Below are 206,455 nucleotides of genomic sequence, written 5' to 3'. Positions count from 1 at the left end.
AAAGATAGGAGTAACCCGGTAAGCCATATGCCAAGGGCTGTGAAGCTACCCCACCCCTATGCCCCATTCCATTTCCCCCAGACCATTCCCCAGTGGACTGTAGTGTTTGTTTGGTATAGCAGCGTGGGCTGTTCTTTAATAAAAATGTTAAAAATGAGCACCCTTATGACAGAATACGCTAAGTTTCCATGAAAGCTCTCTATGTGAAGGTAGAAATTATAGTGACAAGTGATTGTAACTTGTCCCTTGCCTTCATTCTCTCCTTTTACCAATCCATTCTGCAAAAGGCTGTCAACAAAAGGCCACTCTGCTGTTTAAAATCTTAAAATCCTCTGCCGGCTCCCAGATACCTAAAATCCCAAACCCTTAGCATAGGGTAGAAGCTATATCAGTATTTGTTTGGCTGAAAATAGAATTCCTGACTAAAAATAATTTAAAAGAATTTTTAAAAATAAAAAATAAATGGGGCTTTGGTCTTCTCTCATAACAGGAAATCTGGAGGAAGGTGTTTCTGGGTTAGTTTAGCAGTTCAGTGATGGCTGTAATGAGAGAGTCTTCATATCCTCTCACCTATCCAAATGTAAGAAGGGAAAGGGTTTTGTGTTTTTTTTTTTTAAAAAAAACCAAGAAGGAAAATCTTTCCTAGAACCCCCTGGCAGATTTTCCTCAGGTCTCTTTGGCCAGACTAAATTACATGCCTATACCTTAGCTGAAAGTTTCCTGGGAACATGAGACTCTGTTGTGGAAGAGAAACTCTATTTATGATACATAAGGGGGAACAGGCATGACTGGAGGGCAGGCGGTTGAATGTTTGCTCCAAGAGCCTCATGTACTCTCCTGAAGCAAAAATATGACTGTAAGTTGAAATATAAAAAATTTATTTCCTGTGGCATAAGGCTGGTTACAAACATTTCTTCTGAATTGTTAAGATTTACTGGCCAGAACACAACTCACCAAAACAACATATAGTACAAATTTTGATAAATAATGTGATAAAACAAATAGATTTGATTTTATTGGCAATGTATTTCTTAATGCTATTAAAACACACACACAGCAGAAGAGTATCCTTTATTTCTGGAATGGGCTAGAGTTTAGATTCAACTGCATTCTAATTTTCGTGTTTGTGGATTTAGGTGTTGAGTAACCTTGCTGATTAAATAAGTTGATGGAAATGGAAAGCATTTTATAACTGCAAGTTCAAGTGGTTCTTTGGACCCTTCTGAGTTCTGTGCTAAAATCCACCTGGTGATCTATAATAAAACTTAAATACAAGGTTCCAGATGGGTGCGAGCCTTGCAGGAGAAAGACAGGGGGAAAGGGGACCCTCCTAACACCTCCACCAAAGGGAGATCAGTTATCAGCAGATCAGTTATTGGAAGAGGGCAGAGAAAGTTGAGAGCTAAAAATTGATTCTCTTAAAACCATCTGTGCTCAGTGTTCCTCTTGGAAAGTCTTTGGAGACCCCCCAGTGATACATGTACTCTGGTTTAAAGACCACTGATTGTGAAGATCAAGTGAGATAATGCACATGGAAGCCTTTTGTGTGCTATAAAGAGTGTTACAAGTGACATTAATAATAATATATTCCCTGTTGCATGCTTTGTTATTCCAAAATTGTGGCTACAGCCCACAAAGGGAAAAAAGCTCTAAGTACTTCATGTTCTAAGTATTGAAAGCCGCCCACCATCAGGCAAGCCAGCTTCCCCACTGGGATTGCTAAGAACCACCCCCAACAACCCCCAGGATAGAAGAAGGTTGGAAGAAGAGAGTGAGAGATCACCTTTTCTGGGGGTGCTGAGTGTGGTTGGAGCAGGTGGGGGAGGGTGGGGAAGGTGCATGGGAGGAAGGTGTCCCTTTGTTCTCTGGCTGGATATCTCCTCTTCCATGCTGTCTGCTGACTAGGTCTGGTCTACGTGACAGAGGGAGGAGGCTTGGAGGGAGCCACTGGTACCCTCTTGATGTCCCCATTCTAGGGCATATGGAAGATAGAACCTGCCCAGGTGCTCTGACCCAGGAAGCCAGACAAAATTGGGATCTGTAGGTTTGCCAAGCTGCAGAGTGGGATAAAGGGGCTCACCTGATCATGTGAAGTCACAAACTAGGAGCAACCAGGCCACTGGGTCCCGTCACCACTGGGAATAGTTGTGGGGAGCTGCCTGGGGATATGTCCTCTGCCTCTAAGACTTGGAGACCACAAATTAGATGGGTGATGATGACCAATAAAAAGTGGAGAGTGACCTCAGTCCTACCACCAGCAATTGCTAAGGTTAGAAATGTCCTTTGGCCCTCTTACCCTCCTTCCTACTCCAACACCAAGAAAGCAGGCCCAGCAAAGGGGATGGGAATGCAGGCCACACAAATCCCTCTGTTAAGTCCACTCAGGGCTGCTCAGCTTGTAATGACTCCATGTTCAGTGACCTCACCTTGGTAGCCTCAAATCTACCTGGTGGGACTATTTATGCCACCAGAACAGCCAAAGCTGTAAGTCACTACTTCTCCCCTTTCTTCCAAGTTGAGATGGGTGTTAGGGTGTCAAACATCTAGCAGCACATCACAGACTCCAAGTCTCTGGGACCAGGAACCTTGCATGGGGTGGCAGGGAAGAATGTAAGTCAAAAATGAAGTTCTGATTTAAAAATGGACAAGGCTAAGGCTGACTGACCCAAATGACACTATGTTAATAATAGAAAGTGATTGAGAAGCTGTGAATGGGACTAAAAGGTCCCCAGAGAGACTACTACCCAGCAGAAGAGTAGATTTTGGCAAAGAATAATGGTATATTAGAAAAATAATCTGTCATGTCTATATTTCATAAATTGAAGCACCACAATCAAGTTGTAGATCTCAACACAATGATAGGTACTAAAAAGGACCCATTTAAATCAAGAGCTGCTGAACATGTTAAAGTGTTAAGGTCTTAAAGAATTGCTCTCCAACATAATCTAGTTGGCCTCAAGTCTTTTTCTCCCCTTAGATTTAGCTGCTGTGGCCTCTTGACCATGAAGCAGCCCTAATGGGGCTAGAGCCTTGGCTGGACCCTGGCCCGAGGCCGACTCCTGCTTGGCTAAGCTGGTTCTGGCTCCCGAAGCAGATTCTACAGCAGTGTCGGGATCTCCCTCCCTCCAGTACTTAGGCTAGGCCATTTCTAAGGATGAGCAGCTGTGCAGAGAATTAGTTCTTTTGCAGAACAGAATCCTTTAACGAGACTAATTGTTTTTATAATAGGACTTTCACAGGAGAAGAAGAAACCTCTCTCATAAAAGCAAATGGATTCTCTGCTCAGAATGCACATCTCCTGCCCAGCGGGGACTGAATTGCAGATGGTGTTTTTACATTCCCAACTGGGTATTTAATGAAGAAGGAGAAGGGTCTAGTTTTCTGCCCCTCTCCCTGCCACCAACACGGGCAATGCACTTCCTCCGTTCTTGGAGATTCACTGAAAGGAGAAAAATCTATTTTAAACAAAGGTAAAAGATTCAAGAGTTAGATAGAATTTAAATCAAGGAGGGGTGGGGGGAAGGAAACTGCATAGTTGTTCCCAGGCTGACAATATTTTAAGAATCAAGCCTGTTGTCCATAAGCTGCCAGTTCCAGGTGATTTCAGGAACATTGGGAAGACTTCTGTACTAGTTAGGACTGAGCTTGGCTGACACAGTAGCATAACCAAATGGGATCTATTTTTCTCATGTAGCGAAACCGTATGGTATAGACATTCCAGGGCTGATGTAGCTACTCAACAAAGCTACTGTGGACCCAGGTCCTGTCTAGCTTCCTGCTCCTTCTTTAGCATGGACTGCCTCTACTTGGAGTGTGTGTAGTAAATGATTGCCCTTCCTCTGGTCGTTGCCCTCGAGTTGCAGACAGGAAGAAGGGCAACAGGCAAAGTCCAAAAGTGATGGGTCATGATCCAGGTTTTCTGTTTCTTGCTATTTGCTCAAATTAGTTAAAAATTTATATTCACCCAGATTTTTATGGCAGCTTTATTCATAGTTGCTATTGGAAGCAACCAAGATTCCCTTCAGCAGGTGAATGGGTAAACAGACTAGTACATCCAGATGATATGATGGAATATTAGTCAGTGCTAAAAAGAAATGAGCTATCAAGCCAGGAGAAGACATGGAGGAATTTTAAATGCATATTGTCAAGTGAAAGATGCCAATCTGAGAAGGCTACACATACTGTATGATTCCACTATATGATATTTTGGAAGAAACAAAACTATGGAGAGAGTAAAAAGGTCAGTGGTTGCCAGGGGATAAAGGGCGAGAAGGATGAATAGGCAGAGTATAGGATTTTTAGGGCAGTGAAACTATGCTGTGTGATACGGTAACGGTGAATACATGTCATTATACATTTGCCAAAATCCATAGGGTATACATCACTAAGAATGAACCCTAACGTAAACTGTAGACTTCAGATGATAACAACATATCCATGTACCTTCGTCAGTTGTAACAAATGTACCACTCTGGAGCATGTGTTCACGAGTGAGGGCAGGGGGTATATGGCAACTCTGTACTTTCTGCTCAATTTGCTGTGAACCTAAAATTGCTCCCTCTAAAAATAAAATCTACTTAAGGGGCGCCTGGGTGGCTCAGATGGTTAAGCGTCTGCCTTCGGCTCGGGTCATGATCCTGGGGTCCTGGGATCAAGCCCCCACATCAGGCTCCTGGGTCGGTGGGGAGCCTGCTTCTCCCTCTCCCCTGCCCCTCCCCCTTCTTGTGTGCACGCACTCTCTCTCTCTCTCTCTCTGTATCTCTGTGTCTCAAATGAATAAATAAAATCTTAAAAAAAAAAAATAATGGGCCAGTTGAGTCTGTCCCTTTTCATCAACAAAGTAATAACTTCTCTAGTAAACCCCACCTAGTAGACTTCTGTTTGTATCTCATTGGCCCAAATTGGGTGACATGACTATCCCAGGTTGAAAGGGAGTGACTATTTTAGAATTAATTAATTGATTAATGTACCTTTTTTCCCCTTCCAGTTTTATTGAGATACAATTGACATACAATTCTGTGTAAGTTTAAGGTGTACTGCATAATGACAATATAAATATGTTATAAATGATTACCACATTATGTTCAGTTAATACCCATCTCCTCATGTGGTTACAAAATTTTTTTTTTCCTAGTGATGAGAACCTTTGATATTTACACTCTTAGCAACTTTCACATATGCCATACAGCAGTGTTAATTATAGTCATCATGTTGTATATTATATTCCCAGCATGTATTTACTGGGAGTTTGTACCTTTGGACGACCTTCATCCAACTCCCCCACCCCTCACCCTCCTGCCTCTGGTAACCACAAATCTGACCTCTTTTTCTGAGTTTATTTTGTTTTAGTTTTTAAGATTTCACTTAATCTCAGGAAACAAACTGAGGGTTGCTGGAAGAGAGGGGGGTGGGGGGATGGGAAGACGGGGGGATGGATATTGGGGAGGGTATGTGTTGTGGTGAGCACTGTGTTATGTAAGACTGATGAATCACAGACCTGTATCCCTGAAGCAAATAATACATTATATGTTAATAATAAAATAAAAAAATTAAAGAATTTAAAAATTAAATATTTCAAAAATAAAAATTAAAAAAAGATTTCACATATAAGTGAGATCCTATAGTATTTCTCTCTCACTTATTTCACTTAGCATAATACCCTTGAGGTCCATCAATGTTGTGGTTGATGGCAGAATTTCCTTCCTTTTTTATGGCTGACTAGTATTCCGTGTGTGTGTGTGTGTGTGTGTGTGTGTGTGTGTGTGTGTGTAATTTTATCCATTCATCAGTTGATGGACACTTTGGTTGTTTCCATCTCTTGGCTATATAAACCTGGGGATTCAGATATCTCTTTGGCATAGTGATTTTATTTCCTTTGAATATATGCCCAGAAGTGGAATTGCTAGATCTTTTGGTAGTTTCATTTTTAATTTCTGAGGAACCTCCATACTGTTTTCCATAGTGGTTGGACTGATTTACATTCCCATCAATAGGGTACAAGAGTTCCTTTTCTCTACATCCTTATGAGTATTTGTTATTTCTTATCATTTTGATAATAGTCACTCTAACAGGTATGAGGTGATCTCACTGTGATTGTTGATTTGCATTTCCATGATTAGCAATGTTGAGCACTTTTTCATGTACCTGTTGGACATTTGAATGTCTTCTTTGGAAAAACGTCTTTTCAGATCTTTTGCCCATTTTTTTTTTTTTTTTTTTTAAAGATTTTATTTATTTGAGAGCGAGAAGGAGAGAGAGAGAGCATGAGACGGGGGAAGGCAGAGGGAGAAGCAGGCTCCCCACTGAACAAGGAGCCCGATGCGGGACTCGATCCCGGGACTCCAGGATCATGACCTGAGCCGAAGGCAGTCGCTTAACCAACTGAGCCACCCAGGCGCCCCGATCTTTTGCCCATTTTTAAATTGAGTTATTTCATTTTTTATTTGTTAAGTTGTAGAGGTTCTTTATTTTATTTTTTTATTTATTTATTTTTAAAGATTTTATTTATTTATTTAATTGACAGAGACAGCGAGAGAGGGAACACAGGCAGGGGGAATGGGAGAGGGAGAAGCAGGCTTCCCGCCCAGCAGGGAGCCCGATGCGGGGCTCGATCCCAGGACCCCGGGATCATGACCTGAGCCGAAGGCAGTCGCTTAACCAACTGAGCCACCCAGGCGCCCCTATGTATTTTAGATATTAACCTCTTACCGGATATATGATTTGCAAATATTTTCTTTCATTCAAGATTGTCTTTTCATTTTGTTGTTTCTTTTGCTGTGCAGAAGCTTTTTAGTTTAATGTGGTCCCGCTTGCTTATTTTTGATTTTGTTGCTCATGATTTAGGTGTCATAGCCAAAAAGATCATTGCCAAAATTCATGTCAAGAAGCTTTTCCCTATGTTTTCTTCTAGGAGTTTTATGGTTTCAGGTCTTATATTTGTCTTTAATCCATTTCAAGTTAATTTTTGTGAGTGGTTTAAAATAGGGGTATGGGTCTAGCTTTATTCTTTTACATTTGCATAACCAATTTTTCCCAGCACCATTTATTGAAGAGACCATCTTTTCTCCGTTGTGTATGCATGACTCCCTTGTCAAATATTAGTTGACCATATATGCATGGATTTATTTCTAAGCTCTGGAGTCTGTTCAATTGGTATGTTTATTTTTATGCCTTTAACATACTGTTTTGATTACTATGGATTTATCATTTGAAATCAGATGTGTGATGCCTCCACTTCTTTTTCAGGATTTCTTTGGCTATTCAAGGTCTTTTGTGGTTCCTTTTTTTTTTGGATTGTTTATTCTACTTCTGTAAAAATGCTATTGGAATCTTGCTAGGGATTGCACTGAATCTATAGATGGCTTTGGGAAATATGGACATTTTAACAATATTCTTTCTTTCAATTCATGAACATGGGATATCTTTCCATTTATTTGTGTCTTCAATTTTTTTTCATCAATATCTAATAGTTTTCAGTATAGAAATCTTTTAACTCCTTGGTCAAATTTGTCCATAAGTATTTTATTATTTTTGATCCTATTGTAAATGGGATTGTTTTATTGATTTCCTTTTTAGATAATTTGTTGTTGGTGGTGACTAGTTTTAAAGAACACCTTCTCCCACCAAAACTGCAATACTGTTCATAAGAAAAAATGAGAGAGAGGCATTGGATTGCCTATCCAATATCCAATCGTGTAGTGCAAGTGTTTGCCACAGCTTCCCCTCTTGCCAACTAGAAAACATTTGCACCACTGGCTGCCTGCTACCAAAAATTGGCCAATTAGTATATTGTCCTTTTTAACTTAAAGTATTATTTTTCTATTATAAAAGCAGAATCCTTGGGAAGGTAGCATATAAGCATTCTTGGACGTTTATATTTCAGGGTGAGTAAATGTATTACAGATTTTTAGTTTTCCTCAAGGTCTGGTTGTCCAGAAGTACCCCATTTGGGGCCCAAGACCCTTGAACTCTCTCTGTGGCTGTAGGACATACTGCCTCCTGGTCAGGAGATGGCAAAGCCAAGTCCAGTGTTGCTGTGCCCTCAGTTGACACAAGGCCAACTCACACTGTGCCTTTTTCATGGACATTTGTTATGAATGTGGCCTCCCATATCCTTGAAGAATATTCTTTCCCAAGGGAGAAGGCTGAACTCATTTCCCCAGCCTGGAAATGAGGACATAGGCATGTGAAAAAGGCACCAACAGAGAGATGTTCCTATATCAGAGTACGTGAGGAAGATGGCACTTGTGGGATCCATTTCCTGGAAAGAAAAGTGGTCTGGCCGTGGAGGCAGCACTATAAACGTTGAGGGGGCTGTGAGGTTGTCTCTCAGCAACAGCAACAGAGGGTCTTTGCTGAAATTGTCTCAGGTTGGAGTCTGGGCTTGGCTCCTGGCTGCATAACCCAAACCTGACCCTTTCATGCTCCCAAAGATTTGGTGAGCAAATTAATTTCTTTCACAGATCCTGGCTATTTAAACAAGCCAGAGTGGGCACTATTGTTTGTCATTCATAACGCTGCCTGGTGCAATCTTACAACCTGCCATCCTTAAGCGACTGTCCAAGATGCAGGACCCTTTGGACCTCTGTCCTCTTCCATGTTTGCGTGATCACAGTGTCCTGTGTTTTCTGTCCCCGTTGGTGGCCTCCTTCTCCCCTCACTACCCTGCTCAGTGATCCCTAAAGAAACACTACTCCATGATAAATAAGTTCCTGCACTCTTGGATCCACCACTGTCTAAACTGAAGTGAGATCTTAGATCCCCTGCCCTTACAGGGGGTGTGGTTATTCTTCCCTGCCCCACGCACGCTGAGGCTAGCGTAGAGAAGGAGCCAATGTCTTTACCTATTCCTCCTCTTTGTGGATGACTTCTGTGCCTTTCAAATTAAAATCCTCTGGAGCTATCTTTTCATCCATTACATCTTGATGCCCCAGCTTGCAGAAATTGCACACAACTCTCTGCCCATTTGGCTTTTCCATGGGTGGCTGCCTTGGGTGGTCGGCCATTCATGTTAACCTATCAGATTCCATTCCTCCAAAGACCAGATTTTGGACCATATTTCTTCATCCTTGAAAGCCTTGAGTCTAGTGTCCTATTCTGCACATAGTAGGCCCTCAGTAACTGCTTATTTAATGCTATATTTAGTGGGCCTAAATCTTTTTTTTTTTTACCCTCTCCTTATTTTCATAGTTTCCACATTGTGAGTCTCACCTTCCCAAGAAAAACACCCCCAGACTACATCTCCCAAACTCCCTTTTCCCACCTAGGTGTGGCCATGTGATTCAAAATCCCCTTGTTAGAAGCGCTCACAGAAGACCCGAATGGAAAGTGAGTAATGGCAGGCAATACAGGGAGACTGATCTCCTGGCAAGCTTGGCGGCAGAGGCCTCTGGCTTTTCTGGGGCAGTTTTAGCTGAGAATCTGATGTCCAGTCCCAGGCATGATCTGTGCCAGTCATGGGTCAGAACAGCAGTGGCATTTCTGCTGGAAGAATTCCACAGAGCAGTGTGGCATCATTCCTGGCTGCATTATTCCTGGCTGTGTGGCAGTCAAGCCTGGGGCTCTGCCCCTTCCAAAAACTCTCAGATCTGCTGGCATCTTTTAAGAAATTTCTTTCCAGATTCAACTAGGAGACTGGATTCTGTTGTTTACAGCTAAGAATTACTTCTAACCAAGTGGTGGGGAGGCAGTCCAGTGTAGTGATGAAGAGCCTGGTCTTTGGGATCAGACAGACCTGGGTCTGAAATTTGACCCAGCTGTTAACTAGCTGTATGCCATTGGACAGCTTACTAAATCCCACTGAATCTCTGTCCTCTCACAGATAAAATAAAACTACCACACTGGGTTGTTCTGAGGATTAAAAACAGAATGCTTATAAAGCTTTTAGCCCAGTGCCTGGCATGTAGTTGATGCTCAGTGAATGAAAGGGTAGCTCTTTCAGTGAGCTATGCATATATTTTCTCTTTTAGCCTATTAGATTATTTTAGAATTTTTTTCAGTCATAACAATGAAAAGCAAAAGGTTGGAAATGGCTGTAAGTAAAAGCTCCTCCTTTTGTCCCTTGTGGAGGCAATTTCCCTACCTGTTGTGTTCCATGGGACATTTGGAGCCTCTGGAGGCCAGCAATGGGATCAGGCATTATCTCTGTAGAATGTGGTCTGGTCTTTCTACACTAGACATCGGTTTTGTCACTGGCTCTAATTAGGCTAATGCTACAGTGACCTTGAGGATAGTAATTTGGATGAGTCAGAGGGGGGAGAACAAACAAATTAGTATCAGTCATGACTTCATCAAGCTTTTTGCAAACATCATTTTATTCATGTACTATAAAAGCAGCTTCTGCTTAATTCCTATCTCTTTGTTCCTTCATCATGCATTTTTCCTTAGTGTTTAAATCTTTCATCCTGGCCTCCCTCTCCATTTGGTCCAAACATCCTCTTCGGTTATTTCTGGTTCAGCTGTTTAGAACATGCTGATTTATGGTGCCTTGCTAAAGATATGTGGTAGGGGAGGAAGCTGCCAAATGCAATGGAAGACATTTGCAATTCAGCAGAATGGTCTTAACTACGGTGCCATCTTTCTGCTGCAGGAATTTTAGACAGTGTAATTAAATGAACAGACAAAAATCCAGACAGGCAGGATGGTTGCTTTGAAGACCCTATATTTGTTATATGAAAATCAAATACATTCCTGAATTGATTGTACTTAGCTGGGGAAAAGCTGGATGAACTTTGATGATTTGAGGGAACTCTGTGACAGGCTTTGATGGCACAAATGGCCCTCATTCAAGTATGAAATCTGTGTGTGGGACCATGGGACTTGTTTGCCTGTATGTTCCAGACGCCTCATCCTTGTTGCTTCATTTGTTCTGATGACCTCTGGGCTCAACTACATCCTCTCAGCCCTCTCTAATTCCACTCCTAATTCCAGAGGTAACATTACAACTTCCCAAATAGAGCAAATTAATATGAATTTTGTTTTGAAAATTTTGTGACCTCTATTGACCTAATTGAAAATGTCACAGATTTGACTTTTATGTGATCTTGCATACATTATTGTGCTTTTCTGTGCCCGATTGTCCTTATTTGTGATGAGTTTTAAAACACCTGTTCTCCATGGCCACCGCAGGTGCTGTAGAGATGCACATTCTCCCTCCTCCCCTTTGAAGGGAAGAGGGTGCAGAGTGCTTTAATGATGCTGATGTACAGGGTGGAGTCAGGGCCTCCTAGGAACACCCAGGTACCCTGTAAGGCCTCCCCACCTCCCTTGACCCTCAAGACCACAGCAGTGAGGAGCTCTGTGGGAGCTTTCATTTCTTCCATCCTTCTTGCTCTTCTTACCCTCTAGTTACTTCCCTTTCTTCTCTTCTACTCCAAGCATCAAAGTGGTGGGAAGAATTGGGCTTTGCTTGCGGGGAGGTGGAGGGAAGGCAGAGACTCATCCCCCTTCCCAGGCACCCCTGGTTACAGAGGAAAAAGCTGGTCTTCCTGTCAAATCACAAATGTGGCAGACAGCTCAAAAGTGACTATGTGGTCCTCAGTGCACTGACTGACTAGGGATGGGCCTGAAATTTTGTATATTTGACTTTCATTGAACCAGATCTTTCATGTATTCTACCTGGATATTCCTGAGGACCTTCCAAAGGCAGGGTCAGACTCTAAACCAGGCACACTCTACTTCTACCCGATACAAGCAGGGCCTTCCCATTTAAAAGGAGATGGTTTTCTCTATAGTTAGTCTGTTAATGACCATAATTAAGTCCTAGGGATAGAATTTTAATAGAATCTGCTTAGAACTTTTGAGACCTGAATTTAGCCTCGGACAACCACGTGCTACTCCTACCAGGTTTTCACCATCAGGTGTCATGTCTGAGAAGAACCATACTGTGAATTCTGCTTACAATTAAATACGCGAATAAGCAAATGAAGTGCATGGATATTTTGTTAACAAAATAATGATAACATATGCTATACTGGATATTGCTGGTTTAATTATTCCTGTTTTGGGGAATCTCCACTTAAATGTTGCTGCTTCAAAGGACTTTCTCACATTTTATTCTTAAAATTTTACCCTTCTTCAAAACCCAGCAGAGTTGTTACTTGCTTTCACAGGAGGGATTCGTCACTTCTTTACGAGAACAGAACGCTCCTGTCTCTTGCCAGGCACCTCACTCTTCCTTCTAGGCTGTCTGCGTTGTCTTCCTTCACCTGCTATATGGTAAACTTCCCAGGGGAGAGATCATGTTACAGACAGCTTTACATGTGCTGATGCAACTTAACAACACTCAGAATATCTATTTAACCAAATGAATGAATGAGGGAATGATGAAAATGTATTATTTGCTAGTTGTGTGATCAAGGGCAATTTCCCGTCATCTCTGCGCTTGTTTCCTCATGAGTAAAATGGTGAAAACTGCAACCTCATCCATCTCAGAGTAAATGAGATCATGCGTATAAAGTCCTTAGCACAAGGCATGGCACACTGAATTCTCAATATATGCCAGCTGCTTGTTTTATCATTAACAAGGAATGTATTTTTCAGTGGGTACCTTGAGATGAGGTGGTTTCTTTGCTGACCAAGGGCATAGTGGTAAATGAAGGATAGATATGATCAACAGTATCTCATAAAAGCAAAGTAACAGTAATAAAGCTATAGTAATTTCATCCGGTAAGATGATGCTCTAAGTTCTCTATACAATAATGGGCAGGTTTCCAGAAGGGCCCAATGTACTCTCAAGCATACATTCAGCACATAAAAATACAACTCACACTCAACATAAATTTGATCTACAGCCAAGATAGTCATGTCCATGATCAGGTGAGCGCAGATTATGCTGGTCTCCCTGTAATACAGTGTGCCTTTGGTGGTATTTTGAGTAGTCTGCTCTTTTAACAGGACTCTCCAAGGAAGGTTAAATTAACGCCTTATTTCTCTCTGCATTCATTTTCCCAGAGCAAGCAGAGACCTTTGCAGTCTGTGACCATCAGATCAACAGCCAAGGTAGGTTTGGCCAGTATCCCTGGACAATGAGGTTGAGGCAGTTCCTTTCACAAGGTTCTTTTTTTCAAGGAGCTAGATCCAGCATTTCTTCCCTTCATGTTCTCCAACTTCCCCAATTACACCAAAGCTACTCTGCACCCCTATTCTCTGGCAACATGGGCTTTCACTCATCTTCCCAGACCAAACACAAACACCTGTTCCAGGAAGCTTTCCTTGTTCCCCAGGAAGGGTTATCTGTCCTCCCTCTGGGAAACACAATGGTTCTTACTTGTGTCATTGCCATTATCTTATGGTAGGGCAAGTGTATGCTTAAAGGTTTGTTTCTACTGGTAGACTATGAACCCCTAAAAAGTACGGATTTGTTTCTGTCTCTACATTGTAACAGGAGGATTTAGGGACAGTGAGATGGACAGTTATGAGGTCTTCTTTGAGCCTGCCTGGGGCAAAGTGCCTGTCATACTTGGGATCGGAGTGCTACTCCAGTGGTCATGATGGCCACTGCCATGGACCAGCCCCAGCCCCTCTCCTGATTTCCCAGCACCAGATAAGCCCATACTATTATGTCTTTCCTGGACAGGGGTGGGAGCCCCAGTGAAGGCAAGGATCAAATTTCCTATGGTGACGTGGGGACAGCAGGTCAGTGCTTCAGGAGATAACATTTGATCTATAGAAAGAGAGGGATCTGATAGATCATGTACTCTAGGCTTGTGGACTAAAATCATGCAAATACCTGGCAAGTGCTCATCATTCATGCAGGCATTCATTCATTTATCCTTTCAACAACATTTATTGAGCACCTGCCAAATGTCAGTCCTCAAAGAATATTGGTATGTAAGTTGAGGTGGCCTTTGCCATCACAGGGAGTATTCTGGTCAGGGTACCAAATGAAAAATAATGCAGTATATAGAAAAAGACACTTAAACACCATGATCCCTATCAGAAAAAAAGGCCAGAGGCTGATTGGAGAATAAAAGGAATGGAGGGAAGGGAATGCATGTCTGTGTAGATAATGAGGTGACAGGTAGACAGAGACAATGGTCAAGGAAGGCCTTTTAGAAGAGATGGCATTTAAACTGAGGTCAAAAGAATAAGGCAATCTAGGAGCAACGTGGAGGGAGAGGAGCATCCTGGGCAGAGGAGACTGCACGTGCAGATTGTTTGGAGTGCTGGGTGAACCACAAGAAGTGTGTCGGGTCGGCAGAGAGTAAGCCAGGCAGGGAGGGGAATGGGAGGGAAGATTGAGAGAGATGAGGGGCCAGATCATGCAGGCCTTTGTGGCCCCGGGGACAGACACGTGGATTTTTAGTCCAAAGGCAATGAGAAGCCACTGAAGGGCTTGAAATAGGACAGTGATGTGGTCCAACACACAGATTCCATCACTTTCTCCTCTCTGTTCTCCGGGGCTGCGATTATACCACCAGCTCCTGCCGTGTCTTTTGCAGGGAGGTTCTTGACTGCAGGCTCGCAGGCAGCCTTTTGCCTCTTCTCCCAGGATCGACTGGGACATGCCGGCCCTTCTGAGGTCTGACCAATCTCTAAGGAAGGTGGCCTCAAAGCTGCTTGCGCACTCCGTGGAAGACCAGAATTCTGAGCAACACCCCTTGAAAGAGATTGGTGGCTCCCTTCTTCATGATCATTGTTTGTCTCCCCCTGCTGGGTTATTGCACCACATTTCCCAGTAACCTCATGTTGAAGAGTCTGCTAGTTGTCCGTTGGAGTTTAGAAATAAGTGAATAATTGCACGGTAAGTATATGGCATGGTGACAATGCGGAGCAAATGGGACCCGCACCTCCAGGGAGTGCGGTGGCTCTGAATGAGATTCTCGATGCACAGCTCCATCCAACGGCACCCCATGGGCTCTTTTATGTTATACATGTGGCTTTGAAGGTACAAAGCCTCCAAGGGCCCGGTCTACCCTGAGGGAAATCTTGGAAGGTGACAATGGAAATGATCTTTAGTCTGAGGCAAAGAAACAGGTCAAATACCTAAACCCCCGGCCTTCCCCTGAAAGGCTCTAATTCTAACCTGACAAACATTAAAGAGAGCAAGTAAGTGCGTTCATGCCATTTCAGTGTTCTTCTTCAAACATGTGGGCTTAAGCCAGTTGGGTTTGAAATCCATTCAGTTCGTGTTTTTGCCAACAGTTTTGTGGGTGTAAAGTTTAAAAATAACTATGTACACATAGGATGTCTGTAGGGAAATGTGGGTAAATTCTAGGTTGGAAAAAGGTTCTCTGAGCAAGTGCCCTCAGTGTTTAGCCCTCAATGTTTGTAAAGACAAGAAACATTTTAGAGGTCAGACTAACAGCTCTTACTCTTGGTCCAAACCGGGGTGTGTCTGGATCCGAATGTGGGTGTGGATAGAGTGACTCAGAAATACGTAATGGGGAGAACAAAGGGCCCAGAAAAAAAATAATTAAAATTGAAAAAGAGGTGAGGGGGGGAAACAGAGAATTCCATAAAACAGATAGAAAAGTCAGGAGTTTTTAGTCTGGAGGCATAAAGGCAGATGGGATTGAAAACAAAAACCAAAGTAAATGGCTGAGGTTCGGGTAGATCTGGCTTTGTTCAGCGTGGCCTCCTGAGTTTTCCTCGCTGCAGACAATTTCTCCTTCTCGACCCTCCAGGACATTAGGGTTGAATAGTCATGATCAGGGTCAGGAGCCTTGACTTGGGAATGCGAGCATGGGGATTTATCATGAAAGGAGCACCTGCTGGGCCCGCTGCAGAGCTGTGCCAAACGTGAATACGTCACTCATGTGCTCACTGATTTGAACCTTATTTACTGAGGTACTGCTTTGAACCAAAGACTAGTATATAATTTGCCTGGGTAATCAGCTTTGTGCCTAAACAACTGCAAGACTGAGTACCCTGTGATTTGTCCGGAGTTAGGGACAACTGAGTACTTGTACAACATGGCACCAGGCAGTGTGTTCTGACAGTGAGATCCAGACAGGCTTCCTGAAGGAGGCGCCGTTTGCACTGGGCTTTGGTGGATGGTAGCATTTGGATGGATGGAGTTGGAGGAATAACCTATTTTGGCATGTGGGTAGGAAAGCACAGGATATATTTAGTGGAGAGTTAAGAGCCTGTTTGGTTGGAGCATAGAATAGTAAGCACTAGTATGGAAAAGGTGATGGGAGCTGAGTGGTGAAAGTTTGAGGGTGTATCTGGGGAGTGGGTACTTTTGCTTGGTTGGCAAGAAGGTGCCATGGCAGGGTTTTGAGCAGGAGAATGTGCAAAGCACTTAAAAAAAAAAAATTGGCAAGAGTGGGCAGATGTTGGAACCACAGAAACCAGTTGGGAGGCTATGGCCATAGCCTAGGATGGTGATAACACAGTTTATAAAGACACTGGATAGTGGGCATGGCTCTCAGGCAACAAAATCGGGGATGCAGAAATATTACTTCTTTTTCTTTAAATCAAACTAATTTGGACTTAAAGCCATCATCCTGTATGTGCTAGGGAAATTCCATTATAGTTATAATTGAGGGCTGCCCTCCCCCAAATGGGGACCTATCAGAGTCCAGGAGGATTATATGGTAGGTGAAATGGGGAAGGGCCTCTAGTCTCTTGTGGTCCTCATGCCAACATTGCCATTGTTGCTGACCCCCCGGGTGGAGAGGGGTCCATGAAGCTGATTTCTGTATCATACAAATTTCCTGAGAGGTGAAGTATTTGAATGCCCTCACTTTACAGATGAGGCAGCGGAGTCACAGAAGATCATAGAACTTGTCCAAGGTTTCACAGCTAGTAAGGAAGGAGCCAGGATTGGAAGACCCTTGCTCTAATCATGAGTCTACCACCACCTGTGTAGCTGGGGCTGGAGGGAAAGGAACAGAAGTCCATCAAACCTGGAGAGGATGAAGAAGCAGGAATGGGGACAGATTTGATGTGAACATTGAGAACATTCAAAGGTGGCTGGGTTCTTCTGGTTTTATTACCCTTATTTTAAAATTATATAATTAATAAATGCTTATTATAGAAAATATATCAAGTGCAAAAAGGAAAATGAAACAGAAAAAAATACCACCCGTGATTATACTACCTGGAAGCAAAAGCTGTTATATTTTGACCTACTCCCTCATAGTCTGTTTTTCTCTGCACTGTTTTATGTGGTCAAGGGCAATATATACATGTATTCAGGTTGTTTCCTAGTGGTTTACTATTCTAAATTGTACTGCGACAAACAGACACATGAGGCTTTACCTCTGTTTCGGATAATTTTCTCATCTATCCAGGGATGGAGTCCTGGAAGTTGAATTACGAGGTGTAAGTATTTGATCTATCGCCACACTTCTCTCTAAAAAGTGGTGCCAGTGACTGCTGAGAGGCATGTGGGACTTACACGGAGTGTTATCTTAAGGACCTTTGCTAACTTGAAAGGTGGAAATGACCTCTCGCTGTGCCAGACTTTGCCACGTGATGCCATTTGTTCCTTAGAATGGCCCTAGGAAGAAGGCCTCCTTTCTTAAAATATTATTAACCTTGCTGCCTATTTCGGTATCCTCTTCACTTTTGCCCCTGAGGCCACCGCCCTGCACCCAGCTCTGATTTACTCCACTTTGCCAATGAAGAAACCAAGGGTGGGAAATGAGGTATTTTGATGAGGGTCACACAGCCAGGAAGTCTCAGGGATGACATTCAGATCTGGGTTTTTGAGTGTGAGTGATGAGGAGAGAGAAGCAGCCATTAACAGCACTGAGGAACCCCAGGGCGGAAGGAGCTGCCCTTGCCCGGTGTGTCAGAGTGGTGCTCCTTTGGTGTGGGTCACACTGATTTGGGAACCGGCCGCATGCATGTGGGGTATGCAGCAGGCAGCCGAAGGTTCAGGAAAGCGGGTGATGGAATGAGTGAGAGAGCAAGTTTTGGCAGAGCAGGACTGTGGCCGGGCAGGGATCCTGGCGCTGATCACATGTGGTTGGGTCACACTGCCAGGTGCCCCGGGTGCCCGCCTCCGTAGCCGCGGCTGGTTCGCTGCATCCAGCAAAGGCACAAACGCACAGCTGGACAGGGAATCCCTCCTGGGCCGTCCGGGGCAGGGCTGTGCGCTCGGACACTGACCAGAGGAGCACAGGGGTCCCTGCACAGCCAGCTCAGGTGATAACACTAGGGCCCAGACTGCCGCTGAGCTTTATGGCCAAGGAGAATTCCAGAGCCGCCGGTGTGGGGTGATTTACTTGTATTGGGCACAGGAGGCTCATTTTGCAGGAAGTGGAACATAACTCTTGCAGTGGAAATAGGATGAGGACTCTCCCTGCTGTACAGATCACCTTCCTCTGTCGAGCCGGGTTGCGTTTCCAGTCCGCAGACAACGTCCAAGGGCAGAGGACCTGGCAGTCGATCCATTCTACCTGTTAGTGTCGTCTTGTGTCTTCCCTCCTTGGAGTCGGACACATCTTATGTGATAGGGAGGGAGGCTGAGGGGGTGGCGGGCAGTTCTGGTCCTGGCTGGAGGGCGGGGGGCAGACCCAGGCAGGGGAGGGGCATTTGGGCAGTCAGAGCAGGTGTGGACTGTTGGGGCCTGTAAGTTGCATGGAGGTTGGCCAAGCAGTGAGGAAGGTGGAGTGGACGGGGTGAGCCACCACAGAGTGGTCCGGCAGCAAGGGGCTGGGAGGCAGCAACTGCGGGGTGGCTAGGACTGCGGTGAGGGGCGGGGAGTGTGTAGACGCTACACAGTGGTCTGCTGTGGGCCAGCCAGTCTGGAACCCCAAAGAGAGAGGAGGCGGGAAGGCAGAACAGGTTTCACAGGCTTGAGGGGTGGGGTGCGTGTTAGGGAAGGGAGTGGTAAGGGCACAAGGTCTGGCTTTGTGGCAGTGGCTTGAAATGGAGGAAAGAGAAGAGCTAGGAGGCTGAGCATGGGATGATGGAAAGACGCCTTCCTGTTGGGTGGAATTCTGTCCAGAGAGACGGTGTCCAGAGACACAAGTAGAACCTGTGTTGTAAGAAGCATTTGGAAGCCAGCCCTTGTCTGTGCTCCCTGCACCAAGGAGCGTGGGGAGCCTGGAACCTGGCAGGCAGAGCAGGTGCCACTCTGCAGCCCGAGGGAAGGAAGAGAACCTCAGCCTTCGTTCCATACTAGCTGTGTTGTAGGCAGCACAGGGGCTTTCGTGCAAAGGATGCAATTTATGTCTCCTCATTATTCTCCAAGGTAGGTATTCTTGTCCATCTCTTATAGATGGTCAAATGGGGGCTCAGGAAAGTGAAAACAACTTGCCGTCAGCTCACATAGCGAGTGAACCCGTTCAGTCCTAGGTCCCCAGCACGAGCCTGACACACAGTGGGACTCAGGAAATGCTTGCTGAATGATAAGCAAATCCACGCAGAGCAATGAAGAAGGAGGTGCGGGGAACCTGAATCCCTATGGATTCTCAGGAAGCTCAGGGAGGGGTGCTAAGGGGATTTATAACTTAGCTGGAAGGGCTTCTCAGTGTCAGAAGCCTCTTTCAACAGGGAGAGGTTAGAGAATGGAGATGACTTTGGAACCACAGGGCGAGGGTGAGGTTGCAGAGAGGGGGCTCAGTAGATGGGGAGACTCTCTGCATGCAGGCTGAAACTGTGGGTAGGAGCCTCTGGTTTCTCAGGAGGATGTCGGCCTCACCCCCTGCCCTCCACTTGCCAAACGACAGATTGGGTCTCAAGAGCCTGGAGGAAGCCAGCCTTTAGACTTTCTGCTGAGGGCCAAGTTTCCCTCTCCCCACAGTGTGGCCGGAGAGGTCTAGGGAGGCTCAGCTAAAGCCTGTGGCCATGTCTGCCCCTCTAGGTCTTGTAAATTCCATCCCTCAATCAAGAAAGCTACCAACTTGGACCAAACCTAGTAACTTTTGAGACAAAATCCCTCACGGAAATCCCCTTCAGAGAAAGTGATTTTAGAAATCTGTGCGAAGAAAAACTTGTTTTTTGTTGAGGAATAACCTTGAGACAACGTAAGTTACAATGAGGTTAAGACAATGTCACTAGATTTTCAAATTCCACATGAGAACTAAGCTATTCATGTTTCCCTTTTTGCTTTGGCTCCTGGGAAATTCATCCACAGCAGTTATGTTTTTCTTTATGGTTGGCACATTTATGGCCTCTTTTACCTTAGCCCTGATTTTCTACTTCTGCCTGCACTGTCTTAAGTCTTGGTGATTTCAGTTGTCCCAATACCTCGTAGAAATAAAATAATGAAATGCAGAGTAATAAATGGAAGAGAAATGCTTCCTTCTTGTTCATCTGGGTGGAGCAAAGGGTGGCTGCTTGACCCTCCTGGGTACGGCGGCCACCAGGTGGCACCAAAGCTTTCCCACAGCCAGCTAGCGAGGTGACTTGGCCTGAAAGTATTGCTGTTCATTAGGCCCTTTTTTGGACTGTGCCACAAACATGTGAAGTTGCTCCTGTCCAAAAGGCTCTGGGTTTTGTTCTAGAGATTGGGCAGGGCTGACCTAAGGGAGCCTGGCTGGCTTCTTTCAGATGTGCAACTTACAAGACAAATGTGTCACATGGGGTGGTTGCAAATTCTCAACCGGACCAGGCCGGTGGGGGACTGTGCCCCATTGGTGGAAACACTTTTTCTATACCATCGTAGGCAACTGGAGGTGGGACCCTCATGACAAATAGAGAGTTTAGGGAACATGTCATAGGGGCACAGAGAAGGAGCCTTTTCAGCTTCACCAAATACTCTGGTGACTTTTGTCTTAAATAGATTCATTGATCCTAATTTTGGGCACATAATTGGATAATAGTTATCACATCTCTAAAATAGAAGTTGTTAAAAAGACCCAAGTGTGCCGACATTACCATTAATGTTTGCTTCCGTTATTCAAATTTTGTGTTTAGACTTCTGTTCCCAAAGATTAGAGAAAAGCCTTCAGGAAAAGTTGGAAGAGTGTGATTTTATAAAAAACTTTAAATTCAGGTTCTTTACCCCTCATGAATCCATTTTTATAATGTAAATTTCTCATGTTATTTTCTCAAACCTCTGCTGTATCTGATCAATTTTATTTCCAGAGAATTAAAGAGCAACAGATTCCTATAAATCCTAAGAGACATTTATTTCAGACCAGGAACATGAAGCAATGTGGTGGTGGGGAAGAGGACTATTCGGCTCTTCCCACTGTTCTCCTGAAATGCAGACATGAGATCATTGACCATAACTGCTCATTGATACCATTCTGAGGGTTTGGGAGGGAGAAGCTCTCCAGTTTTATCTGCCCTTAAAAATCTCTTCCAGGAATTTTGAGTCTACTTAGGTGTTTCTTACCTGATGAATAGGAGAATTCATTCATCTACAGAAAGCCCAGGAGGAGGATAGATTTCTCCTGATTTACACGGGGCTGAAGAGATCAGCTATGGATTCAAAGATCTTCCCAGTGAAAGTAGACATTTGGTCTCACCTGGAACAATGAGACCGTGCAGTCCAACGGACTTCCATGTGCTTATTCCCCTGTCCTCGGGTCACACGGCTCAAGGAACACCCAGTACTATAACCCATTTTGTACAACTACATGTCAGCTCTCCCATCACAAAAGTATCTTTGGTAGCTCACCACTCCAGCCCCGCGGGTGACCCAAGATGATTTCTGCAGGGCTTGGCAGTTCAGTTAGGAACTAAGAAACATTTGGTCTTAATAGTGGATCCTAGGTGGTGTTTAGGTGCCATGGTGGGACTGTGAGCAGTAATTTGGGGAGTCTTTTTAGAAAAGGGACAAGCGAGGGATGGGTTGGTGAAATAGACTAGGACACTTAGTAGCACCCCCACCCCCATCCTGGGCAATGCTGGGGGGAGGTCTAAGGTCAAGAAAACAAGAGACTGGGTTCCATTAAATGACAAAAAAAAAAAAAAAAAAGGGCCAAAATCTAGATTTCCTATACCTCAGAACCTAATCCAGGAGAGAAATAATTTGAGATAGCCTCATGTTTTTTTAATTGAACAAATTTATTGAGCATTTACAGTATGCCAGCCTCTATTTTAACAGCAGTAATCCAAGAGTCAGGATCCCCCAGGGGGTGTCAGGAGCCTTCCTGGATGAGGAAAATGCTAGTGCGTGGCTGGAGGCGGGAGCTAGGCTTTTGTCAGTATGTGTCTGTGGCATTCTTCTGCGCAGACGGTACGGCCACTGCCGACCACAGCCTGGGAGGGAAGTGGGGTGGGGGGAAATGCCTGAATGTGGTCTGTGGTGAGCTTCTCTCCATTCTCCCCTCGTGTTATGGGGGCATCTTGCATTTCCTGCTTTTGAATGGTGTCGCTGACATCCTTTGGGGTCCCTCAGTTTGGTAGACTGGACTGTGCTGGGGGGGGGTTATTAAGAAAGGGTGGGACCGGAGAACATCAGCGTTGGGCTCCAAAGCAATCCTAGGGGTACATGCAAGTATATTAAACTAAACTAAGGGCATGGATGGGGTGAAGCCAGGAGGAGCCATCACCTGACAGATGGTCCACTTGTTTATGCCTCACTGACCTTTGCTACTCATGAGCTTGCGTCAACACCTCTGAGTTATTTTACTCCTTCCTAACATTAACCTGTTGTTGTTCATCCTCCGCGGCCATGAGTCATATTTCTGGATAGGAGGTGGACGGCTAGTGGCTTTCTAGGAACCATCTCTGCAGAAAGAGGTCCCTCAGGGCTCAGAGGGCTGCAGACTTTGATTCTTTATTGCTGACTGTGCCCGAGGTCTTAAATCAACCTCCATTTAGCACAAGGGTTAGGCCTGTTCTTGTAAATAAAGTTTTATTGGAACTTGGCCTCTCCCGTTCACGTACACATCTTCCCTGGTTGTTTCCACGCTCTGATGAGAGTGGAGTAGTCCCAACAGAAACCAGATGGCTGGCAAAACCTACCGTATTTATTATCTAGCGTTTTCTAGAAAACGTTTTCTCCCTCCTGGCCTAGAACTGTAAGAGACCATGTCTTTATCAACATGGAGAATATTATCATTTGGATGTTTGGGACAGGATCTAAGGTTCTCATTACAGGGACGGCAAACGCTCCACGGCTGCTTGGGAAAGGACCCTGAGGCTGTGTCCAGACCGGTGTGGGCGCTTTCAGAGACGGGAAAGCTGGGCCAGGAGTCCTGGAGGCAAGGAGCACCAGACTAGGAAATGAGCAAGGCCAGTAAGTCCATGCTCCTCTTTCCCAAAGGTAGGTGGGTAGCCAGGCACGGCTCGGCATCGCCCCCCACGCCGGCACTTGGCACTGCTGAGGTTGGAATTGTAAACATACCCTCACTGAGTGGGAGAGAGGTGCTATTTAAATCTCATTCATGCTTCCAAAGAAGCAGACACCGGGCAGAAAAGGTTAAGGTTGGGCTAGAGCTCCAGCTTTAATTAAGGCTTCTAGGCACTCGTGGAAGCCTGGCGATGAAACAGTGTTTGTCCAGGACAGCGTTTCATATAAAGCTTCCCATTTGGAGAAGATAGGGGCATTTATTACTCTGTGCCATCGAAGTGCCACTTACAAAGCTTACAAATTATTTAAAAATGGGAACATCAGGGTGTGTGACAATGCATGTTTACTGGAGAAAGTAGTATAAAGTGTGGCTCCTGTCATTTATATAGATACATATATACATAGCCCTTAGACGGTGGTTTTTATAAAATGGAAGAATCTTAAGACTAGCTACCTCTATGACCAATATCCTATTATTCTGTAACTCCAATGAGCGGTTCTTCAGTGATCCAAATAAATCCCGGGAGTGGAGTGGTCTTCTGTAGACTCCACTTGTTACAGTGAGGTGTTGTTGAAAAGTGGATGCAAATCTGGTTTTTGGAACTCAAATCATATTTTGATTCCACCAAGAGTCTGTTATTCAGGATAAGTCCTTATAAAGTATATTAGCTACCTTTGCATAAATCCAGATTTTCAGATGTGCACGGCATCACAGCGAGGCATTACTGTAGTCTGATATATGTTTACTGTTTTATCAAGTGGACTTTTTTCACTCTAAGCACTACCTGGAAATTCTTAGGGCCGCTGTTGCCTGGTAATGCAAATATGTATGCAGAATCCAGTAAGCCATGTACATTACATTATTGTGCACTAATCTCTCATACAGGTCACTTAGTATCTTTCCCACATTCAACATTTTGGCTTTAATTGTTTTTCCTTCACAGCATGAAAAATTGCCAAATCAGCTCCAGCTGACTAGGTTGTCTTTTCATTTCAAATAATTATATGAGGCATTTAAATCGTATTAAGTGCACTAAACCATATCTCAAAAGGAATTGGGTATTCAAAAAAAATTTTACAACTTAAGCTCGAGAATTTATTTGCATAAAAATGCAAGTATTTTTCCAGCAAGTCTCTAAAATATGCCACCTCTCAGGTAAGAACGGGTGGTGTGGCAAATGTGCTAACAAACCCATGAGACAGACAGATTCTCGACAGACCTGGGGGAGCGGGCTGAGAGCACGCACGGGTGGTGTTCAGACCCCAGAGGGGCAGTAGGACCTGAGCCTGTGTGTCTGGAATGCCAGAGTAGAGGGTATTCAGATGTAGAATTCCTCCATGTCATTGTCCACAGGTCCGGCCAGCACTGGGGGTGGCGGGGCGTCTCTGCCCGCGGTCTGCTCAGTGCTGGGAGCATCCCAGGGAGGCTCTGGGGAGGACCCTGTGAGTGAGGAGGTGCCAGGAGCGGGGGGAGCAGCAGCAGCTGTGGCTGAGGAGCTGGAAGGCCCTTTGGTGAAGAAAGGGAGGGAAGCCCAGGCGGTCTCTGTGGTCACCCCACTCCCAGTGGGCAGCAGTCCTTCTCTGAAACCCTTGGGCTTTGACCAGTGGCTGCTGCATCTTTCAGGGGGGAGGGTTGTCTCCACGGTGCTGCAGAACCTACTGGGCGCCGAATAGGCAGAGACCACAGAGAGGTCCGAGGAGGACAGCCGGAGGCCCGTGTCCACGTCGGTCTCCTGGGCCCCCTCCAAGTCATCGATGGAGAGGAGGTGGCTGTGCCTCCCCTCTGACCCCCTGTGCCTTGGGGCATCTGTGCTTGAAAACCACTGTGGTAGAGCTGAGGATCCCGGGGAGGGGTCTCCCGTGGGCAAACAAAACAAGGACTTGCTTCTCTGGAAGGACCAGGGGAGGCTGGGAGGGCTGCTGGCTCGTCTGGCAGATTCCTGCTGGTGCCCAGTCGGCTGGCCTGTCTGGCCGGGCCCCGGATGTGCGCTGTCCAGTAGGGGCTGCTGGCTGCCGCCAAGCATCCAGCTTGGTGCGGTGGTGCTCGGGGAAGGCATGGAAGGAGGTTTGTGCTCTGACGAGTGGTGGCTTCTGCCGGCCTTCGGGAACCTCTTGTGCACTCTTTGCGCCTGTAGGGAGGAGGGCACATCACGTTAGTGTAGGGCTGGGGTCATCTGGGGAGGAGGATGTTAAGTACATCCAGAAACACACTGACCAATAACTCGAAACTTCCAGCAGGGTTGTGGCCATAAAACATTACCAGACATCTCATTCTCCAAACTCAAAAGCAAAGACAGAGGTAGCAGAGCTTGGGGGAGTGTGGATCAGACTTCTCAGCCTGAGGAGACCTCTCTGAACCTAGAAGGAGATGCAGCCCCTGGTCGCCATAGAGACTACTACTATTTCTAGGACACAGGGAGGGGTGCTTGCTCCATGGATTCGCCACAAGAATGAGGGCCTGGCTGAGCATGACAAGGGAGATAAAGATTACCAGTAAACACAAAAAGAACACTTGAACAGTGTGTTTCTTTCCAACCAAAGCACCACTGTTTGAATGTAACTGATGGGAAGATGGTGGTGATCAGGGTGGGGTATCATAGTCTCAGATCAGATCAAAATGGGACTTGATTCCAGTATGTGTGTGATTGCCAGGATATATCCTAGGGGTGCGGTGGCCCATGGCTCAGGGCAGTAAATCTTTGATGAGTGAGGGGCTATCAGGAAATGAGCATTTACTTACTTGCTATCTGGAACCAGACTCCTCCATACATGCTGCCCTGCAGGGACTGGACAGGAAGGGGGGCTGCTGCCTACTGCCGGACCCCACGGATACCCCATAGGGCTCAGATAAGCAGTCTTTCCCTCTAACACCTCACCCTGTTCCGCTATTCCCCCCCCGCCCCTGTGGTGCATCAGGAACCTGCTTCTGTTATATGGAACTGGGGACCCCTATACGATGCACCGTCCCACCTGGGGCTGCTCTGAGTCTCCCTCTGGTCTAGCTCAGTGCCCAGGCCTTGAGGCCAACCTTACTATGCAAAGGTTCCATTAAATAATGGATTTGGGGACCGTGGATCTGGCTCTATTTAGTATAGGATCATCCAATTTATGAATCCTTGAAATAAGGGTTCTGAGTGTGGTTTACTATCAGGGATCTTTCCTGGCACCCAGCAGGCCCTTCCCTATACAACAGACACCCTTGCTTCCCTATTAAACGGGAACCCGGTTTTCCCACAGCCACTTGGGAGATCTAGATGAATGTAAGATACATTTATTGTGTATCTATTACAGGTGAAGGAGGGGAAACTACAATGAGACTCAGTCTTTGACCGCATGAAGCTTACATTTCATTGAAAGGATAGGGGATAGAAAGAAATTGCTCAGACAAGAGCCTGATGACAGGCACAGCAACAGGGCTGTGAAGGAGAGACCATGCATGCCTGCCCCGTGGGAGCAGAGGCGTCTCCAGTGGAGGTGGCCCTATAGGCGAGCCTTTGAGATGGGAAGCTGTCCTCCCGCTGGATGACATGGGTGGAGAGGAGGCTGTGCTGGAGAGAGGCCAACCCAAACAGAGGCTGACTGCTGGCAGGTAGGCAAAGAACATGCGGGAGGTGGGGGTGGGGGTAGTGAGCAGTTGGCTTGATTAGAGTCGAGGTGCGTGCATGAAGAAAAGCACTGATGAAGTTCCCATTGGGAATGGAGTCTAGTGCTGTTCTGGCCAAGGAGACCCTGACTAGGTAAGAAATCTACACACTCACCCTTATGTTGGAGTCTTAATTCTGTTTTTTATGTATGACCATTCCTTTCATTGATTTCTAAGGTTTTTGCCTAATTGCAGATCTCTCCTAATCTTATAAACAGTCTGACTGATTCATCCTTTCAACCAACACTAACTGAGGGTCTTTTTGGCAGAACTTCTCCATGGGTGTGTTTAAATTTTGAATGGGTTATTAAAGATAGTGATCTCTTTTACCAGCAGCCTCTTGCACCACAAAAATACTCTCTCATTTTCTAAGTGCTCTTTGATGTGAAAAAGGTCTGGAAGGCCAGGCACAGATAATTTTGAATAAGACATAATCTTAGCCCCTAACAATGAACAATACAGTGTTCAAGTGTAATAAAGTGAGCCGTGATGAGAAAGTGAGTGGCAATATATGGGCCATGTTAGGGCACAAAGGAGGGAGAGGTTGATTTTGCAGAGAGGTGAGGCAGCATGGGGAGAGGGTAGGGGAGAGCCTGCCTTGGGCAGTCATACTTGGACAAAATCTGGGAGGTGCAAGAGGTGTTTGCCAACTGGAGGGCAACAGATTGGCATGGCAGCACGCTTAAGCACAGAAGCAGCCTGATCAGAGGCTGGAGGCATGAACCAAAGCAGGAGGGGAGCCCTGAGAGGTGAGAGGAGTCTCGTCAGGGCAGGGCCCAAATGACGTGTCCATATAAGGGGACATCTTTGGAGCCTTATTCGAGGAGCATGCTCTTGGTGAGCATTTTTGCATTCTCAATCTGCCTGAAAAAGGAAGCCTCTGTGAGTATTGCTTCATGAGAAGCAAAAGGCCAAGGTTGCCATGAAAGAAATCGCTAGGGGTCATCTAAATCTTCCCACTCTCAGGGGCAGAGTGGTGTTAAATTTGACTTAAAACCAGGAACGACTGGCAGAGGATGAACACTTGGTGGTTTTACAGAGATTTTCATCACTGTGCTTGTTTAATGGAAACCTGTGCTCTCTTATTTTGACTCCATCATGAAGGCAGGAGTTCAGATAAACCCTAAATTATGCTGCTTTGAAGAGAGGGGGCACTCGGGGTTGGTCACCAGAGGAGGGCCAGGTGCACCATGGAAGTGCCAGGTGGGCAGGTGGGGATCCAGCTGGACCAGCGCTGGCTGGTGGTAATGGCAGGGTCTGGGGGCAGGGAGTTGCAGGAGGGTGGCCACGAGTCTCCACCGCCCCCCCCCCCCCCAGCTCCCACGTTGAGTGCATGGGGGATGTGTTTGCAGCAGATCTGGTAGTATTCTCCAGCTCTGCACAGAGAAGTCAGCTTCAAAAAGCAGGGTCTGGTCTGTCTTAAAGACAACTCGCATAGACAATGGATGGAGCTTCTTTCTGTACCCTTCTGCTGGTGGTGGCTCTGTTTCAGGCCTCTCTTGTCGGTTTGTCTAACTTGACCAGGAACATTGCAGGCTGAGAATGAATCATTGTAGATGTTTCAGGAAACTCTTACCCAGGTGACCTTTTACCAGAGTAAAACATCACCCTGTGGGCCCTCCTTCCATGGAAGCCTTTCTCCTTCTGTGACAGCAGGCCATGTACCTTGGGGTCACCTTCCTTTCTCTTTGGAGCAGTGCAGGCTTGCTGACTCACTGGAAGCCAGTGGTTCCCCCCCTTGCTATTTATGGAACAGAACAGCATTAGATAAATGAATCTGCTTAAGGCAACTAGCCAGGAAGATCTGGTTATGGCTCTGAAATCACCAAAACAGTGAAATGCGGTGATCATTCCCAGAAGCTTCTCCTGCAACTTTGAGCATAGGCAGTTTGCAGTTAGGGAAGTAAAGTCTGAGCTGGAGCATCTTGTTCAATGATCTTGGTGTCAGTAGGCTCATTTGCTGGCACATGGGTAGAATCCCCAGTGAAGGAGACTCTGCCCTGACCCAGTAACCCTGGGCAATGTCATACTGGAATTCTCTCTCATCCTCACAGCCCCCCTTTCTGAGAAGGGTCATTTCCTGTTGTGTCCTTGGCACAAACACCACCAGTGTGGCACTGTCTACTGCGTAAAGAGACAGCAATAGAACTTTTAATCCAGGGACTAATAAAAAAATTAGGGGCAACTCAAGGAAATTGGGCAATGGGCTCACATGAGAAATCAGATTTTTGTTCTAAAGAAAAACACATCTTGCTTCTCCTTTCACTGTCCTCTGGGAAGGTTTCATGTAGCCTATGTCGTCTTTGAAATTATTTTTAAAATTTAAAATTGTTTAAAAACTATTACTTTTTTAAATTTTATTTTATTATGTTAGTCACCATACATCATTAGTTTTTGATGTAGTGATCCACAATTCATTGTTTTCGTATAACATCCAGTGCTCCATGCAGAACGTGCCCTCCTTAATACCCATCACCAAGCTAACACATCCCCCCACCCCCTCCCCTCTAAAACCTTCACTTTGTTTCTCAGAGTCCATAGTCTCTCATGGTTCATCTCTCCCTCCGATTTCCCCCCCTTCATTTTTCCCTTCCTTCTCCTGATGTCCTCCATACTATTCCTTATGTTCCACAAATAAGTGAAACCATATGATAATTGACTTTCTCTGCTTGACTTATTTCACTTAGCATTATCTCCTCCAGTCCCATCCATGTTGATGTAAAAGTTGGGTATTCATCCTTTCTGATGGCTGAGTAATATTCCATTGTATATATGGACCACATCTTCTTTATCCATTCATCTGTTGAAGGGCATCTTGGCTCTTTCCACAGTGTGGCTATTGTGGACATTGCTGCTATGAACATTGGGGTGCATACGGCCCTTCTTTTCACTACATCTGTGTCTTTGGGGTAAATACCCAGGAGTGCAATTGCTGGGTCATAGGGTAGCTCTATTTTTAATTTTTTGAAGCATGCCCAGACTGTTTTCCAAAGTGGCTGTACCAACTTGCATTCCCACCAACAATGTAAGAGGGTTCCCCTTTCTCCACAACTCTCCAACGTTTGTTGTTTCTTGCCTTGTCAATTTTTGCCATTCTAACTGGTGTAAGGTGGTATCTCAGTGTGGTTTTGATTTGAATTTCCCTGATGGCTAATGATGATGAACATTCTTTCATGTGTCTGTTAGCCATTTGTATGTCTGCTTTGGAGAAGTGTCTGTTCATGTCTTCTGCCCATTTTTTGACTTGATTATTTGTTTTTTGGGTATTGAGTTTGAGAAGTTCTTTATAGATTTTGGATACCAGCCCTTTATCTGTAGTGTCATTTGCAAATATCTTCTCCCATGCTGTGGGTTACCTCTTTGTTTTGTTGACTGTTTACTTTGCTGTGCAGATTTTATCTTGATGAAGTCCCAAAAGTTCATTTTTGCTTTTGTTTCACTAGCCTTTGGAGATGTATCTTGAAAGAAGTTGCTGTGGCTGATGTCAAAGAGGTTACTGCCTATGTTCTCCTCTAGGATTTTGATGGATTCCTGTCTCACATTGAGGTCTCTCATCCATTTTGAGTTTATCTTTGTGTATGGTGTTAGAGAATGGTCAAGTTTCATTCTTCTGCATGTGGCTGTCCAATTTTCCCAGCACCATTTATTGAAGAGACTGTCTTTTTTCCATTGCATATTTTTTCCTGCTTGGTCGAAGATTATTTGACCATAGAGTTGAGGGTCCATATCTGGGCTCTCTATTCTGTTCCATTGGTCTATATGTCTGTTTTTGTGCCAGTACCATGCTGTCTTGGTGATCACAGCTTTGTAATACAGCTTGAAATTGGGCAACGTGATGCCCCCAGCTTTGTTTTTCTTTTTCAACATTTCCTTGGCGATTTGGGGTCTTTTCTGATTCCATACAAATTTTAGGATTGTTTGTTCCAGCACTTTGAAAAATGTCATTGGAATTTTGATCGGGATGGCATTGAAGGTATAAATTGCTCTGGGTAGCATAAACATTTTAACAATGTTTATTCTTCCGATCCGTGAGCATGGAATGTTTTTCCATCTTTTTGTGTCTTCTTCAATTTCTTTCATGAGTGTTCTGGAGTTCATAGAGTATAGATCCTTTACCTCTTTGGTTAGGTTTATTCCGAGGTATCTTAGATGGTTTTTGGTGCTATTGTAAATGGAATCGTTTCTCTAATTTCTCTTTCTACAGTTGCATTGTTAGTATATAAGAAAGCAACTGATTTCTGTGCATTGATTTTGTATCCTGCCACATTACTGAATTGCTGTATGAGTTCTAGTAATTTGGGGGTGGAGTCTTTTGGGTTTTCCACTTAAAGTATCATGTCCTCTGCAAAACGAGAGAGTTTGACTTCTTCTTTGCCAATTTGAATATGTTTTATTTCTTTTTGTTGTCTGATTGCTGTTGCTAGGACTTCTAGTACTACGTTGAACAATAGTGGCGAGAGTGGACATCCTTGACGTGTTCCTGATCTTAAGGGAAAGGCTCTCAGCTTTTCCCCATTGAGGATGATATTCACTGTGGGTTTTTCATAGATGGATTTTATGAACTTGAGGAATATTCCCTCTATCCCTATACTCTGAAGAGTTTTAATCAGGAAAGGATGCTGTATTTTGTCAAATGATTTTTCTGCATCAATTGAGAGGACCATACAGTTCTTCTCTCTCCTCTTATTAACGTGTTCTATCACAGTGATTGATTTGCGAATGTTGAACCTCCCTTGCAGCCCAGGGATAAATCCCACTTGGTCGTGGTGGATGATCCTTTTAATGTCTTGTTGGATCCTATTAGCTAGGATTTTGTTGAGGATTTTGGAAGCCATATTCATCAGGGATAGTGGTCTGAAATTCTCCTTTTTGATGGGGTCTTTGCCTGGTTTGGGGATTAAGGTAATGCTGGCCTCATAGAATGAGTCTGGAAGCTTTCCTTCTCTTTCTATTTTTTGAAACAGCTTCAGGAGAATAGGTATTATTTCTTCTTTGAATGTTTGGTAGAATTCCCCAGGGAATCCATCAGGTCCTGGACTCTTGTTTTTTGGGAGGTTTTTGATCACTGCTTCAATCTCGTTACTGGTTATTGGCCTGTTCAGGTTGTCAATTTCTTCCTGTTTCAGTCTTGGGAGTTTATAGGTTTCCAGGAAGGCATCCATTTCATCCAGGTTGCTCAGCTTATTGGTATATAGTTGTTGATAATAATTTCTAATAATTGTTTCTATTTCCTTGGTGTTAGTCGTGATCTCTCCCCTTTCATTCATAATTTTATTAATTTGGGTCCTTTCTCTTTTCTTTTGGATAAGTCTGGCCAGTGGTTTATCGATCTTATTAATTCTTTCAAAGAACCAGCTTCTAGTTTCATTGATCTGATCTACTGTGTTTCTGGTTTCTAATTCATTGATCTCTGCTCTAATCTTAATTATTTCTCTTCTAATGAGTGGCTTAGGCATCATTTGTTGCCTTTTCTCTAGTTCCTTAAGGTGTAGAGTTAGTTGGTGAATTCGGGATTTTTCTATTTTTTTTTTTTTTTTTTTGAGTGAGGCTTAGAGGGCTATGTATTTCCCCCTTAGGACCACCTTTGCAGTATCCCATAGGTTTTGGACTGATGTGTTTTTGTTCTCATTGGTTTCCATGAATTGTTTAAGTTCTTCTTTGATTTCCTGGTTGACCCAAACATTCTTGAGCAGAGTGGTCTTTAGCTTCCAAGTGTTTGAATTTCTGCCAAATTTTTTCTTGTGATTGAGTTCCAGTTTTAAAGCATTATGGTCTGAGAATATGCAGGGAACAATCTCAATCTTTTGGTATTGGTTGAGACCTGATTTGTGACCCAGTATGTGGTCTAGTCTGGAGAAAGTTCCATGTGCTCTTGAGAAGAATGAGTATTCTGTTGTTTTAGGGTAGAATGTTCTGTATATATCTATGAGGTCCATATGGTCCAGTGTGGCATTCAAAGCTCTTGTTTCTTTGTTGATTTTCTACTTAGATGATCTGTCCATTGCTGAGAGTGGAGTATTGAGGTCTCCTACAATTAACGTATTGTTATCAATATGACTATATTTTGGTTAACAGTTGGCTTATGTAGATGGCTGCTCCCATGTTGGGGGCATAGATATTTACAGTTGTTAGATCTTCTTGTTGGATAGACCCTTTAAGAATGATAAAATGTCCTTCTGTGTCTCTAACTACAGTCTTTAGTTTAAAATCTAATTTGTCTGATATTAGAATTGCTACCCCAGCTTTCTTTTGATGTCCGTTGGCATGGAATATGGATCTCCATCCCTTCATTTTCAGTCTGGATGTGTCTTTAGGTTCAAAATGAGTCTCTTGTTGATGGCATATGGATGGGTTCTGTCTTTTTTATCCAATCTGCAACCCTGTGCCATTTTATGGGAGCATTTAGGCCGTTCACGTTGAGAGTGATTATTGAAAGGTATGAATGAATTGTCATCATGTTGCCTGTGAAGATGTTGTTTTTATAGGTTGTCCCTGTAAATTTCTTTTCTATATCACTCTTGGGATCTTTCTCCTTTTATAGAACCCCCTCCCCCCCTTAATATTTCTTGCAGGGCCGGCTTAGTGGTCACATATTCTTTCAGTTTCTGCCTGTCTTGGAAGCTCTGCATCTCTCCAGCCATTCTAAATGACAGCCTTGCTGGATAAAGTATTCTTGGCTGCATGTTCCTCTCATTTAGTACCCTGAATATGTCTTGCCAGGCCTTTCTGGCTTGCCAGGTCTCTGTGGATAGGTCTGACGTTATTCTGATGTTCCTCCCTCTGTACGTAAGGAATCTCTTCCCCGCTAACTGCCCTTAAGATGGTTTCCTTGGTTCTAAGATTTGCGAGTTTTACTATTACATGCCGGGGTGTTGGCCTGTTTTCCTTGATCTTGGGAGGGGTCCTCTCTGCCTCCAGGACACGAAAGTTTGTTTCATTCCCCAGATTAGGGAAGTTCTCAGCTACGATTTGCTCAAATACATTTTCTAGTCCTCCCTCTCTCTCCATCCCCTTAGGGATTCCAATAATTCTGACATTGGAATGTTCCATGGTGTCACTTATTTCTCTGATTCTATTTTCATGGCTTCTGAGTTGTTTTTCTCTGGCCTCCTCTTTTCCCTTTTTATCTATTAACTGGTTTTGTAGGGTCACTAATTCGTTCTTCTTCCTCGCTTACCCTAGCTGTTAGATTATCTAGATTAGATTGGATTTCATTGATAGCATTTTTAAGGTCTGCCAATTCAGCTTTCGTTTCTGCCCTTAGAGACTCTATGTTGCCATTAATCGATTTCTCCATTCTAGCTATTGTCTTCACAATTGCTAGCCTGAATTCCATCTCTGACATCTTGGTTATATCTGAATCCATTTGTAAATCTGTGGCATAAGTCATAGTCTCTGAGTCCTTCCTATTTTGGGGGTTCCTCCTCCTAGTCATTCTGTTGAGGGGTGGTTGAGGGAATGTATAGAGTCCAAATTATTGGCCACAACGCAAGCAAGATGCACCTGTTTTCCAGGGACCTTAGTGTTGCTGGCCTCTTGTTTTCCCAGCCTGTCTTCTGGGGGAGGGGCCTGCCACGCTGTTACTCAGGCAACCCTGTTTGGGCGGAGTTGCCCTGCGCCCCTGTGGCGGGGGATGGGCTCAGTGAAAACTGGTTTTTGGAGGCTTTTGTTCTCTGGCGGCTTTCTGCGTCTCTTCCGAGAGTCAGAGCAGAAGAGACAATTTCCAACCCTCTGTCTCAGAGCAGAGAGATTGAAGTCTGTTCTCCAGTGAGCTCTCCAGACCACACATCTCTGTTTCTGTCTGTGCTGCTATAAACTGCAGCATCCTGGGTTGTTCGCCCCTCCTCAGCACTCCCAGTCCTTGCCTCCAGGTTGGGGCACGTCTCTGGCCTTTGTGCTTCTAAAACCACCAGCCCCTCCAGTTCGCAGGCATGGCCCCACTGCCCCGGTTTCCATCTGGGGGGCTCCCCTAAAGCCCTTTGCCCGTCGCTACCAGTCTTCCGAGTCTGTGTCCTGTCCCCAGTGCGGGAGGCTATTGCTCACCGGTGGTGTAAGATCCCTACAGCCAGGCTCCCTCCCACTTCCATTTATCCTCAGATATCTGCCCACAGAATCACGGCTCCCTGCTTCATACCTCGAAACCAACCGCCTGTAATAGTCTGTTTGTAGAGATCCAGATCTATCTTCTTACATCTCAGGCTGATTTCGTGGGTGTTCAGAGTAGTCTGGTAGATATCCAGCTCAATTCTGGGGACCGGTTGGAATAGGTCCCCTACTCCTCCACCATCTTTTCCCCCCAGGAGACCAAAAATTATTTTTAAAGATTTTATTAGCATGGCGGGGGGGGGTGGGGCAGGAAAAGGGAGAAGCAGGCTCCCTGCTGAGCAGGGAGCCCAACTCAGGGCTCAATCCCAGGATGCTGAGATCATGACCTGAGCCAAAGGCAGACAGTTAACTGACTGAGCTACCCAGGCACCCCTAAAAATTATTTTAAATAAAAATGTTAAAATAATTCTTATTGAAATATAGTTGATATATAAAAAAATAGAATAATTATGTTGTACTAATATTATATATTGTGAAATGATCACCATAATAAACCTAGTTAATCACCACACATCCCCCATGTGCTCAATGTGGAAGCTGGGGGGTGGAGGCTCGTGGCCACCCTCCTGCAACCCCCTGCCCCCAGACCCTGTCATTACCATCAGCCAGTGCTGGTCCAGCTGGAACCCCACCTGCCCACCTGGCACTTCCACGGTGCACCTGGCTCCACCTCTGGTGACCAACCCCAGGTGCCCCCTCTCTTCAAAGCAGCATAATTTAGGGTTTATCTGAACTCCTGCCTTCATCATGGAGTCAAAATAAGAGAGCACAGGTAGGTTTCCATTAAACAAGCACAGTGATGAAAATCTCTGTAAAACCACCAAGTGTTCATCCTCTGCCAGTCATTCCTGGTTTTAAGCTAAAATTTTTTTTTTCTTGTAATGCGAACTCTTAATCTGCTCTCTTAGCAGCTTTCAATATACAACCTGGTATTGCTAATCAGTCATTAAGCTGTGTCAGAGCCCCAGGGCTTATTTATTTTATAATTGAAAGTACACCTTTTGAACAGCTTCACTCCCTATCCCTCAATTCTGGCAACCACCAATCTGTTCTCTGTATCTGTGAGTTTGTTTTAATTCCACATCTAAGTAAGATCATATGGTACCTTTCTCTGACTTGTTTTCTTAGCATACTGCCTTTGAAGTCTATCTATGTTGTTGCAAATGGTGGGATTTCCTTTTTTATGGCTGAAAAAAAAATTTTTCTTTATACATTCATCCACTGATGGGCACACAGGTGGCTTCCATATCTTGGCTATTGTAAATAATGCTGCAATATACATGGGTGGTGCACATATCTTTTTGGGTTAGTGTTTTCATTTTCTTTGGATGAATACTCAGAAGTGGACTTGCTGGATCGTATGGGAATTCTATTTTTAGTTTTTGAGGAACCTTCATAGTGTTTTCCACAGTGGCTACAGCAATTTCCATACCCACTACCAGCCTTTACTCCACATCCTTGACAACATGGTATTTCTTGTCTGTTTGATACTAGCTGCTCTGAAGGGTGTGAGGTGGTATAACATCTGTAGTTTAGACTTGCATTTCCCTGATGATTAGTGATGTTGGGCACCCTTTTATGTACCTGCTGGACATGTGAATGTCTTCTATAGAAAAATCTCTCCGGATTTTCTGCCCATTTTTTAATCACATTTTTTGTCTGTTATTGAGTTATGTGAATTCTTTATATATTTGGATATTAACCCCTTATCAGATAAATATTTGCAAATATTTTCTCCCACTCAGGTTGCCTTTTCATTTTGTTGATGGTTTCTTTTGCTGTGCAGAAGCCTTCTAGTTTGATGCAGACCCACTATTTATCTTTGCTTCTGTTGCTTTTCCTTTTGCTGTCAAATTGAAAAAAATCATCACCAAGGCCGATGTCATGCAGCTTACCTGTTTTCTTCTAGGGATTTCAACATTTCAGTTCTTATGTTCAAGTGTTTAATCCACTTTAAGTTCGTTTTTGTGTATGGTATAAAACAGTGGTCCAGTTTTATTCTTTTGTATGTGGCTATCCAGTTTTCCCAATACCATTTACTGAAGAAACTGTCCTTTCCACATTGTATATTCTTGGCTCCACTGTTGTAAATTAACCAACCATATATGTGTGAGTTTATTTATGGACTCTCTACTCTGTTCATGGGTCTATGTATCTGTTTTTATGCCAAAATCATTTTTATGGCTAGAGCTTAGTAATGTAGTTTGAAATCAAGAAGTGTGATGCCTCCAGCTTTGTTGTTCTTTCTTAATTAAGATTGCTTTGGCTATTCAGAATCTTTTGTGGTTGCATACCAATTTTAGGATTATTTGTTCTAGGTCTATAAAAAAAATACCATTGAGATGATAAGGATTCCATTGAATATGTAGATTGTTTTAGACTGTATGGACATTTTTATAGTATTGATCCTTCCAATCCATCAGCACGGAATACCTTTCCATTATTTGTATCTTCTTGAGTTTCCTTCATCAGTGTCTTACAGTTTTCAATGTACAGGCCTTTCACCTTGGTTAAATTCATTCTTAGGTATTTTATTCTTTTGAGAAAATTATAAATGGGATTGTTTTCTTAATTTCTCTTATGGTTATTAGTGTATAGAAATGCAACTAATTTTTATATATTGATATTACATCCTGCAACATTACTGAATTCATTTATTAGTTTTGACAGTTTTTTGTTTGTTTTAGTATAGGCTTAAGGGTTTTCTATATATAGTATCATGTCATCTGCCAATAGTGACAGTTTTACTTCTTCCTTTCCAATTTGGGTACCTTTTATTTCTCTTTCTCGTCTAATTGCTTTAAGACTTGCAATATTATGTTGAATAAAAGTGGTAAGGGTGGGAATCTTTGTCTTGTTTCTGGTCTTAGAGTAAAAGTTTTCTGCTTTTTCACAATTGGGTATGATGTTAGCTGTGGACCTGTTATATATGCTTTTATTATGTTGAGGTATGTTCCTTCTATACCCAAACTATCCAGAGTTTTAATTGTAAATGTTGAATTTTGTCAAATGATTTTTCTGCATCTATTTAGATGATCATACAATTTTTATCCTTCCTTTGATAATGTGTGTAACACTAATATATGGATGTTGAATCATCCTTGCATCCTGGAATAAATCCCACTTGATCATGGTATCATCCTTTTGAAATTCTCGGGACTTCTTGGATCTGCATGTCTGTTTCCTTCCCCAGGTTAGGAGTGTTTTCATCCATTATTTTGTCAAATAAGTTTTCTACTCCTTTCTCTCTTTCTCCTCCTGGGGACCCTTATAATGTGAATGTTAGTCTGCTTGGTGTTGTCCCATAGGTTCCTGAAGCTATATTCACTCTTGTTCTTTTTTCTTTTTGCTGGTCTAATTGGAGGAGTTCTGATGCCTTGTCTTGGAGTTTACTGATCCTTTCATCCAGTCTGTTGTTGAACCCCTCCAGTGCATTTTTTCAGCTCAATTACTGTTTCTTCAGCTCTATGACTTTTTATGTGGTACTTATATTTTTTTTTGTTGAAGTTCTCACTTTGTTCATCCATTTTCTCCTGAGTTTAGTGAGCATCTTTATCAGGCAAATCACTTACCTCTGTTTCATTAAGGTCTTTTTCCGAGATTTTATCTTGTTCTTTCATTTGGAACATGTTCCTTTGTTTCTGCATTTTCTTTCATTCTCTGTGTTGGTTGCTATGCACAAGAGAAAACAGCCACATCTCCCAGCCTGAAGGAGTGGGATCATGTGGGAGATGAAACTATTATTCAATCTTGCTCTAGCTCTTCATTGTATCTCAGAACTTTGTGTTTGTCCAAACAGTCTATTTTATTCCAAGTGGCTCCAGACCTGTGAGTGTCCCAAAGGGAGGATCTCAGTCAGCACCTAGATTCAGGCTGATTGAAAGCAAGAACCTCAGGCAGCAGAGTTTAAAATATGCAAATAGCCCTCTTTCAGGGGAAGACTGGGAGACAGGTGTTGTCTGCTCCCTCTGCACTGAGCCCTGGGATGATAGCCAATTAAAACCATTTCTTTGTTTGCTACCATCCCATTGAATTTGTGAACACAGGCCCTGCTGGACACCTGGGCCACACTATCAAGGAATGTTTTCTCCGGTGGCAGTCACAAAAGGTGGGACACCAAAAAAGCATATAAGCAGCTCCTTTCTTGCAATCTGGGGCTAGGAAAAGGAAAAGCGTGAAGATAGAGAGCATAAGGATGGTGCCCACCAGCCTTCCCAGTCTCTGGAGAGGATTATAGTCAGCCCCGACACAAGTGTTCAACTAAAAGCATGCCCCATAGGCCACAGCTATAAAGATACGTTAATAAGCGCTTTTATAGAGAGAGTGGGTATTTCAGTCTGCTGCCTCTTTGCTGGGCCCTGTGGTATAGCTGGTTAAAAATTCTTTTTCAATTTGTGATAGTCCTGTGGAGTCTGCAAAACTTAAGGCCTGCTGGCCACCAGAGCCAAACAGCCTCCCCTGGATGGCAGCTGCAAAAATAAGGCACAAGACAGATGCACAAACCTTTCTGGTAGATACTGGTGACCTGGAATGAGGCAGAGGGAAGAGCACAAAAATAGCACCCACCTGCATCTGTTCTGTAAAGTATTTCAGTAGGTCCCTGGATGTGTGTGAATTAGATGCCTGCCCCTCAGGTGAAGTTTTAAGATAGGCAAACAGCTCCCCCCCCCGCCCCGCCCCGAAAAACTTGGTGCTTTTTAGTTCGCTGTCTCTATGCTGGGCCCTGAGGGTGGGTAATTCTGGATAGCCCTTTAAGAACTATTTCTCAGGTCTTGATAGCCTTGTGGGGCTCTTGGACATGAGCCCCATGGGTTTTCAAAGCTAGATGTCTTGGGGACTTATCTGTCAGGTACAGGCCTTAAACAGTTGCAGTACTACAAGAGGAGTTCAAACCCTTTACTCCCCAGGGAGAGATCCAAGTTGTGAGATCCCTCTTGATGGTGGGTTACTTTGCCAGGGCTGAGATTCATTGTGAGAATGTGTGTCTGCCTCTCCTACCGATTTTTTTAATTAGAGTTGACACACAATGTTACATTAGTTACAGGTGTACAACATAGTGATTCAACAAGTCTAAATGTTATGCTATGCTCACCACAAATGGAGCTACCATCTGTCACCATACAACACTATCACAACCACACTGACTTTATTCCCTATGCTGTACCTTTCATACGCATGACTTATTCATTCCATAACAGGAAGCCTGTATCTCCCACTCCCTTTCCCTCTGGCAACCATCAATTTGTTCTATTAATGTGTCTGTTTCTGGTTTTTCTTCCTTTTATTTCACTTAGCGTAATACCCTCTAGATCTATCTATGTTGCAAATGAAAATATCCTTTCTTATGGCTAATATTCCATTGTGTGTTATGTATGTATGTATGTGTGTACACACACCTTTATCCATTCATCTCTCAATGGACACTTGGGTGGCTTCCATATCTTGGCTAATGCTACACTAAACATAGGGGTATTTTTGAATTTGTGTTTTTGTTTTCCTTGGCTAAATACCTAGTAGTGGAATTACTGGATCATATGGTATTTTTTTAAAATTTTGAGGCACTCCCATACTGTTTTCCACAGTGTCTGTACCAGTTTACATTCCCAACAACAGTACACAAGGGGTTCATTTCTCTCTGTATTCTTGCCAACACTTATTTATCTTTTTGATACTAGCCATTTTGATAGGTGTTAATAACTCCTTGTACTTTTGATTTACATTTTCCTGATGATGAGTGATGTTGAACATCTTTTCATGTGTCTATTGGCCATCTTTATGTTTTCTTTGGAGAAATGTCTATTCAGATCCTCTGCCCATTTTAAAATTACAGTATTTGTTTTTTCGGTGTTGTGTAAGTTCTTTATGTATTTTGGGTATTAATTCCTTATCAGATATATCGTTTGCAAATATCTTCTCTCCTTCAGTACGTTGCCTTTTCGTTTTGTTGATCGTTTCATTTGCTGTACAAAACTCTTTATTTTTTGGTGTAGTCCCAATAGTTTATTTTTGCTTTTGTTGCCCTTGCCTTAGGAGACATATCTAATGTTGCTAAGGCCCATGTTCAAGAGATTACTATGTTTTCTTCCAGAAGTTTTATGGTTTCAGGTCTCACACAGGCTCCTTTTTAAAAAAAATATTTTTTAGAGTTGGGAGGAGAGAGAGAACACGAATGAGCCAGGGGAGGGGCAGAGGGAGAGGGAGAGAATCTCAAGCAGACTCCCTGCTGAGCATGGAGCTCAATATGGGGCTAATCCCATTACCCTGAGATCATGACCTGAGCCAAAATCAAGAGTCAGATGCTCAACCAACTGAACCACCCAGATGCCTCCTTACATTTAGCGTCATAATCCATTTTATTTTTGTGTATGGTCTAAAAAAGTGGTCCGGTTTCATTCTTTTACATGTAGCTGTCCAGTCTCCCTAGCACCATTTGTTGAAGAGACTGTCTTTCCCCTGTTGTATATTCTTGCCTTTCTTGTTGAGATTAATTGACCATATATGCATTGGCTTATTTCTGGGCTCTCTATTCTGTTCCATTGATCTGTGTGTCTATTTTTTGTTGCCAGTACCATCCTGTTTTGATCACTATAGCTTTGTAGTATATCTTGAAATCAAGGATTGTGAAAGTTTCAGCTTTGTTCTTTATCAAGATTGCTTTGGCTATTGAGGGTCTTTTGTGATTGCATATAAATTTTAGGATCATTTCTTCTGGTTCTGTGAAAAATGCTATTGGTATTTGGGTAGGGATTGCACTGAATCTGTAGATATGTAGACATTTTAACAATATTGTTCCAATCCAGCAGCATGGAATGTCTTTCCATTTGTTCATGTCATCTTCAACTTCTTTCATCAATGTTTTATAGTTTTTAAAGTATAGGACTTTCACCTCCTTGGGTAAGTTTATTCCTAGGTATTTATTCTTTTTTTGGTGAAGTTATAAATAAAATTGTTTTTTTATTTTCAGTTAGCCACTGTATAGTACATCATTAGTTTTTGATGTAGTGTTCAAGGATTCATTAGTTATGTATAACACCCAGTGCTCATCACAACACGTGCCCTCCTCAATACCCATCACCCTGTTACCCCCTCCCCCCACCCCTTTTCTCTCTGAAACCCTGTTTTTTTTCCCGTGGTCCATAGTCTCTCATGGTTCATCTCCCTCTCTGATTTCTCCCCCTTCAGATTTCCCTCCCTTCCCCTATGGTTCTCTGTGCTATTGCCTATGTTCCACATAGGAGGGAAACCATATGATAATTGTCTTTCTCTGCTTGACTTACTTCACTTAGCATAATCCTCTCCAGTTCCATCCATGGCTATGCAAATAGTGGATATTCATCCTTTCTGATGGCTGAATAATATTCCCTTTATATATGTACCACATCTTCTTTATCCATTCATCTGTTAAAGGGCATCTCGGCTCCTTCCACAGTTTGGCTATTGTGGACATTGCTGCTATGAACATTGGGGTCCATGTGCCCCTTATTTTCACTACATCTGTATCTTTGGGGTAAATACCAAGTAGTGCAATTGCTGGGTCATAGGGTAGTTCTATTTTTAACATCTTGAGGAACCTCCATACTGTTTTCCAGAGTGGCTGTACCAGTCTGCATTCCCACCAACAGTGTAAGAGGGTTCCCCTTTCTCCACATCCTCGCCAACATCTGTTGTTTCCTGTTTTGTTAATTTTTGCCATTCTAACTGGTGTAAGGTGGTATCTCATTGTGGTTTTGATTTGTATTTCCCTGATGGCTAGTGATGTTGAACACTTTTTTCATGTGTCTGTTAGCCATTTGTATGTCTTCCTTGGAGAAGTGTCTGTTCATGTCTTCTGCCCATTTTTTGACTGGGTTATTTGGAGAACATAGGCAGTAACCTCTTTGACATCGGCCACAGTAACTTCTTTCAAGACATGTCTCCAGAGGCAAGTGAAACAAAAGCAAAGATGAACTTTTGGGACTTCATCAAGATAAAAAGCTTCTGCACAGCAAAGGAAACAGTCAACAAAACTAAGAGGCAGCCAACAGAATGGGAGAAGATATTTGCAAATGACATTACAGATAAAGGGCTGAAATCCAAGATATATAAAGAACTTCTCAAACTCAGCACTAAAATTGTTTTCCTAATTTCTCTTTCTGCTACTTTGTTATTAGTGTATAGAAACACAACCAGTTTCTGTGTATTTTATATTTCACAACTTCACTGAATTTATTACTTCTAATAGTTTTTTTGGTGGAGTCTTTAGGGTTTTCTATGTATAGTATCATGTCATCTGCAATAGTGACAGTTTAACTTACCAGTTTGGATGCCCTTTATTTCTTATTGCTGTGGCTAGCACTTCTAGTACTATGATGAGTAAGAGTGGCAAAAGTGGACATCCTTGTCTCCCCCACCACCAATCTCAGAGGAGAAGCTCTCAGGTTTTCACCATTGAGTATGATGTTAGCTGTGGGTTTGTCATATATGGCCAGTATTATACTGAGGTATGTTCACTCTAAACCCACTTTGTTGAGTTTTTATCATGAATGAATGTTGACTTTTGCCAAAGGCCTTTTCTGCATCTATTGAGATGATCATATGATTTTTATCCTTAGTTTTGTTAATGTGGTGTACCACGTTGTTTGATATGTGAATATCAAACCACCCATGCATCCTGGAATGAATCCTACTTGATTGAGGTGAATGATCCCTTTTAATGTACTACTGAATGCAGTGTGCTGGTATTTTGTTGAGGATTTTTACATCTGTGCTTATCAGAGATATTGGCCTGTAGTTTTTTGTTTTTGTTTTTGCAGTGTCTTTGTCTGGTTTTGGTACTGGCCTTGTAGAACCTATTTGGAAATTTTCTTTCCTCTTCAATTTTTTGGAATAGCTTGAGAATAGGTATTAATGCTTCTTTAAGTGTTTGGTAGATTCACCTGTGAATCCATTTGGTACTAGACTTTTTGTTTGTTGGGAGTTTTTTCATCAACAATTCAATTTTGTTACTATTAATTGGTTTATTCAGATTTTCTGATTTTCCTAATTCAGTTTTGGAAGATAGAATTTATCCATTTCTCCTGGGTTGTCCAATTTGTTGGCATATAATTTTTTTGTGGTAGCCTCGTAATAACCTTTTGTATTTCTGTGGTGTTGATTTTTACTTCTCTTTTGTTTCTGATTTTATTTGGGACCCCTCACTTTTTTTGAGTCAGGGTAAAGGCTTATCAATTTTATTCATATTTTATTTCTGCTCTGCTCTTTATTATTTCCTTCTTTCTACTAACCTTGGGGTTTGTTCTTTTTCTTGTTCCCTTAGTTGTAAGGTTAGATAGTTTGAGATTTTTATTTCTTTTTTTCTATTATGTTCAATTAGCCAACATATAGTACATCATTAGTTTTTGATGAGATTTTTCTTATTTCTTGAGGTAGGCCTGTATCACTATAAATTCCTCCCTTAGAAGTGCCATCACTGTGTCCCAAAGATTTTGTACTATTGTGTTTTCATTTATTTCTGTGTATTTTTTGACTTCCTCTTTGATTTCTTCATTGACCCATTCATTGGTTGTTTAGTAGCATGTTGTTTAGCTTCTGCACATTTGTGTTTTTTCCGGTTTTTTTTTTTTTTTTTTGAGATTTTATTTGAGAGAGAGATTGCCACGACTCGAGTGGTGGGGGGAGGCAGAGGGAGAGGGAGAAGCAGACTCCCTGCTGAGCAGGGAGCCTGATGTGGGGCTCAATCCCAGGACCTTGAGATCATGACCTGAACTGAAGGCAGACACTTTACCAACTGAGCCACCCCTGTGCCCCTCCAATTTTTTTTTCTTGTAATTGATTTCTACTTTCATACTATTATAGCTGAAAAAGATGCTGCATTGATTTATTGAAACTTGTTTTGTGGCTTATAATATCCTGGAGAATGTTCCATGTGCACTTGAAAAGAATGTTACTCTATTGTTTTTAGATGTAGTGTTTTGTATATATCTGTTAAATCCATTTGGTCTATTGTGTCATTCAAAGACACTCTTTCCCTATTTTCTGCCTGCATGATCAATCCATTGATGTATGTGGAGTGGTAAAGTCCCCTACTATTATTGTATTTCTGTCAGTTCTTCTCTTTATGTCTGTTAATAGATGCTTTATGTATTTAGGTGCTCCAGTGTTGGGTACATAGATATTTACAATTGTTATATCCTCTTGTTGGATTGGTCCCTTTATAATTATGTAATGTTCTTCATCTTTTGTTACAGTGTTTGTTTTAAAGTCTATTTTGTCTGATATAAGCATTACTACCCTGGTTTCTTTGCTGTTATCTGAATGGAGTATCTTTTGCCATCCTTTCACTTTTAGTCTTTAGGTGGCTGTAGATCTGAAGTGAGTCTCTTGTAGGTAGCATATAGACGGATCTTTTTTTTAATCTATTCTTTCACCCTATGTTTTTTGATTGGAGCATTTAGACTATTTACATTTAAAGTAATTATTGATATGTATGTTGTTAACATTTTGTTAATTGTTTTCCGGTTGTTTTTGTAGTCTTTCTCTGTTCCTTTCTTCTCTTGGTTTCTTTCCTTGTGATTGATGACTTTCTTCAGTGTTATGATTGGCTTTCTCTTTGTTGTTTTGTGTGTATTATAGGTTTTTTGTTTATGGTTACTGTGAGCTTCATATATATCATCCTCAGTATACAGGTCTATATCAAGTGGATGGTCCCTTAAGTTTGAACACATTTTAAAAGAACTTTTTTACTCCCCCCTCCACATTTTATACTTTGCTTCTAATTATGGCCTTTTCTTTTCCACTTAAAGAAGTCCCTTTAATGATTTAAAGCTCCTTTAGTGGTGATAAACTCCTTTAACTTTTGTTAAACTCATACTCTCCCCTTCAATTCGGAATGATAACTATGCCAGGTAGAATATTTTTGGTTGTAAGTTTTTTCCTTTCAGCACTTTGCAAGCCAGAAGGGAATAACATGATACATTCAGTTTCTGCTGAAAAATCAGCTAATGGCATCTCCCTTTTATGTAACTCTTTGCTTCTTTCTTGCTACTTTTAAAATTCTCTATCTTTAACCTTTGGCATTTTAATTATTGTGTGTCATGGTGTGGAACGCTTTGGGTTCATCTTGTTCATCTCTATTATTTCAATTTCTTCAGGTAAGTTTTCTACACCTTTCTCAATCTTCTGGGACCCCCTATAAATTGAATGTTTGTTTGCTTGATGTCCAAGAAATCCCTTAACCTATCTTCACTTTTAAAATTTTTTCTTTTTGCTGTTCAGCTTGGGTGCTTTCCATTACCCTTCCAGATCACTGATCCATTTCCATTCTTCTGCATCTGCTAATCTACTATTGATTCCCTCCAGTGTATTTTTCACTTCAGTTATTGTATTCTTCAACTCTGACTAGTTTTTTTAATATTTGCTATCTGTTTGCTGAAGTTCTCATTGAGAGAACTTTTCTCTCCAGTCCAGTGAGCATCTTCATGTAACACTACTTTAAACTCTTTATGAGGCATATTGCTTACCTCCATTTCATTTGGTTCTTTTTCTGAGATTGTCTTTTTTTTTTATTTGAAGCCTATTCTTCTATCTCCTCATATTGCTTGACTTCCTGCATTTGTTTCCATGAATTAGGTAGGACAGCTACTTCAAATGAAGGAATGGTCTTGTATACAATCCCCTGTGTAGACTGTGTGGGCCTGGTAACTTTTGCTGGCTGGAGGTGTGGCTGGTGTGGGCTGGGTTCCCAGGGTAGTCTGTGATGGTGCTGCCCTGGTGGAATGGTTGAAGGTGAAGTGGGTGCAAACCTGGGTGTCCTGAGGCTCTCCACATGGAGGGCACCTGCTCTGGATTTGAGGCATGGTACAGGCTGGGGGATCCTGGGGTGCTCTGGCAGTGTGGCTAGGACTGAGGCAATCATGAGATGTTCCAGAGCACTCTGTGCTGGGGGTACCTTAGCAAGCCATCTGAAGTGGTATGAGTCTCTGGGGGTATTCCAGGTTGCTTGTGTCACCTTCATGCAATGACTGGGGATGTAGTGAGGGCTGAACTGGGGTGTCCTGGTGTGAGCAGTCCTGTGATGACACCACCTTGGGACAGCTGGGTGCAGTGTGGGATAGGGGCCTGGAGGTCACTGAGGAGGTAGGCTGGCTAGGGCACCTGAACCCTGTTTCCATCCACATGGTCAAGCTTGGAGGTGGGGAACTGAAAACATGGTGCTTGCCTCTCCTTGGACCCAGGGAGAGTTCCAGCAGCTCCCCTGCCTTCTGGCTGGGTTCTAGGACTAGTCCCTTTATATTCTAGTTGCTCTGTTAATCTGTAGTATTTTTTCTTCCTGTGCCCTAGAACAGGAGAATCTGCTCATAACCTCTTTGTGAACTCAAGTAGGAGAGGTAGTACAGTGTCAAGGGTGGGGACTCCCTTCATGCCTCCATCTCTCTTGATGTTCTCTGTCTTTTGTACAGAAGCTGTTCATTCAGTCCTCAGTTGTTCAGAAGGAACTGCTCTATAAATAGGTGCAGATTTGGTGTGCCCATGGAGGATGGTGATTTCAGGGTCTTCCTACATTGCCATCTTGGATCAGACCCCCCTCTCCCACTTTGATGTGGATATTTTTCTCATTTGCCTGATTTGTGGGACTTGCTTAACTAGTTTTTGGGTTTCCTTCAGAAGAAATTGTTCTTTTGTATGTAGCTGTAGATTCAGTGTGTCCATGGAAGGAAGTGAATTTTAATCCTTCTATGTCACCATCTCAAACTGAAACTCTGTGGTATTTTCTTTTTTTTGAATGGTCATTAGAAATGAGGACAATTTAGAGGGAAAAAATGCAAGTTTTGTTGTAAAGGTAAATAAAACCTGTGTACATTTGGTGAAATCAAGGACATTTCTAGATAGGACATTTGAAAATTGTCAGAATGGTTTAAGCAAATCTTTGCTAGATGTGGTATGAACCTGGGGTATTCCAGGTTTGCAAAGATTTGCTTAACCATTCATTTGTTCATTTCTTACAGAATGACACACAGGATAATGCAGAATATAAGAAAAAAACTTATTCTCCAGAATTGGCAAAATGGCAGCAAAGTGATAACCATCCATCTGACCTCCTGCTAACAGTTACATAGCCTCCCTAACTTCACTCTAACACACTGATCTGAGTGATCTTGATAAGTACAAATCTGACCATGTCCCTGGGCAGAACAGACTCAGCAGCAAGCTCTACAACACTCTACTCATTCAGCCTTGTATCTTTCTGGAATTGTAATCTATGTGGTGCAGCTGTTTGGAACTAACATTGTTCCCCAACACAGCAGGTTGGCTTACATCTCCGTGACTTCATGTTCTTCTAAATGCTTGTCTGCCTGTCAAGGTGATGCTGTGAAGCCTCATCTGGCCACCTCCCCTCTTTTGTGAACAATGTGCACTCACTTCTCTTGGGCATATATCTAAGAGTGGAATTGCTGGGGCACAAGGTGAGTTGTTTTTTTTTTTTTTAAGCTTTAGAAGGTTCTGGAAGTCAAATGTCCAAATTGATTGTATCAATGTATAATTCTACCAGGAATTTGTGTTTTTGTTGCTTCACATCCTCACCACTTTAAAATTTTTGCGATTCTGGTGGGTAATGATAATTCATCCTGGTATGAATTGGCATTTCCCAGATGATATCGAGTATCTTCTTATATTTTTAATGGCCATTTGTGAAGTGCCTGTTCTTTATATATATATATACACACATATATATATATACATATATATATATATATTCTGGATTCAATTCTCTTCAGATGTATACATTAACGCTGGTACTTTGCTGTGTTTTAAGAAATTGTTGCTACCCATCTAGCAGCTATTCTAAATCACAGGGTGGGGGACCAAACAGAAAAAAAGCTTGGAACCCTGAGGGCTGTGGGCTGCCATATATAAGAGAGAGAACTAAGCATGTACCTAATAAAGCCACTATTTGTCTTTTCATGAACCTGACCTTACAGATCACCAAAACAGACATTTTGCAGAAATGTACATTAAATAGAGGAATTGGGTTAACTGTAAAATCCTTACTTGCTGCTGTAGGGCTTTTAGCACCCTGGTTGAATGATTCTAATACCTGCACAAATGTTCATATTGGCACATACAGGCACTCAATAAATTCCTACTGAATGAAGGTATACAAAAATACCTGTGAGGTAAAAATACATCTCTTCTAAAAGTGCTTATTATCAAGGGAATTTTAAGTAGAGCACAAATGGCTTTTATAGGAAAAAAATCACGAGGACACTGGTATTATGAGAAAGTGGCAGCAACATCTATGTTAAAAAGAAAATTTTCAAGTTAAGAAATGCCTTAGGGACCAACTTTGTTTAATATCATCAGTAGCAGCTCTTGGGAAAGTGACAAGTATCACAGAAGATGCTACATAGAAAGGGACTATGAACACCTGGAACTGTTAGTTCTGATTGATCTGGTGTATATTTAAGAAGCTATCCATTTGATGAACAACAATCAAGGTCATAGATCTGAGGATGGAGAGCTAAGGCTGATAACTTTAATGACAGAATCTGTAAATCTAAACAATTCATGAAAGGACCATATCATGCTCAAATGTAAATTTTTCTCTGATTATTTTTCAGTATGACTTATGTATTACTGTCCCCTTGGCTATAAAAGGGTAGACTGATTTTTGCATTATAAAAGGATTGTTACAACTTGATTAAGTATCTTCACAGAAATATTCTGTCATAGTTCAATGAACAGACCTTAGAAGTAGCTGGCTAAAATGATTAGTAACAACTTAAGCAAAAATCCCATTTTTGAAATTAGAATGAAAAAAAGTGAAGAAATCCTACTTGAACTATGGAGCATGATAAAAAATCTTTCTGGGACTTCCAAAATAAGGATAAGAGAGGGAACAGAAAACTTAACTCCATATGGTCATCCAGGCACAGGAAGCTCAAAGATCAGTCTTCACCAAGACACATTATAATCAACCTCTGAAAAATCAAAGACAAACTTGAAACCAGCAAGAGGAAAAAGAATCATTACATAGAAATCCCAATAAGGCTTTTAGCAGAAACCTTACAGGTGAGGAGAGAGGGGGGTGATATATACAAAGTGCTCAAAGGAAAAAAACTCATCAAAGAATACCCAGCAAAGCTGTCTATCACCCCCAGACCTGCCCTACAAGTAATGCTAAATGAGTCTTCAAACTGGAACAAAAGGATGCTAGTTAGTAACATGAAAATAAAGTACTGGTAAAGGTGAATATATATTAAAATTCAAAATACTCTAATACAATGGTGGTATGAAAATCCCTTTGAAATTTAGCATATAGGTTAGAGACAGAAGTGTTAAAAATAACCATAGCCACATTATTGTGTTAATGGACACAATATAAAAAGGTAAATTGGAACATCAACATAAATTGGGGGGGGGGCAAGTAAATGGGTAGAACTTTCTCATGCAATTGAAGTTATCAGCTTAAAATAGATGGTTATAACATATTATGAATGTTTATGGTAACTGTAGAGCAAAAGCCTATTAATAGATATAAAGATTAAAGCAAAGCACCACAAAAAAATGACAGCAAGAAAGGAACTAAAAGACACATCAATAATTAAGTGACACAGACTGGCTGAATGGGGAAGAAAAAGACCCATCTGTATGCTGTCAAGCAGTAAGGACACTCACAGGCTGAATGTAAAGGGATGGAAAAAGATATTTCAAGCAAATGGAAACCAAAAGAGAGCAGAAGCAGTTATATGAGATAAACATTAAGTCAAAAATTGTAACAAGACACAAAGAATGTCATTATATAATGATAAAGGGGTCAATTCATCAGGAAGATATAACAATTCTAAATGTACATGCACCCAATACAGGAGGACCTAAAAAAACAATGTTAACAGATCTGAAGGGAGAAATATACAGCAATGCAATAATAGTAGAGGACTTCATTATACCACTTTCAACAATGGACAGATCATCCAGACAAAAAATAAGGAAGTGGATTTGATAACACTTTAGACCAAACAGACATAATAGACATATACAGAACATTCCACCCAACAGCAGTGGAATACACATTCTTAAGGATAGGTCACAAAAAATGTCTTAAGAGTGAATGATACCAAGTATCTTTTCTGACCATAATGGTATAAAACTAGAAAACAGTAATAGGAGGGAAGATGGAAAATTCACAATTGTGGAGATTAACATACTCCTGAAAAACCAATTGTTTAAAGAAGACAACTGAAAACGGAACTACAACATATCAAAACTTAGAGGATGCAGCAAAAGCAATACTAAAAGTTCAGAGCAATAAATGCCTACATCAAGAAACAAAAAAAGATCTCAACCAATCTCCCTTTAACCTCAAGAACTGGAAAAACAAGGTAACAAAGTTAGCAGAAGGAAAGATCAATGAAACCAAGAGTAAAGATAAACAAAATTGACAAAACTTTGGCTAGACTCACCCCAGAAAGGACTCAGAAATGAAAGATGTTAAAATGGATACCGCAGAAATACAGAGTAACGTAAGGGACTACTATGAACAATTATATGCCAACAAACTTGGACAACCTAGAAAAAAATGGATACATTCCTAAAAATATCCAATCTACCAAGATTGAATCACAAAGAAATAAAAAAAAATCTGAAAAGACTGATTACTGGCAAGGAGATTGGAGATTTTTGATTACTGATTAAAGTCCAGGACCAGATGGCTTCACTAGTAAATTCTACAGAACATTTAAGGAAGATTTAATAACACTTTCAAACTCATTTTATGAGGCCAGCATTATCCTGATACCAAACCAGGTAAGGGCACTTGAAGAATCCCTAATGAACATGGATGGAATATTCCTCAAAACTGAATTCAGCAATACATTGAAAGATTCATACACCACGATCAAATGGGATTTATTACAGAATTGCAAGGATGGGTCAACATTCACCAGTCAATGACACACCACATTAACAAAATGAGAATAAAATTATATAATCATCTTATTAGGTCCAAAAAATTTAACAAAATACGACATCTATTTGTGATAATAACTCTCAGTAAGGGTGGGTATAGAGGGAACATACCTTGAAATAATAAAGGCCATATATAAAAAGACCACAGCTAACATTATACTCCATGGTTAAAAGCTGAATATATTTCCTCTAAGATGGGGGACAAGACAAAAATCTACTCTCCCCACTTCTGTTCAACATAGTATTGAAAGTCCTAGCCAGAGCAATTAGGCAAGAAAAAGAAATAAAGGGCATCCAAATCAGAAAAAAGAAGCCAAACTGTCACACTATGCAGATATAATGAAAACCCTAAAGATTCTACCAAAAAACTATTAAATTTAGTAAAGTTGCAAGATATAAAAATTGTTTCATTTGAATAACAATCTATTAGAAAAATTAAGGAAACAATCCCATTTGTAAGTGCATCAAAAAGATAAAATACCTACGAATAAATTCAGCCAAGGAGGTGAAAGATCTGTACAATGAAAACTATAAGACATTGATGAAAGGGATTGATAAAGACACACATAATAAAAAGATATTCTGTGCTCATGGATTGGAAGAATATTGTTCAAATGTTCATACTATGCAAAGCAATCTACAGATCCAATGCAATCCCCATCAAACCTCCAATGGCATTTTTCACCAAAATGAACTAATTCTAAAATTAGTATGGAATCATAGAAGACCCTGAATACTTGAGGAAGAACAAAGCTGGAAGGATATGCTTCCTGATTTCCAACTACATTACAAAGCTACAGTAACCACAACAGTATGAGATGGCATAAAGACATGCAGATCAATGGAAAGGAATAGTCCAGAAATAGACCCATGCATATAAGGTCAATTTATGACAAAGCAGCCAAGAATATACAATGGGGAAAGGACAGTCTCTTCAATAAATAGTGCTGGGAAACTGGATAGCCACATGCAAAGAATTAAACTGGACCACTATCTTACATCATCCATGCACAAAAATAAGCTCAAATGCGTTAAAGACTTGTAGAGAAAACACAGGAGGTAAGCTCCTTAATATCGGTCTTGGAGATAATCTTTTGAATTTGACATCAAAAAAACAAACAACACATCAAACCAAAAGGCTTCTACACAGCAAAATATATTTAAAAAAATAAAAGGTGACCTATGAAATGAGAGAAAATATTCATAAATATTTGTAAATCATATATCTGAGAAAGGGTGTTAGAAACCCGGTAGCCCATATTCCTGAAGCCAGGCAGGGAGAGTGCTGGGCTGGTGGTATTGGCTGTTAAGGATACAGAATTGCATTTCTTTTTTCTGGGTTTGGTGTAGCACTCCTACCCTCAACTATGTTTGGTATTCTCACATCGAGGTTTGCTGGTCCAACTTTCCAGAGAATAAACTTCAACATTCTGATGGAATGAGGAAGAGGCGGCTGATTTGGGGTTCAAATGCTGTATGTGTGTGTGTTGAAATAAAACTTTATTTACAAAGATAGGCAGCAGGCCAGATTTGGCCTATGGTGCTGCTTTGTTGAATCCTGTCAACAAAGCATTTCATACAAACTTTTAAACCAATTATCCAATTTTACGAGCCCTTCACCAAGGCCAGAAACACTGCATGCACTCTGGTTCATCTCCCTTGGTCATCATCCTGCCTCCTTCCTCAGGGTCCTGGCAACCCTGGGCCTGAAACATCAAGTCTTGGCCATTCAGTGGCTCAGAATGATAGACAGGAGACCATGAATAGTCCACTAGGCAGGTAGGGAGTATGGTTTGGGGACCTTTGATCTTGTAGGGAACAGAGGGGATGTGTTGTCCCCTATTGACCTGACATGCCCCCAGTGCTCCTATATGGCAATGGGGGTGGAAGGAATTCCAGTTCTGCTGAACTGGGCCACCCAGCATACCTTGAAGAGGGAAATGGCTGGTCTCACAGTTGGAGTTTCTCTGAACTTAAAGTGTGGGGTACTTACCACCTTCTTTGTTTTTGGCCTGGACTCCAATCACTAATTCATTGATAACTGTGTGCTCCTCACCACTTTCTAACAAATCGATAAGAATGAATTATCAAAACTCAAAGGCCGTGGTATTTCAAGTCTGAGTTAGCTGCCCATATCTGACAAGGAACCACACCTAAAATAAGGCAACATGGAGTCATGTCTACAAACCACCTTCAAAACCTTCCAGTGGATTTGGCCAATATACATTTTTGCCAGACTACTGCTGGTCATGATGGTCCCCTCCTGGCCATTCTCAACGTTGCACCTCCCCACCCCCAACCACCACCATCAGGATCACTGAATACATGCGTTTTCCAGTACAGATTTTTTTTTTTTTTTGAATACACTTATTTGCCAGAATAGTTAGCCAGAACAGAGTCCTCAAAACCCAGGCTGTCTTGAAATCATGCTGAGAGCAGCAGAAATGTATTACATAGGCCAGTTTATAATCCTGGCTGCACATAAGAATTACCTGGGAAGCTTTAAAAAAAAATTCCCACTCCAAGAGCAGCTGAAAGAATCTCTGGGGTGGGTATCAGTTGAAAAACTTCCTAGGTGATTTTGGTGTGAACTCAGAACAGGGAATACTGTTTTAGGCAAACTTCCAACTTTACTCTTGAGCCTAGTGTTATGTTTCTTATGCTTTGGACCCATACGTATTTTTATGGCTACTGAAAGTATATATTTTCAGGATTCTGTACTTTTCAAAACTTTAAAAACATTTTTTCTATTGCTGGACAGTTGGCAGAGTAGGAGGACCCTAAGCTCACCTTGTCCACGTACACAGTTAGATAACACATCAGTGTAAGTAATCCAGAAAATGACCTGAAGACTGGCAGAACAAACTCCACAACTAAATGTAGAGAAGAGGTCACATTGAAGAGGGTAGGAGACACACTGGGGAGCTAAATGAACTATACGGTCTATGAGAGGGAGGGACCCATGGCCTCAAACTGGAGAGAGAAACTGACTATCACACCAGTGAGCCTGTGCCGGGAGGATGAAGACCCATAACATTTGGCTTTGAAAACCAGAAAGGCTGAATTTCATGAGTTCTTACAATCAGCAAGACTTAAAAACTAGAATTTTCAAAATCCGCAGGCTTAGTTCTGGGAGAGCTGGTAAGGCAAGAGGAAACAGAGCACAAAAAATAGGCTGTGGAGATACGGCTTAGAAGCAGCAGTTTGAAAAACACCCGGGGCATACGAGAGGGAGAGTAGTTTACTAATTTCAGGCCCTGTCCTGGGGGGCCAGAGATCATTGGGAGACTCTCCCAGGAACAAAGGAGCTGGAAGGTGCCATTTTCCTCCTCAGCCCCCCAGCATAAACAAATGGCCACCTGCAGGAACCAACGTGACACTGACACTTGCTACCTAACTTGCTAATACCACACATCCTGCTTTACTCCCTTCACTTCAGCGGATCTGCCCTCTCTAGCCAGGCCTGCTTCAGTCCTAGTGCTTCAGGTTTCCCTCCCCCAGAAGACCAGTGTAAACCTTGCTAGCTCTGTGTATCCTGCCCTCATGCATGTTGAAGATCTGTCCTCTTCCATAGATTCCTGGTCGGAGCCCATCAAAAGCAATGCCACAAGCTTAGCAGTGTGCAAGCAGCCCCGATAGAGGCTAGCACCACTCCCAAGTGACTCCTACCCCAGGGAGAGGGAAAGATTATCACACACACCAGTCAGACTGTGGCCCCAGCAGTGAGTGGAGGGCAGACAGCTGGTCTGACTGTAGGCCCCACTCACCAACAAAAGCTTCTTAAGGGACAACACAAGGAAAGTGCCCTGCAGTTTTGTGCTACTGCATCTCTGGCAAATGCCTGGCCTGACTCAACTCAAGCCAAAGGTGGCCCCAGACTGGCCCACTAACAACACAGAGACCAAACCCTACCCCCAATAAGCAAAGAGCCATTACAGATGATTGGACACAAGGCTAAAGTGTCTCAGCCACAACAGCAGGGCACATGCAACACACAGAAGGGACACCCCTGAAGCACCAGGTTCAGGGGAACAGAGGACACTGCACCGCAGGGCACTGCAGGACCTCTTCTTCATAAGGCCACTACTTTCAAGAGTAGGAGATGTAGCTGACTTTACTAACACACAGAAACAGACACAGAGGGTTAGACAAAATGAGGAGACAGAGGATTGTCCCCCAAATGAAAGAATAGGACAAAACCACAGCAAGAGACCTAAATAAAATGAAGATAAGTAATATTCCTGACAGAGAATTTAAAGTAATGATCATAAAGATATTCACTGGACTTGAGAAAAGTGGAGATCAGTGAGACCCTTGACAAAGACATAAAAAACACACTAGATGGGATAAACAGATAAAAGGAAGCAGGAGAATGAATCAGTGACCTGGAGGACAGAGTATCTGAAAGTCACCAAGCTGAGCAGATGAGGAAAAAAAAAATTATGCAAAATGAGAATGGATTTTAGGAACTCAAACCATCAAGTGTAATAACATTCACATTATAGGGATTTCAGAAAGAGAAGAGAGAAAAGGGGGCAGAAAATTTACTTGAAGAAATCATAGCTGAACACTTCCTGAATCTGGGGAAGGAAAGAGAAATCCAGATCCAGGAGGCACAGAGCTCCTCCAACAAAATCAATCCATGGAGGTCTATGCCAAGACACAAACTAATTAAAATGGCAAAAATTTGTGATAAAGAAGGAATTTTTAAAGCAGCAAAAGAAGACAGTTACACACAAGGGAAACCCCATAAGGCTATCATTGGAGTTTTCAGCAGAAACTCTGCAGGCCAGAAGGGAGTGGCATGATATAATCAAAGTGCTAGAAGGAAAAAATCTGTAGCCAAGAATACTCCATTCAGCAAGGCTATAATTCAGAAGAGAAGGAGAAAGAGTTTCCCAAACAAAAGTTAAAGGAATTCATGACCACCAAACCAGTCCTACAAAAAATGTTAAAGGGGACTCTTTGAGTGGAAAGGAAAAACCATAAATAAGAGTAAGAAAAGTAGGAAGCACACAAGCAGTAAAAATAAGTATATCTGTAAAAATAAGTCAAGGGACTCACAAAATAAAAAGATGTAGTATGATACCATATACCTAAAAGGGGGGGTGGGGGAGAGAGATAAAGAATGGGTTGAAATTTAAATAACCATCAACTTCTGCTGTATGCAGATGTTATACACAAACCTAATGGTAACCACAAATCAAAAACCAGTAATAGATATGAAAAAAATAAAGAAAAAGGAATCCAAATATGTCACTAAAAAGCCAACTAATCAAGAGAGAGGAGAGAAAGGGAAGAAAGGAACAAAGAACTACAAAATCAACCATAAAACAAGTAACAAAATGGTAATAAATACATACCTATCAATAATTACTTTGAATGTAAATGGACTAAACACTCTAATCAAAAGACACAGAGTGACAAAATGGATTAAAAAAAACCAAGACTCATCTGTATGCTGCCTGCAAGAGACTCATTTCAGACCTAAGTACACCTGCAGGTTGAAAGGGAGGGGATGGAGAAGCATTTATCTTGCAAATGGATGTGAAAAGAAAGCCAGGGTATCAATACTTACATTGAACAAAATAGACTGCAAAACAAAGACTGTAACAAGAGGCAAAGAAGGATATTATATTATCATAAAGGGAACAATCCAACAAGAAGATATAACAATTGTAAAAATTTATGCACCAACATGAGAGCACCCAAAAACATAAAGCAGTTAATAACAAACATAAAGGAAGTAATCCATGGTAATACAATAATAGTAGTGGACTTTAACACCCCCCCCTTGCATCAATGGACAGATCATCCAAATAGAAAATCAACAAGGAAACAGGGGCACTGAATGACACGTTGGACCAAATGGATCTAAGAGATATACTCAGAACATTCCATCCTAAAACAGCAAAACACATTCTTTTCAAGTACATATGGAACATTCTCCAGAACAGATCACATATTAGGCCACAAAGCAAGTCTCAACAAATTAAAAAAGACTGAAGTCATACCATGTATCTTCTCTGACCACAATGCTATGAAACCAGAAATCAACCACAAGAAAAAATCTGGAAGGAGCACAAATACATGGAAGTTAAATAACATGCTGTTAAACAATGAATGGATCAACCAAGTACTCAAAGAAGAAATAAAAAAATACATGGAAACAAACGAAAATGAAGACACAGTGGTCCTAAATCTTTGGGATGCAGCAAAAGCTATTCTAAGAGGGAAGTTTATAGCAATACAGGCCTACTTCAAGAAGAAAAATCTCAAATAACCTAAACTTACACGTAAAGGAGCTAGAAAAAGAACAAATAAAACTGCAAACCAGTAGAAAGAAGGAAATAAAAATAATTAGATATTGGCTGAGACCTGATCTGTGACCCCGTGTGTGATCTATTTTGTAGAATATTCCATGTGCACTAGAGAAGAATGTGCATTCTGTTGCTTTAAAATGAAATGCTCTGAATATATCTGTGAAGTCCATCTGGTCCAGTGTGTCATTCAAAGCCCCTGTTTCCTTGTTGATCTTCTGCTTAGATGATCTATCCATTACTGTGAGTGGGGTGTTAAAATCCCCTACTATTATTATATTATTATCAGTGTGTTTCTTTAATTTTGTTATTAATTGGTTTATATAATTGGCTGCTCCCAAGTTAGGGGAATAAATACTTACAATTGTTGTTAGATCTTCTTGTTGGATACACCCTTTAATTATGATATAGTGTCCCTCTTCATCTCTTATTACAGGTCTTTGGTTTAAAATCTAATTTGTCTAATATAAGGATTGCTACCTCAGCTTTCTTTTGATGTCCATTAGCATGATAAATGGTTTTCGACACCCTCACTTTCAATCTGGAGGTGTCTTTGGGTCTAAAATGAGTCTCTTGTAGACAGCATATTGATGGGTCTTGTTTTATTATCCAATCTGATACCCTGTGTCTTTTGATTGGAGCATTTAGTCCATTTACATTCAGAGTAATTACTGAAATATATGAATTTAGGAACATGGCAGGGATGTCCACTCTCACCAGTATTGTTCAACAAAGTACTAGAAGTCCTAGCCTCAGCAATCTCAGCAACAAAAAGAAATGAAAGGCATCTGAATTGGCAAAAAAGAAGTCAAACTCTTACCTCTCACTCTTTGGAGATGACATGTTACTCTATGTGGAAAACCCCAAAAGATTCCACCCCAAAATTGCTAGAACTCATAATAGGATTTCAGCAAAGTGGCAGGATATAAAATCAATGCACAGAAATCAGTTGCATTTTTATACACTAACAATGAGACAGAAGAAAGAGAAATTAAGGAATTGATCCCATTTACAATTGCACCCAAAACCATAAGATACCTAGGAATAAACCTAACCAAAGAGATAAAGGATCGGTACTCTGAAAACTATAGAACACTCATGAAAGAAACTGAGGAAGACACAAGGAAAGGGAAAAACAGTCCATGCTCATGGATTGGAAGAACAAATATTGTTAAAATGTCTATGCTACCCAAAGCAATCTACACATTCAATGCAATCCCTATCAGAATACCATTGACATTTTTCACAGAGCTGGAACAAATAATCCTAAAATATGTATGAAACCAGAAAAGACCCCGAATAGCCAGAGGAATGTTGAAAAAGAAAACCAAAGCTGGTAGCATCACAATTGCGGATTCAAGCTCTATTACAAAGCTGTAATCATCAAGACAGTATGGTACTGGTGCAAAAACAGACACATAGATCAATGGAACAGAATAGAGAGCATAGAGAGCCCAGCAATGGACCCTCAACTCTATGGTCAACTAATCAGGACTAATCCTAACAAAGCAGGAAAGAATATCCAATGGAAAAAAGACAGTCTCTTCAACAAATGGTGTTGGGAAATTTGGACAGCATGTAGAAGAATGAAACTGGACCATTTTCTTACACCATACACACCAAAAAAACCCTCAAAATGGATGAAAGACCTAAATGTGAGACATAAATCCATCAAAATCCTAGAGGAGAACACAGGCAACAACCTCTTTGACCTTGGCCACAGCAACTTCTTGCTAGATACGTCTCCAAAGGCAAGGGAAACAAAAGCAAAAATGAACTATTGGGACTTCATCAAGATAAAAAGCTTTTGCACAGCAAAGGAAACAACTGACAAAACCAAAAGACTACCTATAGAATGGGGAAGATATTTGCAAATGACATTATCAGATAAAGGGCTAGTATCCAAGATCTATAAAGAACTTATCAAACTCAACACCCAAAAACCAAATAATCCAGTCAAGAAATGGGCAGAAGACATGAACAGACATTTCTCCAAAGACATAAAAATGGCTAACAGACACATGAAAAAATGCTCAACATCACTTGGCAAAACTGATGAATGAAGTCAGTAAGGTCACAGGATAAAAATCAATGTACAGAAATCTGTTGCATTTCTATACACTAATAATGAAGCAGCAGGAAGAGAAATCAAGAAAACAATCCTATTTACAATTGCACCAAACAAAACAAAACAAAAAAACCCTAGGAGTAAACTTAACCAAGGAGGCGAAACACCTGTACTCTGAAAACTATAAAATACCGATGAAAGAAATTGAAGATGACACAAATGGAAAGATATTCCATGCTCATGGATTAAAAGAATATTGTTAAAATGTCCATACTACCCAAATCAATCTACAGATTTAATGCAATCCCTATCAAAATACCAACAGCATTTTTCACAGAACTAGAATAAGCAATCCTAAAATTTGTATGTAACCACAAAAGATCCCGAAGAGCCAAAGCAGTCTTGAAAAAGAAAAACAAAGCTGGAGGTATCACAATTCTCAATTTTAAGATACTACAAAGCTGTAGTAATCAAAACAGTATGGTACTGGCACAAAAATAGATAGATAGATACTAGAACAGAATAGAAAGCCCAGAGCTAAACCCATGATTATATGGTCAATTAATCTTTGACAATGGAGGTAAGAATGTGCAATGGGAAAAAGTCTCTTCAACAAATGATGTTGGGAAAACTGGACAGCTACATGCAAAAGAATGAAACTGGACCACTTTCTTATACTATGCACAAAAAAGAAACTCAAAATGGACTTAGGACCTAAATGTGACACCTGAAACCATAAAAATCCTAGAAGAGAACACAGGCAGTAACTTCTTTGACATCAGCCGAAGCAACTACTTTCTAGATCTGTCTCCTAAGGCAAGAAAACAAAAACAAAAATAAACTATTGGGATTACATCAAATAAAAAGCTTCTGTACAGTGAAAGAAACTATCAACAAAACTAAAAGACAACCTGCTAAATGGGAGAAGATATCTGCAAATTACATATCTGATAAAGGGTTAGTATTCAAAATATATAAAGAACTTATACAACTCAACACCAAAAACCCAAATAATCCAATTTAAAAAGGAGCAGAAGAAATGAACAGACATTTCTCCAAAGAAGACATATAGATGGCCAACAGACACATGAAAAGATGCTCAACATCACTCATCATCAGGGAAATGCAAATCAGAATCACAATGAGATATCACCTTACACCTGTCAGAATGGCTAAAATCAACAACACAAGAAACAGCAAGTGTTGGGAGAATGTAGGGATAAAGGAACCCTCTTGCACTGTTGGTGGGAATGCAAACTGGTGCACCACTGTGGAAAATAATATGGAGTTTTCTCAAAAAGTTAAAAACAGTACAACTATATGATTCAGTAATCACACTTCTGGGTACTTACCTAAAGAATATGAAAACACTAATTCAAAAGGGTATATGTACCCTATGTTTATTACAGCATTATTTTCAATAGCCATATTATGGAAGCAGCCCAAATGTCCATCAGAAGATAAATGGACTAAGAGGTGGCATATACATACAATGGAAGATTATTCAGCCATAACAAAGAATGAAATCTTGCCATTTGTAACAACAGTGATGGATCTAGAGGTTATAATGCTAGGAGAAATAACTCAATCAGAGTAAACAAATACCATATGATTTCACTCACATGGGGAATTTAAGAAACATAGCAAAGGAAACAAACAAAGGAAAACAGACGATCCCCAAAACAGACTCTTAACTATAGAGAACAAACTGATGGTTACCAGAGGGGAGGTGCATAAAATAGGTGAAAGGGATTAAGGGTACACTCATTGTGATGAGCACTGAGGAATGTGTAGAACTGCTGAATCACTATATTGTAAACCTGAAACTAACATCACACTGAATGTTAACTATACTGGAATTTTAAAAAACCCCAAAACTCTCCTTTGTACTCTTACAAACTTCCAGCCCCCCAAATCTATGATTCTAAAAAACCATGGAAACCAAGACCCAGAAAATTGGGCCTCATAGAATTTGCACTGAGAAAGCTAGTGGGAGAGGCAGAGTTAGCAAAAAGGAATAGTCTTTTCTCTTTGTTTTATCCCCCCCATATTAATAATCAGAATAGCATTCACTTTTTCCTCATTTTATACAATTATTTTGGCTAAAGTATACTGAATGTGTCCTCTCAATTAACCTTTGTCTGGAAAATGATATGAATAATGGAAATCCTGAGGAATAACTTTCCACTGCCATGTTCCCCTCTCAATAATTTTTTACTTTGTTATCTTAAAATCTGTTTTAATAACAAAATGTGCTTTGAATCCTCATAAGTTCCAATCATTGCTGTGACTCACATAAGTTTCTTCTTTCAGTATTATCTGTTAACTCACTTAAAACAGAACTATTGAATGCATCTGTAATGCTTACGCCAGAAACACAAGGCTGCCTACATCAGAAGAGATCAACTAACTGCCTCACAGAACAAAGACTGAGGCTGAACAAAAGATCCATCAAGCTTCCCCAGAACACACAGACGTCATTGTCATTGTACATTCTAAAGCACAAAGATGGATCTAATCTTTTCCATAAATCTGCCTTACTGGGGACTGGGGAAAAATGTTGATTTTGAGTACTCTTGTAATTACAATGCTCCCACTTAGCAAACAGAATTTAGGACAGTACCTAAAAGTTTCGTGCATTAGTAATATGTCAAGAACTCACTATTATTTGAAAAGCAACAGTACTCATTATGTCCTTAGGTACTCTCCTGGCTAGAATGGTGTGTGGGCTTTCCTGGGCGATGAAAAGCAAGTAAAAATATTAACTTAAAAAAAAATCCTGTCTTTGAAGAGCTTACTATTCAAGACACAGACGCAGAAACAGAAGGACCTAAAGATGGAACAACTTGATAGATATGTAACAAATACATCAATTAAATAACCATTTTTACTGAAGATAAGATGGGATACAAGTATCTTTGTATGTTGTAAATGATGAGTCATTTCAGGCTTATTTTCAGATATGGCAACAACCTGACATGTATTCAGTTGGCTATTTGCCTGAAGAAGTACCAGCCATTTTAACCTGCTGAAATATCACGGCTAGAGGACAAATATGGGTCTGGGGTCATTGCTCCAGGTTGGGCCCACCCTGGAGCTGAAGAGGATCATCAAGGGCATGGGCCAGATCCCAATTTCCATGGGATCTTGGAGAACCCTAAGTAAACAGAACCTCTCCCAGAATGCCATGAGTGGGAGTGGGTCCCCAGAACTGTCTCATTGATCCTAAACTCACCCCGTTCAGTAGCTGGGTCCTTGGACCTTCTACAGTCTTGGGGACCAACCCCAGCTGTACATGGACTAGTTCTTGCTGGGATTAAACTAATTTTCCAGTAGTTATTCACTTAAAATTCTGAAATGTCAACAAAGGTTTTCTTATCTGCTTTTGTGTACCGAAAAATAACCAAAAACTACTTTTGAATAATATCCAATTAAAATTACTCATTTCAAGCCCATTTTTTTCTTAAACTTATTGAGTTCAACTCCCAATACATTATTCTAGTCTATCAAATGTTAACAATTAACACTTATTTTTAAAAGGGCTCTTGCAGCTTAATTTCCTTTAACATCTTAAACTGCATTTATACCTTTAACATAATGATTTTCTAAATAGTTCAGTGACTGCTGACTCGATTAACAAAACCTTTAAAATACTTTAAAAGTTCTTATAAATCTGATCAATTAAAAACATAGTGAATATTAAATTCTCTTAGGTTTCAATTTTACAGATTCACTAAAACTTCACCCAATATCCCTCAAAACTTAAAACTGCAAATATAAATCAGTTCTAAACTACATTTTATTTTATTTTTTAAAGATTGATTTATTTTAGAGAAAGTGTGCATGGGCGTGTGCACATGGTGGGGGAGTGGTAGAGGGGGAAGGCGAAAGAATCCCAAGCAGACTCCCCGCTGAGCATGGAGCCAGACTCTGGGCTTGATCTCAAGACCCTGAGATCATGACCTGAGCCGAAATCAAGACTCGGATGCTTAACCAAGTGAGCAACTCAGGCGCCCCTCTAAACTACATTTTAAATTGGAATCACAAAGTTGATCTACTCTAATAGACCAAATTCTCTAAAACACAATTAATTCTTAAAATGTCAAACATAAACAAATTATTTCTGAACCTAAAACAGAAATTTTAATATTATAGGTTTTATTATTTCTGTACATAAATCTAATTTTTTTCTGGGATTAAAACATAAGTATCCTCTAAAGGGATAACTATGTTATTCCAAATGATTTGGGGTAGCTTTTCTAGCTGACTGAGGTTACACATGGATAGCTACTTGGCCAGGAGGTGTCCCAACAAGAAGGGACAAGTAGGACCCTCTTTTATGGTTGCAATAACAGGGATTCCAGGACTTAAAGGGCCCATCTCCCAGGCTAAGTCAAATCATTATGTAAATCCTCTCCACTAACAGACTTCTGCAACCTTCTCTCAGATTGTGGCTAACTTCTATCACTACTTCATTAGGTCTGCATGTCTTTGTTTCTCTGAGGATATTTACATGTTATCCCATTGGAGTCTATATTTCTCAAGGCTTTGCTGCCTCTACAATCCTCTGATAACCAAATGTTCTTGGGTTCATGGAGTAGAAGAGCCAGTTGAGCCTGGAAGGCCCAGTTATTTGAAATGTCCCATGTGAATCTGGTATTAAAGGGATGACCCCAAAGCAGCTGGGAACTGAAGAGAGAGGTAGGATCAGAAAAGAAAGGTGCTAAGCTGCTCATAACTATCAACATCATAAAAACTTAAGGGGATCATGGAAAGCAATGTGACGCACTGGCTTCCAGGGCCCTAAAACATGGCATCCTCTTGCGGCCATTTGTGGGCCCATAGGCTTCTAGAGTCTGCCTCCTCCCGAGGTCCCACTAGGGCATGTTCGGACCACATGATCCTGCTCCCACTACCTTGGTGGCAGAGCCAAGAGTGAACACCTGACCTAAGGGAAAGGAAAACACTGGGCTGAGCAACTGGATTCACTCCTGAACAAAGACACACAGACTAGGATGGTCACATCAGTGGCATAGCAGGAGTCTGAAGGAGAAAAAGTATTAGTTTTGACCTCACCCCATTTATTCTGGTGAAAAGGAGATTAAAGACCTGCTTATTATAACACTGGAGAAGGTTATAAAATTGTTTCTTTACTTAACAATGACCAAGCTCTGAAAGCTTCCTCCACGATCCTGTTTACTATTTTTTTATAACAGTTTTCATTGATCCTTTCTACAGCCCTTTCAAAAGAGGGTCATCAAAATTGAATTTTGTCCTCTAAGACTGAATGTATTACTTTTTCAGTTGTCAAGGACAGAAACTCATCTCACAGTTTTTAATAAAGAAAAATTTAAGAATACTGGAGACGCTCCAAGCGCAGAAGTGCAGTGGGTCACAGGAATAAGTGGAGTCACACACAGTAAGGACCATTCTCTTCTCTTCTCTGGCCTTTTCCTGTAGGTCAGTACCATTCTTTTCTCTATGGCAGTGTGGCTTTCTCTTTGTGGTGGAAAACAGGCTGCTAACTGCTCCCAAGCTTTACATGTTAGAGCTTCAGACACCTGGAGGGAGACTAACTTTTCTTTCCCGACCAATACTAGTTCCCCGATGCCAAAATGAGATCAGTGCACAGATAGTCTAAATACACCGACTACAGCTGGGAGGCAGGATTTGGTTATCCTAACATGGTGCTTCGGATCTACCTGTGTGAAGGGGGGGGGAGGCTCTCAACAATGGAGTACTAGGAAGGGAATACCTTACTTGGCCACAATATGGAGATGACTACTGCCAAACACTACTAGAAGGACATCTTAATCCCTTATACTTCATATCATTATTTAGATGGTTCAACATTAGGCTTTCTCTGAAATAAATTACATTTCTCATTTACATTGTTTGAATTTCTTTTGAATCAGAAAGGGAGAACATTAAAAAAAATCTTATTTATATTAAACTTAGGTGACAAACTGCAAAACCTAATTTCCTGGAAATTTCTAGTGAGTGAACAGGTAGTCAATAACCTAATGATTTAGCTGCGATTTCCGCCTTGCAGTATTAGGTACTTTTTTTTACTTCTCTTTTTTAGGAAGATATCCTTCTCTTTTGAGGTCCAAGGGAGAAAAATCTATTTATAGTTTCTGACAACAAATATTATAGATAAGCAGTACATTGGGATCAGATTAAAATGATATATATTTTGGAATTTTCAAAGTTATATACATATATTGTCAAGTACACCGGGAAGATTCTACGGGATAGGTCATATGTTAAGCCACACGTCTTAATAAATTTAAAAAGTTTGAAATCAAACTTCTTACTCTCTCTTTTCACAGATGACATGATACTTTATATGGAAAACCCAAAAGACTCCACCCCCAAATTACTAGAACTCATACAGCAATTCAGTAATGTGGCAGGATACAAAATCAATGCACAGAAATCAGTTGCTTTCTTATACACTAACAATGCAACTGTAGAAAGAGAAATTAGAGAAATGATTCCATTTACAATAGCACCAAAAACCATCTAAGATACCTCGGAATAAACCTAACCAAAGAGGTAAAGGATCTATACTCTATGAACTCCAGAACACTCATGAAAGAAATTGAAGAAGACACAAAAAGATGGAAAAACATTCCATGCTCACGGATCAGAAGAATAAACATTGTTAAAATGTCTATGCTACCCAGAGCAATCTATACCTTCAATGCCATCCCGATCAAAATTCCAATGACATTTTTCAAAGTGCTGGAACAAACAATCCTAAAATTTGTATGGAATCAGAAAAGACCCTGAATCGCCAAGGAAATGTTAAAAAAGAAAAACAAAGCTGGGGGCATCACGTTGCCCGATTTCAAGCTATATTACAAAGCAGTGATCACCAAGACAGCATTGTACTGGCACAAAAACAGACATATAGACCAATGGAACAGAACAGAGAGCCCAGATATGGACCCTCAACTCTATGGTCAAATAATCTTCGACCAAGCAGGAAAAAATATGCAATGGAAAAAAGACAGTCTCTTCAATAAATGGTGCTGGGAAAATTGGACAGCCACATGCAGAAGAATGAAACTTGACCTTTCTCTAACACCATACACAAAGATAAACTCAAAATGGATGAGAGACCTCAATGTGAGACAGGAATCCATCAAAATCCTAGAGGAGAACATAGGCAGTAACCTCTTTGACATCGGCCACAGCAACTTCTTTCAAGATACATCTCCAAAGGCTAGTGAAACAAAAGCAAAAATGAACTTTTGGGACTTCATCAAGATAAAAAGCTTCTGCACAGCAAAGGAAACAGTCAACAAAACAAAGAGGCAACCCACAGCATGGGAGAAGATATTTGCAAATGACACTACAGATAAAGGGCTGGTATTCAAGATCCATAAAGAACTTCTCAAACTCAACACCCAAAAAACAAATAATCAAGTCAAAAAATGGGCAGAAGACATGAACAGACACTTCTCCAAAGCAGACATACAAATGGCTAACAGACACATGAAAGAATGTTCATCATCATTAGCCATCAGGGAAATTCAAATCAAAACCACACTGAGATACCACCTTACACCAGTTAGAATGGCAAAAATTGACAAGGCAAGAAACAACAGATGTTGGAGAGTTGTGGAGAAAGGGGAACCCTCTTACACTGTTGGTGGGAATGCAAGCTGGTACAGCCACTTCGGAAAACAGTGTGGAGGTTCCTCAAAAAATTAAAAATAGAGCTACCCTATGACCCAGCAATTGCACTCCTGGGTATTTACCCCAAAGACACAGATGTAGTGAAAAGAAGGGCCATATGCACCCCAATGTTCATAGCAGCAATGTCCGCAATAGCCAAACTGTGGAAGGAGCCGAGATGCCCTTCAACAGATGAATGGATAAAGAAGATGTGGTCCATATATACAATGGAATATTACTCAGCCATCAGAAAGGATGAATACCCAACTTTTACATCAACATGGATGGGACTGGAGGAGATTATGCTAAGTGAAATAAGTCAATCAGAGAAAGTCAATTATCATACGATTTCACTTATTTGTGGAACATAAGGAATAACCTGGAAGACATTAGGAGAAGGAAGGGAAAAATGAAGGGGGGGAAATCGGAGGGAGAGATGAACCATGAGAGACTATGGACTCTGAGAAACCAACAGGGTTTTAGAGGGGAGGGGGGAGGGGGGATTGGTTAGCCCGGTGATGGGTATTAAGGAGGGCATGTACTGCATGGAGCACTCACTGGGTGTTATATGAAAACAATGAATCGTGGATCACCACATCAAAAACTAATGATGTATTGTACGGTGACTAACATAACATAATAAAATAAAATTAAAAAGGAAAAAGAAGTTTGAAATCATATCAACCATCTTTCTGGCCACAATGATATGAAACTAAAAATCAATTACAAGAAAAAAATTGGCAAATTCACACATACGTGGAGATTAAACAACATGGTATTGAACAACCAAAGGGTCAAGTAAGAAATCAAAAGAGAATTGAAAAATTACCTTGAGAAAATTGAAAATGTAAATACAACATACCAAACTTATGGGATGTAGCAGAAGCCATTCGAAGAGAGAACTTTATAACAATAAATGCCTGTATCAAGAAACAAGAAAGATCTCAAATAAATAGCCTCACTTTACACCTCAATGAAGTAGGAAAACAACAAACAAAACCCAAAGTTAGCAGAGGAAGAAAATAACAAAGATCAGAGCAGAAATACATGAAATAGAGACTAAAAAGGTAATAAAGAAGATCTATGAAACTAAGATGTGTTATTTTTTTAAATTTTAATTCCGGTGTAGTTAATATACAATGTTATATTCATTTCAGGTGTACAATATAGCAATTTAACAATTAAGAGGTGGTTTTTTGAAAGAGAAACAAAATTGACAACCTTAGAGAGACCCACCAATAAAAAAAGAGAGGACTCAAAATCAGAAATGAAAGCAATGTTACAACTGATAGCACAGAAATACAAAGGATCATAGATACTAGGATGAAAAATGATATGGCAATAAATACAACAGCCTAGAAGAAATGGATAAATTCCTAGAAACATACAACCTACCAAGACTAAATCATGAGGAAACAGAAAATCTGAACAGATCAATGACTAGGAAGGAGATTGAATCAGTAATCAAAACCTCCCAATCAACAAAAAGTCCAGGACCAGATGGCTTCACTGGTGAAATCTACAAAACATTTAAAGAATTTATGCCAATTCCTTCTCACACTCTTCTAAAAAATAGAAGAGGAGGGAACACTTCCAAACATTTTATGAGTTCAGCATTGCCCTGATACCAGAACCAGACTAGGGTGCCACAAGAAAAAGAAATTACAGGCTAATATCCCTGGTGAACACAGATACAAAAATGCTCAACAATATATTAGCAAACTGAATTCACAAGATATTAAAAAGATCATACTTGGGCGCCTGGGTGGCTCAGTTGGTTAAGCGACTGCCTTCGGCTCAGGTCATGATCCTGGAGTCCCGGGATCGAGTCCCACATTGGGCTCCCTGCTCAGCAGGGAGTCTACTTCTCCCTCTGACCCTCCTCCCTCTAATGCTCTCTGTCTCTCATTCTCTCTCTCGCAAATAAATAAAATCTTTAAAAAATAAAAAATAAAAAAAATAAAAAATAAAAAGATCATATACCATGTTCAAGTGGGATTTATTCCAGGATTACAATGGTTAAACATTAATCAATGCAATATACCACGTCAACAAAATGAGGATAAAAACTCTCAACATACTAGGTATTGAGGGAATGTACCTCAATATAATAAAGGCCATATGTGACAAGCCAACAGCTAAATCTTACCCAATGGTGAAAAACTGAAAGCTTTTCCTCTAAGATCAGGAACAAGACAAGAATGGCCTCTCTCACTACTTTAATTCAACATCATATTGGAAGTCTTAGAGTCATTAGACAAGAAAAAGAGATAAAAAGCATCCAAATGAAAAGGAAGAAGTGAAACTGTGCCCTATTTGCAGATGACATATTATATATAAAAAAGCCTGAAGAGTTCACCAAAAAAAAATTAGAACTAATAACTAAGTTCAGTAAAGCTGCAAGATACAAAATCAATATATAAAAATCTGTTGCATTTATATACACAAATAGCTATCAGAGAAATTAAGAAAATCCCATTTACAATTGCATCAAAAAAACAGGATTAAATTTAAGCAAGGAGATGACAAACTTGTACACTGAAAATTATGAGACACTGATGAAAGAAATTGAAGATGACATAAATAAATGGAAAAATATTCCATGCTAATGGATTGGAAGAATTAATATTGTTAAAATGTCCATACTATCCAAGGCAATCTACAGATTCAATACACTCCCTATCAAAACTCCAAAGGTATTTTTCATAGAAATAGAACAAATGGTCCTAAAATTTGTATGGAATCACAAAAGACCCCAAATAGCTAAAGCAATCTGGAGAAAGAAGAATAAAGCTAGAGGCACCACACTTCCTGATTTCAAACTATATTTACAAAGCTACAGTAATCAAAACAGTGGTATTGGCATAAAAACAGACATATGGATCAACTGAAACAGAATAGAGGGCCCAGAAATAAAGACACACATACATGGTCAATTTATGACAAAGGAGCAAGAAAACCCCCAAAACAATGGGTGATAATCTCTTTAATAAATGATGTTGAAAAACAGGACAGCTACATGCAAAAGAATGAAACTGGACTGCTATCTTATACCACTCACAAAAATTAACATGAAACAGAGTAAAGATTTAAATGTAAGATTTGAAGCCATAAAACTCCCAGAAGAAAACATAGGGAGAAAGATCTTTGACATTGTCTTAGCGATAATTTCTTGGATAGTCACCAAAAAACTACAGGCAACAAAAGTTAAAATAAACAAATGGACATAAATAAGAATTAACTCAAAATGGATTAAAGACTTGAATGTAAGACCTGAAACTTAAAACTCCTAGAAGAAAACATGGGTGGTAAGCTCTTGACATCAGTCTTGGTGATGACTTTTTGGATTTGACACTAAATACAAAAGTGACAAAGGCAAAAATAAACAAGTAGGACTAAATCAAACAAAAAAGCTTCTGCACAGCAAAGGAAACCATCAACATAATAAAAAGGCAACCTACTGCATGGGAGAAAATATTTGTAAATCATTTATCTGATAAAATATCCAAAATATATAAAGAACTTTACAACTCAATAGCAAAAAAACCAACCTGATCTAAAAGTGAGCAGAGACCTAAATAGACATTTTTTCCAAAGACATATAGGTGTGCCAACAGACATAAGATGCTCAACATCACTCATTGTCAGGGAAAATGCAAATCAAAGCCACATGAAATATCACCTTATACCAGTCAGAATGGCTATTTTCAAAAAGACAAGAAATAACAAGTATTGGTGAGAAAGGACATGGAGAAGAGGAAACTCTTTTGCACTGTTGGTGGTAATGTAGACTGGTGCAGCCACTATGGAAAACAGTATAAAGGTTCCTCAAAAAGTTAAAAACAGAATTACCCTACCATCCAGAAATTCCTTCTGGGTATTTATCTGAAGGAAACAAAAATACTAACTCAAAAAAATACCTGCACTCCCATGTTCTTTGCAGCATTATTTATAATAGCCAAGAAATGCACACAACCTAAGTGCCCAGTGATGGATGAACGGATAAAGAAAAGTCACACATACACAGGAATATTACTCAGCCATAAAAAAGAAGAAAATAATTTGCAACAACATGGATGGGCCTTGAGGGCATTATGCTAAGTGAAATTAAGTCAGACAGGGAAAGACAAATGCTGTATGATCTCTCTTCTATGTGGAATCTAATAGATACAGAGATCACATTGGTAATTGCCAGTGGTGGGAAGCTGTATGTGTGGGGGTGAAATGGGTGAAACTGGTCAAAAGGTATAAACTTCCAGGCAGAAAATAAGTAAGTCATGGGGATATAATGTACAGCATGGTGACTACAGCTACATAAGCCTCTACTGCATATTTGGGGGGGCGCCTGGGTGGCTCAGTCAGTTAAGTGTCTAACTTTGGCTCAGGTCATGATCTTGGGGGTCCTGAGATCGAGCCCTGTGTTGGGCTCCCCATTCAGCAGGGAGTCTGCTTGTCCTTCTCTTTCTGCCCCTCCTCCCACTCATGCTCTCTCTCTCTCTCAAATAAATAAATGTTAAAAAAAAACTCTATTGCATATTTGAAAGTTTCTGAGAGTAGATCTTAAAAGTTCCGGTGATGGATGTTAAGTAGACATAATTGTGATCATTTTTCAATGTATCAAATCATTATGTTGTACATCTGAAACTAATATAATTTTGTTAATTATATCTCAATTAAAAAATACCAAGGAAACAAATCAACATCAAAGTTCCTGAAGTAGGGGCGCCTGGGTGGCTCAGTCAGTTAAGTGTCTGCCTTCAGCATAGGTCATGATCCCAGAGTCCTGGGATCGAGCCCGATGTCAGACTCTGCTCCGCTGGGAGTCTGCTTGTCCCTCTCCCTCTGCCCTGTTCATGCATTCTGTCCATCTCTCTCTCTCAAATAATAAATAAAAAATAAATAAAAAAATATGAATCAGTAGTCTGGGGGGATATGCATTTTTAATCAAACACTCTAGGTGACTTTGGTGCAGGTTGTTTAGAAAAATAACTTCTATATATATATATTATGCAAAAGCAGAAAAGGGCATTTGAAAGCTAATATGGTCATTTCTTCAAAGGAGGTTTATCTATGTGTTTCTAGAAGTTTTGGGTCTGTATTACAATGAAACGTAGCATGTGTGAGGACAAGTACTGCTTGACTAAAGTAATTAAAAATTCTTAGGCTTAGGTGTAATAAACAGTATTTTGATAAACAGAATCAGCCTTGTGTTACAGGTTTTACAAAGCATAAATCCATTTCTCCCCTCAAAGTACCTCCTAACATACTACATAACTTTTGTTACATTTATTTTTATTTTTTAAAGATTTATTTATTTGAGAGAGAGAGAAAGAGCACAAGCGGGGGGAAAGGGCAGAGGGAAAGGGACAAGCAGACTCCCTGTTCAGTGGGGAGTGAGATGCAGGGCTTGATCCCAGGGCCCCAAGATCACAACCTGAGCCAAAGTCATATGCTTAACCAACTGAGCCACCCAGATGCCCCTAATTTTTGTTACATTTATTATCTGTGTCTTCCTGCTAGTATATCAATTTCACAAGGGCAGGGATCTCTGCATTGTTTACTGCTGTATTCTGAGCTCACGGTGCCTGGCACAGAGTAGGTACTCTGTAAATTAAATACACTGAATGAGCAACTGGTTAAATTTAGGCATGATGTAAGTTCCCTGTGACCTCAAGATTACAGGTCTGTGTTGATGCCAAAGACTGCCATAAGGGTTAATTATGGTGGCAGATGCTGTTGCAGGACTGTTTCTTATTCCCAAGTGCCAGTATGAGAGCAGCAGGGCCCAGTAGAAGCCAGAGGGCCATGCGTGAGCAGAGATCAAGAACAGGGCCACACAGGCAGCAGGCCATACTCTTCCTAGGTAGGTGGCCTTGTCTCTTAGTGTGATGATGCTCAAGCTGCTGCCCTTGCTAGTTCCATTCCTTATGGACATTTTTACAACGGCTATAACTGTACAATTGTAAATCATTAATCTATGTCACCCGTAATAGGCTTCATCACCCTCTTTCTAGTTAAGTTGCCGGTTTCTGCCATAAGCAAACTGTAGGTGCTTACTAAGCGTTACTGAGCCCCACGAGCTCCACTGGCTTTGGGGTCAGACAAGAGGATGGTGCTAATGCACATTAAAATGCTGCTTTAGCTATCCAATTCAAGAGGAAAGAAGCACTGTATTTGTATTTTTTTTATTTTACCTAGTACATCATGGCTTTTATATATTCTAAATACAAATCTTACAATGTCTATGCAGTGGGCTCTAATGAAAGGCCCCCCCAAACTATCCCCTAAAAATGGCTGAAAATATGAGTATTTTTCTCCAATGTTTATTACTTTTCAAATATACAAAAAATGTTGAAGGAATAGTACAAGGGACACCCTACCTACAACAGTTATTTTGTCTTATTTTCTTTACCTACATGTGTACGGATATATTTTATACATCTATCTTTTATCCTTCAATTTGTCTATATGTATATACATATTTATGAGAATATGTAGATGTGGTAGAATCTATATATAGCTTTTTGCTGAGCCTCCTGAAAGCAATTTGTGGCTCTCACAACATTTTACTCCTACATATTTCAGCCTGCATCTCCTAAGAATAATTTAGGCATACCCCATTTACGTGGCTGAGATGAGCGCATGTTCATATGTATCAGTCAAGCATCGTGAATTCTTGTCTCAGGCGGAAGGGTGCTTTGTTATAGTCTGGAGAGAGGCCCCCGAAGTTGGGAGGTCCTGGCAGGCACCAATTCAGCTACTGGCAGAGCCCCCTCTGTGCATGTGAACCCTGAGTGAGTGAGCTGCTTGTTAGCTCTGTGGCCCGGGGCAAGTGGCTTACCAGCTCGGATGATGATAGCGCTGGTGGCGATAATGATAATAGTAGCCCAGCAAACACTTACTAGACCTTACCATGTGCCAGGACTTATTATTCTAGAGCTTCTTCCTAGGAGGGACGTCACCAAGACGGTGACACCGGTTGTTCCTGCCTTTGTTCCCCTTCGCAACAACAACTAACAGCTATTCTCGAACAAGACATTACTGAGAAAATACTAGACCTGGGGGGTAAGGCTGAAGCACCCTCTGGACCACAGAAACCAAGACAGATTCATTAGAAGGGTAAGAGAAGCAACTACACCTTCACCGCTTTGCCCCTCCCCCAGGAGAGCGTAGCGCCATACAGAGAGGTCTCCCCTGGGCCTCCAGTGGGAAAAGAGAGCCTCGGATGGACATCCAGCTCCCACAGCACTGTGGGTTGCTTGTTGGGAGCCCCCACTCCTGTCTCACCTCATGACGATCGTGAAGGACTCTGTAAAGCTTGACTGGAAATATGATTGTGATGGAGAAGTTGGGAGGGGCTTGCAACAACCAGCACATGGATCTTGGCACACTGAGTTTCTACTTGCAGCACCCAAGCAGTAGTCCCAACCAACTCTGCTTATCTGCAGAGCCAAAATGGTGGCACAGTCTGACCAGGGAACTAGAACACAGGTCTGCCTGCTTCAGGACTTCAAATGAAACAAGGCTTCACAGCTCTGGAGCCTGGTCTATCCCCTCACCCAGGCAGGGAGCTGAGTCATAGTCCTGCCCACTACCAAGTATAGCTCCTGGCCCTGCCTAACCAGGAAGCCAGGCTGGAACACCTGAAAGCTGCATAGCCCAGCAACCCTTAACTGGAGTTCAAAAGGCAGAACCAGGCCAGTGGCACCATTTAGCCAGGGTACTTGAGGTGTGGGTTGACTTGAGTCAAGACCACAAAGAGCCTTGCCAGGCTTGGAGCCAGTTCTCTGTTCCACCCAGGCAACGGAGTTAATTCATAGTTCCATCCACTGGTGAGTAGAGCTCCCAGCCCCACCCAGCCAGAGAGCCTTCCAGAACACCTGGGAAGTTAGATGAAGTTATCTCTCCTGCTCTGTCTGGAAGGGGAGCTAATTCATAGCTTCACTCACTGCTGAGGGTAGCTTTAGGCCCTGCCTGACAGGGAAGCCTGGCCTGAGCACCTGGGTAATAGTTTGGCCCAGTAGCACTAGAGCAGAAATCCCAGCCAGTAGCTCTGCCTATCTTCAGAGGCAAGCTGGTGACCCAGTCTAGAAAGAGGTGGGTGCACAAATCTGCCTGATTAGCTCTCCAAACAAGAGTCTTGTCAGCCTTGGAGTGTGCTCTGTGTGCAACCTACCCCCTTACCCCTCTGGGACAGGGAAGCTTACCTGCAGCCCTGCCCAGTGCTGAATACGGCCTCCAACCATGCTAACCAGGAAACCTAACCAGAGCTCCTGGGAATCTCAGCAGCTCACCCCACAGCCCTGATTACTGTGATATTTGAACAGAAAATCCAACTAGTGGCTTTGCACCCACAGAGTCAAGATGGTGACCCCATCTGTCCAGGGAGCTTAGCGTGTAGGTCTGTGTGATTTGATTCCCAAAGAGCCTTGCCAGACTTGGGGACTGTTCTCCAGCCCCAACCATGCAGGGAAGGTAATTTATTGCCACACCCAAAGCAGGAAAGAATCTCCAACCTCACCTGATCTGGAAACCTAACCAGAGCTCCCAGGAATCTGTATGGCCTATTTTGCAATTCCTATTATAGAAGTACTGAGTGGAGAACCCAGCCAGTAGCCCACCCATCTAAAGAGCTAGGATAGTGCTAGGGAACTTGTCAGGCCAGGGAACGTGGTGCAAGCTTATTCTAATTTGATCCCCAAACAATAGCCTTGCCAGCTTTGGGGTCTGTATGGGGCCATGCCTGGGTAGAGAAACTAATTTGTAGCCCCATCCACTGCTGAATACAGTTTTCAGCCCACCCGACTAGGGGACCTAATGGGAGCACATGAGAAGCTGTATAGTCCACCCTACAGCCCTGCTTACAGTGGCACATGAATGGAGAGCACAGCACAGGGCTTCCCCCATCTGCAGAGCAAAACTGGTAGCCCTCTCTGCCCAGGATATTCAGTGCAAAGTCTATCCTGATTCAGTCCTCAAATAATGAGCAGTGCAGGCCTTGAAGCCTATTCTGCTACCCACTAGGACAGGGAAGCTAATTAATAGCCCTGCCTATTGCAGAGTATAGTATCCAGTCGCAACTATCTGGGAAGCCTGACCAGAGAACTCAGGCATTCATGGAGCCCATCCTACAACCTTGCTTGAACAGGGAACCAAGAACAGTCCTATCCAGCATTATCAGCCAGTAGCAGCCCTCCCCAACCCCCATCATGACCTCAGAGCCTGGTCAGTGGCCTCATCCAAAAATGGACCCTGGTAGCAAGCTCCACCTGCTCAAGTATGTTATCAGCTGACATGTCCTGAACCCCAAGCTGAGCAGACTGGTGAAGGACTGCCTGCCAAAGTGAACCTACAAAGTCTGGAAAAGGAAATAGCTTACTCAAATGCACAGATACTGATATAAGGAACCAAGGATCATGAAAAATCTGGTAAACATGACAGCACCAAAGGAAATTAATAAAGCTCCAATAACTGACTTAAAGAAATGGAGATCTATGAAATCTATGAACCATCAGAAAAAGCATTAATATTCCTCTTAAAGATGCTTAATGAACTATAGTGCACAGACAACTAAATGAAATTAGGAAAACAATTCATGAACAAAATGAGTTCAATAAAGAAATGGAAGCCATAAAAAAAAAATCAACAAAATGAACAGAAATCCTAAAGCTAAAAAAAATACAATGAATGAAATAGAGAGCTTCAAAAGCAAACTCGACCATGCTGAAAAAAGAATCAATGACCTAGCAGATAGAACACTGGAAATTATCCAGTCAGAGGAGCAAAAAGAAAAAGGAATGAAAAATAGTGAAGAAAGCCTACAGGATGTAAGTGACACAATCAAAAGAAACAATATCCACATTATGGGAATTCCAGAAGATAAAGAGAAAAGGACAGAAAGTAGATTTAGAGCAATAATAGCTGAAAACTTCCCAAACCTGTGGAGAGAAACGGACATCCAGAAACATGAAGCCTAAAGGACCTCAGATAGGTTGAACCTAAATAGGACTCTACCACCATGCATTATAATTAAAATTTCAAAAGTTGAAGACAAAGAATTCTGAAAGCAGCAAGAGAGAAGAGACATGTTCTATGCAAAGTCACTCCCATCACACTATTGGCAGGTTTCTCAACAGAAACTTTTCAGCCAGGAGTGAATGGGACTATATATACAAAATATTAAGAGAAAAACTCTCAACCAAGAATTGTATACCCAGCAAAGTTGCCCTTCAGAAATGGAGAGACAGATTTTCAAAAACAAACAAAAGCTGAGGGAGTTCATCACCACTAGACCTGTTTTACAAGAAGCTAAAGGGAGTTATTTGAGTGGAGTTAAAGGACACAATTTAACATCATAAAAACATAAGATATATGAAATTCACTGATAATGGTAAATATATGGTCAAAGTTAGAGTCTGTAATATGTTCATGATGGTGTGTAATTCACTTACAACTTTAGTTTAAAAGTTAAAAAAACAAGCATAGTAAAAATAACCACAGATGCAATAATCTGTTATGGGATAAAAGTATAAAAATATATAAAGTGTAACATCAAAAATATAAATGTGAGTGGGAAGAGAAGTAAAAGTGTAAAGTTTAGGAATGCTATGGAAGTTGTTATCAGTTTAAAATAGGGCATTACAGGGGTGTCTGGCTGGCTCAGTTGGTGGAGCATGTAACCTTGATCTCAGGGTCATGGGCTTGAGCCCCTTCATGGGGGTAGAGATTACTTAAAAAAATAAATAAAATAGGGTGTTATAATTGTAAGATATTTTATGTATGCTTCATGGTTATTGTAAGGGAAAAACCTACAGTAATTAAACAAAAGAACATGATACAGAAGTCAAGGCATATTGATCCTGAAAGATATCAATATATTTAAATACATATGTACATATACATATAAAAATATATAAAATATGTACATAAAATATATATAAAATATATACATAAAATATACATAAAAGCATAAGAAGCAAGGAACAATAAGTCTACAAAACAGCCAGAAAACAATGAACAAAATGGAAATATTAAGTACATCAGTAATTATTGTAAATGTAAATGGATTAATTTCTCTAATCAAAAGATAGAGAATGGCTGAATGTATTAAGAAAAACACCAAACTCTAATGATATGTTGCCTACAAGAGACTGACTTTAGCCTTAAAGATACATGTAGACTGAGAGTAAAAGAATGGAAGAAGAGGGCGCCTGGGTGGCTCAGTTGGTTAAGCGACTGCCTTCGGCTCAGGTCATGATCCTGGAGTCCCTGGATCGAGTCCCGCATCGGGCTCCCTGCTCGGCAGGGAGTCTGCTTCTCCCTCTGACCCTCCCCCATCTCATGTGCTTGCTCTCTCTCATTCTCTCTCTCTCAAATAAATAAATAAAAAATCTTTAAAAAAAAAAAAAAAGAATGGAAGAAGATATTCAAGCACATGTTAATCAAAAAAAAAAAAAAAAAGCAAGGACACCTATATTTATATCAAACAAGACAGACTTTAAACAAATAATGGAAAGACGATACAAAAATGGCCATTATATAATGATAAAGGGGTCAATCTTTCAAGAAAATACAGCAATTTTGAATATTTATACCCCAACATTGGTCCACTTAAATATATAAAGCAAAACCTAACAGAAATAAACACCAATAAATAATAGTCGGGGTCTTTGTAAAACACTCTTAACAGTGGATTAGTCATCTACACAGAGAATCAATAAGGAAATGGCAGTTTTGAGCAATATTATAGACCAAATGAACCTAACAGACATGTACAGAACAACCTATCCAACAAAGCAGAATACATACTCTTCTCAAGCACACATGAAAAATTTTCTAGGATAGACCATAATCTAGGTCACTAAACAAGTGTTAGCAAATTCCAGAAGACTGAAATCCTACCAATATCTTCTCTGAACACAGTGGTATGAAACTAAAAAATCAATAATGAGGAAAACTATTAAACTCACTAATACATGGAAATCACACAATGCTCTCTTGAACAACCAATGGATCAAAGAATAAATTAAAGGAGAAATTTATAAGTATCTTTAGACAAATGAAAATGAAGACATACCAAAACTTATGGGATGAAAATGAAAAAGTACCAAAACTTATGGGATGCAACCAAAGCAGTTGTAAGAGTGAAGTTCATAGCAATAAATACCTACATAAGCAACAAGAAAGATATCAAGTAAACTTAACTTTGCCTCAAAGAAGAGCAAACTAAGCCCTTTAGCTGAAGGAAGGCAATATTAAAGACTAGAACAGAAATATATGAAATAGAAGGAAAGCAATAGGAAAGATTTTAAAAATTAGTGTTGGTTCTTTAAAAACACAAAACAGACAAAAATTTAGCTAGACACACCAAGAAAAAAAGAGCAAGGACCCAAATAAACAAAATTATAAATGAAAGAGGAGACATTACAACTGATATTATAGAAATTTAAAGATAAGAAGCTACTATGAACACTACAAACTGGACAATCTAGAATAAACAAAAAAAAAACTTAGAAACATCCAACCTACTGAATCATTAAGAAATAGAAAATCTAAAAAGACCAATTACTAGTAAGGATACCGAATCAGTAACCAAAAATCTCCCAACAAAGAAAACCCCAGGACCATATGGCTTCACAGGTGAATCTTACCAAATATTTACAGAAGAATTAACATGAATCCTTAATGCTTCCAAAACATCGAAGAGAAAGGAATACTCCCAAACTCATTTTACAAGGACAGTATTACCCAGATACAAAGCCAGAAAAGGACACTACAAGAAAACTACAGGCCCATCCGTGATAAATATAGATGCAAAAATTCTCAATAAAGTAGTAGCAAACCAAATTCAGTGGCACATTAAAAGGATCATTTGCCATGATCAAGTGAGATTTAGCCTTGGGATGCAAGATGTTTCAACATATGCAAATCAATAAATGTGATAATAGAATGAAAGAAAAATCATATGATCATCTCAATAGATGCAGAAGCATATGACAAAACTCAACGTCCTTTCATGATAAAAATTCTTAACAAATGAGGTACAGAGGGACCATATCTCAACATGATAAAGGCCTTCTATGACAAGCCCACAGTGAACATCACACTCAATGGTGAAAAATTGAAAGCTTTCCCTCTAAAATCAGGAACAAGACCATGGTGCCCACTCTCATTACTCCTATTCAACATTGTACTGGAAGTCTGAGCCAGAATAATCAGGCAAAAAATAAATAAATAAAATAAATAATTTTTAAAAAAATTTAAAAAAGATAGGGAGGAGCAAGATGGCGGAGGAGTAGGAGACCTAAATTTCGTCTGGTCCCAGGAATTCAGCTAGATAGGGATCAAACCACACTGAACACCTATGAACTCAACAAGAGATCGAAGAAAAGAATAGCAGCAACTCTCTGAACAGAAAAGCAACCACTTTCTGGAAGGTAGGATGTGCAGAGAAGTGAATCCGAGTTGATATTTGGGAGGATAGACGGCGGGGGAGGGGGCCTCCGTTGGCTGCTTCTGGCAAGTGATAGAGCAGCGGGGCACAAAATCAGAACTTTTAGAAGTCGGCTACGCCGAGGGACATCGCTCCAGTGGCTAAGCGGGGGGTGGAACCCTCATGGGAAAGTGTAGTCTCAGGACCGTCGGGGTCACAGAAAGACCAGGGGTGCCCGAGTGCAGCAGAGCTCCCAGGTGTCAGAGCGGGGAAGCCGGCTGCAGAGACGGAGCTGAGGAGTGGGCTCTCAGCTCGGGATTGCCATAAACCGTGATCTGCGGCACAGTCGGGCCACTGCTCTTCCAGCAGGGACCCAACAGGCGGTAGATCCAGGGAGACTCCACACAGGGTCGGGTGCCAGAGACAGAAACGCTCGGTCACAGGCCGGGTGAGCACGGAGTGTGGCCAGAGACCAGGGAGATGGGAGTGATTGACTGCTTTTCTCTGGGGGCTCACTGAGGAGTGGGGGCCCGAGCTCTCAGCTCCTCCAGGGCGGAGATTCGGAGGCCGCCATTTTCACTCTCGGCCTCCAAAGCTGTACGGAAAGTTTGCAGGGAACAAAAGCTCCTGAGAGCAAACCCAAGCAGATTACTTAGCCTGGACCAGGCAGGGGCAGGGCAATTCCTCCACCGGCAAAGACATTTGGGAACCACGGCAACAGGCCCCTCCCCCAGAAGATCAGCAAGAACAGCCAGCCAAGACCAAGTTTACCGATCAATGAGAATGGCAGAACTCCAGCACTAGGGGAATACAGCACATAGAATTCATGGCTTTTTCCCCATGATTCTTTAATCTTACAAAGTTAATTTTTTAACTTTTTTTTTGAATTTTTCTTTTTCCCTTTCTCAACCAACATCTTATCAATCCCTTTTTTAAAAATCGTTTTTACTTTTCATTTTGAGTCATATTCTATCCCTTCATAGTAGTTACCCTTATTTTTGGTATATATATATATATATATATATATATATATAAGTTGTTCTCTCTTTAAAATTTTGGGATACAGTTTCTTCTAACAGACCAAAATATACCCTAAATCTCTAGTGTATGGCTTTGTTCTAGTCTCCTGCCTGATCACATTCTCTCCCATTTTTTTTTAAATCCTTTCTTTTTTCAACCAAATTCTTATCTTATCAATTCCTTTTATAAAATCTTTTATAATTTTCATCTTTACAGTCATATTCCATCCCTTCATTGTATTTACCCTTATTTTTGTACATATATAAGTTTTTCTTTCTTTAAAATTTTGGGAAGCACTTTCTTCTAACAGACCAAAATATGCCCAAAATCTAGTGTGTGGCACTGATCTATGCACTAGCCTGATCATATTTGATCATATTCTGTTTTTTGTTTGTTTGTTTTATCTTTTTCTTTTTCTTTTTTCTTTCTTTCCCTTTCTTTTCCCCCGGTTTCAGGTCTCCTCTGATTTGTTTAGTGTATATTTTTCTGGGGTCGTTGTTACCCTGTTAGCATTTTGTTCTCTCATTCATCTATTCCCCTCTGGACAAAATGACAAGACGGAAAAAATCACCTCAAGAAAAAGCACAAGAGACAGTACCGACTGCCAGGGACCTAATCAATATGGACATTAGTAAGATGTCAGAACTAGAGTTCAGAATGACGATTTTAAAGAGAGTAGCTGGGCTTGAAAAATGCATGGAAGATATTAGAGAAACCCTCTCTGGAGAAATAAAAGAACTAAAATCTAACCAAGTCGAAATCAAAAAGGCTATTAATGAGGTGCAATCCAAAATGGAGGCTCTAACTGCTGGGATAAATGAGGCAGAAGAGAGAATCAGTGATATAGAAGGCCAAATGATGGAAAATAAAGAAGCTGAGAAAAAGAGAGATAAACAACTACTGGATCACAAGGGCAGAATTCGAGAGATAAGTGATACCATTAGATGAAACAACATTAGAATAATTGGGATCCCAGAAGAAGAAGAAAGAGAGAGAGGGCAGAAGGTATATTGGAGCAAATTATAGCAGAGAACTTCCCTAATTTGGGGAAGGAAACAGGCATCAAAATCCAGGAGGCACAGAGAACCCCCCCTCAAAATCAATAAAAATAGGTCAACACCCCGATGTCTAATAGTAAAACTTACGAGTCTCAGAGACAAAGAGAAAATCCTGAAAGCAGCTCAGGATAAGAGATCTTTAACCTACAATGGTAAACACATTAGACTGGCAACAGACCTAGACCTGGCAGGCCGGAAAGGACTGGCAATGATATATTCAGAGCACTAAATGAGAAAAATGTGCAGCCAAGAATACTATATCCAGCTAGGCTGTCATTGAAAATAGAAGGAGAGATAAAAAGCTTCCAGGACAAACAAAAACTAAAGGAATTTGCAAACACAAAACCAGCCCTACAAGAAATATTGAAAGGGGTCCTCTAAGCAAAGAGAGAGCCTAAAAGTAACATAGACCAGAAAGGAACACAGACAATATACAGTAACAGTCACCTTACAGGCAATACAATGGCACTAAATTCATGTCTTTCAATAGTTACCCTGAATGTAAATGAGCTAAATGCCCCAATCAAAAGGCACAGGCTATCAGATTGGATAAAAAAACAAGACCCATCGATATGCTGTCTGCAAGAGACTCATTTTAGATCCAAAGACACCCCCAGATTGAAAGTGAGGGGGTGGAAAACAATTTACCATGCTAATGGACACCAAAAGAAAGCTGGGGTGGCAATTCTTATATCAGACAAATTAGATTTTAAACCAAAGACTATAATAAGAGATGAGGAAGGACACTATATCCTACTTAAAGGGTCTATCCAACAAGAAGATCTAACAACTGTAAATATCTATGCCCCTAACATGGGAGCAGCCAATTATATAAGCCAAATAATAACAAAAGCAAAAAAACACATTGACAACAATACAATAATAGTGGGGGACTTTAACACCCCCCTTGCTGAAATGGACAGATCATCTAAGCAAAAGATCAACAAGGAAATAAAGACTTTAAATGACACACTGGACCAAATGGACTTCACAGATATATTCAGAACATTCCATCCCAAAGCAACAGAATACACATTCTTCTCTAGTGCCCATGGAACATTCTCCAGAATAGATCACATCCTAGGTCACAAATCAGGTCTCAACCGGTACCAAAAGATTGGGATCATTCCCTGCATATTTTCAGACCACAATGCTTTGAGACTAGAACTCAATCACAAGAGGAAGGTCGGAAAGAACTCAAATACATGGAGGCTAAAGAGCATCCTACTAAAGAATGAATGGGTCAACCCGGAAATTAAAGAAGAATTGAAAAAATTCATGGAAACAAATGAAAATGAAAACACAACTGTTCAAAATCTTTGGGATGCAGCAAAGGCAGATCTAAGAGGAAAGTATATAGCAATACAAACCTTTCTCAAGAAACAAGAAAGGTCTCAAATACACAACCTAATCCTACACCTAAAGGAGCTGGAGAAAGAACAGCAAATAAAGCCTAAACCCAGCAGGAGAAGAGAAATAATAAAGATCAGAGCAGAAATCAATGAAATAGAAACCAAAAGAACAGAACAGATAAACGAAACTAGGAGCTGGTTCTTTGAAAAATTAATAAGATTGATAAACCCCTGGCCAGACTTATCAAAAAGAAAAGAGAAAGGACCCAAATAAATGAAATCATGAATGAAAGAGGAGAGATCACAACCAACACCAAAGAAATAGGAACAATTCTAAGAACATATTATGAGCAACTATAAGCCAGCAAATTAGATAATCTGGAAGAAATGGATACATTCCTAGAGATGTATCAACCAGCAAAACTGAACCAGGAAGAAATAGAAAACCTGAACAGATCTATAACCACTAAGGACACTGAAGCAGTAATCAAAAATCTCCTAACAAAAGCCCAGGGCCAGATGGCTTCCCAGGGGAATTCTACCAAACATTTAAAGAAGAATTAATACCTATTCTTCTGAAACTGTTCCAAAAAATAGAAATGGAAGGAAAACTTCCAAACTTGTTTTATGAGGGCACCATTACGTTGATCCCCAAACCAGACAAAGACTCCATCAAAAAGGAGAATTACAGACCAATATCCTTGATGAAAATGGATGAAAAATTCTCACCAAAATACTAGCCAATAGGATCCAACAGTACATTAAAAGGATTATTCACCATGACCAAGTGGGATTTATCCCTGGGCTGCAAGGTTGGTTCAATATCTGCAAATCAATCAATGTGAAACAATACATTAATAAAAGAAAGAACAAGAACCATATGATCCTCTCAACAGATGCAGAAGAAGCATCTGACAAAGTACAGCATCCTTTCTTGATCAAAACTCTTCAGAGTATAGGGATAGAGGGTACATACCTCAATATCATAAAAGCCATCTATGAAAAACCCACAGCGAATATCATTCTCAATGGGGAAAAACTGAGAGCTTTCCCCCTAAGGTCAGGAACATGGCAGGGATGTCCACTATCACCACTGCTATTCAACATAGTACTAGAAGTCCTAGCCACAGCAATCAGACAACAAAAAGAAATCAAAGGCAACCAAATCAGCAAAGAAGAAATCAAACTCTCACTCTTTGCAGATGATATGATACTTTATGTGGAAAACTCAAAAGACTCCACCCCAAAACTCCTAGAACTCATAGAGGAATTCAGTAAAGTGGCAGGATATAAAATCAATGCACAGAAATCAGTGGCATTCCTATACACCAACAACAAGACAAAAGAAAGAGAAATTAAGGAGTTGATCCCATTTACAATTGCACCCAAAACCATAAGATGCCTAGGAATAAATCTAACCAAAGAGGCAAAGAATCTGTACTCAGAAAACTATAAAATACTCATGAGAGAAATTGAGGAAGACACGACACAAAGAAATGGAAAAACGTTCCATGCTCATGGATTGGAAGAACAAATATTGTGAAGATGTCAATACTACCTAGAGCAATCTACACATTCAATGCAATCCCTATCAAAATACCATCAACTTTTTTCAAAGCAATGGAACACACAATCCTAAAATTTGTATGGAATCAGAAAAGACCCCGAATAGCCAGAGGAATGTTGAAAAAGAAAACCAAAGCTGGTGGCATCACAATTCCAACTTAAAGCTCTATTACAAAGCTGTAATCATCAAGACAGTATGGTTCTGGCACAAAAACAGACACATAGATCAATGGAACAGAATAGAGAGCCCAGAAATGGACCCTCAACTCCATGGTCAACTAATCTTCGACAAAGCAGGAAAGTTTGTCCAATGGAAAACAGACAGTCTCTTCAACCAATGGTGCTGGGAAAATTGGACAGCCACATGCAGAAGAATGAAACTGGACCATTTCCTTACACCACACACAAAAATAGACTCAAAATGGTTGAGAGACCTAAATGTGAGATAGGAGTCCATCAAAATCCTAATGGAGAACACAGGGCAGCAACCTCTTCGACCTCAGCCACAGCAACTTCTTCCTAGAAACATCACCAAAGGCAAGGGAAGCAAGGGCAAAAATGAACTATTGGGACTTCATCAAGATAAAAAGCTTTTGCACAGCAAAAGAAATAGTCAACAAAACCAAAAGACAACCGACAGAATGGGAGAAGATATTTGCAAATGACATATCAGATAAAGGGCTAGTCTCCAAAATCTATTAAGAACTTCTTAAACTCAACATCCAAAGAACAAATGATCTAATCAAGAAATGGGCAGAAGACATGAACAGACGTTTTTCCAAAGAAGACATCCAAATGGCCACCAGACACACTAAAAAGTGGTCAACATCACTCGGCATCAGGGAAATCCAAATCAAAACCTCAATGAGATACCACCTCACACCAGTCAGAATGGCTAAAATTAACAAGTCAGGAAATGACAGATGTTGGCGGGGATGCCCAAAAAGGGCAACCCTCCTACACTGTTGGTGGGAATGCAAGCTGGTGCAGCCACTCTGGAAAACAGTATGGAGTTTCCTCAGAAAGTTGAAAATAGAGCTACTCTACAACCCAGCAATTGCACTACTGGGTATTTACCCCAAAGATACAAATGTAGGGATCCGAAGGGGTACGTGTGCCCCGATGTTTATAGCAGCAATGTCCACAATAGCAAAACTATGGAAAGATCCAAGATGTCCATCGACAGATGAATGGATAAAGAAGAGGTGGTATATATATACAATGGAATATTATGCAGCCATCAAAAGGAATGAAATCTTGCCATTTGCAACAACTTGGATGGGACTGGAGGGTATTATGCTGAGCGAAATAAGTCAATCAGAGAAAGACATGTATCATAAGATCTCACTGATACGAGGAATTCTTAATTTCAGGAAACAAACTGAGGGTTGCTGAAGTGGTGGGGGATGGGAGGGATGGGGTGGCTGGGTGATAGACATTGGGGAGGGTATGTGCTATGGTGAGCGCTGTGTATTGTGTAAGACTGTTGAATCACAGACCTGTACCTCTGAAACAAATAATACATTATATGTTAAAAAAAAAAAAAAAAGAAGATAGCAGGAAGGGAAAAATGAAGGGGGGAAATCAGAGGGGGAGACGAACCATGAGAGACTATGGACTCTGAGAAACAAACTGAGGGTTCTAGTGGGGAGGGGGGTGGGGGGATGGGTTAGTCTGGTGATGGGTATTAAGGAGGGCACATATTGAATGGAGCAATGGGTGTTATACGCACACAATGAATCATGGAACACTACATCAAAAACTAATGATGTCATGTATGGTGATCAAGATAACACAATAAAGAAATTTTTTTAAAGATTTTTTTTTTTTTAATTTATTTGAGACAGAGAGAATGAGAGAGAGCACATGAGAGGGGGGAGGGTCAGAGGGAGAAGCAGGCTCCCCGCCGAGCAGGGAGCCCGATGCGGGACTCGATCCAGGGACTCCAGGATCATGACCTGAGCCGAAGGCAGTTGCTTAACCAACTGAGCCACCCAGGCGCCCAATAAAGAAATTTTTTAAAGATAAAAAGCATCAGCACTGTAAAGGAAGAAGTAAAATGGCCTCTATTCTCAGATGACATGATTTTATATATAAAAATCCTCAAAACACCACCAAAAACTGTTAGATCTAATCAATGAATTCAGTAAAGTTGCAGGATACAAAATTAATACACCAAAATCAGTATCATTTCTGTAATAGCAAATTACCTGAAAAAGACATAAAGAAAACAATGCCATTTTACAATAGCATCAAAACCAGTGAAATAATTAGGAATTTAACCAAAGAAGTTAAAGTTCTCTACACTGAAAAGTATAAGACAATGATGAAAGAATCTGAAGACACAAATAGAGAGGAGTTCACTGTGCATGGATGACAAAAACTAATATTAAAATGTCCACACCACCCAAAGACTTGTGCAGATTTAATGCAATCCCTATGAAGATTCTGATGGCATTTATTACAGAAGTAGGAAAAACAATCCTAAAGTTTACATGGAACCACGAAAGACCCCAAATATCCAAAGCAATCTTGAAAAAGAGGAACAAAGTTACAGGCATCACACTTCTAGATATGAAGCTATTTTATAAAGCTGTGATAATCAAAACAGTATGATACTGGCATAAAAACAGACACATAGACCAAGAGAACACACTTGAGAGATCAGAAATAAACCCATACATGGTCAATTAGTAGTTTACAAGGGGGCCAAGAATACTCAATGGAGAAAAGACAGTTTCTTCAATTAATGCTGCTTGAGAAATTGGATATTCACATGTTAAAAGAAAGACATTAGACCCTTATCTTACCACTCACAAAAGTAACTCAAAATGGATCAAAGACTTAAATGTAAAATTAGAAACCACAAAACTCCTAGATGAAAACATAGGAAAAAAAACTCCTTGACATGGGTTTTGGCCCTGAACTTTTGGATATGATCCCTAAAGCCAAGCAACAAAATAAAAAATAAGCAAATGGGATATCAAACTAAAAAGCTTTGCAAAAAGAAAACCAACAAAATGAAAAGAACACCTATGGAGTGGAAAAAAAATTGAAAACCATGTATCTGACTACTTATATATTATGTATACTATGTTTATGTTTATTTTTATTTTTTTAAAATATTTTATTTATTTATTTGACAGAGAGACAGAGCACAAGCAAGGGGAGCGGCAGGCAGAGGGAGAGGGAGAGGGAGAAGCAGGCTCACCGCTGAGCAGGAAGCCTGATGTGGGGCTCGATCTCAGGAGCCTGGAATCACAAAGGCAGAAGCTTAACCGACTGAGCCCCCAGGCACCCCTATGTATACTGTTTTTATATAAAATATAAAATATTTATACATTATATAAAATATTACATAGATATATAAAGAACTCATTACTAAATAGCAAAAAAACAAATAATCCAATTTAAAAATGGGTAAAGGGGGCGCCTGGGTGGCTCAAACAGTTAAGCATCTGACTCTTGATTTCAGCTTAGCTCATGACCTCAGGGTTGTGCGATCGAGCCCCCTGTGGGGTTCTATGCTCAGTGAGGAGTCTGTTTGTCCTCCCTCTACTCCTCCTCCTGCTTATGCTCCCCCTCTCTCAAATAAATAAATAAAATCTTTAAAAAATCTTTTAAAAAATGCATAAAGGATCTGAATAGTAATTTTTCCAAGAAGGTATACAAATGGCTAATAGGTACATGAAAAGGTACTCAATATCACTAATCAATGGGGAAATGCAAATCAAAACCACAATGCGGTATTGTCTTATACCTGTGAGAATGCCCGTCATCAAAAAGACAAGAGATAACAAATGCTGGCAAGGATGTGGAGAAAAGGAAACCTTATGCACTGTTGGCAGGATTGTGAATTGGTGCAGCCACTATGGAAAATAGTCTGGCGGTTCCCCAAAAAATTAAGAATAGAATTACCATATGATCCAACAACTCCACTTCTGGATATATATCCAAAGGAAACAAAAAAATTTCTATGTCAAAGAGGTATGTGAACCCCCATGTTCATAGCTGTATTATTTACAACAGCTGAGACATGGAAACAACCTAAGTGTCCACCAGTGTTTGAGTAAAGAACCTGTGGTATACGTACACAGTGGAATATTACTGAGCCATTAACAAGAAGGAAATCCTGCCATTTGCAATGACATTGATTAATCTTGAGGGCACTATGCTATGTGAAGTGAATCAGACAGAGAAAGACAAATACCATGTGATCTCACCTATATGTGGAATCTATGAAAAAGCAAGCTCATAGAGAACAAGATCAGATTTGTGGTTAACAGAGGTTGGGTGGGAGGTGTGGGAATTCAATGAAACTGGTCAAAAAGTACTAACTTGCAGTTATAAGATAAATAAGTACTAAGGATATGACATACAACATGATGACTATAGTTAACATTGCTATATGGTATGTTTGAAAGTCGCTAAGTGTAAATCCAAAGAATTCTCATCATAAGGAAAAACCTTTTTTTAATTTTTGGTAACTACATGAAATGACTGGTGGTCACTAAACTTCCTGTGGCAATCATTTCACAATACATGTAGGTCGGATATTTATGCGACTATGCATACACCTTAACTTTAAGGTGTAATTAAAGTTATGCAGTGCTATCTGTCAATTATATCAATAAAACTAGAAAAAAAAATAAAAACAAATCCTTTCCCCATATTTTATTGACATCATCCCATAACCAACCATCAGGGCTTTGCATTGTGTCAACTTAGCTACACTGAAACTACGTTTCCCAGAATTCCCTTCTTGGTATGACTCTGTTTAAGGTTGGTCACAAGAGAAATGTGCTTGGGATGTGAAGTGGAAAGGAAGGAGCGGCCATTTCTCATGCTCTCCAGCTTGGAGCAGGGTGCCAGGTGCTGTGGCAGTGTGCACGTGCAGCGACCAGCTGCTGGCTCACCTGGTGGGCACGCTGCTGCCCCCAGGCCCGCAGCCTCCGGCTCCCACTGGTTCTCCATTTTCAGCTGCTGCTGGCCCTGGTCAGGTGCATCTTAGGTCCATCCTGTCACACTCTTGATCTCCTTGACTTCCCATCAGCTTCTCCTCCTAACTGCTGATCAGATCTGGGATCTCAGGTCCCACACCGGGGGCACAGCCTTCTCTGCCAGCTCCCATGATGATGTACAGTCCTTACTCTAGATCACGCATAAGCCCCCGTGAGCCCTGGCTGATACAGCAGTCCTATGAAGTACTTATTTTTATTACCCTCCTTTGACAGATAGAGAAACTGAGGCACAGAGAGGGGACATAACTTGCCCAGGGTCATAGAGCTAAGTATCTGGAAGAGCTGGAATACAAATGCAAACCCTGGCTCAGAGGCCAAACTTGTGATCATCATTTTTGTAATATGCAAAATGGTAAAAAATTATTCTCAGCTTTTGGGGATTAAAGGTGATATATATAAAATGTCTGGACCATGAGACACACAGATACATGCTTAAGAAGTGGAAGTGATCGATATGGAAGATGACATGGTATATGTAATTCTAAAGCTCTATTCAGTTGCAGTTGAGAGACATCTCAAAGCATGAGCCACCAAGCCCAGTGACACAGGGGTACTGATATACAGGAGCCGGGGGTGCTGGGTAGGAGTGAAGATTGAGTCTCTAAGGATGCAGCAGCAGGAGTTGGCTTGGCTCTTGAGGGACCCTATGAGAACAGGAGCAAGGCCAATTGGCAGGGAGAGAAGGTGCTTCATGGGTCCCCCAAGTGGTTGCTCCCCTCCTGCCACTATAAGGTTTTATTTGTGCCATTTCTAATTTATTTCCTCTTCCTAAGTCTTTGACAAATAACAATCACAAGCATTAGAATATTGTTCCAGAGCAAACAGGACAGCATCTCTCGCCTAAATACATTAGTGGTTATAGCTATTAAAGTCAACAGTCACCCATGACTTTATCCATGGCTGCACAAAAAACATTTCTGCATCTTCCAAAAGTCATAGTTGAAGGCCATCCACTGTTACCTGGAGTGATTCTTATAAAAGGAACCTACTGAGATTTAGCACCCAGAAACATTTGTGGTTTTGGATCTGGATTATTTTTTTAATATAACAATGAAAATTGTGTTTCTCTTCCTGCTTTGGCTTCAAGGAAGCTCAACACTCAACACTTAATTCCCAACTCCTTGTCGGTCCTTCTCTATCTCTATCTCTATCCTTTCTGTCTCTACTCAAGACAACTATTCTGCGATTTTATACACACACATATACATATACATACATTTACACATATAAAATATATATATATATACACACATACATATATTTTACTTAAACTATTTCTAGAAGGCAGTACATAATTTATAAATGCCAAATATGGACATTAAGCACTATTGAAGAAATAAAAAATAAAACTAAACAGCATTATACAACATTCTTAATAAGCAGAAGTGAAATGAGGGATACTGTTGACTTGCCTCCTTCCCAAAGAGGATTGGAGAGATTTGTGTGCCCTGGCTTTAACCAGGTTCCCCCCAACCTACAAGGACTTACAAGTCACTGAGCCTGAAGCCCATTTAGAAAAGGCTCACTTGGCTGAGCAAGAGCCTTACCATGAGACCCTGTGGAGATGTGGCTCTATCACTTGTTAGTCACAGTGATTCTGCAGCCAGGGGATGCGTGATGCTCTCATATTTGGCAGGGCAAGGGCTCGATGAAGAGGCCTCTTCAGGGATACACCGAGATCCAGAGGGCAGGGAGGTGGGCAAAGAGGCCGGGAAACATTCGGATCCCGTTTGGGCAGAGCAGGACTGTCCAACGCAGGCATTCCCTTCCTGCACTGCAGAGAAAGCACTCTACCCCATCTGGAGTCACATTCGGTCTCCTGGGAGCAGGGCTGGCATTGTGGCACACAGGCTAGAAGCTTTCAGCAGCAGATGGACAGAGAGCCTCGCAGCCAGGACTGGAGGTTGTCCAGGTTCTGGACCTCCCACTGCTGCTGCCCCTCCCCATGACCGAAACCCTCTGCTCCTTCCTGCCTCCCTTCACGGCCTACTGTTTACCCTGCCCCACCCCCCCTACCTTGGTCCACACAGTAGAGGTAGAGGTCACTCACTGGGAAAGGTGAGGGCTCCCGCCTGAGGGCCTACAGACTTTCAGGCTCCCACTGACAATAGCAGGGGCTCCGGTGGGTCTGGGAGCCCTCTCTACTTTCCCGTGGCCTGGGCGGGTGATTCTAGACTTCAGAGGCCAGCTGGTGCTGGTGATGTGGGACTATTTTTTAAAAGCAGGTGTTGACTGAGAGCCTGCTGTAAGTGGTGCTGTGACAGCTGAACTGGTCCCTCCCAGAATCCCCTTCCAGACCACCCCGGGAAGGAAGGGACGCCTCTGAGGTGACAAATAGCCACACTAGTGGAACCAAGACATCTTGGGTGGCAGAGCTGCATGTGAGTACAAAGACGGGGACAGAAATTCCCCATGCATAAAGCTTCAGAGGGCCCAGGGGTTCATTCTCTTGGCTGAGGCCAAGAATCAGGGAGAAAGTTCCTTAACGTAATGTTTGAAATTTCCATTTTGTTGGATAAAAGGTTGGAGGTGAGAAAGAGAAAACTAACCAAAAGGTCTGAAGCCTTTTAGCAAAAGGTTCCTTTCTGACATTTTTTGGGGGATAGGTGAGAAAGAAAAAGTAAACAGAACATGTTTTTAAAGAAAACTGACATATACCGCTTACATGACCAAAGAACAAAACAAAACAAAAACCAAAAACTGAAAGAAAATGTACTAAAATGCTCTGTTATGGTAGCATTAACAGGGTCGTTAAAAAAAATTCTCATTTCTGTATCCAAAATCTATAAAGAACTTATCAAACTCAACACCCAAAAAACCCCAAATAATCCAGTTAAGAAATGGGCAGAAGACATGAATAGACACTTTTCCAAAGACATCCAGATGGCTGACAGACACATGAAAAGATGCTCAACATCACCCATCCTCAGGGAAATGCAAATCAAAACCACAGTGAGATATCACCTCACACCTGTGAGAGTGGTTAACATTAACAGCAAAGAAATAACAGGTGTTGGTGAGGATGCAGAGAAAGGGGAACCCTCTTAGACTGCTGGTGGGAATGCAAGCTGGTGCAGCCACTCTGGAAAACAGTATGGAGATTCCTCAAAAAGTTAAAAATAGAACTACCCTATGGTCCAGCAACTGCGCTAGTAGGTATTTACCCAAAGAATACAAATGTATAGATTTGAAGGGGTACATGCACCCTGATGTTTATGGCAGCATTATCAACAATAGCCAAACTATGGAGAAGCCAAATGTTCATCAACAGATGAATGGATAAAGATGTGGTATATATACACAATGGATTATTACTCAGCCATCAAAAAGAATGAAATCTTGCCATTTGCAATGATGTGGATGGAACTAGAGTGTATTATGCTAAGTGAACTAAGTCAGTCAGAGAAAGACAAATACCATATGATCTCACTCATATGTGGAATTTAAGAAACAAAACAGATGAACATATGGGAAGGGGAAAAGAAAAAAAGAGAGGGATACAAGCCATAAGAGACTCTTAACAACAGAGAACAAACTGAGGGTTGATGGAGGGAGGTGGGTGGGGGAGGCGCTAGATGGGGGATGGACATTAAGGAGGGCATTTGTTGTGATGAGCACTGGGTGTTGTATGTAAGTGATGAATTACTGAATTGTACTCCAAAAACCAATATTGCACCGCATGTTCACTAACTAAAATTTAAATTAAAAATTCTAATTTCCAAAACAAAATTTGGGTAATTTGGTTTCATTGCTTTCCAATAAAAATTAGAAAATATGAAAACATCAAAGAATGGCTCATTGGAAGGTAACAAAAAGTATATTAACACAGGAGGAAAATTCAGTGGAGACTAAAGTAGGTGTTTTAAGGTTAGGCCAACCCAACAGAGCTGTCAGATCACCAGGCAAACAGGATTTGCTCTAGATCTGTGAGATCTACAGCTCAGACGCCTAGCTGCTGGCTCCCAGAAGGCATTGGCTAGGGTCCTGTTGTGCCTGGCCCCGGAGGGAGGTGCTGCTCTGGAGCACACCCACCACACCCCACTTGGCTGCACCATGCTTGCACACATCATACTCCATGGAATGGTCTGGACCAGCTGTGAACTTGGGGCACAGGGACTCTCCTGGTCATCTTGCCCATCTCCAGTACCGTATGTAGTTGAGAGGAACATTCAAAGCGTTTGCTAACTCAAACAGCTCCCGAGAGTGAGGGACTGTGCACTTCTCTTGCAGTTTACTTCCAGACACAATGTGGTTGACCTGCAGGGGACCAGCCCTGCCTACCGGGAGCTGTTTGTCACATGTGGAAACAGCAGCACTTTCTTGCAGATCTACCACCAAACCTGACTCCTTTGGTAGCAGAGCCCTGGGCAGACCGTTACATAAATTAAGTGAGACAGGGAGGCCAAGGCGAAAGCTGCTCTGAGATTAAGAGCAGAAAACATGCTTAAGATTCCTCATTTTCCTTCCTCTGCCTCCGAGATCTGATTCCAAGTCTTGCCAAGGCCTATAATCACAGTTTGCTTTTTTCTCCCCCCTAAAAAAAAAAAAAAAAAATTACTCTTCCTTCCAGGCCTGAAAGAGCTATGATGTCACTTACACATTCTGCAGGAATGCCAAACCCAGACGATGCTCTGGGAAAGGATTTTCTGGGGAGACTTTCAACCACTCTGGGTAGTCTGTACAGATAAGATAACCCAGTATAGGCACTGTGGTTGATGGAAAACAGCAATTTTCTTCAGAGCCTGGACTAGGAGCCACAAACCTTGCGAGTATAGCAAATTGGCATGCCCGATGGCCTCCTGTTTACATGGTGTCTTCCCACTTCCATGAGTGGATGCCTTGCCCCCTGGGTCACTGCTCCTCTACCCTGAAAATATTAGAGACCAAGGGGGAGGAGGGACAAACTAATGTCTACTGAGTAGCTGCTGTGCAATGGACATCAGGCTTAGCGCTCGGAACAGGATAAAAAGTTTTAGGTTTTGCACAGTGGAGGAAACCCATCCACAAAACGAAAAGGCAACCTACTAAATGGGAGATGATCTTTCAAATCATATGTCTGACAAAGGATTAATACCCCAAATATATAAATAACTCATACAACTCAGCATCAAAACAACAAACAATCCAATTTAAAAAATGGGCAAAGGACCCGAATAAACACTTCTCCAAAGGCGGCATCCAGATGGCCAAAAGACACATGAAAAGATGCTCGACATCACTCATCATCAGGGAAATGCAAATCAAAACCACAATTAGAGATCACCTCATACCTGTCAGAATGGCTATTTTCAAAAAGACAAGAAATAACAAGTGTTAATGAGGATGTGGAGAAAGGGAAACACTCGTGCACTCTTGGTGGGAATGCAAACTGGTGCAGCCACCGCAGAAAACAGGATGAAGATTCCTCAAATAATTAAAAATAGAACTACCCTATGATCTAGCAATTCCACTTCTGGGTGTTCATCTGAAGAAAGCAAAAACACTAATTCCAAAAGATATATTCACGCCTATATTTATAGCAACAGTTTTTACAGTAGCCAAGATATGGAAGCAGCCCACGTGTGCATCAATAGATGAATGGATATAGATGTGATGTGTACGTACACACACACACACACACATTGAAATATTACCCAGCCATAGATAAATAATGCAGTCTTGCCATTTGCAACAACACGGATGGACATAGAGGGTATTATGGTAAATAAATCAGACAAAGACAAGTACTGTATGATTTCACTTAGATGCGGAATCTAATAAACAAAACAAAACAGAAATGGACTCATAGATACAGAAAACAATCTGGTGGTTGCCAGAGGGAAGGGAAGTAGGGAATGGATGAAATCGCAGAAGAGGATTCAAAGGCACAAGCTTCCAATTATAAAATAAATAAAACATGGACATGCACAGGCAATATAGTTAATAATATTATAACAACTCTGTATGGTGATAGATTGTAGCTAGATATATCATGGGGATCACTTCATAATACATATAAATGTTGAATCATTATGTTGTACACCTGAAACTAATATGTCAACTGTATTTCAATAAAATAAAATAAAAAAGGAAATACCTTCAACAAACAAATGGACTCCAGTGGGTTTCTGGTCACTGGTGGGGAGTAAAAACATCACTTTTCTTTAAAGAGGCAAAAAGTGAGGGGGAGGAGCAAGATGGTGGAGGAGCAGGAGACCTAAATTTCGTCTGGTCCCAGGAATTCAGCTGGATAGGGATCAAACCATTCTGAACACCTACGCACTCAACAGGAAATCGAAGAAAAGAATAGCAGCAACTCTCTGAACAGAAAAGTGACCACTTTCTGGAAGGTAGGACATGCGGAGAAGGGAATCTGAGGCAATATTCGGGAAGATAGACGGCGGGGAGGGGGCCTCCGTCGGCTGCTACTGGCAAGTGATAGAGCTGCGGAGCACAAAATCGGAACTTTTAGAAGTCGGCTCCGCCAAGGGACGTCGCTCCAGTGGCTAAGCTGGGGGGTGGAACCCTTGCTGGGACAGTGTGGTCTCAGGACCCTCGGGGTCACAGAAAGACCGGGGGTGCCTGAGTGCGGCAGAGCTCCCAGGTATCGGAGTGGGGAAGCCGGCTGCAGAGACGGAGCCGAGGAGCGGGCTCTCAGCTCGGGGTTGCCATGAACTGTGATCCAGGATCCAGGATCCTCCAGCAGGGACCCAACAAGCAGCAGATCCGGGGAGACTCCCCTTCCTCCCCCCGGGGGGAGCGGCGCGGGAGTGCACCGCTGGGATCTGTTGGGTTTGGAGATTCCACACAGGGTCGGGTACCAGAGATAGAAATGCTCGGTCACAGGCCGGGTGAGCACGGAGTGCGGCCGGAGACCAGGGAGACGGGAGTGATTGACTGCTTTTCTCTGGGGGCGCACTGAGGAGTGGGGCCCTGCGTTCTCCACTTCTCCGGGATGGAGATAGGGAGGCCGCCATTTTCACTCTCGGCCTCCAAAGCTGTAGGGAAAGCTTGCAGGGAACAAAAGCTCCCGAGAGCAAACCCGAGCAGATTACTTAGCCCGGAGGGCAAGGGCGGGGCAATTCCGCCTCCGGCAAAGACATTTGGGGGCGCCTGGGTGGCTCAGTTGGTTAAGCGACTGCCTTCGGCTCAGGTCATGATCCTGGAGTCCCAGGATCGAGTCCCAAATCAGGCTCCCTGCTCGACGGGGAGTCTGCTTCTCCCTCTGACCCTCCCCCTCTCGCACTCTCTCATTCTCTCTCTTTTCTTTTTTTTTTTTTTTTAAAGATTTTATTTATTTATTTGAGAGAGAGAGAATGAGAGAGAGCACATGAGAGGGGGGAGGGTCAGAGGGAGAAGCAGACTCCCTGCCGAGCAGGGAGCCCGATGCGGGACTCGATCCAGGGACTCCAGGATCATGACCTGAGCCGAAGGCAGTCGCTTAACCAACTGAGCCACCCAGGCGCCCCTCATTCTCTCTCTTAAATAAATAAAATCTTTAAAAAAAAAAAAAGACATTTGGGAACCACGGCAACAGGCCCCTCCCCCAGAAGATCAGCAAGAACAGCCAGCCAAGACCAAGTTTCCCGATCAGTGAGAACGGCAGAACTCCAGCACTAGGGGAATACTGCACATAGAATCCATGGCTTTTTTACCATGATTCTTTAGTCTTTCAAAGTTAATTTTTTTAATTTTCCTTTTTTTGAATTTTTCTTTTTCCCTTTTTCAACCATCTTATCAATCCCCTTTTTAAAAAATCTTTTTTATTTTTCATTTTTATTTTTTTTTTTTTAAAGATTTTTTATTTATTTATTTATTTGAGACAGAGAGAGAGAGAGAAACAGCATGACAGGGGAGAGGGTCAGAGGGAGAAGCAGGCTCCCCGCTGAGCCGGGAGCCCGATGTGGGACTCGATCCCAGGACTCCGGGACCATGACCTGAGCTGAAGGCAGTCGCTTAACCAACTGAGCCACCCAGGCGCCCTTATTTTTCATTTTTAGAATCATATTCTATCCTTTCATAGTAGTTAACCTCATTTATGGTATATACATATAAGTTGTTCTCTCTAAAATTTTGGTTTACATTTTCTTCTAATAGACCAAAATATACCCTAAATCTCTAGTGTATGGCTTTGTTCTAGTCTCCTGCCTGATCACATTCTCTCTCTTTTTTTTAAAATCCTCTTCTTTCTTTTTTCAACCAACTTATCAATTCCTTTTATAAAATCTTTTATAATTTTCATCTTTACAGTCATATTCCATCCCTTCATCATATTTACCCTTATTTTTGTACATATATAAGTTTTTCTTTCTTTAAAATTTTGGGAAGCACTTTCTTCTAACAGACCAAAATATGCCCAAACCTAGTGTGTGGCACTGATCTATGCACCAGCCTGATCATATTTGATCATATTCTGTTTTTTGTTTGTTTTGGGGTTTTTTTATCTTTTTTTTTTTTATCTTTTTTCTTTCTTTCCCTTTCTTTTCCCCCGGTTTCAGGTCTCCTCTGATTTGTTTAGTGTATATTTTTCTGGGGTCGTTGTTACCCTGTTAGCATTTTGTTCTCTCATTCATCTATTCCCCTCTGGACAAAATGACAAGACGGAAAAAATCACCTCAAAAAAAAAGCACAAGAGACAGTACCGACTGCCAGGGACCTAGTCAATATGGACATTAGTAAGATGTCAGAACTAGAGTTCAGAATGACGATTTTAAAGAGAGTAGCTGGGCTTGAAAAATGCATGGAAGATATTAGAGAAACCCTCTCTGGAGAAATAAAAGAACTAAAATCTAACCAAGTCGAAATCAAAAAGGCTATTAATAAGGTGCAATCAAAAACGGAGGCTCTAACTGCTAGGATAAATGAGGCAGAAGAGAGAATCAGTGATATAGAAGACCAAATGATGGAAAATAAAGAAGCTGAGAAAAAGAGAGATAAACAACTACTGGATCACGAGGGCAGAATTCGAGAGATAAGTGATACCATTAGATGAAACAGCATTAGAATAATTGGGATCCCAGAAGAAGAAGAAGAAAGAGAGAGAGGGGCAGAAGGTATATTGGAGCAAATTATAGCAGAGAACTTCCCTAATTTGGGGAAGGAAACAGGCATCAAAATCCAGGAGGCACAGAGAACCCCCCCCCCAGAAAATCAATAAAAATAGATCAACACCCCAACATCTAATAGTAAAACTTATGAGTCTCAGAGACAAAGAGAAAATCCTGAAAGCAGCTCAGAAGAGATCTGTAACCTACAATGGTAGAAACATTAGATTGGCAACAGACCTATCCACAGAGACCTGGCAGGCCGGAAAGGACTGGCATGATATATTCAGAGCACTAAGTGAGAAAAATATGCAGCCAAGAATACTATATCCAGCTAGGCTGTCATTGAAAATAGAAGGAGCGATAAAAAGCTTCCAGGACAAACAAAAACTAAAGGAATCTGTAAACACGAAACCAGCCCTACAAGAAATATTGAAAGGGGTCTGCTAAGCAAAGACAGAGCCTAAAAGTAACATAGACCAGAAAGGAACACAGACAATATACGGTAACAGTCACCTTACAGGCAATACAATGGCACTAAATTCATGTCTTTCAATAGTTACCTTCAATGTAAATGGGCTAAATGCCCCAATCAAAAGGCACAGGCTATCAGAATGGATAAAAAAACAAGACCCATCAATATGCTGTCTGCAAGAGACTCATTTTAGATCCAAAGAGACCCCCAGATTGAAAGTGAAGGGGTGGAAAACCATTTACATGCTAATGGACACCAAAAGAAAGCTGGGGTGGCAATTCTTATATCAGACAAATTAGATTTTAAACCAAAGACTATAATAAGAGATGAGGAAGGACACTATATCCTACTTAAAGGGTCTATCCAACAAGAAGATCTAACAACTGTAAATATCTATGCCCCTAACATGGGAGCAGCCAATTATATAAGCCAATTAATAACAAAAGCAAAGAAACACATTGACAACAATACAATAATAGTGGGGGACTTTAACACCCCCCTTGCTGAAATGGACAGATCATCTAAGCAAAAGATCAACAAGGAAATAAAGACTTTAAATGACACACTGGACCAAATGGACTTCACAGATATATTCAGAACATTCCATCCCAAAGCAACAGAATACACATTCTTCTCTAGTGCCCATGGAACATTCTCCAGAATAGATCACATCCTAGGTCACAAATCAGGTCTCAACTGGTACCAAAAGATTGGGATCATTCCCTACATATTTTCAGACCACAATGCTTTGAGACTAGAACTCAATCACAAGAGGAAGGTCGGAAAGAACTTAAATACATGGAGGCTAAAGAGCATCCTACTAAAGAATGAATGGGTCAACCCAGAAATTAAAGAAGAATTGAAAAAATTCATGGAAACAAATGAAAATGAAAACACAACTGTTCAAAATCTTTGGGATGCAGCAAAGGCAGTTCTAAGAGGACAGTATATAGCAATACAAGCCTTTCTCAAGAAACAAGGAAGGTTCTCAAATATACAACCTAACCCTACACCTAAAGGAGCTGGAGAAAGAACAGCAAATAAAGCCTAAACCCAGCAGGAGAAGAGAAATAATAAAGATCAGAGCAGAAATCAATGAAATAGAAACCAAAAGAACAGTAGAACAGATCAACGAAACTAGGAGCTGGTTCTTTGAAAGAATTAACAAGATTGATAAACCCCTGGCCAGACTTATCAAAAAGAAAAGAGAAAGGACCCAAATAAATAAAATCATGAATGAAAAAGGAGAGATCACAACCAACACCAAAGAAATAGAAACAATTCTAAGAACATATTATGAGCAACTCTATGCCAGCAAATTAGATAATCTGGAAGAATTGGATGCATTCCTAGAGATGTATAAACTACCAAAACTGAACCAGGAAGAAACAGAAAAGCTGAACAGACCTATAACCACTAAGGAAATTGAAGCAGTAATCAAAAGTCTCCCAAGAAACAAGAGCCCAGGGCCAGATGGCTTCCCAGGGGAATTCAACCAAACATTTAAAGAAGAATTAATACCTATTCTTCTGAAACTGTTCCAAAAAACAGAAACGGAATGAAAACTTCCAAACTCGTTTTATGAGGCCACCATTACCTTGATCAAAACCAGAAAAAGACCCCATCAAAAAGGAGAATTACAGACCAATATCCTTAATGAACATGGATGCAAAAATTCTCACTAAAATACTAGCCAAGAGGATACAACAGTACATTGAAAAGATTATTCACCACAACCAAGTGGCATTTATCCCTGGGCTGCAAGTTTGTTTCAACATCTGCAAATCAATGTGATACAATACATTAATAAAAGAAAGAACAAGAACCATATGATCCTCTCAATAGATGCAGAAAAAGCATTTGACAAAGTATAGCATCCTTTCTTGATCAAAACTCCTCAGAGTATAGGGATAGAGGGTACATACCTCAATATCATAAAAGCCATCTATGAAAAACCCACAGCGAATATCATTCTCAATGGGGAAAAACTAAGAGCTTTCCCCCTAAGGTCAGGAACACGGCAGGGATGTCCACTATCACCACTGCTATTCAACATAGTACTAGAAGTCCTAGCCACAGCAATCAGACAACAAAAAGAAATCAAAGGCATCTGAATCGGCAAAGAAGAAGTCAAACTCTCACTCTTTGCAGATGATATGATATTTTATGTGGAAAACTCAAAAGACTCTACCCCCAAACTCCTAGAACTCATAGAGGAATTCAGTAAAGTGGCAGGATATAAAATCAATGCACAGAAATCAGTGGCATTCCTATACACCAACAAGACAGAAGAAAGAGAAATTAAGGAGTTGATCCCATTTACAATTGCACCCAAAACCATAAGATATCCAGGAATAAATCTAACCAAAGAGGCAAAGAATCTGTACTCAGAAAACTGTAAAATACTCATGAAAGAAATTGAGGAAGACACAATAAAATAGAAATGGAAAATGGAAATGGAAAAACGTTCCATGCTCATGGATTGGAAGAAAAATACTGTGAAGATGTCAATGTTACCTAGAGAATCTACACATTCAATGTAATCCCTATCAAAATACCATCAACTTTTTTCAAAGCAATGGAACAAATAATCCTAAAATTTGTATGGAATCAGAAAAGACCCCGAATAGCCAGAGGAATGTTGAAAAAGAAAACCAAAGCTGGCGGCATCACAATTCCCGACTTCAAGCTCTATTACAAAGCTGTAATCATCAAGATAGTATGATACTGGCGCAAAAACAGACACATAGATCAATGGAACAGAATAGAGTGCCCAGAAATGGACCCTCAACTCTATGGTCAACAAATCTTTGACAAAACAGGAAAGAATGTCCAGTGGAAAAAAGACAATCTGTTCAACAAATGGTGTTGGGAAAATTGGACAGCCACATGCAGAAGAATGAAACTGGACCATTTCCTTACACCACACACAAAAACAAACTCAAAATGGTTGAAAGACCTAAATGTGAGATAGGAGTCCATCAAAATCCTAATGGAGAACACAGGCAGCAACCTCTTCGACCTCAGCCGCAGCAACTTCTTCCTAGAAACATCGCCAAAGGCAAGGGAAGCAAAGGCAAAAATGAACTATTGGGTCTTCATCAAGATAAAAAGCTTTTGCACATCAAAAGAAATAGTCAACAAAACCAAAAGACAACCGACAGAATGGGAGAAGATATTTGCAGATGACATATCAGATAAAGGGCTAGTATCCAAAATCTATTAAGAACTTATTAAACTCAACACTCAAGGAACAAATGATCCAATCAAGAAATGGGCAGAAGACATGAACAGACGTTTTTTCAAAGACGACATCCAAATGGCCAACAGACACACTAAAAAGTGCTCAACATCCCTCGGCATCAGGGAAATCCAAATCAAAACCTCAATGAGATACCACCTCACACCAGTCAGAATGGCTAAAATTAACAAGTCAGGAAATGACAGATGTTGGCGGGGATGAGGAAAAAGGGCAACCCTCCTACACTGTTGGTGGGAATGCAAGCTGGTGCAGCCACTCTGGAAAACAGTATGGAGGTTCCTCAAAAAGTTGAAAATAGAGCTACCCTACGACCCAGCAATTACACTACTGGGTATTTACCCCAAAGATACAAATGTAGGGATCCGAAGGGGTACGTGTGCCCCGATGTTTATAGCAGCAATGTCCACAACAGCAAAACTATGGAAAGATCCAAGATGTCCATCGACAGATGAATGGATAAAGAAGAGGTGGTATATATATACAATGGAATATTATGCAGCCATCAAAAGGAATGAAATCTTGCCATTTGCAACAACTTGGATGGAACTGGAGGGTATTATGCTGAGCCAAATAAGTCAATCAGAGAAAGACATGTATCATATGATCTCACTGATATGAGGAATTCTTAATTTCAGGAAACAAACTGGGGGTTGCTGGAGTGGTGGGGGATGGGAGGGATGGGGTGGCTGGGTGATAGACATTGGGGAGGGTATGTGCTATGGTGAGCGCTGTGTATTGTGTAAGACTGTTGAATCACAGACCTGTACCTCTGAAACAAATAATACATTATATGTTAAAAAAAAAAAAAAAAAAGAAGAAGAAGAAGATAGCAGGAAGGGAAAAATGAAGGGGGGAAATTGGATGGGGAGACGAACCATGAGAGACTATGGACTCTGAGAAACAAACTGAGGGTTCTAGTGGGGAGGGGGGGAGGATGGGTTAGCCTGGTGATGGGTATTAAAGAGGGCAAGTACTAAATGGCGCACTGGGTGTTATACGCAAACAATGAATCATGGAACACCACATCAAAAACTAATCATGTAGGGCACCTGAGTGGCTCAGTCGTTAAGCTTCTGCCTTCGGCTCAGGTCATGATCCCAAGGTCCTGGGATCGAGCCCCGCATCTGGCTCCCTACTCAGCGGGAAGCCTGCTTCTCCCTCCCCCACTCCCCCTGCTTGTGTTCCTTCTCTCACTTTGTCTCTCTCTGTCAAATAAATAAATAAAATCTTAAAAAAAAAAAAAAAACTAATCATGCAATGTATGGTGATTAACATAATAAAATTAAAAAAAAATACAGAGGCAAAAAGTACAATAGCAATTCCATTCAGATGAATACAAAACAAAACAAAAACAGTTTTAGGAAGCTCTGTTCACCTTATAGACACTTCCTGTGACTTGACTTTTTCCCCCTTTTTTAAAAAAATTGATATATAGCTGACATGTAACGTTATATTAATTTCAGTTGTACGACATAATGAATGCTTCAATACGTGTATACTGGGAAATGATCACCACCAACTTGTAACTTGTGCTCTTGATGTTCTATCCCAAGCCTGCTCTTAACTATAATTATAATAGACTTTAAAAGGTGAATGTGCCCCGGGCAGCGGTAATCAAACGTGAAGCAACAACTGGGTAGTCCCGCCTGAGAATATACTGTGCCTGGTGAAGGTGCAGAGTGACTGACTGGCAGCAGCACCGGGAGCTGGCCGGAAATGCAGGATCTCAGGCCCCGCCCTGCACCTCCTCGACCAGCATCTCTGCAGGCGGGCCCCAGGAATCTGCGATTTTCATGCCTGCTGAAGTTTGAGAAGCACTGGCAGAGAGAATGTCTAGGCCCCTACTGGGTCCCTCAGAAAAGGACAGGGGACAGCACAACCAACATGCACTCATGAGTGAGATGTGTCTAGGATCATTGCCAGCCCCTGACCCAACTCCCACCCCCCCATCTGTTGCTGGTAATAACTGGGAGTGGCAGTTACCAGATCTAAATCTCAGGGTGTGCATCTGCAGTGTCGGGGTACATATGGTCCCCTTTGTAGAAATGCCAAGAGGGTAAAGTAAGGTACTGGAGTGCAGTTAGCCCCAGTGGCACCTTCTAAGCGAGCAATTAATATTCATGATCACATCATGATTACCTCTTGGCTAAATTCTTCCCTGTCAGCTCATACCCAGGCAAAAAGCTGACCAACTGGAGATGGTCTGCCCCTGTTTCTGGGAGCTAGGAGCAGAGGCGCCATACCACTGCTGTGTGTGTCTTTTGGCTTTCCCAGAGATGTTGGCTGGGCCCTCCCTTCCTCTTCCAGGCTCCCCTCGGAGAAGGCCGCTCCCATGGCCTGATGGAGGGGCAGCGGGGCTCCTGTCAGCATGACCACTGTTCTCTGTATGGAAGAGAAGCGGGCCCGGGCATGAGGGGCAGGGAGAGGCCAGGGGAGGCCATCCGCACTTCCTCTTTGCCCTCTGCCCAGTGTTCCGTGGCTCAAGTCCCACTGGAGTCGGCCAGCATATACCACGGCCCAGCGAGTGCTCCCCTCTGCGCCTCCCGGCCCGATCTCCTCCTCTGGGTCCTGGTCACTCTGTGTCCCTCCTCGTCCTCCGTCTCCTCCTAGCAGCCGTGCCCAGGCTTTCTGCTGCTCAGTCTGCCTCCACCGGGCAGGCCCGAAACCATCCCAAGTCTCCCCCTTCTCCCCCCTTCCGTCTTTCCTTCTTTTATGCATTCAAACACCAAGTGCTGGATCTGTGCCAGACACTATTCGGGGCACGAGGGATACACCAGTGGGCAAATCAGATAGAGTTGCTGCCCTCAAGGTGCTTACATTGAGTCAACATAGAGCATGCTAAAAGGAGGAAGAGCAAGCAGGGCCGGGAGCAGGGCTGCTGGTGCGTCTGCGCGTGAGAGCACAGGGGACAGGGCGGCCGGGCAGGCTTGCTCGTGAGGGCACACGGAGTGCAGACCCGAGGGGCCTGCGGGAGCAGCCACGTAGCCACTGGGGTCGGGGTGGGGGAAGGCGGTGGTGGCCCAGGCAGAGGGGACAGAGAGGCCCAGGGCATTCTGAAGGGTGGACAGCGAGGCAGGGGGCTGGGCAGAGTGAGGCGGGAGAGGCGAGAACAGCGCAGCACCTTGCCTGCCGGCCACCCCGGGAAGCAGCTCATATTGCACGTGGGACGGGACGGGCAGCCCCCTGGGCTCTGGGCCGAGGAGGTGCAGGTCTCGCTTATGCTTTGAAGGGCCCTCCAGCTGTGCAGTGGAGAATGGGCTGCAGAAATAAAGAGCCGCTCAGGGGCTCCTGGGGCAACGCCAGTGGCCAGTGGCGGAGGCGGCGGTGGCGAGAAGCGTGCAGATTCTGTGCGCATTCTGCAAGTGGAATAAACACGGGAAAACCTCAAAATGACTCTGGCGTTTTTGTCCTAAGCATCCGAAAAATGGTTTGTCTTTTTTTTTTTTTTTTTATGATTTTATCTATTTATTTGAGAGAGAGCAAGAGTGAGAGAGAGAGACAGCACAAGTGTGGTGAAGGGGAGAGGGAGAAGCAGGCTTCCCGCTGAATAGGGAGCCCGATGCGGGGCTCGATCCCAGGACCCTGGGATCATGACCTGAGCCGAAGGCAGACGCTTAACCAACTGAGCTACCCAGGCACCCCTAGTTTGCCTTTTCTTGTGTTGGTTTCTCCCCAGATGCCCCCCTGCCCTCTGATGGCAGCCCAGAACCCTGACCGCTGTCCCGGGGTCCAGCAGCTCTGCCTGGGCCTTTGTGCCTGTTGCTGTCCTGGGGCTCCCCTGGATATCCCGGACCCATGGCCACCCTCAGCTCAGCTCAGCTCAGCTCAGGCATCGGTTCTGCTAAGACGCCTCTCGTGACCCTGTGGCCCCTGGCCAGCATCAACCAACCCACCCTTTGTGTAACGACAGCTACCGTTCCCTGGTTCATGGGTGCTGGGTGGCACCTCAAAGGCATTCTTTCTATGTGTCTGAGTAACTCTGCAAGGCAAGAATTAGCATCCTAACTGTTCAGATTAGAAAACAGTCTCAGCAATGTAATGTCACATGCCTGGTGACACTCAGCTAGTAAGTAAGAGAGTTAGGGTCCAACCCCAATACATCTGACTGCAAAGCCTGTGCCACGCAGTGCCCTGTAGGAGTACTTTAAATCACAGCACCTGGAACATTCTGCTGGATTTTTTGGTTTGCATGACTGCTGCCTCCACTGGATGGTGAGCTGCTGAAGGGAGTAGGGAGGGACAGTGTTGGTACAGAGGGGTTGTCCAGTAAATGTTGGCCAAAGTTTCTTCCTTCAACATGGGATCACAACCCAGACATAAGAGGCTATAGGGTGGTTATGCACCCATTTGAGATTCATGGCTCTAGGCCCTCTTCCCTAACCTCAAATTCATTCATTCATTCATTTGACAATCTAGTAGTAGAGACAGATAATATACAAGAAAACAGATACATGTACAAAATAATTTTGGATAGTAGTAAGTGAAAAAAAAAAAAAGATAATATAATAGAGAGTGCCAGGTCAGAGAAAGGGAGCTACTTTAAGTGGGGCAGACAGAGAAGGCGCCTCTGAAACCTGAATGATGAGAAGGAACTTGCCATGTGATGATCTTGGAGGAGATCATTCCAGGTGGACAGAACAGTAGGTGCAAAGGTCCTGAGGCAGGAGTGAGCTTGCTACATCTGAGGAACAGAAAGTAGGCCAATGTGGAAGGCATAAGGGAGCAAGAGGGGAGGGAAGTGGGAGATAAAACTTGAGAGGTTAAGTAGTGGCCAGCTAATATAAAGCCTTAGGCCTTGGTGAAGATCTGGAAGGAACTGCAAGGGCCACGAGAAGCCTCTGGAGAGTCTTAATCTTGAAAGAGATCTGATGCACCTTTTCCAGTGATGCACATAAACACATGCACACAAACTGTGCTTGGGGTCCAAGGATGGCAGGTTCAAAATTTCTGCTATAGAGTCTAGTTCTGGAGTGCATGGGGTGAATCATAATAAAACAAGCCTCACTTCAATGTTTGCTCTGTTCTTTCCAACCTCATAGAGTAGAAGAATGATGTGCTGTGGCCTCACAAAGAGCCAGCCTTTCTCTGCTTTCTTAAAAAATGAGTCTCACCCTGTGCATTGTTGGCGGAAGTAGAAAATGGTACAGTCGCTATGGAAAACAGTATGGTAGTTCCTCCCCACAAAAAATCAAACACAAAATTACCATCGGACCTGGCAATTGCACTTCTGGGTACATGCCTGAAAGAAATAAAAGAACTCCAACAGATATTTGTACACCCATGTTCATAGCAGTATTATTCACAATAGCCCAAAGGGGGACGCAACTCCAGTGTCCATCAACAGATGAGTGGATAAACAAAATGCGGTATATTCTTAAATGGAATATTAGACTTAGGGAGGAAGGAAATCCTGACCTGTGCTAACACATGGATGAACCTTGAGGACATTATGCTGAGTGAAATAAGACAGTTATGGAAAGACAAATACTGTATGATTCCACTTATGTGAGCTACCTAGAGAGGTCAAATTCATTTGAGACAAAAAGCAGAGTGCTGGTTGCCAGGGGCTGGGGGTGGGGGAAGTGGGGGTTGTTTAACGGGTAGAGTTTCAGTTCTGCAAGATGGAAAGAGTGCTGGAGCTTGGAGATGGTGGTGGTGATGTTTGCACAAGAGTGTGAATGTACTTAACTGAACTGCACACTTAAAGATGGTTAGGATAGTTAAGTTTTATTGTTATGTGTATTTTACCCCAGTGGAACATTTTTACGAAGTCTCTGGAGCCCACTCAGTCCTTCAATTGCATCCCCATCAGCATCTGTCTCCCTGCCCTCAACAGCGCTGGTGTTCCAGGTATCCCGAGATGGATTGTCTAGTCAAGCCCCTCGCGCTATGTGAAGAAGACAAACTAGTTGGCGTGGATGAGACCTTAAAATCTCTCCAGCGAAGAAAGTCCCAGATGTTGAGCCTGGCAACTCTTAACAATTCTGTGTGTCAGATTTCTTGCCTTTTAAATCTTACTTAAATCCTTTTGTTTTAAACTAATTTCCTCTTTTGCCTTATGCAGACACAAAGAACAGCTGGTGACCATCCTCTATGGAAAGAGACTTCCAAAGACTTAGACACCATTGTTAAATTACCTTATTTCTCTGACGATGCAGAGCCACCTGCTTTCAACATCTCCCAGCCTACAGCTGCAGTCACATTCTCGTTGTGGGACTGAGCTTTGGGCCCTCAGCTGTGCTTTTGTCTGTGTGTTTGGGGGGACCCCGAATCATTTCTTAAGGAAAGCTTTGGCCCGGCCCATGGCATTCCCATGGCAGGCCTCCAAAGGAGGCAGGTAGCCTTCCACTGAGGCCTGTGCCCTTATCAGGTTCCTGGGAGCTCTCTAAGATGATGTCAGCACACGACTCAGATTGGCTGAGGTGCAGGACCTGTGACTCTGCTTGACCAGCTACATGGTACAGGTGTATTACAGGCACTTGGCAGGGAACAAGAAAGCCAAGCTCACCGTTACTCACTAGGTACCAAAAGCCTGCCTAAGAGAAAACAGATCTGGGGAGATTCTCTGAGGATGTATCCCTCCCTCTGGGATTAAGCCCAGTCCTCAGGAGTGGTGGGGACCGCTTTGTTTTGCCCACCCTTCCTCTGTGCAGTGGTTTTGCTGCACCACGCTTGGCCAGGCAGCCTGGCCCACTCTGCAGGCACCATATAAGAAAGAGGCTTGTGAGGCCTTGGTGCAGTTATTCTAGAGGTACTGTTGAAGGTGGGCTGTTGACTCCACTGTGGACATGGGAAAGTGGGGGCACTGCTCCCAGGACTCAGAACCAGGAGTACTTGTGCATCTTAAACATGGTGTATTTTTACCTCATGGACCCTAAATCCTATCACTGATGATTTTACACTTTGTTTCTGCTGCTAGAGAACTTCAAGTCAAATATGGGGACTATTGCTGGAAGAATGTTGTCCAACAGAACTTTCTGTTATGGAAATTTTCTGTATCTGTGCTACCCATTATGGTAGCCACTAGCCACATGTGGTTTAGTAGGACAGAGAAAATGTCTTTTGTATTTAGTAAGACAGAGAAATGGATTTAGTAAGACAGAGAAACTGAATTTTGCATTTTAATTAATTCAAATTTTAAATTTAAATGGCCACACGTGGCTAGTGGCTACCAATTAGCTCTAGACACCATATGGGAAATGCATGTGTTTTCGATGTCACTTTTGGTTTATCCGACTTTCCTATCAATATATTCCATCTACTTCAAGTCCCTTTGCTGTCTAATTATTTTTATTAAACTTTTTGTCAGCTATCTTAAATCTTTTTAAAATGTGAGATCTACTTATAAGTACAAAAAAAAGATAACATACACACATTCCCAATTTCTTTGACTAGGTACTTCTTCCCCCTTTTGTGCAAAATAGAGTAATTAATATGTTCATTTAAGGGAAGGGCGTCATTTACAGGAAGGGCATCCCCAAAAGGAGTTGGGGAGAGGCCTTCTCTTCTGTTTCTTTGTTCCGTTTCTTCAGCTGGGTGCTGCTTACACAAATGTTCAATTTGTATAAATTCATTGAGCTGTGTATTTATGATATATGCACTTTTCCATATATTATTTATACTATTCTTCAATAAAAAGTAAAGGGAAACATATAAAGAGAACCTGTTGGGTCCAAGGCACAATGTTAGTTTAGCTCTATGGGATATGGAAAGATTCACAGAACATGGACCATGACTCCAAAAAGCTGCACTTTAGCATCATCGAGCATTAATGCAAATTTCTGGGATGCATTTTTCCAGAGGGATCTTGGGCAACTTCTGATGCTAGCAACTCCCCACCCTCCTCTTCCTTGCTTTCCTCCCCGGATCAGACAGTGCCAAGGAAGAGTTTTAGGAGGAGGAAGTCTTTCTTTCCATCTTAACAGATCTTAGTCAAAAACATTCCAAATTCTTATAAAAGGCTGAGTAGCCCCCAGAAAAAACCTTTAATCTTTTGTCTTCCAGAGGAATTAAATCAGAGGAGGAGGTGTCTGGAATATGGAATGTTCATGGGGCAGGATGAGGAAATAAAATTCAATCTATATTTTAAGCAAGCAACTAAAAACTACCAACCAAGATGTGTTCCAGCATATAACTCCGCTCAACTGAACAAAAACATTTATATTTAAAATTATAATTGAAAATATAACTCGGGAAACATATACTGCTAAGGACGATGTGGTTAAAAGGCATTCTCTCAACGGGGTCCCTCTCCATGACTTAAATATCTTAATTTTGCTAAAGACTGAGACATAAATTTTTATACTTAAAAGTAAGTTAAAGAGCCAGGCAGGTGTATATTTCATGCTAGAGCAGAAGGTGCTCTCTGCAGTGATTCAGTCCCAGTAACCTGTATAAATGGCCATCATCAAGAATTATGGGGGGGCTATTAGTCATTTCTGTCCACATTAATTTACCTCCTCGACATGTTACTATATTGAACAAAGGCCTGCATTCTTGAGACCCAAGATACAAATCTTTTTTCTTACTCTTTTCACACTTTAATGCTCGAACTTCAAAAGCCTCCACCTCTACAGATTTTATAACCATTTAAATGTGTGAATCTTCTTTGAAATATTCTTTCACTGGTTCCTTTGAGCACAGCCCAGGCCAAGCTTTTATACTTTGTTCTTTTACTTACGTTACTACAGGCATCGAGCGAAAAAGTATTCTAATTACTGCCAAAAAAGAAGAAGTGCCTTCAAAACAATCACATTCATTTTGGTCTTTTAGTATAAACAAAATCCTTCCATTTACTTTTACTTATTCAACTGCATTATCTTTTGCGTACGGCATTGGGAGTCTTCAAACACAGAAGAATTTTGTTCTCACATTTCAAAACAGACTATAGAGCAAATGCAAGCTAGCATTCAGTTCACTGAATAAAGTGATATTTAGTTTCTTATCCTTATAGCTCAAAGGAAAATCAGAAAATTATCTGTGTCCTATGAACAGTAAATGTCTCAGAGGTGATCTTTCTGACTTGAGCAAAGTGGCCTGGCTGTAGTTTTAACCAGTTTTTTGACATGTGCCAAGTTCTCACTTCATTTTGTGATATGTGGATTACAGTTCTGATGTTTGATGTCAAAATCAAGAAAAATTACGAAGCTGTGGTTTGAGTGATTTGAGTAACTACCTGTGATTTCAGTAACTACGATCAGCACCTTTCAAGATAATGGCCCTTAATGCACTATCAACCTTCTCCTTCCAGGTAGCCAAATGGGAAAACGGAGATGCCTGAGCCAGATGTTTAAAAAAAACAAAAACAAAAACAAAAAAACCGAAGTCCTATATGCTTGGAACTGTTTTACATGCTAATTCCAGAAAGCCTGGGTTTAGAAAGCATTTATTAGGTCGGGCCAGGTGTGGGACATTCTTAAGTCTATGTGCTGAATTTTGAATTCTTGAATACAGTAATTAATGATCCTGAAAGAGTGTGAGGCAACCACTGGAAGGATGGGAGGAGAAAGGGGTCCAGGAACTGAGTGAAGGATTAACCACAGAGGAACAGGGCAGTCTACTCCATCTACTCCCTTAAAATGTACTCATTCACCTCTTCCCAAGCTTACTGAAACCAAAAACTCCAAAGGCATCGCTTACTTCTTAGAATATTTATGAGAAAGTAATTTTTTAAGTGATCACTGGATTTTAACAACCTACGTACTGCCTAGCAGTAGAAGGGTGGACGGGTGGATGGTGGGGAGGCACGAGAGGGAAGAAGGAGACATCTATCTTCTCTCAATATATTCTAGAGTTTTCTAAGAGCTGGGTTTTCCTGAAGGTCCTTTGTGGAAGTGAAGAATACACTGGTAAAAACTCCCTAAGTGTGAGGGAGTAGATTCAGGAATCTTAAATAACAAGGTCCCTGGGTTACAAGCTCATCTGCAGTCCCCGGGAGCCACGAGCATTCATGGTGGCTCAAACAGCAGGTGAAGAGGCGCGCAGAGGACCTGGCAGTCGCTTGCTGAGGCATACAGCCAAGGCAGCCAAGTGAAAACAACCAACGCAAAGAGCCCCTGATGCCTCTTCTGTTTAGGCAGCGTCGGGACACCTTGACTTTGTCTAAGAGCCAGACAGGGGGCCACGGATCCCTCCTTTTTCTTAACTCATTGCTCTTTACCAGGTACTGGGGTAACTGGAGTTTCTGGCAGAGCCAACCCGCTTCTCTGTTCCCCAACCCCCAAGAGACAGGGAGGTAGACACAGACAGACAAACAGACTTCCCCCAGGTACCTGCAGGAGGATCTTGTTCCCATCGAGGTCCTCCGTCTGCCAGCGGCCCTCACTGATGGGGCTGCAGGGGTTGGGCAAGAGAGGCACGAGCTCACCAATGTCCTTGACCCGGAACTCCAGCACCGAGGAATCAGTGGGGACGGGGGTCTGGTCACAGGGCAGCCTTTTCAGGGAGAACTGGATGTCCACATCCAGATTGGAGAAGATGGGGAAGATGCAGAAGTCCGTCTTCCTCTGGCTGGGGCTGCGCCGGAGGATCAGCTCGTAGAACTTGAGGATGTCGGCGTAGTTGTCGTGGCGACAGTAGATGGTGAAGCGCACGATTTCCTTGCCGTAGTGCACGGGCCGGATGGCCCACAGCGGGGTCCCGGGGGCCAGCGTGAAGAAGTCCTGGCTGCAGGGCAGGTAGGGCAGGAACCTGCCAGGCACGCGCTCCGTGTGGTGGTGGCGCCAGGGCGGCCGCTGCAGCGTGCGGTGCAGCTGCAGGATCTGCTCCTCACCGTACTCCTCCTGAAGGAAAAGAACCACGGCCAGCGCCGGCTGCGCCACCTTCCAGGGCTTCCGCCGCCGCCGGGATGCCCGCCTTTCCGAGACCCGGAACAGCTGCAGGTCTGGGTGGATCCAAGCCAAGACCTTGTCGATGGCCTCCTGCAGGGGTTGGGATTCCCCCGGGTCTGCAATGATGTGGATGCTAACCAGGAAAGGGTCCTGCGCCTCCTCCACCGAAAGCTCACCTGGGGGCACAACAAGAAAAACAAACAAACGGTGACTATGTCATTAAAAGTGTCCTGTGATGACAAGCAAGGCGGTGACAGGAAGAGAAGCTAAGGGCTAACTGAACTGACTCCGCGATCATTAGGATTTTCGGATCCCAAGTTTGCCCACAAAAACGCTGGCAGCCCAAACACGAGAGAAGTATTATTGCTAGGAACAGCCCCCAAACTGGGCAGGGCTAGGAGAACCCCCCGTACTGCACCAGGTTGAGTGTACTTCCTGTTATGCAGCAGAAAGTCAAATCTCCACTGATCTGGAAGGGATAACACGGCCATTAGAAAAGATGCTGTCGCATTCAGGGTATACCATTTAATATTTCCCAAAGCAACTGCCGTGCCTTACCCCCCAAATGGTCCCTCTACCACTGCACTCCTCAGATTTGCTTATTGCATTGGTTTTTCTTGTTCATTCACTTCACAAACATTTATGGAATCCTTTCTTCATGCCTCATGCTAGGTGCCGTGCTGACAGATAAAGCCCTGGCTGGGGAGGCGTACGGCCAACAGGGGACTGATGCTGGGGTGATCTGGTCGTGACCATCTTGCTGCTGGAAAGAACAACACGGAGGAACATGCGGCTGAGGTGGGGCGGGAGGCCCAGTGTTCTTGCTGAGGCCACTTACTGGGGCTGTGGTTAGGGCTGGGGGAGCATGGTGGGACCACTGCTGCCTGTGGAATGCTGTCTTTGGGCTTCTCCTCAGGCCACGTCCACTCAGAAGCCCACACATCTTGAATGGGTTGTTTACCCTCCCAATGTCTCTGGCAGAAAGAACATCTGGAAGCACTGAATTCCAAGGGTGAAGTTGACCATTTAACTTGGCAACACTATCTCACAGGGTGAATGGTTTGCTGGCCACACTGGCGTATTTCTAATTCAGAAATATTCAGCATATTTTCTCAGATAACATGATCAGAGACTTGTTCTTTTAAAAGATGGCTCTATTTGCATCTTTACAGGCTTTACGACTCATCCAAGGGAAATCAAGAAATCTTTAAGTCTATTGTGACTTGGGGGGCTAGATTCACCTAGAATGTAGATCTGTCATCACACACATGCCTCACAATGTCCACTAGGGTATTAGGTAGAAGTCAATCATGCAGTCAATAATGTTTGAGAAGTGTGATGTGCTTTTAGGAACAATAACCTCAATCAATTTACAGGATAAATAATTTCTTTTTCTAGCTTTGCAAGACGTGCCAAATGGGCTTGCAGGTATATTTCATCATATTCATCTGTGATAACATAGTTTCAATTTTGTTGGATCAAAACCTGTCTGAATTTTCATCTCAACTCTGTTAAATTATTTCACTTGGGAATAGTTAATTCAGTTTGTTGTTGCCTTTCTTATGTACTCATTTATTTACACATTTGTTGAGCAATCAATATCTATCAGGCACTGGAGAGACAAGGCAGCTCGTATCATCGAGTCTTCTGGGAGTCTGTTTACATAGACTCTGGTGTGAATAGTGCTGCTCCCTTAGAGTTGTGCAGTGTACAACCTGAACACCCACAGCAGTAGCCCTCTGAAGAACCATAAGCCACAAATAACTTCATAAACACAGTCATAAAAAATTAAAATTCAATCTGATATGTGCCTATAGGAAATACAGTAGAGTAGCACTTTAGGCAGGGGTTAGACTCTAAAGTCACCCTGAAATAAAAATTACCTAGAGACAATATTACCCCTGAAAGTCCCTTGAATTTCCAATATAGTATTGAAGGTCCTACTTGCAGCAAGACAATGCAGCCAGATAGGTGTTCCTCTGGCTGAACACCAGATGAAACAGCAGGCTTGCTGCATGGCTTGTGTTATAAAAGAACAGTCTTGCATCAGTAAGCACTAGACCCCCCCTCAGCAGGCTGTGCCTTTCACCCTACAAGAGGCTTCCGAAACATAAGGATGACCAAGGTAACAGCAAAGTCAAATCTCAGTACTTCCATGATCATGGACTAGAACGGTAGGTGGCATTGTTCAACCCCCGCCCCCTCTGGCTGAGCATGTAGTCTTGAATTTGTACGAGTTAAATATGAGCATGATGTAATTCCAATTTACTACCATGGGACAAAGGAAGGAGCAATGTTTCCTCCAGAGTGCTTCTGGGGAGGTTTTCTGGAGGCGGCACCACGTGAACTGGGCCTTGAAGGGTAAACAACATCTCACTCATAACAACCTTCAAACGTGGGGGAGATCACTGCAGGAAGAGGGAAGATGGTTTACGAAGGCACAGAACTGTGCAAAAAAACAAGCACATTTGGAAGGGGGTGGTGAGTAATTCTGAAACATGGCAACAGATGCAGTGGGAAAAATGGACTAGCACCAAGTTATACAGGGCTTCAGCTCAATTTGGTAGTGATAAGGGGCAGTGGAAAGTTTCAATAAAGGGACGTGGGGCGCTAGTCGGGGGAGCAAAGGAAGAAGTCAGAAGATGAGTAAACAGTCTAGACAAGAGATCATCAGGACTTGGCAGTGGAGGAGATTGCACTGTTGGCCCTCATTCTTTATCTTGCTCTGTCTCCTTGCTCTCTGCCATGGGACTTTATAGTTCCTCCCATTACTGGGTGAAGTGCATTTCCCCACCCTTTGACTTCGGACACCGTCGACCATATGCCTAACTGTGGCCAACAGAAAGACCCAGTGGTGACATGTGTTTGGGCCTGCCTTCTTGTGCTTTTGACATGTCCATGAGGAGCTAGCCCATTGGTGCCAGAAAGCAGGAGGAGATATACATGGATCACAGCCCCCCGAGCTGAGCCCAGCCTGGATCAGCCAATCTCAGACACCCACAGAAACATGGTAAGAGCCACCTAGCTGTGCCTGGTCTAGAGCAGCTGACCCAAGACATGTGAGGAATAAGAAATGACTGCTGTTTAAGCCACTGTTTAGGGGTGGTTGTTATACAGCAATACTTACAGGTACAGGAGGAGTCAGTGGGTGTCCAGAAAAGGCACAGATTCACAGGCTAATTAGGTGGCACAGGTGACTTGGCTTGGAGCCCACAGGCCTGGGGTGGGGACCAGGAAAAGCAGGAGAGGAGTGTACCTTGATGTTTCTGGTTGGATCCTGACGCGTAAGTAAGAGATATGGAATAGAGGAAGCAGGGCAGATTTGTGGGTAAAGATAAGGAGTTTCACTTTGGCCATGTTGGCGTGAGATGCCGGAACGATTTCCAGGAGGGATGTCCTGTTAGCAGTGGGACCTGTGCACTGCTGAGCTCGTGGGCTGAATTTTAAGGATGGATCAGTTACTTTAGACTGTATTCTTACTTTTATGTGGTTATCTAATACATGTGTGCCCCCATATAAATCTGAATCAATGAAAATTCATCGTGATGGTTTAAAAAACAATCAGAATTCCTGGACTCTTGTGGTCCTTCTCTTTGTTTGCTCTTCTGCTCGCCTGACTCCTTCCTGTTTCATTGAACATTAGCACCATTATCAGCAGGAGGTGCGGTTGAAACAAAAATAGTGACAAGGCAAACCAATGCGATTTTCCACCAGTCAGTAACTCCAGGAAAGGTAAGAAAAAGTACCACAATCAAATGAAATGCATATTTTGCTTTTTCATGGTGGCCTGATCTCCCAACAGTGGGGACATGTGATTTTGCTAAACATTAATGAAAGCTCAGTTCAAATGGAAAGAGGTAGAAAGGCTTTGAAGGATTTGGGGGATGAAGAAATTTATTTGAGAAAATTGGAGATGATTTCTGTGAGAGGAAAAAAGGACATACGGAGTCGAAAGAATGTTTGGGAAAAGACATTGTCAGAGCAGTGAGGCAGCCCCGTTAAGACCTTGCACCCGTTCTCAGGGTGTGCGCGTGGCCACGTACACAGAGAGACGTTAGCTTAACATGTGCATGATGTTCACTGTGGTCCAGCACTTTCTCCATGTTCTACATATATGAACTCATTGAATCCTTAGAACAACCCTAGAAGGGGGGGGGGGTGCTATTATTGTTCCCATTTTAGAGAGCAGAAAATCGAGGCACAGAGAGGCGAAGTAATCTGCCAAGGTCACACGGCATCTGAGGTCTGCGTGCACAATCACAACGGTTCTGTAGAGAAGTGTATTTACCCTCTCATCTGTATTTATTTCATAGCAGAATGAGCAGCCGCCCCTCCCCATCGTTTCTGGCCACGTTGCTACGGCCTCACCCCTCTCTACTGCGCTCCTGCCTCCTCCTGGCTGGCTGGCTTCTCTTTTGTCTGGCCCTGGGTGTCTGAGGAAGCATAACCCGGAAACTGCCTCCCCAGTGGCACACACCCAGGTCTTTCTATGAGCACTGCCCTCTCAGGCTCGCAGACAAGCGTGAGAAGCCTGCGTGTGGAGAGGCCCCGGGTGAGGTAGCTTCTGAGTCTCCAAGACAGAGTTGTCGGGGTGCTCGGTGTCAGGACACCTCTATCAGCCACACAAAGGTTTCCCAGAGAGCAGTAACAAAGGCCATGCTGAAGCCTGTGCGGATCACTGAATGTTGACAGCTTTGCAGAAAGGCAAGCCTCGGGGCAGGGTGGGGACACGGAGAAAGGCGTCTGACTAAGCACCAGCTCGCCTGGGCAGCTTGGGATGCATCCAAGAACAAGCAAGGAAGGAAGGGAGATGAAGACCTGACCCCTGAGCTCCGTTTGCACTGCATGAACCAGGGCGATCAAAGTGGCTAAAATCCTACCCCAAGAAGAATAACGGGAATGAGTGGTGGCATTAATATACTCCAGCCATCACCAGCATGTGCCCACTGCACGAGGCCCTAAAATAAACAGGCTCAAAGAGCCCCATCGTGCAGCTCCAAACCGTCACTGGGTGCTAGGGTTATATATACCCCAAAGAAAATGTGCCTCCTGGAGCTAGATAGGAAAGCAAGTATTTGAGGGGAAGGAGAGAAAATGTGAATAATTAATTGTCATGGAAAGCCTCTCTGCCTCCCTGGAGAAGCAGAGACACCGTGACAGTGGGATATGCTCTGCCTTTATCATATCTATTACACGTCTTCTCGAAGGACCTCAGAGAGCACCTGTTCACTTAGGGCAAGACACAGACCAAAAACGAACCAGGCAACAGACTTCCCCAGGGCTGGTTAGAAGAGGGGAGCTGTTCACAAATTTGCAAGTATTAACAAAGCTTTCGAGATTACTTTGTGCTTCCTAAGCAGAGAAGGAAGATTCTTTCCCATGGGATTAGAGACAATTAGATTTTTCCTTTGATAATGTGAAACAAAAACCAACTTAAAGTAAAGCAACTGCATGAGCCAGGCCTTCAATGAGACAGGTATACTGTGAACCTGAATATTTGTTACATTTCTCCCCAATGTGTCACATCTCCTATATATCCCTTTTGTGGTCTCTTATGTTTAAAAGAAAACAATTTAAACAATAATAATCATGTGTTAAATTCTTATTATTTGCCAGACGCTGTCCTAAAGGCTTGACAGATATTACCTCATTTAATTTAAAGCAACACTGTGTTTTCGCCCCATGTTGCAGGGGAAATACTAACAGATCCGACAAGGGCCATCCAGCTAGAGGAGAGTGGGGTCTCCGCAGTCCGCCTGTGTGCCTTCTCTGCTCTCTGGCCCGCCATCCTTGGTTTGTGTGGCTGGGCTCTGAAACTGTGGCTTAGCTCCTTCAGGCCATGTGGGCAGGAGAGTCTACGGTGAGTGGATGACCATTATGCGGGGGCAGTTTCTGGCAACCCCTGAGCTGCAGGGACATCCTAAGCTCCCGTCTGGTAAAGGTGTGGGTGGGGACTGAGGTGCTTCCGCCTGTGGACAGACATTCCGATGCCAGACCTCCCACTCGACTGCCTGAGCCGGGACTCCTCACCGCCATTCTCCGCACCCCCGGGCTTCACACCAGCCTTCCCATGCGGTCTCCCACTGCCTGGTGCCTGCCAGGTTGGCCCTCCTCCCGGAACTGGCAAACTAGCGTGTGTCCCCAAAGCACTTGCTTCTGAGCAGCAGGTATGTCTGCTTGAAAGTCCAGATCTCTCATTCCAAATGGAATGCCTGGCGAACTCTTAGGATACAAGTTCAGAGACCTCTTTCTAGAAGTTCTGGGCAATGGTTGATGTCTCTGCCATCTTATCACGATGTATCATGGATAATTTGCAATTCAACTGCAATCATTTTTTTGATCAAGCAGTGTTTATTGAACACCTACTATGTGCTGGGCCCTGTAGGATACAGTGGGGAATAAAAGAATCTCTGCCTTCCTAGAACTTATAATCTAGTTGGGATGGGGGGGGAGTCAGAGGATAAGCAAATACATAAGACGAAGTCAGGTAGCTCAGTGCAAGGTACTTCATTGAACAAACCCGTAATGAATAGGGTATATTGTAAGAGATTTCCAAGGTGGCAGCCATAACCATTCACCATCAGCTGAATAAACTGCCAGCACCAGTGCCCCATAAGCCCCCAGGAGGCTAAGGGAGTCAGACCAAGGGCACCTCCAGCTGCTGTAGGTGCTTGGTTTAGGGAATTTGGCCCTGGAGCTTGGCTCGAGATTCTCTAACCGCACATGCATGAGGCTGAATAAACTCCTTATTTGCATTTCTAAAGCCCTGCTCGATGGCACTGAACAATTCAGGGGCTTGGATACTTGGTCTGGTTGAGCAGACCTTCACGACCAAGGGCAGAACACCCAGGTGAGGTAGTGGAACGGGTATGCCACAAAGACATGCCAGGCAGGGGCTGCCGCTGTGAAGAAAAATTAGGTCAGCAAGCAGGAGGCAGAGAGGTTCCAGAGTGGTGAATACAAACCCCACTGCATTGTGAGGTGCCACAAAAGGGCCAACCTCCCCCCATTAAGCTGCCTGGTCTTCCCGGAATGCCTGAACTAAATGCTCTCAGAGAGGGGCTTCCAAATTCCTTCTCCAGAGAGTCTATTCATCCAGAATGTAATGAATAACCTGCCTTCATCTTTCTTTTTTTTTTTTTATACAGTCTTTTTTTTTTAAAGCTAGTTTTTCGAACCTCTGAACTAATGAAAAAATTGAAGCAATTCCCTTTGCCCCTGCCCACACCTAAGATAAGATCTCAGACTTTCTCAATTCCTAGTAATTTTATGATTTTGACAAGGCTTTCGGTTGACCCACAACTCTGGGCCGTGGAAGTGGCAAGGCTGGCCCCAGCACCAGCCCCAGCTCAAGTCAAAAGTAGATGCAGGGTGAGCATAGTGAGACCCTGATGGTAACATGGTGACAGGCAGAGTTTTTAATGCAGGGGATCCAAACTGCACTCATGATATGGATAAAAAGCTTCTCTTCTCTTTGGCCTGCATCCACAGCACTGTCTTGTAATTGAAGAATTATAAGGCTGACGCGGTTAAGCCAAAACCTCTATTTTCACTTGTCAGAGGAAAACAGTGTGGAATCTTTCTGATCCTTAGGCCTTTTACAGCTCTAACTATAGTTATCGGACTGCTCGCTCCATTCTCACCATCTGTTGCAGAAACAATGTCAGGGATCTGGATGTGTGATACACACTCTTGAGCTCATTCGAAACCAGGACACTATTGAGAAAGAAATAATAGAGAAAGGAAGGCAGATTCTTGAGATACCCTGCATTTTTTTCCCCCACTTGAAAATGGGACATCCATTTTATTTTGTGTGACTTTCTAAATTTTGTTCTGAAACAAACCTCCAGGTGGGAAGAGGAGTGGGGAAGCCAAGGCCAGCCACTAGCCAGAGAGTCATGACAAAGACATTTCGAACTCCAACACAGCTTGACATAAATTCTGGAAGGGGACCAGAAGGTTGATATGTAATTAGAAGGTAGAAAAGCAGCTAGCAACACTTAACATATCTAGCAGTTATCTAAGTCCTTAGGACTGTAATGATTTTGAAAGTTTATGAGAAGGTAACATAGGTCTGATGAACACCAAAGTCCAATGCTTAATACTGTAAGAATAATAACTTTTATAAAGGTAAAGGGCTCAAAATGACAGAAGAGATGCTAACATTTCACACAGAATCCTTTGTTCTACTCAGTAATTTCCATGTGTTCTCAACCACTTCATATATATCTTGTCATTTCCACCAGTAGCAAAGCCATGCCAGGACTTCAATAAAATTCTACAGATTTGGAGATGAGGCAGCAGGGCTTGCAAACAACAGGATTAGAATATTCCTCTTGTTTTGAGATGTAAAATATATCGATCAAAACAAAACAGACAAAAGAGGAGGATGGTAACCAAAAGCTATCCCAAGGATTTGTTCATCAACGGACCCCAGACCTCTAACACCACTAGGGCTGGGGGAAGGAATCCTCTCAATTATAGTAATTAAGATTTGTTTTACAAAGGGATTTATTCTGGCAGGATGCTGAGAAATCAAACAATAATTAGCTATTACAACTGTTCCAGGAAAAAGCACTACATATGTGCTTATAAAATATATCCTGACTGCCACAGTAGAAAAACCAATGCTGAGATCTAGTGCTGGCTTTGCTCATGATCAAACTAGCAATGTAGGAAATGGAGCCTAGGGACTCTTTTTTTGGCTTAAAATTCAATAAAATATTCAAATGCTTGACCAATCTGAATAGGACACTGACATGTTCCTGGTCCTTGTTTCTGTTTCCTTAGAATTATGTACTTTACAGCCCTTTGAAGAGCAAGCTTACTGGACATGACTAGAAAATTAGAGATGGCTGAGGCATTTAGTCCAGCCTCCTCATGTCACAGAAGAGGTCTGGCAACTTGACCTAGTTGACTTGCAATTCAGTGGCAGATCTTGGAAGAGAACAAACATCTCCCAAATTCCCCATTTGGGGCTTTCCCTTACCTCTGAAGTGCCTCCTCTTGCTAATAGCCCCAAGGACTGCAAAGCAGGAGACATGGTCCCTTCTAGAGCTCACAACCTAACTGAGGGAGCAAGGTGTTCACACATGAGAAACATAAGAAAAACATGAAGTGGGAGATATGTTCTAAATGACATACCAGATGAATTTCAGAGAGGATAGCCAAAGTTCCCCTTTCCCACAATTTTCTTACTGGCTTGTGGCCCTTCACCTGCAGAGTCTGGGCTGTTCATTGCTTCTGGGAGGGTGTGGGCAGATAGATCGATTAATCAAGTTTCTGAATTCATATATATTTTTCAGATCACAGCAGAGAAAAGAGTCTTGAAGGGCAAGGCTCTCTATTGCAAGGGCTGGGGTTTTGGAAACAGAAAAGGCTTTCTGAGCTAAGAAAAGCTAAAAACTTAAAGCAGAGGGCTTGCCCCATGAATCAGCACAGAAGAACGTGTAATGCTACGGTGGCCTTTCCAGCTCAGATGACGCCAAGCTGGGGCTTCTGGTGGAAGGAAGAAGACTGGAAGGGACCTGACCAAAGTCTGAATTCCAGACGGTTTCCAAGAAAGGATCATGTTCCAACACTTCTGGGCTCAGCACCGCAGGGACGGGGGTCCCAGAGCAGAACACACCTGTGCCTTCACTTGCTAGGTGTGAGGGCGGCTCAGGAGTGACGTTCAACTTGATTATAAATACAGCAATTCTACTGTTACGCTTGAGCATGTGACTGTGAAAATTCCTTCCCTAATTGGAGGTTCATACAGAGTTCTCCGTAGATAGTAGAAAGTGTTAGAATGTGACTCCGTAAGCACGCCAATTCATAGAAAGATGCGTCCAGCTTCTGAGTCCAGGTTGTCTGTGACACACACACATTTTAGCCTCACTGTGCTCCAGCCTGAGGCCATGAAACAGTAAAAATGAGTCACAGAGTAAGCCCAGCTCTCCCTGTAATGGACACAGGGAAGACTTCTCACAAGGATAGAAGAGTCTTCTGCACAACTCAGTGGCACTACCCTTTTGTACTAACAACAATGTCAGAAGATGCCAGGTGACATAAAAACGCAAGGGGGAACCAGAGCAGATGGAATATTCCTTCCCTTCCATAACCAGTATGTTGTACAAAAGAGAAGTCTGATCAACATGGAGGAAGGACAGAAGGTTTACAAAGAAGGGAAGAAGGAAGGAAGACTGGTGGGATCCTCTTTGCTTTCCTAATCAATTCTGAATATTGTAAACTTTAGTGGGTACGACCTGGCTTTTGCACAATATTCCCCAAATACGTCCAACTTGTAACGTCATCAGAAGTTAATGCCAAAAGTACTGATGTTGAATAAAGATAGAGATTGTCCACCGGAGTGGGAAATACGTTCCATAAAGCCTATGCAGAGGACTGATGGTACCACCGCCTAATGTCACAGTAAATGATACCGTTCTTTTCATGAGAAATACAGACAAGACTTCAAGTTGCAGGTCTCTAAAACCCAAGAGTCTCCCTGTCTATCACCTACTCTTCAGAGCACTTTTGCCCATTGTTACTGCGTGTGTGTGTGTGTGTGTGTGTGTGTATCCATCCGTATTGTTTTTCATTAACAAAAATCACCATTTTTATGAGACCCTGGTGCTCTCATCCATGCCACTGGGAGAGTGAAATGGTACCTCTAGAGAATGACCTGGCAGGAAGCATCAAAAGCTTGAAAAAGTAAACAACCCGTTTTACCTCAGCAATTCCACTTGAAGGAATTTATCCTAAGGAAATAATGAAGGATATACACACAAGGACTTGTATAAAAATAATCCTGGCAATGCTGTTTATAATAATAAAAAAGTAAATATAACCTATAGTACCAACAACAGGGCACTGGTGAATACACAGAAATATAATGGAATACCATATATTCAAACTATTGTAGAAGTTTACTGATATCAAAGAAGTTCACATATGCTTAATTAGAAAATGAGACTATAAAACTATACAATACTATTTTTGCTAATAATATATATCTATAGTAATACAGGTGCTCAGAAAAAAATCGATAAAAGCAGACACCAAATTATGACTATTGATTGTTTCTAGACGGCAGGAATCTGAGTTTTTCTCTTTTTGCTAATTTGTATTTTCTGATTTTTTGACAATGACTATATATTATTTGAGTAATAATATTTTAAAATTGGGGAAAAGCACCAAGCATCTTAGGAATGTGGGATGGAAGCTATTCACTTGTGTTCTCTCCCTTGGTGGTTGGGGCGGGGGGGGGGAGTGTCCCAATGACCCTGGTAGACCAGCTGTCCCTGAAGTGTCACACATCAGCTTCTCAGGGAAAATGTGGTTGTGAGAAGCCTTCCTTCATTTTTCTTTCATATCCTGGACAGAAATTGACAATCTCTATGTAGTTGAAATCACACAATTAAAACTTATCTTTGGAGCCAGTAGGACTACACCGTATTTTTTGGGGAATGGATGCCAGTGTAACAGCATCAAAGCAGTTGTCTGTATGGTATATTGTCTTCACCCTTTGATTTCCTGTGTGTATCTTTGGTTATTGCTTTTTTCTTATCAACTGCCAAATACCAATATTGCTTAGCCTTTCAGGTTCCTGTGCAGAGGATTTTGGCCATACAGAACCCACACTGTCAAATAACTGTCTAAATCCACTAGCTTTCAGCTCATTCATCTCAGGCTTCATTTACTACTCTGTGATCTTACAGATAAGGCTGCTGCCTGCTTCTCAAAAAAAAAAAAAAAAAAAAGAAATCCCAAACCCACACCTCTAGCTTGCCTGATAAAGGACAAATTCTATGTTTTCAAATAAACCACTCAGTAGAGGAACACAATTTTCTTCTTTTAAATGATCAATAATTCATAATTTAAATATTTGTCAAGTGAAATTTTTTCTCACCTAGACATTATGCAAATCTTAGGGCCTACAGATTATGCCCTTAAAAATTAGAATCTAAAAGAAATTTGGATAGACCATATCTATCAGGGATTTAAGAGCAATCTTGCTGATTGGGGAGATGAGCTAGATTAGTGCTCCTCAAAATTTCAGTACAAACAACTCACATGACTCAGGAGGTTGGGGGTGGGGCCTGGAATTCCACATTTCTAATAAGCTCCAGCCAGGGTGATGCTGATACAGGGGTCCGTGGACCATACTCTGAGCAGCAAGTTTTCCAGTATGGTGACTTATATGCTCTGCCAGGCCCAGAATACTTTCCCTGGGCAGCTGACAAAATGCAGAGTAAGTGGACCCCAAGCTGCACCAGCTAGCATTCTGTGACTCTCAGGCTGTGGTTAAGCCTCTACCCGAGTGGCTTCAAGACCAAGACTTGCCAAAAAATGACACACCCACAACTGTGGCCTTTTTATTAGAGTTACCTACAAGCTACATGCTAAGTGGCTCCAGCTCTAAGAAGAAAGTCCAGGAACATAATGAGTGTCTCAAACCTGAAGCCATGCTTGCCACAGAAAGCCTCAATGCTTGGGGGCATGGGAAGAGCCTCCACCACCAAGGCCCTCTCTGCAACGATCAGGGCAAGCTGGAGTGAGACCAATGCATTCCTAGGAGGAGGGAAGAAGCCTTGGGGGTTCTTTCCCGCATAGTGATCGGAGCAGCGGCTGTACCAGTGAGTAGGTATACCAGATGCCTATTGCCAGGGAATATGATAGGGACTTCTGAGTGAAAGCTTTAATCCTACAGCGTCTGTGGAAGGCAGAGCCATAGGACACAATGGACAAGGAAATCAGACTGATCTTTCCACATGCAAAACATCTTAATGATTTCTGGTTGGTCTCTGCAGCCATGGCCACATACGGAGGAGGGCTGTGTTATCAGGGACACCATGGTCCAACACAAGGCCACTCATGAAGAGCCTGCCTAGGGCTGCAGATTCATTCTGTGCAGTAGGTTACCCTGAATCTCCTTTGAGAGCAGTTCTGCACAGGAACATGACCGTTGTGCCAGAACATGCTCTTAAACGTACTAAAAAGGGCAATCGTTCTTATTTGGGGTTCACTTGCTGGATGCTGCAAAATTAAGTGTTCCTGGCTCAATGAAGTGACCAAGTAGAGATTCAAAACCGTGATTTTCCTCCACTCTGAAATTAGTGCTTCCCCTATGCTTTGATTTGTTTTATGTCAACTGTTGGGTTTATGAAAGTATATCAAACATCCTTAGTATCACTAATGAGCCCTCTGGAAACCGAGGAAGTAGGAAATGGGTGTCAGTAGTGACAGGCCTAAAATGAGTTACTTAAGATTTGTCCGATCCACCTCACAGACCATATTACCATCCATAACTAACTTTGCCTAAAAGGCTATATTCTAAGTTAGAGAAAACTGGTGACTTTTCTTGTGATGTTTTAACTGCAACAGGAGTGTGAGGCTGGGGATGGATGGGTGGGTGTTTTGGTTTTTTTGCAAACCTGTGTCCATTGCCAACTACATACTGGTCACAGAATTATACACATGCAATGGCTAAAATTGTTCTTCAAAAGGGTTAATGAATAGATCTTGGTTTTGCCTAGATCTTATGAAATAAGACCCTAAAAGAACATTTACTGAAAATCATAATGGGGAAAGTATTGTACACAGAAGAAAAAAAAATGAAAACTATGAAATTTACAAACGGACCAAAGTTCAGTTGGCTACTACCACCTCTTCCAAGATGTTGACCTTCCTTATTTGGACAACTGGCCTTAAAACGTCAGTCTGTCAATAAGTTATCTCCTCTCAAGAAAACAGAAAAAAAATAATGAATATTTCCTTATCCTGTCTGAATTTAGCTCTTGGATACAGAGACACGGGTCATTTTTACTTAAACATTCCCCATCAGCGATGAGTTGCACAGAATGCAGTCATGTCTTTTCAACAGGTTGCTTCCAGAGCTCCTTGCCTTTGTTTATTAATTAAATCACAAGGAGCTTATCTTTCCCTCCACACTGAGGGGAGGCACAGATGTGGCCAAAGACAAAATTAAAAACATACGATGCTTCGATATCCTAAAACTTCAAGGAAATGATGAGACTGTGGAGAAATGAAGGGGAGGCAATGGTATTTATGTGGAAAGATGCACCCATGAGACAAGGCAGCCTTGGGGAGGGATGAGAGGTCCTCCCACACAGCGGTGAGGCAGGACCCACAAGCCCCTGTGGTGGCTCAAGACCAGCCACAAGGCCTTGCAATTAACTAAGACACTTGACTTTCCTATTTGAAAAACAGCTGCAATCCACTGGACCCTTCTTCCTCAAGAAGAGAGCGTGTCCAGGGGCCCAAAGCATCAGCTGGGCCTGTTCGGGGCTGCCCTCAAGGGCAGGTCACAGACATGGTGGCCCCAGGACAGCTGAGGGGACAGAACTCCACTGGCCCTACAGCCTGGGGGAGCTCGTGGCCAGCAAGGAGAATGCAGGCAGGACACGGGGAAGCTACCTGAGTCCCTGGAAGGACAGAGCAGGAAGCTAGGAAAAGCAAGCCAGGGAAACAAGAGGAGGGCAGGAATCTGAGGCCTGGGTGGGTGGCAGAACAGATCCCATGACTTCCGCCCACCTATGAGGTGTCCCTGTTTTGCACAGCTTGGTACGTGGTCCTGGGCTTGAATCAGCAGAACACACCGTTCATGGCCATTTATCCGTAATTTCAGATATGGGGAATTCCTCAGGGCATTGCCAAGGGCCCCTGTATCACTTTGACTCATCTTTTAACATTTGTGTTTTTGAAAAGTATGAAGGGGCACAAAATTGTGAAGCATTCCCACTGTCATGGGCCATCTGTAAGGGCCAGGTAAAGAGTTAATGACTATACCTGAGTTTCGAGAAGGCGCAGTTTTAAGGCACAAATTAGGAGGGCTAATAGAGGAATAGTATCCAATAAAGAGAACTAGTGAACTCTTTGACCCCTTCCTACTGGCATTATCCTGGGGCTAGAGATTCTCAAGAAATGTGACACTGTCCTAAAAATATCATTTTTCAGCTCCCAGCATCTTCTAAGAGAAATTCTCCAAGTATGATTATAATCTTTATTTGAATGAAAATATTCAATCATACATGATGGGAATTTCATTATCATTACGTGGCACAGTTGATTTTCTTCCCCCTGGTATAATTATTGTTTTTCTTTTATCCTATTTATAAAATTTCCCTTTTTTATTTAAATCACTTAAGAATGCAAATTGTACATAGCGCTTTGACGATCTTCTACCCAGGTTTCTGGAAAAACCACCTAAGATTCCGAGAGTATAAATTAAATTCATCTTTCTTAGGAAGTATTATGATTTATTGAGATCTGAGGCTTAACAGTGTATTTAGCTTTGCAGAAAACATAAGGGAAAAGCTTGTCAGCCCTGTCAGTCTCAAAAAGGCAAATGGACCCACGGTAAGTAGAAAAAAAAATTTACCCAATTTATAGAACACAACCGTCCATTAAAGAAGCCCCCTCAGCCACTTCCACCAGAGTTGAAAGTGACATCAGTCACAATCGATGGGAATGTGATTCTGGGACCCAGGAGGTCAAGGAAAAACAGAAGGCCCAATGGCCCCCATGCCCGCCCGGACTCCATACCAGGACTAGGACCTAGGAGACCTCACTCTCACACCACTGCTCTTGTACTTTCTCTTGGTGAGGACCTTCCTTCTTCTTCCGTCAGGGGCAGGCAGCCTGAGGAAACAGCCCCTGTGTTCTGAGGGAAAAGACACCTGAATAGCCACTCTTGCTTGGGGAGAAAGCTTTCCTGTCAGCTCTAGCAGTGATGAACTCCGGCTCTGGAGAGACTCCAACCCTAGCTCAACTCAAGGAAGTGCTCACGCCCCCATGAACTCAGGCACAAACAGGTAAAAGAGCATCATGGGAACGCTGAACAGGAATCACCAGTAGACAGAAAAACCCATCTCCTAACAGCGAGTGGTTAGAACCAGTGCTCAAATTCCCACCAGGAAGTGCTCAGAAACAAGCCATTCAGAGAGGCTGCCCAAGGGTGGGGGGGTGGGGGGGGAACGACAATGAGATGCAGGAGCCACTCTCAGGACCCACAAGGGGAAGACTGACAAGTCAGCTCTGTGGGTTCTGCTGGTCACATAGAGGGTGCTGGCAAGGAGAGTGACCCTGGAACTACATCATTCAGGATGGAGAGTAAGCTTATCAACCTTCTCTCTACTCAGTCCTCTGAGTGTGATTGTCTAGTTTGTGGGGAAAAGCTGTTTTTAAAATCTACTTGGAAAATAGTTTCTATGATTGTAGCGCTGTCAAACCTATGTTTTAAAGGATAGATTTAAGACTTCAGACTTAATTTTTTTTTCTTTTTCAGAAAGGGTCCACTCTGTTACCTTTACTGACTGCTAAAGGGGCCTTCTCCTGCATCTGGGTGTGGTCAGGGTTTATGCTCCTGGTTGGGAGGAGAGGCAGGCCAGGCAAACATTAGACAAAGACAGCCAGGGGCCCAGCAGTACCCACTCACCCCTTCTTCCTGCCCAGAACAAGGATGTGATGCCTGTGGTCGAGGCAGCCATTTTGTAACTCTGAGGCAACTCTAAGGACAGAAGCCAAAATCCAAGCAGAACGATGAAAGGAGCTTCCACATCAGACCTGCATGGCCTTCTCTGAGCTTTTTTTTTTTTTTTATGTTAGAGGAAAACAAACGCCGACTTATGTCATTATTTTCTCCTCTATTATTTATAGCCAAATACATTTCCTAACTCGAATATGAAACACATATACATCTTCACCAAGAGGTCCCAACACTGAAGACTGATGCAGGAATCACCAGATATTTAAAGAGAAAAGGAAGAGCAATAAAAGGCTATTGATCCCAGTTGCACTAAGAGAAATTCCAACTCTGAGATCGCAATTAAAATAATAGAGAGGAAAGCCTCCCAAACAAAATTACCAGTTTCGCTGACAAGAGAGGTGCTTTGTTGTGACCCAGAGGACTGATTTGAGAGCTACAAATTGAGCAAAGGCTTTGGGCAAGTATTTCATAAAAATCATTCTTAAAGATATGTAGCTTCTGGGCAAAACTGAGTGGAATGAAAATGGCAGCATAGAGAGAGAGAGTTCAAGAGAGCTTTCCCTGATTTTTAGGAATGCAGAAGCTTCAGGGAGGGAATGCAAATCACTGGAGCATTATTCTCATTATTACTAATGATTCTTAATAACTAAGGGGCAATGTTGGGTCTCCAGTTGGTTGAAATGATCAGAGATTACTCGATGCAGTTATACTAATAACTAAATATAATTTTACACTAAATTACAATTCCAGAAATACAGCTTTCTGCACAGTCTCTTATTGCAAAGGAAAACTAAACCAGAACATCAATAAATAGAATAATCCAATTAAGTGTCTTTCCATTTGGGTACTATTTAGAATTGAGGGTTTAACAGGGAAGATAGAAAAAAAAAACAATTCAGTATTTACTGATTCAAATAGTCAGGGCTTTCATTGTAAGAAATTTTTTATTTTAAAATAGGTGTTTAATTAATCTGAATGGCTCTGGTCATTTACGTAGTGATCTTAATCACTGCAAATTGTTCCTAGATATAAGGCCTAATTTCCCATGAATAGATTTACCTGTCAATTAGTATTTAATACAGACATCTTTTTCTATGCTTATGTTTATAAACATATTCCCAATCACCTTTTTTAAACCATATCTGATAATCACCTATGATATCTGCCTGCAGATGCAGAAATACAAGGCAGGACATTGGCCCAACAGATGAACTGGGGCCACCCAGGGGTCTAATGCATGTGCTCTGGGCTGTTAGCCTGTGGGCAGCAGGTATTTGATAAATGTTTGGTGAATGAATGAGTTACTTCTGATTATTCGATTATTTGGAGAAGCTGTTTTACAAGCATCTATCCTAACAAAGCCCGGGCTGGTTGCTCTAGGCTCAATTTCCATAGGGAAAGTAGCTGCATAGCTAGTTCTGAAATCAAGGAGCAGTTAAATTCTCCAGGAAGAGCCCCAACTTTTAGAGTCAGAGGATTCTGTATCACACACTTTGGCAAGTATCCCTTGGGTGATTCTTCCGTGAAAGCATGGGTTACACAGACAGGATTGAGAAGCCAGTGCTGAAGGACATTTAAACCATACTTACTGCTGGTGGAGGACATGTGGCTGTAGTCAGACCTGAAACACAAAACCTTAGTATTAGTAGGATTAGACACTATTTTTCTGTACCCAAATGAGTTCCTCAAGCTAGAATTTTAAAAACAGTCAGTGGTAAGTAGCATTTACATGGTAAGGATATGCTGCAAATTAAAAACCGTATTGCTGAGGGCTTTCGTGCAAAAAAAAAAGTTATGTCTGACTTTGAAGGCAACACGTTCAAAGCACTTTAGAAATCAGGGGTCCTTCAGATGGACTCTGTGAATCTCCAAGAAGGGAAACCAGCTGAGTCCCGAACTATCTAAATCCATTGGCAAATTCTCAAATGGAAGCTTATTCTTCTGGGGAGAAGGCTCGAAGTTTTCAACCGATTCTCAAAGGGGCTCATGACGCCCCAAAGGTAAAATCACTGCAAATGAGCACCCTTCGAGTTAGCACGGCATCGTGGGGAGATGTTTCTTTGCTGACATAAGCAGAGCGGTGATGGACCTTGGTGGCAGTGTGAGGGGACCCTGGCTTGTGAGGGCTTGCTTCCACATGCAGGGTCTGGCTGGCCATCAGGAAACACAAAGGCACAATGATGTTTGACTGATTTCAGTTCCAGCTCAGAAGAAATCCTGCTGCACATGACAGTAACAGGATGTGGGCTGTGATAGGGAAAAGGAAAAGGCAGGGTTAGGGCCAGGGTGAAATTACCCATCAGTTTCTAGGCTGAAAAACCAGCCCCTGGCACTCAGCCTCTGTGAGAATGGGCATCTGGCCAAGGATCTGCCTGCCTAATCTCTTCTAAGTTTCTGCTCTACTTGTGTGGCTGGGAAGCCTTCCCTCTCTGGCAACATATTTGGTATAGAAGCTCTTGGTTTTCTCCCCCCAGTGTCCCAAAGTCATTCTCAGTAGGGAATTAATCTCTCAGGCACATAGGGATTTATTCTTCAAGGTGGTAGTCAGGGGACATGGTTATGCATATAAAGTAGTTAATTATGTTTAATTTTCCACAGATACACCCCTTTTATTTACTTAGCCTCATGTCCTTTTTTTTGATACTAGAAGTTTTTCCTATTTTTATTTATTTATTTATTTAACATATATTATTTGTTTCAGGGGTACAGGTCATGTGCCTTTCTTAAGTCATCCAATATTTCCTCCACTGACTTTGTTACCACACCAAAAAAGTACATACAAAACTTCAAGAAAAAATCATAAAAAGCATTCCTCTCACTAGTTAAAATAACCTACATTGCTCACGTAAAATGATGCACTTATTGGTAGGGGAACAAAATGGAAGAAAAATGACATGTAGTTTTCTCTTTTCAAATGAAATGCTTTAGTAGTTACAGAATCACTGAATCTTAAGGCTGAAAAGAATAGCAACTATTAACATTTGCATATCCCTTTATGTATTACAGACTGCATCTGCCTATATCTCATCCACTACTTTATGTTATTGGTTAGGAAACTAAAGTGACACTATTGGCGAGGAGCCCAGGAGGCGAACAGTGGACCTGAAGTAGGAGTGCAGGGTGATGGCAAGGCAGGAACTGGAAGGTAGAAGGACTGGCTAGAGCATGGCGACACGCTGGCTGACGGAGATGCGAGAGAGGATGGTCAGGATCAGTCACCCCCAGCGTTGGTGCATTCAGTTCTTTCTGGAACCAGGCAGGACATAAATTAACTTTAGGACAAAACTTAGAAATGTAACTGTGTGTGAATGCAACAAATGCTCAACAAGCATCTACTGTGGTACAAACAACAACAAAACAATCCCATTCCAATATGATCATCTTAAGATGGCCAGGCTTTAAAGAAATTTCATGACAATTCAAATAAAACGTTCAATGGGAATGTGTGATTGGACTATTCATTTTTTAAAAAGATTTTATTTATTTATTTGACGAGAGAGAGAGAGAGAGAGAGAGAGAGAGAGGAAGAGCACCAGCAGGGGGAGCGGCAGGCAGAGGGAGATGCAGGTTCCCCGCTGAGCAGAGAGCCCAATGTGGGACTCGATCCCAGGACCTTGAGATCATGACCTGAGCTGTAGGCAGACGCTCAACCGACTGAGCCACCCAGGCACCCCTATTCATTTTATTATTAGAAATTTGTCAGTATTTTCAGCTAGGATTTTCCAAATATTCCTGAGGCAGATGGGTTTCACAAACGCGTATATATTTTTTTTTTTTTTAAGATTTTATTTATTTATTTGTCAGAAAGAGAGAGATAGAACGTGCATAAGCAGGGGGAGAGGCAGAGAGGGAGAGAGGGAGAGAGGGAGAGGGAGAAGCAGGCTTCCCGCTGAGCAGGGAGCCCGATGCGGGGCTCGATCCCAGGACCCTGGGATCATGACCTGAGCCGAAGGCAGACGCTTACCGACTGAGCCACCCAGGCGCCCCCACAAACGCGTATATTTTAAAGATCCGCATACAGATGGAGATGAATGTAGAATGAAATTTACATGTGAAACCTATTTTGAGAATCTTAAGGTATAATGGTAGTATTTTAGGACAGGTGCTAGCAAAGCAAATGTCCCTGCCATGCTTCTCTCCGCATATATTTCTTGTGACTAAAGGCACTGCCTGGGTCAGGCCTGCCAGCTGGTCAGTCTCCTGTCACTCTTGCTCCACTCCAGTTCCTTCCCCGAACAGCAGCCAATCTTTGCAAAGCACAAATCAGGTCATGTCACTCTCTGGATGAAGTTCAAGCATGACACAAACCCCTCTTTTCATGAATGATGGTCTCTGCCCAGCTCTGCAATCTCATCCATCACCCCAATTTCCACCCCTGTCTACCATCAAAATGGAAATCAAACAGGAAGAAAAGTCCCCTAAAACCTCACGTTGCTTTTCAGCCTCTGATCCTGTTTATGTAATTTGTACACAGTTGCCATAATGATGGGAGATACAATTTTAAACTGCTCTTTTTACTACACACCACCACAACATGCTGCTACATAGTTCCTGTAATTATAATTTTAGATAAAGTGATGTACCATAATTTATTCAACCATTTGCCTTTTGTTTGCTATATGATTGTTTTTGATTGTTCACTTTTGCAAAGCACATGATGATGAGATACTTATATATATATATATAGTTTGATATTTACTTTCTTTTCCTTAGAAAAATGATCATGAGGGGAAACAGGAACTGAGTCAAGGTACAAACACTTTTATAGCCCATAAAGTACATTCCAAATAACTCCAAAAGATTATTTACTGGAAATATTACTGGTGAAAGACAAACTGTAAAGCTTAAAACAATTTTGTGCTTAAACAGGTTCAAATGATTTCAGATACTGACTCTAGTTCTCTGGAGGGGTACGTTATCCCCAGCTTTTTTAGGATAGGAGGGAACAGCAATAAGGTACCTGCCTTGTGAATCCTGTTTACTGGTCTTACATCCTGAGAATTTACCCACCTAGCTCTGAACAAAACATTCAACTCTGAGGGAATGAAGCATGAGAGGTGAATCCATGAATTTTAGGAAGAAAAATGTATGGGCACATGATACAGATAAGCAGAATGATGCAAGGATTATATATTTTCACACACCTGATACATATATAGATACATTTACAAATATTACATTTATTTGGTATCTCTACCAATAATGACCAGAAAGTTAGACAGTCTCTTGACTGTATTTTAATTACAATTATACATATAAGGGTTAAGTATAAAGGGGTCTGCAATTAGGACAGTTTATCACTGTCAGCAGCCTACTTGCCTATATATATAGGTATATATATATATCGTGTATATATATATATATATATATATATATATATATATATATATATACACAATACCTTCTTAAATTCTCTTTTCCAGGAAAATCTTGGCATAAGAATTGATCTTGGCATTTCAGTAATATTGATCTTGACGTTTCTGTAAAACATCAGCTCAATGCATCACGGACCTCATCTGTTAACTCTCAGTCCATTGAATTAGATGCCATGGTAATTTAGAGCTAACTAGCTCCACCTTGAACACAAAGATAATAGAGTACCTAATAGATCATCCTGTCTTCCCTGCCAAGATTTCCCCTTTTACTGTTCTCTAAACCTGTCCCATCTTCAAATTTATTCCCCCGATTCTTTCCCATTCACCTGCTTATACACTCTAGACCTGTGAACTGTTTGCTATCTCTAAATCACAGTGAAGTATCAATTGGAGGTCCCAAAGGGTAGGGTATGACTAGGTTTTCAGAAGCTCAGTGACAGGTGACAGGGAGGTGGAGGTTCATTAGTGCCAGACAAACTTCTGAATTAAAATAATGCATTAGATATGGTCATATTTGAAAGAGTGGCTCAGACACCATATCTGGGAGACATCACTAATGAAACACCCATTAAAAAGCATTCGTCTTACTTTTTGTCTTTTATTTCAGTTTTCAAAAACACTGCCTGTCCCTCTGTTAAGGGATTCTGTTTCTTAAGATAGTTTACCATGGTCAATAGCTGGCTTGCCAGTTTTTTCTAATGAAAAATCCACAGAAGCACAAAGCTTGTCTTCAAGTGCATTTGGAAAAGGGTAGCTTCAAAATGACATCAATTGCCACAGAACTATGCTAGTTTGCTTTTAGCTTGGCCTGTACTAGGTGGGCCAGACAGCAAAGATAGCATTTCAAGCAAAAGAAGATGTCTGAGCAGGAATCAGGAATTAATTGCCAATCAATGGCTTTTTGAGAGGCAACTTCGCTAGGTGGGAAGCATGCCGGAAACTCAGGCTTCAATTTAGGCCACGAACTAGTCATGCACCCTCTGAACCTCCATTTCCTCATCTGTAAAATAATAATATTGGGACATGTCCTATTGTCTCGCAGATGTTCTGAACGGGATGATCAAATTGCTTAGGGCATTTAAAAACATCGGAGCACCTACTGTGATGAGTAGAAAGAACACAGGATCTTGAGTGCACCTGGAAATATACATTTTTATTATATAAAACTCTAAGTTCATCATTTGGAATGTTCTTCATAACAATATTAATAGTATGATGAGAAATAATTTTCTGAGGGTTCACTTATGCCAGGCACTGTTCTAGAGGCTTTAATATATAGACTAATTTAGTTCTCACAACCACCCTGTGAGAGACTGTCACCCCATTTTACAGAATAAAAAACTCAGGGCACGGAGTTGAACCCCAGCAGCCTGACTCTCTTGACTGTCACTTTCAAAGCAATCAGTACTATCTGCCCATTGGCAGTGGGACCCAAAAGGTTCTTGGAACCTTCTCTTTGATCACCTCGCCAAGAAGGATCCACAGTCAGTTCCACCCATACTCCCAAATCCCTTGCTCCTGTGTTTTGTTCACACCTGCCTGGCAACAGTCCCTCTCTCCCAAACCTTGATGATCTCAACCAGTCACCGTCTGTCTCCCTCTGCCTGCCCCTAAGGTGGTTGAGCACTGCTGCAGGAAAAGAGATAGCAAGCTAGACTGGACCTTCTTATATTTATAATCATTAATCTCAGTTGGGTTCTCACTCAACATGGTCAAAGCAACTATTTCAAATCTCCATTTTCCTGGGGGAGGGGGCTGCATTTGCCCAGAACGGAAACCCATCTTCCTTGCTAAGTTATAAGAAGAGAGATGTCCCTCCTTCTATCCAAAGCCCATCTAACTGAGAGGTCTGAAGTCCATCTGCCTCCACCTTTTCAGAAAGTGGACATTACAGACCATCAGTTTTTCTCCTATATCTTTATCCTTTCCCTTTTTTTATAGAGTCTTTTCTATTAGCACCTCTTTACAGGAGCCTAACTATTGCCTATGCTTCAGAAATCCTTCCTGCACCCCACTCTCCCCTCCAGCTACTGCCTCTCCTCACCCCTCCCTTTCTCAGACAAAGTGCTCTAGCTACCTCCTCTTCCACACCGTCCACTCTCTCCTAGAGCTATGCGGAGCTGGCTTCTGGCTCCACCCTGCCACTGTCCACGGATCCACCTTTTCCTTCATTATTTCCATTTGCAAAAAAAGGCACTTCACATTCCTTCATCTTAGTGAGTTTCTCAGTGGCACAGCTGATGCCTTTCCCTTCCTCCCCTTGGCTTCTAGGACACCACATTCTTCCTCTTGGTATCCGTGTCTCCTTTTTCTCAGGCCCCTTTATCAGCTCCTCCGCCTTCACTTGGCCTTGAAGTGCTGTCATTTCTCAAGGCTGGTCTTAAACAGTACCTGCTTCACAGTTGTTGAAATATCAAATGAGTTAACGAAATATGTAAAGGCTCGGGATAGTCCCTGGCACAGAGTAAAATGCTAGGTGTTTGCTATTTACTGTCTTTAATTGATTTAATCTACTCCTAGGGCTGCATTTTTAGCCTGACCATTCCCAAATGCAGTGTCATCATGCCGACCTCCTCTCTGACCTTCTCTCTAGATAGACTCAACAGCTGGCTCATCATCCTTCATTGGCTGTCTCCCAATACGTCGGACACAACATGTTGAAAATGAAACTTCTCCTACCCTGCCCAAACTTGGTTGGGAGGGAAATCACAGGCTACTTCAAGAATCTGATGAAAAATAAGTCTCTTCTCGCAAAAATTCACAAAGAACATCATCTTGCATATGACTGGAAGCCATTCATGGACCTCAAATCGAGGATCCCTGCCTTAGCAGATGTGTCACCTGAGCCGAGTCTTGAAAGAAGATAGTTTCACCCGGTGGACAGGCATGCCAGGTGGAGAAGGGCAGAGCTGGCGAAAGGGGCAGCTTGACAAAGGCAAAGAATCAGAAACACCTTGCTGATGTGGCTTGATGCAGGGTACAAAGGCGGACGTGCCGAGAAACAAAGCCAGAGAGACAAAGTGGACCCTATCACAATGGGACCTGTAGGCCACTCTAAGCTCTTTGTATGTTAGAGAGGACAGAGCCACTAAACGTTTGGGAGAGAGACCTGATCAGATTTGTATTTTAAAAATAATAATGATAGTACACATGTGTTAAGTCTGCCCACGTAGCTATATGAAAGCTGGGGGCGAGTTCTGGAAAAGCAAGGAAACAATGAACAGCTTTTTGATAACCAAACCAAACTTCAGGAGATATAGGAATATGTGGCAAATACAAGATTAGTAACTATACATTGAAACTCTTTAAGTGCATGCCATTTTTACCTTCATGTTTAGCTTAAGGATGCTACTGAGGCAGGCAATAAGAATTCTTTAAACAATTCTATTCTGTCACAACTATACACTTTAGTACAGGGGCAGTGAAGAGCAGTTCTGGTGTCAGTATGTTCAGCAAGCCCCTCCCAGCAACCCTGGCAGCTGTCATGCTTTTCACTGGGATCCCAGGGTATAATCGCTCCTCGGTCAGGGCTTCCCCTCCACTTCTCCGAGAGAGAACCCTTGGAAAAAAAACCTGTTTTAGGTGAGCTCTGTAAATTGAAAATGAATGGACCAGTTGGTGCCTTATTTAACTCAGCTGAAAAGGAGCTGGTTAATTTCGCTTTGTTTCTTCTATTCATGGCCTAGCTAACTAGAGGCAGGGGAAAAAAAGTCAAGGATCTTCAGCTGATAAATGCCACATACACAAAGTGTGGGGGAAAAAAACAAGTGAGTTCCCTATTTGGAATCAAGTTACCCCTCCAGAATGTAATTGGGTTCTACAGTGAACCATAAATGATCACAAGTTTGGATAACAGGGAGAACGCATTGCAGAGTACATGCTGTAGGGTGTAAAGTCCCAGATTTGGGCTAGGAATGGGTGGAGGCTGCAAGGAAGAGTGGGGCTGGGCAGGCAGGAGTGACTGTGTAGGGAGCCTTTCTCAGGGGTAGCCCCTCGTGCCCATTCTGGCCTTGGACTCCTTTCCTGTCCTCACAAGGCTGCCAGGCCCTGAGATTAGTCTAAATCTCCCCAACTTTCCAAGGATGAGGCTTTCTGTAGTCTGGGCAGCTCCAGCCCAACACCAGGGTTCTCTCCAGAGAGGAAAGGACACCCTTTCCTCCTGGATCAGTACCCGCATCCTGGACGTTTGCTGACTCTGCACAGGAAAATCCTCTAGAGATAGGAGCTGGGTGGATCTCCTAAAAGATACTCCATCTTTTGTCCCACTCAGGAAAATGGTGTCGTTGGGAGAAGGGTAATTAGTCTCCAGAGGTAAAGGTTTGGGCCAATTGTTTGAGTCCGTTGAAGCGATGAGGACATTTCTTTAAGCAGGGCTAGATCATAGCACCAACTTCATCCCACCTGTACCCAAGGCTGGGACAGGTGCGCAGAGAAGTTCGGCGGGGAAAATAGGCGTTGAGGAGGGGGTCTCAGCAAGCACAATAAAGCCATGAAACGAAAAATGTCATCCTCTTCTAGGATTTCTGAAAGACTTTTAGGTGCCAGGTGTCCTATCCTCTTCTCATCCCCAACCCCTCATCCCGCACTCCAGGGAGCGGCGGGGTTAGAAGAATAAAGTCCTCGCGGAAGGTTGAAATAAGTGCAAGAGCATCTCTTGTCTCTCTAGGGATGATCTCAGGGGGACACTGCATTCGCCTGGCACTCCACATCATCTCAGTGATAACGGGGGGCAAGAAGGGGTGGTGTGTGGGGGGTTTACTCTGAACCTTGAGTCCTTCCACTTCCCCCCCCCTCGCCGGGGATGGGGCCCGCGCCACCCGGGGCAGCTACGGACCACGCTGCTCTGCCCCTCCAGCCCGCCACAGCCCCTCCGCCGGCAGGAGGGAGAGCCCCCGCGGCCCCAACCGGCCACAGCTGCTCCGGCTCCGCCGCGGGGTCCAGGAAGGTCCCGGACGGGGCGCAGCCGCAGCGCACCTCGGAGAACGCCCCCCGCCCACCGCCCGGCCCGGCGCGGCTCACCCTCCGGTCTCGGCGCCCGAGTCCACGCAGTCATCCTCCTCCGCACCGCCTGTTTTGGGGTCCATGGCGCGCTCCCCGCCGCGCTCGGCTCGCGGGCGCCGCCGTGACCCGGGGGCGTGCTCCCTCCGGGCCGCCCCGCCCAGCCCAGCCCAGCCCGAGCTGGCTGGGCTCCCTCGGAGCGTCTCGCGGCCGGGGCTCCGGGAAACAACTCCCGCGCCGGCCGCGCTCCCCCGCGCCGCGCCGCGCCCTCTCCTGGCCGCGCCCGGCCGGGCACTGGCTGCCGCTCCCGCCCCGCCCCTCGCCGCTCGGCGGGGTGAGCGTGTGCGTGTGCGCGCGGGGTGCGCCCGTGAGCTAGGGCACGTGCGCGCGCGTGTGTGCCGGTGAGCGAGGCCGTGGGCGCGCGCAAGAGGGTGTGTGCACTGGGCGTGAGCGGGGACGCGCGGGTGTGTGCCGGTGAGCCAGGGCTTGGGCGCGCGCAAGAGGGTGTGTGCACGGGGTGTGAGCCTGTGCGCGAGCATGTGCTAGCTCGTGTGTTGCGCGCCAGTGTGTGGCGTGAGTGCGTGAGCGGGCGAGGTGTGTGAGGTCGCGTGCGCCTGTGTTGTGGTGTTGATGTAGGTGGATGGGTGATTTAGATGTTTGTAGGTGCGCGCTTCTGGGCGGGTGCTGAGCGTGTGTGCCCGGCTGTGCTTTGTGACCACGTGTGGTGTGTGAGTGAATGTGTGTGTGTGCATAGGAGCCGCCCCGCTCGCCTGGGCCCACAGCCCCGGAATTCTGCGTCCCAGGGATTGCCCCGAGGTTCCTGAGCCCCAGGGCTGGGAGCAGCACCGAGAAATACCCGACTGCACTGTGAAAGCAAGGAAGGATCTGGTTCATTACTGGGACCAATTGGAACCTCTAGGTGTTTTCTTATAGTTCCCTCAGAATTGGCAACACTGAATTCATGATCACCTTTTTTAGCGCAGGTCTGAGTGGCTTCCCACCACCCAGCTTGCTAGTTTACAATCAGTGTCATGCATTCTTTTGCTATTTTTTTTTTTTTAAAGCCTTTAAAGATAAAGAGCATTGGATGTACCTGCATTCAGGGGTTGTTGCAGTTAAGGGGATGTCTGTAAAGGACCCCCATCAGCGCCTTGGGGTGAGGTTATGATCACTGTTGGAGGGGCGCACCTCTCCTTAGTAGGGTGAGGAATGGAAGCTTGAGGGGAGGCAGGATCACAACAACTCACATTTAATTCTGACAGCCCTGTCCAAGCCATTGGAAGGCACTCATTTCTACTTTCTTCTGTTTTCAGGACAAGTTATTTAACTTCTATGAGTTATTAACTTCCTTAATTTACTTATCTGTAAGATGGGGCTATTGATACCTACTCTATAACCTGTTGCGAATTTAATGAGAACATGCATGTAAAAATACTTAGCATTGGTCCTGATAATGTCAAGCACTAGTCATAGCTGTCATAACATTTAAAGCATGAGCTAGCTATGTTTCCAATTTCAACTTGCAAAGTAGTGACAAGATGTATCTTAAAGAGGAAATATTTTCTTTTCTCTCTCCTCCCCCCTTCTGTTCTTCCTTCTTTACCTACCTAATTATCTATCACTCCTTTTTTATTCATATCTTAATTACACAGAAAGAAAAATCTAATAAAAGAAGAATACAAGCACAATCTCGTCATTAAGAAAAAAAACACAGGTGAATGTGCCAACCCCAAATCTTAACTGAATTATCCTTACTGAGCATAAAATCCTTGCATGCAAACCAGAAATGGATGTATTATACTCAATTTCTGCTCATTAGCTGAAAGAAAGAAGTGTGACAATTCTTTAGGGGAGACTCCCCTCCTCCCACCTTATGTACTAATTTCTAAAAGGAAATTCTCACATGAGGCAAAATCACTGCACATTGCCATTAATGACCATTTAAAATTGATTGATTCATTCAATAACTATTTAAATACCAGACAGGAGGGTGAATGCTGGATACACAAATAAGGGACAATGGGAACAGATATGAAGCCTGCCTTCATGGAGCTTATAATCCAGAGGGGGAGATTAATTAAATTACATATGTTAATATATAAAACATAAATGGAGATTAAACACTCCAAAAAGAATGGCGTGCCCTGAGAAAGAGAACATAATTTAAATAGGGGTGTCAAGGAATGCTCTCTCGGGAAGGGATATTTTAGTCCTGCTCTGCCTCAGGGACTTTGCACTTGCTGTTCCTTCTTCCTAGAATACTTTCTTCCAGACTTTCTGTGAGATTCCTGCCACATGTCCTTCAGGACTATGTTCAAACAGTCCTTTCCTCAGAGAACGCTTCCCCACTAAACCTAAATCCCAGTATCCCCTTATCCTGCTCTACTCTTTGTTATAACTCTACCAGCCCCTGGCATATGAGAGATTTATTTAGTAGTTACCTGCTTTTCCCTCCCCATGCCTACCTGTAGAATGCCAACTCCATGACAGCAGGGACTGTTTGGTTCACTGCTACATCCCCAACACCTGGCGCAATAAATATGTGTTCGTGAACGAAAAGGAAGCAGCCCCAGGGTGGAGGCAGGAGTGAAGAGAGGTTTCCAAATGCAGAGACCAGGAACATGAGGCAGGATAGGGCACTAAGCATTCCGTTAGAGTGGAAGCAGGCTGGGTGACGAGAAGAAAACAAAATGGCAAAGATAGTGAGGGATTTCTACATAAATGTGACATCTCCGGGAAATGAATAGACCCCCTAGAGCCTATCTGGAGAGAAGGACAAATAATGTGGGTGCATCCAGATGGAAGAAATTGATAAAGTGTAACAAACATTCTACCATGTCAGTGTCCTTATCGCCATGAGGAAACCTACTTTCTCAGTCCTGGGTAGGGACGATTCATATTTGTCACCTCATTGAATACTCAGGAAAGGTCGGTGAAGTAGGTTTATCTTTTCATTTTACAGTTGAGGAAACTAAACCTCAGTGAGTCCAAGTGCCTTGTCCCAGGCCACCCAATGCACAAGCCAAGGAGCCCAGTGGCCCATTTAACATGCATGGAATCTCTCTCACCTACCTATAAGGCTAACGTGTGGGCCAGTCACATCCTCAGGAGGATGGCACAAGAAAAAGGGCGGAGAAAAAATGGTAAACTAAGTACAGCCCTTGGAGGGAGGGCCAGGGAAAATGGATGCTACTTAAATTATTTCAGTTTTTTCTCAAAAATCCAGAAAAAGTTCAGGCCAGACAAAAAAAAACCCTGGACTGCACCTCAAAATGATGCATTGATTCCAGCCCCCTCAACCACAGGGGGCACGAGTATTATATTTCTCATCGGTGCAATGTCTGACGGTAACTCAGTGATGCATGTGTTCGGGGAAGAGAAGTTTGGACGGTAATCATGGTCCCTCCGAGCAACGGATCTCGGTTATCTGAGGGCTCCTGCTTCAGTCATTGGGGCTTAGGAGCCTCACTTTATTTGTGATTTATTTGGTGAAAGAACTGCCAGCAGGTAATCAGCATGAGGACCTTGCAGCAATCACCAGAAGGTATATTGTCCATAACGTTTGCATGGTTCCCAGGCTTGACTTCCAGCCATTTAGCGCTGATCACCATAATCACAGGGTGCAATGCCCCCCTCCCTTTCCCCTGCAAGATGGGGGCAGAGGAGTATCAGTGGTCTTCTTAAGGTGCCGTGCCTGTTGCCTTCACGATGTTCCTATCAGTCTGAGGACAGTGTGGGAAGAACACTGAGGATGCTGTCATAAGCCAGGAAACGCAAACCCTGGGTTCTGGACCTGAATCTGTCATGTCACTAGCGAAGAAGGGTGCCTCTTAACTGTTTCTAAAGCTCTTACTGCATTTCGGGCATTGTGGGAGCAGCTTCACATACATGATCTCTTGAATCCTCACAGAAACCTGGTGAGGCTTCCTTCGTCCTTCAAATACACTTGTTGATACAAATCTCGCAGGAGACTTGAAACCCTCCAGAAGCTAGGAAGCATACCAATACAAGATATCACTGATTTTTTAATCACTTTTTCTCAGACGCACTGAATAACATTCTCATGTTCTGTCTCACCTAGCATGCCCGTTTCAGTCTCTGTTGATGTTGTTGCATGTGTTGGTGTATTAGAAAATAAGGCCATTCATCCATTTATTTATTGAGTGCTCGCTATGCGCCAGGCAGTGGCTGGGTGCCAGGGCCACAATGGGGAACGAGCCAGAGGCAGTGGCTGGCCTAATGGAGATGTCGAGGTCAGGAGAGGACAGTTTATCATGTTCCAGGCCCCAAGGGCAGGGCTGGCTTTCCCACCAAGCCTTGCCTTCCTTAGATGGCTCCTCAAAGCTCCTGACAGGTGCTCGGTGCACAGTGGTCCATTAGAGTAGGACTGGAGTATCAGAGTCCTTTACTAAAGGAAAGAAAAAAAAGAAAAACCTCAACATAATGTGATGGTAAGTAAAGAGCATCAATTTTACTGAGAAAGCGATAGATTAGTAATTAAGAAGGTCATAAGTAATTGGGAGGGGCTGAGGAGTTTGAACAACCAGAAGATAAAAAAGAACTTGAAGCACTGAAGATTGAGAAAGATAGAAGTTAAAGTCTCCCGGGCACGGGATTGGCCCTGGTTTGAGATTCAGTTTGGAGGGAAGCTGGGCCACACCTTGAGTGAGTGCAAACCTTCTGGACAATTTGCTGTGAGGCCCAGCCCGATCTAAGATAGTTCTTTAAATGAAATACTAGTTTAGGGTTTGCAGAAGCAAATGGGATGGGAAGATATGTTGGTTTGGGAAGTTTTGCTCATTCCCTTTTATTTAATACTTTATTTTAAAAACCACATGTCCCAGAAACAAAAATTTCAGGTTAAAAATAGATATGGGGGAGGGGGGGAATCTCTTTCTTCCAAGTCTCCAGAAGAGTTTGTCTGATGTGAAAAATAAATATTATGATCATGACAAGAAAAATTATAAACTATTAACAAATCTACTTAGACAAAGAAAGCCACTAGCCTTACACGCAAGCATAAGGGGACCAGATGGCAAAGGGATAAATGAAACTAAAGATAAATGGTTGAGTTGGAAAATAATCTCATTAAAGTATAAATGACTCGGCTTGGATAAGGGGGAGCAGGGATAGTGGTCCTGGCTGGGAGGCTTCCCAAGACTCTGAGCCTACGGTTCCCGGCGTGAGATCTGGAGTCCAAGACCAGACAGCCCACAGTATGCCCACGGTTACCCCTCCAACCGCCAGGGGTGGGTGAAAAGCAAGAGGGGAACAGGAAAGACCTCTGGAAAAGTGCTGTGGAAATTGAAGAATACGATGAAACTTTAGACTCAGGACACTGAGGATAGCTGAGCCTTCCGGGAACTGTGTCTGGGTCACCCACTTGTCATCACACTGATGGTCTAGACTTGGACAGGTGAACTCTCTGTCCTCTTTACATTCTGACACTTTCCTTCAGTGACCCCATCTTCCACAGCTCTGACTGCCTGCATTAATCTGCTAGGTGTGTTATAACAAAGTCCCACAGACTGAGTGGCTTAAAGAATGGGAATTTATTTTCTCACAGTTCTGGAGGCGGGCAGTTCCACAGTGTGGTGGTGGCAGGTTTGGTCTCTCCTGAGGTCTCTCCCCTTGGCTTGCAGATGGCCGGCTTGTCTCTGTGTTCTCACGTGGTCACTCTGCTCGGCGTGCACATCCCTGGTGTCTCTTTGTGTGTCCGAATTTCCTCTTTTTATAAGGACACCTGACAGATTGGATTAGGATCTCCCCTAATGGCCTCATTTTAACTTCATTATTTCCCTAAAGATCTTACCTCCAAATAGAGTCACATTCTGGGGTACTGGGGTTTGGGCTTCAGCCTATGGATTTGGAGGCACACAATTCAGCCCATCACACTGCCTTTGAAGGCGTCTCATGTAGGAGGCAGGGTAGTATGTAATGGGTAAGACTGACTTTTAATGCTGGCCAGACTGCCCATGTTTAAACTGTCCCTCTCTCACTTTCTAGGTTTGTGATCTGGGGCAAGTAAGCTCTCCGAGGGCTGGATCCCTTGTTTGTATGTTGGGCATACTAAGGGCTTTGGGAGGACTGAGAAGTTACTACCCAGAGTGCTGACAGAGCGCCCGGCATGTGGGAAGTGTTGGGTGTTATCATTCTGCTCCGCAGTCAGCTTCCAAGGGCTTTGGGAGGACTGAGAAGTTACTACCCAGAGTGCTGACAGCGCCCGGCATGTGGGAAGTGTTGGGTGTTATCGTTCTGCTCTGCTCAGCTTCCAAATCTCTCTCTGTGAGCTCTCTCGGGTTCTGTGTCTGACTGTCCAAATGCTTTTGACCTTCTCCACACGAATGCCATGCACTCACGGACTCCTCAAAATGACACTGACCTGGGGATCCTGCTGGATCTGGTCCACATAAGAGAGAGACCCTGCCTTTGAATCCTGAGTCATTAGTGGGAGATCCAGGCAAGTAAACCCTAAACCTCAACACGATGTGAAGAATGTTATGACAGATGTGTGTGGGGTTCAGTTTAGAAATGTACAAATGCTGTTAGAGCCTGTGGAAGTGAGGAAACCAAACATCCTGAGCAACATGGGAGGCGAGGGGGGAGGAGGATGAAGTGATAGGGAAAGGTTTCACTGAATAGAAGACGTGGTTGGTAAAATAGGTGATGGGGATTAAGGCACGCACTTGTGATGAGCACCGGCTGCTGGACGAAGTGTTGAATCACTATATTGTACACCTGACACTAATATAAGCCAAGTCAGGCTGAGGGGGTTCTCCTTACCTCTGTCAACTCCTGGATCTTTTAGGTAACACCTGTTGGTGTACTCACCTTGTTCGCTTACATTTTTTTTTTGCCAGAACTATGTCTGGGCCCCTGGAGACTTCTTTCTGTGAGGTAGGTTTACAAGTATCATGAGCCACGGAATGAGAAATTTGCCCTATTGGGCAGGCTGGCTGGGGCTGTTGAGCAAAGCCTCAGGCTCAGACGACCACTCTGCTGGGTGGACCAGTAGGTGGCACTCTGACTAGATCGGCTGTCTTCAGGATGGCTTCGAGAAGAACCACCGACAGTATCTCTGGCATTCTTAGATGCTGGGAATGATGCTACTTGCTCTGGTAATGTGGTTGCTGGTTTTTCATAGTCTAAGAACCTGACCTTGTCAACACCCACAATGACTACCTTCAAGATAAAACCTCTCCACTTAAGGCTCCTCTCCCCTCCAGCCTCCTCAGAAGTTTTCCCCTATGGCTTGCCCCTTCTATCTGCTGTATGTTCAACCTCTCACAGGTCTCTCCATTGACACTGAAATACACTCATCTCTCTCATGTTGAAAAAGAAAAACACCAACCTTGTTAACCCTATGTTCTCTAACAGCAGCTGCCACTCCTTCACACAGCACATTTTCTGAAAGCATGGCTTACGTTTGTAATCCCTGTCTCCTTTCCATTCCAGGTAGGTTTCTGTTGCCTTCCACACTGGTAACTTCTCCCTTCTTCTCAGGACAGGCTCTTCCCTTGGCTTTCATGGTATCACACGTCCTGGTTTTCTTCCTGCCCCTCTGGTCACATCTGCTTTGTCTCCCATGTAGCTTCCCCGACTGTCTTTATGCACAGGAGTCCTCAAGGCTGTCCATAGGCCTCCTCCTCCTCTTTCTTTGCATTCTCTCCCTTGGCCTATGATTTTGGCTGCTACACACAGGACTCCCAACATGACACCTCCATGACCTCTCTAGCTCTGACACCTCCTCTGTGCCTTGGGTGGGCCTGTCTACCTTATTATCTCTTTGACATCTTTCTTTGAATGTTTCAAAGGCACTTCCAATTAAAGTTCTACAAAACTGAGCTCATGATCACCACCCCACCCTTCCCACCCTCCGACCCTCACCCCTGCCATTTTTCTCTTCTCCATCCCTCATCTGAGTGAATGGTACCATCATGTGTCCTAGTTGCAAGCCAGAGATCTAGGTGTCATCCTTGAAAACTCTCTCTCCCTTAACCACTTATCAATGCGTTACCAAGTCCTGTCATTTCTGCTTGCTAGATGTGCCCTGAAATCTTTGTCTTGTCTCCAACTCCTCTGCCATAATGTTAGTCCATTCTTCCCTCCTCTCTAGGCTAGCCTGTTATGCTAGTCTTCAAATGGCTCTGCACATCCATTCCCACCTCTCTCATCTAGACACCATACTCTTCCTGAAAGACAAGTCTGGTTGTGTCATCTCCACAGACTAAAGGATTGTCATAGCTTTCAATTGCTCTTAGGACAGAGACCAGAATTGTACCAAACCTCCAGCCATGTGTCACCACAGCCCCTCCAACACTCCATTCTCTCTGCATTCTCTGTGCTCTAACTATACTGGCCTTCTTTAGCTCCTCAGATGACCAACTGTGCTTTGTCTCCAAGCATAGAGCATTTGCTTATGCTGGTTTCTCTATCTGGAATACTCTTTCTGGCCCACCTTCATCTACTTGGTCCTCAGATCACCTCTCAATAATTATTTCCTTCCTGACTAGATGGATCTCCCTATTTACATATTCAGGGGTTCTTAACAAAGAGGTCATCTTATATTTATTTGTATGGTTCCTTGATTATTCCCTTTTTCCACCTGTAAATTATAAGCTCCGTGAAGACCAGACTGTTCTGCTCACCATTGTACATTCAGTGTCTAACATAAGGGTTTACACATAGTGAGTGTTATTACAACAGACACTTCCATGCCTACATTTAATCCTGAGTCTGGCACATAGTAGGCATTCTGCGAATGTTGCTGAAAGGGTAACTGAACACATGGACTACAAATGTTCTAAGCTCTTGGAGGTAACCAGAAAATTCTCAAAGAGATATTCTTTTTATAAAAAAGAATTCTTCTTTTTTATAGAAAAGACTTACAGTCTTATTAAAGCATTCATCATGGGCAAGGCAGAATATGTACCAGAGCAAACATGGTTCAAATAATTAAGTTTTGTCCCACTGGAAGATTTACTTACTGAAAGAAGAAGGGGAAAAGGGTACAATGAGTGACAGTGGTTAATTCTCACAACCTCTCAAGAGTTGACCCAAGTGACCTCTGGACTCTTCCAGGCGTGAGTAATATAATGTGGAAAACATTACATTATGAACTGGCTGTGCTTTGATGCTTTCACTTTTCCATAATATTTTCCAGAATTCAAAGTATTATATCGAGTCATCACAAGGTAAATTAGGTCATTTTCTTCCCATTCTGTCTTTGACTAGCAATCTTCTACTGTGACGGTCGTTTTGACATGTCACCCAGGATTCTCACAGGGTAGAGGTTACTAAGCACTGAGAACTGTTTGCTGGAGGTTGTAGAATCTTCTCTTCTGGAAGGGAAAGGAGCTCTTTTAAATACGAGGATTCCTTAGTTTCTTGGGGTTAGCTTAAATGTTCTCCAGCTGAAGGGGAGTGGATTGATCCCATGAGTTCCCCAGGTCTCCCTCTGCATTATGATTCCATGATCCTATTAATGTTTGACAGAAGGGCAAGTCTAAATGTGCAATTCCGTATAACCCTTGAGTTTTCTCCAGGGGATGAAATTGAATAGAAAATGGAATATATCATAGTGATGGGAATCTAGCTGTGTGCTTTGGAATAGTAACTAGCTGCACAGCTTCATCACCTTGGAAACACGCAAGGCCTGAGATGGTGACTTAGAGGGCTTATGCTACTGACTCCAAATTTATCTGGATTTGGCTTCATGGTGGGAGGAAACACATGTGATATTTTATCTGTGAGTCTGGGAACACTGACAAATGGTGTTCTAAGTGATTTAAGAAACCAAGAGTACAGAAACCAAAAGGATCAAGGTGCAACCCCTGGTTTTATGCTAAAAAGAAGGGAATGTGGGGCGCCTGGGTGGCTCAGATGGTTAAGCATCTGCCTTCAGCTCAGGTCATGATCTCCAGGTCCTGGGATCGAGCCCCATGTTGGCTCCCAGATCAGCGGGGAGTCTGCTTCTCCCTCTCCCTCTGCCTCTCCCCCTGCTTGTGCTCTCTCTCTCTCAAATGAATAAAAAATCTTTAAAAAAAAAAAAAAGGGAATGTGGGTCAGTGTGCTGTGGAAAGTTTTAGGTTGTTTTACACATGATGCTAAATATCAAGATGATTCATGAGAAAAAAAAAGACTGTCAAACATCTGCCCATTTGGTTTGTATAATGCCAAACATGGAGATATTTGGAAACATTGAAATGTCTGACATTGCAATGATAAACTTTCTGGATGAACAATTATGTGGGTTTTCTTTTTAATTCCTTATTTTGTTGCTGCATACATCCTTTTTGAAAAGTTGCTTTATTATGTGTAACTAGGATGTACATTGCATTTCAAAACATAATGTATGGCTATCCAGAGAGGTTTTTTTTTTTTTTTTTTTAAATAAGTGTTTTCCAGTTCTATGATAGAATTTTTCCCAACAGAAAGATTGTAGAAACTTCCATTTGGCCTCTGAGCAGCAGCCCACACAGGCAGCCACACCCTCCTCCCTAGAGCACTCCCTATACTTGATTATCAGCCCTGTTAGTTCTCTTCCCACATCTCTGGACATTGCTTCACAGATTCCTTTGCCATATCCTACAGATCAATCTGACGTCTTGTATTGGAAGCATACAATTAGAAGAGTACAATTGTCTTCTAATGTCTCTCTCTCTCTCTCTTCTCATTCTCCACTCATTTCCTTGGTGATCCTATGCATGCTCACCAATACAAGCACTGTCAATATGATGATGACTTCTAAACTTGCATCTTTGACCCATTTCTCCCAGCTGAGCTCCAACCTTAAGTTCAATTCCCTACATGGTATTCTCTTTTGGATGTCTCAGAGATGTGTCAAATGCAACATGTCCAAAACAGAAATTATGATCTTCCTCTCCAAACCTGCTGCTTTTCCTCCATATTTCTTAGTATATGATCTCACCGTCTACCAGAAACCAGGGAGTCATCTTTGGTACCTCCATCTGTCACACCTTTCCCATCTGATCATCGTGAATACTCCTTGTAAGTGTCTCTTGAATTGTCCCCTTCTCTTCATCTCCAATGGGAAAAACTCAGTCCAGACCAACATGGTTGCTAATGTAGATGACAGCAAAAGCCCCCTAACTGGCACTCCTGTACCCACTCCTGTCCTCTAACAATATATTCTCTACATTGGGTAGAGAACTTTTATAGAAATGCAAACCGAATCATGTCACCTCTCTGCTTAAAGCCCTTCCATGATCTCCCAACACCCTTAGGGGCAGTAAGAAGAATGGGCTTGCAGGGCAAGACTATACATTATGTCTTAGAAATGTTAACCTTGAAATGCCTGTGGGATTCAGTTAGGGTCCACTGGGCAGATACAGATAGAGGTCATAGTAGGAGATGTAGCTATGGTAGTTGCTGCAGGAACAAAGAACTGAATGGAGAGGTTATAAAGGTAAACTAGAAGGATCCGCATTAGGGCTTACAAAATGGCAATCAAAATTGAGTGTGGCCACAGCATTCTAGAGGCTTCAGAGGATGAAGGGGCCCCCAGAACTAACCAGTGTTTTAGGGGCTGTTTTGTATACATCTAACTCACAGGGATTGATGTACAACCAACATGTCAGTTCATTAATTTAGAGTGAGAAATTAAACTACTAAGTTCTTCCAAAGACTTAAGTTCACTGCTAAATACATTCTCTGCCTGAAGACAAATTACTGTAAGCCAAATTATAATCAGAAGGCTGCTTGGTGAGCATAAAATCCAAGTTAGGGAAGTGAGATGAATGACTCTTATGGAATTGCTGGTCCAGAATATTCATGTACATGTTTCTAGGCATGTTGAGTCTGTGTCTTAAAGTTTTGTTTGTGCTTAGCTAAATTTGAGGTTGAGACTAAAAAATGAAACAGTTTCTATCCATATAGGAGAATTATTTTCTACAAATGGTTTTTGCTCCCTTATAAAAACAAAATAGCAAACAACCAAAGGAAGACACTAGACTGTGGAAATGTTCAGCATATAATAGAAATATTTAGTTCAAAATATATCATAATTCGAAAGGTAACTTCATGCTCTCCACAGGAACCAGCTAGAAGAATGTTCTAATGTATTAAACTTTTTACCCTGAGGAAGATAAAGCAGTTGAATGAATAGTCATTTGATTCCTCTCTTCTGCTCAGGTCTTAGGAAAAAATAACCAGACAGAGAGAAGCACCATGCTTCTGGTGTAATTGCTTGGGGGAAAAGAATCCGTGAGAAGCAAGCTCTGCTCTAATGAGCAGAAATTAGGAGAGGCACAATGAACGTTCTGAACACAGGACTGCTGAGATTTGTGGTATTTCTCCTGCTCCTCCCTGCCCATTAGGAGGATATTGAGAATTTAACTCTGAGCCAGGCACTGTTCTATACCCTTCAAATATATTAACTCATTGAATGCTTAAAACCCTGTGAATTAGATGCTCTATTTATCCCCAATTTACAGACCAGAAAAATGAGGTGCAATGAGGCAGGTAACTTGCTGAAGGCACATAACCAGTAAGTGGCTGAGCTGTGATTTGAGCCTAGGAGGTTTGATTCCTGAGTTAACAATCTCGAGATCCCAACCTCTTCCTTTTGCTCTCCCTGGAAATGAGGGTCTCAAGTTGATGATCTTTGGTCCTGGAAGAGCCAATACTATCTGTTTGCAGTAAGCCATAATCAGCTTGAGGAGACCTATGCCTGCACCCATGGAGGGGTTCCACCAGAGGTTCAGGAGAAGGGAAGGGGCTGAAATAGGGACATGGACATTGATGCCTTTTCTTTTTCTTTCTTACCCACATACAAAAAGATGAGATTCTTAAGTACCCTGGCTATGGACTGCTTACTTCAGGCAGACTTGGGGGTAGGTGGATGGGAAAACAGTGTATAAACCATGGCAGTGAGCTCTCGGGTCAGGCAACAAGGGCTCCATCTTCTATGGGCTGTGTGTGGGACACATAGACAGATTTGCGTTGTCTTGTTGCTTTTTCTCTAGGCCACCTGCTGTCCACATCCTTCTATTCAAGTCTTCCTTCAGGAAGAGCAAAATACGAGGCCAGTTTACTGGGCTTGAACAGACACAAATAGCTTCAATTTTGTGTTTCTGCACAATCTCTCTGTTTTCTTCTATATATGGTTAATATTATTAACTTTGTTATTAGTTTTTCTGTTTAACGTTGAGCAGGTAACATTACTCATGAGTTACAATGGCAATGGTGGTGAGGATGGGGTAGAAATTGTCTCATTTCTCCCAATGGATTAATATAGGGAGAATGTTATGAGCATTTAACTGAGAGTCAATGCCAGGAAGAGAGAGAAAAGAGTCAAACAGACCCTGTTTAGGGGAACATCACTGTTTAGAGGAACATCACTGTTTAGGGGAAGAGCACAAGGAAGAGGAGGCTGGGAAAGAGCCTAGATTAGTGGAAAACTATGTTATGGAAGCCAAAGTAGAGTTTGGGGAAGGGACTTTGTCATCAAGAATGTCAGATAATTTACAACAGCCAAGAAGATATGCAAGCAGCCCAAGTGTCCATAGATAGATGACTGAATAAAGAAGATGTGATATATACATTACATGAATATATTACTCAACCATACAAAGAATGAGATGTTACTCCTCCATACAAAGAATGAGATCTCGCCATTTGCGACAGCATGGATGGATCTAGAACATAATATATTAAGTGAAACAAGTCAGACAAAGACAAATACCATATGATTTCACTTATATATGGAATCTAGAAAACAAAACAAACACACACAAAACTAGAAGCTGACTCATAAATACAGAGAACAAACTGGTGGTTGCCAGAAGGGAAGGGGGTGGGGGGAATGGGCAAAATAGGTGGAGGAGAATAAGAGGTACAAACTTCCAGGTATAAAATAAATAAGTTATGGAGATGAAAAGCCCAGCATAGGGAATATAGTGAATAATACTGTAATAATTTTGTATGGTACAGATGGTGACTACACTTATTATGGTGAGCACCGAGTAACGTATAGAATTGTCGAATCGCTATGTTGTATGCCTGAAACTAACACTGCATATTAACTATATTTTTAAAAAAAAAGTGTCAGATATTATGAGGAGGTCAAGTAGAACAAGATCCTGAAGTAGTTGCTGAGAATCAGAAAGTTCTGACAGAAAAGTGAAACAAGGTTTCATCACAGTGATGGAGAAGCTACAGCTCATAGTCAGACATGCTGGGAATCAGGTGATGGAGAGGTTTATTGATTTCAGTCCAGGGCATTGCAGACCCAAATCAGATTGAGAATTTAGGCAATGTGAAGCTGAATCTAGGTAAGAGCTAAGAGATTACTCCATTAGACAAGTGTGGACTGGGTATCCTTATTGGGAGAATGTCCATTAAAGGGTGCTTGAATCTTATGGCTCAGGGTCATTTGCAAAACTGCCCTGTATATCTTCAACATGTTAATAAGCAGCTTTAGCTCTCAGGAATCATGCAGGATTTCTCAAAAGAATCACCCCAATTCTCTTGGGCTAGTAATCTCAGTTCCAATTCCCTTAGAACAATAATCTCCATTTGCTTAAAATAACAAAATTATTTATTTGGTTAGTGTCTTTAACCCTGGGAATCAAAGAAATGATGAAAGAGATAAAATCTATTGTATTCATATTCCTGTGTTAAGTTCTGAAGTGATCTCATATACCTGAATGTAAAATTAAAAGAAATTCAGCATATTATTTGATATGCTCTCCTACCTCAGGGCCTTTGCACTTGCTACTCTTCTCCTTGGAAATTCCCAATAGTCTTGTGCCTTGCTTGTCTAAATCCTTTGTCTTTACTCAAATAATGACTTACTGATAAAACTTTCCCGAATCACCTTTAAAAAAATTGTACCTCATCCCTCCCCACCTCTGCTCAATTTTTTTCACAGCACTAGCCACCATCTGACATACTATATTTTTTCATTGTTTATTTGCCTTCACTGTGCACAAGGTACTGTTCCAGGTGCTGCGAGATATAATGATAAACAAATAAAACAGACTTACCTTTTTTGAAAGAATATTTCAGTGAGCTGCTTGGGGTCAGAGTGAATCTATAAGGGCATGGTTGATTAGCAGAAGATGATAACTACAAGATCTTCTCAGGCACAATTAAAAATGAAGAGGACAGAATTGTCCAGAAGGATTTCAAGCACCTTAACCCAAATTAAGTTATTTTAGTAAGTTACATTAACTTATTATTGAGTCAGTATGTGATTTCTTAAGCTTTAAAATATATGCATATGGTAAAATAAATTCAAATAGAACAAAACTATATAATTGAAAAGTCAGACTCTTTTCCATCCTAAACTTCTTTTTTTTTTTTTAAAGATTTTATTTATTTATTTATTTGAGAGAAGGAGAGAAAGAGAGCATGAGCAGGGTGAGGGGCAGAGGGAGAAGCAGGCTCTCTGCCGAGTGGGGAGCCCAAAGTGGGGCTCAATCCCAGGACTATAGGATCATGACCTGAGCCAAAGGCAGATGCTTAACTGACTGAGCCACCCAGGCGCCCCACCACCCCAAATTTCTTATCCTTTTAACCTAACTCCCTCCAACAGTTTTTCTTGCTTCCTTCAGACATTTTTCATGCACATACCCACATATATGAATATGTTTTTTAGCCAATTTGCAATATGATATACAGACTGCATTGCCTTGATTTTTGTCACCAAAGGTATTTTAGAGATGTACCTATACGAGTACATACAGGCCTGCCTGCTTCCAAAAAAGTTTTTAATATTTCATTACACGGGTTGCTACCTTTTTTTTGTGCGCAAGCAGCGGGGGAGGGGCAGAGGGAAAGGGAGAGACAGAGTCTTAAGCAGGCTCCCCACCCAATGTGGAGCCCAATGCATGGCTTCATCTCAAGACCCTGAGGTCATACCTGAGCCAAAGTCAAGAGTCAGACGCTTAACCAACTGAGCCACCCAGGTTTCCTATGGGTTGCTACATTTTAAACTAGTAACCTACTGATGAACCGAAACAATATCTCAATGAACATCCTCATAGCACCTCTTTGTTCATTTGTCCACATATAACTATATCTGCAGGTTCAACTGTTAGAAGCAGAATTGCTGATATGAGTATATAGGGCATACGACACAAGAGTTGAGAGTATTTCCTTCTCAAACCCTAGTTTGAATGAATGTAAAACTTGGTTTTACTTCTAGCATTCCCACTGTGTTAGTCGAACGTAGGGCTTGATACTCCATCCCTTGCTGCCCAATTTCCTATCCTAATAATGCAGATATTTAACAGCTATGCAAATAATACATCAGAGATGTAATTTATTAAAGTGGCACCAGAAAGTACCACTTACGCACTGGGAGATTTGACTTAATAATGCAATTCTACAAGACTTTATTAAAAGCTCAATTCATGGGCCTGATTCATCCTTTTGTGCTTGTCTCAGTCACGTGTGTGTGGTCCTTAGCCACCACAGAGGAGGGTGTGGAGGACCCCTGCCGTGACTTACCATCTGAAATGGCAGCAGTGCTGAGCTTTCTGGCTGGGCTTTGAGTGGCTCAGCTGTGGCTAGCAGGAGAGCTTTCTATGAACCCATTAAGTGGAGGGAGGAAAACCCCTCTCTTCTAGGGAATCATGGGGCATTCAGCCCCTACCAGAACACCTGGGCTTGCTCTGCTGCTGTCTGTTAACTTTGTGTCAGGGACACTGCAGGGACGATGGGACAGCCCATGTGGAAATCCCTGCAGAGAACATTTGACTGGGGGAGGTGACCTGTAAGTTTCAGGCTCACGAGCAGCTCTTGGAACATCATAGATAGCTTTTTTTTTTTTTTTTAAGATATTTATTTATTTGAGAGAGAGAGCTAGCTCACGAGGTGGGAGGGAAGGGCAGAGGGAGAGGGAGAAGCAGACTCCCTGCTGAGCAGGGAGCCTGACCAAGAGGATGCAAGGATTTGGGACTCAATCCCTGAGATCATGACCTGATCCGAAGGCAGATGCTTAACCGACTGAGCCACAGACAGGCTTAAGAGCAGCCTTGGAGGAAAAACTGCCAATAAAGTCAAACTTAATTTTTTTGGGTTTTTTTGCAATCAGGCAGAAATATTATTAAAAAAAATGAAGCAACACCGTTCTAGTGGTATGTTGGTAAGCCAATTCCTTGGAGGGGCGGATAAAAAGCCCTAATTTGTAGTGTTTGCCAGTTTCTGTGGTGTAAATATTTCCACTCTGGCCAGTTGGGAAGATACGTACAGATTGGCTGTGTGTACCTCATAAGCCAGTATGGGCCTAGCTCACCACGCACATTACCTTTATGCAGAAATGAAAGAGCTCTTCATGTCTCCAAACAGAATCCTTGTTTGCAAAGTTCCACAATTGTGTCAATACTGTCACTTGTCCAATTGATAGAGGTTGGTGATCATTTTCTAACTAACAACAAAGAAAATTGTTGTTCCAGCTACTATTGCTCCTAACAAAACCCTAAAACATAATGGCCTCAAAAACCTGTTTTATTATGCTCACAGATTTTTGTGGGTCAGGAATTTGGACAGGGGAGATCAGTGGATGGCTTATCGCTGCTATATGATGGGAACCTCAATTAGGAAGACTCAAAGGCCAGGGTTGGTAACTGGAGGACTGGAATCATCTAGAAGGCTTTCTCAAATGTCTGGTGGCTGATACTGGCTTTTTTCTGTTACTGCAGCTGAGGCTATATTGGCCAGAACATCTATGTGTGGCCTCTCCATGTGTCTGCTTGGGCATTCTCATAAAATGATAGCTAGGTTCCTAGAGCAAGCATTCCAGCAGAACCAGATGAAAGCTGTTATTGCCTTTTATGAGGGAGCCTTGTTTCTTATTTGTTTCTTTCTTCAAGGGAATTTGTGAGACACAATGTTATTGCTAAAATTATAAGCCCATCCAGCTTCAAGGGGAGGGAATATAGATCCTACCTCTCAATAGGAGGATTATCAAAGACACATTTCAAGAAGAGTATGTGGGATAGGAGGTATTTTTATGGCTATTTTTGGAAAATATATTGTGTCAGAATTGGCATTTAGGGAACTCTTCAGAGAAGTAGATGGGAATGACTCCCATCCAGTTCTTTCCCCAACCTCCCTTGAAACTTTCATCCTTCAGGGAGACATCTAAGAGCTCTGTTAACTACCCGTTTTCTTGACATGTTCCAGACTCTCTGTTCTAGACTCGATCACCAAAAAACAGTGTGAGGGGACTTTCTTAGCTTAAGAAACCAAAAGAACCATATTCATCTCTCCAACAAAAATTTATCAGCACCTGCTATGTGCCTGGCACCGAGCTGGATACTTGGGAGAATAGGCAGATATGGTCCTGCTCTCTAGGTGCTTGCCTCCTAAGGGAGGAGACAAACAACAAAGTAACAAATAAATAAGCAAAATATTGATATCTTGTACCAAGTACTAAAAAGACAATAAATAGGGTCCGTGATTGAGAATGACTGGCAAGGTGCTTATGTTAGAGAAAGCAAGTCTAAAGTCCCCAAGGTAGGAAGGATGAAGTGTATTCTAGAGGCATAGTGAGAAAGGGGGAGTCAGCTATGACCAAGGGGCTGAGTAGAGATAACATTGTGGGGCCATAAGCCCAAAGTTGGCATTTAACACTGTGGGGGAGTAAAAGATGACCCATGAGAGAGGCCGGGGACAGGGTTGGGAAGACCGGGTGCACAGAGGAACACCCCATTTGGAAGTCTGGTGGGGCAAAACAGAAGAGGAGGTAGAGAGGGAGGGCAACGATGGAACAGGGCAACTAGAAAGCACAAGAGACAAATGCTATAGCAGGGAAAGCTTGAAGAATGCAGAAGCAGCCGCCTGCCGAACTCGGTTGATAGGCTGAGGAAGAAGGGACCAAACAAGAGTCCCCAGGGTGGAGAACAGGAGGGTTATTGCTGTTGATCAGAGTTGTCTCACTGGAGTGGAGAAACCAAAAGCTCCATTGGAGGGAGAGATGAAGAGGTGGAGGCAACATTTGTGGTTAAATCTCTTGAACATTTTGCTAGAAGGAAAAAAAGAGAAATGGAGCATTAACATTTTCTAAAGTAAGTTCTTCCGAACACTAGTTATATTCTGTCCTAGTTCATTCGGGCTGTTGTAACAACATACCATAGAAGGTGGGCTGGGTGGCTTGTGACCAACACAGGTTTATTTCTCACAGTCCTGGGGGCTGAAAGTCCAAGATCAAGGTTTTGGCATGGTCGGATTCCTGTGAGAGCCCTCTTCTAGGTTGCAGACTGCCACCTTCTCATGCTTTTCTCATGTGGTGGAAAAAGTGAGAGAGAGCTCTCTGGGGTCCCTTCTATGATGGTACTAATCCCACCTACGAGGGCTCCACCTTAGGACCTTAACACCCCCCAAAGACTCCACCTCCCAATACCATCACAGTGGGGGTTAGGATTTCAACATAGGAATTTTGGGGGACACAGACATTCAGTCCACTGCATATGAAGTATTAACTGGTTTAATGCAAATGAAAAGTTTTGGAAAACTTAGCTTTAAACAAGTCTTTACTGCCTATCCTTACAGAACTTTGGTAAGCTAATGTGCATTATGAATTTTCCTCCTCGTTTCATTATGGAAAGCTTTTTAATCTTTAAAGATTTTTAATGTTTTCTTTTTAAATTTTTTAATTATATTTTTTATTTCAAAATTTCAAATTTTTTTCAATTTAAAAATGTAATTTTAATTATATCTTGCAGGACTGATAGGACGCACTATAGGAAATATTGAGTTTACCTTTCTTTTTTTCCTTAGGTTTTATAGAAGGAGGATATAAGAAAAGCTTACTAAATGTGCATTTCTGTATCCTTTGCAGAATAATAGTAAACAAATTATCAGTTGAGTTAGTCAATGTGCCTTATATAAAGAACTTTGTGACAAATTCCCCCTATGAATCAATACCAGGAAAAATAAATTGCTTCTCTGAATGAACTGGGGCGGTTGAAAATACCAATCAGTGAATCAGGGATGAATCACAGCATTCTAGAACTAAAAATGACCTTAAGCTAACCTAGTGAATCCCACTACTTTTACAGAGGAGAACACAGACCCAGAGATGTTGAAGAAGATGCCCTGGACCCCTCAGCAGTAATCTCTCTGCCCAGCCCAAGTCCTCTTGTGCAAATGCTAGGAGATATTCCTTCACCACACTGAGCTCCCAGGAGTCTTGGCGGTAAATCTTGTCCTCAACCACAGTAACCAATTTACCCCAACTACCTGATAACATCAACTATCCTCTCTTAAATTGTGATTGTTTTTTTCTTACTATTTTTAAAGAGTATGCTTTATCTGGCTTCTAGTTAACAGTTCCAGATAGTCTTAGAATGCATAATCCTAAATTTTGTTAATTTTTTTAAAAAATGAGTACACAGAGAAATTTATAGATTTCATGTGTTTGGAACCTGGAAAGTATTTTCCTGTGTAAGCCACGTTAAACATGGTGGTTAGTTTCTACCACCAAAATCCTTAAACTGTAATGGAGCTGAAGTTTATTCATCTGTTCCCCCTTGGGTTGGTCCATTATTGCTCTATGTGGGCTTGTCTGATAAACCTTTATTCTTGCCTATTAGGGCTGAACCTTCTGATGGAAGCAGAAGTAAGCACAAAGGACCCCGCTATGGGTCACACTCCAGCAGGGCAAGCTAAGGTTTGTACATTCTTGCTGACCCTCCTTCACTTATATAGTGTTAAGGCATATTAATTTGTATAAAATAACCTGTTCTGCCATAAACCACCATTAACAACCACAGTGTTTTGATTTGATGTTTAAATGATATTTTTGGAGTGAAATTGTCTTTATGATTCAGTATGCTATACCACGGGCTGGTTATGTTAACAAAATACAGTCAGTACCTGAAAAAAAAGTATAGAATGTAACAGAAGAAGAAGTATGTAGTAAGAAAATCTCAACATACATTAAATTGGAGTTCAAAAAAGAGTAGAGAGAAAGAAGAAGCAGTATTTGAGGAGACAATGACTATTTTCCAGAGCTATGGAAGGACACCAATCACATATTTAAGAAGTTGTATGATTTCCAAGAAGAAAAGTGAAAATGATGCACCATGGTGAAAATTCAGGAAACTAAAGACAAAGGGGATACCTTAAAAGCAATCAAAGAAAAAAGACCTATTACTTTTAAAGAACTGGACAGCAATATTTTTGATGAGCAATAAAAGAAGTCATAAAGCTGTGAACTTACTTTCTCAATGAATTAAAAAAAAAAAGCCTAGATGTCCATATCTAGCTAAAATATCCATAAAGAAGGAGGCTCAATAAAAATAAGCTCAAACACACAAAAAAGTTTACTAGCAGCCTTACAGATAACATAAATAGTCAATACATATTTTGTATGTTATATGTATTATATACTGTATTCTTACAATAGGGTAAGCTAGAGAAAAGAAAATGTTACTAAGAAAACCACAAGGAAGAGAAAATACATTTATAGCACTGTACTGTATTGAAAAAAATCTGTGTGTGGGGCGCCTGGGTGGCTCAGTCGTTAAGTGTCTGCCTTCGGCTCAGGCCATGATCCCAGGGTCCTGGGATTGAGTCCTACATCGGGCTCCCTGCTCGGTGGGAAGCCTGCTTCTCCCTCTCCCACTCCTTCTGCTTGTGTTCCCTCTCTCGCTGTATCTCTCTCTGTCAAATAAATAAAATCTTAAAAAAAAAATCTGTGTGTAAGTGGACTCACACAATTCAAATCCATGTTGTTCAAGGGTCAACTGTATTATATTCTTTTTTTTTGAAGATTTATTTATTTACTTGAGAGAGAGAGAGAGAGTGCATGCACACACACATGGTGGGGGGCAGAGGGAGTGGACGAGAGAATCTCAAGCAGACTCTGCACTGAGCGTGGTGTCTGAGGCAGGGCTTGATCTCAGGACCCTGAGATCATGACCTAAGCCGAAACCAAGAGTTGGATGCTCAACTGACTGCACCACCCAGGCATCCCTATTTCTTTTCTCTTAGTCATTATACTAGAAACTACAGCATGCATTGTTACTTTACCAAAGTCTAATAAATACTTTTCATCTCCTCTTGGCTAATATAAGGACATTGGAATACTTTAAATACATTCACACCCTATCTGACTTACATGCTAGTATTGTTGAGTGAGGAGGGTGGAGCCTTCTTTGGGAAGGTCTGGACTTTGGAGAATGGTAATATTGTGCCATATGTGATGAGACCTTTCTGTGTGATTCCACAAAATCTTTAGCAACAACCTCAGAAACCATGACATTCGTAAGTAATTTGATTTCCTATGAAAACTACAGTAAGGCTGAGTTCATGTTCTGGTTGATTTCACCTGAATCAAGGTCAACAGCATGGATGAGGGAGTACAAGTCTGACCAATAAGCAAATTTTGATCAGACAGTGGGAATTTGGCCGTCAGGTTGTCAGAAATGGACAATTCCTGATGATGGCCTATTCCAAGTTCAAATCATGGGAGAGGTTATTGAAAGGGTGTGGCAGCAATTTCTGGACGTGAGGAAGTGAAGACACAGGGGCAGACTTCATTCATAACAACACTCATGTTCTGATTATCATTGCTTACTCTTTATGGCTGTCATTATAACAAGCCAATCACTTTTTTGTATGTATTTTCAATCTACAGCATCTATATGACATCAAAATATCCAGATGAAAAGTGAAAAATTGAGGCTCATCAGACAGTGGTTTGAGTAACACCAAGCATCTGGCAGTGGGAAGATAAAATGTCACAGTGATTGATGAATCACCTTTATCCAGACATTTTGAAGTCAAATTGGAACGGCCAGAAAATGGATATTGACAGACGATTTCCTAGAAATGAAATTTAGAACTTGGAATAGGTCATTGCATCTAGCCTGAGAGCCTACAGAAAATGGGGTCTCCATATTTGTTAAAATTAAAGCTGGCCAGAAAGATGAAAGGCAAGAGCCTGGGAAGTCTGTCAAAGGAAAGATTTTGAAAATTTAGTAGCAGAAGATGAAAGACAATGTCATGGCTAAGATAAAATAGCCTCGGAAGTAAAACCTACAAGGGAAGCAAAGGTCAAGAAACACAAGAAGATAAAGCTCAGGACGCTTTAGTGGTATAGGCCGACAGGGAATATACTTCTGAAAATAAATGGAATGAGACATTAAAGAGGACCTTTACAAAGCTTAAAGCCTTTTCTTACCTGTGGTCTCGGATAGGATTTAAATTTTGTTGGAGCAAGGTCCAGATGAAGAATAAATCAAATTTAAGTGTACTACATAATGTTGTTAATTAAGTAGAAGTCAGAATTTTTGATAATAGGAATGGAGAAGAGAGGGAACAGTTCTGTTGACCACGTTCTGTAGATGCTTCTTAGACGCTAATGTGCACAGAACCACGTGGGGATCTTTGTTGTAGATTTTGATTCAATGTGTTTGCCATGGAGTCCGAGGTTTCGCATTTCTAGAAGCTCTCAGGTGACGCCAGTAGAGCAGGTCCTCGGACCACACTGTGAGTGACAGGCTATAGAGCAGAGGTTCCCCACCTGGATTCCCAAGCAATCTCCCCAGGTAATACTGATAGGCAGCAGGCGCTTGGAACCAAAGCTATTGAAAAACTTGAAGATCAATTAATACAAGAACTGAAGGAATCAGGACAGTCATAAAGCTTCTTCAAAGAAAACTTAATTTTTTTCCCAGCAGCATGTGAAAAAAAAAATATTGTAGATGTTTGTATGAACTATCTAAAACAGCCATCGGAAATGTGGAGAGGGGCTGGTGTATGTTTTTAATAAACCATACAGTGCTTGCTTTGAAGATGGTAAAGGCCTGGAGTGGATAAAAGAGGAGAGATGAAATAAGTAAGTCTGTAGCCACATTTACACTTTTGTAACTTCTTTATACTTTTTAACTGTTTGGATAATAAATGTGGCCAGTGGCTTCTTGTGTTTAAAGAGCCAGGAATGGAGACAGGGAAAGAGAGAGAGAGAGACAGGATCTGAGCGCATGTGTGTATGAATGTGCCTGTGTGTGAATGTTGTGTGTAAATGATGTGTGTGTGTGTTTGCATTTAGTCAGAGAAGCCCTAAGTTTACTGGGAACCCAGAGCCGAGAAATGCTGACACCCCGCAAGGGTGTCATACCTCGTATTACATTCAGGTGGTGAAAATATAATGCTCTTCACACACCTACCCTCTTCCAAATTCACCAGACTCTTCTAATTTTTGTAGCCTCCCTTACCTCTTCAGGACTCGACAAGATTCAGTCTCTGCTACATCCAATTTTGTCCCTTTTAGTGGAACATAATTAGATGCAAATATAAATCACAACTATTGTCAGAATTCAAATGGGTTCTGATGAGAATTAATATTTTCCATTCATAGAAGTACTAATTCAGAACACACAATAAGGCAGAAATTCAGAATTAGGCAGAAACCACTCATTTCTCAAGCAGAAATAGCTATATTATAGTCATCTTATAGAGATTAGAATTTTGCAATCGAGATATCAGAGCTTTATGCTATAAATGATTTCTTATCCTCCTTCTCAAATCTTACCCTTCATGACAATTGAATAAATGAATATGTGACAGAATTAATTGAATGCTATTATCTCCACTTTAGAGTTTTAATTTCAGATCTTGTCTCATTAACACAATTATCCAGGAAAGCATTATGTCAAACAAACACACAACTGTGATGTACTGTATATATTAATCAGAATTCTTGGTTTGCAAGCGACAAACTCAACTCACACTGATTGAAATCAAAGGAAAAATGAACGTATTGATTCATGTAACTGCAAAATTGAAGTGCACATTAGGTACATTTGGACCCAAAGAGTTGATTTTTCAATCTTTTTCTCTGTCTTCTTCTTCTGTTTCCTTTAAGTGTTGGCTGTATTCTTCCCATAGCAGGTAGCTTTTCCAATCAAGGAAGGTGTCTCAAAGCAGCTTGAATTTTTTTTTCTTTCAACTAACATCTTTTTTATTTTGTTTTGTTTTTTATTTAAATTCAATTAGCCAACATCATTAGTTTTTGATGTAGTGTTCAATGATTCATTAGTTGCGTATAACACCTACTGTTCATCACAACCTCCTTAATGCCCATCACCCAGTTACCCCAACCCCCCACCCACCTCCCCTCCAGCAACCCTTAGTTTGTTTCCCAGAGTCAAGAGTCTCTCGTGGTTTGTCTCCCTCTCTGATTTCTTCCCATTCAGTTTTCCCTCTCTTCCCCTGTGATCCTCTGCACTCTTCCTTACGTTCCACATATGATAATTTTCTTTCTCTGCTTGACTTATTTCACTTATTGTCACTTAGCATAATCCCCTCCAGTTCCATCCATGTTGATGCAAATGGTGGGTATTCATCCTTTCTGATGGCTGAGTAATATTCCATTGTATATATGAACCATATCTTCTTTATCCATCTGTTGAAGGGCATCTCGGCTCCTTCCACAGTTTGGCTATTGTGGACATTGAAAACAGCTTGAACTTATAGACTTTAGCACTCAAGTTCCCAGAAGAAGAGAAAGAAACTTTTTCCATATCCATGGCACAAAAATCCTTGGGAAGATTGTGATTCTGCCTGATATGTAAGCTCTGAAACCATCATTACGGCCATAGGGCTGGAGCCTTCTAATTGTCCTCACTTGGGTCACATGCCCATCCCTGGCACTAATGTGTGGTCAGCACTGTCCCCACCTTGACAACCTTGATTGTAAGAATGTTTCCTCTGAAGGGAGGAGTGATAGGCAGGTTGATAATGTATTTCCACTCCGTTATGAGCCTAGCTTGAATGGTAGGTAAGTTGAGACTCATGCAGCTGCTGCCAAAGACAGGAAGAGAATTACCTGGAAGGGGCCCAGGGAAGGTTAAAGGACAAGACATATCAAGGACAGAAGAGTCTCAAATTAGCTATTAATCATAGTAAGATTTCTATCTAACGGTAGTAGACTTCAGAAAAGCTATCAAGGCTATAGTGACTATTTTGAAAAATAAAATTGTTTGGCCACAGTAGGCCTTCTTAGAAGGTTTAACAAGCCTCACAGCACGTATTAATGGGGTGCATGGGTGGCTCAGTCAGTTAAGTGACCGACTCTTGATTTCGGCTCAGGTCATGATCTCAGGGTCATGAGATTGAGCCCCACGTCATGTTCCCGTGGAGTTTGCTTGAGATTCACTTTCTCCCTCTCCCTCTGCCCCCCCTCCACTTGCTCTCTCACTCTCATTCTCTAAATAAATAAATAAAATCTTTAAAAAGAAAGCATGTATTATTAAATGCAGGAATAGTTCATAATGATGTGTGATATTAGATCTAAAATTGACCTCACATATCTTTAAAGCACGATTATCATGACTGTGTGTTCTGTCAGGAGCTCAGCTGAGCTTGAGAGAGCTGAGCTGTCAGGTGTCAAGCAGCCGACTAAAGCCACAGGCTAAAATGACAGTAATAGGGAAGGCTTTAATCACTCACTGTGATGGTATAAGCAAGAGGCCCAACTTGGACAAAGCACCGACTCCCCTTGTTCCCTTTTTCCCATGGAATGGTGCTCCTGACAAGGTTCAGGTGGATCGATGCAGACATGGGGGGTCGTCTCACTGATGAGGGAGGCCTGAACACAAGGCTCTTGCAGTTTAATGACTCCTGTAGGTTTTATGGATCATCTGTAAACGTGATCTGTCTCATGTTTCATCTAGGGGCCGGAAGGAGGGGAAGATGGAGGGCTAGAAGTGGAAAAGTACCCGAAACTGAGGCAGCGCGGGGACAAAGGTCTTCAAGGTTTCCAATAAGGTGACCTCCAAATCGAGGTGCCTGGGCTAGGAATGCAGATATGTAGAAGAGTGTGGTTAACCCCGGGGAGCTTGAATCCTTCCCTGCAACTTCCTGCAGAGCCGGTGGAGGCCTGGCTGAACCCCAGGGCTGTGTGGGTGGGGCCGCTTCCTCCAGGAGGCCTGCCAGGTAAAGCCTCTGTAATTGCTTCTGACTAGGCCTCAACAATGCACAGAGGTTTTTAGCCAGGAGCCCAACTCCTCAAATTCGCTTCTATTAAGTAGTATCAAAGGTAGAGTCTTGGTAGCATTTTAACATAAGATGACAAAACAAAAACAATGTAGTTTTTCTTCTGGCTCATTCTTAATCGTGGTAGGGCAATGAAGTGAGAATTGACCATAAACGAGGCATTGTTACTTCCATGGCTCCTGGTCCCGGGGCGGTGGGGGGGGGGGGGGGGGGGCGGGGTTTGTGTGCTCTGCAGAATAACAAGAATTCAAAATCCTGCGGGGTTAAATGGACCTATAGATCTCATTTTACACAAACGTTTTTTTAAGATTTTATTTATTTATTTGAGAGAGAGCACAAGCAGGGGCGAGAGGCAGAGGGAGAAGCAGACTCCTCGTTGAGCAGGGAGCCTGAGGATGACGCGGGGCTCATTCCGGGACCCTTGGGAGCATGACCTGAGCTGAAGGCAGACGCTTAACCAACTGAACCACCCAGGCGCCCCTACACAAACTTTTAATATGAATACATCATCCATCCCCAAGTGGTCATCCCACTTGTGACTAAAACCCAGTGCCAAGAATCTTGTACTTTTTTAAAGTAAATCATCACATTTTCTCAGACGTGGATGGTCAGAAAATTCTTTTGAGACAGAAATGTGTCTCCCTGTCTCTTTACCCACTGATCTTGGGATCTTGTTGAACAACTCTGTTCCCTTTTTCAACAGGCTATTCTGCAGATGTTTGAAGATAATGGTCACATGTCTTTCAGACTAGTCTTTCCAGAGCAAACAGTGTTCGTTTGCTTCATCCCTCATATAATATGGTTTTGAGAAGCTCCACTCTGCCCATCCTGTCTGAGCAAGCTTGCCTGCCGATGTCCCTGTGCTTACCACCATTCAAAGTGTGGAGAACATAACTTCTCCTGTTTTAGATTTTGTATTTTTATTAATGTAGCCAAAGACGAAGTTCACTCTTAGGAATGGTTTTATCACAGTTAGCACACACTGAACTCCCAAGTTCTTTTCTTTTTTTTTGAAAACTCCCAAGTTCTTTTCATGCCAAGTTTACACCTCCTTTATTTCTACTTGTTCAGTTGGTTTTGGACTCAAAGTTGTAGTGTAAAAGTGCAACCTAATATATTTCCCAATTTGACATTTATCATATGGTCCCCATGCCTGTCTTAATAGCACAATAGGCAAGCAGTAAAGAATAGTGGCTAATGCGTAGACTTAAAAAAAACCTATATATTTTTAAATAAACCTGATGCAAAAGAAGCTGCAAAACAAATGTTTGCTTAATAAGTTATAAGGGAAACAATCAGGTCCAGAAATAGAACTTTGTCAGTCACTCCAGAAGCCCCTCCAATGCGGCCAATCCAAGTCTCAACACCTGTCTCCCCTGATCAGATATGACTATGTAAATATGAACTAATCCAGTAATCAATGATTTGAGTCATTTAAATATTTTCATTGTACAGATACATCAGTAGACATTATAGTTTTGTCTTACCCATTTAAAAAATTATGACTAAGTCTTTCTTAATCTCTAACTTTCCCCCCCATCTCTTTATTTCTCTTAAAAGTTGTCTGTTGCACTTGACCTGAAGAGTTACCTACAGTGTGGAATTTTTCATTACATAATCATTGTGCAATTCAACATGTCCCTCTGTCCTTTGTATTTCTTGCCAGTTTGTGTTTCGATCTAAAGTCTTGACCAGACTCATGTTTCATCCTTATGGCAAGACGACAGGTGGTGCTGTGTTCTTTTTTTTTTCTTCCAGCTTTATTGAGATATAATTAATACATAACATTGTATAACTTTGAGGTGTACATGTTTTTTCCCATAAATTAAATTTTTTATTTTAGTATAATTGACACAAGATGTTATATTAGTTCCAGGTGTACAACATAGTGATTCAAGTTCTCTATATGTTATGCTAGGCCCACCACAAGTGTAGTCACCATCTATCATAAGGTGTCCAACATGTTGACTGGATATACTTACATACTGCAAAATGATTACCACTATAGCTTCAGCTAACACCCAATTCATGCAACATAATTACTATTTTTTTGTGTGTGGTGAGAACACTTGAGATCTACTTTGGTAGCAACTTTCAAGTATATCATACATATTATTAACTATAATCGCTATGCTCTACATTAGATCCCCAGAACTTTTTCATCCTATAACTGGTACTCTTTGGATGGTACTGTGCTCTAGCACGAAGAGGCACATCATATCTGGTCATTTTTTTGTGTGATGTTAGCAGCTGATGCTTAATGCCTAGATCCATTAATTCACTGGGATTTGGAGATAGTGGTATTTCTATCACTTCTTGCAAATTATTTATAGTAGAACTCTGGAGACACTTCGCTCATTTACAATTTGCTTATTGAGTGATATAATTCATATAGAAAGACAGGATGAATATTTTATCTTTCCTTCTGGTTACTAGCTTTGAAGGTGATAAATTGGTTTCCTATCATTCTTTGAAGGTAAACAATTCAATTTTTACAATATCATTGTGAACCTGTTGGTTTAATGGACTTAATCATTTCAATGATCCCTTTAAAACTCACATTGGTTCTCTTTGGCTGGCAAGAGCCTCTTCAGGTTGGTTTCTGAGTATTTTTGACATAGCCCTCATGGTCTTTGATAGCTTCCTTGCTATCTGGTATTCTAGGTTCATCTTGTTCCTACCCTAGACCTAGAACCAGTCATTTTCCCCAATAAATTCTAGGCTTTTTTGGTGGAAAGGGTATTTCAAGACCATAATCTAGGTACTGTAGGATAAACAATGATGTGCGAGAAAACTCACAAGTCAAAATGAAGATGGATCATCCAAAAGAACTCCTTTATATTGAAGTTTATATGAATTCCTAACCTCTGTGTGGGATTTACTGAATATATATAAAGAATGAATTGGAGATACTGATTATGAGATGAAGATTATTTCCACGTCACCAAGAAGTTACCCATTTAAAAAGCAATCAAAGTTAAAGTACTTACACATTTTAGAAATGTTTGTCATTTGTTCATTCATTAATTCAATAGGCATTTATTAGCCACCTATCGTGTGCCAAAAGGTCAGAAGAGAGCACTAAACCTGAAGATATATCTATGAAGTCTCCGGCATGTAGAGAGTAACTGAAGATATAATACTGTTCAGAGAGAGTTTATAGAGCGAGAAGGGAAGGGATGCAAGCTTCAGTGAACATCAACACTTGACAGAATGAGCAGTTAGGAGGAGCCAGCAAAGAAGACTGAAAGTCTTGGCCAGAGAGAAGGGAGCAGGGGAGCATAGTACCATAGAAGCCTGGTGGAGAGAGCTTTTCTGGTAAGTGTCAAATTCTGTTAAGGATTCAGTCAAGATGAGTATTAAAAAGTGTCCACTAGATTTAGCATTAAGGACATCACTGGTGACTTTGGTTGAAGCATCCTTGAATGAACCTCTCTTGTGGGGAGACTCTGGCATCTACATTTTGACACATTTCACAGATGGTATGAGAGCTACTGGTCTAGCCTTTTCACATGATTCCTCCTCTGGAGTCTGCCCAGCCATTTGATTTACTATTTCCTGGACCACCCCTTGCTATTCCCACCACAACTGAGGCCCCCTATCTGGGGCCAGTTTGGGTTTCCTGGATGTTCTATCTAAGTCAGCATTCCGAGGTCCCACCTGGCAGGGAGTAGAAACCAGATACAAGAAGAAGTTAAAGGATCCAGCTAGGCTGACTGAGTAGCTGGTGATGCCCTTTATGAAGATTCAAAAATAGATTTAAATAAAAAAGAGTGGCCTGACAAGAACAAGGAGAAGGGCTGGTGGTGCTCAGAGTTTAGAAGCAAGTGAATTGGAGAGTAAGTATTTTCTAATATGTTTCCAGGGTAGAGGATGTCATGATGAGTAAATGAATCTATTCTGTGAAGGCAGGATCATCCCTGTAATGAGAAGGATAATGTGTTGGTGACCGACAATTTGCAACTATTGCAAACGTTCATGTACTACCTACTTGTGCTCTTACTCTGTATTTACCAAGTAATGTTCTGATGGCTTAATTTACTTTTTTATAATTAAAGCAACATTTACTCATATTAAAGAACTTGAAAAATAGGAAAAAGTATAGGGAAAAAACAACAAAACCACGTGTAACCACACAACCCAATTAAAGGGAGGTATTTTACTTTGAGTCTTTTGATAATATATTTATGATATTTGGATATACATGTATAATTATCCTTCAGACAATATATTTTAGTGGCTATAAAATACTGTATTTTGGATATTTAGACAATTTCAATGTTCTGTTATTGTAAATGACATTGATATGAACATTTGTGTAACAAATATTTGTCTGCTTTTGCAGTTGTTTAGATTCTTAAAAGCTTAACTACTTGGGCATTAACATTTTTTAACCCTTTATTGCATATTGCCAAATTGCCTTCCAGAAATATTGTTACCAATTTAATTCTCAATAACAGTTCTTGAAAATGCCAGTTCTCCAGCATCCTTGCTAGGAAAAGACATTACCTGGTTCTAAAATATTGGCAATTTGGGGAAAAAAGATATTATACTATTATTTTAATTTGCATTTTTTTTGGCTCACTAGATAGCTTGAAAATTACTCATGTAATTAGTCATTTTTATTTTGTTTACCACAAATTATATGTTTATGCCTTATGTCCATTTTTCTATATAGGTTTTCATATCATCCATACTGATTGATTTCATAACATTTATATATTAAAAATATTAACCCTTTGCCTGCCATAGTAACTGTCAATATTTTTCTTACTTGTTGTTTATTGTTTAATTTGTCATTCTTTTACATCGGGTTTTGAAATTTTTATACAGATGAGTCTGTCATGTTTTTCTTTGTATTGCAGGGTTTTAAGCTTAGAAAAACAATTTCCTCTTTACAAATAAGGTACATAATTACCTACTATTTCTTCTCATTATGTTTACATTTTAACATTTATCCTGTTTCATCTACGACTTATTTCAGCGTGTCTTCAAAGTGATGACTGCTATTTTTTTTCAATCACCTATTTTTGTAGGTCATTTACTAAATATATCCTTTCTGCACTGTGTGGCTGTGGAATAGAAGGGAATGACACAAAATGCCATTTAGGAGAGCAAAACCAAATGAACACACAACATCTACGGGGAAAGCCAGGTGAGAAAGTATTCACATGAATGCCCAAATACGAGTGGGTTGGCATGAATATGTAGAGCCACCAAATCTTCTTGGTATCAGCAACTACATAGGTGGAAATGGAGGGAAAGCAAAGGGGTTTCTGGCAGATCTTGATCTTAGCCAAAAGGCCAAGAAGCGATTGGTTTCTGGCAGATCTGAGAGCTAAACCCTTCAAAATTGCTAACACATTTTCAAAGGAAAGTGCAATTGACTGGTCTAAGAACAGAAAAACTTGGACAGCATTTTGTAACCTTCAATTTACAGGTGAGTGCTAGAGTGGATTGGACCCTGGGAACCCTTGCAGGACAATCTATGGACTGAGGAGAAACTGTTAAGAATAAAATCCAAACTGAGCAGGATGGGCACAAACAGTGCAAAAGAAAGAGCTTATTCTAGATTTGGTTCCCTCTGAAAACAAAGCCCAGAACAAAGACCTGTGAGCAGATGGTTTATTTGGGATGGGATCCAGGGAGTAGGAGAGTGGCCCCCACGATGTGAATGAGGAAAATCCAATCAATATAAGGATGCCTTGTCTAGTTGCTCACCCCCTGGGACACTGGAACTCAATTCTGCCAGAATTTACTGAGGAATTTCTTGTGATGTGCTACGTGGCCTATGATACATAATCAGTTTGCAAAAATGTTTCATGTGTACTCTACAGATACTTGGAGTGATAATTTGTTTCTCAAAATTCTTCTGTTAATTTGTTGTAAGCATCTTTAGCAACTGCCATTACAGGATTATTTGATCAGATTTATTTTTTCCATGAAGTTTAACTGAGAATACTAGAAATAAGTTCCAGAGTAGATTTGTTTTGGCTGGTGGGAGTGGGGTGGGGATGGCTAGGGATGGGAAGCCAGAGTTTCAGAGATTGCTAGATACCACATTCGCTCTCTGATAATTAAAGCCAGCAAATAAGACAATTTAAGAGGATGGAGCTATATATGATCTAGATAAATTCAGTGTATTATGTATTAAATTAAAAATTAATAACAAATGTTCCCAGTATTGGCTTTTTGGAGAGTGAAACAGATACTACCTATGAAATCACAACTGCCTAATAAATTATTGATTATTAATTAGGTTGCCAGGGCTGGGTGTCAGTGCTAAGAAAAATTTGCCTCGGCCTCACTATTGCACATGACAGCCAGATGTAGATACAGATATATATTATTATGTATATGTATATATGATTATTATATGTAAGTTACATGATATGTATTATAAGTATATACGTGCATTACATAATATGGATTATTGTGTATACGTATAAATGGTTATCATATTATTCTGGTTTACAGATTCATCATGCCCAAATATGGATATTGTGAACTATTTATCATAGTCACATTCTCATAATCGCCCTGAGGCATTAATCCTTGAACTCTGGATACCTTTTGGAAGGCTCCCCTCCTTTACCATTACCATATAGATGGCCAGGGAGCCATCCTCTTGTTTGTTTTTGTTTTTATCTCTTTCTTATATGAGTACTCTGCTATGGAAACCCCAACACTGAAGGTTCTTGAGACATGATTACAGATATCATTTAAAATTGTATTGACAAAGAACAAACTGATGGTTTCCAGAGGGGAGGTGGGTGGGGAATGAGTGAAATAGGCGATGCAGAGTGTTGAACCACTATATTGTGCACCAGAGACTAACGCAACACTGTATGTTAGCTATGCTGAATTTAAAACAAAATAAAATTTAAAAAACCAAATAAAATAAAATTGTATTGATAAGTGGAAAAATATAGCACAGTCATAAAATCCTGTTTCAGTACAAGGTGCATGCTTTCTAAGTAATTTAATTTTCAGTCCTTTCAGTGCAGTTTCTTGTTATTTCTACTCATTTCAGCGGGACACAGGGTTGGCTTCGGTCATGAGTGGATATGGAAATGTAAGTGAGTGTAGTTCTTTCCCAATCTCGTATTCATAAAAGATGCCTTTTATTTTATTTTTTATTTATTTATTTTTTTTAGAGAGAGAGGTGGGGGGGAGCAGAAAGACAGAAAGAGAGAGACTCTTAAACAGGCTCCACTCTGAGCATAGAGCCCAATTCAGGGCTCAATCTCATGACCCTGGGATCATAACCTGAGCCAAAATAAAAAACTGACTGAACCACCCAGGCATCCCAAAAGATGCATTTTAGCATCTCCCATATTTCAACTGAAGCAAAGCCAGTTGATTGGATGTGTTTTTACGGGTGACTCTTCCCCTCCTCATTGTGCTTAGGTCTTGAGCATTCAAACTCAGTCAAACTCTGCGCTTTTAGTAAGGATGGCAGGGGAGTGGATTGAGGAGTCAACTGCCTTTGGGCAAGAAGATGAACAGTTCAGGAACAAGGACTCAGACAGATGGGTTTGGCACAATCTTCTGTTGGAAGGTGATTTAGTTTTATACAACAATATGAACATGACTTGGGTTTAAAATGAAGATCATAAATGGACATTTAGAGAGGCTTTAAAAGAAGCCGGCACTGTGTGACAGAGACCTCACTGCCTGAGTAACAATAATAGTCTTTACTGGTTCCCTTAAAAGCAGATAGCATTGAGTTATACTGGGCTTTCAGCCCTATAAGCCTCCATAACCTCAGGCTCATCATTCCCCTGGGCCACTCTCTCACCTGTGAAGAGGAAATCTCCATCATGGTTCACACATTTTTGGTTACTCTGAAGATTGGGGGTAGTAACCAAAACATTTTTCAGAGAGGCCACAAAGGTCCTTGATGAATTAAAAAAATCAGGAGGTGAGAACCCTTTCTTGTCCTCACACCCAGAATTCAGCTGCAGGGTGGGCCAAAAGAAAACACGGGTCCCAAGGATGGAGTTGTCTCCTGAACTGAATCAGTAGATAATTCTGCTGAGAGAATAGGCATTCTGAGCCAGTGTTTGGGAAGATGTCCAATAATAATAATGGCAACATCAAGGATACTAACAGTTACCATTTATTTTTTTTTTAATTTTTTAATTGTTATGTTAATTCCCATACATTACATCATTAGTTTTAGATATAGTGTTCCATGATTCATTGTTTGTACATAACACCCAGTGCTCCATGCAGAACGTGCCCTCCTCAATACCCATCACCAGGCTAACCCATCCTCCCACCCCCCTCCCCTCTAGAACCCTCAGTTTGTTTTTCAGAGTCCATCGTCTCTCATGGTTCTTCTCCCCCTCCGATTCCCCCCCTTCATTCTTCCCCTCCTGCTACATTCTTCTTCTTCTTTTTTTTCTTTCTTAACATATATTGCATTATTTGTTTCAGAGGTACAGATCTGAGATTCAACAGTCTTGCACAATTCACAGCGCTTACCAGAACATATACCCTCCCCAGTGTCCATCACCCAGTCACCCCATCCCTCCCACCCCACCCCCCACTCCAGCAACCCTCAGTTTGTTTCCTGAGATTAAGAATTCCTCATATCAGTGAGGTCATATGATACATGTCTTTCTCTGTTTGACTTATTTCGCTCAGCATAATACCCTCCAGTTCCATCCACGTCGTTGCAAATGGCAAGATCTCATTCCTTTTGATGGCTGCATAATATTCCATTGTATATATATACCACATCTTCTTTATCCATTCATCTAACAGTTACCATTTATTAAGCACATTCCAGGTACTAAAGTGCTTTACAGAAATCACCTCTAATCCTCTCAACAAGAAGTACGTTAGTTTTCACTAATACTTTCTAGACACAGAAACAAACTCAGGGGGTTAAACAAATTTTCCAGAATCGTACTACTGGTGTGAATGCTAAGCTAAGTCTTCCTGGCACAAAAGCTCAGGTTCTTAACCACTTCTGTATTCTGTCAGGATAAAGAATACTAGCCTCTACTTACTGAATTAATATCAAGCAGTACATATATGGGCATTGCTGCTGGTTTGGCAGAGTAGTAATAACTCTGTCCCCATTTTATAGAAGGTGTAACAAAGGCTCAGAAAGGATTAATAATTTGCCAAAAGTCACACAGCTAGTAGGCTGGAGGATTTGAATTCAACTCAATTCAATTCAAATCTGGAGGATTTGAATTCAGGTCTGTAGGCTTTCAGACTCATACTTTTCCCACCAAGCCACACTGACTTCTGGGGCCAAGAACTTTCCTCGGTATGAAGAGAAGAAGTGCGCTCAGTGAGGGCAGAGTTTCCCTGATCTTCCAGATGGAGCTGGAATTAAATGTCAACTTTATTTATCTAGGAAAATTTATACAAAAAAAAGAAAGAAAAAAATGTAGCATATGTCCTTGGAAATAGAATGCCTTGGGCTTAATGTATCCCTCATGAATGCAGTATTTATCAGCCAAGACAGATGGCTGGTCTTGTGGAGTCAGAGAGTACAGGGAATTTTGAAAGTCCAGCATCATTCAAGGCATGGGAAGTCAATTCTAGGGGCAAAATTTCACAGCTTGTGAAGGGAACATTTGGAGGAGTGATGGAGAAGGCAACTTGCCTTCAGAAACGACAGGTAGCTGTGTGATTTCAGGATGTTGGTATGTGTCCTATATTCCTGATATGAGTCTACTGCATTTTAATGAAACTGTAGGGTGGTCCTTGGGTTGGATTGATGGTCTCTTTGCTGCTTGATTTGGTGTGGACACTCAGTGAATCAAGGGCTGCATCAGAAGCCTGACCTCTCCCCGAAAGGCACACATTTCTATCTAGGAATAGCTTGTGGCATTCTGATTACACCACAGAGAAGTGGTCAGGATAAGGGGAGGGCGAGTAAAATAGACCCCTTAGAGTGGAAGCAACTTTGTGAAAGGAAGACATTTTCCTGAATGTATTGCCTCTTTTTCAACAAGCACTGAAAGAACTCCGATGCCCATGACTACCCTTTCATTACTTGCTATTCAGGAAGAGAGCAAGCAGTGGACTGGAAGAAATCACTGTTACTTAGCTTCTCACCTGGAAGTTAACTAATAAGGCAAGTGAGTGCCATTTTGTGGGAGTTCTAGAATTTTGAGGGTGCCACAGGATAGATAGAACCTGGTCAAAGTTCCGGATGAGAGCAGAAGAGAGATATGGGCTAATGAGTGATGGGTATAATTTAAAAATAGGATTGCTTGTTTTCTTGCTATTGAGTTGATGAGTTCTTTACATAATTTGGATATTAATCCCTTATCAGATGTATGGTTTGCAAATATTTTCTCCCATTCGGTGGGTTATCTTTTCACTTTGCTGATTGTTTTCTTTGCTGTGTAGAAGCTTTCTAGTTTGATGTGGTCCCATTTGTTTATTTTTGTTTTTGTTGCCTCTCCTTTTTGGTGTCATATTCATGAAATCATTGCCAAAACCGATGTTATCAAGCTTTCCCCCATGTTTTCTTTTCAGAGTTTTACAGTTTTGGATCTCAGGTTGAAGTCTTTACTCCATTTTGAGTTGACTTTTGGGTATGGTATAAAATACAGATCCAATTTCATTCTGGTACATGTGGATATACAGTTTTTCCAGCATCATTTGTTGAAGAGACTATTCTTCCCCATAATGTATTTTTGGCACTGTTGTTGAAAATTAGTTGACCATATATGTGAGGGTTTATTTCTGGGCTTTCTATTCTGTTGCATAGTAATAAAGTTAACTAACGAGGTGAGATACACTAAAAACTACAAAACACTGATGAAAGAAATTAAATGAGACAGAAACAAATGGAAAACCCATCTTGTGTTCATGGACTGGAAGGCTTAGTATTGTTAAGATGTCCATACTACACAAAGCTATCCACAGATTCAAAGCAATTCCTATCAAAATTCCAAAGACATTTTGCAAGGATAGGAAAAACAATTCTATAATTTATATGGAACCACAAAAGACCACAAATAGCCAAATCAATCCTAAGAAAGAAGAACAAAGCTGGAGGCATCACACTCCTGATCCAAAATATATTATGAAGCTACAGTAGTCAGAGTCGTATGGTGCTGTCATAAATACAGGCATATAGACCCATGGAAAGCCCTTTTAGTTTAATGGAGCAACGTAGAAGAAGCTCACACCATTTCCACTTACCTCCCCGTCATCAGAACTCTGTTACATGACTATACCATGTTGCCAGGAAGGCTGGAAAATGTGACCTTGATTTTGGGAAACCATTTGTTCAGCTAAAATTGAGAGAGAAGAGAGAATGGTTACTGGGGGAAAACTAGCAATCTCTGGCATATACAACTATCAGAGAATGTGAAACTATTCATCTGATTTAAGTAACTGATAATCTAAACAAATATTACCCTTCTTACTAATTGAACCTCCCAAAAGAAACTCTGTTTCTGGTCCATGAAACAGAGTTAACAAATGATGATTAATATGTACAAGATGTCAGTCAGAGCATCTGGTATACGGTAGTGGTCAACAATGAAGGGTCCCTTTCTTCTCCCGGTTCTAGGAAGTACATAACTCTGAAAATTCTTTTAGGACAGCTGCGTTGTACAGCTAGCTGAAGGCCTAGAACCCAGATTTGTTCATGGGTATGTCCTCTTCTGGCTGGACATACATGCTGAGAGACAGCAGCTGGAAAGCTTAAGATAAATGATTTTGAAAGCTTCTCTCTGAGCATACAGAGCTCACAGAGATTAAAAATAAAAGCCAGAAGGCAGCAGGATGTACAGTATATCCAAAGCCTGGTAATCAAGTTAGAAAAGTGTGTTTCTTCTAACATATTGTGTGGAATCAAGAACCTCTAGTGTTGATTAGTGGAGGCCCAATCAAGCAACAATGCCTTAGATAACAGAGATAGCCACCCAGAAGATTAAAAATAAAGGGAGCATTGAGACTTTCTAAATCATGAAAATGGAATTTAAAGACCATTTGTCACGTGCCTGCTATTTTGCCTCACAAACAGACTTGCAGTCCCAACGAGCAAGCCTGTGCCTCTACCCTGTGCAGCAAATGGACGCCCCTCTTGCCCTGGTCATCAGTGGCTAACTCCTTAGGCTTTGTTTCAAGGAGGGATTGGGGAAATTACCTAGAGTCATGGGTTTTATAACTATTGCCTCTAGACACATATCGAAACAGGGCTTTTCAGCTTTAGAGGGTGCTTTTGTATACTTTCTTCTAGAAATCTACTCTTTCCTCTGACTTGCCCAAAGACGCACAATGCCCAGGTCACCCTCCCCTTCCTTCCCAGAGAAGTGTATGTGAAAGCATGTGTGTGTGTGTGTGTGTGTGTGTGTGTGTGTGTGTGTGCGCGCACGCGCGCGCGCACGTGTGTGTTTGCAATGCCTCTGAGGTTCAAACGCAACCAGCTCCTGGTTTGGCTTTATCATACAGATAATTTCAAGTCCTCCTTGATTTTTTTGAACAACCTTTTTAAATGTTTGCTATTTCAAAGTCAAAAAATGCTGGAAAGAACAGTGTTTTATCTACATTCCAGCTCCTCTACTTTCTAGCTTTCTTTTTTTTTAAAGATTTTTATTTATTTATTTGAGTGAGAGAGAGAGTGAGAGAGAGAGCATGAGATGAGAGAGGGTCAGAAGGAGAAGCAGACTCCCCACTGAGCAGGGAGCCCGATGCGGGACTCGATCCCAGGACTCTGGGATCATGACCTGAGCCGAAGGCAGTCGCCTAACCAACTGAGCCACCCCGGCGCCCATCTACTTTCTAGCTTTCTGAACTTGGACAAACAATGTAGCTTCTCTGTGTCACAGTCTTGCATTTGAACCCTGCCACCAGAGTGTAAGTTCCAATTAAAGCAGACATATTTTCCTCTTTGGATTACTGACATATCCCTTATAGTTCTAGTTAAATGGAAATAATAATTCTGTCTCATGGGATTATTATGAAGATTAAAAACATATGTATGCAAAGCACCTGGTCCTGAGTATGGCTCTTAGTCCTTGTCTAATGATGACTGTCATTATTATTTGGGAGTATAATGCTGTGCTGATTAAAAGATGGCTTAAATACCATTTTATATCTAATTTTTCAGAAACTACGATTACTTATTGCCATCGGGAAGATAGTAGTGGAATCTGTCCTCATTTTCTATCTGTGACCACCATACGTGAACACATTCCATCAGCATTCCATTGAAGTTGCTCCTACCAAGGCAACGACTTCCATGTGCCAAACCAATGGCACATCCTCAGTCAGTTCTCACTTCACATAACTTATCCACACCACTGAGGTAGCTGGTCACTCTTCCTAAAATGCTTTCTTCTCTTGGTGTCCAGGATACCCACACTTTCTTGGGTTTTCTCCTACCTCCCTGGTTGCTCCTTCTTGGTGTTCTTTGCTTGTTCATGTTCTTCCCAAGCTATTGAGTTGACTGTCTCAGGTGCCCGTCCTTGGGATCCAGTTCTCTCTGTCTGTATTCTCTCCCTGCGTTGGTCAGGGCCTTGACAGGAAAATCTAGGTCATTTCAGATCTTAATGATGGGACTTTTTAGGAAGATGTGAACACAGTTTAGGAACATCAACAATCAATAATCACTATTTTGGAGTTAGAAACAGTGGGGAACCTGAGGGGCTAGAAGCAGGAGTAGTTACCAGGACACAGGAAGGACAGCTGAGTGAGTGGGCTGACTGATGGGAACTAGGGCCTTGGATACATGTGAAAGGATGGGTTGGGGGACAGGTGGGAGAACAGGTGGAAGGATTGTTCCAGATGAAAAGAGACTAAGACAGTATAACAACTGAATGCGTGAGCATTAATGGGATTCTGGATTTTTAAAAGTCAGCTCTAAAGAATTTTTATTAAGATAATTAGTGAAACTTGAATATAGATTGCTTAATAGCTGATATTATTGAAGCAAGATTAAATTTTAGGGGTATGATTTCTTAAAAAAAAACATTTTGTCTGCTAAACACAGGCCAAACTTGGCTCTTGTGTGGTCTGAGTTCTTTCTGCCCCCCTTGGTCTTTGATGATAGAAGAGCCGGTACACATTTTGATAAATAATATAATGCAGCAAACCACGAGGATCAGAACCCTAATGTTTATGAGGTTCCAAGCCTTTGCTGACCATCTAGTCTTCCTGTTCCCAGCCATCTCAATTACATTTTTAAAGGGGCTCTGGCTGGTAAGCTCAAGAAGGCAAGGCTCTTTGCCTGTTTTATTCATTGCTATACAATAAACACCTAGAATAGTGGCACATAGTAAGTGCTAAATAAATATTTGTTGGCGAAATGAATTAGATATGGGAAGCCCATTGATATTGGCATATTGTTTTTGATATTGAATAGCAGGGTGGGACCACTTATTAATTTATTTATAAATTATCCAATGAGTTTTCTTTGTGGGCAATCAGAAAGGACGTTTTGGTTTTTTGTTCCCAATCCTTGCAGATTTTATTTATTTTTCTTACTATGCTGGCAGGATCTCCAATACCATGTTGACTAGAACTGCTGGACACAGGCTTCCTTGCCCTGTTCCTTACTACAGAGAGAATGCCTCTAGTTAAGAAGAGCACTCTGTGGGATTTTAGTAGATACTTTAAAAAAAATCAAGTTAAGGAATTTCCTTTTAGTTTGTTCAAAGTTATTATTATTATTATCATCATTATTATCATTTATGGATGTTCTCACTCATTTTACGTCTGCCATTTTGAGGGATATTCTTCCAATGCCATTAAGAGATCGTTTGCTTTCCAGTGCCTCGGAGTCAAATTCACAATTTCTCATTAGTTTTCAATGAGGGAGACTCATTTCCTGCTTTATCTTTTGTGCACCATAAAGCCTGTCAATATGGAGGAGCAAATCAAAGTTTTAAATTTTGGCATTGTGTCAACCCAGTCTTAATGTCACACTGTATTACATATGAGTTGCCAGGAATGAGACATTCCATGCTGAATAAAATGCATAAAAATGTGAAATATACATTGCATATTCCAAGTCAGCTGGTTTATGGAGCTTTATGGTGAGTGAGACCCCATGTCCTTAGGATCTTTTCTCTTTCATTGCATGTGCCAGTGTGTTGCATTGCTAATTACCGTAGCCTTGAGATCTCAGCACAACAACGGGATAACAATGACAGCCGCAAAAATTCAGGAAGAGAGAGAGAGAGAGATTGATTTTTTTGGAAAGTCAATAAAAATTCAACTATAATCTATTTCCTGAAGTGGGGGGGGGGGGTGGTCAGCAAGCCAGTCTCTCCCTGGGGCTAGAGGAAGCTTAAGAGCTGAAAAGAAGGGTTTCAGAATTCTCTGGACTCAGCTTTCTTTCATTCCTTGTCCTTCTACACCCCCCCACCCCTGCCGTCCCTGTCCTTCCAGTACTTGTCTTGACATCTGTTTTTTTCATCACTGTCAGTGAAAACAAGTGTGGTACTGTCTGAAATCCATGAAAAGCAACCTCCTGGGAAGAAAATATAAATCAGAGGTGTGTGAATCATCGCCTCCAAGAGTTGGCATACTGTTGACTTGCATGAGAGGCTGCATTTTCATTTAATGCTGAAAATCAGCTTTTATGTGTATGATTGGTGGTGGGGAGGGTAGATATGTATGACACAATGGTTTCAGTGACTCAGAACTGGCCAAAGTGTGTGTGCGGGGAGAGAGAGATCGGTGGATTCATTCTGGCATCCGATCGGTCCCTGAGAACAGTAAGCAAATGAAAAGGGAGCCAGCTTATCAGCATACGGACATGCCATGAAAGCCCCCTTAAATATTTCCCAGTTCCCTACGCCGAGGGGACTGAGGAGGAAAGCCGGTGTCATAGGAAAAAATTATTTGCCTGAATATTCTGTTTAATGAGCAGATTTGTTCATTTTCTGAGGAACGCTATTATTTTGTCTCTATCACAAGAAAAGAACTGGCTGGTGCAATCAATTCCAGAGAACACCCATCAATTCAGTTAAACAACCAGTGGGGAGGAAAACAACCCAGAAATCAATAACAGTTGTTTCATTGAATTGATGGGTTACTTCGAGTCGTTCTGATCCATCTGTCAGTGTGTGTGTTCAGCTGCTGCCATGTCTGCGAAGCGCCGTGCGGGAACTTCGGGCCGGGGCCGACCCTGCTGGAAGGCCTAGAAGGTGCGAGGTGACAGAGAAGCAGGCTCGCCATGGCCAGTGGGTGTGTCTTTGGCCAGGAACGACCTTGCTGTTCGGGGTCACCCCGTCCTCATTGTGGGCAGTTTGCCCCTAGTGAGCACTGCGGCGAAGGATCTCAACAGCGACCACTTGTTGAGTGCCTCCTGTAAAAGCGGCGCATTACCAACACCCTTATTTACCTCTGACAAAGCAGCAGGGTGGGAATTGTCCTCTCGCCCTGCTCTTTTCTTGCTTGAAGATTTTAGAGCAGTCATTTACGTGGTTAGCCAGCAGTGAGAGGCGGAGGCAGGACTGGAATCTACCCGTGGCCATTGCCAAAGCCAAAGTTCTTTTCAGGATACCATCTGCCTCTATGCACAGCATAGTGACCAAGAACATAGGTTCTGAAACCTGTTGGAGATGGGTTCAAATCCTGGCACTTCTTGCTGTGGGACCTTGGGCAATTTACTTGGCTTTTCTGAAGCTCAGTTTTCCCATCTGCAAAATGGGGCTAATACCTATTCATTGAAAGAATGGATCTAAAGTCCATTGCATGAGGACTGGGTCATAATAAATGTGGAAAAGGTTTTTTTTTTTTTTTTCTTAGTCATTATTCTCAGTAATATTAGTAAAGGTAGTGACATGAGATTGTCTTGAGCTCCCGTTATGGCTAAAGCCTTCCTCTTTCCTCGTCCTTGCCACCTGCAAATCCTTGGCAAGGTCTTTGTGAGAGGCATAACATAGGTGTCAATATTTAATTGCCTACTTCTGAATTTTAGTGAACATTTATTAGCCCATCACTCACTGAAGCTTCTACTAAGCCTGCTTTATTCCTTCAACAGTTTAAAAATGCCAGTTAGTTGCTCACTCACCTGCCTGGAGGCAGGCAAGAAGTGCCCACGAAAATACTGGCAGTAAAAATCCCCAAATCTCATTTCTCTGAAGTTCAAGAACAGACAAAAGTAACCTAAGGCAATAGAGGTCAGACTTGTGGCTACCTCTGGCAGGGGTGGGGATGGGGTGGGGAATTGATGGAGAAGAGGCAGGGGGAGCCTTTGGGAGTGCTGGAAATGTTCTATAGCCGGATCTAGACATATGCACACATCACATTTCAGTTTTCATTTACGATCGTGCCCTTTACTGTTTGCGTGCTCTTCCTCAATTAAGGAGAATTTACAACCTAACTGTGCAAAATGCACCACCCGAAGTGTCAGTAAGCAGAATGTGATGATCAAACTACTCACCCACCTATGGCACTGGTAGCAGTTGGATTGAGTACTCCCTTACGATGGAGGGGACCAGCCTAATTAAGAGTTGGCCTCGGCAGGTAATTACACTGTGGAAAATGTGAACACACCGAACACTCACGGTGCAGGGGAGCCGACTGCCATTCAGATTCACTGGTGCTCTCTAACAACAATAATAACTACCTTTGGTCATACCTATTTTGAGCTAAGGGTAGGTACTTTCATTTTTTCTCTAGTCTTTACAATCACCTTTTAAGGTAAGGTGTCTTTTGTTCCATTTTACGACTGAATTTATAATTTAAAGAGAACTTATAACAAGTAAGTAGTGAAGCCAGATTTTAACCCGGGTCTGTCTGGCCCTTTGGTTAGGAGCATAGGCTCTGGAGCAGAGGGCCTGGATTTGGAGTCCCAGCTCTGCATTTCCTAGCCCTGTAACCTTGGGCAAGTTCCTTGAGCCAAGAGCTGTAAATGGACCAGCAGTTATTCGGTTGCATGATGCAATGTCCCAAAAGTGGAAGGGCCAAATCCAGTGATTTTTCTGAGATATAAAGTAAAATGATCAGGCTACCTAAACCATGTTCGCCCTCTGTCTCCCCTCCCACAGGTTAAATAGCAAAAAGTCCTAAGTATCTGGTAGGCTCATCTGCTTACCTCTTTCTTCAGGTGAACTCCTGCGTCACGCAGGCCAGCTGGTGGGGTTGAGGCCCCTTGTCACTTCAGCTTTCTGAGTACGCCGTGATTATCCTCAAGGTGACCTACAAGGAAATGTTCTAGACTTGCGGGTGATCCCTCCGTTCACGTTGGACACCAAGGAGTCAGGAAGATGATGCAATAAGGGTTTTTCCAGTTTGTCCATCAGGTTGTCCGCCTGGATCTCCAACCCCATTCCCACCCTGATTCCGGGAATTGTCCCCTCCCAGATCCACGTGGTGACTGGGAAGGTCACCTGTTACTGGCCTAATTAGAGCCACTTCCCCAGAAGTCGGGATTTAGAAATAAGAAATGTCAACCTAGCTGGTCCTTTTAATGGAAGAGATTGAAGTTGAAAAGTGTGGGCAGCCCCTTTCCACCTTGTCTTCGAGAACATATACTGAGAAAGGAAGTGTGCAGCGAGAGGGAGAGGTGATGCAGACGCTCAGATGAGAGCAGAGACCGAGAAAGGCTTGTCACTCCGGGACCTGAGACCCTCCAGGAGACCACGCGCATGCTCATCTGTAAATTACCCCTCCCGCTCCAGCTGCCCCCGCTGGATTTCCACCACCTGTAGCTAAAGAGTCCAAACAAACACACCTGGGCGGAATAATTAAGAGGAATGAAATTTACTCCGTTGAGTTTTTCTAAGAAGCCTTTCCTGACTCCCCTGAACTGAGTTCGTGCCTGCCTCATACCTGACATTTCCCTGGCACCATGGATTTAGTTTGTCTTAGCCCCAGCCACAGTCTTTTTAAGTTTAAATGGCCTGCATTAGAAATGCATTTGTCTGTAAAATCCTTATGGAGTTTCCAAAACGCAGTCCTTTGATTTGCAATCTCTAGATTTTTGTCTTATCCATGTAGTTTTTGCATTATTTGTTTATATTTTTAATATTTAATGTAGATTTAGTTTATATTTATTTATATGTACATGAATTCCTTTTTTAACTGAGCCTCATCCTAAGAAATATTTAAGAATCAAAGGTTTGATGTATTAGATATATGTTTTTAAACATACATTAAAGTGAATACGCACTTACTTAAAAAATATTTATGTGCCACCTGAAATCATCTCATGCACCACTTTGGAAACTCCCCAACTAGTCCATAAGCCCATTGAAGGCAGGGACCATGACCCATGCACGGCCAACTCCCCACCCCTGGGCCTGGGGCTCCACATTTCTCTTTTACAGAACTTGGCATAATAAACAGTCAAATGTGCGATTAGTTACTGTCTGCCTTGCCTGTCAGACCCTTGTCTGCTTCATTTACTGCTCTGTCCCCAACTAGGTCTGGCTCCTGGCTGATGTTTAACGTAGATGTATTCAATGAACGCAAACAGTGATAAATGACAACCAGTTCCAGAATGTTCTGCAGCCACCAGTGTTAATACCTACTGCTGCCGACTGGTGGTGACATTTGGGGCAAACACTCTCATTCAGTGCCTTGCTCCATGGGGATGGTCACACTAGCAGGTCCTGAATTTACAGTCTTCAGTCTTCAGTTTTGATGGCTGATTGGGAGCAGTTCCCTGATGCTGATGATTCACATCCTGGCTGGTTGTGCACAGAGCGGCTACAGCCCAGTTCAAAATGAAAATGTTTGTTCAAAAAGCAGGAAACTGTATAATGCAGCAATTCCACTTCTGGGCACATATCCAAAGGGATTGAAAGCAGGCTCTCAGAAGAGATATTTGCACACCCATGTTCAAAGAAGTATTATTCATAATAGCCAAGAGGTGGAAACAACCCAAGTGTTCATCAGTGGATGAACGGATAAATAAAATGTGGCATATCCTTACAGAGGAAGGAAATCCTGACACACGCTACAACGTGGGTTAATCTTGAGGACGTTATGCTAAGTAAAATAAGCCAATCACTAAAGGACAAACCCAGTATGACTCCACGTATATGTGGGACCTAAAGTAGTCAAATTCAGAGAGACAGGAAGTAGAACATGGTTGTCAGGGGCTAGGGGAGAGGGAGTAAGGGACATGCCTTTTAATGGGGAGAGTGTCAGTTCTGCAAGATGAAAGAGTTCTGGAGATGGGTGATGGATGTTTACTAATAACGTGAATGCACTTAACACTGTTGAACTAGACACTTAACAGGGGTAAAGTGACAAATTTTTTGTTATGTGTATTTTACCACAATAAAAAAAAAAAAAGGCAGGAGAAAAGCTTTCTCCTTTCCCTTGTGGTCTCTCTCTCAGCCTGTCATGATTTTCTCTTTGGTATTTAGGGTGGCGCTCCCTTGGCCACAGAGATGCACGGGAGGAGTGCAGACCTTGATAGGTGCCCAGGATCCCATCCTGCGACTCAGTGTACAGGAAACGTGTGTCTGACCCTGACCCTCCCTGAGCCCGTGCCCAGAACCCCATGGAGAGGCAGAAGGTGGCAGTGGCCACTGGGCAGGGCCAGGGGTGGGGTGTAGGAGAACAGGTGCTGGGGAGGCGGTAGGAGGGGGACGGTGTGAGCCCAGATACCAAGTCCACAGCACCTGTTCAATGATCCCACCAGTCTTCACTTACAGAACACCCACTCAAAGATGAGATCATTAAGGATTTTAAGAGTGCAACCGCAGAATATCAAACCTCAGTCCCTTCTGAGTGTGGGCCCCCATCGGGTGCATGCAATCAATCCTCATTGCGCTGCAGAAACATCACAAAACCTCCCAGATACCGGAAACCCGATATCGGCATCACATCCGCATGTGGCAAGCATGGAAAGGATCCAGTGGTTACAAACAGAGGGGACCCCACCCTGGTAACCATTCCTCAAACTAGGAATGACCCACAGGATACATGGCATATGGAGCAGAGTTAACAGCGTCTCTTGCTCTTACTTAAAGCAACCAGACAAAACTTGCAGGCACACTCAGGGGAGAGGCTACGCTAACATAGTGAGCACTGGCAAATCCACGGGGAGTGGACCCTTGATTTAGCCTTCAACCCTCCCTCCTGTAGCAGAAGTATCTCCAGGGGCTCCCCAGGGGACGTGATGCAGCCCGAGCGTGTGTCATCCACAGCCAGGAAGGGACGTGGCTCAAGCACGTAAGCCTCGGAGCTTGGGCAGCCCGTCTGTGGATTTCTGAGGATGTAAGTCCTGAACATCAGTGCTCAGGTTTGCCAGAGTCACCCTGACCTGTTTTTGCTAATGGCAGGAGAAATAAATGGAAGCTCAGTGATTTGAAGATATAGCTATTAAAGTAAATTAGTACAGGTTTGAGGTCACCGAGTGAGAGAAAAATTTGCTCCGTTAGACTCCGAGAACTGAAGTCACATTTTCTAAGAAACAAATGGGTGACATTTGTAACCAAGGTTTTCTGAAACGAAGCCTGTCTAATATGCACGCAGGAGGTGTATAATCTGATCGTGTGTGTGGTGTCTGTGTAAATGCTGAGAACGACTGTGTACCATTCTGAGCACTGCTACATGCAATCCCTCCCATCGGGTCTAGATATGTGAGCAATTTCTGGAACCCTGTCTCTGTTCTCTCCACACTGTGTGGTGAGCATGACAACACTGTTATGGAGAGCAGTGATTCTCAAACTGCAATGCACATATGAATCATCTGAGCAATCTTATTAGAATAAAGATTCTGACTCAGTAAGGCTGGGCTGGGCCTGAGATTCTGCATTTCTAACAAGCTCCCAGGGGGTGGTGATGCTCCTGGTCCCTAGACTACACTTTGAGGATCAAGGGTCTGGACAATAAAATGTTTCCCAGTTCAACACTCACGTCCCTGAAGGCAGGTAACTGAAAGGCTCTGGACCATATGAACTCAGAGCTGTATAGACTTATCCTTTCAGCTTTGGGCTCAGCTGAAATATCTCCCCTCCTCCAGGAAGCCTTCCTTGAGTCGTCCAAGCAGAGGAGAGCACTTTCAGTTCCGTGCTCCCTCAGGGCTTGGTGCAGGAGTTTGGTGCATAGCATGTTGCATTAACGACACGTATGCATTTTTCTGTCTCTCCTGCACAATGTGTCCCTGGAATACTGGGACATCTTTGCAGCCCTGTTAGCTGGCTCAGTGTCTGGCTCACAGAAATGTTAGTTTTTTATTGCTGCTGCAACAAATGCCCACAAATTTGATGGCTTAAAACAACACAAATTTATTCCTTAGAGTTCTGTAGGTTGGAAGTCTAGTATGGGTCTGAGAATCTGTTTCCTTTTCCAGCTTCTAGAGGCTGCCCGCATTCCTTGGCTTGTGGCCCCTTTCTCCATCTTCAATGCTGTGCTGAGACCTTCTCACGATCACATCACTCTGACCTCCTCTCCTGACCCCTCTTCCACTTTTAAGGACCCCTGTTATTACAGTGTCCCTCTAGATAATCCAAGATAATCTCCCCACTCATACTGATAAGCAATCTTAAATCCATCCGTCTCTAGGTCTCAGAGATTAGGATGTGGATGCTTTTTTGGTGGGGGGACGGGAGCTGTCACTATCCTGTCTACCACAATGCATGGCTCTTTGGGAATAGCTCAGAGCAGAGGGGCTCCTAAAAGCTGAGGAAGTGGGTAGCTCGGACTTCCTGTGGTCCCTTTTGTGGCATTTTTGGTATTTTTCATTCAGCCAGAATTCTGTCTGACTCCTGACATCTCAGAAGACATTAGTAGCCCTTGACTCTAGGCATATACATAAAGACAAGGTCAACAAAGAATTCAGTTCCCTTCAGCAAGCATTGAGCTTTGGTTTCCGTTCTGGGCCAAAAACTGGGGATGGAAAGATGATTATTGTCGCAGGGCTCACTGTGACTACCTTTCTGGTGTCACAAGGAGCCATCTCTAGGCAATCAATGGGCTCATCTGGGTCAGTCTGTTTCATTTATTAGGGTGGCCAGAGTAGCTTTCTGGAGAACCAGAGTTTCCATGAGATAGACAGTCTTAGAAGATGTTTATAGTACTGCTGAGAGTGGATGCAAATTACACCGAATTTATGCCAAAGTTGAGCTCGTATATGTTTTAGCTGGTGACCAGGACAGAGAAGTGTGTTAAGGGAAGTACTTAAAAAAAATTTTTTTTAATTTAAAAGTTTTTATTTGTGGTAAAATACATATAACATCAAATTTACCATCTTAGCCATTTTAAAATACAAAGTTCAGTAGTGTTAAGTACATTCACATTGTTGTTCAACCAACCTCCAGAACTCTCAGGGAAGCACATTTCTTAAAGGCTACCTTCCCGAATGAAGTTCTAACTTTACTTTCTAAGGGACCATCCTGAGCTTGTTCCCAGCATGTTATGAAAACAAAGCCCAGGGGCGCCTGACTGGCTCAGCTGATAAAGCATGTGACCCTTGATCTGGGAGTTGTAAGTTCAAGCCCCACTTTGGGTGTAGAGATTACTTAAAAATAAAATCTTAAACAAAACAAAACAAAACCAAGCCCAATAGCTATGTCCCTCACCTTTCCCGCTGGGTGACGCCAGTGGCTATAAATTTGAATGAAAATTATCAAGTACAGTGACCAAGTACCCAAAGATGTTTGTCTGCACTATGACCAACCTCCCAAAGACCACCTGTCAAAAACATCCCCGATCCTGGGGACATGTGGGGTGTCTTGCAAACAGGTTTCCAGTAAGTAAAAATGTGAACAGTAAAAGTTTATCGTGTGTTTTGTCTCACGAGCCTCTTCAAAGCATGCTGATGATAGCTCTTGTAGAGTCCCATGAACGGATTTCAGAAAGGGGAGGCTCCTTTAAACCTGGTTTTGTATCTATGAGAACTTCCCCGCTTCCAAGTTTGAGTTTACTTGTCGAGGATTCTGTTTATACACTCAAAGTTTACACATGCGAAGATGTAAAAATGTGTATCGTGTACTGTTTTCTGGACAGTTCTGTTTCTTGGGCTGAATGTAGACTCCGAAGGCAGAGTCGGTGTCTTTCTGTTCTTGTTATACCAGCACGATCTCAACTCTGCCCCCAAATGTCAGAGAAGGCGTCATCGCTCCCCTTCCCGCCTCAGTCCTCCAGGTTCGTGTGTCTGGGGCCTGGGGCCGATCAACTGGAAGGAACCAGGCTGCCATCAATCAAGCAAAATGATGACTATGACCAGGCTGAGCGATTTTTTCGGCCTGATTGTCCAGAGTTAATGCCTCTGGCCTGTCTCAAGAGGCAGAGCCAGTTGGAGATTTTTCCAAATGGCTCTTTATATAAGGAATTGTTTTCTAGCTGACTACATTCGTATCCACAGTTCAGATCGGCTAGGTTTCTTTTGCAAATACCTCCACCCCTGTCGCATTTGCTAATTAAGGAAGATACAGATGAAGCCAGATTTCCAGGGCTTCTCCAATTTCAGCCTATGGCCACTTCCTGTAGAAGAAGATCTCTGTCTGCTTTACGAAACATTGCTGAGCAGCTTTCAGAGCCAAATGAAAGGATTGGAACTGTGAGCTGCACAGATCGAGGGCCCCATCTAGTGGGAAAATATGAAACTACCACTGCAGTCACGGGGTGAAATGAGCAGGACCCGTGAAATGCCTGCCCAGCTCTTCTAGTGGAGCCCAAGACGGCCCCTGCAGAAGCCTCACTTCCAAAATCTCAAAGATACCACGCTTTCTCTATAAGCGAGTGGGCCAGCTTTGGGTGGTCCAGGAAATGCTCTGTCAAGGGAAGGAAAAGAGGCTTCCTTTATGTGGCAAGAAGATGTTCCTGTGCCTCTCTCCAGAGTAAAGGGAAGCCTGATCTGGAGTCAAGAGCACTCAGCCTGCAGAGAAGCCTGGGCCCTTGGAAGATTCTGGAATGCCCCCGGAGTCTCAGCGATGGGCAGCTACAGCATGGCGGCACCAACTAGGAACAGTCAGGGCTGGTCTGGCTAGAACCGGGGGGTGGGAAGGAGCACACTTGCCCAGTCCTGGTGCCCGAGGCCCAAGGGGAATTTGTACCCTCTGCAGGTGGGGAGGGGTTTTACTCTTCTCTTTCCTCAGGCAGGTCCTGCCAGGGGAGTGGATGCCTGTCAATAAGCCAGAAGCCCCTCCCTGGGTGGAGGGAAGTCCTTTCCTTCCTTCTCCTATACCACAGACCTAACCCCTAGGTGGCCATCTCACACCCTAGTGGGGCCCCTGTGAACCTGGGCAGGCTGCTGTCCATTTGTGAGTTTCCTGGCTCCTCACAGGGCCGCCTCCCTTTCAGTTTCTAGCTCTCCACTTAAATGTCACCTCCCCTGTGGGGACTTCCACTGTGAATCCAGAAGCTTTTCCCTCCTGCTGTCACCATTGTTCTCTGCATGGCACCCTCTGGGTTTCCTTGGCCGTGCTCATCACAACTTGCCATAACTGAGTAGGTTTCCATGTGTGTTGTCACCTCCCCAGGGGCAGGGGCTGCGTCTGCTACCGTGTCTGCCGTCAAGGAGGTGCTCCAGTGTTCCTGTGAAGGGCTGGGAGGCAGGGTGGCGGAAGAGGCCCGCCAAGAGCCCACCCAGCCCGCCCCTGGTGTTCCCCACCTCTGGACTAGAAGTCATAATAGCGGTGCAATTTGCCATGGGTTGTTAAGGAAATCACATGGATCCAAAGTGCTCTGCAAATGCAAAGTGTTATCAAGTGCTGTGCTGTTTCATTTCCATTTGCTTGGTTCCATTTACTGTAAATGCATCTGCTTTCCCGGATCCCTTTATTAGGGGAGAAGAGGCGTTAGGTGGGGGAGGGCCCACTGTCTCCCAGAGCTGGGGGGGCCCTTGGAGATCCACTCCCCCCCAATCCAGGGCTCCTCAAGCCCGTCTGCATGAGCAATTTGCAGCCAGAGGCCAGGGTCCCAGCCCAGAGCTCCGGCCTGAATTGCTCTGTGAACAATTCTCTGAGTTGCTCTGAGCAACTACCGGCACAGGCGTGAAACAGCTCTCCAGGTGATTCTAATGTGCCCCCAAGGTGCAAGAGCCTGGTAGGAGCCGCCCTGCGCTTCCCCATGAGTAAGCAGCGACCAGGAGGGTAACTAGAAACGTTCCCCAGGGTGCCTGCTCCCAGCCCGTCCCTCTGCCCCCGTGCACAGGAAGGGAGCCCGACCCACAGGCTCCCAGTGGGATCTGTCCCACAGCGGGACGCCGTCTGAGCGGCCGGTCCCTTGCATTTAGGATGAGGAAGGGCGTCCCCACCATGTCCAGCCCAAGGTCGGAGAGCGGCTTGTAGAGTCCGTGCAGAGCGCAGGAGAGGAACCCAGGCAGCTCACACATGCGGGCAGAGCACCCGGGCTGGGGCAGGTGGCCGGAGCTGGGACTTACTTGGGACGGAGCCCCCGTCCCGGGTCCTGGGGCTGCTGCGCAAGCTCCCGAAGCTGCCGACTTTGGATTTCATCCGCCTGTGGCCGCGGCCGCTGTTTCCGGCTTGCAGGCCGGGCCTTCGGAGACTGATGGGAGCCCGGGAAATGCTGTGAGCTTTCACAGGGGGCACACTGTCGAAGTGGGCCACTGCAGGCTGAGAAATCTGGCCAGGTGATGGGTACAGGCCAGTCACACACTGAGATTAAGGAGAAACCAGGGCCCTCGGCAAGGAGCAATTTAGTTTACATTGAGGGGTGCGGGAGACTAGTGTTGTTCCACATGGAACAGAGCTCCTGGGTAGAGAAAGGGCGAGAAGTCCTCTGATGCTCAAGTCCCTGTCCCGTGTTATCTCAGACTGCGGCAGGGTTCTCCACGGTCTTGATTCTCTAGACACTTGCTAGAGGCTCTGGGGTGTCAAAGGAGGAACAGGCCACTTCTATTTTTTGAAACACCTACTATATAAACAGTTTAAGAGTTCCAAAACAGATGAACATATCAGGGTGCATCTTATATGTTTATATTTAAAAAAACAAGTGCTTTTATTTTTTATTTTTATTTTTTAAAGATTTATTTATTTATTTATTTATTTTAGAGGGCTGGCGCACGAGTGAACGTGAGTGGGGGGAGGGGCAGAGGGAGAAGGAGAGAAAGAATCCACAAGCAGACTCCCCGGCTGAGCACAGAGCCCGATGCAGGGCTGGATCCCAGGACCCCAAGATTATAACCTGAGATGAAATCCAGGGTTGGCAGCTTAACTGACTGAGCCACCCAGGTGCCCCCAAACAAGTGCTTTTAACACAAACCCAAATGTGCAATGCAAAGTAATTGTACTGTTTACAAGATAATAGGATTTAGAGAAGTATGGAATCATAATACACTGTAGGGGTGTGGTCTGAAAATAGGTCACAAGTGTAAAGTCCAATAGTGAGCATTTTTCAACATTGTGAGTGCAGCTGTATGACTGGGCGTCTTAGCATGGGTTGCTATAACAAAATAGCACAGATAATTATTTCTCACAGTCCTGGAGGCTGGAAGTCCTAGATTTAGGTGCTGACTTATTTGGTTCCGGGTGAAAACCATCCTCCTGTCTCGCAGATGGGAGCCATTTTGTTTTGTGTTCACGTGGGAGAGACAGAGATCTGGTCTCTTCCTATATGGACACTATTCCTGTCATGAGGGTCCAGTCTCATGACCTAATCACCTCTCAAAGGCCCCATTTTCAAGTGTTATCACACTGGGGGGTAGGGCTTCAGCATGAGTTTTTGGGGGAACACAATTCAATCCATAGCATAAGCAATTGGGAATCCCATCAATTATTTTTATTTTGAGACCCTTTGTGAATGTGAAGCTGAGTCAAAGGGCCCCCTGCCCCTCCTCACCAGGGCTTGCCCCCAGCTTACTTATATCCACAAGAATAGAGGACAGAAAGTAGGGAAGGAGAGAGGGAGCTGGGGGTGTCTGGGGGTCAGGACATGGGTGATCACCAGATGTTGATTCTTCCGTGCCATAGAATACTATGTAACCAGTAGAAGTGAAGTTGAAGAGAAATATTCAGTAACCTGAGGAAAGGTACAGTCCAGGGACTAGTGTTAAGTAAAAAAGCAGGCTTCTAAACCGTACACCCAGTGTGGGCTGTGGAAGGCGTGCACGCACCAGACCTCAGAAATGGAGCCATCTCAGGATTATGTGGGACTGTTACTTTCTTTGTTGTGCCTTTCCAAAATTTCTAGTTTCCATATGTTACTTTTGTAATCAGACAAAACATATATATGTTGTTAAGTACTAATATGAAAGAAAGGAGGGAAGGAGGTAAGGAAGGAAGGAAGGAAGGAGGGAAGGAGGGAGGGAAGGAAGGAGGGAAGGAGGGAAGGAAGGAAGGAGGGAAGGAGGGAAGGAAGGAAGGAAGGAAGGAGGGAAGGAGGGAGGGAAGGAAGGAGGGAAGGAGGGAAGGAAGGAAGGAAGGAAGGAGGGAAGGAAGGAAGGAGGGAAGGAGGGGGGGAAGGAAGGAGGGAAGGAGGGGGGGAAGGAAGGAAGGAGAGAAGATGACCACCCCTCCTTTGGTGCTTGGTTGGTTGGCTGTCCCTCTGTCCAAGAAACAGGAGACAGAAAAGGACAGAGAGGCCAGCCTGGGGGACAGAAGGGCCATACGGTCCTCAGGACAGTCCTGTGCCCCTCCTCCTCCTCCTAGTGAGGGAAGGCACCGGCCACAGCCTGTTGGGGCTGGGCAGGACCCTGCAGCCTGCCGGGGACCTGCTGCACACAGGGCTCCACGTCCCAGAGGGCGGTTCAGGCTTTGATTCTGCTGCCGAGTGTCTAAAACCTCAGTCATTAGTTATGGAGCATTGTTTAGAAGTTTAGCACAGGGCATCATTTGGGTTAATTAGTCTGTATAAGCACGTACACTGTGTATCAACATAAATAATTTGCATAATGGGTTTGTTTAATTTCCACATGCACTCTCTTTAGTTTTCAGGATAACCAAGAGCTGCACACGTGTATGGCCATACGACACACAGACACACAGACAGACAGACAGACACATACACAGCTCTCCTCTCTTATGGGGCCAAGTGTCCGACTTATGCCACGCTTATCCTGCTCCCCTCCCCTCCCTTCCCTCCCCTCCCCTCCCGGGGGGGGGGGGAGCAGAGAGGAAGTGACGTGGAGTCTCACCCGGGCTAGGCCCACAGGGTCTCCCTCAGCACTGTCTTCCCAGCACCCAGCACACCGGGTGCCTGGTGCCTGTTTTCTGGGTGAATGCACGACTACATGAATGCCCTCTCTGCACTTCCGGCTTGCTCCCGGCCCCACAGCTCTCCTGGTGTCATCGTCCGTCCCCCAGGGTGGGTGAAGAGGTCTGTCTCAGTGTGCCCTTGTCCCTTGGGTGGCGCTCTTCCTCAGTGGGTTCCAACTCTGCGATGCCTGGTGGTCATTTGGGGCGCTTTACCGCACACTGAGGCTCAGGCCCGGGGGCCCAGCCTCCTCCGATCAGGTGCTTGGGCGGCACGGGGCCCTCCTGGGACATGGCATTTGATGGTTTCACTTTTGACAGCTGTCAAAACGGACCAGAGGCCTCACTGCCAGGGCGAAATGACTCAGGATCTGATTTCGCAACTGTTGATTGAGACCTGGATCCCGGCCCGGGGAATACAAAGTGAGTGGGGGAGGAGCAGCAGGGCTTCTCTGTGGGACACACCCGGCGTGGGTGTTAGGTCCGAGCTGATCTGGGTTTCACCTTGCCTCTTATGTGGGGGGGGGGGGGGGAGGTGGAGCACCCTCTGTGTCTTCCCATCAAGTGAAGTAAGTCATGCCTCCCACGGTGGTTTTGAGGACCACACGAGACAGTGGGGGAAAAAGTGCCCAGCACAGAAGAGAACAATGGGAGCCCCCTGGCGGGGGGGGGGGGGGTACCCCGCAGGCAGGGCTGGGCCCAGGGGAGCTGTGCGACTGCAGAGGCCCAGCTGAGGGGAAGCGGGACACTGGCCGGTGGAGGCAAGTCCTCCAGCTCCTGGCCCTGGGACTCTGGCCCAGCTTCTCTAAGGCCCGTCCTCTCATCCCCCAGCCTACGAGGGCGGGTTGCCCCTGCTCATCTCTGGTTTACCCTAGTCATGAGCTTGCCTTCTCGACTCCTCCAACACCTGGTGACCAAGCCCCTGTATTAAAGTCCCTCTGCTTTAGACACACCAGTAGCTCCCGCGTGGTTGTTGCATCCTGACCAGCACAGAGGGCAAGGACTATGGCCTGAGAGGGCGAGCGAGTGGGACTGACCAGGATCGGAGGGAGGCGCAGGCAGACCCCCCAGAGCCCCGCTGAGCAGAGGGGTGGGCAGGAGTCCCGGAAGGAGGAGGCCTTGGGGGTTTGCACATGAGGCAGAGGCTGAGGCTGCTGAGAGAGGACGAGATGGGCCTGGGGGCCTCCTCTCCTGGCCCCTGCCTACGCTCCCCCACTTTGGTGGTTGTTGGGCCCACGCTGTCCCCAAGAGGAGCAGTCTCTCCCAGGGTGGCATCTCTCCCCCACCTCTTCCGGCCCAGACACTGTGCCCCACGCAGCATGGAGGGCTAACCTCACATTCACTCTTCCTCCCTCGGGGGCCCCAGGGGACCAGCTCTATTTGTGTTCTGCTGTGGGACGGTGGCCAGCATGAGACACAGAGCCAACGTCTGCTTCCCTCCCACCGGCTCCCCATCTCTGCCTTCGTTCCCACTGCCCTGGGGGCCGGGCCAAGAGGGAAGGACCCGTGGCTTCCTGCGGGAGACTGGAAAAGCAGGTGGGTACCAATCGAGGAGGCCTCGAAATGGCAACATAAGGAGCTCTACCTCATTGCTATTGTCAGGACCGAATGAGTCAATAAATTGCCTAGACTGATGCCTGGAATGTGGTAGAATTTGTAACTGCTGGTTGATATTCCTCCAAGGTGCATCTACAATTTCCCTGCAACCCCCATCCTCTCCCCCCCATCTTTTACAATTCCTCACACACCTGCCACTTGACCCCTACTGACTCCCTCATTTGTCACAGCAGTCAGGTCTGGTCTTGGTCTTTGTCTGTCAAAAAAAAAAAAAAAAGAAAAAAGAAAAAGAAAAGAAAAAGAAAAAAAAACTAGCAATGACCAAGCCCCATCTTGGGCCAGAACCTCCTTGGCAATCCACTCCTGTCCTCTCTGGCCCTCCATCTGCTGGGAGGCCAGTTCCCAGGCTAGGAAAATGAAGTCAACACTCTCACACATCTTTATTTTGGACCTTGTGAAGGGTTCCCTTTTTTTGCACAACACCTCCCATTGGCAAATACATTACTGTTTACAAATAAAGCATCTCAGAACCCTGGGTGCATGTGGGCAATGTAACAAATGGATCAGAAGCTAAAGCTTTTTAAAATTTGCAGTGCACTTCGAGAATGTCTTAACTCCAAGGAAATTATTTGAATATTCTCTTCTGCATCCCTCTCTCATCACCAGATCATTAAAATAGAGTTTGCCTGGATGCAGTTCCTCTATTTATTCTTTTTATGTTATTATTAACAAAAAGATGCTTTATCAGCCAATTAAATGGGGTCAACAAAATTAAAGCGAAATGCTTATTTTATTTAAGCATTAAGATGAATGCGTTTCATTGGCACTGGTCTTCAGGTAAAAGTACTAATTACAAATAATCCCTTATTAAAGAACAATTAAAGCAAGAAGTGCCATTTCTGATATGTGGTAGGTGCTCAGTGACCATGCCTTTGCTGCGACTTCTAAGATGTGAATATACACTTTTAGCTCCATCCATTCATACACATACACACATAGGCACACACATGAAATCTGGACACACTCACTACTTTGAACAGGTTTCCTCTCATTCCAGTTTACGTTCACCTTTATTCCAGAGGCATGGATTGTTCTCGCTCTGCTCCCCAAGCTGACCAGAGCTGGGCTATTTGTGTGAAGGTGCTGCCCTCTGGTGGAAGTCCTAAGACTTGCATGTTTAGCCAAATGAGAAAAATTGCAGTCCCCACCATAAGGGCTCAGTAAATATTAGCTATTCCTGTTGTAGTCGCATTTATTTAATGACTGACAGAGGAAGAGGAAACCATGAAGGAGACAGGGAAGGGGAAGCCACAGGAAAACCCCCATAGAACCTAGGACAGTGATGAGCACAGAGTAACCTCTAGTAAGTATTTGTTGCTTGATTGAAAAGATAAGCCTGGGGGCTGTAGATGCAGACTCATAGACGGGGGTGGGGTTGGATACCAGCAACCCAGGTGACCTAATTCCGCACGAGCGCCGAGCACCGAGAATTCTGCTGCATTTTGAAATGTGTCAATATTCACTTCCAGTAGTTGCTGAATCCACTGTTAGAGAGGGGTGAGGCTTCTCTCCATCAGCTCTTTGAGCTACGGCATTGAAATAGCCAGCCATTTCCCACTCAAAAGGAGTTAAAGGGTGTAGAGATAAAATATGCATTCTTGAACAGTGCAATCTATGCCCCGGAAACCGCAATTCAACCAGGCATCAATATTCGAGGCACAGTAGCAGTTTCACTCAGATTCCAAGAAGAGGGAAATAACACGCTTTGCCGGAAGGGGCGAGCCAGGGAGCTGAGAATTTAGTCAGAAGATAATGCAATTATAGGTCAGGATGGACAGGTCTCTGGCGCGTTTGCCAATCTTCTTGCAAACCTTGAAAGATTGACTGCTTCCAGCTACACCTGCTCCTAATTTACTTGTCACAAACGAGAGTGGTACCTCCACCCAGGAGAAAGGCTGTCTCTGAATGGAGAGACGAGGCAGGCTGCTAGCAGGTCCTCTGTGTCTGAGACAATTCTTCAGGCCCCCCTTTCAGCTCAGACCGGAGGAGGCAAAGAATAGCAAATCCTACATAGACGGTTTTCCTACAGAGTCACAGTAACATGTTTCTTTGAAGTATGACCAAAAAACACTTCTCATTTAACTCTTGGGGGCAATAAAGGAAGACCCTGTATCAAAGCCACTCTCCATGTTATGGGAACAGAAGTTTAATAAGGAATTAGGGTGTACCTGAGCTGAGATGAGCTGGGGGCGTGAGAGCAGCCGGGAGGTCCCAGAAACCGCTGGAAGGGCAGCCTGAAACACCAGGGTGGGTGTTTCTCTAAAGTTTGGTGAGAAACTGCTATACTTCTCAAGAATCCCCAGGAAATTTCCCACCAAATCTGGTGCTTGCCAAGAAGCCTGGAAACCGTTGTGAACCTTGTGTCCGGTCCGACCTCTGTGACCTCCTGACAATAATCAACTCTCCTCACTTGCGCCTTCCAGAGCCCAGGCAAGTTGCTCTCATTGGAAAACTAAGCCTCAATGATACAAGGAAGGGATTCTGGGAAAGGAAGTTCTGCTAAGAAGTGGACGGTAGTACTGCAAAGTTGACAACTGGCAACATTCTCAGATTTACTTCCTCATTATGTGAGACAAGTTATTAATTAATTAATTCAATAAATATCAAGTGTCTTCTATGTACCAGGTACTGGTAATGGAGGCAGATAAACTACGGAGAATTGATTCCTGCCCTGCACCAGCTCACGTCGTACTGAAAGGGAAGACTGAAGGTACAAACAAAGCATGAGAATGCACAGAAGTTATTAAGATATTCACGAACAGTCCAGCTCTCCTCCAGGCCCATGCTAGGACTGCCCCTCCCTGCCTACAGAGAGGGTGTGACTTGCTTTGGTCAATGACGTGTGAACAGAAGTGAAGTGTGTAACTTGCACGGGAAGGCTTGGGAATGACACACCTGTCACCATGCCATCTTCCACCTGCCATGGTAAACTCCTTTGGATGGAGCTCCTGTCAAACTGAGTCCCTGAGAAGCTAAGAGCAGAGCCGCCAGCCAACCTGCAAAGGACCTGGAATGTGACTGAGGGTCAAAGCGTCACAAGCCAACGAGAGCTTGGGGGTTATTTATTACCACAGCCAACTCGCCCGTGCTACCAACACATAACACACGAGTGAGCACTGTCGGCAGTGGGAGGGTGGCTGGGGGAGAGGAAGGGATGTTTGCTTTTGGATCAATACACTGAGTCATCATTTGCCAAATGTGGCTTAACTTGGCTTACTCTCTGGAGAAGACCAAAAAGAACAGATTAGCGAAGGAGATAGAGCAGTGAACAAAACAGGCTCAGAACAACCCTCCTTTCTCCCGTGTATTCAGCAGCATGGCCCCCTCCCCCTGGCTTGGCTTTAGAAGACGGTGAATTGATCCATACAAGATTGGTGAGGATCAAAGAAGAAAGCGTTCTTTAAAAAATCATTTAAAAATCATGACTGGGAACAAAAGCAGAACTGAAAAAAAGAAGTGATCAGAATAGAGACCCACAGGGGTCCCAAGGATGTATGTGCAATTTTGAGACCGGTCAGGAAGTAAGATGCGGCATAGATTATTCTGGGGAGTTGATAAGCCTCCAGTGAAACCTATTTATCGTGGGCATGAATAAAAGCACAAAACTGCAGAACTAGCACTTTATAACAAGATGATAACAGTCAAAAAAATTTTAAGTTTATAAATGCTTTCATTTTCTGATCATATATTCTAGCTATATATATATTTCTGAGATATATATTCTTTATATAAATATATGAATACATATATAAAAATGAGACCTATTCCCATAGTGACTTATGGGACACTTGATTTTGGGTAATGTAATCTATTTTGCCATTAATCTTAGCTGAAGGTGCTTAGAAAGATAAGGTGATCGGGGTTGGCTGGTGGCTCTGCTCTTAGCTTCTCAGGGACTCAGTTTGACAGGAGCTCCATCCAAAGGAGTTTACCATGGCAGGTGGAAGATGGCATGGTGACAGGTGTGTCATTCCCAAGTCAAACATAAATAATTCGGAGATTAACCTTAAAAAGAACAATATCCACTGCCCTCCAATGAGGTCATCCCCCTCCCCTGGCTGGCCACCACAGCTCCCTAACAGACAGTGACAGATGACGACACTGGTGACCTCAGCAAGCCATGTCTTCTAGTACGCACATCCTTGGGTAGTCCCCTCCCCTTAATCTGAGCTGTTCTGTGATTTGACTTAGTCAGTAGAATGCGGCAGAAGAACAGGGAGTACATTTCCAGCTCAGGCCTTAAGGCTTGACAGTTTCCACCTTTGCACTGTTGGAAGCCCTGAGCAACCAGGTGAGAATTCTGGAGACCCTGCTGGAGGGCCCATGTGAAGAGGGGGAGACCTTGCTGTCCCAGGTCCCTAGCTGAGCCCAGCTTCAGCCTACCCACCAGTTGAATGCAGGCACAGGGGGGCCGCTGACAGCCCACCAAAGCCCCGCTAAATTACAGAACTGTGAGCAAATAAAATGATTGTTGTTTTCAGCCACTGAGTTTTTAGATGGTTTGTACATAGTAATAGATAAATGAAGCACTAATTTTTCTTAAATCTTACAGATATCCTACTTAAGGTTTCTACATGGAATTTTCTCACAATCCCATTTATTACACCATCTTCTGCTCTAAAATCTTAACCAGTCAGGGTTGTCATATACAGTTATATGGGTTGTGCACTGTACCAGGGCACCCCGGCAAGGGTGGAGGTGCTTGCCTGGCCTTCACCTAAGGAAGGCACGTTTTCTAAATTGCACAAATATGTGTTATAGACTCCCAGAGCTCTGACAAAGGGTATTCAGATGAATCAAATTCAAAGGTGTTGACCTGGCCTCCAAGCCTCCTTTATTTATTCATTTATTTTTTTAATTTAAATTCAATTAGCCAACATACAGTTGGCTAATTATCATTAGTTTCAGATGTCGAGTTCAGTGATTCATCAGTTGCATACAACACTCAGTGCTCATCACATCCCATGCCCTCCTTAATGTCCATCACCCAGTTACCCCATCCCCCCCACCCATCTCCCCTCCAGCAACCCTCAGTTTGTTTCCTATAGTTCAGAGTCTCTCATGGTTTGTCTCCCTCTCTATTACTTCCCATTCAGTTTTCCTTCCCTTCCCCTATGATCCTCTGGCTGTTTCTTATATTCCACATACGAGTGAAACCATATGATAATTGTCTTTCTCTGATTGACTTATTTTGCTTCCAATCCATGAGCATGGAATGTTTTTCCATCTCTTTGTGTCTTCCTCAATTTCTTTCATTAAGTGTCCTTTCGTACAAGCGTTCTGTAGTTTTTAGAGTACAGATCCTTTACCTCTTTGGTGAAGTTTATTCCTAGGTATCTTAAGGTTTTTGGTGCAATTGTAAATGGGATCAATTCCTTAATTTCTCTTTCTTCTGTCTCATTGTTAGTATATAAGAATGCAACTGATATCTGTACATTGATTTTATATCCTGCCACATTGCTGAGTTCCTGTATGAGTTCTAGCAATTTTGGGGTGGAGTCTTTTGGGTTTTCCACATAAAGTATCATGTCATCTGTGAAGAGTGAGAGTTTGACTTCTTCTTTGCCGATTCAGATGCCTTTGATTTCTTTTTGTTGTCTGATTGCTGAGGCTAGGGCTTCTAGTACTATGTTGAATAGCAGTGGTGATAGTGGACATCCCTGCCGTGTTCCTGACCTCAGGGGGAAAGCTCTCAGTTTTTCCCCATTGAGAATGATATTCGCTGTAGGTTTTTCATGCTGGGCTTTTATGATTGAGGTATGTTCTCTCTATCCCTACACTGTGGAGAGTTTTAATCAAGAAAGGATGCGGTATGTTGTCAAATGCTTTTTCTGCATCAGTTGAAAGGATCATATGGTTCTTGTCCTTTCTTTTATTAATGTGATGTATCATGTTGATTGATTTGCGAATATTGACCCACCTTGCAGCCCAGGAATAAATCCCACTTGGTCATGGTGAATAATTCTTTTAATGTACTGTTGGATCCTATTGGCTAGTATCTTGGTGAGAATTTTTGCATCCATGTTCATCGGGGATATTGGTCTGTAATTCTTCTTTTTGGTGGGGTCTTTGTCTGGTTTTGGGATCAAGGTAATGCTGGCCTCATAGAACGAGTTTGGAAGTTTTCCTTCCATTTCTATTTTTTGAAACAACTTCAGAAGAATAGGTATTAATTTTTCTTTAAATGTTTGGTAGAATTCCCCTGGGAAGCTATCTGGCCCTGGGCTCTTTTTTGTTGGGATATTTTTGATTATTACTTCAACTTCCTTGCTGGTTATGGGTCTGTTCAGGTTTTCTATTTCTTCCTGTTTCAGTTTTGGTAGTTTATTTGTTTCTAGGAATGCATCCATTTCTTCCAGATTGCCTAATTTTTTGGCATATAGTTGTTCATAAGATGTTCTTAAAATTATTTGTATTTCTTTGGTGTTGGTTGTGATTTCTCTTTCATTCATGATTTTATTTATTTGGGTCATTTCTCTTTTCTTTTTGATAAGTCTGGCCATCAATCTTATTAATTCTTTCAAAGAACCAGTCCAAGCCTCCTTTAACTGCCTGGTGCCACCCCCCCCCCCAACTCTCTCCAGCCCAGTCTCTTACTACGCGTCTCTGATCTTGGCCCCACTGAATTAGCCTACCTCCTATCCTGCCTTCCAATTGGCAGCAGTTCCCAAACTGCGGTTGTGCCTTCCGGGGGCGTCTACAAGTGCAGTCACCAACCCTCTGTGTATTCAGGTGCCAGGACATTTTTTAGTCTTGTGAACCTCAGAGGATCTGATGTTTGCTTCCTGGCACATTTTTAAGGGATTTCCAAGCATGTTAAAGCACGAAGGCACGGCAAAGCCATCTGTCACTCCATTTTCAGTCTCCATGTGCAGAGGACCAAGCACAGGGGAGCAGGAGTTACTGTGCTTCCAGATGGACTGTGCTGTACCAGACAGAGGTCCAAAGGCACAGGCACTGCGTCTGAGCCACAGGAGCTTGTCTCCAGGGGAAAT

General features: G+C 42.6%; 1 protein-coding gene across 1 annotated transcript; it reads right to left on the bottom strand.

The window, feature by feature from the left end:
- Positions 1–21,896: 21,896 nt before the first annotated feature.
- Positions 21,897–142,167, bottom strand: FAM124A (family with sequence similarity 124 member A). Its single transcript, XM_036080902.2, has 4 exons — positions 141,838–142,167; positions 133,033–133,064; positions 114,394–115,127; positions 21,897–25,275 (listed from the first exon to the last, which is right to left on the bottom strand). The coding sequence occupies exons 1-4, from the start codon at positions 141,900–141,902 to the stop codon at positions 24,466–24,468; spliced, it is 1,641 nt and encodes a 546-aa protein (XP_035936795.1). The 5' UTR covers positions 141,903–142,167; the 3' UTR covers positions 21,897–24,465.
- Positions 142,168–206,455: the final 64,288 nt, after the last annotated feature.

This window comes from Halichoerus grypus, chromosome 4, assembly GCF_964656455.1.
Source record: "Halichoerus grypus chromosome 4, mHalGry1.hap1.1, whole genome shotgun sequence".
NCBI lineage: Eukaryota > Metazoa > Chordata > Mammalia > Carnivora > Phocidae > Halichoerus > Halichoerus grypus.
The sequence above is the reverse complement of the archived record's forward strand: the minus strand, read 5'-3'. Positions and strand labels throughout refer to the sequence as shown.

Excerpts from the sequence above, each read along its gene's own strand:
- FAM124A (XM_036080902.2), bottom strand. The coding sequence starts at position 141,902 with ATGGACCCCAAAACAGGCGGTGCGGAGGAGGATGACTGCGTGGACTCG. Across the intron at positions 115,128-133,032 it reads CCACATGTCCTCCACCAGCA|GTGAGCTTTCGGTGGAGGAG; the intron begins GTAAGTATGGTT and ends TTGTGCCCCCAG. Across the intron at positions 25,276-114,393 it reads GGAACAAGATCCTCCTGCAG|GCGCAAAGAGTGCACAAGAG; the intron begins GTACCTGGGGGA and ends TCCTCCCTACAG.